This window comes from Schistocerca gregaria, chromosome 1 (assembly GCF_023897955.1).
Source record: "Schistocerca gregaria isolate iqSchGreg1 chromosome 1, iqSchGreg1.2, whole genome shotgun sequence".
Taxonomy (NCBI): domain Eukaryota; kingdom Metazoa; phylum Arthropoda; class Insecta; order Orthoptera; family Acrididae; genus Schistocerca; species Schistocerca gregaria.
The window spans coordinates 816,446,999-816,716,274 of record NC_064920.1 but is presented as its reverse complement, the minus strand read 5'-3'; the positions used below and the strand labels follow the sequence as shown (position 1 = coordinate 816,716,274).

The 269,276-nt window shown below is 41.0% G+C and overlaps 2 protein-coding genes across 3 annotated transcripts; one reads left to right on the top strand and one right to left on the bottom strand.

Annotated features, from left to right (window-relative positions):
- Positions 1–71,721: 71,721 nt before the first annotated feature.
- Positions 71,722–86,969, top strand: LOC126270940 (uncharacterized). The gene is made up of 3 exons (XM_049974111.1): positions 71,722–71,959; positions 81,204–81,617; positions 84,193–86,969. The coding sequence occupies exons 1-3, from the start codon at positions 71,795–71,797 to the stop codon at positions 84,856–84,858; spliced, it is 1,245 nt and encodes a 414-aa protein (XP_049830068.1). The 5' UTR covers positions 71,722–71,794; the 3' UTR covers positions 84,859–86,969.
- A 34,507-nt stretch (positions 86,970–121,476) lies between these two features.
- Positions 121,477–237,073, bottom strand: LOC126270919 (sin3 histone deacetylase corepressor complex component SDS3). 2 transcript variants are annotated; one of them, XR_007549142.1, is made up of 9 exons: positions 236,160–236,599; positions 219,790–219,853; positions 178,028–178,141; positions 169,132–169,333; positions 166,385–166,562; positions 146,389–146,491; positions 145,272–145,350; positions 126,466–126,550; positions 121,886–121,899 (listed from the first exon to the last, which is right to left on the bottom strand). XR_007549142.1 is itself a non-coding variant. In XM_049974110.1 (8 exons), the coding sequence occupies exons 1-8, from the start codon at positions 236,281–236,283 to the stop codon at positions 121,804–121,806; spliced, it is 966 nt and encodes a 321-aa protein (XP_049830067.1). In that variant the 5' UTR covers positions 236,284–237,073; the 3' UTR covers positions 121,477–121,803. The 2 variants fall into 2 exon arrangements, 1 of the variants encoding a protein (XP_049830067.1); XM_049974110.1 differs by lacking the exon at positions 145,272–145,350 and having other exon boundaries at positions 121,477–121,899; positions 236,160–237,073.
- Between the last annotated feature and the right edge of the window lie 32,203 nt (positions 237,074–269,276).

The following is a 269,276-nucleotide window of genomic DNA, read 5'->3' as shown; positions in this document are numbered from 1 at the left end:
CAGCTGGCCAAATGGAGATCAACACTATGGCGCCTTTCAAACTCTTTATCAGATGTTGATAACGCCACGTCACCAGAGTACGCGGCGTCTGTGTCCTTCACGGTGATCACCCTACATCTGACGATGTTCACGTCCCTTTGATACCCCACCAGCCATCGTAACAACAATAAACAGCAACAGCTCAACTGCACCCTGGTGGCCGTTGCACCTGTCACAGAGGACTGTAATTCTAATCATTTACATACCCATCAAAGGCGTATACGAGTACGAAGTTACATTGACACCCAACCATAAAATATGGTTCAAATGGCTCTGAGCACTATGGGATTTAACATAAGAGGTCATCAGTCCCTCAGAACTACTTAAAGCTAACTAACCGAAGAAAATCACACACATCCATGCCTGAGGCAGGATTGGAACCTGCGACCGTAGCAGTACCGCGGTTCCGGACTGTAGCGCCTAGAACCGTTCGGCCAAATCGGCCAGCCATGCAAGATGGCTAGGATGATTACGAAGCTGATGTAACAACAAGATGACACGTACAGGCCGTGTCCAGGTGGTGCGTGGTGTTTCGTATTTTCTCAGCCACGCAGGGTGGGGATGCGGTGTCCAAGAATGGGAGACGGCGCCTAGCGATACCGCGGCCGTTAGTAACTCCATAATGCTGGCAAACTGCTACCCTGCACTATTTGGTTAGCATGCAAAGGGAGCGAATAGGAGTCTGTGCCAACTCTGGAAAACAGTCTTTGCAGTTTACACTATAAGACAAAAGAACGACGCAACACGATGGAATTATCCGAATGGGACGGAAATCGGTAGATGTGATGTGCATGTACATAGACGAAAATGATTAAAATTGTATGATTTATTCATAGCGCATGGGTCTGCCTTTCGCCCCTATGGAAGCAGTTGTTCGGCTAGGCATTGGTTGATAGAGTTGCTGGAGTCCTCCTGAGAGATATCGTGCCAAATTCTGACGAACTGGCGCGTTAGACAGCCAAAATCCCGAGACGGCTGGAAGGCCCTGCCCATAGTGCTCCTAATGTTCTCCACTGGGGAAAGATGCGGCGACATCGCTGGCCGAGTTAAGGTTTCTCAAGCAGTAATACAAGCAGTAGAAACTCTTGCCGTTTGCGAGCGGGCATTATCTGGCTAAAATATAAACCCAGGATGGTTTGCCATGAAGGGCAGATGGCTCTAACCACTACGGGACTTAATATCTGAGATCATCAGTCCCCTAGAACTTAGAACTAGTTAAACCTAACTAACCTAAGGACTTCACACACATCCATGCCCAAGGCAGGATTCGAACCTGCGACCGTAGCGGTCGCGCGGTTCCAGACTGAAGCGCCTAGAACCGCTCGGCCACACCGGCCAGCCAAATTTTAATTTAATATTAATGTAGCTACATCTACATCTACGTAATTACACTCCTGAAAATTGAAATAAGAACACCGTGAATTCATTGTCCCAGGAAGGGGAAACTTTATTGACACATTCCTGGGGTCAGATACATCACATGATCACACTGACAGAACCACAGGCACATACACACAGGCAACAGAGCATGCACAATGTCGGCACTAGTACAGTGTATATCCACCTTTCGCAGCAATGCAGGCTGCTATTCTCCCATGGAGACGATTGTAGAGATGCTGGATGTAGTCCTGTGGAACGGCTTCCATGCCATTTCCACCTGGCGCCTCAGTTGGACCAGCGTTCGTGCTGGACGTGCAGACCGCGTGAGACGACGCTTCATCCAGTCCCAAACATGCTCAATGGGGGACAGATCCGGAGATCTTGCTGGCCAGGGTAGTTGACTTATACCTTCTAGAGCACGTTGGGTGGCACGGGATACATGCGGTCGTGCATTGTCCTGTTGGAAGTTCCCTTGCCGGTCTAGGAATGGTAGAACGATGGGTTCGATGACGGTTTGGATGTACCGTGCACTATTCAGTGTCCCCTCGACGATCACCAGAGGTGTACGGCCAGTGTAGGAGATCGCTCCCCACACCACGATGCCGGGTGTTGGGCCTGTGTGCCTCAGTCGTATGCAGTCCTGATTGTGGCGCTCACCTGCACGGCGCCAAACACGCATACGACCATCATTGGCACCAAGGCAGAAGCGACTCTCATCGCTGAAGACGACACGTCTCCATTCGTCCCTCCATTCACGCCTGTCGCGACACCACTGGAGGCGGGCTGCACGATGTTGGGGCGTGAGCGCAAGACGGTCTAACGGTGTGTGGGACCGTAGCCCAGCTTCATGGAGACGGTTGCGAATGGTCCTCGCCGATACCCCAGGAGCAACAGTGTCCCTAATTTGCTGGGAAGTGGCGGTGCGGTCTCCTACGGCACTGCGTAGTATCCTACGGTCTTGGCGTGCATCCGTGCATCGCTGCGGTCCGGTCCCAGGTCGACAGGCACGTGCACCTTCCGCCGACCACTGGCGACAACATCGATGTACTGTGGAGACCTCACGCCCCACGTGTTGAGCAATTCGGCGGTACGTCCACCCGGCCTCCCGCATGCCCACTATACGCCCTCGCTCAAAGTCCGTCAACTGCACATACGGTTCACGTCCACGCTGTCGCGGCATGCTACCAGTGTTAAAGACTGCGATGGAGCTCCGTATGCCACGGCAAACTGGCTGACACTGACGGCGGCGGTGCACAAATGCTGCGCAGCTAGCGCCATTCGACGGCCAACACCGCGGTTCCTGGTGTGTCCGCTGTGCCGTGCGTGTGATCATTGCTTGTACAGCCCTCTCGCAGTGTCCGGAGCAAGTATGGTGGGTCTGACACACCGGTGTCAATGTGTTCTTTTTTCCATTTCCAGGAGTGTATTATGCTATTCACAATAAAGTGCCTGGCAGAGGGTTCAATAAACCACCTTCATGTTGTCTCTCTTCCGTTCCACTCTCGAACGGCGCGCGGAGAAAACAAGCACTTAAATTTTTCCCTGCAAGCCCTGATTTCTCTTATTTTATCGTGATGATCATTTCTCCCTATGTAGGTGGGTGCCAACAGAATGTTTTCGCAATCGGAGGAGAAAACTGGTGATTGAAATTTCATAAGAAGATCCCGTCGCAACGAAAAACGCCTTTGTTTTAATGATTGCCACTCACTTCCACGTGTAATGTCTGTAGCACTATCTTCCCTATTTCGCGATATTACAAGACGAGCTGCCCTTCTTTGTACTTTTTACACGTCATCCGTCAGTCACACCTGATGAGGTTCCCACACTGCACAGCAATACTCCAGAATAGGGCGGGACAAGCGTAGTGTAAGCAGTCTCTTTGGTAGACCTGTTGCATCTTCTAAGTGTTCTGCCAACGAATTTCAGTCTTTGGTTTGCTCTACCCACAACATTATCTATGTGATCGTTCAAATTTAGGTTATTTGTAATTGTAATCCCTGAGTATTTAGTTGAATTTACAGCCTTCAGATTTGTGTGGCTTATCGCGTAATCGTGATTTAGCGGATTTATTTTAGTACTTATGCGAGTAACTTCACACTTTTACTTCTTCAGGGTCAATTGCCAGTTTTCGCACCATACAGACATCTTATCTAAATCATTTTGCAATTCGTTTTGGTCATCCGGTGACTTTACAAGACGATAAATGACACCATCATCTGTAAACGATCTACTCAGATTATTTCTTATGTCGTTAATATAGATCAAGAACAATAGGGGGCAACGCTGGATATTACGTCTGTTTTACTCAATGACTTTCCGTCTATTACTACGAACTGTGATCTTTTTCACATGAAATCACGAAACCAGTTGCACAACTGAGGCGATATTCCATAGGCACGCAGTTTGGTTAGAAGACGCTTTTAAGAAGTACCAAGTACACAATGCCAGTGCAAAGGTGAAAGTCGTCCCTTAGCGTACACAGTATTGGTCTTTAATGGACGAACGCCTGCCGCGTGGAGTGGCCGAGCGGCTAGAGGCGCCATGCTACTAATCGTTGGGGCCCTCCCGCCGGAGGTTCGAGTCCTCCCTCGGGCATCGGTGTGAGTGTTGACCTTAGCATTAAGTTAGTTTTAAGTAGTGTGTAAGTCTAGGGACCGATGACCTCAGAAGTTTGGTCTCTTAGGAATTCACACACGTTTTTGACGAACGCCTGACATAATGCTACACTAGACGGTTCTGGCCTCCTCCAATGTTTATTAGGTTCCTCGTCCATTTGCTGTCGGTTTCACAAAATTCTGATTCTGACCGTATAATTCCTGTTCATTCCAATGTTAATTAAAACCTTCTTCATATTGTGATAAGTTTTATATGGACTCAGTTTCAGTTAAGTATACACTGATAAGCCAAAACGTTATGACCACTGCCCACCGCGACGTTGGATGCCACTTGGTCACGTTACGGGCGCGCGACGCTGTAACGTAAGTATGTAAATCGAGAAACAAGGACGGGAAAGCGCCCTAGCGAAGATATGTCAGATACGTCACAGTTTTTCCTGTCAGGGATGTCACCGTTATTTAGTAACGGACGGAAAGTCATCGAATAAAACAAATCATTTCTGGCGTTCCCCAGGATAGTGTAATAGGTCCTCTGCTGTTCCTTATCTATATAAATGATTTAAGAGACAATCACAGCAGCCGTCTTTGGTTGTTTGCAGATGATACTGTCATTTATCCTCTATTAAAGTCATCGGAAGATCAAAAATTGCAAAACTATTTAGAAAGATATCTGTATGGTGCGAAAATTGGCAATTGGTCCTAAATAACGAAAATTGTGAGGTCATCCGCATGAGTGCTAAAAGGAATCTGTTAAACTTCCGTTACCTGTAAATCAGTCGAATCTAAAGACCGTAAATTCGACTAAATACCTAGTAATTACAATTACGAACAACTTAAATTGGTAAGAACATGTAGTGAGGAAGGCTAACCAAAGACTGCGTTTTATTGGCAGAACGCTTAGAAAATGTAACAGATCTACGAAAGAGACAGCCTACACTACACCTGTCCGCCCTTTTTGCAATACCGCTGTGCAGTCTGGGAACTTTACAAGGTAGGATTAATGGAGTACATCGAGAAAGTTCAAAGAAGAACAGCACGTTCTCTATTATTGCGAAACAGGGGAGAGAGTGTCAGTAACATGGGGTGGATATCATTAAAAGGAAGGCGTTTCCGTTCCGGCGGAATCTTCTCACGAAATTTCAATCACCAGCTTTCTGCTCCGAATACGAAAATATTTTATTGACTCCTACCTACATAGGGAGAAACTATTATCATAGTAAAAACATTGGAAATCAGAGCTCGGACGGAAACGTATAGGTGTTGTTTTTATCCGCATGCTTTAGGGGAATGGAAAATAAAGAACTATTCAGAAGGTAGTTCGATGAACCCTCTGCCAGGCAATTAAGTGTGACTTGAAGAGTTACATGTAGATGTAGATGGAGACTGTGAACGAGCATCTCGAAAACGATGAAGCTGGTCGAATGTTCACATGCTACTGTCGTGACTATCTACGGAAAGATGTAGGACAGTGAAACTATCACCATGCGCTAAATGGCTGGACGTTCACGACTCTTCACAGAACTTGGAGTTCGGAGGCTTGTCTGCTCTGAAAAGTACAATAGATGGTGACCTGTGGCATCTCTGCCGGAAGAGCACAATGCTAGTGCATGCACAAGTGTTTCGTAACACACAGCTCATTGTTCATTCTTGAGCAAATGGTTCAAATGGCTCTGAGCACTATGGGACTCAACTGCTGTGGTCATCAGTCCCCTAGAACTTAGAACTACTTAAACCTAACTAACCTAAGGATATCACACACATCCATGCCCGAGGCAGGATTCGAACCTGCGACCGTAGCAGTCGCACGGTTCCGGACTGCGCGCCTAGAACCGCGAGACCACCGCGGCCGGCCATTCTTGAGCATTGAGCTCCGTAGCAGACTACGTGTTCATATGTTGACCCAACGACATCGTCCTTTGCGATTGCAATGGGCAAGGGACCATCGGGGTTCGTCCGTTGATCAATGGAAGCGTGTCGGCTCTTCGGATGAACCATATTTTTGCTACACTAGGTCGACGGTCGTTCTCCGCAAACGCCGTCATCCAGGTGGCCGGCTGCTCGAAACGTGCAGCGCACCACGGACGCAGGCTGGTGGGAGCAGTATGCTATGGGAGACGTTCTGCTTCGCTTGGGAAGATATGCTGACAGCTGCGAACCACATGCACGATGTTCTGCTTGATGTCGTCCCCGACAACAATGGCATCTTCCAGCAGTATAATTGTTCTGTGTCGGAGCCAGAAACACTCTGCTGTGGTTGAGGAGCGTTTTAGTTAACTCACGTTGATGTCTCGGTGACCAAATTCGCCCGATGTAAATCCTATGGAACCCATCTAGGTCGCTACAGGGCGCCATCACCGCGTATCCAAATTAGCGACCCGTTATTTACGTGAACTACATGACCTGTGCGCAAAGATCTAATGCCACATACTTCCGCAAACCTAGGTACCAACAAACTGTCGGATACATGACGCGCACGATCAGTAATGTATTTCGTCACAAAGACGAATAAACAGGGTATTAAGCAGTTGGTCATAACCTTTCGGCTCATCAGTGTATCTGACGATTTCTTTTCAGTGACGCAATTTTCGTAAAAAGATTTTGTACATAGCAAGTGAGATTTCGACTCAGAATTCCATCGACAGTACGAACGTACTTCCGTTTTCCTCATAAGAATATTCGACGAAGTCGATTCTTGTGTTTTATCACTACAACCTCTTGTAGGAAATCCTTACTTCGTGAGAAAGCGTGTGTTATGCGCGGAAGTCAGCAACCGAACGTCAGATTTCTTTCGAAAATATGATAAGGTTATCAGGCGCTCCCAGACTTTCAACTTGCGGTTTCCTGCAAAGCGCTACATATTTGCACTGCTACGGATGATACCGGCGGACTGCCATACTGCTTTCCTGGAAACTGATAGACCTCTCCGGTAACTAGACTTCGTCCAACAATCCAAAGCAGCTGTCACGCCAGCGATTGTTAAATTTGTTTCATATTAAAATGCACATTTTTAACTTTCTCACTGGCTCATGCAGACTTAGACAAATATATTCGGGGATGATAGACACAGAGATATGTTACAATACGATGAATGTGTCCTCCTCTGCACAAAGAAAACCTCCATGTAACACAGGCAGAAGGCGGCCACCAGTGGCAGAAAATGGCTGGCACTTGTTAACGTAAATAACCTCCCACCCCCGACTCCCCCCCCCCCCCAAAAAAAAAATTATTCTGACATAGAATTGATATTTCAGACTTTTACTAAGTATTCCTTCTAATGTTCAGTGAATTATACGCTTCTGCTCGATATAATGCTTGCTATCGACAGGGGACCTCAAACTGATTCCATATTTCTAGATTTCGAGAATACAGTCGGTACTAACTTATGGAATGTCATCGAGTAAAACAGAAGTGATATCCGCCTTTCCTCAAGGAACTGTTATAGGCCATCTGCTGTTCCTAATATACATAGAGACAACCTGGGCAGCCCTCTTAAATTTTTTTGCTGGTGGTGTCGTTTATCGTCTAGTAAATTCATCAGTAGATCAAAACCAACTGCAAAATGGTTTAGGCAAGATATCTGTTAGGTGCAGAAAGTGGCCATTGACTCTACATAACGAAGCATGTGGCTTATCCGTATGAGTACTAAAAGGAATCCATTAAATTTCGGTTACACGATAAATCACACAAATCTAAACGTTGTCAGTCCAGCTAAATTCCTAGCTATTACAGCTACGACCCACTTAAACTGGAACGACTGCATGGAAAATGTTGTGGAGAAGGCGAACCAAAGACTGTCAGAAGGCGAAATAAAGCCTGTGTTTTACTGGCAGAACACTTAGATGTAACGGTCTACTGCGCTTGTCCGTCTTCTAGAATATTTCTGCGCGGTATGTCATCCGTACTAGATGGGATTGATGGAGGACAAAAAACGGCGGTTCGTTTTGTATTATTGCGAAATAGGGGAGAGAGGGCCACAGATATAACACGCGAGTTCAAGTAGCAATTGCCGGCCTGAGTGACCGAGCGGTTCTAGGCGCTTCTGTCTGGAACCTACGGTCGCAGGTTCGAATCCTGCCTCGGGCATGGATGTGTGTGATGTCGTTAGGTTAGCTAGGTTTAAGTTGTTCTAAGTTCTAGGGGACTGATGACCTCAGATGTTAAGTCCCATAGTGCTCAGAGCCATTTGAACCATTTGAAGTGGCAATTATTAAAGCCAAAGCGTTTCTCGTTGCGGAGAGATCTTTTCACGTAATTTCGGTCACCAACTTTCCTCTCTGAATTCAAAAATACTGGACTGTCACAAGTGATTCATTCGTTTTCAAAGTTTTATATTTCATAACTGATGCATAAAGACAACCGTAAACTCACCAGATTTGCATTTTGCACTCTACAAATGTTGTATGAGTGCTGCTGTGGTTACAGGACACTCGTCCAAGCGATAGTAGAATTCGTTCCAAACCTCATATAGCAACATCCTGTCCATGGTTACCACAGTAGCATTGGTGCGTTCTGTAAGCTGTTCCAATGTGCTTGGTAGTGGGGGTACGTAAAGACGACCTTCAGTTTAACCGCAAAGAAAAGGTCAGGCAACCTTGGGGCCTAGGGAACAGAGTCACATTAATATTCATCACTACACTCAGTTCAGTGATGCTGAAGTTCGTCGCTTAGGTAGTGACGAACATCGATGCTTGAATGAGTGGGAGATCGGTCCTGTTGGAAGGTGAAATTCTCAGAATCAAAAGTCAACTGTGGAAACAACGACAACTGTGAGGCATCGAAGACTTCCTCACGGAAGAAAAACAGCCCATCAGCTTCGGCACTCCACCCGTAACACCAGCTGGTGGACACAATGCAAACTCGGTGAGTTTACGGTTCTAAACCAGACTTCGGAAAATATAGAATCCTGAAACGCAATGAATCATTTAAACTAGCCACGTATTTTATTGACGCCAACCAATATAGTAAAAATTTATCATCACAAGAAACCAGATAAGTGACAGCAAATTATGTCATTAAAAACGTGTATTTCCGACATCACCGTGAGTCTCAAATAAAACACCGGGAAAGGAAGCAGCATCCGCAGTATTCCAGAGTAGAAAGTTTGTTAGACAGATGATTTGCATTTAGAAGTGACAACAAATGAATATCGATTCCTGATTACCTCTGTTTTAAATGTAAGGGGCGGTGAAAATTTGAAATATGAGTGATTCGCTCTAAAGGCGACCTGTTTATGTACCTCCGCAATTTTGGCACTACGGAGATTTTGCGAATGCTCTCAGTAAAATACGGGACATACATCAAACACTGTTTTCCTATTTCCTTCCTTATAGTGTTAAAAAATTTCTAAGACGTGCTTGATCAAGTGGTGTAATCGTAGAAGCATCAACAGATCAGTGAGCAGACCTCTGAACTTCTCTTGGACAAGTGAAACGATGCTTCAGGAAAGCTGCATTACGTATTTCACGTTTGTGGTATGTAGCCTGGGATATGAACGAATGTAGCAGATTGTATACTGTTGTGAAACTCCCGATAGATAAAAACAGTATGTTCTCAGATCCTTGCCTCTGCGAATCATGCTTTTTGCCAATATGTTTCTGACTGCCAGCGGCACTGTGCATAAATGCACGGCAGCGGCAAGTGCCTGTACGTGTTAATGGAGAAAGGTGTCAGATTTACAGAAGGTAAATGATTACTGTTTACAACGTACCACAGAGGTGTAGGAAAGTCGAAATGAACAGTTTGATATAGGGCACTTGTACTCTATCAAACCAGAAAACAAACTCAAAGTAGCCTATAAAAGCCACATAACCTACCGTGCAAGCGCGCGGTGCTAAGTTTCTAATATCTTCTTTCTTTTTTACGCTACCGGATGAACTTAGTCATATTTTTGAAAATTTTCATTTCGCTAACATTAATTATCTAAACTTTCCCGTAAGGTTAATGAAAGAAAAAAGAGGTTTTGTAAGTGTTATGCAAAAACTAGCTAAGTTTAGAATTCGATCTAAACTTAACCTGTACAAACACAGTAGTCTCGTAGTAAAACGGCCCGAGAAATGAGACGATCTATTTGTTGACTTTACAGTATTAAAACTCATATTTTGACGTAAAATTTACACAAAAGTCAATTTTACAATTTGTAAGTCCAAGAACAAATCGTGAATAAAATTCAAGTGCTATTTTTGTGAGAATAACAAATGAGGTTAAAACGACAGAGAACGACAAAACCGGTAATCTAAGAAGGCGAGAGGATATTAAACTCCCGCGGAGCGCGCATGCGCTGCAGGTTAGATAGCTTTTGTAGGTTCATTCCGAAATTCTTGGACTCAGCGTTACTCATCAGTATTATTTGTTCTACAAACTGCTGCCTAAAAAAGACATCGACACTCAAGTTCATCGATGAATTTCCGCATTTGAAAGTGGAAACTGCATCACAAAGAAGGAATACATGTCCGAAGGAACCTCGCATCGTAATTCAGAATAACGCAGCCAGTGTTCTAACGTATTTATCCGTCAACACAAGGCAAGCTACTTTCAAGTAAAATGTCTCTCCTGTACGAGAATATACATAAGGGATGCACCATTACTGGTTGTACACAGGTGGTTGGCAACATATGGAAGTTTGGGTCCGGGCCCCGAATCGGGCCCTGTTAGCGAAATGGTAAGGTGATCGCTCGCGAGAAGCGGGAAATCGGGGTTCAAGCCCCGATCCGGCACATATTTTCATTGTCGTCATTCCATTATACAACTGACGGTTGTCCACATTCGCAACTGCGAGTATATTTCTTTTATATCAAAGAGAGGTTCGGTGGATGATATGTCACGCGAATGTGCAGGCCACGTGGTTGTCAATTAACTTTAAAATGTTGCTGAAAAAAATATCACATCCAACAACTACAGGAAGTAATAATGGTTTACTCAAAGTTGACATACGTCCACCTACAACGTCAGTATATGTAGTGATGAAGGAAATAATGCCGAAATAAGTTTATATGCACTGAAATTAAATGTCAATCAACATGCCGTCTTCCCGTACTCTGCGTAATGTCCTACTGTGACATAGTATGTGCTGCGTGTCCCACAATAAAGAAACTTATGGCTTGCACATTCTGCTGAAATGTGGCATGTGGACTTGCACGCATAAGGGGCAGTGTCTCGAGCTATAAAATCAACGTGACGTAACAGTCGCTGCTCAGATTGCCCTCAGGAAAGAAGGAGACAATATCGAATATTATAATTAATGATGACTCATACAATAAAACTTGAGGTTTGTGAGTTATGCCTCTCAGCAATGCAGTTTTTCCGACGGCGTTCACCATGGTAGCGACAAACATGTACGTAGCCATCACTGCAGGACACGTTGAAGTGAGACCCGTCCAAAAACACTACATTTCGCCACGCAACAAGTCAGCGACAGCGTTCGCGTACCCGTTGCAGCCCGAGACGTTGTCGGTTTCTGACCCCTGGACGCCTACGCAAATGTACGCGTGCTACTAGTCAAGTCCTCAGTAGACGGAGTCGAACTGTTGAGAAAGACGTACCCAAACCAGTTGCAGTGATCCAATATCGAGCCAACACTGTGGACGAGTGGACAAGATGGCGGTCATGCCCACTGTGATCACATTGTTTGATCCAATATCCCGCTGATAACATCGCCATTTAGCGCCCGTAAACCAAATACGTAACATACATTCGTGTACCTGATCTTCGCTGTGCACGACTCTCTTCAACCACTGGTTCCACACACGCATCACTTTTGCTGCAGCTTGCCCTGTACGAGCCGCATTTACTATGTTTACATGAGGCTCCCAAAAACGGATTTCGGAAACTGTTTTCCCAATACTACTTCTGGCTGGTCACGTAAACACTCCTGTACCAATTTCGGCATTGCGGTTCTAGTACCGATTTCCACTTCCACAATAGATTTTCGGTCTCATGTAAACGAAAAACCATTTTTGAAATGTGCTTGAGCTGTCGGGTTACACCTTGTTTTTAAAAATTTTCGGCTAGTCTGGAAGTGTGACTTTTTGTGCAGTGAAGGAGAAATATTAAACTAGCATGAAGTTACCTACTTCTAATATTTAATTAAGGACAAACAGCCATTGTGCTGACCCAGTCACAAAATGGAACGCCTGATTCCCAAAATCCATTTGTCTAAAATAGCTCCGAGAGGTTCTAGGCGCTACAGCCTGGAACCGCGCGACCGCTACGGTCGCAGTTTCGAATCCTGTCTTGGGCATGGATGTGTGTGATGTCCTTAGGTTAGCTAGGTTTAAGTAGTTCTAAGTTCTAGAACTAGGATAGAAAAACTGCTTCAGGTCTTAAGTGCGAACCTGACAGCGAAAATCATTTTCCGAAATTCGATTTTCTCATTCCGGAATTTGTGTCGCATGTAAATGTAGTGAATGTCACTGTACGACACACTCCTTTCCCATAGATCAATCATTCTGCCACGTTCGAATTCACTCTCATGCTGATATTGGACCCTTTGATGTCGACGCGATATATCGACACTTTTTTGCACGTTCCCACTTCGTTTGACGGCTCTGCATCGACTGAACATGGTGTAACATTGACCTGCCCTGTCAATCAAAAGATGGCGTTGCTGGGCCCACTTGCATGCCGTCTTAACTACTTCTTATTGTTTCATAGTTCTACACAACCTAGGAATTGGTAGTGAATCAGACCATTTGTTCTGGGTGTTACAATTTTCACAGGCAGAAGTGTACATTCCAGAGGTCGTGACACAACATTCTGCCCTTAGCCACATTCAGTCAAATGTGCACTCACTCCACACCAAGTTGACTAGGTAATTTCTCTGCGAATTGCACGTATCGTTACTACGGTAAAACAGCGGCAGTTTCAAAATTCGTACAAGATACACCAGCAACGTTCACTATTTATAAAAAAAGCACGTATCATTACTATAATTATTTATTCTGGCAATCAAAGCATAGCCTATGTTAATGATACATTTCACATTTACTATCATCATCTGTGGAATGAAAAGGTACTGGAATTCACCGAACACTTTCCAGTGAAAGTGGGCACATGTTTCTAATGATACTGGACTAAAAGAACTTCGGATACTCAGCGAACACATGATTCATATATTACCAGCAAGAGTTCCATAGGATCGACCCGTGGTCTAGGAGTAGTGCCGAAAATTCGACAAGTAATCTGTAAGGAGAATCAGAGTTCCTGCTGGAAGTTATGATAGGAAGAACAGAGTCAAAAAGTAAGTATTCTTCGTCTGTCATTCTTACACATGTTTCGTATCTATGCATTCAATGTTACAAAATCTGTGGTCCTCCTGATCGAGCAACGGAGAATCTACGGTCTGGTATTCTCATCCTCCTGACCGAACGCCTCGGAAAAAATGTGCAAGGAAGAGCAGTAGCGGAGAATCTGCAGAAGAAGGATACCACATGAACTTTGCGGAGATACGATTCAAATAAAGAGTGAGCCATCTATAAACCAGTGACAATAGTCTAGATTGGGCTTTTAAAAATCTAATATGTATTGGCATCAGCTAATCACGATCCAAAACCATTTATTGTTGTATGTTCCCGGTTTTCACCTACAGACTGCGGGAGCTGAATCGATCAGCTAAGATAAACGTCTCACTACTCCGTGAGATTAGGGAAGTGTGCATGAACACCAAGAACACATCTCTGTGCACTCTGATGACATCAGTGAATGGTATGGAAACAATTCGCAGAAGACTTTAAGAAAGTGGAAACTTTCTCAATTCACAGTTCGGGATGGAAATTTAAAAAATCATAAAACTTTGTGTGAATATAAATACAAATAATGGATTTTGTCTTCGACTACACAGAAAACAACCAAAAGTAACTGCAAACAAAAAAAAAACTGTGTTAAATGTTAATTCAAACACCAATGATTATTGCTTCAAATGATCGACCATAGCTAATTTGTATCCAGCAAATAGCAAGGTGAACCTTGTGGATAGTTAGCGTAAATATTCGCATGAATTTAACTTTGTGAATATTCCATTTCCTACTGAACTTAATTCTGTGGGAATATCTTCAAACATTAATAACATCCCACGTGACAATAAAAAGAAAGCTGCTTTAATGAAAGATGAATTATCAGGAGATATAATTGCTGATACCATCGTCCTGAAAGAAAACAATATATGCTCTGGAAACCGAGCTACAGTGTGCTATGGAGTGAAATGCCCATCAGCAAAAAAACTTGCCATTGATGGTTATTGGGAATGTTTGTTAAATACTACTGAAAAGTCAATTGTGCAAAACATAATTCAGTCGCAGCAGCATGTTGCTTCTTCTGTGGCTCACTGCTATCAGAAAATACACATAGTAACTGACCTATAGCTGTAATCATGGGTATTAAAAATCGACTTTACTTAGGGGCTGCATTATGTGTAGGATATAGATCTTCTACTAGTGATCTCAAAAAGGAACAATTTGTAACTCGATAATTTAATTCGCAACAACTATTTACAACCTCCGAAATTACACCTCGTGTCTATAATATTTAACACAAAGTGCAAAGACTCGCCGGATCATTAATACCGCCGTCTGGTAGATGAAACTGTGATTTGAAAGATGTCGAACTGATTTTCTGTGAGATTAATTATAACACGCTCCGACGTATCCACACCTCAAAAAATACTGCCTCAAACTGTATTAACGGACCCTCAAGTCTAGAGACACCCTCAACAAGCCTAAATGACTTTGAAAGAGCACTTTTATCCACATTCCGTACTATAATGGTAATATCAACTATCAAAAGAAGACAATGCTGTTTTTTATGACACTAGTTCGCAAACAGTTTTTTCTTACATATCCGATTACTCACTGAACAACTAGACACTATGTTGAGATACCTGATTTACTCGGCATCACTCGTGTAAGTACAATCGCTCGCGAATTCGTATGATACACACCTACAATACAAAGTATGTACATTGCTTGAAAAAATAACAGCTCTTGGCACGTTTGTACAGTGCGGCTGTCAACCAAAGGCCGCTTTTAATTCATTTATTAATTTAGATGATGCCGTTCCAAAAATTATGGCAAGAATAGCCACATTACTGTAACACCTTTGGGATCAGACTGATACATAATAAAAGAGTAGATACATCATAAATGAGTTGGATTCAAGCTAACTTTTGCTGTTTCCGCTAACAGTTGAAATATATTTAATTGAAGTTATTCATCCAGCATAAATGTAGGAACGGGGAACCCATATTGGGGCGATAAAGCAGTATAATACATGCTTTAATCCTAACTTGTTATCCAAATAATGTGACTATAGGTGAGCAGAATAGTACAGTTTTAATATTTCCAGTCTTGTATACAGCATAACAATCCAGAGATCTCATGCATCGATGCTGTCTCGTTTCTGTTTATTGATGAATGCAACAGACTGTTGCAATAGTCGCAGATATTGCTTAAGCCATGTCTTCAGCCTTTAGCGGGCGTTAAGTGCGTGCTCATCACTCGCTCGCATGTCGTCTCCAACGCTTGTTCATCTGGAGTCATGCTGTGCATTGTGCATTTCTCATGACAGACTTGGTGATTACGAGTCAATTACGTCCAACCCCGCGCGTTTCTTCCCGGACAGTGTCCTCCTTTAGACTAAATAATGTCCTATCTGAGCACCCACGCTAATTTTCACTTAAAAAGTTTTTTCATACCACTACATTGCTTTTACTGATTTTTAAATTATTTGAAACATGTTGATTCGTTAGTTATATCATCCAAAATGTGTAATTTATAATTTTAGCCACTAAATATTGCACTGCAGCAAATAGTTCAAATAGTTCCCTACAGATGACAGTACCTGCTGGGCGCGCCAGCACAAAGAATAAGGTGACAAACGAGATAGATGTACCACAACTGCCTTCAGATATCGATAAAATTTTGCAAGTTGTTGAAGAAGATAATATGTTTCCACTGCCAACAAAGTAATCAATGCACTCGTTATGCTACGTGACACGTAGCAGTCAGTAGCGAGTCAGTATTACTTGGTTCTTTCTATTCCAGAATTAATTATCTGAATACGAAAAAATTCGTTTACTTTACTAAACTAAAAGACACTAAATATCGGCAACATCATTGACTAAGGAAAGTATTAAGTGCAAATATTTGTGAAAATACTGCAATATTTTGTATACATCCATATAAATTAAGAAATTCCTCATCCTGTAGAAATTATAATGGCATTGGAACGAAAAAACGGGAGACCCATTTTGAAAGGAAGTAGTGATTAAAGCGCTGTACGCAGTAAAGTGCCTTTTCTGAGTGTTCGTTAATTCTTATTATTCCGGTGTGCAGTACCTTAATGCACCGTGTCAATAAACTGCTTTCAAGGAAAGTGCTGCATTAGCAACTGTAGTCACGCTAAGACGGTGAAGCGCACACTTGAATTTTCTTTTCTTCAAGCAAGAGTGGGGATAACCAGGACGTGAAACCTCGTACTGATCACTATATCAAAAGGCCAAGTAAATTTCTTCTATATACATGTGAGCACTCACATACAGTTCTACTTCCTAATTGCTCGTAACTGTTAAATAAATGGAAAAACTATTTATAATTTTTTGTTGCAGCCAAGGAGCAGCGACATAGCTGTTCAGTCATTAACAACAAGATCTAAAACAAATTTCTGATTATACAGTGGCTATAGACAGTATTTAAATATTTCTCGTTTCGCGAAGTAACGACATTCTATTGAGAAACAATTTTTTTGCATATTTTCTTACTGCAGGCTAAATTATGGTACTGTAAAATAAAAGTACTCAACACTCAAAATATTTTAGCACACGTTTAAACCATGTTCAGTGGTCAAGCCCACTTACCTTCAAGTGTTAGTTGTTACGGAATAATAGAAGTAGACGATGATTTTGATCCCATAAACGCGTGAGTAATATGTCGCACAGCACGCTACTCCCGAACATACAGCTAGTCAAAGAATACTTATGACACCAATGTTTACAATCAGAGATAACGTAAGAATGGTTCCTCAGTGTACCCATAATCAATTAACGATCAGAATATTATTGTTGCTATCGCCGCACAATACATCTGACCCGCAGCGTTCATAGTAACTTCATTATTATTGCTGTACGTGAAACAGCGGAGTAAGAAGAATAGAAATCGTGTCAGATTTGTCCAGTCACATTGCCGCGGTTATTGATAAGTGTACGTTTCCCAGATTTTGTTCACTAAAGTTGTTGTTAATTCTAATATACATTTCATTTTTCATTCCTACATTTTCACACGTTTCATAGGCTGCGACCTGAAATAAAACTACATGGTCACACTTCTGAAGCGTGTCCTTGACATGAGAAGGAATAAGTGATTTATTATGTCCTATGTCCTGAAAAAGATGGTGATTTCACAACGAAGTAGTTATACAATGCTACATTGCATATCGGTACACCATTAGTCTAATCGGCTTCACAACGTATGATGAAAGTCGCTTCCATTTAGTTTTCACATATCGTGTCTTGGACTACATCATCCGTTCGAATAACCTACCCTTTCTCTAAAAAACACCAGGAGCTGCTCATGTGGCTGTATATTGAGAACAGGCTCGGCAAATAGGAGATTTTACAGATTTTCTCATAGTAAAAGTTAAGGGAATTAAAGTCCTATGATCGAATTAGCCGCGCAGTAGGATCTCCTGGATCTGCTCCAACTATTGAGTAGGATGCCAGCGAGTCATTAGGGACATAACACGGAAATGGACTTTCGAACTAACTTCTGGAAGGACAAATAGTCGAATTAAATTGTCGCAGTTATAACTCCACAAACACTGTTAATCGTTTTGATACGATGATTCAGCTGTGACATATATATTCGTTGTAGTCCACAGCTGTCATTTATGTAAGAAGATGATGCCGTTTCTGTCAAAGATTACTTTTAAATAATGAGACTTGATGACATAAAGATAAAAATATGATGACTTATTGCAAAGCGGTTGATAGAATCTTTGTCGTTGTCATCGTACATTTAAAGTGATAGGGTAGTAGTTTCCGCTCATTTAATGCAACACACGTTTGCAGGCAAATTGGGTGAAGTTTTTAGCTGAGGTGTGCTAAATGTCTAGGAGATTATGAGCTCCCAGTTTCGATATAACAATGACGTGTATATCGTCAGATTTCAAAGCTGCTAACGAAGGACTTTATTTCATACCAGTTCCCAAAACTCACTGTTCTAGTTTTTATTCCAGTAGTATCTTCCAGATGGAGAGGGTGATGAAGTCAGGTGGACTTTCTTCGTTAAAATGTGCTGTTCCTGACCGAATTCATTCGTTTGGCGTACGTGAATACTGTTTTAGTTTGGATATGGAAAATTATCAGCTTCGCTTACCAGCGTACCATTCTGTAAGAGACTCCACACCAAGTAAGAGAATAACCATTTTTCAGCTTCAACAACAATAATCACAACAGTTTTTCATTGTTTTCATCATTATTTCTCTGTCCCCGTGAGTCAGGACATGTTCTTATGGATCTCTACAAGTTTTTTGTTGAGCACCCATAGTTCGCGTTCGTGCACTTAACGCCATCTTTTATCTCCTATTTCGAGGTCGTCTAAGACTTGCTTTCCCAGACATCATTTCCTATGGTCACCTCAGCCAAAGTTTGATGCAGCGAGCCATTCTCTTTACAAGACTGTATCACTATTGTTATTTCCGCTGCAGGGATTCGTGCTAACACGTTTCATGTCCTAGCTAACTGGTTTGTTATTATATTTGTTTGTGTTCTTTGCACATAGGAAAGCGGACGTTCATTTCTGCTGGCTGAAGATGGCTCTTACCAGATCTAGCAAGTTTTGTCACCTCTAATCCACATATTTGTAGACATATTTTGTTCAAGCTGATCTTGGAAGTTTGCGGGTATATTTTATTTCAAAGTATCTGATCTGCTGCGTGGTACAGTTGGAAGCATTTCTATTGTCCTTCTTTTCATGTTTCGTATTGCTTGGGAAGGCAACATTGAGTGCGGTAAATTCCACCTTTTCTTACCTATTCTGATGACTCTGTTCTGGCAAAAACTCAGATGCAACAGTATTTTATAACAAAGATTTGGATGTTACTTATTGTTATTCATAATAAGATCGAGGGTGGGTGGACGTTAGTGGAACCGAGAGAATGTAAGTTGTGGAAGAGGACACATATTTTCTGCTGTGAATGCCAGCTAGACTTTCTGTTCTAGGAGCTTCTGACGGAGAAGTTCTGTTGGAGATTTCTGTTATGAACCTAGTAACTCCAACGCTCCTGTGCCGCATGCTCGCTCTTGCCGACTGCTCTATGGGAACCACGCTAAAAGCTATGGACAGCTTGACCACCGACATTCTCAAAGGACGTAGCGAAGTCAGAAGGAATTTACGTTTCCAGGAAAAGCAGCGTTGGAGACTCCTTCCAAAAAGAAACATTTAATTAAATGTCTGTGGAAGGGTGTGAGATGATACGATGGAAATATGGTAAGATCAATAATTTAAAACTATGAAAGTATCAAGAAAACTAAATAAAATTTTATCCATGTTAACGGTGACTGAGCTCCGTGTACAGGATTACATTACTTGTGGAAACGCAGCAACAAACTACCTTGTGTACAAATACGGTTTTGTAATATGGGTTGCCACAGCCATTGAAATTCACGGTAAACTGAACTTGAATAAAACTGCAAAGAGCTGTCAAGTGCTGATTTAATCACTACCCCTGCGTTAAAGCAGCATCTTCAGATGATTCTACATCGAGAGGAAAGCATTCTTTTGATGCATATATTTTAAAAATTAATTAAAACCAGCCAATAAAAGTAAACCTAAATAACAGCACGTATAGCAGTGTCACACATGTTAGTATACGGGGACGCCCCGGACGTTCGCAGTCACAGAATCCACCCCCATGAAGAGGGGAAGTCGTCAACAAATAATAACCGATCGAACATTGGAGCGAATGATGTAGGCGATGAAGCACCTGTAATTGGTTGCCGCCATGATAATGCACTGGAGACGGTCAGCTCTAAACTAAACTAGCAGGGAGCGACATAAGATCGGAGGCGCTAGTGTGCGATGGAAGACCAGAGCACGTGACAGGCGTGGAGGAATTTTGTAAGGCTTTAGTGATGCCAAGCAACATTTTGCGGCTTTTACCCATCCTCAGTGACGTATACAATTACATATTTGTCAGCATAATATTTTATTTACTTAATTTTGAATACTTGAGATGCTTATTGCTCATTTTCCGCCTTTAAATTTGTGAATAAAAGCTTTTTGGTTCATTTATGCGGTGCAAAATTCGCTAAGAATTTAAAGGCGGAAAAACGAGCTTAAAACTACAGAACAAAAGACAGCTGCAGCGTTCAGAGTGCAGTCGATAAAAACGTTATACTGACGAAGAGATAAATGTACAGTATTATACGAGTTGAAGGCGAATGAAAGTCAATAACGAGTCTTGGCATAAGTAAAACTGTAAAAAGAAGTGGCTGGTTGCTGTATTTATTCTAATAATAAAAACTTATGGTGGATAGACGCTTCATTTCATCAGCTAAAACGGTGTAGTGATCACCAACAAAAAGAAAATAATAATAGTAATCCGAGGTTTCCTTACGCTGCTCCGCAACAGCTTATTTACTTTGTAGGCTGAATAAAGACGCCGAAACTGTTCATGCAACAGTCGGATGCAAGTGGGTCAGACAGGAGCCGGCCAGGCGCATGTCAGGAGCGATCTGCTGGTACAGCACGTGGTGTCGCCACGGCGTCGAGCAGTTACCAAATAGCCCAGCCCATCAGAAAGGCCAGAGCAGAAATATCGTCGACGCAGCGGATAGGCAGAGCCGCTGAGGTGCGGGTGAACTGATTGCTTCACGTCTGAGATGTGCCTCTGTTATGGTTTACGTGACGGGAGTCGATACTTAGCAAAACTAGAACGTGCCAAACTCGTATAAACACTGCGCCTTTCTAGGCATAAGTACGCAGTCTGACAGCCGCCAGATTCGAATGGAGATGGCCGCCGCTCCTCGAGTTGACGTCAGTTTGCAAGCTGCCATCACAAGTTTCTGCCGCCGTCGGCTGCGGCCCTGCTGTTCACACTGAGTCTCATGTTGCTGACTCAGCACCCTACAGTCACTGGGCTACCTGCTGGCCTATTTCAGCCATTGTCGGCCTCCTATCCTTGTGGTCTACAGTTCGAATCCAGGGCCGTGCAACCGTTCCGTCGCCATCACTTGCGCAGGAAAATTCCTGCCCGTCCACCCACGCAACAGTAGGTTGGTTTATGAAATGACACAATTTAAGAGACTTTACTGATCTCATACAGATATGATTTCATACATATAGACTGAATGGGCGGTTGAAAATTTGTACCAAAACCTGGAATCAAACCCGGGACTCCTGTTTACTAGGCAGATACGTTAGCCATTAAGCCAAGTAGGCACAGCGCTTCAGACAACAGCAGGGATTATCCTGGTACGCCTCCCTCTTCGATCCAAATTCTCCCTGCCGCCCCAGTCTACTTTACACACGAACAGAATTTCCGAGGCTCTCCAAGTTCTGGAGTAGCACCTCAGTATTGAACATAAATGAGGTATCCAGCCCGAAACCCGGGTGCACGTACTTATATAAATGAAATGAAATGACACAATTGCAGAATTGCAGAGACTTCACTGGTCTCATACAGACATGATTTTATGTACGTATATAGGCTGAAGCGGCAGTGAGAAGGTGGGCCGTAGAAATAGTCTTGGCAGGGAAATCCGTGCACGTGAATGAGCCGCTGTGCAAAGGTGGGTTAGTGGCAAACGTACCTGCTTAGCAAGCAGGAGCCTCAGGTTTGACTCCTGCCCTTGGTACAAATTTTCTCTTATCTCTTCAGTCTATAAACATAAAAATACGTTGGTTTAGTTCAAGAAATGAATCATAAGTACAGATTATTAGTGATGAAAATAATGAAATCCCAGAAGTAATTCCAGACGAGATGAACAAAGCCTTTCGAGGTTTGGCGAAAGTGAAGGCACTAGGAGATGATGACGTTTTAGTAGAAGTTATTGGATCTGGAAGAAAATTTACATAAATGACTTTAGGAAACGTTTTACTGAATATTTGAGAAAAATAAAATTCCAAAAAAAAGTAAAAAAGCTGTAGTTACGCAACTACATAAAAAAGAGGACTAACGAGGTGTAAATTTGCAATATGTTCATAATCAGCAATCATGTAGGAAAAACATTTGACGCAATGGAACAAGCCGACTGGGGAAGCAGACGGAGTTCAGTTTACCGTTTGCCAAGTGGGAAATGAGTGAGTATGCATTGCCAAATTGTCTCAAATGAGTGATTTCATGGAGAGTTTTGGAATCAGGTTCAACAAAATTTATTCCGACAGCTCTTGAGAAACAAGGCATCGATTTACTGTATGTTAGTGCACTGAATAATATACAGTCTTTGCTACAGTTTGCTTTAGACTTCATCAGGACTGCAATAAAGACAAAATTAAAATGGAAATCAGAGAAGGGGTTTCTGTATCACCAAAATTATTCTCAGCAGCCCTAGACAAAGTTTGCGCATCCTTAAACTGAGGAAACGAATAAGGAATGCGTGTTAATGGAATATATCCGTACGATTTTCATTTCTTTGAAGATATTTTCCAATTTACAAATGTTCAAATGTGTATGAAATTTTACAGGATTTAACTGCTGAGATCATCAGTCCCTAAGCTTACACACTACTTAACCTTAATTATCCTAAGGACAAACACACACACACCCATGCCCGAGGGAGGACTCGAACCTCCGCCGGGACCAGCCGCATAGTCCATGACTGTAGCGCCCAGACCGCTCGGCTAATACCGCGGGCTCCAATTTACAAATAAACTTTAATAACCGTCTAAAGTACAAGGTTATTAGAAATAATTGAAGAGATTTCCTAAAATCAGTGTAGCGATAGTAATAATGTATTGTCACAAAACTAAGCGCCCATACAGAAAAACTCAAAATGTTTTGTACTGTTGCAGCCGCACTCCAGATTTCTACCATGAGAGCGCAGCGGTGAACAGTTTAGCAATATGATGACAGGGCCCGAGAAAGTGTATGTTGTGCTTGGAATGCTCCCGACCTAACGCAATGCAATTTTTTTGTGTGGGGTTATATGAAAGATTCAGGCTTTACGTCTTCTCTTCCAACAAACTTACCAGAACTGCGAGCTCGCATCAGCAATACTTTGGAACAGATTGACGGGGTCGTGCAGTGCCAAACGTGGTAAAAACATGATTATCGCCTTGAAATCTGCCGAACCAGCAGGGGGCATATATGTAGCAATTGTAGTATGTCAAAAAATGTTTGTGAGATTTTCTGTGACTGTGACTATACGTCAAATAATTTTGCTACAGAAAATCTGTGAAATAACTTCAGTCATTTATAATAACCCTGTATTTAACAACGCAAATTGAAAGTAAGCCTGAAATTCAAACAATAAAGATTATAATAACATACACTTCTGGAAATGGAAAACAGAACACATTGACACCGGTGTGTCAGACCCACCATACTTGCTCCGGACACTGCGAGAGGGCTGTACAAGCAATGATCACACGCACGGCACAGCGGACACACCAGGAACCGCGGTGTTGGCCGTCGAATGGCGCTAGCTGCGCAGCATTTGTGCACCGCCGCCGTCAGTGTCAGCCAGTTTGCCGTGGCATACGGAGCTCCATCGCAGTCTTTAACACTGGTAGCATGCCGCGACAGCGTGGACGTGAACCGTATGTGCAGTTGACGGACTTTGAGCGAGGGCGTATAGTGGGCATGCGGGAGGCCGGGTGGACGTACCGCCGAATTGGGGCGTGAGGTCTCCACAGTACATCGATGTTGTCGCCAGTGGTCGGCGGAAGGTGCACGTGCCCGTCGACCTGGGACCGGACCGCAGCGACGCACGGATGCACGCCAAGACCGTAGGATCCTACGCAGTGCCGTAGGAGACCGCACCGCCACTTCCCAGCAAATTAGGGACACTGTTGCTCCTGGGGTATCGGCGAGGACCATTCGCAACCGTCTCCATGAAGCTGGGCTACGGTCCCACACACCGTTAGACCGTCTTGCGCTCACGCCCCAACATCGTGCAGCCCGCCTCCAGTGGTGTAGCGACAGGCGTGAATGGAGGGACGAATGGAGACGTGTCGTCTTCAGCGATGAGAGTCGCTTCTGCCTTGGTGCCAATGATGGTCGTATGCGTGTTTGGCGCCGTGCAGGTGAGCGCCACAATCAGGACTGCATACGACCGAGGCACACAGGGCCAACACCCGGCATCATGGTGTGGGGAGCGATCTCCTACACTGGCCGTACACCTCTGGTGATCGTCGAGGGGACACTGAATAGTGCACGGTACATCCAAACCGTCATCGAACCCATCGTTCTACCATTCCTAGACCGGCAAGGGAACTTGCTGTTCCAACAGGACAATGCACGTCCGCATGTATCCCATGCCACCCAACGTGCTCTAGAAGGTGTAACTCAACTACCCTGGCCAGCAAGATCTCCGGATCTGTCCCCCATTGAGCATGTTTGGGACTGGATGTAGCGTCGTCTCACGCGGTCTGCACGTCCAGCACGAACGCTGGTCCAACTGAGGCGCCAGGTGGAAATGGCATTGCAAGCCGTTCCACAGGACTACATCCAGCATCTCTACGATCGTCTCCATGGGAGAATAGCAGCCTGCATTGCTGCGAAAGGTGGATATACACTGTACTAGTGCCGACATTGTGCATGCTCTGTTGCCTGTGTCTATGTGCCTGTGGTTTTGTCAGTGTGATCATTTGATGTATCTGACCCCAGGAATGTTTCAATAAAGTTTCCCCTTCCTGGGACAATGAATTCACGGTGTTCTTCTTTCAATTTCCAGGAGTGTATAACCAACACACTGAGAGGAAAATAGTACAAACTAATAATGAACTTATGCAAATTAAAGACATTTGCAGGCTGAACAGGAAAAGAAACAAACAGGAGCGTAAAAATTGCCTTGGAACACTTTTGCCAAATTACATAGAGTTTCCAAAACTAAGCTTCCTGTGTATCTGTAAACGTAGGTTAACAAACAGCGGCGACTACCTATTTCGATCGATGGCAGTACAGCATGGGATTTTAAAGTGAAAATATTTCAGAAACTGAGGACTGCTCCTCGAACAACTGGGAGATACTTGTTGGGAATTACTAGTAAACGGGGAAACAAACAAGCTGATCAGTGAACAAACTGGAGAGGAAAGTGTAATTACGACTAGACTGAAAATGTACTGAAGATGTGCAGAACATGTACGCCAGCGAATGTATGACGGATGGACCAACGATGTCCTTCGCTGAATTCCTATTGACAGAAATAGACCTGACGCAACACCAACGCAAGGCAGGCAGATTGTAATTATGTAATAGGCGTATTTAAACTGTTTTAGCATGTAATTATCTGAACTGTTTCTTATTTAAATTGTTTTGTTAATTAAATTGCATTGTGTATTATTGAGAAAGAGCGGGAAACCGCGCATAGATACACTCCTGGAAATGGAAAAAAGAACACATTGACACCGGTGTGTCAGACCCACCATACTTGCTCCGGACACTGCGAGAGGGCTGTACAAGCAATGATCACACGCACGGCACAGCGGACACACCAGGAACCGCGGTGTTGGCCGTCGAATGGCGCTAGCTGCGCAGCATTTGTGCACCGCCGCCGTCAGTGTCAGCCAGTTTGCCGTGGCATACGGAGCTCCATCACAGTCTTTAACATTGGTAGCATGCCGCGACAGCGTGGACGTGAACCGTATGTGCAGTTGACGGACTTTGAGCGAGGGCGTATAGTGGGCATGCGGGAGGCCGGGTGGACGTACCGCCGAATTGCTCAACACGTGGGGCGTGAGGTCTCCACAGTACATCGATGTTGTCCCCAGTGGTCGGCGGAAGGTGCACGTGCCCGTCGACCTGGGACCGGACCGCAGCGACCCACGGATGCACGCCAAGACCGTAGGATCCTACACAGTACCGTAGGGGACCACACCGCCACTTCCCAGCAAATTAGGGACACTGTTGCTCCTGGGGTATCGGCGAGGACCATTCGCAACCGTCTCCATGAAGCTGGGCTACGGTTCCGCACACCGTTAGGCCGTCTTCCGCTCACGCCCCAACGTCGTGCAGCCCGCCTCCAGTGGTGTCGCGACAGACGTGAATGGATGGACGAATGGAGACGTGTCGTCTTCAGCGATGAGAGTCGCTTCTGCCTTGGTGCCAATGATGGTCGTATGCGTGTTTGGCGCCGTGCAGGTGAGGGCCACAATCAGGACTGCATACAACCGAGGCACACAGGGCCAACACCCGGCATCATGGTGTGGGGAGCGATCTCCTACACTGGCCGTACACCTCTGGTGATCGTCGAGGGGACACTGAATAGTGCACGGTACATCCAAACCGTCATCGAACCCATCGTTCTACCATTCCTAGACCGGCAAGGGAACTTGCTGTTCCAACAGGACAATGCACCTCCGCATGTATCCCGTGCCACCCAACGTGCTCTCGAAGGTGTAAGTCAACTACCCTGGCCAGCAAGATCTCCGGATCTGTCCCCCATTGAGCATGTTTGGGACTGGATGAAGCGTCGTCTCACGCGGTCTGCACGTCCAGCACGAACGCTGGTCCAACTGAGGCGCCAGGTGGAAATGGCATGGCAAGCCGTTCCACAGGACTACATCCAGCATCTCTACGATCATCTCCTTGGGAGAATAGCAGCCTGCATTGCTGCGAAAGGTGGATATACACTGTACTAGTGCCGACATTTTGCATGCTCTGTTGCCTGTGTCTATGTGCCTGTGGTTCTGTCAGTGTGATCATGTGATGTATCTGACCCCAGGAATGTGTCAATAAAGTTTCCCCTTCCTGGGACAATGAATACACGGTGTTCTTATTTCAATTTCCAGGAGTGTACATTTTGAGAAAGAGCGGGAAACAGCGCGCAGTAATACATCTGTAATGGTAGCAGGGATTGTCTGCACCAAAAACCATTGTTGGCGGCGAGACCGCACTTTTGTAGCATTGAGCGTTGGAAGCGAGCAGTTGCGAGTAAGATGTGAGACGAGGCAGTCGTAGCTAGCGAGACATGAGAGGAGGTCGCTGTAAGCGAGGTATGAATTAACACTTTGAAAGAAGCGGTGTGCTCGCCAGCCACTCGCTATATGTAGCGCAATGCTACTTTTTAAGAATTTTTGTAAAGAACTATGCCCCTTGTAATTGTTTGTCAAGATCGTTCTCAGAATATAGTTATGTAATTTTGATGGAAAATTAGGTATGTAGCGTAACGCTACTTTTTAAGAATTTTTGTAATTGTTTGTCAAGATCGTTCTCAGAATATAGTTAACTTCTACCAGATTAAATGCATTAAGAATTTTCTATCCCAAAATCATTCACGTAAATGCTTTACGGAATTTATTGTTATCTTAAAAGAAAAGTCTAAACTGAGCTTCAGCTTTTATCAAATCTAAATTAACTTCAACTTAAAGAATTCCAGTCACAAAGTATTATGAAACTCCACCAGCAGCTTATAATTATGTTAAAGAGAAGTAAGTATATTCATTCCACAGTTTGCTGTAGCAGTCAGATGGCGATCCAGTATAAATAATTAAAGGTAAGAATCAGTCTTAATAATTTCAGGTAACGACTGAGGGCCACGGCGACAACACATTTTATGTTTCGTCGTAATAATCAGCAGGTAGTCTTGACAGAGCAGCAGTTAAAAGATTTTAAGAGACGCAGCGTTCAGTCAGCAAGCAAACGTTCATCCAATATTAGACGGGAAGGTTTCACTTGGCGATATCCATTCAGTACGACATTTTAGTGAATCTACTGTGGATATGAATATACTGACTTTGATAATAGTGTGAATAAGTTACTGTTAAGTGGCGCAACGCATATACTAAAGTGTATAACTTTTATTCACAGGTCATCGGCAATTCTGTTTGCTTTATTGATTCGGCGTGGAAAAGTGTTTGTTCAGTGTTGAATCCGCTTTGAACAGTGATATATTTTGTTGCGTGTGATGATTATAGACAATGTCCCGCAGAATAATTACTCGTTCTCAAACTGATAAAACTTTTTGTTGCGTGTGATGATTATAGACAATGTCCCGCAGAATAATTACTCGTTCTCAAACTGATAAAACTGTACAAAATACTGACGAGAGATTCTTTTCTGGAATAGGCAGTAATAATACGTGTGAAAACCCTGATTCTGAAACGTTAGGTGAACAGACATTTAATAACTGTAACAATATGGAAGTGTTTAACGAACAAGTAACTTCAGAAATGCCCACAGACAATGAAACGGTAGTGCAAAATAATTTGGCATTAAATGCAACAGACGGTACACAGTCACAAATTCCGCATAGTAGACATAACAGTTTCAGTAACGAAACCACTACAATGCAGTCAGACAGAGAGACGCCATTAAGCACTGATTTAGATTCAAACGGTACACAGCTACACAACCTGCGTAGCAGATCCAACAGTTCTCATGACCAAAATTCCGAAATTACGGAAAACGTGACGCAGTCACAATCATCTGAGGATGTTCAAATGAACACAGATCTACAGCCTTTAACAACGAATACAAATACACACAGAAGTCAATCCGAAACGGATCCAATAATGGCATTTTTGCTACAAATGAGACAAGACATGAATCAAAACTTTAACAGAGGGTCACAAGAATTAGAAAAAAGGTCACAAGATCTAAAAAACGAAATTAAGGCAGAACACGCACACACAGATCAGAAATTAGACAACATGTACCAAAATCTAAAACACGAAATCAAAGTAGAAATTCAAACAGTCGCTGAAAAATGTTCACAATCAACACAAGAATTACGCGACAAAATTCAAGAAATATCCGATAACCAAGCAACATTTGCAGTTAGTATACGGGAAACAATGACAGAAAACTTTGCTAAACAAAACGCTCAGATTGATGAACATTTTAACAATCACACAGAAAACTGTTTGATACGCCACCGTAAACTGGTGCGATCGCAGGATAAAGAACGAAAAGAATTACTACAAACAATCACTAAACAGCGTCAGGACGACAAAAAGAAAGTGTTTGCCCAGGGCAAAACATATGTAGACAATCACATACAGTCGATCTCGGAAGAAATCGAAACGGTCAAAGAAACAAATAATCAAATACAAGACAGGCTTACAGAAATCCAAACACAGACAATCGATGTGAAAACTTCTACAGACACTGAAATCCAGAATGTTAAAGATAAATTAACAGAGGACGTTCAGACACTAACTGACAAAATAGAACACATAGAAATTAACCATGACACAGAAAATTTAAAGGCAGATTTTAAGAAAGTCACCAAAAGCAACCGTAAATTACGAAACGAACTGACAGAAAAGATCAATGAACTCACTACAAGAATAGATCTTTTAGATACTAACAATGACGAGAGATCAGACGACACTGCACCAGTCCCAGTGCAACAGAACTCTAATAGTAATAACACGCCATTGACAAATATACAACAAACTATCACAGATCTAAAATCGCGTAATGATTCATTGCATCAGCAAATAAATTCTCTACAGCAAGAGATAGCGGACGCACAAGAAACCGCCGCACATAATCATTTTCAACAGAACACACACCGTTACGAAATGCCTCAGATCCATAATACATATAATGTTGGTAGACTTCAGAGAGTAAGAGATTTTACCCAGGAAGAAAGACACCCGAATCCATATTCAAGACAATACGACAACACTTACACACACAGACATGACAGTTTTGATCACAAACATTTTCTTTCAGTGAGAAAGTTTAAAACATTTAAAAACGACAGGGCGCAAATACATCCGTTGGATTTTATCCAACAGTTCAGGGGAGCACTTCCACCATCATGGCCAGTACAACATAAGTTAGAATTTATTGTCAGTTTTCTTGAAGGAGAACCAGCACGACGAATGCGACCAATTGCTAGACAATGTTTTTCCGTAGAAGCATTTGAGGAAGCATTTTTATCAGCATATTGGTCTGACACTACACAAAACAGCATCAAAGATCGGCTACTTAGTTTGCCAAACTTTGAAAATTCTACCTTTCCAACAATCACACAATTTTTCGAGTACATGGTGGAACAGAACCAGTACCTCAACGAGCCATACAGTCAATCGGCATTAATACAGCTTTGCATTTCAAAACTGCCCAGAGCTTTGAAAGTGTCATTACTGACAGGGCAACAAAAGGACAATGTATCCGCTTTTAGAGACATCTTACAACTATTAGAAGCACACCAGGCAGACTACGCATTTGTTAACAAAAATTTTTCACGACAGAACGGAAAACAAACAAACTCAGCTACTTTTGAACAAACACGATTTGGTAATAACAATCCGAGTAAACGCTTTCGCAGCGAAAATGACAACGAAAACAGGAGTAATGAAAAACATTATACTGACACGGTAAATTTATATTCAGGACAGCAACAGAATCCGAGACTTAACACGCAACCGAATAGGTCAAATTTCCATATGAATCATCGCTCAGATAATGCGACCGGGGAAGGCCATTACGCGGGTCGACCGCAAAATGAACAAAAACAAACGTTTCTACGGGGTGCAGGTGGGCTGCCGTACAGTCACAGTTATAACGACAGGAGAAAAGAAAACGAACACAGACCGCCGAGGACGTTCCACAATGACAATTTTAACGGAAACTACAACAGGGCCCAACAGCTGCGTTACCGTATGAATGTACCAGACACCAGATTTCATCCACCAGACACTGCTAATAATCAAAACGGCAGAACTGTACAGTTGATAGAACACATACCAAACTCCCAAGCTGAAAATCACATATCGGAAGAATTATGACTAGAGAAAACCTGCAATGAATCTCTTAATGTCGATACTATGAAATCACACAGAGAAAACATAACGACCGAAAATGCCATTACATTTGACGACGTGAGAGACACATTGTTACAGGAAAAACCAATCCTACAGAAAACAATATATCACCCAATAATAGAGATAAATTTACAGTCGCACAATATTTTAGCGATAATTGATTCAGGTTCACCTATGTGCGTAATTAACGAAGACACATTTAACAGATGCAATAGCAATAATGATTACCCAGTATTTCCTTTAAACAGAACGAAGGTCAAGGGAGCTTTTGCAGGAAAAGGCATTGAAGTTAAAAGACAGACACAATTAACATTTGTTTTTGCAGGGGAAACGTTCCACAGTGATTGTTGGATAGTTCCGAATTTAACAACAGACATGATATTAGGAATAAATTTTCTTGTTCAGTACGATGTGAAGATTGACTTCAAATCGTCATACCTCACACTACAAAAGGAAAACAGGGAAGTGATCGTAAGATTTCAAAACACAGTATCCTCCGAAGAACAAAATATGCACAGGATCGAGATTATTACTGATTCTCAAGATAACGATTGTTATATCGCACTATACACGAACACACTTAATAATGACTTGGTAGAGGAACAGGAGTACAATATGTTCGAGACAATTACACGCAAGGTAGACAATAGTGTAGCAAAATGCGACGCAGAACGCACAGAACTTGAAAATATTCTGGTACAACACAAAGCAGTTTTTGCCAATGTTCCAGGAACAATGACAGGATTTATGTACGAATTTCAGGTGAAACCACACGAGACTTTCAAAGCAAAGCATTATCCAATCCCACACATACACACAGAAGCAGTTAAGAAAGAATTACGAGCAAATGATCGATCAAGGAATAATAGAACCAGCAGCCAGCCAATATATAAATCCACTACACATTGTTGAAAAGAGGGATGGATCACTACGTTTAGTTTTAGATTCACGTCAAGTTAATAAAATAATCATTACAGAAACCGACCGACCACAGACGTTAGAAGAGTTACTGCAAAAATTTCATGGCACCTCCATTTATACTACACTCGACCTCAAATCAGGGTTTTGGCAAATCCAACTACACCCAAATTGCCGAAAATATACGGCATTCCTTTGCTTTGGGGAATGCTATTAATTTTGTAAACTTCCGTTTGGACTAACGATTTCGTCTGCCGCCTTTATACGAGGCATGAATACTATTCTACCACAAGATCTGAAAAACAAAATTACTACATATGTCGATGACATTTTAATTGCAGCAGAAAACTGGGAACAACACAATCATACTCTTCAACAATTACTGAATACATTCGAGCACAATGGTATAACTATAAACTTGCGTAAATCTGAATTTGGTAAAGCGTCAATAAAATTTCTAGGGCACATTATCTCACAAACAGGTATCGCACCAGACCCTGACAAATTGCAAGCACTGAAAGACATCGACGTGCCAACAAACAAAAAGGAACTTCGGAGCTTTTTAGGTCTTATCAATTATTTTAGAAAATTTATCCACTACAAAGCATTAGACACGCCCTTGCTATACCAGCTTACAAGTAAAAACACACTTTGGTCATGGAATGAAGACGTTGAAGCTGAATTCGAGAACTTGAAAGAAGCATTATTAAAAGCACCTTTGTTATCACACCCTGATCCAACACAAAACTTTTCCGTTGCAACAGATAGTTCAACCACAGCACTAGGAGTACATATTTTCCAAGAAATAAAGGAAGAAGATAAGACAGTCGTGAAACACATTGCTTTTGCAAGCAGGATACTTTCTCCAGCAGAGCGCAATTATTCTGTAACAGAATTAGAGACACTATGTGTAATTTACGCTTTTAAGCGATTCCGTCATTTTCTATATGGCCGACATACAACAATATATACCGATCACTGAGCAATCCAGTTTTTATTGTCAGCAAAACTTACGCACGATAGATTAAGCCGCTGGAAATTATACTTACAAGAGTTTGATTTTACCATTATACACATTCCAGGCACGCAGAATACTGTTGCCGACGCATTGTCGAGGTCCATTCACAATAAACGCATGGAGAAAGAAAATACCTTTTGCTACAACAACCATAGTATTATGTATATTAAACAAGTAGCTTTCGAAAACTTTATATCAGCAGCATTACAGGATATAGAGAGAGAACAGCAGAAAGATGAAACACTGAAAGAGATTGTAACGCTTTGGAAAGACAGAAGTAACGCTAAAGTCAGACTTCATTACACTGTACATCAAAATATACTCTTTATTCGATCATACCGAGACGGTAATAATTGGCTTTTATGCATTCCGGAAGGGATCGTAAATAAACTGATAAGGTATACACATCTAAGTTATGGACACTACGGAGCGAGGAAATGCTTTCTGATTCTGCGACAAAAATGCCACTTTAATAACATGGAAAAACACATAAGAAAAGTAATAGCATCATGCAAGATATGTCAAAAAGCTAAATCATCAACAGTGTCACACATTCCACCATTGTATCCCATCATACCGGTTAAGTTAAGACACATGGCAGCAGTGGATCTTTTCGGTCCAATCCCCAGAACAAATAATGGTTATAGTTATATTTTTGTAGCTGTAGAACTAACATCCAAATCTGTAACATTTTCTCCACTAAGGAAAGCAACAGCAAGAACAGTATCAAGAGCGTTTGTAAGAGATTTTCTATCAGTAGTAGGACGTGTACAGAAGGTTATTTCGGATAACGGTCCGCAGTTTAGGTCAGACGTATGGAAGAAAATGTTAGAAAGTAAGAACATAACACCTATTTACATATCAAGATATCACAGTTCTTCCAACCCATCAGAAAGAATAATGAAAGAGATCGGGAAGTTATGCAGAATTTGTTGTCATAAAAGACATACAACATGGGATAAATATATTTTACAGTTTCAAGAAGTGATAAATGCAATATCTACGATGCTATCACCAACCGTAATACTGACAAATAAAGACCCACCGAACAAAATTACCGAACTAATTACTTTTCCTAAGATGCGTAGGCTTCGACATTGTGAAATAATAGACACAGCATTAGCAAACACTAAAAGAGCTGCAGATCGGCGGAAGAAACAACAGAAGCAGGTAAGTCGACTACAGAAGTACGAGATTGGCGACAAAGTACTGATTCGCACTCATTTTCTTTCCAACAAAGGTAAGCACAGATGCCGTAAATTCGAACTTCTGTATGCAGGCCCTTACAGAGTTCGTAATATTCCACACGCTAATGTAGTGCATGTGGAAACGCTACGTAAGAAGAAATCATTAGGGAATCATCATGTATCCAACGTGAAACATTTCTTGACTTAAATTTTTGCATTTCAGCTGACGAAAGGACGGCGTGACACGTAAGTATGCAACAATGGTAGTTTCAGCGCGCTTCAGTAGCAAACAAAGCCGCGACACGCAGCGGGCCGCTAATATTTCACCGTACCTTAAAGAACACAGCAGTACTTAATGATGCTACGCCAGCCAAGACAAATAAAAACACGAGAAACATTTCCTAACTTAAAGAGAACATGCAGACAACGACACGACGTATGAATTTGTGCACTGAGAGCTCATAAATGAAAGAAATTTTTTTTATAACGTGACATAATTACTTAAGAAAATGTCGATTTTTGCAATAGCTAAACTGATAATATAGATCGTTCATTAATCAATTATTTTAGTGGTAACATTAACATGTACTCTTTATTCCAGAATGCAGCATTGTTGTCACACGTCATCAAAATGAAACGTAGTTTTAGTTAGAATAAGGATGTGAATCTTTAGGTCACGCAGATAGCTGACGCTAATTGTCATTACAGAAATTTTATAGGTAATGCCGGGAGCTGACGTGATTTTGCAGCAGTTAATATTATGATAAAGTGTTTTATAGGTCATGCCAGGAGCGGACGAGAAGTACCAGAAGACGTTTATTGAAGTCATGCCGTGCACTGACGATAATTAATACTGAATGTTTTATAATAAGTCATGCCGTGCGCTGACGTTAATTAATGCTGAATGTTTATAACAGGTTATGCAGAGAGTTGACACAGATGCAGAAGAAGAATGTGTATGTTATGTTAGTATATAAGAAATGTATAATGTTAAGAAATAATTTTGCTAGCATGTGACACATTGCAACACTATGGATGGGGACCACACATTACAATGTCTAACCAGAATAATGTTTACCTTAATTTTCAGCTGCAAAAGAATACTTTAAATAATTTTATGACAGTAATTTTATTGTATATTATGACCTGACATTTGACGACTCATAACTGACGACTACACCCCTGAATGGAAGATAAAATTTTAGGACAGTAAGTCAAGAAATGCATTGTCAACAAAATTTATAATTAATGATGTAAGAAACTAAGATATGTAAATACAGAATAAGTAATAATGTACTTGTCTATAATAAATCTGTATACTATCAAATACTGAATAAGTAGGAACTTTTATGTCTTTTATATATGGGAATAATTTTCTGGAAGAATTCTTAAATTAAAACTACATATTGTTACAAATTACGACACAACATATTTTGTCATAGGGAAAATTATTTGGTAGTCAAATTATGGTACCAACAATCTCCGTGAACCCATTGCCAAAACAATTTTACCCGTACCTTAATTCCTGTGCATCCCCATGGTTATTGAGCACAGAATCAGTGAATTGTGAAACACGTGACTTCAACCAATGATGTTCTCGACGAGGTGTTTGCATACCTAGATGCACACCACAGCCCGATGTATGTCAATTGGTGCCTGCATACCTAGATACACACCACAGTATGATGTACGACAATAGGTGTTTGCATACCAAGATGCACACCACCAACCTTAATGGACCATTGGAGATGGAACTTAATCCTGATGTGGCTGCGGCAACTCAGGCTATTCGACGACGTACTTAGTGTTTGGGTACACTAAAACTATGGAGCAAGGCGATGATGGAACCACATGGCGAAACCTGGTGTTGTGCTATGTGAGGGAAAGGAACAGACTTTTGAGTGCATTCACAGACAGTTGCCAGTGCTTTGACCATGCTATCCAATTCCTTTTGTACCTTCCTTAATTGTGGTACTAAGAGATGCCAATTTGAATTAAATGTTTCATAATGTAAACTTTCAATTGCTTCATATGATCTGTATATTGATTTTCACATTTACTCTTATTCTTGTTGTTAAATTTAAGGGAACCAAATTTTACTTGAAGTACAATTCCTACTAAAACCCTTTCTATTTACATATTCTCTTTATTAGAGATAGACAAATCATTTCGTATGACAGCATTTGTGTATACACTTTGTTCAAACTATTTTCTATAATCAAATTTTATACTTATGTTGAGTCCATATGACTCAACAACGTAGTAAAATTTTAAGAAAGCCGAGTAGCGGCATATGTAATTATGTAATAGGCGTATTTAAACTGTTTTAGCATGTAATTATCTGAACTGTTTCTTATTTAAATTGTTTTGTTAATTAAATTGCATTGTGTATTATTGAGAAAGAGCGGGAAACCGCGCATAGATACATTTTGAGAAAGAGCGGGAAACAGCGCGCAGTAATACATCTGTAATGGTAGCAGGGATTGTCTGCACCAAAAACCATTGTTGGCGGCGAGACCGCACTTTTGTAGCATTGAGCGTTGGAAGCGAGCAGTTGCGAGTAAGATGTGAGACGAGGCAGTCGTAGCTAGCGAGACATGAGAGGAGGTCGCTGTAAGCGAGGTATGAATTAACACTTTGAAAGAAGCGGTGTGCTCGCCAGCCACTCGCTATATGTAGCGCAATGCTACTTTTTAAGAATTTTTGTAAAGAACTATGCCCCTTGTAATTGTTTGTCAAGATCGTTCTCAGAATATAGTTATGTAATTTTGATGGAAAATTAGGTATGTAGCGTAACGCTACTTTTTAAGAATTTTTGTAATTGTTTGTCAAGATCGTTCTCAGAATATAGTTAACTTCTACCAGATTAAATGCATTAAGAATTTTCTATCCCAAAATCATTCACGTAAATGCTTTACGGAATTTATTGTTATCTTAAAAGAAAAGTCTAAACTGAGCTTCAGCTTTTATCAAATCTAAATTAACTTCAACTTAAAGAATTCCAGTCACAAAGTATTATGAAACTCCACCAGCAGCTTATAATTATGTTAAAGAGAAGTAAGTATATTCATTCCACAGTTTGCTGTAGCAGTCAGATGGCGATCCAGTATAAATAATTAAAGGTAAGAATCAGTCTTAATAATTTCAGGTAACGACTGAGGGCCACGGCGACAACACATTTTATGTTTCGTCGTAATAATCAGCAGGTAGTCTTGACAGAGCAGCAGTTAAAAGATTTTAAGAGACGCAGCGTTCAGTCAGCAAGCAAACGTTCATCCAATATTAGACGGGAAGGTTTCAAGATATCGTCAGGAAAGATGCAAGAGCAACATAGCTACATACAACTGATGACCGTGTGCATTTTTGACTGGAATCGCAAAGTGCTCCATTTTATTCTACTAGGAGAAATGAAATGCAACCTTAATATTACTTCCGTTTAACTTTGACCTCGCTTTAAATAAGGTAATTAATCCTGTAGCACTGTGTGTTGTTATGTTTGAGTAGTAATATCATTTGTCATATAGTCATGGACTCAGATACCAGCCAAGGACAAAATGAAGTGAGGTAATAAATAGTTTATGTGAATTCCGACTCATTCTTGTCCACCGTGAGTGCGATGAAGACTGTTTGGGACGATTTTCAGACTTTGTCAAGACTCTGATATTTTATTGCTTAACAGTTAGGTCCCCATGATACGGTTCGATTGCACGGAGACTTAATGCATATCATATAAACACCCATTATGCATGAAAATCTGATTAATGTAATTCTGAATCGGAATACACTTGATTTCTTTAGATTTTGAGAGTACAGTTGTAGGATGCGGGAATGTCTGGCGAGGGTCCACATTTGATAAGCAACTCTGATTAAGACTGCCAATTTATTACAGTTATCAATAACTGACACAAAGCACATGACTGTATCAAGCCAATGAGAAAACTATACAGTTCCTTGTTTCCATTATTACCATGCTTAAACGAAATCACAGGGGAAAACCATTGCAAAAAAATACAGAGGTAAGGACATGAAAACTGGAAATTCATGCAAAGAGGAGAACAATCCTACATTAGAACAGACACACAAAACATAAGAACAAAAAGGAATAGCCCTTTCTCCACCGCTATTACACCATGAAGGACAAGAGGCTGTGGTACAGAGTTACTTAAGTCGATATCAAAGCCTTTCCACTTAAATTAATAAATTTAGTAGCTACCATTATATTTGACAACCATGATCAAACTGGAGTTCATTCTGCGTAGAATCATTTATGTTAATTATTAGGAATATCCTCAGGGAGCCAAAGCTACTCCCTTCAATTTCTCAATGAAATGACATGAGTCTTTTACATACTGATTCTTGTTAGTTTTGACATAGTGTATTTATTTACAATGATTTCTCTTAACGAAGTTATGGATTACATAGCGGGTGTTTTCCCAGCATATTTGACTGCTCTTTTCAGACACTGTCTCACCTCTAGTCAGTTCCAGTGGGAGGGTGAGTTTTATGATCAGGTTGATAGCGTGGCCATGGGAAACCCATTGAGTCCTACGGTCGCCAATTTTTACATTGGAAAATTCGAACAATTAGCTCTGGAAAAAACGAATAAGAAACCATGTCGATGGTATCGATAAGTGGATGATACATTTGTGGTTTGGTCACATGGAAAAAAAGCTTTAGAGGAATTCTTTTGTTATTTAAATAGTACAAATACTAATTCCAGTTTACCATGGAAATGGAGAAAGACAATGCAGTATCCTTCCTGGACGTTTTCGCTAAGAGACAGACTGATGGCAGCTTGAAACATAAAGTCTTTCGGAAGGTTACACATACCGACAGATACTTGCATAAGGATTCCAATCACCATCCACAACAGAAAAGAGGTGTAATTAAATGTCCAGAGGACAGAGCTAAAAGAATTTGTGCACCGAAATACCTGGACGCCGAGTTAAAACATCTAAAGCACGCTTTTGAGAATAATGGGTACTCTAGTAAGGAAACAAATAGAGTTTTGCGACCGAACAACAGGAGGCCTAAGGTCAACGATAGAACACAGCGATGGAAGAACACCGTTTCTCTACCCTTCATCAAAAAAGTAACGGTTCAAATTGGCAAGATTTTAAGGAAACAAACGGTTCGACCAAGGCCAAGCACTTCGTTTCGTTAAGGACAAACGCCCCCCTCTGTCTGCAAGTGATGTATACAAGATTCCGTGTACACGTGGTTGGATTTACATTGGAAATACAAAGAGAAGTGTGAATACACGTTTGAAGGAACATAAGAGTATTTGCCGACTAGGGAAAACAGACAAGTCAGCCGTGGCAGAACATGCTCTTCGGTAGAGTGATCACGTAGTGAAATTTTCGGGAACTGAAGTTTTATGTACTATGACGAACTATTAACCACGGCTGTATAGAAAAGCCATCGAAATATATAAACATGAGGATAATTTTTTTAACATAAAAGAAGAAGCTATGAAACTCAGCGATGTATGGACAGTGGCGCTACAGAATCGATGAGAAGTTTTTATCTTTGACGAACTATGATCGATACTTGTATTTTATCCTTGACAAGGTTCATCTCTGCTATCACGTGAAATACCGACCACCCCCACTTTCCACGGTATTTAGGCCATTCTTCGACGTCCGACTCGTCAGTCGGCAAGACTCAGCACAACCAGGAGCACCTCCGAAGATGTCCAACGTAGCTTTGGACGAAACGTCAGGGACAGAAGAGTTCCATGGACCATGGCCGTAAACCCCAGAAGACTTCTCGGCAACAGAAACATCCGGTCGTGAAACTCTTCATTGTATGAGAACACACGCTGGCAGATATCGTTCACTGGAAATTCGCCATACCCACACCCCGCAAAAGGATCGCCACATTGTCTACCGTGATTCGTCATTCCACACAACGTTTATTCACTGTTCAGTCATACAATGTTTACGCTCCTTACACCAAGCGAGGCGTCGTTTGGCACTTACCAGCGTGATGTGTGCTTATGTGCAGCCACTCGACCACGAAATCCAAGTTCTCTCACCTCCCGCCTAACTGTCATTGTACTTGCAGTGGATACTGATGCAGTCTGGAATTACTGTGTGATGGTCTGGATAGATGTGTGCCTGTTACACATTACGACCCTCTTCAACTTTCGGCGGTCTGTCAATCAGCAGACGAGGTAGGCCTGTACGCTTTTGTGCTGTACGTGTCCTTTCACGTTTCCACTTCACTATCACATCGGAAACAGTGGACCTAGGGATGTTTAGGAGTGTGGAAGTCTCACATACACATCCATTCACCTGGCCACGAGTTCCGCGGAGCGCCCCATTCTGCTCTCTCACGATGTCTAATGACTACTGACGTCGTTGATATGGAATACCTGTCACTAGGTGGCAGCACCATGCATCTAGTATGCTAAACTTGTTTTTTGGGTGTCCGGGTACTTTGATCACATAGTGTAAGTAGTAAGAAACAGCCTGACCTCATTTTGTCACCTCTGGAGTGACCCGCTGGGACGAACTTTCATGGAACAACAAGTTACAATGAAACAAATCTGCCACCTGGTGGTCAGCTCCTGATTCGATGGGAATCAGTTTGAAAACTCGGTGCGAGTCTTCACCTCAGGCGGGGCGTTTCACCTACCTACCCTATAAGATGCAAAAGATCTATTTATCTTTCAGCAAAATACGATGATCGCAATACAATAAGCATGCACTGAAGCCTGGTCAAATGTTTTTGCTGTTGCGGCATTTAGATGCTGAGTCCAATTAAGAAGCTACTTTAAGGATAGTGCTTAAAATACAACTGTGTTGCTGTGAGTGTCCTACATTCTTCATCATCAGTTCTTAAATGAACAGCTCCGGAAACTAGCTCAACGCTAAGTCACTTCAACCCTCTTTGTCAAACCCAGGATTGTCCACTTACGTGCATCGGTGAGCTTCGCTTTTGGTGTTCTTTGCTGCGACAGAAACTGATATTTGTTGACCGAGCGAATTGAGGAGGTGAAGAGACTCTTCTAGCATTCGAGAGAACGATGGTTCAGGCTCGCGTCCAGACGCCTGATTTAGGTTTTTCGGGATTGCCTAGATTGTTTAAGGCAAATGCCGAATAGTTACATTGAAAAGGACACGTTCGATTTTCTTCCTTAAGTCGACCTTCTGTTCCGTCTATAGGGACATGTTAACGGCTGAACTTCCTTCCTTGTTTCTTTCGAAGACCTTTGATATTGCAGGAGAAAACGCAATATTCGTGATTTCAGCGCTTTAAAAGAAGCATATTACTTTGCAATGCCTCTACAACGAATATGGTACAGTCATTACGTTGGTAACTTGATTGTGAAATGTCAGAAGAGTGAATGTACCAAATTCGTATTTTTGGAGTTCCGTTGAAACCCCAGAATCGTTGTGCAAGAGTAAGTGTGTACTGATTACAGGTACTGACAAATTTTCGTATGCGCAGCTACAATCATACATTTGGCCATTATTTGCGTCACTTCACGCATGTTAACCCTCAATCGGCGCTGTGGCTTCTTTGTATCCTAAGTAGCGTTGTGGGCTCGAAAAGGATACCGCTTTTGTTTTTTGCATAAAAAGTAATTTATTTTACTTTCATCATGAGCATTTATTCATAAATTTCATATTTGCATACATTAGAATAAGAAACATCAGTTTAACAGAAAAAACTCAAAATAAATCACGAAAGGAAAACAAATGTAACCCTGCATAACAGCGTATTTAAATGAAATATAAAAATTCAAACAAGTTTATTGTGTCGGAAGTAACACGAAACAGTAATAGATGGCTGTAGATGAACATATACGGTGTGCAAAACTGATAGTATGTAATGAACTTCATAAATGATTTGATACAAAATTTTGCACTCATGTTTAATATTCAAATCCACCTCACCATAGTCTCTACACATTACTGCAACTCCTCGCTGTACTCATTTTGCTCTCCATTATCTGAGTCATAGCTTTGTTCTGAAGCAGTTTTGTGTTTACAGCTGTAAGAAGGGTCATCGTTATCTTCGAGATCATTTTCCCATCGCTATCTTCGTGTTCTTCTTACGTTTACCTTACTAATTTTAAAAGATTTGCATCAAGCACTGACATACGTGAATGAGAGTCCGAAGCCATAGGAGTCCTGAAAATAAATGAAAACACTAATTAAGACGAAAAAAATAAAATGATGTTTAGTTGACAAGTAACTTCGCATTACAGAGAAAACACGATCTCTTACGGTATCGTGGGGTCAAAATCATCCAAATTTTACAGCTGTGCCCTGAAAAAGCAGAAGACTCGTCAATGCTTCTACTTTATCTGCACGGCGATTATCAACTGCCGACAAGGTATGTGGAACCTCCATCAATAGAATGACCAACAGAGCAAATGGCAGCGGTGTACACTTTCTCTGGCATCGAAAACAATCCCACAACTCCGTTTGAGCGTTCATGTAACTGATGTCGTTTCATCTGTTAATTGTTGTGCTCATAGTAAATTTGTTACGAACAGTAATGTAATCAACAGTAGAGAAGGGGATAATGCTGGGTATTACTTACTAAGCTGTCGTGGTAGTGGTACCAGTGCACAGTCTGCGTGAAAAAATGAAAAAAAAATCCCATTATGGCTCGGGAGTTGTACGAGTAAGAATAAGAACGCTCCCAACTTCTTACGGAAGAGGAGCGTCATATACAAAATTGGTAGTATCATCACAAGACAAATTTGGTATGTTTTAGTTCATCTTCACCTTCCTAGAGATATAACGAGCAATATCTTCAGCGACAGAGTACGCCAGTATACTCACAATGAGACCAAACGGCAATCGAATATTTCTGTTTTTATATGTTTATGGTATGTGAAGTTGAAAACTCAAGTATCAGTCAACCGAAGCAGTCGATACAACTTTCAAAAATTCTCGAGGAAATAGACTTTGAAATTATCAGGCTATCTTTAATATATTGAAGTATGCCCACTTGTTAGACAACCAGTGTGGTGTGTGGTAGAGTGCCTGCCTACCATTTGGAGGACCAGGGTTCGATTTGTGGCGGATTCAAGTTTTTAAACAAAGGTGCATGTTTGATGAGCATTTCCTTAAAGCATAAAAAGCATAAAGACGGAAATAAACCGGTATCGATTAATATGGGTGATCGTTGGATAGAACTTCTTTTTGGTCATTAGTTATATCGTTTCTTTGGTGCAGTTCGAAAACCTACCTCATTTAAAAATAAAATTCATCAAATATACGCTACGTTTTACATGTGTAATTGTCATTTTTATGCTAAACCGACATCTTCTTATTTCTAATTATACATCGTACCCAAAAACCAGTTTTTACGTAAATGTAAGTTCTTAATTCACAATGTGTTATAAAAGTTCGATAGGAATTGAACCCAGGTGCCCCACGTGTCAGACGAATAGAAGAGCGAACGCGTATGACGTTCTACATCTACATCTACACCTACCTCATTTAAAAATAAAATTCATCAAATATACGCTACGTTTTACATGTGTAATTGTCATTGTTATGCTAAACCGACATCTTCTTATTTCTAATTATACATCGTACCCAAAAACCAGTTTTTACGTAAATGTAAGTTCTTAATTCACAATGTGTTATAAAAGTTCGATAGGAATTGAACCCAGGTGCCCCACGTGTCAGACGAGTAGAAGAGCGAACGCGTATGACGTTCTACATCTACATCCACACTCTGCAAACCATATAGCAATGCCAATAGTGAAGGGGCTGGCCATTTATCAGTTATTAGACCTACTTTCCGTTGCATTCTTGCATGGGGCGCAAGAGAACAGGACTGTTTAAACACCTACGTGTGCTCTGTAATTAGTTTAATCTTGTCTTCGTGATCTCTTTGAAAGCGATGCGTAAGAGATTCTAGCATATTCCTATATTCATAACATACAGTTGGTTCTAGAAACCTCTAAGTAGTCTTTCACGGGATAGTTTACGTCTATCGTCAGGAGTTGGTGAGTTTAGTTTACTACGGTGCCAGGATGGTCAGAGAGTTGTTGACATCTTAAAATGTTGGGTAATCGTCTCAGGGTGGTTCACTGGAGGGTAGGAGAGAAGAACCAGTTCTTCGGCTGTCATGGAACCGTAAGAACAGTGGTATCCAAAAAATCTAATGGACAGGCAAATGAAAACGAGAGAGGTTGAAAAAGTAACTTAAGTGTTTATTATTTCAAAAGTAATGTATATAATTGCTAATACACGTATCCACTGTGAGACAAGATGGTCACCCCCTTGCGGAAAACTGTCTGCGGTTGCTTTCGGAAGCACGATTGTAGCTAGGCGTGCACTTCGTCCGAAGCAAATGGACTATGGAGAATGCGTACGGGCTTCATAGTGAAAATTCTGCAGCATAGTCGAAACAACATCTTCCGCCTGTGGGCGGGTATTATCGTGCAACACACATTCATACCGTCCGTCGACATTCCTGGGCGTTTGGACTAGGCAGCGCGCTTGAATTTTTTGAATTGTCCATGTACCGTTGTACGTTAATTGTGACGCCCTGCTCCAGAAAGTCAATGATTAGCGGGCCCTTACAGTCAAAGGAAAAGGTCATCATGAATTTCCCAGAGCTGGCGTGCCTATTGTTTCGAAAGCACTTACGCATCCTTCATAGAGTAGAGATCTCACCATACGATATTCATATATTTGGAGCCCCGAAGTAAGACACTGGTGGCAGTCAATTTGCTTCGGACGAAGACGTGCACCCTGGGTATACACTTCCGTAGGCAACGTCAAACATTTTTTCGCCGAAGGCACTGGCCGCACAGTGGGATGAATGTATTAATATTAACGTCGATTTCTACTGAAACACAGTGGCGTCCAAAACTAAAGCAACAGAACGCTATTCTAATTCATGACATAATCATACAAACTGTCAACCAGATGGTATTCCGGTCAACTGATAACCATGGCCACGATGAAGTCATGGCTCCTATGAAACGAGGTATTGTTTGTCAGGTAGCCTCACATCCACAATCGCTATTATACAGACACAGACGGTGCAGTATAGCACAGCGAAGACGCCTACCAGGCCCTCAGCGGTGGAGGGCCATAGAAGGAAAGGAAGCAGCATAGTCGCGAACTGATGTGGCCCGATGACTTAATGTGAATCGTTCCGTTGTTTCTCGGATGTGACAACAGAGAAATAAAGACCGAAATTGTATCCCGAAGACGAGGACAGGGCCGATCACATGTGACACCAGGAAGAGAGAATCGTTTTTTGGGCTGTAAGGGCACGACAGCACCACCTTAGTACTGCACGGAAACTGTCATCTGACCTCGCAGCATCCATTGGACGTGTTGTATCGAGGCAAACGGTATGCAGAAGGCTTCGCCTAAGTGGCCTTCATTGTCGGAGACTTGCTGTATGTCTACCTCTACGCGTCTTCACAGAAGATCGATTCAAATAGATTCAGGTACATGAATATGTCACTCACTTCACCAAAAGAAATAACTTCCATAACAAAATCTTTAAAAACAAAGCATTCTAGTGGTTACAATGAAATATCAACAAAGTTAATTAAGGACTGTTCTTGTGAGTTTAGTACAATTCTAAGTTACTTGTGTAACCAATCAATTATACACTCCTGGAAATTGAAATAAGAACACCATGAATCCATTGTCCCAGGAAGGGGAAACTTTATTGACACATTCCTGGGGTCAGATACATCACATGATCACACTGACAAAACCACAGGCACATAGACACAGGCAACAGAGCATGCACAATGTCGGCACTAGTACAGTGTATATCCACCTTTCGCAGCAATGCAGGCTTCTATTCTCCCATGGAGACGATCGTAGAGATGCTGGATGTAGTCCTGTGGAACGGCTTGCTACGCCATTTCCACCTGGCGCCTCAGTTGGACCAGCGTTCGTGCTGGACGTGCAGACCGCGTGAGACGACGCTTCATCCAGTCCCAAACATGCTCAATGGGGGACAGATCCGGAGATCTTGCTGGCCAGGATAGTTGACTTACACCTTCTAGAGCACGTTGGGTGGCACGGGATACATGCGGACGTGCATTGTCCTGTTGGAACAGCAAGTTCCCTTGCCGGTCTAGGAATGGTAGAACGATGGGTTCGATGACGTTTTGGATGTACCGTGCACTATTCAGTGTCCCCTCGACGATCACCAGAGGTGTACGGCCAGTGTAGGAGATCGCTCCCCACACCATGATGCCGGGTGTTGGCCCTGTGTGCCTCGGTCGTATGCAGTCCTGATTGTGGCGCTCACCTGCACGGCGCCAAACACGCATACGACCATCATTGACACCAAGGCACAAGCGACTCTCATCGCTGAAGACGACACGTCTCCATTCGTCCCTCCATTCACGCCTGTCGCGACACCACTGGAGGCGGGCTGCACAATGTTGGGGCGTGAGCGGAAGACGGCCTAACGGTGTGCGGGACCGTAGCCCAGCTTCATGGAGACGGTTGCGAATGGTCCTCGCCGATACCCCAGAAGCAACAGTGTCCCTAATTTGCTGGGAAGTGGCGGTGCGGTCCCCTACGGCACTGTGTAGGATCCTACGGTCTTGGCGTGCATCCGTGCGTCGCTGCGGTCCGGTCCCAGGTCGACGGGCACGTGCACCTTCCGCCGACCACTGGCGACAACATCGATGTACTGTGGAGACCTCACGCCCCACGTGTTGAGCAATTCGGCGGTACGTCCACCCGGCCTCCCGCATGCCCACTATACGCCCTCGCTCAAAGTCCGTCAACTGCACATACGGTTCACGTCCACGCTGTCGCGGCATGCTACCAGTGTTAAAGACTGCGATGGAGCTCCGTATGCCACGGCAAACTGGCTGACACTGACGGCGGCGGTGCACAAATGCTGCGCAGCTAGCGCCATTCGACGGCCAACACCGCGGTTCCTGGTGTGTCCGCTGTGCCGTGCGTGTGATCATTGCTTGTACAGCCCTCTCGCAGTGTCCGGAGCAAGTATGGTGGGTCTGACACACCGGTGTCAATGTGTTCTGTTTTCCATTTCCAGAAGTGTAGCTGGGACATTTCCTGACTGGCTAAAATATGCAGATGTTAAGCCTCTATTCAAGAAAGGGGATAAAGAGATACCATCAAACTACAGACGGATTTCACTTTTGCTAGCATTCTCACAAATTTTAGAAAAAGTAATGTACAGGCAGTTTCTCAACCATCTGACCACAAATAACATATTATCAAGAACACAGTTTGGATTTCTGAAGGGTTCTGATGTCGAGAAGGCTATTTACACCTACAGTGAAAATGTACCTAATTCATTAAATAACAGACTACAAGCAGCAGGTATTTTCTGTGATTTGTCAAAGGCATTTGATTGTGTGAACCACAACATCCTTTTACATAAATTAGAATTCTATGGTGTCACGGGCAGTGCTGCAAAATGGTTCAAGTCATACATTGCTAACAGGAAACAAATGGTGTCAGTGCAAGGGACTAGTGAATTAAGTAATCAGTCATCAGCAGAATGGGAAGAAATTACATGTGGTGTCCCACAAGGATCCATTTTAGGGCCACTGTTTTTTCTGCTGTACATTAGTGATCTCTCATCAGTTACAATGCCAGAAGCAGAGTTCGTTTTTTTTGCAGATGACACAAGTATTGCAATAAATAGTATGGTGAGCATAGTTCTAGAAAGATCTGCTAATGATATTTTCATGGATATTACTAAATGGTTTAAAGCCAACTCACTGACATTAAACTTCGAAAAGACTCACTATATGCAGTTCAGAACCCGTAAGAGGTTTCCACTCAGCATATGCATAAAGTATGAAGAAGAGCAAATAGAAGAGGTTGACAGTCTTAAATTCTCGGGATTACAACTTGATAATAAATTCAGTCAGGAGGAGCACAACACAGAACTGCAGTATCTCCTTAACAAATCTGTATTTGCAATTCGAGTATTAGCAGACATAGGCGACATAATAATGAAAAAGCTTGCATACTTTGCCTACTTTCATTCCACAATGTCATATGGTATAATATTTTGGGTTAACTCTTCACGTGTAATAGGTATTATTTGTGGAGTAAATTCACGGATGTCCTGTAGAGACCTCTTCAAAGAACTGGGTATACTAACTACTGCCTCTCAGTATATTTACTCCTTAATGAAATTTGTCCTAAATAATATATCTCTTTTTCCAACAAATTGCTCAGTTCCTACATACAATACCAGGAACAAAAATGATCTGCACAAGCACTTAAAAGCACTTACTTTAGTTCAAAAAGGAGTCCACTACTCAGGAACCCTCATCTTCAATAATTTGCCTGCAAACATAAAAAATTTAGTTACAAATAAAGATCAGTTTAAAAGGAGCCTGAAAAACTTACTTGTGGCCAACTCCTTCTACTCCATTGGCGAATTTTTTAATAGAAACAAATGATGTATATACTCATACTATTAGTATTGTTATTTCATCTTAAAAAAGATGTATTGTATATACTCACACTATTAGTATTGTTATTTCTGCTTAAAAAAAGTGACATATTCCACATCCACGGATCTACGGAACGAAAAACTAATCTAATCTAATCTAAGGGACGTCTAGAGTCGAGTCATCAACATGCCACCTGGTCGATCAAACAGTGATCCCATGTTGTTTTCACATATGAGACCAGATTTCGTCTAGAGAGTGATCCTCGATGGATTTGCATCTGGAGGGAACGTGGAACACTATATCGGGACCCAAACTTGTGGAAAGAGACTGATATCATGATATCATGAAATTGAATCACTGAATTGGCAAAGTTGAACTGCTGTCAGCTATCGTTGCGAGATCTTGGGACCTCACTTGCGGTTGTTGCGAGGTGCTGTGCGCCCGGACTTCGTACTGATGGACGATAGTGCTCGACCTCATAGAGCACAGGTGGTCGATGTTTTCTTGGAAACGGAAGATACTGCAAGCATGGTAGGCTGCTCGCTCTCCCGATTTGAATGCCATAGAGCATGTCTGGGATGAACTAGCATCACGTCAGCATCCACCAACCACTCTCCAAGACTGCGAGCATCTCTACAGGAATAATGGGCGCTATTGCCTCAACATAAGACTGAGGACATCATTCACAGCATTCCCCGTCTCTGTCAGACCTGTACTGCTGCAAGAGGTGGTCACACCCCATACTGAACACATTAACCAGTTGTCAGAATTTGTGTGCAAATCCGTTACGTTGGAAAAATAACGTTTTTGTCTAACGTTGTGCATGTTGCAGTTGTTTACGTTCTGTATTCGTTACATTGTTTCTACTTTACTACACCTGTTCATACTTTTTTGTGGCAAAATAAACGCAAGCTTGCAAACTTTCCGTTTGTTGTGTTAATTTTGGACACAAGTGTAATAAACAGTTTACTTACCTTTTTCCATCTGGATCTTTTTCATTTGATTGCCCGTTATATTTCATTCAGCAGAATTCATAAAGCCACTGTGGACAGCATCTTGGCGGTTTCTCTGACCCTGAGCAGCAGTGCCCACCCCAGCCAAACACGCGGCTGCGTGGGTCGGCGTCAGTAGCTGCTCCTCTCAGCTGAGCGCATCAGTTTGGTGGCCTGGTGCTGTATACGTGTCCCAGTGGCGCATCGTCAGGTGCTGAAGCAGCACGGCCGGCCCACCATTTGACGCACCAGTGACAAGCGCCGGCGGCCGTGATCCGCAGGCGGCAGCGTGGAGGTGAGGTGCGTGGTCCCCCAAGCCTGGGGCCTCTGAGAACGGTGCTGTGGTAGCGGACCGCGGGCGCTAGTCTGAAGCAGCAGGACACATGCACGCAGGGCAGGAGCCTGCCGAGAAGGCTACCAGGTGCGGTTGCGAGCCAGGGACACCTCGGAAACGTCCTGGCTGTCAGTCTGCAGAAAGTCCTAGCCGAATACAGAAACTTCAGGCCCCGGCAGTATCAGTTCTAGGCGCGGTCATTATACCAACAACAGATGAGACAGTATTGCGTCCGTTGGCTGGTGCGTAGTAGTTCTCTGTGTAGACAGCAGTCGACGACTGTTCGTTCAGGGTGGCTAGTATTTATTAGGATGGTGCATAAGTACGTAGTGACTTTGTTATGCATATTGGTATTGAGGTTGCCATGGGTTTATTTATCGATTCTCGTATTTTATTTGTAGTTTACTGTGGCTCTTTTGGGTTTACAAATTGTAATTTTGTCATTTAGACATCGTGAGTGGAACTGTGAACGCTGGAAAACGGAGTGACAAGTGGAGAAATCGGAACATTTTCGACATATTTTTCTCTTTGAGTGGAGTAGAGTGGTGACGACAAAAGAAGCGGCCTGATACATTTGGCGCCGTGTATTGAGATAATACCACTGGACAGCGCACGGCTCTCGTTTCAAGGAGGATCGTTTCAACATTAGGGACTCTCCACATTCAGGAAGACTTTGGAGATTTGATGAAGATGAATTAAACGCATTAATACATAATGACCTACGTAAGTGTACTGGAGAACTGCCATTGAGATGAACTGCGATCATTCGCCCATCGTACAACATTTGCCTGCAATGGTGAAGGCTCAAAAATCGCATATATAGCTACCGCATGCACTTCATCAATTGACTCATGAAGAACGACGACCATTCCTATCCCGTACCGTTACTGGTGACGAGAAATGCTGTCTTTATGCTATCACAATGCAAAGGAAAGAATGGTTGAGCCCAAACAAAGCAGCAACTATCCGTACAAAGACCTGCGCGCATCCACAAAAGATATGTTATGCATCCGGGGAACAACGACGGTGTAGTCCACTAAGAATTGCTTCCCTGAGATGTAACCATACTGCTGACGTTTTTTGCCAACAAATGTGATGTCTTGCAGAATCAATCCATGAACAAGACCGAGAAGACTTCATGCACTGATGCTACTCCACGATAACACCCGTCCACATTCTGCTTGACCGACATAAAACACTATACGGGAGCTGAGTTCCGCACCCGCCTCATTCACCTCATTTTGCACCCTTAGATTTGCACCTTTTCTACTTTCTATCAAACTGTCTCCAAGGAACTTCCTTTCCTGGTGAAAATGTGCACCATACATGGTGCGAAAAGTTCTTCGCCTCAAAACTACGTCAATTCTATTGTTGTGGAATCGAAAACTTACTCAGCGTTGGCAGAGTGTCGTAAATAGAGAAGGAGAATACATTATTGATGACTAAAGTGTCTGTTACGTGTACTTGTTTATGTTTATTAAACTTACGGGAAAATGCTACGAACTTATGCACCAACTTAATATTTGCTAAAAGTCACTGCTTCTGCGTATGTAGTGATGAGGCCAAGGCAGCGCAGCATGAGGTAACCCAGCGCTCCACTGCCCCCAGCTGGTGACTTGCACCGTCTAACCTCAGCTGCGCTGTGGCCCCGCCAGTGGACTTTCGAAAGCAGCGTGCTCACTCGCCAAGCTGCAGGTTGTGAGACCTGTCAGGGGAAGTGCTGGCGTAACACGTTTTTTCACTGTCTCTGTGATGTTTTCCCACCGGTCAAACAAATCTGTAACTAACTGTGTTGTCCTTCTTTGCATACGTTGATTATCCCCTGGTAGTCATATCTGGTACGGGACCTATACAGTAGGGCAATGTTCTAGAATATGTCGCACTGGCGTTTTGTAAGCAAATCCCTTTGTGGACAGATTGCACTTCCCTAGAATTCTGCCAATGAACCAGAGTCAGCCACCTGCTTCACATACAACTGACTCCACGTGGTCAGTCCTGCACAAATCCCTACAAATTGTTGTACCTAGGTATTTGTTCGAGCTGACCGATACTAATTGTCGTTGACTGATATTGTAGTCATATAATACTAAAAAAAAACTAAACTCATCCTGAACATGCCATGAAGGCCCAACGGCACTGACCGGCCGCCGTGTCATCCTCAGCCCACAGGCGTCACAGGATGCGGATATGGAGGGGCATGTGGTCAGCACACCGTTCTCCCGGACTATGTCAGTTTCCGAGTGTGCAAAGGACACAATTTTACGTTTCTAAATATTTAAACCAAGTAGCCAATCTATACACCACTTTGAAATCTTCTAAAGATCCGACGAAATATTTGTGCTTTTTTTTTCAAGCTGCACTTCATTGCAGATAACTACGTCGTTGCAAAAGTCTGAGGTTATTAACTGATAGACTCTAGAAGATCGTTAATATACAACGTAAACTGTAAAGAGCCGAACATACTACACTGGTGCACAACTGAAGTTACTTCTACATCTGTGATGGCAGTCCATCCAAGGTATCATGCTGAATCCTCCCTACCAAGAAATACTCAATCCAGTCACATATTTCGCTTGATGCCCCATGCGATCGTACTTTTAATAATAAGCGTAGGAGTGGTAAAGAGTCAAATGCTTTTCGGAAATGGGGAAATACTGTATCTAGCTGAGTGCCTTGACCCGTGGCTTTCAGGATCTCGTATCAGAAGAAAGCAAAAGAAATGAGAAGTAGTAGAAATGAGAAAGCGAGTAACTTAACATAAGGATCGATGGTCACGAAATAGACGAAGTTAAGGAATTCTGGCACATAGGCAGCAAAATAACCTGAAACAGACGAAGCAAGCAGGACATCAAAAGCAGACTACCACTGGCAAAAAGGCCATTCCTGGCCAAGAGAAGTCCACTAGTATCAAACTCAGGTCTTAATTTGAGGAAGAAGTTTCTGAGAATGGACGTTTGGAGTACAGAATTGTGCGTTACTGGAACATGGACTATGGGAAAACCGGACAGAAGAGAATCGAAGAATTTTAGATATGGTGCTACAGACGAATATCAAAAATTAAGTGAACTGGTAAAGTAAAGAATGTGGAAATTCTCCGCAGAATCGGAGAGGTAAAGAATACACGAAAATCACTGGCAAGAGAAAGGGACAGGATGATACGACGTCTGTTAAGATCCCAGGGAATATATTCCATGGTACTGGAGGAAGCTGTAAAGGGTAAAAATTATAAAGGAAAACAGAGCCTGGAATACATCAAGCAAATAATTGAGGACGTATGTCGCAAGTGCTGCTCTGAGATGCAGAGGTTTACACTTGACAGGAATTCGTGGAGGGTGACATCAAACCAGTCAGAAGACTGATGACACAAAAGGAAAAAAATTGAGGATAGCGCGAGTTAGGTTCCACACGTTCGAAGTTTTCGGAATCCGTTCTCATTAGCATGGAGAACGTCACTGTGTTCGACATATTACATCTGACCCCATTGCATGTTCTAAGAGTTTCCTACAAACGGATGTCAGGTACACCGGGCGGTGATTTTGTGGATCACTTCTACTATCCTTGTTGTAGGCGTTGTGACCTGTGCTTTCATACAACCATTGCACACGAGTTTTTGTTCATAGGATCTACGGTTTCAGTCATGTTTGCCAGAGTTAAATTAGAGCAGTAATGTTAGATTTGCCTTTGTAAAGAAACATTTGAAAACAGAGTTGAGAATGTCTTCTTTTGCTTTGCTATCCTCAGTTTCAGTTCCTGTCTCGTACCTGTATGTCTGGGCACTAACTGTGGTATTACTAAGAGCCTTTACGTATGACCAAAATTTCTTGCTGTTTTGTGAGAGATCCTTCGATAATATTTAGCTGTGGTAATCGCTCAAGGCTTCAATCACTAACCTCCTAAATCAGAACGCGTTTCATTCAGCATCTGCCTACCTACAGTCCAATGCTCTTACAACTATTATAGAGTAATCTCTGATTTTTAAGAAGTTTATTTGTATTGACTGTATACCATGGAAGATCCCTCCTATCAAGAACTGTTCTAATAGGCAATACCCGTCAACTGCTTGTTAAATTATTATTTTAAACTTATGTCACATTCGTTCTTCATGCTCCTGTTCAGAGCTAAGAGTTTCAAGATTCTCACTGAGATATGACACTACTGCTTCTTTATCTGCTTTGCTGAACATACAAATCTTTCTCCTTGGTAAAACTGCTCTTTGTGCTTTGGTAATCGTTCTTTCTACAACTGCTCCACGGCCACTGACACCAGTTTCAATGTGGAAATCCTCTGTCATGGGTAGGACTACGAATTATCTATTCTAGACATTTTTCAGAGAACGGATTTAATAATGTTTCGCAGAATATCATGTCACGTCCACCACTTGCAGAACTGTAAACATCCCATGTGATTGTTGGATAATTTAAGTCTCCTTTGATGATGACAGTACTATTAAGCAACTTATATACTAGCGAACTGAGATGTTCTCCGAAATTTTAGATCGGTGGTCAGTTTGCTTGTCGATAATAATACGCAATTATATATTTATCCCCAACCTTGAAACTGCGTCTTGCCCAAACAGTTCTTCATGCAGATTCAGTTTCTATCTCGTCTATTTGTCAGAAAATAAGAAACCCAAATGCATCATCTCTATTTCCTAATAGTCTGCCTTTTCGATACAGGCTTAAATTTTCCCCAAACGTCTCACTGCTATCTACGTCGGATTTTAACCACTATTCTGTACCTAGTAATATGTATGCAATACTGTTTTTTGTAGTGCTTCAAACTCTAGCAGTTTAGTTTGAGAAGACGGTGACTTACAGCTTGTAAAAATTGTTCAAAAATCACGGTAGCACACAGTTGTATTAATCTATTTATTACACAATCAGTTTCAGTCGTAAACACATGATCTTCAGGTGTACTCTGACATTGTAATCGTAAGTATAACCACTATTAAGAATTATGTTACAAAACTACATCTCCAACTATACATCAGGAGACATATAGTATACAGTAAATCTGTGACGAAGCACGTGTCAATAGCTGGCCGCTGTGGACGAGCGGTTCCAGGCGCTTCAGTCCGGAACCGCGCTGCTGCTACTGTCGCAGGTTCGAATCCCGCCTCGGGCATCGATGTTTGTGATGTCTTTAGGTTCGTTAGATTTAAGTAGTTTTAAGTCTAGGGGTCTGATGACCTCAGATGTTAAGTTCCACAGTGCTTAGAGCCATTTGAAACATTTTTGAACTTGTCATTATTCTGGCACTTTGTTGTGAATGCTTCTGCAGTTAACCCATGAGATTTCTACACTCTTGCCTGTGGAGGGTCATTTCTTTGGTTCTTTCACGAGGCCACGATCAGTTCGGAGGACACTGCTGCAAATTGTGAGTTCCGCTGAAACTCCATGAGCAAGTCTGGTCTTCTAACTATTCTCCGCCAGTCACTGAAATGATCCAAGTATGACCTCAGAGCCCATATGAAAGGCATCATCTATTCTAACACGCACCACAATCCCCAGTTAGTTGCACCATGTTCCCTCAATGCTGCAGGAACACCTCTTCAACATGTTGAATGAGGTCCCCAGGCAGTGCATGTGGCTTTCTTTCCTAGCTGTTACTGCCGTTTCCCTAAGAAGTACTGTTATTCGAGTATATTTGAAATGCTGATAATCAATATACTCGAACTCTTTTGCGTTTTCCCAAACAGCGAAGTGAGTCTCACTGGCTCAGTTTAGTTAGGGGGATGGATGCAATGCCCCACCTCCTTCCTAGACCCTGTCTGCCCTGTACATGATGTCTAGATCTGTCATTGAAACACGATTCGCAGTCAAGTGGACGAGTACCAATACATCCCGTATTTCTTGTAGAGCTGGAAGTATCAACAGGAGAGTAAGAGACTCTCAGTAGCCCTCCCAACATTTCGTTGCTCTGCAACAGCAAGCAGTTTCTGCATCCACGTTCATACAATGCCTGTACTGCTGGGACCATACGTCTACAACAACAGCTGAATCAGCAACTAAAACCACATTTTGGAGTGCACGGAACTCTATGTCTGAAAGGTTCAGTAGATCTATCTCCACTGACTGGAGAAACGTTTTTTTTTTTTTAATTCTTTGGATCCATTCGAATTATGACACGCTTCCTTCATTCAATTGTCCTTGTATTTCTTTGACTGGCACAGAATGACACAAAACCTGGAGCTTTCGAAAAGTGCCACACAAGCATTCAACAAAAATGTTTGTATAGTTATTGGACCACAACTACTTGGCTGTTGAAAGACACTGATTACCAGTTTTTGGGAATTAAGTCCACTGACAGAACATTTCTCTATATATGCATTTGTCCATTTCACCATTTAGATATCTAATCGCTCACTGGAGCACTGCTACTATGATTTCATGTATTCTACATCCGGAAGATACATAAGGTGGACGCAAAATAGCCACAGACAGTTGTATTTATCAACGGGAGCAGTTCAACGATCGGATTGTATTTCATATCATCTTGTCTTTCATAAGAGCAGCTTTGCGTCGCAGGAGTAAACAGATTTGACATTTTTCTAAACAACGGATGTTGTAACCTGTTGTAACCACGACCAGAGCGGTCGCGGGGCGGCCGAGAAAGTGCGGCCGGACCAAACGGAGAGCGCCCAGCGAACAAACAAACGAACCGAAAGGACGGACACGAAACAACGACGGACGATCAAGAGAGACCTTACGACGACAACACGCAAGAAGCAACGGAGTGACAGAGACAATCAAACAAATCCAAGACGTCCACTAGTAATGAAAACAAAGAATGGAAAACACGCCATCTGTTGTCAAAGCGATATGTCAAGACTCACGCAACGATTAGACTCGCTGGCTGAGCTTCTTTTTTTTTCTTTTTTTTTAATTTCACACCTGATACAGGTAGGCCAGCAGCGGCACAGTACGCCGCTCTTCGGCTACAGACAAAACTAATGATACAAAAGAAGACAATCGCCGACATACAAGCGTAGACATACAAAATTAAAGCACACGGAGCCGTTCACGGGCGCAGAGTCCAAAATAAAAATGTTCAGACATGTGGACAGGCACAGAGATGACAGATGGCACACTCGAGCGATGGAGCACAAACCAGTGACACTGGTACACTTGAAAGTGAACATGACGACACACACAAACACTAGGCGATGATCTCCAGCACGCGAAAGTTCACTATACGTGTGCGAGTCCGGGGACCTGCCAAAGAGGAAAAAAGGGAGGGAGGAGGAGGGAGAGGGGAGTGTCTAGAAGCCAGTGTCAGAGGAGATGGGAGGGATAAAGAAGGTAGTGGGGTTGGGGAAGACTGGGAGAGGAGTGTGAGAGGAGGGAGAGAAGGGAGAGAGGGTGCCCTCAGGAAAAACCACAGGGAGTGGTAGAGGTAGATGACAGTTGGTAGGAGGGGTAGATGGAGGGGATGAGGGCATTATCAGGGAGAGGGAGTTGGTGGAAACCACCTTGGGCGAGGGTATGGAGAGTGGAGAGATGAAGAGCAGGTGGGACATGGAAGTACAGGCGCGACAGCGGACGGGGGCAGGAGAGGATGGGAGAGACCAGTGAGTGAGGAGGATCGAGTTTACAGGAGGTGTAGAGGATCCGTATCCGTTCGAGCAAAAGGAGGAGGTGAGGGAAGGAAATAAGGTCGTACAGGATCCGCATGGGTGAGGGGAGACGGATGAGATAGGCGAGGCGAAGAGCATGGCGTTCTAGGATCTGAAGGGATTTGTAAAAGGTAGGGAGAGCGGAGATCCAGGCAGGGTGGGCGTAGCAAAGGATAGGGCGAATGAGGGATTTATAGGTATGGAGGATGGTGGAGGGATCCACACCCCAAAAGGAGCTTGAGGAGACAGAGGCGGGAGCGTGCCTTGGCTTGGATCGTCCGGAGGTAGGGGGTCGAGGAGAGACGACGGTCGAGGGTGACACCAAGGTACTTGAGGGTGGGGGTGAGGGCGATAGGACGGCCATAGATGGTGATGTAGAAATCGAGGAGGCGGAAGGAAGGGGTGGTTTTGTCTACAATGATCGCCTGGATAGTTTGGCTGAGCGAGAGGCAGGCGCTTAAATACACGATCGGGGACGCCGCTATTGGCCGCTGGAGCCACGTGTTCCACTATGGCGCCCTCACACTAAATGCAGGCCAGGAGGCGCGCAACCACGGCTTACGGAGCGATGGTGCAGAGACCTCTAGGGACCTTCGACGTCCATGAGCTCTGACGCGGACCAGAACGGACAGAAAAGGTTACGTAAAACGTCGATATGAGCGATTATGGCCAACGACCGAAAAATAACAAAGACTTTTTTTCTCATTATTTTACATATACATCGAAAGATGACGTAATGTGGCCGAAACTGGACACATCACTAACTTACGTGTCCTGGACTATGCTTTTTATAGTAGAAATACCATACCCTTCAGTAGCAGCAGAAATTATCTGCTGTTTCTGCTAGAGGAGGATACAAATTTGATAGTCAAAACTAAGTCAGCGTATTGTCGCACCGCCTCATAATTATAATAACTTCACAACCGTCGTTCCTTCTCGTTGCCGGCTAAGTATTGGTTATGCAAATTTTCACCACTCATAAGGATTTCCACTGGGTCACTCCGATAGCTCTAAAGTGCGATGTAGTGTTGTCAGCTATTGTGTTGGCAGATATATGACGGACAATAATTTACGTACATGTTCAGGAGTGAGCCGAACCAGCTGCGGAACCAAGAAAGGGAAGACGGGAGGGGAGAAGGGTTTGTGAACATACTCCTCCCTTGCGCTGAAAAACGTTTTGCTAAAAGTGTTTATATTTTTACATATGCCAATTTCCAAATTTCTCAGCTAACTTTTGGAGAAAAAGGTAGCATTGCAACTACAAGTCTCGAAAATGCTGAACATTCTAGGAATATTTCAAGCTTTATTTCACACAGTATATTTTACAGGTGAGCATGCGTAGTTGAGCGTAGAGCCTGATCGCCTGCAGAAAACATTCCAGCGAGGGAAAGGCGCCCATGCACAGGCTGACGGCGTCTGCTGCCAACGAGAAATCCAACAGGGTTCGTTGAGTCCAGAAGCAGAAGTGGTAAATCATAGGACGTTCAGTACGGTAAGACAAAAAAGGAAGAAAGTCCTCTACTAATAAAAACCAACACTGATTTTAACGAATGAGGACAAAAACCACTGAAAGAAACAATATGCCAACTATTTACACGCTGTCCAGAACAGTGTCGGAAATTGTAGTGCTACGTGTAATACTGATAATTGTGAGTGGCTAGTAGCAATCTCCGTTGATAATTATCCTAACGACCTGAAGGGAACATACACTACTGACCATTAAAATTGCTACACCAAGAAGAAATGCAGATGATAAACGGGTATTCATTGGACAAACATATTATACTACACCTGACATGTGATTACATTTTCACGTAATTTGGGTGCATAGATCCTGAGAAACCAGTGCCCAGAAGAACCACCTCTGGCCGTAATAACGGCCTTGATACGCCTGGGCATTGAGTCAAACAGAGCTTGGATGGGGTGTACAGATACAGCTGTCCATGCAGCTTCAACACGATACCACAGTTCATGAAGAGTAGTGACTGGCGTATTGTGACGACCCAGTTGCTCGGTCACCATTGACCAGACATTTTCAGTTGGTGAGAAATCTGGAGAATGTGCTGCCCAGGGCAGCAGTCGAACATTTTCTGTATCCAGAAAGGCCCGTACCTGACCTGCAACATGCGGTCTTGCATTATCATGTTGACATGTAGGGTTTCGCAGGGATCGAATGAAGGGTAGAGCCACGGGCCGTAACACATCTGAAATGTAACGTCCACTGTTCAAAGTGCCGTCAATGCGAACAAGAGGTGACCGAGACGTGTAACCAATGGCACCCCATACCATCACGCCGGGTAATATGCCAGTATGGCAATGACGAATACAAGCGTCCAATGTGCGTTCGCCGCGATGTCGCCAAACACAGATGCGACCATCATGATCCTGTAAACAGAACCTGGATTCATTCGAAAAAAAAAATACGTTTTGACTTTCGTGCACCCAGGTTCGTCGTTGAGTACACCATCGCAGGCGCTCCTGTTTGTGATGCAGCGTCAAGGATAACCGCAGTCATGGTCTCCGAGCTGATAGTCCATGCTGCTGCAAACGTCGTAGAAATGTTCGTGCAGATGGTTGTTGTCTTGCAAACGTCCCGAACTGTTGAATCAGGGATCGAGACGTGGATGCACGATGCGTTACAGCCATGCGGATAAGATGCCTGTCATCTCCACTGCTAGTGACACGAGGCCGTTGGGATCCAGCATGGCGTTCCCTATTACCCTTCTGAACCCACGAAGTCCATATTGCGCTAACAGTCATTGGATCTCGACCAACGAGAGCAGCAATGCCGTGATACGATAAACCGCAATCGCGATAGGCTGCAATCCGACCTTTATCAAAGTCGAAAACGTGATGGTACGCATTTCACCTCCTTACACGAGGCATCGCAACAACGTTTCACCACGCAACGCCGGTCAACTGTTGTTTGTGTATGAGAAATCGGTTGGAAACTTTCCTTATGTCAGCACGTTGTAGGTGTCGCCATCGGCGCCAACCTTGTGCGAATGCTATGACAAGCTATTCATTTGCATATCACAGCATCTTCCTCCTGTCGGTTAAATTTCGCGTCTGTAACACGTCATCTTCGTGGTGTAGCAGTTTTAATGGCCAGTAGTGTAGTTCAGTGCTAACAGCGAAAAAGTCGCTCAAAAAACATCACTCTCAAATTTAAAGAGAAAACAGTGAAATTTATTTCCCAGTATTACCATTAGCAGAGTTCGTCTCGTTCAGTAACGATCTTAACTGATCGTAAAAGTCCGCACTCGCTACTCTGCAACACTCAAGGACAACAACAGGAAAAGTCTAAGCGCTAATCAAAATGGCTCAAATGGTTCTGAGCACTATGGGACTTAACATCCGAGGTCATCAATCCCCTACAACTTAGAACTACTTAAACCTAACTAGCCTAAGGACATCACACACATCCATGCCCGAGGCAGGATTCGAACCTGCGACCGAGGCGGTCGCACGGTTCCAGACTGAAGCGCCTGGAACCGCTCGGCCACAGCGGCCGGCTAAGCGGTAATCGACGCTAGCGCACGGGGAGGCACTTTCGAATACTTTGTCGGCTTTCAATGCTGGAAACACAACTCTGTTGATCATGGAGGCTACCTCACTCGAGAACTCCGAAATGATAGCCACGTTAAAACACTAACTACGGACCAGCCCGCCCGGTTGTCCATGCGGTCTAACGCACGGCTTTCCGGACGGGAAGGAGCGCCTGGTCCCCGGCACGAATCCGCCTGGTGGATTTGTGTCGAGGTCCGGTGAACTGGCCAGTCTGTGGATGGTTTTTAGGCAGTTTTCCATCTGCCTCGGCGAATGTGGGCTGGTTCCCCTTATTCCGCCTGTTACACTATGTCGGCGATTGCTGCACAAACGAGTTCTCAACGTACGCGTACACCATCATTAGTCTAGGGGTTACACTCGTCTGGTGTGAGGCGTTCCCTAGGGGGTTCACCGGGGCCAAACTGTACAATAACCCTGGGTTCGGTGTGGGGCGGCGGAGGGGTGAAGTGGACTGCGGTAGTCGTCGTGGGGTTGGGGCAACTGCGGCTGTGGTGGGGACGGAGCCTCTCCGTCGTTTCTAGGTCGCCGGTTAACATACAATGCAATACATTACAACTACGGACCAGAAGGCTCTCGATTTGCCAAATCAACCCCGTGAGAAGCTGGCGACCGACTACCTCTATTTCGTGAGCTCCCACTGCCCTACGAAATTGTTTAAAATATAGGCCTTTCATGTAAGCAGAAAAAAGTAGCACTCACGTTAGCCATTCCCCTGCTCCTGCTTATATCGCTTCTGGCAGACCCCTTCTGCAACGGCCTTCATGAGGAAATATCGCTCCCCGTGAAAACCCGCGCGATCTCGACTGCACGCAGACACAGAACTTTACCTGTTCTTCAAGTGGTCAACTGCGCGAGTCGTCGCCTTTCAAAACAGGTCAGCTGCGCATGTTGGTCGATTTTTGAGTCTAATTAACTGCACGCGGGACAGAACACAAGTTAAGTTGGCATTACAGAATTTTTCTTTATATTTTGGGGGACTTGGGAGACTCTCTGACTGCTAAGCTTGACCACTGATAGGATGGTCAAAAATACTTAAAACATGGGGAGGGGGGGGGGGGAGGGAAGATAAAAAGTAGTGGAAAGACTGTTATAATTCATACCAGACACGTACGCTGCAAATCACATTCAAGTGCCTGGCAGAGGGTTCATCTAACCACCTTCACAATTCATTATTCCAATCTCGTATAGCTCGCAGAAAGAATGAACACCTGTATCTTTCCGTACGAGCTTTGATTTCCCTTATTTTACCGTGATGATCGTTCCTCCCTATGTAGGTCGGTGTCAACAAAAGATTTTCGTATTCGGAGGAGAAAGTTGGTGATTGGAATTTCGTGAGAAGATTCCGTCGCAACGAAAGACGCCTTTCTTTCAATGATTTCCAGCCCAAATCATGTATCATTTCTGTGACACTCTCTCCCATATTTCGCGATAATACAAAACGTGGTGCCTTTCTTTGAACTTTTTCGATGTACTCCGTCAGTCCTATCTAGTAAAGACCCCACACCGCACAGCAGTATTCTAAAAGAGGACGGACAAGCATAGTGTAGGCACTTTCCATAGTAGGTCTGTTACATTCTACACCTACATACATACTCTGCAATCCACCATACGGTGCGTGGCAAAGGGTACCTTGTACCACAACTAGCATCTTCTCTCCCTGTTCCACTCCCAAACAGAACGAGGGAAAAATGACTGCCTATATGCCTCTGTACGAGCCCTAATCTCTCTTATCTTATCTTTGTTGTCTTTTCTCGAAACGTAAGTTGGTGGCAGTAAAATTGTACTGCAGTCAGCCTCAGATGCTAGTTCTCTAAATTTCCTTAGTAGCGATTCACGAAAAGAACGCCTCCTTTCCTCTAGAGACTCCCACCCGAATTCCTGAAGCATTTCCGTAATACTCGAGTGATGATAAAACCTATCAGTAACAAGTCTAGCAGCCCGCCTCTGAATTGCTATTATGTCCTCCCTCAATCCGACCTGATAGGGATCCCAAACGCTCGAGGAGTACTCAAGAACAGGTCGTATTAGGGTTTTATGCGCGGTCTCCTTTACAGATGAACCACATCTTCCCAAAATTCTACCAATGAACCGCCTTCCCCACAACTGCCATTACATGCTTGTCCCACTTCATATCGCCCTGCAATGTTACGCCCGAATATTTAATCGACGTGACTGATTAGACTGATTTATCGTGTAACCGAAGTTTAACGAGTTCCTTGTAGCACTTATGTGGATGACCTCACACTTTTGTTATTTAGGGTCAACTGCCACTTTTCACAGCATTCAGATATCTTTTCCAAATCGTTTTGCAGTTTGTTTTGATCTTCTGATGACTTTATTAGTCTTTAAACGACAGCGGCATCTGCAAACAACCGAAGACGGCTGCTCAGATTGCCTTCCAAATCGTTTGTACAGATAATGAACAGCAAATGGACTATAACATTACCTTGGGGAATGCCAGAAATCGCTTCAGTTTTACTCGATGACTTTCCGCCAATTACTACGAACTGTGACCTCTCTGAAAGAAAATCACAAATCCAGTCATGTAACTGAGACGATATTCCATAAGCACGCAATTTCAGTAAGAGCCGCTTGTGTGGTACAGTGTCAAAAGCCTCCCGGAAATGCAGAAATACGAAATCGTTTTGAAAGCCCTTGTCTATAGCACTCAACATTTCATGTGAATGAAGAGCTAGTTGTGTTTCACAGGGACGATGTTTTCTAAACCCATGTTGACTGTGTTTCAATAGACCCTTTTCTTCGAGATAATTCATAATGTTTGAACACAATATATGTTCCAAAATCCTGACGCATATCGACGTTAACGATATGGGCCTGTAATTTATTGGATTACTCCTACTACATTTCTTGAATAGTGGTGTGATCTGTGCAGCTTTCCAGTCTTTGGGTACGGATCCTTCGTCGAATGAACGGTTGTATATGATTGTTCAGTACGGAGCTAATGCATCAGCATACTCCGAAAGAAACCTAATTGGTATGCAGTCTGGACAGAAGACTTGCTTTTATTAAGTGATTTAAGTTGCTTCACTACTCCGACAGACATTCACTGTATTACGCGCCCTCAACATAAAAGCCCTCCATCTCGATTACATTCTCCCACACGCGTGTCAAGCGTCACACACTGTCAGTACATCCACCTCTGTCGACGTCTCGGAAGCACCGTCCTGTGCCACGGATGATGATGTCTTCTCTTGTCTTTTATCAGGTGCCATGAGGAGTTTCCTTCATTTTGGCGAAAATGTCGTAATAGCACAGACTCATATCGGGTGAATGCGGTTATATTCCAGTATCTCCCACCCTCATGTACGTGGGACCTCCTGCATGGGTTTCACTGTGTGGAATAGTGCACTGTCATGGAGCATGATAGGATGCAGTGCCAGGTGGTGCTGTCGCTTTCTTCTCAGTGTGGGACGAAGGTGATTTCACAAGAAATGGAAGTAACAGGGTGTAGTGACCGTCTGCCCCTGCAAGACAACGTGATGCAGGATTAACCCACAGTAAGCCACAATAACCATCACTTTGGTGCCAGCTGGTTCACAACGCACGTTCTGTGGGCGAGGATAACCAGAAAGTTTCCGTTCATTGGGCTGACCTTGAATGATGTCCCTGCCACCCCAAAATACTTTCTCCCATCCCGCCGCTGTACGCTATCCCAACGCTACATCCTTACACGCCTCACGCAAATCCTGAAAAGGTTGCTGTGCATTCAGACCACAAGCCTCTTCAGTCCTGATCCAATCACGATTTTCATGTTTCCTAAGTATACTATTAGCGTGCTTGAACTGACTTCTCTCACTTTTCGTACAGGACATACTGCAACTGACTCAAACACAGCCGTCGCCGCTCACTGCACTACTTCAACAGACCTTTTGTAATCAGCTACACACAGTGCGCATGCCATTGGACATACTTCACTCATGTCACGGCTGTATTACCACTACTTTTTATCCAATCCTAGAAAATGCCCGTAACCATGATTGGGCACTCGTCAATGTATTGAAAACGGCACAGAAACTATTCTCTTTTCACATGATAATAATAAGAAAAGCTTTTTACAATATTCAAACGTGTCGTAGTTCCAACTCGAAAACTTAAAATCAATTTCTCTATACACCATACATCTTCACATATATTGCTAGATAGTTGAAATGGTTCAAATGGATCTAGGCACTATGGGACTTAACATCTGAGGTCATCAGTCCCCTAGACTTAGACCTACTTAAACCTAACTAACCTAAGGACATCACACATTTCGAACCTGCAACCGTAGCAGCAGCGCGGTTCACGACTGATTCGCTAGATAGATGAGGCCCATCTGTATCACTCATTTCAGTGTAAGTTGTTGTCTAAATCTGAGCGGTGGAGTTAACAAAATGACATAAATGGGGATGTGCACTTTGAAAATTAGGACCGGAAGCCCTGTGAAATACCCCACAAGCACTGGTTTTTCTTGCAGAGCTTACAGTAGTGGAAGCCAAAATTTCGAGTGGAAATCCACATACTGAGTCTATATGATATCATGATCAGCAAAATATGTAACATTTTCACCTTTGGTTTCAATGCTCATTAAATCTTCAAACAAAGCACCCCCAAACTCGTCGGGAGGGAGATAGTAGGGCAATAGGGCTGCCAATAGCTCAGGGGAAGCATTACCACGCAGCAAATAAAACACTCACGTGAAGTCGATCTGTTGATAAAGTACACCATCGCGCGCCGTCGATGTTTGGTGAGATAATGCTGAACCTGCTCTCACGCAGTTGGGCAAACAGTAAAGCTTTCCGCGCTCAACTGGTACCCACCCGCAAAACCAATCGTTTACAACAGAAGTAGTCAAACTTTTTTGCTCTAGTACCATTACTGACAGTGTAACAGTTGCTGTGCGTATATTTAAATTGAAACGTCCCCTTTGAAGAATTATACAAGACTGTGCTTAAACTGAAACACAATATTTTTTTAGCGCAACGCAATCTGACTTTCAGTAATCCCTACAAGAGAATGGCCCTGACTAACATTAACCTATATGTTTCACAAATCACTTACCTCGCAAAAATCTTCGTTACTCAAGCTACTGCAATACAGCGAGCGCCACTACTGCCAGCTAAATAAAAGATTCAAACTACGGAAGGCACTAACTGCTGATAGGCATAGTTAGCGAATGAAAGATTTTAATAGAGAAAAAACAATGTATTTACCTTTATAGTCATAATATATATATCAGTTCATGACACAAATTCTTACAAATTTCAAAACTCCGCCATCTCTCTCACCACGTCCACCACTGCTGGCGGCTCACCTCCAACTGCGCAACGCTACGCGCTGTTAGCATCCAGCTGCCGCTGCTCAACACTACAATGGCAGACAACAATGCAAACTAAACACAGACTGCACACAGCACAGCCAGTGATTTTCTTACAGAGCGCTACGTGGCGTTGGCGTTACCAATAAGAAAACCTAAACAGCCTACTTACATAGCCCCCATGCTCCCCACAAAAAAATTTTACAAATTGTTTTGGGCAGTGGCCAATAATGATTTGATAAAATTTTTCATAATTACAATAACAAAGAAATGAAATGCACACACTTATCGATACAATGTTGGTCAAAAGCTAAAATTTTCTCACAGTCCATAAAGACAGTCCAGATCATTCATCAAAGTAAAATTGCAGTGTTTTTCTCAAAGTCTGAGCAATAAAAGAAATTGCACTTGGAAGTAGTGGATTTCTATGCAGTCTTGAAGAAGTAGTGTTGTCCTTCCAATGGAAAGACAGTGCTGACTCTTGAAATGCAGACAGGTAATGGACCACAACAGAGCAAACCCACAGCAGAGTCAGTCGAAGTTTTGAAGATTATCGGTAGGTAGGTCATCACAGAGCAGACCCACTGTAGTCCTGGTAGAGATTACTATTGGTGGGCCACCAGAGGTGCAGACCCACTGCAGTTCTTGTAGAAATAATGGTATTGGTGGGTCATCAAAGGTGTAGACCCACTGTAGTCCTTGTAGAGATGGCCAGCAGCCATCTGTTTGACTGTGCAGGCGCACAATCACCATTGAAGAGTCTTGCGGATAATATAGCAAGTCCATAACCACCACTTGTGCGCTCAGAAAAATTGTTTTTGAAATGTCCTTAGAACCAGCAATGCTGTTATCCAGTCCCTTACTGAGTTATTAACACACGTGCAAACACTATCATTTCCTACTTCTCACATATTGTCCATATACTATGACCAACAGAAACGTGTGCAGTGAAATGTAATTTACAAGTTACTTAATTTGATGAACTGGTGTCAATTACAATTTTATAACATAAGAATGCAATAACAAAGGTACAAAATACATCTTTAAAGAACATAACAATACAGATAACATTTGCAGTAGTATAGGCTTTACAAAAGAATCAAAATAGCAAATACATCAGTGTTACAAAAATTACGACATAAGTACGTACATAAAAGATCAGAATAACTTTTGAAACATCAACTTCACACATGAGCATTAAAACAAAACACAATAAATAATGTCTGAACTTATTTACAAAGAAAATAACATAGTATTTGAAAAATTCTACAACATAAATCTTATTAGGTAACACATAAAGACAGGAAAAAGACAAATACACAAGGGTACATAAAGACATAGAGGGATAATACGAAAGGAAAGGACAGGGTTTGTTTTACTGCAGTATTTTGCATAGAGATCTCCCTTAGTTCATCATTATTCCCAAAAAGTCCTATCTAAACCTGCTTTCTGTATTCTGTTCACATCCTCTTTCAAAAATAGTTTTTCTCCACTGTACACTCTACTTTTTTGGCCAAACCATTTCCTTATAGCTCCTCAATGCATTTCTTCCAATTCATCATAGTTATTTTCTTATATAGTCTACCCCCTCTTAAGGTAACTTAAAATCTACTGAGCTCAGATGCTAAACTAAGGGACGAGGCAATGCAGCAGCACAAAACAAATTAACACAAACAGCAATAACCCAAAGAAATGCAGGTAAGCATAGCGAGCAACAATAAATGTAATAATTTATATCTAAACATGACAAAGCTGAAGCAGAAAAAATATTACAGTAAAGACAACAATGCAGAAAAGGGAGATGTCGATTCACATCTTAATGTCTATATAATTAAAGTGGTGCACCACAACTTATTCTGCCATAAAAATTACCAAGTACTTGAAAAGAAAATTATGTATGCAGTTCCTGTGAAGGGAAGTCTTTTTGTGCTCCTTCGTTTTTTTAAGTACATCGTAAAGTTATTATTTACTGCATCTGTAGGCATAAAATAATTATATTAGTACATCTATTAAATTGTATTTTAACCAATGCTGCAGTGCAGATAGAAACTAGATATTAAACAAAATGAGTAAATAAATATATAAAGCAATCCATATGGCATTTCTCTCAACTAGCAAGACAATAGCCGTGTAATGTTTTTCATCGTTTCATTAGGCTTTCTACAAAGGAATGAATGTCAATAGCGAGGATAAGGGCCTCTTTTTTTTTTACCTGTGTCTCTGAAAGGCACACACCAATGGCTTTCTTTTTAGGTGGCTGTCGCGCAGCTGGGTGCCCACGACGCATTACGTGCAGGTGGTCACTTAACTTTCTTACCGAAATATTTACGACTCCAGTTTCCGCTACAGTGGCAATCTCATATAAAAATTTTCACAGGTCAAGAATTTGCGTTACACATCTCACTAGTCATAATATATATAGCAGTTCATGACACCAATTCTTACAAATTTCAAAACTCCGCCATCTCTCTCTCCCCACGTCCACCATTGCTGGCGGCTCACCTCCAACTGCCCAACGCTACGCGCTGCTAGCATCCAGCTGCCGCTGCTCAACACTACAATGGCAGACAACAATGCAAACTAAACACAGACTGCACACAGTACAGCCAGTGATTTTCTTACAGAGCGCTACGTGGCGTTGGCTTTCCCAATAAGAAAACCTAAACAGCCTACTTACAAAATGCATCATGGAATAAGAGTCACGATCACCGATGTTTACTAAATGTTTTGAATGTCATTTTTCTTTTACTCATTCTGTTGTATTACAACAGCCTTAATTTAATTTCATATTCCTTACTACAAATAAGTCCCACATATAAGATGACTGGCTCAGTAATAAGCGCTCACTTATCTATGTTACAATTTTGTCGAAATGTATACCATAGCGGCTGATCTCTACGAGTCGCTCATGCATGTCAGTTGCCAGTACTGGAAAAGCAACAATAAAACATTCCCCTGTCACATCCTCTAATCTCGTAGTGGCCTTACTAATTATCTGTCTGCCCCAAAGGCAAGCAGCGAACTTCACTGAGCTCAAGGCCGAATTTTTGTTTGTTACTGAGCGAGAAAACTCTTAAGAAGCTCTTAACGTTAGCTGGGTTTCTGGATTCGGCTACCTTATATTACTAAGCGACTCTCCTGGAACCTGGTTCCAGTTGTAGGTTGTCTAACGACTTAAAGGGAAAATGAAAAGAATTATTTTCAGTATTTCGCGTGGCTATTGAATGAATTTAAAAATGTAAAATATTGTAATAATCTAATCATTAAGAGGTATAATCTACGTTAAAAATTTAGCGCAATAAGACAAGTACTACCATTGGAAACTGTGAGTCTGTCTTGAGACAGCACAGCTGACGTCGAGCAGCTAACCCAACTTCATTCATTTACTATTTGAGAAAAATAGCAGTTAGCGACTTTCAACGACTATACACATAATTTCAAATCTTCATCAAACTTTTCTTCGTCATTCCCCCCCCCCCCCCCCCAAAAAAAAAAGCAAAGAAATATATCACTTACCACATTTTCGCTGTTCATTGCAGTAAAACATCAGCATCAGACATGACGTTTTAATTTATAATTTCGTTACTATCGACTCTATTTGCAAAACAGTTTGTAGACAGCATCCAGATAGCATACTGAATGTACATACAAAATTTTAACAGAGTACGACACATAGTTCAGGAGATGTGACGTCGTTAACATTGAGAATTATGAAAAACTTAATTTTGGTTGAAATGGAGCTCGAATTATGCAGACTATGATCTTCTAGAGTTTCGTAATGAGTGCCTTATCGACTACCAGCAAACTTTAAGCAAAATTTCTAATCTTTTCTTAAGTTTTTCTCTTCTGTATGCTTAACGTCTAGTTGTTGTTGTTGTTGTTGTTGTGGTCTTCAGTCATATTCGCACGCGCGTATGTGTGAAGTCGACATTTATAAAGGTGTCCGTTGACTACTGTAGGTAATATTTGTCATTTTGGTTGTGACAGTCAGTTTCAACGGACACATGAGTTAACATCAGTGAGGGTACTTGTTGCCCACTTTGCCTATTGGTACCATATTGTACCATATTGGTACCATGTTGTTGTTGTGGTCTTCAGTCCTGAGACTGGTTTCACGCAGCTCTCCATGCTACTCTACCCCGTGCAAGCTGTTTCATCTCCCAGTAACTACTGCAGTCTACATCCTTCTGAATCTGCTTAGTGTATTCATTTCTTGGTCTCCCTCTACGATTTTTACCCTCCACGCTGCCCTCCAATACTGAATTGGTGAACCCTTTATGCTTCAGAACATGCCCTACCAACTGATCCCTTCTTCTAGTCAAGTTGTGCCACAAGCTCCTCTTCTCCCCAATGCTATTCAATACCTCGTCATTAGTTATGTGATCTACCCATCTTATCTTCTGTAGCACCACATTTCGAAAGCTTCTATTCTCTTCTTGTCTAAACTATTTATCGTCCACGTTTCACTTCCATACATGGCTACACTCCATACAAATACTTTCAGGAACGACTTCCTGACAATTAAATCTATACTCGACGTTAAAAAATTTCTCTTCTTCAGAAACGCTTTCCTTGCCATTGTCAGTCTACATTTTATATCCTCTCTACTTCGACCATCATCAGTTATTTTGCTCCCCAAATAGCAAAACTCCTTTACTACTTTAAGTGTCGCATTCCCTAACCTAATTTCCTCAGCATTACCCGAGTTAACTCGACTACGTTCCATTATCCTCGTTTTGCTTTTGTTGATGTTCATCTTATCTCCTCCTTTCAAGACACTGTCCATTCCGTTCAACTGTTCTTCCAACTCCCTTGCTGTCTCTGACAGAATTACAATGTCATCGGCGAACCACAAAGTTTTTATTTCTTCTCCATGGATTCTAATACCTACTTCGAAGTTTTCTTTTGTTTCCTTTATTGCTTGGTCAATATACAGATTGAATAACATCGGGGAGAGGCTACAACCCTGTCTCACTCCCTTCCCAAGCACTGCTTCCCTTTCAAACGTCTAGTATCTAACGTATTAACACATCTGCATAGCAAACAAATGTTTGAAGCTGTTTTATACATGGGAGTTCGATTTTTTAAACAATCGCGTTTTCACTGTTTAATTGGTAAATGCAAAATTTAAAACACGAATGAGAACCGCTGGCCGCACGAATACGTGATTCGGCCGTGTTACGATTCACTTGTGTTTGTTTACACTGATCGGTCAGCTGACAGTGAGAGCAGGATAGACTCAACCGGTATTTCCAGCCACGTGTACGGGTTCCTTGCAGACAAGTGTGATGCATCGCGCAGCGGACCAACGCTCCCTCGTGACTCACCACGAGAGTCGCGGAAAAATTTGAGTGCATGCTGGAAGTGGCCGTTGACTCGGATGAGAGGCGTGGAAGGGGGGTTTCCGCAGGGAAGGCGCGACACCTTATCTAGGAGCGCGCCGCCCGCGGCAGCTGCCAGTCGCTCTCTGACAACCACGCCATGTTGACCGCCAACCCACTGGTGCTGCTGCCGCTGATGCTGGCGGCTTCGTGCTTCGCCCAGGACCAGACGCCGCAGCTGCCGCAGGGGCGAACCACCCTGGGCGATGGCACCTGCTCCCTCCAGGCTGCTACCATCACCTGCGTCTGCCGCCCCGGCCAAGAGGTTAGTCAGGTTCTACCACTGGCTCTTCTCACATCCCACCAAAACGGGAGGACAGTGCTCCCACCAACATATCGCTTTTTTAGCGGTGGTTTTCTTTAGATTTCTCGCTTCCTCTATTCGTTTTTTCAGGTTGATGCAAAAGTTCGTAGCGTTTTTCCGTAAGTTTAATAAACACAACAGATACATACAACTGAGATTTTCGTCATCAATAGTAAGTTCTCCTTCACTATTTACAATAGTCTGTCAACGCTGGGATAACTTTTCGATTGCCAGCCGGAGTGGCCGAGCGGTTCTAGGCGCTACAGTCTGGAACCGCTACGGTCGCAGGTTCGAATCCTGCCTCGGGCATGGATGTGTGTGATGTCCTTAGGTTAGTTAGGTTTAAGTAGTTCTATGGGACTAATGACCTCAAAAGTCCCATAGTGCTCAGAGCCATTCGAACCTTTTCGATTCCGCGACTGCAGAAATCACTTGGTTCTGAGGAGCAGAACCTGTCGAGACATCTTAGTCCAGGAGACCCTTTCCAGCCTCGAGCTTTCAACGGTGGTATTTCTGCAATCATGCTAATTTCTGTGTCCTGTGGCGTGAGGTAGGCGAAGATGTACACGTCCCATCAAAAGTATCCGGACACCCCTATGTAATGCGGAATCTACCACTAGATGGCGGAATCGCCAGTATAAAAGGAGAGAGGGAGTATCTTGTTATCAGGAGTGAAGCAGTAATAGCAGAATGGGTCGATCAGGAGAGCTCAGTGACTTCGAAAGTGTACAAGTCATTGGATGACTCCTGAGTAAGAAACCCATCAGGGAAAATTCAAACCTTCTAAAGCTGCCAAAGTCGACGGTTGGTGATGCGTTTATAAAGTGCAAACGCGAAGGAACAATCACAGCTAAACGAGGATCAGATGGACCTCATGAACTGGCGAACAGCGACCGTCGAGCATTGCAGAGGGCGGTTGTAAAACAAATCGCATGAAATCAGCAGAAAGAACCATTCGTGAGTTCCAAAGTTCTACCAGCATTCCACCTAGAAGAATGACTGTACGTAGGGAGTTAAAAAGAATGGCGTACAGTTGTCGAGCAGCTTGTCATAAGACGCACAGTTCTGTGGTCAACGCTATGCGACGCTTCACGTGGTGTCAAGTGCGACACCACTGGGCAGTGGATGATTGAAAACAAGTGATGTGAAGTGATGAATCACGCTACACCCAGGAGCAATCTGATGGATGGGTTTCAGTTTCACAATATCCTGGAGAACGTTACCTGCCATCACGTGTAGTGCCAACAGTGAAGCAGGGAGGAGGTGGTGTTACAGTTTGGCAGTGTTTTTCATGGTTAAGGAGAGTCCTATTTGTCGGACACTTCGATCTGGCAGCAGTCAAAACGCTGATATTGCGTCTCTTGCTAAACCCGGTTCGTCTGTCGGCGGCCACTACTTTCTTGACGACATCCCGCTCACGTTACACGCCCAACTGTCCCATTTTCGATAGCAACACGCCCGTTTCCTTTCTCCAACGCGACCATTGTCTGTAATTCAATTACTCATTAGTTTTTTTGTTGTATTCAGTAATTTCAGAGGCTTGTATCAAACTGACGGTCTTACAGTATATCTTCTGTACGCCTCCCTAGGTAGTTTCTTGATATTATTTTCAGTGAATCTGATCGAAAGTATCCTATTTCACAGATTCTCAGTACAAAGTGGAATAATCTGGTGTAGTACGTATATCCCTCGCTAATTTTAGTAACTGCGAAGGTATCATTGACTCATTCTAACTTGCTTGAGCTCATGACGATGTCAGACTCTGTCCGCATTTCAGGATTGTCTAAATATCCAATCTCAACATCCTTCTCATTTTCTGTGATGTCATGGAACAATTCATCTCCGTCGTACAGATTTCCGGAGTACTCTTGCCAACAATCTGGCATTTGTTCTGATGTTTACATTGTCTTTCCCTCTTTAACTTGTACTGTATATATGAAGATGGTATGTTCTTTCGGACATGTCCGAAAGAGCAGATACCATCTTCATATATATAGTTAAGGCTCACCGGCCATTTGACCATCTTCTATGCGGATGCAGACACATTGCCCGATCTGTTACGGGAATCGGCAAAGCCGCGAATAATGAGTGTAAAGTGTAGGGGCCTACGAATATAGTGCGCGAAAATAAGTTGGGAATGTGGGTGTCACGGAAGGCGTGCCAGAGATAAGTCCCTGCTGCCGCACTATCCTCTGTGTCCTCGGTGGCTCAGATGAACAGAGCGTCTGCCATCTAAGCAGGAGATCCCGGGTTCGAGTCCCGGTCCGGGCACACATTTTCAACTGTCCCCGTTGATATATATCGACGACTGTATGCAGCTAAGGGTATTCATTTCAGTGTATTGATTTAATTGTAATTTCAACTTGTACCTTAACTAGAACATGTTGTGAACAAAAAAAATTCTAGTGTGGGTGAATTCCTAAGGAACCAAACTGCTAAGGTCATCGGTCCCTAGTCTTAAACACTACTTAAGGTAACTTATGCTATCAACAACATACACACACCCATGCCCGAAGGAGGACTCGAACATCCAGCGGGAGGGACCGCGCAATCCGTGACATGGCTCCTCAAACAGCGCGGCCACTCCACGCGGTTGTTGTGAACAAAATACCTCCCCACGTAACCAACACTCACACTCATATTTTGTTTCCAACTATTTAAAGGTACTGTGGCCATTGGTTATCGGTTCAGGTTGCTTCCGTTCTTAGTAAAAAACTGAAACCGTCATCCATGGCTGAGGTGGCACTCGAGCGGGAGAATTCTGACTTTGGAACGCAAATTAGTGACCCATGTGTTGGATGCAGGTCAGCTGGTGCCTGAAGCTTGACTTTTAATGCACACATATCTTTCCACGTCTCGCATGGTCAGCATCACTTTGCTTTGCTACTTTGACCACGCCGCAGCAGTGTCTGGGAATGACATGAATACCGGAAGCATATACGGCTGCTCCCTGTTTCCTTTCCAAAGGCCGCACCATATACACTATTTGCGACTAAGATTACAGTAGACAGTGAGTTGCAACTTGGCTAGTGTGATCAGTGTTAGTCCATTTCCTTAAAATTAGCGGTGGAGTAAAATTTGATAGTATCTGTTCGTAGCGGGCTTTTACATTGTGTTACAAAGCGAAAGAGGTAACATTCCTTGATATTAAAGAAGGGATCAATGCTACGTCTATAGGTGTGTTTTTTATCAGCGTGTATCTATCAGATTCCACAGTACAGAATTTTTAAGTCGGTGATTTGCTGGAAAATGGATTTTAATCGATTAAATGTATTAACAACATAGATTAAATATGCAGTATGCTAACTATTGATGTGTGTAATTACAGGTACTAAAAAATTAAAAATATAATAGTTCATTACCTGAAGTTTCCTGATGGACTAAAACTGTGTGCCAGATCGAGTCTCGAACTCCGGACGTTCGCCTTTCGCGCAAGTGGTCTACTCAAGTACTACTCATGAAGATGTTTCCAGAATGAGTCTTTGTAGAGCACTTGCGCGCAGAAGGGAAAGATCCCGAGTTGAAATCTCGGTCCTGCACACCGCTTTACTCCGCCAGGAACGTTCATATGAGAGTGCAGTCCGCTGCAGAGTGAAAAATTCATTCCGAGTTCATTACTTGTTTTACCAGTGAATGAGGTAGCTGAACGTAACGAAATCAAAGAACACGTCATTTTCTCTGGGGTTCCACAAGGTACTTACCTTTTTTTTATGCAGTTGGAGTCAACCCAAGTAAACATTGTTCCCAGATTGTTTAAAGTGACGCTCACTGTGAGTGGAACCGCGGTTTTTGTTCTTGTTATAAACCTTATGTCTGTATGAGAGGAATTTTCTACGCCCTACCGATACGGAGGGTTAAAATAAGAGCTATGCCACATTCAGTGCAAGAATATTTATGGACACAGGCAGTGACGAGTCTTACTGGCCCTTGCTTTCACGATTCCAAGATTCCGCTTTGACGACTGTTCGCCGGCCCAACTCAGCTTAAAACTGACTTTTGTGGTCAGACAAGAGGGGACTCAGTTTTTGCCTTTGTGTATGATATCTTCATGTAAGTTTTCTTATCACGCAGATGTCACCGGACAACGATGAACATCCACACTCTTATTGTTTTTACCATGTTCACTCTTCTCATGTACCACAAACATAGTAACGTTTACTCACTGAGAAAGTCTGATTAGAAGTAAGATAGGGCGTGGCGGTCCTAATGTTACCACGTGAAATGAATCCGTAAATAAATAATATGAGAACAAGAAGGCCGCACTGTGATACAACTGTACGTCACAGAAAAAATTGAAGTCTGATATGGATTAAATTTCCCAAAAACCATGCTGTTAAACTATCAGCTATCAAAGAATCATTATAGAAATTTTTTTCGTTTGTTTGTATCTTCAGTCAATAGCCCACCAAAGTTTCCAAATCTCACCTGTAAATTCTAAAAACATCCTGTCCCTGTCTCGCAAACAGGAAAAGGAAGCAGATAACGTCCTAAGGCGAAGGAAGAGCAAGGCTTCACAGAATCTTGCAGCTCACTGCAAAGGCGGAATACTTGGTTATCTCTGTAGGAGCGTCCGATATTGTGGAACAGTTGCACGCCTTATCCGGCGTTCATATACAACTCAGTATGCTGACGCCGTTAGATAAGAAGTGTGCCCCCGCCGCTAATTCCGTGTTGCTTTCTTCAGACTGCATGGCTGCTACAGGGCACAGCATATCTCAACTAATGTACAGGGCCGACGAGGAGACGTGTACCTCACGGAGAAAATTACGTGTGTAAAACCGTGATCTCTCTTCCCATTTTTAAGGAAAAATGTAGTTTTAGTCCATCAGAAACGATCGTTTTAGGAAACGAAGGACGATGAAAAAATCATAATAAGTATGTTAATACATGTCTGCAGCCAACTCAATTGCTTATAATACCTTTTTGTAAACAGGTTGGGCAAATTCTCATCTTTGCAAGGCGCTAGGAGTTGTCGCTGCGTCTGATTCGACGGAATACTCATATTCCTACCAATAGTAACGATATTAATAATAACTAGTATCGCCTGTAGTTGAAATTCGACTAATCATGTTTATAAAGTAACGAAATTACATTTTTATATAATTAATTGGAATTTATTCGTATGCAGATACTTAGTTCTTCGCTGAACACTACATTTCAAAACAACAAAATATTTGTCATTATCAATGTCCACGTCATTCCTATTACTTTGTCAGTGCAAAAATTGTGTCTCTCTAGTTCCTCGTCTCCCAGTTCGATACTCCCAGAAAACCAGCGGTCAACAAACAATCCATATAAGATTGATGACGAACCTCTTCACGGCGAAAAAATCGAAATGTATATGCATAGTCAGCAAGTCGGATAGTGGGTCCAATATTTTTTGGAACAACTTAAACATTTCCGTGTACATGCAAATCTTTGAGGGATTTTACACATATTTGACTCCCCGCCCCCTTCCCGATCATGAACGTACGTATGTTGTCTTTCAACAGGACGGGGCTACCTATCACACTTCACGAGAGCAGTCGGTTTCCGTGCGACACCCTTTACTATTTTGAATAACTCCCTTCCCTGTCGTTAGCAAACGATGTATACAGGATGATTCAAAAGGTTGCACACAAACGGAAGGAGCTGAAAAGAGGAGTCGAAGTACAACGCCTCTGGAACAGAAACTTCTAGTCTTGGAACTAATCCTGAGCCTTTCTCCTGACGTGACATCCACAACGGTTATTCATCATCATTGACAAAATCTTGCCTATTAGAGCCATGTTGCCACGGGATGGTAGGACCGCTACTGTTCAGTGCTGAGGACACATGTAAAATTGATACTTCCATTTGGATGCAACGTTATTTTCTAAAAAAAATTGTCAACATTTTCTATCATGTAAATTTGATATTTCCTTACTTTTAAAAATCTTATCAACAAAAAAGACAATCGTTGCGGCAGCACGACAGAAAATTAATAGGCAGTCATATTCGCACGCGCGTATGTGTGAAGTCGACATTTATAAAGGTGTCCGTTGACTACTATAGGTAATATTTGTCATTTTGGTTGTGACAGTCAGTTTCAACGGACACATAAGCTAACATCAGTGAGGGTACTTGTTGCCCACTTTGCCTATTGGTACCATATTGGTACCATGTTGTTGTTGTGGTCTTCAGTCCTGAGACTGGTTTCATGCAGCTCTCCATGCTACTCTATCCTGTGTAAGTTTCTTCATCTCCCAGTACCTACTGCAACCTACATCCTTCTGAATCTGCTTATTGTATTCATCTCTTAGTCTCCCTCTGCGATTTTTACACTCTACGCTGCCCTCCAATACTAAATTGGTGATCCCTCTATGTCTCAGAACATGTCCTACCAACCGATCCCTTCTTCTAGTCAAGTTGTGCCACAAGCTCCTCTTCTCCCCAATGCTATTCAATACCTCCTCATTAGTTATGTGATCTACCCATCTAATCTACAGCATTCTTCTGTAGCACCACATTTCGAAAGCTTCTATTCTCTTCTTGTCTAAACTATTTATCGTCCACGTTTCACTTCCATACATGGCTACACTCCATACAAATGCTTTCAGAAACGACTTCCTGACATTTAAATCTAACTCGATGTTAACAAATTTCTCTTCTTCAGAAACGCTTTCCTTGCCATTGCCAGTCTACATTTTATATCCTCTCTACTTCAACCATCGTCAGTTATTTTGCTCCCCAAATAGCAAAACTCCTTTACCACTTTAAGTGTCTCATTTCCTAATCTAATTCCCTCAGCATCACCCGACTTAATTCGACTACATTCCATTATCCTCGTTTTGCTTTTGTTGATGTTCATCTTATACTCTCCTTTCAAGACACTGTCCATTCCGTTCAACTGCTCTCCAAAGTCCTTTGCTGTCTCTGACAGAATTACAATGTCATCGGCGAACCTCAAAGTTTTTGTTTCTTCTCCATGGATTCTAATACCTGCTCCGAACTTTTCTTTTGTTTCCTTTATTGCCTGCTCAATATAAAGATTGAATAACATCGGGGAGGGGCTACAGCCCTGTCTCACTCCCTTCCCAACCACTGCTTCCCTTTCATGTCCCTCGCTCTTATAACTGCCATCTGCTTTCTGTACAAGTTGTAAATAGCCTTTCGCTACCTGTATTTTACCCCTGCCACCTTCAGAATTTGAAAGAGAGTATTCCAGTCAACAGTGTCAAAAGCTTTCTCTAAGTCTACAAATGCTAGAAACGTAGGTTTGCCTTTCCTCAATCTTTCTTCTAAGATAGGTCGTAGGGTCAGTATTGCCTCACGTGTTCCAATATTTCTACGGAATCCAAACTGATCTTTCCCAACGACGGCTTCTGTCAGTTTTTCCATTCGCCTGTAAAGAATTCGCGTTAGTATTTTCAGCCGTGATTTATTAAACTGATCGTTCGGTAATTTTCACATCTGTCAACACCTGCTTTCTTTGGGATTGGAATTATTATATTCTTCTTGAAGTCTGAGGATATTTGGCCTGTCTCATACATCTTGCTCACCAGATGGTAGAGTTTTGTCAGGACTGGCTCTCCCACTGCTGTCAGTAGTTCTAATGGAATGTTGTCTACTCTGGGGGCCTTGTTTCGACTCAGGTTTTTCAGTGCTCTGTCAAACTCTTCACGCAGTATCATATCTCCCGTTTCATCTTCATCTACATTCTCTTCCATTTCCATAATCATGTCCTCAAGTACATCGCCCTTGTATAGACCCTCTATATACTCCTTCCAAGTTTCTGCTTTCCCTTCTTTGCTTAGAACTGGGTTTCCATCAAAGCTCTTGATATTCATACAAGTGGTTCTCCTTTCTCCAAAGGTCTCTTTAATTTTCCAGTAGGCAGTATCTATCTTATCCCTAATGAGATAAGCCTCTGCATCCTTACATTTGTCCTCTAGCCATCCCTGCTTAGCCATTTTGCACTTCTTGTCAATCTCATTTTTGAGACGTTTGTATTCCTTTTTGCCTGATTCACTTACTGCATTTTTGTATTTCCTCCTTTCATCAATTAAATTCAGTATCTATTCTGTTACCCAAGGATTTCTACTAGCCCTCGTCTTTTTACCTACTTGATCCTCTGTTGCTTTCAGTATTTCATTCCTAAAAGCTACCCATTCTTCTTCTACTGTATTTCTTTCCCCCATTCCTGTCAATTGTTCCCTTATGCTCTCCCTGAAACTCTGTACAACCTCTGGTTCTTTCAGTTTATCCAGGTCCCATCTCCTTAAATTCCCACCTTTTTGCAGTTTCTTCACTTTTAATCTACATTGGTACCATACAGTATGGATAATTACGGTTAATAGCGAGGTACGTCTACAAGCATATGAGCACCTGAAATACGAACATACATACTGTTCGTACACATTATTGTAACACATGTATTTTGTAATTTTTAGGTGTGTGGTTTGAGTTGGCGTGTCAGCCGAAACCGGTAACCATTACAGTTGAATTTTATATCAATACTGCTAAGACGGACAAAAAGAAAACTATCCAATTTCCTCAACGGTAAAATCCGCTACAGTTTCATTCCACGTACCAGGGATACACCATTTTGTCATATTTTAACCTTTTTTAGCCTCAGATGTGTATATTTATGGACTCACATTTTAATGTAGACCTGAAGATGGGATAAATATCCTGAAACCGGGTTTGCAACTGTAGCGGATTTGATCACTAATGGTGATCCTGAGCCGACGAAAGTTTTGAAATGTCAGCTACAAAAACGACAATAAATCCAAAATGTCGTGAGTTCATCAAAGATAACTTACTGTTTCCGTGAACGTAAAATGGCTTATGAGGACATATCATATTAAAAGACAGGTGTACGTGACACCAGCTACCGACAAAGAGACACTTCTCACCTCGATACTTGCAACTTCTGATGAGGTTGTGCGCTACCTGGCCTACTTGTCAGACTGCACCAGAACATTCTACGAAGATGTTGCGCAACTATTGACTGTCGTGGTCGCCATTTTGAGCGCCTTCTGTAATATGCAACGCTGCAGAGTAAATAATACGCTACCTTTGCTGAACTTAATCGGCACTAATTATCCTCGTTCCTCCTGGCATACCAAAGCGCTCACTGGCTAAGGTACACATTAATACAGTTGTTCCTTCGTACGGTTTGGCTCTCTCGGAGAATACAAGAGAGGAAAAACAGCCAGTGTCAAATGCATTCTACGAATTTCAGGCGCTGGACCTGACGGCTCCCTTCATGGAAGGCAGCGGTGCGGCCGAAGTTCTGCAGGTGAGCAGCTGCCCGTCGGTGACGTTCGCCTTCCCGCCGCTGCAGAATCTGCACACGCTGCGCGTCGCGCACACCGCCAGGGCCATGTTCCAGGAAAAGGCGTCGCCACTGCTGCGCCACCTTGCGCTCGTGAACATCTCGGAGGTGGAGCTCCAGGGCCCCACCTTCCAGGGCGCCGCTCTGGAGACGGTGCTCCTCGACGGTGTTCGTATCAGCGTTGTTCGCAGTGGGGCTTTCGCCGGCCTCAGCAAAATCCAGAACGTCACATTCAGAGACGTACGCTTCAACGCAGTACTACAGGGTGCTGTCGAACTCCAGATGGTTGGCAACTCGGAGCTCACTATCCTGAGAAGTGAAGTAAGTAACCAAGTAGAAATCGAGATAAATCTTTTTTATTACTGTGAGTATATTATGAGACAACAGTCAAAAACACTTGCAATTTGGGCGTTGTTTAAGCGATACATGCCCTTTGGAGTACTGTCTCCTAACATGTGTTAAAATACCAGTGTCGTCTTTCTTTTCCCTCTTCTACTCGTAGTTATTTCTTACTCATTATGTATACATTGTTAAGTAAAGACACCTTCATTCCTTCTGTTTCACTCGATTCCATGCTATTAGGCATCCCTGAGTTCCAGCAATATTTTTATATCATCAAGCCATTTATTCTACGGCCTCTTGGCACTTATTTTGCAGACCGTAGATCTATGGACCAAGTTATGTCAACATCTGTTTGAATCTTGTGTCGCTGTGAAGTCCGGACGAAGTAGTTTTAGTCTAGTAGCTCTTTCGAAACTATGAGTTGCCCATAGTTGCCTTCTGCTCGCGTCCTTCCTAAATCTGCAAATATCTCCCGATCGTTCTTTCTACACGCCATGAACCTTTTCCAGACTCAAAGATTCTCTTCCATAATCCATTAGTGGTAGGCCACAAGTCTTTTGGAGTACTGTCTCCTAACGTGTGTTAAAATACCAGTATCGTCTTTCTTTTCCCTCTTCTACTCGTAATCATTTCTTACTCATTATGTATACATTGTTAAGTAAAGACAAGTCTTTTGTTCACAGGTTTACTGACATATTGTTATTCTCCAGAATGACATGAAGTTTCCCTATTGCTACACAGCTCTATTACTCGAAGACCAATACTCATTGTGCAGTTACGCTCTGTGGTTGGCTTGTCACAATTGAATTTTGAGCAAAAGGCAATTGTATACCGTTAAACATTCACCAGATTCCATTTTCATAAATAACTGGTTACATATCGTTAGTTGCGATACTCATTCATTTTGACAGATATTCGTTTCCGAGCCAGCTTTATTTCTTAACTCCGGCCTTCACTTGTGTGCACGTTGTTGTCCAGAAGCGCAGGAATTTAAGGCATTGACCATCGATTTTAGTCACTTAAGTACACTCCCATTTTAGCAACGTAATATCTTAAATTTACACTCAAAGCACCAGGACGTTCATTCTTCAAACCAAATAGGGGAGACCGGGTATGGTAGTCACACGAGCTGATTGTTCCATACTCAATAACTCGGCCACCAGACGACTCACTGTACTGCAATCACTTTTATAAGTGTGGTAGTTTCAGTCGAGTGAGTGAGGAGAAGTCCAAATATGTCTGTTAGTAGTGCCAGTAAGTAAATTTTAAAGCATTATTATCATTTGACTAAACTGCAGAACTTTTTGCTGTACTGGTGCTAGGATTCTACATACACGTGGCGTATAATTGAATATACACTGAAGAGCCATAGAAACTGGTACACCTGCCTAACATCGTGCAGGGCCCCCGTGAGCACGCAGACGTGCCGCAACAAGACGTGTCATGGACTCGACTAATGTCTGAAGTAGTGCTGGAGCGAACTGACACCATGAATCCTGCAGAGCTGTCCATAAATCCTTAAGAGCACGAGGTGGTGGAAACCTCTTCTGAACAGCACATTGCAAGGTATCCCAGATACGCTCAGAGCCTCCACCAGCTTGAACAGTCCCCTGCTGACTTGGAGGGTCCATGCATTCATTAGGTTGTCTCCACATCCGTACACGTTCATCCGCTCGATACAATCTGAAAGGAGACTCGTCCGACCAGGCAACATGTTTCCAGTCATCAACAATCCAATATCGGTGTTTACAGGCCCAGACGAGGCGTATAGCTTAGTTTCATGCAGTCATCAAGGGTACAAGGGTACATTTCGTTGAATGGTTCGCAGCTGACACTTGTTGATGGACCAGCACTGAAATCTGCAGCAATTTTCGGAAGGCATGCACTTCGGTCACGTTGAACGATTCTCTCCAGTCGTCGTTGGTCCCGTTCTTGCAGGACCTTTTTCCGGCCGCACCGATGTCGGAGATTTGATGTTTTACCGGATTCCTGTTATTGACGGTACCCTCGTGAAATGGTCGTACGGGAAAATCCTCACTTCATCGCCATCTCGGAGATGCTGCGTCCCATAGTTCGTGCGCCGACTATAACACCACGTTCAAACTCACTTAAATCTTGCTGGCCTGTGATTGTAGCAGCAGTAACCGATCTGACAACACCGAGAGACACTTGTTGCCTTGTATAGTTGTTGCCGACCGCAGCGCCGTATTCTGCCTGTTTACGTATCTCTGTATTTGAATACGCATGCTTATACCATTTTCTTTGGCGCTTCAGTGAATTTTGTGCGGTCTTCCTAAATCGTTGTGAAACATCGTTATGGATATTAGCTTAAGTTTCCAAAATGGCGTTTCTGGTTTGCTTGTCACACAACCAATGGGGATAGCTGTCTTCTCTTTAATTTTCCTGTAGGCATTATCAATCTTACCCCTAGTGTCAGTATTTATAAATATGTACTACTTTTGAAATTAGTTTGTGGCTGGAAACTTAACTACTATCCTCTAGCGGCTGTATTGTGCATAAATTTCCCTGTACGTCACTTATACTTGTTCTACAGTTGCTGAGCGTTATGACATCCGGCATCGTCGTGAAAGGCGTGACGAACTTCACAATGCACGAGTCTAGACTGACGACAAAGGGAGACGACGGTCTGCAGTTGGACGCCGCTGGCGCCGTATCCGTCTCGGACAGCCAGCTGCAGTCGGGGGGCGCAATCAGGCTCGCCGTGCCGTCCGGCGCCACCTTCAGGTTCGTCAACAACGTGTGGAAGAACTCGTCCTTGCTGGAAGTGGGTCAGCAGCTCCTGCAGTCCGGCGCCGCTTTCGACGTGACGAACAACACGTTCCAGTGCGCCTGCGACCCCGCGCTCGACGCCGTGCTCCGCCTGCCCGCGGCCGCCGCGCTGCTCGACAACAACTGGTGCGACGAGAGCCTCTGCGGCCAGCCGGTGCCGATGCGCGTACTCGCCAGCTGCCGCAGCCCGAGCGAGAAGCAGGCCGCCTGCGACGCAGCGCTCCCAGCCGCCGCCGCCACTCCCGGTACAGCCTCCGCACCGCCCTCCACCACTCACCGTACAGTGTCGACCACGCCCGCCGTCACCGTGTCGCCGAGGGCGGCCAAGCCGCTCAGCCCCGGAGCCAACAACAAGGCCACTGCCATCGCCGTCTCCGTGACCGCGGCACTCCTCCTGACCGTGCCTGCTGCCGCGGCCCTTACTCTGTAGCCAGTGGACTAGCTCACAGGTTGCCGCGACGGACAACCGACGTCAACTCGTAGTGATGAAGGCGCCTGCCACCCTACATTGTGGCCAACGTCGCTCTAGCTTGCCGCTGCAGCTCATCTGTCACAGGTGGCGAGCGGTGGTACTGTGAAGCCTGTCGACTGTGTCCACCTGGAGACATTCTGCACTGAAGAGTATCTCACACTCCGATATCAGCCCACTGGAAAATCAAGTCTCTACTGTCAAACTGGCTAGTACCCCACGTACGTAAGTCACTCGTAGCCTCACTACAGAACTGATTAAGTAGCCCGCCAGTTGCCGCAACATAGATAGCCTGGTAGCAAATTTGAGAACAGTACCTGTGCGAAAAGACGATGTAAACGAGATGTTCATCTGTTTTCCCAGGTAATGCACCAGTCGACGGTCGCCCGCGCGAATTACCGCAATTACTTAAGAGAACGCCAACAGTACAGTGGTGTGCGTGTAATAATGCGAGTGGTCTACATCTACATCTACACTCCGCAAGCCAACCAACGGTGTGTGGCGGAGGGCACTTTACGTGCCACTGTCATTACCTCCCTTTCCTGTTCCAGTCGCGTGCGGTTCGTGGTAAGAACGACTGTCGGAAAGCCTCCGTCCGCGCTCGAATCTCTCTAATTTTACATCCGTGATCTCCTCGAGAGGTATAAGTAGGGGGAAGCAATATATTCGGAGTCTCAGAAGCAGAAACAATGGCCCAATGAGCGCTTACCCCAATACTGTAAAGTACTGGGCGAAGCAACTGTTCGGTTGGGACAAAGACACAGAGCACATTGGTAGTGCTGTAAAGTATTCTCTCTCTCTCTCTCTCTCTCTCTCTCTCTCTCTCTCTCTCTTTCTCTTTCTCTCTGGACAGAACGCTTCATCCACATGCCTTCTTACTTGCACACCACTGAACGCGAAGTCCTTCTGTGTATGAACACAGAAACACGGCACAATATTCTGTTAAGACCTTCCTAGGCTCGAGAAAGTTTTCTGGACCCTACTACCAAGACAATCTTACCAAGTAACGTGCTTTCCGGTTGTAAAGCGGAGATGTTGATTCCATTTTATCCACAATATTTCGACGACCGGCCCAAAGCCTTCTCCTTCAGCTGCCGCAAGCTGTCTTATGCGTAATCGCCGTACGGGTTTCAGCCAGACCAGAGTCCACGCGAAGAGTACACGTAACAAAGCTCTCAGCACCCGAAGGAGACGACTGGGTCAGTCACTGAATTATTTTGCATGAAACGGAATAAATAGTCAGCTGTTCATCCAAAAGCATATCATTAATCAATCACGACAGGAACACCTAAAAGAACACACAGTCTTCCCTTCCCATTTATATACATTCTGAACCCTCAGCTCTGGTCCCGCGAATCTTTGGATTAAAGTACATTCACAAGCCTGCAACCGTAACCCAATTTGATAAACAAAACATTTGTTCATCAGTTGTCCACAGGAACTATGTCAATAAAAAGCGTACTTTCACCACACAGATTCGTATGATATGTGGCTGGTGCTTATGTCTCACTAAAGGGCACGATTATCGCATTAGCAGTATCGTAATGCCAGGGTGGAATCAACAACTGCACATCGCTTCACAATTTGTCAGTCGTGGCAGTAAATTCAAAGGTGCGATTGCACTCATGCAACAGTCGAGAGCGCAGTGCAGTTTTCTGACACTGACACGTCAGTGGTTTTGTAAGAAATTTCACGTTAATGTTGCAGACTCCCATTGACGCCGCTAGAGATTTCGCAGAGCTGTAGTGCCATGCTAGTGTGATAGGGAATGTGAGCAGCCTGCCAATATGCTGACTTTAACGAGTGACAAGTATAGGACGTGTAATTAATTGTGATGTGCCACAATTCAACTTATCTAACGACGTTGTAAATAGTTCCGCTTGTAAAGACTGACTGAACACTGTGAATTTTCTTACTGACACTGAAAATCAAGATTCCTAGTGAAGTTTCTTCAATAAAATTATGCGTTACGTCTGTTGTACTTCACTGTTTTTTATAAATATTCATAAGTATTAATTATTTATATATGTATGTGTCTGTACGTAAAAATAAATTATCAAATAAAATCTTCATCTTTCGTTGTTATTACGAGTCATTTCCTGGTAAAAATGTGTTCAAACAATACGTATGGCTTGGAAAGGAGGGTATGCAACGAGGAAAGGTAAGCTATGGTTATACATTAGAGTGAATATCTCCACACAAACAAGTTTTTTATATATTTAGCAAAGAATATTCACCAGAATGAGATTTTCACTCTGCAGCGGAATGTGCGCTGATATGAAACTTTCTGGCAGATTAAAACTGTGTGCCGGACCGAGACCCGAACTCGGGACCTATGCCTTTCGCAGGCAAGTGCTGAACCATCTTTTTTTATCTCATTTTGTTCTACATTGTTCGTTGAATTCGTTCGTGGCGGACGTCCGACGACACCCGTTCAAGTTGTTCGTTGATCCGGTGACTCAGTTTTTTTTATTACAGAGGGCAGCTAAGCCCTCTGACCGAGCACGCTGAGTTAGCGTGCCGGCTACCATCTGAGCTACCCAAGCACGACTCACGCCCCGTCCTCACAGCTTCAATTCTGCCAGTACCTCGTCTCCCACTTTCCAGACTTCACAGAGGCTCTTCTGCGAACCTTGCAGAACTAGCACTCTCACAAGAAAGAATATGCGGAGACAAGGCTTAGCCATGCACACTCCGCTGCAGAGTGAAAATCTCATTGTGGAAACATCCCCCAGGCTGAGGCTAAGCCATGTCTCTGCCCATCCTTTCTGGTGTGAGTGCTAGTTCTGCAAGGTTCGCAGAAGAGCTTCTGTGAGGTTTGGAAAGTAGGAGACGAGATATTGGCAGAATTTAAGCTGTGAGAGCGGGGCGTGAGTCGTGCTTGGGTATCCCAGACGGTAGAGTACCTGCCCGCGAAAGTCAAAGGTCCCGAGTTCGAGTCTCGGTCCGGCACACAGTGTTAATCTGGCAGAAACTAATTTTTACCAGCTTTGAATAGGTAGCTTATTCAATGATAGTGAAAAACAGTGAAATAGGTCACTAATGTTGCAGCTGTCTTTGCACTTTCGTGGCTAGAAAAGGTTAGTTTCTCACTTAAGTTAGAAAATAATGCAACAAAGATGCATTTGGGCGCTGTTTTGAAGTACTGAATGCTCGAGTGCCGCGAAGCAGGTCAGGCGCGAATTATATCGCACCAGGTTTCATGCCAGTTCTTTGATTATATGTCCGAGACGCAGAAAAAGTTCGTTCTAGGTTCAAATGGTTCTATGGCACTATGGGACTTAACAGCTATGGTCATCAGTCCCCTAGAACTTAGAACTACTTAAACCTAACTAACCTAAGGACAGCACACAACACCCAGTCATCACGAGGCAGAGAAAATCCCTGACCCCGCCGGGAAGTTCGTTCTAGGCTACGTGCTATTGTGAGATGGCAACGTCACGAAAGTGCTCAATCCAGTTAGCATTCTCGTCCGCCCAAAAAATTAACTGGTAGTTCCACTCCGCTCTAAAATGTTTCAGCTGTTGCACGGGGTTTCTGTAACCGTTCTGGCACGAATGTTAATGACAGAAATTATACATCTCGGATTTAATTATCATACTGCTGTTCACGAGCCACTATTTCTCCTCTTCTTTTCTTCCTTCGTGTGTGTCTGCCTGGTGCAAGCCATTCTTGCTGACGCGATTTCTGCGGCTTATTTATCGTATATCTGAAGAGCAATTTGCGTTGAGTATCTCCACAGTGTGTCCCAGTTCAGTTAGGACTGTGTCTGTGGTAAATAAAAGTTGCAGATTCTGTTCGCAAAATCACTGTATTTAATTCAAATGGTCTATCAATACACAGCTGAAATTATTTTAAAATGCTTTGAAACAGTCAGTGTTGTCCTTTCTGCAACTGCATTATTGCAGTACAATTTTGCTGAATGTCTTTAATTGCGTCGTAAAGGTGTCCTTTCAAGGCCAACTTCAATTTAAGGAGCAATCCGAAGTTGGTTGGGGCCAAATCCGGTGAATACGGCGGAAGATCCAGGTCTGTGATCCGTTTGCTGGCCAAAAACTCGGCCGCAATCTTCGCTTTGCGGGCTGAGACGTTATGATAGAGCGCCATGAACCTGCCTCTCGATATCACGGTCGAATTCGACAAATTCTCGCCCACAAAAACAAAACCAAGCACAAAAGTTGATGTTGCCCAACTACCCCACCGCCATTTTCCGACGAGGTCAGACACGTACTGTTACTTTGGGGGCCAGGACAGCTGCTCTTCGACCTTCTACACGGCTGTTGGTGAAACTTCAAGGATCGTAACGCCGCGACTGGCCACGATATTGCTGTTTCACTTTTGATATGCAGTGGTAGATCCAAGTTCCAACCACAGCAACAACTCGGTATACGCAAATGGCAAGACGTTAGACAAGATACATTTCTTTGCCAAGATTGCTAATAATAACCTTTATTCTCGATAACCGGTTTCGATAATCAAAGTTACCATCCCGTGCGGCTGATCCCGGCGGAGGTTCGAGTCCTCCCTCGGGCGTGTGTGTGTGTGTGTGTGTGTGTGTGTGTGTGTGTGTGTGTGTGTGTCCTTAAGATAATTTAGGTTAAGTAGTGTGTAAGCTTAGGGACTGATGACCTTAGCAGTTAAGTCCCATAAGATTTCACACACATTTGAACATTTTTTTGAAAGTTACCATCTTCAGATCTGGAAAGGACTTACGCGGAGTGACTATATACAAAACAATGTCGTATAAGGTATCAAGTATAACCAAAAGAATGGAACCACAAATGAACGAAGACATGGGCGGAAAAACGGGCTAACCCTCAAACGCAAAAACTTAGAGATAAGTGTTGCTTGATGCAGGAACTATCAAAATTGACATTGGTCTCACCTCTAAATATAACGTTAGGGTGTAATACAACGCAGATAATTTCTTACGTTTCGTTAGATATGATTTCTGTAATGTCAAAAATGGGCTAACCTTCCGCTACACTCCGGCTTCCCTGCAGTGGAAAGAAGCTGATAACCTGAGTAGCAGAATAGCCAGTTCTGTTCCATATGATTAAGAGACAACAGGTAATTAACTGTAATTTGGAAAGGTTTGGGGGACGAGGTAGACTATATTGGAATTAATAAAAGTGTCAACTCGGAATATGATCCTAGTGTAATAACGTAATATTAAGCACTTTACGAACCTAGGGACATTCAGTACAGAATACAAATACCGGTAGTGAACATGGCGGATGTAGAAATGGGAAACGTTGACGAAGTGTGAAAAATCAGTGGATATATCGAAAGAGGGAGTGTAATCCTTAGAACTGGCACAAAAAAAGTTGAGAAGAGGAAGCGAACAGTGGCAAAAAAGTATAAGGGTGAAGTGAAAAATGCAAAATCACAAGATTCTTCGATGTTGTACCTACACGGGATAAGTTTTTTCGTGATTTCCGAACTCTAAGTAACAACGATCTTCTAAACTCTTATATATGTCAATATGAATCCTGCCAAGCGGAGATACACTGATGATCCAGGGAAAAGTAGGCGGCAGACGACTAACATCTGTAAGGTTTCTGTAGGTGAAATAGACGTTCAGATTTGTTAGAAAGCTTGTCTAGCAATCTTCAGTAGAAGCAATGAACACCTGTCTCATGTGATTCAACAAAAGGAAACATCTGAGACTCCTGAAGTTAATTCCTGTGTTTCATTAGACAAAAAAACACACGATGATAGATTTACATTAAAAGCCAAATATTTTATTTGAGGTAGATAAGCGGGTGAGACCGCCTGTATATTACTACTTTCATATTAAGCAATATTAGGGAAATAGCCAGCTAAATAGTGTGACGTTCGCAGTTAGAAAGCGTTCCTTTCCCTGCTACGTAAAGTTAAAAACGGTTCAGTTACACGAGATTCGGAAATACAAAGGCGAATCGGTCAACAAGTTGGTTATGCTGGTCCACAATACAGAGCTCCAGATAGTCGAATGTCTGAACTGTCACTGGAAGATTTGTAGCAGTCTTACACTCTGTTCCATCCAACTGAAGGGGAAGAATCAGTCAATTCAATGAACCAATCTATTGTTGAGCAATGTGTTCATTGCAATGTTACACTCAACGCTGATTGTACCGACAGGGGGAATATTCACTGTCTGATCATATTTGTAAAATTTACTGGGATACGTCTTCGAAACCTATCCTTTTTTGAAACCCAATGGGGGCCTATTGAACCTTTCTGCTTAAAGTCAGTCGATGCATTTCAGATTTAAGTGTACTGTTATTTGCACAAAGCTCAATCCCTTCTCCAGATCGTTTTAAAACTTCGATTAAATCATCAATATCGCATGCACAAGGTTCAGTTTCCACAATTTCGTTTTTACAGTTACACTTTATACAGTTTATTGTTGGCCTCTATGATATTTGGAATGGTGATGTAAGTATCCAGACCATTCAGCGCTCTACTCCAATCTCCAATGTTTAAATCAGTTGATGGGAAGTAATTCGCATGTAGTACAGACGATCATTCTTTTCAAGTCATGGCATCTAAACATCAGCTAGTGAACGGATGCTTAAAACCCATCCTTATACATAATTCGTAAACGCTGGGAGGAATATGATGCATAAATGACCACAAAGGAATGTATTCAAGTTTTGGTAGCGTAGAAAATTGTAGATCACGTGTCTTCGTTGTAACTTTTCTGGTGTTGCAGTCCAAATTGTATACGTCATTTGTATTTCTTAAAAAAAAAAAAAATACGCTGCTCAGTGAGTTACAACAGCTTCTCCTGCTAAATCCATATTCACAATTCCGCAGTCTCCTGATTTCCACACAGTCTACAGTAACGTATACCTCATAAACACACCTCAGAATTTCGGAATGTTGAATTTATTCTTAACAAACGTAAGCAGATCTGTATTTTTATGCACCCTGTATGGTAAGAGTGCTTGGGGGCCCTTTCTTGTTTATGAAAACCTCTAGTCCTTTCTTGTTTAATTTCAAATATAGCCTTTTCTCTTGGCTGCTGCCTCCATCATGCGGTTATATCTTCGTGCCTCCTGTAGTTGCTTTCTTGACAGTCTTGGCATTAGCTGTAGCCAGGCTCGCTGCATGCATCCATGGCGGCCGCGTGTAAACCAGAATTTGCCACCGCCGCCCCCCCCCCCCCCCCACAATGCCCCCCACCCAAAAAAAAAAAAAAAAAAAAAAAAAAAAAAAAAAAAAACTTTTTTTCACACTCGTATTAAAGACTTGTCATTTGCATTTTCCTGATATAGATTGATTTTAATAATATTTTTTACAAATAGAAAATCAATTTACATACTAATTCACTAGCTATTACATAGAAATAAAGATCACTGTTAGGAAATTTAAGAATACTTTAATTCTAACTTGTTTGCTGACTAGAGTGAAAGTTTCTTGGACACATACATATACACACATAAACTGAGGTTTTCTCGCTTTCGTAACTGCGAAATCTTCTAGTATCTGTCTAGTATCTAAATTGTCTAAGATCTCATGTTCTATTGAATTAATAGGCGAATTTGTAAGCCTCTGCTGATGCATTATGATCTTAGATAATTTGTTATAATTTTTAATTTCCAAAATGATCTTTCACCTGATGCAACTGTAACTGGCAGAATAAGAAATATTCTTAGGACTACTGATGTGTTGGGAAAAGTTTATATTAAATAATTTTTGAAAAGATATTGAAGAATCGTATATGGTTCACAAAGGCTGATTTTCTAGGAAATGGAACCTTAAAGCGTTGATTTCATTGTACAAATAAGTACTGTCAATGTCGGTTTCATTCCATGAATGGTCTTTAAGTTTCATATGCAAATCTTTACAATGTTTCATTAGTTCTTCTTTGGGGTAACTAAATAATGCACATCTAAAATTACCGAAAACGTCGTCTAAACTTTTTAACTCTTCAAATCTGTTTAAGGAAATTGTCTGCTTTAGAATTCGGTAAAAAAAACTCTACTTTGAAATTCATTTTGGGATCCAACAAAACTTCGACATGATGTTCATACAGAAACTGAGTCGGTTTTCTTCTTGGGCGAAGTATATTTACTAGAAGGGAAACTTGCTTCAGCCTTTAGTTTGTTTGCCACATTGGTAGCTTCTTTTTAAACTCTTTCAAAGTTTTCATCTGTGCGACATTTTGTGAATTTCTCAATCAACCTCTTTAACAAATTGGTGCATATCTGTATTAATTGACAGGTTTTGCAACATTGTACTTAAAGAGTTAATTTCGCTCAAAACATCGTGTCAGATTACAACAAAACAAATGAACTTATAATTATGAATTTTTAAATCAAGTGACTTCGCTCTGAGAGTAGTGGTACAATCCCAACTAGAAGAAGCTTCTGATATTTCCAACAGAGCATCAAATACATTTTCTGTGTAGAACCGTAAGGGCTTGATTGCTTCAATTCTGCTAGACCATCTCGTAGCTTTAGATCTGGTAAATGTATGCAAATGATTGACCACCTAATTGTTGCTGATGAAAGGAAGACGTAAATTTTTTGAATTATGTCGAAGAAGTTGATTGTCTAGTGAGAAATATTTGCTGCATCGTTTACCACTAAGTTTAAGCTATGCGCTGAGCATGGAACGGAAGATGCACGCTTATTGATATCCAAAATTCTTTTCTGCAGTCCGCTGTGTTTTCACGCGTGTTAGAGCCATTATGATAATCTTGTCGGCGCAAATTTTGAATGTCCCGGTTCAGTTCAGAAAATAAATTCAAAACGAAATTTAACAAACCCTCACCAGTTGAACCGATAATTGGGCAGAAACCAATGAAATGTTAACATATATCTACTTTCTTGTCTTCGTGATTTAAATACACATACCTTAATATTACTGTTATTTGTTTTGTATGGCTTGCAACTGGTGTGCAGTGTAATTTGATGGAAAAATATTTAGATTCTTTTACTTTCTTCAACATATGTTTTTGTTTCATTGTGCCTAGTAAATTAATAATTTCATTTTGAATGTAATCTCCTAAATAGTGGGCCATATCCATCCGACTTGAGTCAGATTTTGATTCAATTCAGCGAAAATGTTCCCGCATAACTGAATAAAAAGATGCCAGCGTCTCAAAGGCTTTTAAAAAATTTCCATTTTCATGTCCATATATTTTTTTTGGAAGAACTGCGAAAAGCCAGACAGTGTCGCGGCAAAAACTTAAAAACAGCGATAATCCTTTCTAGCGCATCACACCAATGTTTTCATTTTTCCTGCTCTATTCCTCTCAGTTGCATCTGGTTTACAGTGTTCTTTGTTTGTAACATATTATTCAACTGTACCCATGGCTTCACATTTTCATTGTTGGAAGCACTTGTTTCGTCTCTTTTCAGAGTCAATGATAAATGCTGCCAATCTGCAAATCTTTGCAAAAACAGACATAATGTCTTATGGGGCAACAGCAATCAGTGAATTTTATAATGTTACTTAAAAACCGTCTTCATTGCAAATATTTTTATTCATATGACCGGTTTCGGTTCATTCAGAACCATCTTCAGATCTGATATTTCAGTTACAGGAGTAACCCGTCCAAATCCAGCAGTTTTCACATGCTACGGTTTTTAAGTAACATTATAAAAATCTGCACATCCATTCATTTCAGACAGACTACTTACACTTTTGCCAAACGTTTTACAACAGAAACAATACACTGAATCCTTAATAAAGAAGCCAGTCTCTTAACTTTTTCGCAGTTAGAAAGATTTCTGTAATAGTAAGTGTCAGCAAAGTTTCTTCCCTCGTCATTAATGGGATGAGTATGATTATGTACTTGAGCAGGACCACGTCTAACTAGAATATTAGCTAGATATTAAGAGGCCACAGCCCTCGGTCTTCGCTTAATTGTCAAACTCTCACAAACTTGCGCTGTACTGCTTGAACATCCTTCAGCAGCAACGTCACATTTGTCAATTCTTTCGTTGAGACCGCCAGAGGAACTAAGTCCTCACTTGCCTTCACTTGCTTCCATAGTTTCAGATCCAGACGTCGAGCACGTGGCAGAGGCAAGAGCTTCTTGACCGTCATTTACAGATTTGGTCAAAAATTTTGTAAAAGAACCTGCCAGTGTTTCTTTTTGCCTTTCCTTCTCTCGTTTCTGATTACGAAACTGGGTTTTATTCTTTTCTGTGATTCCTGAAACAATTTTTGGGTGAAACTAATGAAACTGCTTGTTGGTACTTGGTTGAACAAATTTATAAATAAATTTTCCCGGCTTATAAGTGACTATATTCAGAACGTGATTGATAACGCTATGCAATGTCTCTTAATTTTTACGAAGAGTTTATTAATTTAGGTTACAATTGGCAACAGAGCCAGTAAGGCGGAGGCAATTAATCTATCTAAATAGGAATCTAATTTTAAGTATGTTAACGTAATACGGAACGTGTTTACTGTACTGTTTTAACATTTGTAAATAGAGTAGCCAATTTTTTGAAAAATGTGGATTCGCTTTTGGCTGACTTTGCATCCATATTCGGTTGGGTTTAACTGTGATGTACTGGAGATGAAAAGCAACCAGTAAAAAACGCGACAAAATGTTTCTCTGTTGTTAATCGTCTGTTAAGGAAGCCACCTCTCCTTGAATGCGCTGCTACATCATGAGGTTATAGCCAGTGGCGGCTGGTATCATGTGTTACTGTGCACAGGGGCGTACATGGGGGGGGGAGGGGGGGAGGGGGAGGTATTGGTGAAGGGAGTGGCGTGTTAGCGGTGCGAAGTTCGTGCCAGTTCGGGTTGATTCGGTCCGAGCCGTGCTCCGCCCGGCCACGTGCGCGTATGCGGACTATTCACACTGTCCGTCTCCTCTCCTGTTTATTTGCGTTCCTTTCAGTGTCCGTACCGACTCAGAAAATGGTGTAGCATTCACGCTACCTTCCGTCAACCTTCCGCACGTTGGCGTGACAGATTCCTGTTCCTCATCGTCCAGCTGTTTTTGTATGACGTGTACATGTTCAAATGGCTCTGAGCACTATGGGACTTAACATCTTTGGTCATCAGTCCCCTAGAACTTAGAACTACTTAAACGTAACTAACCTAAGGACATCACACACATCCATGCCCGAGGCAGGATTCGAACCTGCGACCGTAGCAGTCGCGCGGCTCCGGACTGAGCGCCTAGAACCGCTAGACCACCGTGTACATGTATAATGGATTTAAAATACAATTTCATACCGAAAACGCAAGAGAATACACGTTAAATCGCGGCGATTCCGTTTTGCTCCAATTCAAAAACAAACTCGTTTGTTTTATCAATATTCATCGTTCAAAACACGTTATTTTGTCTTTAGGTAATTGTAAAAATGAAAGCTGATTTCTCCACAAGGAATCCCTGAAAGAGGTTTTAAGAGATATCGTTCTAATGCCGTATATCTTATCCTCATCTGAGCTGAAGCTATGTTTGAGACAAAAACTTTGCGATTAAGCTCCGTTAATTGAAATATCTCCACATCAGCAGCTTAAATCGCATTTTCACTAATTTCATTCTTAAAATCTTGACTAATGTTTGGAACATATAGTATTATTGCCTCGCTATGTTGGTTCTCCAGCGACTTGCTTAGGTTTCTCGACGCTGTTATAATCACAACAAGCCGATTACCATGCCAACATTTCATTCTTAAAATCTTGACTAATGTTTGGAATATATAGTATTATTGCCTCGCTATGTTGGTTCTCCAGCGACTTGCTTAGGTTTCTCGACGCTGTTATAATCACAACAAGCCGATTACCATGGCAACGTACGGTACATTATTGAACTCGACACCGTCGCGCTAGTCTTCATCTTGAAACTATAAAAGCGGTGAGGAAACAAACCGAGCCACTGGACAACCATCATAACGAGGCAATTATAAAAATGGTTCAAATGGCTCTGAGCACTATGGGACTCAACTGCTGTGGTCATCAGTCCCCTAGTACTTAGAACTACTTAAACCTAACTAACCTAAGGACATCACACACATCCATGCCCGAAGCAGGATTCGAACCTGCGACCGTAGCAGTCGCACGGTTCCGGACTGCGCGCCTAGAACCGCGAGACCACCGCGGCCGGCGAGGCAATTATAATCCAGATCTTTTCATCATCTGTTTTTTTTTTAATAGATATATTTTTTACGATATCATGTGAACAATATAAAGCTTGATCTCGGTAAAGTGAAAGAAGCTTAAGCGCAAATTATCCTCTGCGAATGATACAAGATATCATGGGATGTCTACTTAAAATTATTTATTTTTACATTGATCTTGCCGCCCCCCCCCCCAAAAAAAAAGAAACATATGCTATATTCGCCACTGACTGTGTAACAGCACAGTGCAAGTATCGTACAAAAATTATGCCATTTATCTTCGAATGCAAGCCATAAACCGCAGTAAAATTACGTCATTTCTCCTCGACAGTGAGCTTGAAATCGCACTAAAATTAGGTCAATTCTTTTCCAACGCGTGTTGGTATGTAACTAAAACGAACTCGTTTTCGATATTAATTCTAGTATTAACAACGCAGGCTAATGACATCAAAAACTCGTTAGTGTAAAAAAAAATCATTGGCACAACGAATGAAATTTACATAATATATGTAGATGTACGGGGCGGCGGCATAGAATTTATCCTACAAGGCGGCAAAATTCGTCAAGACAACTGAGCTTATTTGCGAAACTATTCATGATAGATTAGAAATCAAAGTTAGAAATCATGATTATGTTACTGACAAAATTTCATAAAGTCAGTTTACCACAAGAAACAAGTCCGTATTGGCGTAAAATTGCGCCCTCCTTCCTTAAAATCAGATAAAGATACCTACATTATTTTGAGAGTTAACTGTGCTATTATTGTTTAAAAGTCCCTTCGATCATACAGTACTTACTGAGTGTAAATGTTTTCCAAGTGGTGTTAATAATAAAAATATCATCACTCCGAAAAGGCAATAACAAAGGAAATCAGAGTAGCACTAGCCTATTTGATCACTACACAAATGTTATAAACTTCACCGAAAATTTAATTTTTAATGTCAAAGGTGAATTGCGGCCACTTTGGAGAACGTGACGAGGCCGAGGATTTAAAGTTCTGTATAGACACTGCCGTCAACAATTAATGTGCTAAAACAGTGACTATAAAACAGAGAATTTTTAGTTTTAGAAATTAGTACAGTTAAAATGGAAAACCGCACTCACCTTATGGACGCTTCTTTCTCCAACTATGGTTTCTAAAACTTAACGAATATGCACTGATAGCACCCTAAGTTGCAGCAAACAATCAGCAGGCAAGTGCTGCTTTCTATATCGCGCTAACGACCCGGAACAAGTGAATGAAGGGAGAGTTTCGTCAGTCAAATGCACCCGCCAAGGAGATTCCCTACGCGGGAACCGCCATCTGGAGACCGCCTTATATGGCTTAATAATACCCATTGGGGATTTTCCGTCGCAAGTAGGAATACCTGTTGTTGTTAATGAGATCCAACAGACAGACGTTTCGTATTTTAATTGGAACACTCTGATATAGATTAGGTTCTTAGGAGAGGATTATACAGGGTGGTCCATTGATAGTGACCGGGCCAAATATCTCATGAAATAAGCATCAAACGAGAAACTACAAAGAACGAAACTCGTCTAGCTTGAAGGAGGAAACCAGATGTCGCTATGGTTAGCCCGCTAGATGGCGCTGCCATAGGTCAAACAGATATCAACTGCATTTTTAAAAAAATAGGAACCCCCATTTTTATTACATATTCGTGTAGTACGTAAAGAAATATGAATGTTTTAGTTGGACCACTTTTTCCGCTTTTTTGATAGATGGCGCTGTAACAGTCACAAACGAATAAGTACTTGGTATGACGTAATATTCCGCCAGTGCGGACGGTATTTGCTTCGTGATACATTACCCGTGTTAAAATGGACCGTTTACCAATTGTGGACAAGGTCGATATGGTGTTGATGTATGGGTATCGTAATCAAAATGCCCAACGGGCGTGTGCTATGTACGCTGCTCGGTATCATGGACGACATCACCCAAGTGTCCGGACCGTTCGCCGGGTAGTTACGTTATTTATAGAAACAGTGCGTTGATTTACACCAATATCCCTTCTCGGACGTACTGCCTTCGCTTTATCAGCTACGTTCGATCGGCAGTGTGACGATCTTTATTTGCTACCTGTGCGATGTCATGTCCCACACATGCTTCGTCCAGCAGATTTATTCCCTTATCACTCCGTGCCAATTATTTTCGAACTTTCGTGCCAGATCCACAGCAGTTACACCATGTGATCAAAAGTACCCGTACACCCCCAAAAACATACGTTTTTCATATCAGGTGCATTACGCTGCCACCTACTGCCAGGTACTACCTATCAGCGACCTCAGTAGTCATTAGACACCGTGACAGAGCAGAATGGGTTGCTCCGCGGAACTCATGGACTTCGAATGTGGTCAGGTGATTGGTGTTACTTGTGTCATACGTCTGTACGAGAGATTTCCACGCTCCTAAACATCCCTAGGTCTAGTGTTTACAATGTGTCAGTGAAGTGGAAATGTGGAGGGACACGTACAGCACAAAAGCGTACAGGCCGACCTCTTCGGTTGACTGACAGAGACCGCCGACAGTTGGTCGTAATGTGTAATAGGCAGACATCTATCCACACCATCACACAGAAATTCCAGACCGCATCAGGATCCACTGCACGTACTATGACAGTTAGGCGGAAGGTGAGAAAACTTCGATTTCATGGTCGAGAGGCTGCTAATAAGCCACTCATCACGCCGGTAAATGCCAAACGACTCCTCGCTTGGTGTAAGGAGCGTAAACATTGGACGACTGAACAGTGAAAAAAAAAAAGGATAGTAGTCTCCTTGTCAGTATTTCAGATGTTAGAAATTTCATTGAAAAACAGGAGACTGACGATCGCAAAAGTACCGGTATGAATAAATGATATGACAATCTATGGCAGCCTGACAAAAATTACAATTTCAGGAATGATGTAGATGGCATGAAGAGAACACGTTGATCAGATTGACTGTAACCACATCCATAGTTGGTTTATTGGAAAGCAGTTAAAGGTATACTCGTAAGTTGTGTGTTGATCTCAGACCACGTGTAATGCATTCCAGTCATCATGGCACGTCCCTAAGCGGTCCATTCACCTATTTCGAAAAGTATCTTCTATCCGTAAAAATGCACATGCAGTCTGAATGGCATAAAGATGCAGTTGGAAACTGAAGTAATTTCGTTAATATTGTGGCAAACAAAACAAAGATGTAGAAGATTTTGCGAATAAAAATCTTACACGAGTACAAACTAATCTTACTAACTTGAAATTAAATGTTTCTCGTGTATTGCATTGTGCATTAAATGCCTTCCCTTTAAGAAGCAAAAAAATTCAAATGTTGTATTTCATTAAACATTGCACTTTACAATACCGTCAGGTGACGTAACAGCGGAAATGTTATGAAAATATCCCTAAAATGCCGAATATCTTTCTCACGGAACGTAAAATGGCTTCAATTGTGAAACGGACTGTACAGTTTTTTTTTTCACATTGTACACAAGCAGAACACAAAGTAGTTGCCACACGAATTAATATGAAAATCGATGTTAAAGCTTGTAATAGTTGAAAAAGCACAAAATGTGGAAAATGTTATCCATACAAGATTTTAAATGTTAGAAAAACAATTGAGATAATATGGCTTATGATGAGACCAACGTAAGATAATGCAAATGATGGGAAAATGTAAAATCTAGGAAAGTAAGGAAAGGTGTTACCATAACTATACTGTTGGCTAGTTTATGTTCATAACATTGACGTGTAGAAACGAATAGGAAAAAATTATTAGCAGATGACAACATCCTTAAAATTTCTGAATCCTGTGTAACCAGCTCCGCAGATGAAGAGATTGATGAAATGTATGATGAGATAAAAGAAATTATTCAAATACTGAAGGGAGACGAAAATTTAAGTCATGCGGGACTGGAATTCGACATTAGGAAAAAGAAAATAAGGAAAAGTAGTAGGCGAATATGGAATGGGGGTAAGGAATGAAAGAGGAAGCCGCCTGGTAAAATTTTGCACAGAGCATAAAGTAATCATTTCTAGCACTTGGTTCAGGAATCATGAAACGATGTTGTATACATGGAAGAGGCCTGGAGACACTGGAAGGCAGTGTTGCCACCTCTAAAAAACCCGAGTCGCTAGGGATGTACTGAAAATTTCGTGCTGTGAATGGTGCAATAAGCTAGTGGGGGGGGGGGGGGGTAACAATATATTTACAAAAATTGTCACATATGTAATTGCTATATTGTCTCAATAAAATGAAGCATCGCTTGCAATAACACACATATAAAATACGCTAACGTTTAATTAAACATGTTATCATAATTGACCCAACACATAAATTGTTGTTTCAAACACAGCAGTCAAATATACTAGAAATATACAACTATATTTGTAACAAAAGAAAGCAAGAGCTCAAATTCGGTTACAAAACATACACGTACTGGTATGTGAGCTATTCCACATCGTCACTCAGAAGATCGAATAACTCTTCTGCTTCATGCTCTGACAGAACTGTAGTTCATGTAGAGGGTTGAACGGCGCTCAAAAGATGATGTTGCAGTTCGACTGGTTTTGTCGCAAAAGAGTAACTTTTGTTCGTTCCAATAAGCTCCAATACGTCTGACGGTATGTCAAAAGATGAACAATCTTTATTTTGTTTCTTCAGCTGGTCTCTCAATATGATCAAAGCATTAACTGTCTGTAACGATAATCTGTTACGTTGTTTAGTTTTTATAATGTTCACAGAACTGAATATTCTTTCCACTTGTGCATTTGAATGCGGTAGGCACATAACAGTCATTGCTAGCTGTGAAATCCAAGGAAAAGGATTCTCCCCTGCGGCATTTTTATACTGCAAAACCTCACTCCAAAATCGAACAGTGTTAGCAGTGTTATTCCACCTAATGAAGTTGATATTTTGCCATTCTTGCAGCATACCGTCTATGAAATCGCTACTAAAACCCAATTCTTTGGCTACATCCGCTACAACATTATTTTTATTCACTTTTAGTGTTTGTTCAACATTCAGCATTGACATTTTTTTCAGGATCGTAACGTTACTTGGCAGTCTTTGTTGAATTTCTTTTATGAGTTTCAGACTAAACTGAATGCATCTCTTCTTCAAATAAACTATTTTCTTCAGACAAACTTGACTCTGACAATTTCTGTTCAAACATAAAGCCAAGGTTCGGATTTGCGTACATACATTCGCTTGGACCTGGTGTTGTCAAAAAATCAACAGTTGGAAAAACTACGTTTTGTACGAGTGACTGCATGAGAAATACAAGTGTATCTAGTAATTTAGTGGGGTCATTGTCTTCTCCTTCAAAAGCTTTCATTGATATTTGTACGTCTTTTAACGCATGTTTAAGATAAAACATGTAAAGATGATTTGAGTCGTCACAATACATCTTTTACAAAAGATCGGCATTGTAATAATTGTCTTGAACCATGACAAGTGAAAAATGTAGCTTTAGTTCTTCCCTCTGCTCCAGAATTCTTCGTATTGCTGGTTCAATTGAAAGCCAACGTGTTGCACAGACCTTCAAAATTTTTAGTGGCTGTTTTCTACATTTTATTGTCTCATTGACCTTTTTTATATCCCTCTTGTCTTTTGGGTGAAATGGAGAACCAATTGCAGGTTTCCCGTACAAGAAACTCTATGTTTGTAGGTATGGTATTCACTGAGGCGTGAGAAACTGCAAGCTGAAGAGAGTGACAAAATCAACGGATCAATACTAATTGCTTCAAACCATATTCCACTTGAGTTGTTCGAAAAGCCCATTGTTTATTCCAGCCATTGCAGAAGCATTATCTGTGCCAATTCCTACCATATTAGCAATTGGAAGTTTGAGATCTTTCAAAGAATTCACAATAACAGCAGCCAGATTTCTTGCATCTGCAGTTTCTACTACAGTTTGGGAAATGTTGATCTAATGGTTTGGTTGTTTACAGTATACTAGCGTAAAACGATAAATGGTTCAGATGGCTCTGAGCACTATGGGACTTAACTGCTGAGGTCATCAGTCCCCTAGAACTTAGAACTACTTAAACATAACTAACCTAAGGACATCACACACATCCATGCCCGAGGCAGGATTCGAACCTGCGACCGTAGCGTTCGGGCATTTCCAGACTGTAGCGCCTAGAACCGCTCGGCCGCCCTGGCCAGCGTATAACGATACCTAGCATTTTAGATATTGATACATATGTGGATTCATCTATTAGTACACTGTATTTTTGGTTACCTACATCTTCAACCAATGATTGTGTAAAACATGGAGCCAAAAGTTCAGTTATAATGTTGGTGCACTTTACACGATGTAATTGCATGTTTTTAGCGCCCTGATCACCGGAAAAACCTTCTTTCACAGTATTTCTAAATGATCTACAGGCAAAAATAGAACAATGTTCAGCAATAAAGAAAGAAAGGGCGTGCCTTCCGCTCTGCTTGCTATTCTAACTGTAGTTTTCGGAACAATTTTCACAGGTAAGGTGGTTTGTGTTTTTTTTAATCAATTTTTTGTTTATGCTTAATAGTTTTCGAATGCTTTCTAATATCACACAATTTAGCATAAAACTCTGTTGCACATATTTGACATCTTGCCTTTGATAAGTCTCCAACGACTGGTTTCATCCACCCATTGAATTAAGGTTCTGCTTCCCACGCATCCCGACATTTTTGAGCGTACTGCTTCTTCTTCTGCGGTAAATCCATTATGTAAGCCACCACAGCGTATAAGTTTTACCAATTTATAATCACTGAAAATACATTAAAACTCAGGCGAACTATAGGTCATGAAACAATCTACTCACTTGGTAACTCGATATCAGTCCTATTGTTCATTATTTAAAACGTAATAATGTCTGAAACATCCCCACCGAATTGTTCTTGCGTTACCACTGTGTATGTGGTAATAATTTGACTGCAAGTTAACATTTCGAAAAATTAGAGGTTGCTGGAAAGAAATGTATTTTATTATACTTAATATTACGTATGTTTTTTGTTCAAAGTTGAAGAATTATAGATCGATACGCTATCGACGATAACAGGCTAGTGGGTAATGAATAATGATTTGTTCCTTAGTCAAGGTTTTCTTACTCTGTAGGTAATTCCCATATTCAGGTTTACTAAATACTGAACAGTGCTACATTATCTGCTAAGAACTTAAATTTAACTTAGTAAATCTAGAACAAAGTCAGTGTAGTACCCATTCTATAGTTAAAATACTAGTTTTGTTAATGAAAATACAGGCCCAAAATAGTTTCGATTTGTACTTCAAAAGTCGTCAGTACTCCAAAAGTCGCCCGATAAGTCGCTAAGTAATTTTTGTCGCTAAAAAGTTTTTTTGTCGCTAAGACGAAGGCAAAAGTCGCCGTTTCTAGCGACAAAGTCGCTAAATTGTCAACACTGCTGGAAGGTTTCAGATAGATTTATATAATGGTACGACAGATATTTATGAACCAGGTTTTAAATTGTAAGAAATTTCCAGGGGCAGATGTGGACTCTGACCACAATCTATTGGTTATGAACGGTTCATTAAAACTGAAGAAATTGCAAATGGTGGGAATTTAAGGAGATGGCACCTGGATAAACTGAAAGAACCAGAGGTTGTAGAGAGCTTCAGGGCGAGCATTAGGGAACTATTGACAAGAATGGGGGAAAGAAATACAGTAGAAGAAGAATGGGTAGCTTGGAGAGATGAATTAGTGAAGGTAGCAGAGAATGAAGTAGGTAAAAAGATGAGGGCTAATAGAAATCTTTGGTTAACAGAAGAGATATTTAATTTAATTGATGGAAGGATAAATATAAAAATGCAATAAATGAAGTAGGCAAAAAAGAATACAAACATCTCAAAAATGAGACGAAGTGCAAAATGGCTAAGCACGGATGGCTAGAGGATAAATGTATAGATGTAGAGGCATAGATCACTATGGGTGAGATTAATAATGCCTACAGGAAAATTGAAGAGACCTTTGGAGAAAAAAGAACCACTTGTATCTCAGGTGGGTAACCAGTTCTAAGCAAAGTAGGGAAAGCAGAAAGGTGTTCATATTATATAGTGTCTATATAAGGGCGATTTACTTGAGCACAATATTATGGAAATGGGAGAGGATGTAGGTGAAGATGAAATGGGAAATATGATACTGCGTGAAGAATTTGGCAGAGCCCTGAAAGGCCTAAGTCGAAGCAAGAGCCCCGGAGTAGACAACATTCCATTAGAACTACTGATGGTCTTGGGAGAGCCAGCCCTGACAAAAGTCTACCATCTGGTGAGCAAGATGTACGAGGGTTGTTTTTTAAGTAAGGGCTGTTCGCGCGTATAGTCCCGTAGTTCGCGAGGACGCCGCAACAAGCCACCGCGCCACTTGCCGGCATCCTTCCCGTTCACACTAATGCAAGTTGCAGCTCTGCAGCTGACGTGTACGCATCGCTGTGTTACTTTATAATGTTTACGATCATTGAATAGCCCGCCCCGTGTGAGATACGGTCAGTGATACGTTTTTTGACCGCGAGGAGCCTACAGCTGCAGAAATTCATCGTCAGTTAACAGAAGTTCATGGCTTGCATGCAATGAGTGAAAGTAAAGTGCGTAAATGGGTTAGAGAGTTTAAAAATGGCCGTCAAAACGTCCATGACGAAGAACGCTCAGGCCGGCCCTCAGTGATCATTGATGATTTGGTGGCTGCAGTCGAAACAAAGATTCGTGAGGACAGAAGTTACACAATTTCCACAAGTTTCATGATCGGTTTTGTACAAAATTGTGTCTAAAAGCCTAAACTTTAAGAAACTGTGTTCTCGGTGGGTACCCAGAGTCCTCACAGAGGACCACAAAGGGAAGAGATTTGGCACTTCGTTGGACTTTTTTATTCGTTACGAGGAAGAAGAGGATGACATGTTGAGTCAAATTGTCACTGGAGATGAAACATGGGTATCCCATATCACTCCCGAAAGCAAGCGACAATCGATGGAATGGCGACACACAACCTCACTCGTCAAGGTCAAGGCCAAACAGACGCTGTCAAAGCGCAAGTTTATGGCAACTGTGTTCTGGGCGCGGTGCTTTGCTAGTGGACGTTATGCCACGAGGAACGACAATCAACTCAGATGCCTACTATGCAACTCTAAAGAAGCTCCGCAGAGCAATTCAAAACAAAAGGCGCGGCATGCTGACAAAAGGAGTTTTGCTCCTGTACGATAACGCTAGGCCTCAAACCTCTCAAAAGATTCAGCATTTGATTGATTCTTTTGGCTGTGAAGTTTTGGACCATGCACCATACAGTCCCGACCTTGCTCCTAGCAATTTTCACCTTTTCCGGTACCTTAAACACCATCTTGCCGGGAGCGCTTCAATGACGACGATGAAGTGAAAGCGGCCGTGAACTCCTGGCTGTCGGGGCAGGCGGCCGAATTCTTTGAAGAGGGAATTAAAAACTTAGTTGTACGGTATGACAAGTGCTTAAATAAACAACGAAACTATGTAGAAAAATAGGTAAAAGTGTGTAGGATCAGAAAATAAAATTATTTTTACAGAAGTATTTGTATCTTTTTTAAAAAAATAAAAATGGCCCTTACTTAAAAAACAACCCTCGTATGAGACAGGCAAAATTCCTGCAGACTTCAAGAAGAATATTGTAGCTCCAATCCCAAAGAAAGCAGATGTTGACATACGTGAAAATTACCTAACTATCAGTTTAATAAGTCATAGCTGCAAAATACTAACACGAATTCTTTACAGGGGAATGGAAAAACTGGTAGAAGCAGACCTTGGGGAAGATCGGTTTGGATTCCGTAAAAATGTTGGAACACGTGAGGCAATGCTGACCCTATGACTTATCTTAGACGATAAATTAACGAAAGGCAACCATACAGTTCTAGCATTTGTAGACTTGGATAAAGCTTTTGACAATGGTGACTAGAATACTCTCTTTCAAATTCTAAAGATGGCAGGTGTCAAATACACGCAACGAAAGTCTATTTACAATTTGTACAGAAACCAGATGGCAGTTATAAAATCGACAGGCATGAAAGGGAAGCATTGGTTGGGAAGGAAGTGAGACAGGGTTGTAGCCTATCCCCGATGTTATTCAATATGTATATTGAGCAAGCAGTAAAGGAAACAAAACTGAAATTCCGAGAAGGAATTAAAATCCATGGAGAAGAAATAGGAACTTTGGATTTGCCGATGACATTGTAATTCTGTCAGACAGCAGAGGACCTGGAAGAGCAATTGAACGGAATGGACAGTTTCTTGGAAGGAGGATATAAGATGAGTATCAACAAAAGCAAACGAGGATAATGAAATGTAGTCGATTTAAATATGGTGATGCTGAGGGAATTACATTAGGAAATGAGACACAAAGTACGAGGGTGAGTCAAATGAAAACCTTCAATATTTTCTTAAATATTATTTATTGTGCAGAACTCTTACAAAGCTATATCACTTTTCAACGTAATCTCCCCCACACTCAATGTAAGTCCTCCAGCGCTTACAAAGTGCAGAAATTCCTTTAGAAAAAAATTCTTTTGGTGGCCCGTACAATCTCTCATGGCATACCTCTTCATCAGAACGGAACTTCTTTCCTCCCGTTGCGTCTTCGAGTGGTCCAAACATATGGAAATCACTTGGGGCTGGGGCTGGTGAGTATGGTGGATGAGGAAGACACTCAAAATGCAGGTCTGTGATTACTGCAACTGTTGTTTGGGCAGTGTGGGGCTTTGCAATTGTCATGTTGCAAAAGGACACCTGCCAACAGCAATCCACGTTGTTTGATTTGATCGCAGGCCGCAGACGAGTTTTTTTAGGAGATCTGTGTTTGATGCACTCGTGACAGTGGTCCCTCTAGGCATGTAATGCTCCAAAATGATGCCTTTTTCATCCCAAAAGAGAGTCAGCATAACCTTCCCTGCTGATGGTTCTGTTCGAAACTTCTTTGGTTTTGGTGATGAGGATTGGCGCCATTCCTTGCTCGCTCTCTTCATTTCTGGTTGGTGTAAGTGAACCTAGGCTTTGTCCCATGTAACGATTCTTAAAAGGAAGCCATCACGTTCTCATTCAAAGCACCGAAGAAGTTCTTCACAAGCAACAACACGTCGTTCTCTTATTTCAGGAGTCAGCTGCCGTGGCACTCATCTTGCAGACACTTTTGTGAGCTGGAGCACATCATGCACAATGTTGTGTGCTGACTCATGACTAATCTGTAAACATGCTGCTATGTCACTCAGTGGTTTTCCTTCACTATGGCTTCAACTGCTGCAATGTTGCTGAGGAGTTACAACTCGTTGTGCCTGACCTGGACGAGCAGCGCATCTTCCACAGAAGTCACTCCATTTGCGAACTTCCTACTCCAATCGTAGACTTGCTGCTGTGACAAACAGGCATCACCGTACTGTACCTTCATTCCTCAATGAATTCCAATAGGTTTCACACATTCACTATGCAAAAACTGAATAACAGAACACTATTTTTCCCTGGTGCAAGTCACAAGTGGGGGCCATCTTTATACCGATACTGCAGTAGTATGTGTGCATCTGCACTATGCTGCCAGCAACAGACGATTCTGCACGCTGTTTGTAGCATGCTTACCAACTTACAGGACAACGGCGCAAAATTTCGATTTCTTGTTACAAATGTAAGGTTTTCATTTGACTCACACTCGTAGTACATGAGTTTTGTTATTGGGGAGCAAAATAATTGATAATGGTCGAAGTAGAGAGGATATAAAACGTAGACTGGCAATGGCAATGAAAGCATATCTGAAGAAGAGGAATTTGTTAACATAACAAACAAATGTGTCAGGAGTCGTTTATGAAAGTATTGGGGGAGTGTATCCATGTATGGAAGTGAAACATGGACGATAAATAGTTTAGACAAGAAGAGAATAGAAACTTTCGAAATGTCGTGTTGCAGAAGCATGCTTAAGATAAGATGGGTATATCACATAACTAATGACGAGGTACTGAATAGAATTGGGGAGATGAGAAATTTGAAGCACAACTTGACTAGAAGATGGGGTCAATTGGTAGGGTATGTTCTGAGGCACCACGGGATCACCAATTCAGTATTGGAGGGCAGTGTGGAGGGTAAAAATCATAGAGGGAGACCAAGAGAGAAATACACTAAGCAGATTCAGAAGGATGTAGGTTGCAGTAGGTACTGGGAGATGAAGAAGCTTGCACAGGATAGAGTAGCATGGAGAGCTGCATCAAACCAGTCTCTGGACTGAAGACAACAACAACTACATGTCTCAGGAAAAATTTTTGCTGGTACTGATGAAAACTTGTTGATTTATGCCTTCATTATAAACAATTCTTTTAAAAAAAATTGCAGAAATATAAAGGGCTTTCAAATTAATCCCAGTCACTAGTGTAAAGAAATGGTAACGATTTTATTAACTCAAAAATGTAGTTGTACACAGTACACATACTCAAAAATAGTCGCCAAAACTGTTGACACATTTATAGCAATGGGACACTAGCCAGTCAATTCCATCCTTGACGAAGCTAGTAGGCTGCTGTCGGATCCAGGCCTGGACCCAGCCACACACTTCAGCGGTGCCCATGCTATTACCCAGTAACCGATGGATCTCATCCACAGTGATTCTGCGGTTGTCCAAGACTGAAGCCTTTACTTCCGCAACCATTTCCGGTGTGATGACATGATAAGCATGTCCAGGACGAACATTGTCTTCCAGTGATTGGTTGGTTGGTTTGGTTTTTAAAGGGACCACACTACGTGGTCATCGGTCCCTTTTTCCACTGAACCAAGTCCACGGGATAAAATGGGAAACGAACAGCACACACCATAGGAATTCTAGATGGATGGAAAAAAAACACAAAGCTGAACACACTGGGAGCTACAGAAAATAAGAAAAGCACAGACATGCAAGAAATAGACATAAGAGCTTAAAACAGTAGAGCAGGTGTTCTGGGCTGACTGATCACGAGGATAAAAAAGGATGAGCCAGCCACTCTGCAACACATTAAAATCTCCAACCCAAAAGTACTAGGGTATAAAGCACAGGGAGACAAAGGAACTAAAGCTTAAACAGAAGAACAAAAACTGGTGTCACGTAGAAAACTTAAAACCAAGTTATCTGTGGAGGTATTGTCTCCTAAAATCGAAGGAAGTGTGTCAGAAAGATTAAAATTCCGTCTCAGAATAGCTAGATGTGGACAGTCCAACAAAAAGTGGACCGCAGCGACAACATGGTGGGCCCTCATGCCGGAGAAGATAGCCATGCGTCAGTGAAGTGTGGCTGATGCGAAGGCGGCAGAGGACCACAGAGTCCCTGCGAAAAGCCCACAGAGACGACTTCCACTCATTTGTGCTCTCATTTGTGCGCAGAGTTTACTGGGCGCGACTAAGTTGCATCCAAATCCCGAAAACTTTACAGCATAACACCAATCAGAGGTTAGATTTGGGTAGACCAATCACCAGAAGCAGCTTACGAGTGGCCTGTTTGGCCAGCCTGTCAACAAGCTCATTTCCCAGAATTCCGACATGCCCCGGGGTCCATACAAAGACCACTGAACGACCAGACTGACTCCTGGATAGTTGCTATCAGAGGATGGCATGGGTAGCACTGATCAATAGCCTGTAAACCAATTAACAGATCACTGCAAACCAGGTAGGACACACCGGGGCAGGAACGAATATGGTCAATGGTACGAGAGATGGCCACCAGCTGAACAGTGAAGACACTGCAGCCATCTGGTAAGGAGCGCTGTTCGATATGTGCCAAGTGAGCACAGGCAAAGTCTACGTGACCATCAACTAGCAAGCCGTCAGTATAGGATTTCAAAACCCTGGGACGTGTCAAAGATCAATAGGAAGTGATTGTGGAGTGCCTCAGGAGGAACATAGTCCTTATGGAAACATGATAGGTCCAGCCGTAGTTTCGGCTGAGGCATACACCACAGAGGCGAATCTTTATGGACCAGCACAGGATGCTGTAAAGACGACGACTCAAGTTCAGGCAATAGGGAACGAATACATACAGCGATCGTTATCCCCGACTGAGGTCACCATTCCAGAAGATGAACCACTGTGTTCGGGAATAAAAGATGGTAACTCGGATGCTAAGGTAGGCCATGGACGTGCGCTGCGTAGTTGGCGAGCAGTTGGCGGCCTCCTGATGTGCAATGGAGCGACTCCAGCCTCCTTTAGTAGACTGGCCACTGGACTCGTTTAAAAAGCGCCCATCACTAAACAAACCCCACAGTGGTGCACATGATCAAGCAACTTCAATGCTGAGGGCACCAACGAACCATATGCTCTCCCATAGCCAAGTCGGGACTGAACTAGGGCTTTGTAGAGCCGCAGCAATGTAGAACGATCTGCCCCCCAAGTGGTGTTGCTCAGGCAGTGGGGGGTATTAAGATGCCGCCAGCACTTTCACTTAAGTTGATGAATGTGGGGGAGCCACGTTAGCCAGGCGTCGAAAACCAGTCCTAAAAAGCAATACATTTCAACTACACGTAGCACACGGCCATCAAGAAAAAGAGCAGGGTCAGGATGGACTGTCCAGTGCTGACAGAAGTGCAAAACACAGGTCTTCTTGGCAGGGAAGTAAAACCCATGGGCGAGAGACCATTGCGCAGTCCGAATGGCTCCCTGTAGTTGGCATTAAGCAACATCAATGGTTGAGGAACTGAAGTAAATGCAGACAGCATACAAGGAGGGTGACACTGACAGCCCTACAGGTGCTGCTAGGCCATTGATAGTGAATAAACACAATGGAAAGCTCAATACAGAGCCCTGCAGGACCCCATTCTCTTTCACATGGTAGGAGCTAAAGGAGGCCCCTGACTTTAATACGGAAGGTACGGAGGGAAAGTTCCATATAAAAATCTGAAGTGAGCCATGGAGGCACCACCCATGCAGTGTGCAAGGATGTGGTGGCACCAGGTCATGTCATAGGCCCTCCATAAGTCAAAAAAGATGGCTATCAGATGTTGGCACCTGGAAAAAGCTGTTCGGACGCCAGACTCAAGGCACACTAAATTATCAGTCGTTAAGTGGCCACGGCGGAAACCATCATGGGGTGGAGCCAAAAGGCCCCGAGACTCCAGGAGCCAACACAACCTCCAGCTCACCATTCATTTGAATAACTTGAAGAGAACGGTGGTGAGGCTACTGGGGCAGTAGCTGTCCAACTCTGCAGGGTTCTTCCCAGGTTTCAACACTGGGATGATGATGCTGTTCTGCCACTGGGACGGGAACACTCCCTCACCCAGATGCAATTCAAGATAAATTGAGTCTGATGCAGTGAGGCCACGAGCAGATGTTTGAGAAATTGGGAGTGAATCCAGTCATGGCCTGGAGTTGGGACAGGGCAATGGGCAAGGCCACTGAGAAATTCCCACTCACTAAAACTAGCATTGTATGGCTCAGGGTGGCGCAGTGTAAAACACAAATACCATCGTTCTGCCTGCTCTTTTAAGGAACAAAAAGCCGGTAGATAGTTTGAAGATGCAAAACTCCGAGCAAAATGCTTGGCGGTTGGGAACCATGGGTACGAGAACCAATGGAGGAAATGTATCTTTCCCAGCACTCTTGCTTCCGTTTTTGTATCAGGTGGCAGGCACAGGCACGGAGCTGCTTAAAGGATTGAGTCTCCAACAATGGATGTCACTTGTATCGTTGGAGGGCCCACCTACACTCTTTGATGGCCTCAGCGATTTCTGGTGACCACCAAGGCACAGTTTTACACTGAGGGCACCCAGAAGAAAGAGGAACCACGCGTTCCGCAGCCAATACGTTCGACACCGTGACCCACTCAACCAACACATCAATAGCGTCATGTGCAGGAGTGTCAACAGTGACAGCAGATGTGAAAGCCAGCCAATCAGCCCTATTGGTGAAGGCTCACCATGGCAAATGTCCAGAAGTGTGACACCTGCATATTGACAGGAAGATCAGAAAGTTGTCACTACCACACAAGTCGTCATGAAACCTCCAGTGGACAGATGGTAAAAGTCCGGGGCTGCAAACCGATAGGTCAATGGCCGAATACATGCCATGAACCACACTGAAGTGGGTGGGGTCTCCTGTATTTAAGAGGCAGAGGTCGAGCTGGGAGAGAAGATTCTAGACATCTCTACCTGAGCCAATAATCACGGCGCCACCCCACGAAGGGTTATGGACGTTGAAGTCCCCCAAAAGTAGGAATGGTGGTGGTGGGGGGGGGGGGGGGGGGGGGGGAGTTGGGAGACTAGAGCAGCCAACTCATTAAGAGGTACTTCACCATCTGGAGGAAGGTAGACATTGCAGACGGTAAATCCTAGGTCATCCTTATCCTCACAGCAACAGCCTGTATATTCTGAATCAGTGACCTGATTCAGAATATACAGAGGTAAAGACATACAGGCATACACCACCTGATGCCCTGTTACAGTCAGTCCGGTTTTTATAAAAACCCCAATAGCCACGAAGGGCAGGGGTCTGCATTGCTGGGAACCAGGTTTCTTGGAGGACAATACAGAGAGCAGTCGTTGAGCTTAAAATCTTAGTTCAGCCAAATGGTGGAAAAAAACCACCGTAATTCCACTGGAGGATAACGCTGTCTGTGTTCTGGGAAGGCATGAAGGGACATAGAATGCAGGTTACTCCCTAGGGTCAGCTGTTGCCAATGGTGGAGGGCTAATGGCTAGAAGCATGGTGTCAGAGGCATCGGTGAGAGCTTGGTCCTCAGGGGGCACTAGAAGCTCCACCTCGTCCTCAGAGGCAGAAATGGTTGTTTCTTTTTCTTGGACTTGTCTTTGTACTCCCACCGCTCTTTTGGAGCTTGCTGGGAGGGCTTCTCCGAAGCAGCTTCAGGTAAGGATCAAGAGCGGTAAGCCCTTCAACCTGCAGCCTGTTGCTCCTTGAGCCACTGGCTAACTTGTGCACTGTGTGGGGCCTTGAAGGGTCGAGCCCCAGGGACCTCATACGCGCGAGAGGGGCCAAAGAAGTGGGGCACTCCTTCAACTCAGATGTGGGGACTGGCAGCCCTGACGGTCAGGAGGGCGTTGCTCCCGAAGATGGAGTTGAGGGAGCAACAGTGATAGGTGGAGCCCCCACCCTTAAGGGGGCGCAGGTGTGGTCCTGCGGCCCACATATAAATATACAAAAGTTATATGTGGCGCCTTACAATACAACACGGTGATGTCACACTATACAAGTCAGCCAGGGGTGCGAGAGGTTTGAAGTTCTGGATGGTAAAGAGAGAATAAATCTGCTCCTCTAAGAGGCCAAGCCTGGTTTTGACTGTCAGTTATCACCTGCCCTGCAGAACGGTTTCTGTGAGTGGACATGATATTTTGGGAGACACACCAACAACTTGGAAGTTACTTGGCCGATTTGACACAAGTGAATGCTGTTTGGTTTCTTGGACGCTTAAGGAGTGGCAGGATGGTGGCCACCCTGTCCAAGTTAACTAACTTCCATGTATGTACTTACCTCTCCCTCTTCCCCTTCCTGCCCCCTGGTAGGTTTCATGTAATGACCACACATAACTAATAGCAGTCATTTGGTTAAAAACTGAGCATTGAATTTTGACTAACAGTAGCTGCCTATTCAGTCAGTGTTAACTGTTTAAAATTCTTGTTTTCTGCTGTGCCCTGCCCGGTCCTTTATCTAGCATCCTGGCTGCACCTAGCTTGCCTACTCTCTCTCCATTTCATCCCTCTATGCTTCCCCAAGCAGCACTTTAGTCCTCCAACCCCACCCTGCTATCCATACTTCTCCCCACCTGAGCTGCCTCCTTGCCCCCACAACTCTCTCAAATCTTGCAGTGTGCAAATATGAAACTGTATCATTGTGTTCTGGATAAGCTACACCACATTTTCATTTTAGCTTTATTGGCATCAATAAATTCTTAAGATGATGTAATGACGGTTTATTGAAGTCCATTTTCTGATGAGGCATCAAGTTTTCAAAATGTGGGAAACTTATTCATTACTGAGTTAGGTGAACACATTATGTGAATGAAATCATACCAATGACTTTTCATCTACATGGAAATCATCACACCTCTGGTGGAGAGAAACAACTGAAAAATTTGAAATCAAATAAATTTCCAAGAAGCAGTTGACATGGTGCCCTATTGCAGGTTGTTAACAAACGTACCAGCACATGGAATAAAGTCACAGATATGTGACAGGCTCGAAGACTTCTTACATAATAGAATCTTAGTATTTTATCATTGATACCCAGTGTTCACCAGAGATAAGGGTATTGTCGCAAGTGCCCCTGGAAAGTGTGATAGGACCATTGTTGTTCTCTATAAACATAAAATGATTTGGCAGACAGAGTGGACAGCAAGATGTGGTTGCTTGCTGATGATGCTGTGGCATGCGGTAACATGTCAAAGTTGAGTGACTATAGGAGGATACAGAACGACTTAGACAAAATTTATAGATTGTGTGATGAATGGCAGGTAGCCCTAAATCTGGAAAAATGTAAGTGAATTCAGATGAGTAAGAAGAACAAACCTGTAACATTCAGATTCAGTATTACTAGTGTCATGCTTAAAACAGTCAAATCGTTTAACTATGTGTGTGTAACACTGCAAAGAGATACAAGGTGGAATGAGCATGTGAAGACAGTGGTAGGGATGCAAGTGGTCGACTTCGGTTTATTGGGAGAATTTTAGGAAAGAGTGTTTGACTTGTAAAAGAGACCACAGATAGGATGCTGGTGCAACCTATTCCTGAATACTATTCGAGTGTTTGGGATCCATAACAGATCAGACCGAAGGAAGACATTGAAGCAATTCAGAGGTGAGCGGCTAGATTTGTTACCGGTAGATTCAAACAACCCGTGTTATGGAAACGCTTCCAAAACTGAAATGGGAATCGCTGGAGAGTGAAGGTGACATTCTTTTCGAGAAACACTACTAAGCAAATTTCGAGAACCAGCATCTGAAGATGACTGCCGAACAATTCTCCTGCCGCCAAATTACATTGCACCAAAGGACCACGAAGATACAACCAATTAGGGCTCTTATGGAGGTGTGCAGACAGTCGATTTTCCCTCGCTCTATTTGCAGGTGGAACAGGAGGGAAAAGACTAGTAACAGTACAGGGTACACACTGCCATGCACCGTGTGGTAGCTTGTGGAGCATTGATGTAGATGTAGACTGCCTCAGTACGTCATATTTTTTCCATGATGCTCCACGTATGATTGATAGCTTTCTGCCCATCTTCAGAGAAAACATCTTTAACAGCTTATTTCGCAACTACTTCGACTGTGGACACAGTAAATTTGTTATTACTCTTGGCAACGTAAATTTTAATTTGTTTCCTTATCACCTCTACTACGTTCAAATGGCAAAGGAGATGTAATTGTTTAATAATTGTATGCCAATGTTCTTGCCACCATGGTGATTCTGTATATGGGGAACTGGGGATTATGGAGAAATACTGGTTCCATAACCTCCATCTTTCTAAGACTACCACTTTACATCAATGGTACAACAACTGAAGCCAATCAATTATTTCCTTCTTTCACTTTGCCATGTTAGGTGTCTTTTCATCCAGATGATTGGAAACTTTATCAACATTGACAATAATTTCCCCTTGCAATTAGTGGCACTATAAAACTCTTGCTAAATGTAACATGGTTCATTTTTCATGATAATCTTCTTCAACATTTGATTTAAAAAGCAAGATAATGTTTGGGAGAAAACCTGAAATCTGTCCTCCCTTGTCATAAGACGCTTTCATTGTTCCTTTAGTTGTGTCACCTGTCCAGGCCTGCTTGACATGACCAGAATAGACCCATGTAGAGAAGAGAAAAGTGCACAGGCACGACAGAAGGCACATGCGTACTGTAACGGAAGCAGACGTGGGGGCTACTGGCTAGCAAAAGTTGATGCCAGGGGTGTTATGGGAACAAACCGTTATGTCATAAAAGTGGTTCAAATGGCTCTGAGCGCTATGGGACTTAACATCTGAGGTCATCAGTCCCCTAGAACTTAGAACTACTTAAACCTAACTAACCTAAGGACATCACACACATCCATGCCCGAGGCAGGATTCAAACCTGTGACTGTAGCAGTCTCGCGGTTCCAGACTTAAGTGCCTAAAACCACTGCCACACCAACCGTCCGGATGTCATACAAAGAGTTTCCACTTGTGCAGTTCACAAAAGCTATTGTTGATGACAAGAAGCCACATGGCATAGGCTGTGAAGGAGACATGAAAGTTTTGGCTTGCAGGTACACTACATGATCAAAAGTATCCGGACACCCTCATAAACATACGTTTTTCGTATCAGGCACATTGTGCTGCCACCTACTGTCAGGCACTCCATATCAGCATCCTCAGTAGTCATTAGATATAGTGAGAGGGCAGAATAGGGTGCTCCACGGAACTCACAGACTTTGAATGTGGTCAGGTGATTGGCTGTCACTTTTGTCATACATCTGTACACGGGATATCCACACTCTTACACATCCCTAGGTCCACTGTTTCAGATCTGATAGTGGAGTGAAAACATGAAGGGACATGTACAGCACAAAAGCGTACAGGCCGACCTCGTCTGTTGACTGACAAGAGACCGCTGACAGTTGAAGAGAGTCGTAATATGTAATAGGCAGATATCTATCCAGATCATGACACAGGAATTCCAAACTGCATCAGGATCCACTACAAGTACTATGACAGTTAGGCGGGAGGTGAGAACACTTGGACTTAATGAATGATGACTAACTGACAACTTCAGCTGCTGACAGGTAGTGTTGATATACCTCGACATGAATAGCTGAAAATGTGTGCCCCGACCAGGACTCGAACCCGGGATCTCCTGCTTACATGGCAGACGCTCTATCCATCTGAGCCACCGAGGACACAGATGAATAGGGCGACTGCAGGGACTTATCCCTTGCACGCTTCCTGTGAGATTCACATTCCCAACTGTCCACAATTCTACATATTTATTGTACCTTGTAGACATTTGCCCACCCACTCATTACTCATGCACGCTTTGGCGATTCCCGTAAGATGTGGACAACCTTGGCTCATTCGCACAGATGAAGGTCAATGGCTGGGTAGCCTTCAACTATATATACGAAGACAGTAACTTGTTCTCGAAAGGACAGTAACAAGTTACTGTCTTCGTATATATAATTAAAGGCTACCCAGCCATTGACCTTAGTCTGTGTGAATGCGCACAGGTTGCCCAAACTCTTAATGAGTGGGTGGGCAAATGTCTACAAGGTACAATACATATGTAGAATTGTGGACAGTTGGGAATGTGAGTCAGACGGGAAGAGGGCAAGGGATAAGTCCCTGCAGTCGCCCTATTCATCTGTGTCCTCGGTGGCTCAGATGGATAGAGCATCTGCCATGTAAGCAGGAGATCACGAGTTCGAGTCATGGTCGGGGCACACATTTTCAGCTGTCCACATCGAGGTATATCAACAACACCTGTCGGCAGCTGATGTTGTCAGTTAGTCATCATTTAATCCAGGGAAAAGCTGCATGGTCATCAACAGTAACTGTTCTTTCGAGAACAAGTTACTGTCTTCGTATATATTGGATTTAATGGTAGAGTGGTTACGCATAAGCTACACATCACGTCGGTAAATGCCAAACGATGCATCGCTTTATGTAAAGAGTGTAAACATTGGACGACTGCACAGTGGAAAAACATATGGAGTGACGAATCATGGTACACATTGCAGCAATCTGATGGCAGGGTGCGGGTATGGCAAATGCTCAGTGAACGTCATCCACCAGCATGTGCAGTAACAGTGTGTGATATGGTGCAGTTGTGTTTTTCATGGAGGGGGCTGGCACCTCTTGTTTTGCATGGCACTATCACAGCACAGTCCTACATTGATATTTTAAGCACCGTCTTGCTTCCCACTGTTGAAGAGCAATTCGGGGATGGCAATTGCATTTTTCAACTTGATCGACCACCTGTTCATAATACACGGCCTGTGATGGTGTGGTTACAAGACAGTAACATCCCTGTAGTGGACTGACCTGCATAGAATCCTGACCTGAATGCTATAGAATTCCTTTGGGATGTTTTGGAACACTGACTTCATGCCAGGCCTCACCAACTGACATCGATACCTCTCCTCAGTGCAGCACTCCGTGAAGAATGTGCTGCCATTCCCCAAGGAACCTCCCAGCACCTGACTGAATGTATGCCTGCGAGAGTGAAAACTGTCATCAAGGCTAAGGGTGGGTCAACACCATATTGAATTCCATCATTACCAATGAAGGGCACCATAAACTTGTATATCATATTCAGCCAGGTGCCCAGACACTTTTGATCACATAGTATACGTTCAGCAATCAGCTGTTCCAGCTGTCTCCTGGCCACATTTTGGCAGTAGACATTCATGTGGACAGACAGCTGTTGGTAGAGTACACACGCGGAATGCGGCACAGGGTTTGCAGTTAAGTTTGTAGACCACACAGCTGCTGTCAAATTTTGTCCCGCCTTGATGGCACAGGAGATGCCAGTGACATGACTGGCGTAGGTGGTTGTGGGAGGGCGTATGGGACAGTTCTTGGATTTGGGTCTATTGCAGTGATGTTAGCCATGAGCAAGTGGTTGGTGACAGGGACAGCATAGGGATGGACAAAGTTCGGTAGATGGTGTACATCACTGTCAGAGGGATGGGGAGGATATGTGTCATTTCAGGACAGGATGTTAGATGAACCCCTAGTGGAGAATGTAATTCAGTTGCTCCAGTCCTAGGCGGTAATGAATAACAAGAGGAGTGCTCATTTCTGGCTGGACTGTGGGATGTAGTGAATGGTAGGTGATTAGTGAGACAAGGCATGGCAGATCTGTTTCTGGACAAGTTTGGGAGGGTAATTTCAGTCTGTGGAGGCCACAGTCAGACCCTAGGTATATTTGGATAGTGAATGCTCATCACTACAGATGTGATGACCACAGTGGCCTATGCTGTTTGAAAAGAACTTCTCTGGTGTGGAATGGGTGGCAACTGTCTAAATGAAGGTATTGTTGGTGATTGGCTAGGCTTTATGTCGACAGAGACATCAATGAAGCTATCCTTGGGATGGAGGTCAACATCACGCAAGGTTGCTTCCTGGACTGAGGATGACCAGGTGAAACAAATGGGTAAAAGGTATTGTGATTCTGGAGGAATACAGATATGGTGTCCCAACAAAGTCCAGGTCATGAAAATGTCATCAGTGAATCTGAATCAGGGGAGATGTCTGGCTTTATGGGTGCTTAGGAAGGATTCCTCTAGTTGGCTCGTGAACAGGTTAGCATAGGATGGTACCCAGTGAGTGCCCATTGCTAGCAGCAAGGTCAAAATCATTGGGGATATTAGTGTACAAGGAAGTGGCATTGACAGTGATGGACAGGGCATGGAGTGGTGAAGGATCAGCAACTATGGAGAGTCATGGGAGTAAACGGTTGGTGTTCAAATGGCTCTGAGCACTATGGGACTTAACTGCTGAGGTCATCAGTCCCCTAGAACTTAGAACTACTTAAACCTAACTAACCTAAGGACATCACAAACATCCATGGCCGAGGCAGGATTCGAACCTGCGACTGCAGCGGTCACGCGGTTCTAGGCTGTAGCGCCTAGAACCGCTTGCCACTGCGGCCGGCAAACGGTTGGTGTCTTTTATACAAAGTGTAAGTTACGGGGAATATGCTGAGTGTTGGATCACAAGGACAGAAATTTTCTCTCTGTGAGGCACAGAATGGCGTTTACAATCTTTAGGAAGTATGTAGGGAGCAGGACTGCAGAATGACAATCTTCACCCCTCTATCTTCCTTTTTTCTTCCCTTTTCCTTTATTTTTAGTTTGTTCTTTGTTCCAATGACAAAAAATTTTTTTGGAAGCCATTATTCCACTTTTAGTTTCTGCCACCTCAAAGGACACTCGCATTCTGGTTGACAGAATTTAACACCACCCTGATATGTAGCTCTGTTTGTATCACTGCATACTTACATTTAGTCCACCTCTGCATCTGTGTGGTCAGCATGGCTGATTGCTCCAAGTCAACCTGGGTTCTATTACTGGTGCTGCCAGGGATTTTTCTCAGTGGGAGGACTGGTACAGGATGCACTCGGCCTCGTGAGGCCAACTGCAGAGCTATTCCAAGATCAAGAATCCTTACAATGACTGGGAGAGTGATGTACTGACCACATGCCCCTATATATCACATCCGAAGATGCCACTGGCAGAGCATGACATAATGGTTGATGGTCCCGACTGGCCTGTGTAGGGCCAGAAGTCTGAACTTCGATAATTTGTACTTACATTACCTTGTCACTGCTATCAGCTCCTACACCTTTCAAATCACTTCCATTTAGGGACATACAGAACATACAAAACATTGAAAGTCAATTCAGTATTTCATTTCCTTTGTTGAAAAAAAAATTCCAGCATACAGTACACTTATTTTAATTTTAGTAACTCAACTGCTAGCATGCACAGACAATTTCAGAACAACTGCATGTAGTTTCCCACAAGGCTTTGTCAATAACTTCAAAACAATAGAAGGGTGTATACTTCTAAACAACAACAAAATCAGTGATAAGTAAAAGAGACAAAATAGTGTTTATTTACAGTATTTGTAATACAAATATTATAAAAATTAGGTGCTGTACACAGACTCTTGTAAAACAAGCAAAGTCTATGAAGCACTCTATCACATTTTAAACTGACGTTTCCAATATTTGAGATGATACCACCTCCTGGTTTAGAATAAATGCTACTTACATATTCTGCATAGAATATCATGCAGATTTAATAAAACTGAATGGCCAGAGATATGCAATGAGGGAATGCTATGGTCTGCACATCGAAAGTAATTATTTCAGAAGTCCAAAGATTTTGAAGGATATCGTCATGTTTATGACACTTATGATGCTCTTCTTTTTATTGAGATCTTCCCACGTGTCAACTGTGACAGAAAAATGCGAACCTTGTTTCCATCAGAGACTTTTTTCACCCAGACCTGTGAATACAAACATTACATTTCCATAGAGTATCTGCAGGAAGGTCAACATAAACGGCATGTAGAAGATTTATTTACAAGAAAGCAACGATAAAATAGAACACACACAAAATTTTAACTAGTCGAGTAGAACTGACTGTGCATATTTTTTTTTTATTTGGTTAAAAATGGTGAACTTTTTATTTGTGTATAATAGTTATCACCATCAAGCCGATTGCCCGACAAACAGTGTGACATACAAATTGCCCCCCCCCCCCCCCCCCCCCAATTTCATTTTCCAGTAGATGGTATGAGTCACCAAAACTTCGCTACGAAGTTTTCTTGAAATCCTGATTTCAGGATAAGGTTTTCAGTAAGTGGCAGCATGTGATTGGGTAAGTATTCCACTATATGTTCAATGCCCACATGTTGAATATCTACTACAGATTTTACAATGAGCTCTTAAGTTTTGACAAAATTCCTACGCCCTTTTGAAGAGGGCATGCTGTGGTCTGCTGTGAAACTTCATGAATAGAGAGATGAAAATATGTTAAGAATGAGGGGAAAGGCTCCCTACATAGTGCTTCTTCATCAGCTTTGCCACACAGCTTATGACACAACACTGTTGAAGTTCCCCTAGGCACACAGTCGTAGTTTCAATATTCAGCTTATACCCAATCGATATTTACGAACAGTTTCACAGTAAAGTGCAACAATGAATCATCATATCACTAGTCTCCTCTTTCAAAACCTATCAACTGTTGAAGAGTCATTCTTCATCCCAACAAGCTGTGTGTATTACTGTATGAGAGACTTCATAATGTCCATCCACATTTCTTGTTCACACAGCTTACACCAGATCAGCTTTTCAAAGTCATCATGGGATCTAACTGACTCTTAGCAAGAATATTTTGATCAAAGTATATTAAAGGCATCAAGTGAGGAGACACTGCCATGCCATCTATTTACTTTATGGATCTCCAGCAGGCCTCTTTTCAATGCCAGATGTTGTCAGATACATTCATTTTTTATTTTATCTACTTTTGTATTTTGTACATCAGGATTGAGAAAGTTCATTCTGTTACTTGGGATGACGAACAGTCACATAATTTTTGGTTTTCCCTCCTCCACATCTGTATCTCACCCTAGGTACAATGCATTTTGTACATACCAATTGTGGAAGCCAGGGCGTATGCGTCAACACAAAATAGCCGATATACTACAAGGCAATACTTGGTCAGCCAGCCAGTCAGTCTCTCTCTCTCTCTCTCTCTCTCTCTCTCTCTCTCTCTCTCTCTCTATCTCTCTCTATCTCTCTCTCTCTTCTCTCTGCCCCCCCCCCCCCCCCAGTGTCCAATATTTCTGGTTCTTAATGAATTGTTGAAGTTCTGCCCGATTCCAAATCTAATGTGTATTTTGCTGATTCTGAGAGCTGGTGTCAAATTCTTTATGTCAGATATCTAATTTGACTATACAGCAACATGGGTAACAGTTTTCTGTCACTGAGCAATTCAACCATTTTGTGTACTAGCACATCAAAAACCTCATTTTGATATCTCTACAAGTTTCTAAAATATTTTAGTTTGATATCTGAAGTGACACAATGCTTCTGACTATTACATATATTATTACTACAGTTGAAAGCTCATGGAATGTTATCTGTTAACACTTCAACAAATAATCCAATATTAAACACAATAACAATTTTTCCACTTCTTTCTTTTATTTCATTCTATATTTCTCCCACAAGGAGGTAGTGGTGTGTAGGCAGGGTCTATGTATGGTTTATAATTTCTGTATCTAGAAAATTTAGACTATGTTAAATCATGGACCAAATACCATGTGGAATTTGGTTCTGTAGACATCATCCTCCATTCTTTCTTTTTCACCTTTGCTGATAGAGTATCTATTCACAGGTCACAGAAAAGCACCCCTGGCTTCTACAGGATCACACGTAGTAACATGTCTAAAGGGTTTTATCTATTTTTAAGTGTGCTTTCACCTTGTACCAGACAGAACATCCGCTTCTTCCAACTGTTCTTCCCGTAAAGCTGTTTTCACTATGAAGAAGAAAAGGCTATGTACTCTGGACGCAATCTTGTTTACTGGCGAGACCATATATCAAACTCAATTTACAACTCAGATTACAATTTAATCGTTTCACAAGAACATCTCCTCAGACGAATTCTGTTGTCAGATTATTTTCTTTCCTCTATTCTACATTCTCAGATCTGTGTTGATAAAAACCATGGAATTTCGCCAGGGAGGAGCTTCATAGTGTGCCCACAGTGCTGCAGATTCTGAGGGACTACTTTTACTGACAAACTCATCAAAAAGGTATCTTTTTCCACTGCACAATACCACAGGAGCACTTCAAGTATAAAAATCGAACCCCAACAAACCCAGAATCATCTTAATACCTTAACTAACAGTGATAATGCTGCTTAATCTAAGCTGAATGCCAACTGTGCTCCTAAAGGTACAGGTGTTTCACAAAACCCCTGAAATGTCAGCCAACATAGCTTTACCCTCACAGTTTCGACTAACCTTCAGGCTGATCAGAGTGTAACTCCTGTTACTTCTGCATTCCCCTTCATCTTAATATCCTAATTTTACATGGAAACTGCTTCTACACATTGTAGTATTGGTGTGTATTTCAGTTGGTCCCTAACCAATCTTCCATTTAAGCTATAAATACCATTAAGTACTGAATGGGGAGCAACAAAAGCAGGAAATCGATGTCTTATTTGAAGTACCCTCTACCACATACCATTAGATGACTTGCGGAGTATAAATGCAGATATCAGATAGCGTGAGTATGTCTTATCTGTTCATGATAAACATCTCTTTTGTACATGTTCATATTTTAAATGTCATGTGTATTCTGTGTAGTAATTGAAGTAACACTCAGCAACTCAAAGTGTTTCATGAAATATTTCAGCTTAAAACTCTTTATGGTACTCATTGTTTACTCAACAATGCATAATGTACATTACTAAATACACGTGTGACTCCTACAAAACTTTTAAGATTCTGTGATCTATACTGTTTATTTACCTGAAGTAGGAAAGTAGGCCAGCTGAAAACTTGTCATATGGAGAACGTGGTCTCAACAAGGTGGATCTTAAATCTCCAAGATTGATTACTGTAATGGCTTATACACTAGAGGACAAAACATACCTGTCAGTGCATACGCTTAAATTTTTCACTGTCAAGCTGGGCATTAAAGGATTCTGGAGGAGGCAGGAGGGAGGGATCGATCACACTTAAGGAGATTTGTGGTGGAAGTCTGAGCTTTTAAAGATTAAGATTAGAAATGTCATGGGGTGGAAAACATAGCGAACAGTGAGTAACACTGTTGCTTGCCGTGAACAGGAGAAGTGCCCAGACATTAAAACATTTCTTTATAGGAAAAGCTACCATCCTTGAACGTTTCAAAGACAGCAGATTATTTCTTGTGTTTCAACACCGCTGTAAATAATGGGACAGAAGAATTGTTTAACAAATGGCTTTTAAGCCTAGACAGATATTACAAAAACACTAGCAAAAACCTGTGCGTGGAGTTGTTGATAACACATCACTTCTGGATGATATGCAACTTCACGTTTTTCCCAGTAACACCATTCCACAATTACACCTGCTTGACCAGAAATTGAAAAAAAATTGCTGGAAATAAGGTGCAATGACTGTGTCAGATAGCACTGAGGATGGTCAGAGGTCCATCATAAAAGTTTTGACATTGATGACCCTGGCTTATAAAACATGGAAGAATGTTACTCTGATAATGATTCGGAATCGTTTCCAGAAATGTGGATTCATCAGGGAGCACCAGCGTTAACTGGAACAACAGGAGAGCAGAGAAATTCTGAAAGACCTAGGACATGCTTCCTGACTTAGAAGAAAATGTGAAATTTCATAACATCATACATTTTGACAATGACAATAATGTGGGAGTTCATGGTCGTCTGATGATGAAATTTTGGCTATTCTGAGTGACAAGAACAACGACAATGAAAAAGCAGAAAAATGAGAAGGAAAATCGGAACTGGTTCTATCTGTGACTCAAAAAGAGGGAAAGTTGTCATAAGAAATGTTGCACATTTACATCCTTTGAACAAAAACAGACAACTATTTATTTCTGGCTTTGATCACAATATAAAACTCCCTTCAAAAGCATAGTGGAGGTCACTGAAGCTTGAAAAAAGTCATCAATTTCTTTGCAAAATGATGTTTTCTTGCACATTTTCAGAAATCTATGTGCCTTTTGTTTGATATGTTTAAATAAATAAATTAACAAATAATAGAATTGGTAAAAATATCACATTCCTTTTATTTGAATTTGAATTCTTACTTTTTACTTCCCTTTGTAAAGAATACAAATGTTTCTGTAGCAAACAGGGTAGACAGACAAACTTTTCCTTGATTTTACTTTGATCAGTCAAACTTTGATTAAATCAAAATCTCAATTACTCATCCTTGCACTTCAATTTGTCAAGAGTTTTCTGTACCACTAAAATAATCTGATATTACACATATTTACACCTCAAAGTACATGAAAAGAAGAGTCAAATCAAGGAGAAAAATTACCACATCCAATCCAATGGCAGAAATTACTGCTGAAAAGCGAGAGATGTCCTTTCCCTCAACGTAAACAGGCTGTCCTCGATGATACCTGGAAGAAACACAACAGCTTCTTGAAAAACGTCAACTTAAAGTAAACTTCACTGAAGTTCCTACCGCACACAATATATTTCATTAACTCTGCTGTCGTTGCCATTTAAAACCCTAGTCTGTAACCCTCCAAGTAGGAGCAGTGTTATCAATTAGATAAATGGGACGGACAACTACCCTCTTGCACTGAACATGGACGCTGCTAACGAGATCATCATTATGGCAGGACAATTTTAGTTCATCCATTCTGCTAAAATACACAGGACGAACATTGTTAAAACCAACAAACTGCAGGAATTGATTCCTGACTGGAAATTGAGGAAAAACAGGTTCTATGAATATGTCCAGAAATGTGTCATCGCCACGATAAGTGGTGCTGACAAATGACAGTTGCTCTGACTATCTAATGTGTGTTTTTTGTGTGTTGCAGATGATAAGGATAGTAATAGTTGTCATGGAGGATACACATAATCATACTTTGGCTTACACCGTGTTAACAGGTCACTTATGTGTAGATTGTCCTAGGATTCGTCTCAATACCCTGACAGAGCCTGGTCCTCCAAATCTGGTGAATGCACAATCTGTCGCCTCCCTGCGCGTTTGTCTCAAAACCTCCATGATCACACAAAACACCCAAAAAGGACTTGAAATGTTGTGTTACAATTTTTGTGTCTGCGCAGGTACTTGTACGAATATAGACGTGCTGCCCCTCTACCATTTCCATCTGCTTGGCCATACACAAACACCTTCTCGGCTTGTTCCCAACAGGAATACTGGACCATTCTACTGCTTACAGTATGCTGTATCAAACACACAGCCTGCAACACAAAACGAACACATGACACATGGACAGAGAACGTGTCATTTGTCAGTGCCATCTACTGTGGCAACAATGTTCATATGACCTTTTTTCTCCATTTTTTGTCAGCAATCTCACTCGGCAGTTTGTTGGTTTTATTAATGTTCATCCTGTCAATCCAATAAAACCATTTGAGCTTAGAAAAGTTAGAGGCATAACTGTCAAGCACTCCAACTTAAGTGCGACTGTTACAACTGAGTATGTTCATGTAGTTCGCAAGCCACAAATTTGGCATCCAGCAGATATAGGCTTCAGGAATTGGTTGCCTTAACAATTACATATTATATTACATAACAGGCAGAAACAAGATATCTAATTATATAAATGTAGGCTTCCACGGCCATTGTCACAGTCAATAACACACCCTGAAGGAGGTCATTTGCAACAGTGACCCAAATGTCATTAGCTTTACATACTGACAATCCAGTCACAAACCCAGAAAAATTTTATTGACTAAGATTTCTAATGTGTGTACCTGATTACGTCTCCAACTCTAAGCACAACAGAAATGGAACGTAACATGTTTCACGTAGATGAAGCTTTTCTGCTGGGCCATTTACAGGTATGTTAATGTTTCTTATTTACAGTCATTACTATTTCCTTAATGGTAAATTCTTAAGGGTAATGAACAAGCACATATGAATAAACTTTAGTTTGTGCTATATGTGATGCAATATAACTGTAAATGTAAAAGTAGAAGATTCATTGTTGATAATGAGACTTATTTCGAGGTCAACTAAAAAGTTTACTATGATTACACACACGACAGTACAAAACAAACAGAGAAAAAATTATTTCACATTTAGTGGTTCTGTTTTGATCTTTCTGAATAATACATAATTTTCTACAAGTTCACATTTAATGGTGGCATACAGTTTAACTAGCTTCAAATGAAAACGCAAAAGGAATTCTGCAACTGTCTTCACTATCCAGTCTTATTTGTATGACATCAGCATCAAGAAAAATATGTCTACTGCCTGAATGCAGTTGCCACCTACCGTGAATATTTCAGTGCATTACAGACAAGAAACAAAGATGGATGACTCACGTAACTTTAGATGATCACTCTATTGTTCATGTTTAATTTAAGGCCTCTGTTATTGTTTACTGCACAGAACTGTTTACTTAATGTAATAAAATTGAAAAATCTAACACAACACTGATAACAAAAGCTATCACTGTCCTAAATGGAAGTTCTTTCTTGACAAGTTTACATGAAGAATTCTTCCTTATTAAGTAAAGTTTTTAGTATTGCAACTCAGAAATCTTTCCATCCCAGTTGTTAAATTGTGTTAACCATTTCATGGGCAATGGGAAAATACCTTCCCACATACTGTATTTTCTTCCGTGATCCAAGGGACTAAAGATTCCACGTCTTGCTGGTGGCACGATCTGTAGATTAGAACAAGAAACACATGAAAATTCCTGCCACTGCCAGCATTTGCACTGTCAGCAACTGACTGAGTATTATTTGTCTCGTTCTCAGTTTGGTGGCAGAAAGACGTTGTTTTGCTGTTATTTTGTGGTTTTGTGTATCTACAAATAGTGGCATTTGGAAGTAACTGCATGGTACTTACTTGATATTTTGTGTAATTTTCTTTATGTCAACACATCAAAAATAAGTCTTAAACACGTGGGAATATTTGCCCCCACAGTCCAAGTTGGACACACATTTAGCACTGTTTCACACTTTTAGTGCAGACAATAAGCCCATTTATTGAGGTGTTATTAGGCACATTCACTTATATGAGGTATTTCATTACAGAATTACTTTACCAGAGAGGAAGATGGGTGGAACACATCTTCTCACTTCCTGAGGACGAGTCAGTTTCCAAGATTGAATCAGATGATGTTTAGACAGATGAGGAAAATGATATACTGAACATCTAACCAGTGTCTCCCATTACTTTTCAACAATGGGTCCCCTCAGTAGTAGACAATGTTTCAGTCCATGAAGCGTGTGTGGTAGATGCAGGTTCTTCCACAGAGTTGACGAAAGTTCCACTCTGAGTGATAGTGGTCAGAGTCCTGAAATGACTGGGATGAAACACTGCCAAAGAAATCATTATCTAAACAAATAGTTCATATGAGTACTTTCTTGATATCTTCAGTGAAAGTATCATTCAGAATATTGTTGAACAAACGAACTTATATGCATCCCAAGAGCAACAAAATCTTCAAATGAACTCGAACAACTGTAACAACAAAGAACTGGGTAGACACAGCAAAATCTGAAATGAAAGCATTTATTGGGTTGCTCATCATTATGGGCAGCTACAAACTGATAAACTTATCAAATTACTGGAGTCCAGAACCTCTTTTGCATGTTGAATCAGTATCAAAAGTGATCACTCTACAAAGGTTCAAAACAGTTTTAGAAAATCTTCATCTCAACAATAATTCGAAGGCTGTGGGGAAGGGTGCGCCTGGATACGATAAATTATAAAGCGAGGCCACAAACTGATGCCCTAAATAGTAATTTCTTAGAAGCATATACTCACTCTGGCAGATTACCCACTGATGACACTATGATACCTACCAAGGGAAGACTGAGCATAAAACAACATATGCCCATGAAGCCTATAAAAAGAGGGTACAAGATCTGATGCCTGGCTGATGCTAAGAAGTTCCTTACCTAATGTGAAACCGGGGAAGATAATAATGCCAAAGTTCCTCTTGGTGAAAGGGATATACTTGCACTGTGTCCAACTTTGAAAGATAGTTAATGTATTGTTGCATTTGATAATTATTTCATTGCGTGCAACCTAATGAAGACACTTTTTGATTACTGAGTATATTCTGCAGGTAGTGTCTACGTCAACAGCAAAGTTCTTCCAGAAATGATGAAAAAATGACAAACATTCACAAGGTGAGTTCAAGGCACAGATCAAAGATTCAGTTGTTGCAATGAAGTGGCAAGACAAAAAAACAAACAGTTCTGTCTACAGGAACATCTCCCAAGGATGGAACATTTTTTTCCAGAAAAGAAAGATGGTTCCATGTGTAATGTAGCTCATCCAAGTGCTGTGAGTCTGTACAACAGTGTGAAGGGCAGAGTGAATCTCTTCGATCAGAAGCGAGAACTATCTGAAGTTGCGACAGGGATCTCTAAAATGGTGGTGCACAATTTTTGTTTTCTAGTTGAATCTTCCGTTGTAGATGCATTTATACTATACACAGCAGTCACAGGACATGGAGAGCAGTTGACACACTGTTTACAGTTAGCAGAGAGAATTACTGTCAGGGTTCTCCCCATGGAAATGATGTGAGTGTCCTCCTGTATTCATTTTTAAAAAAAGCAGACAGCATTGGTGTTTCTGATGAACTCATACTTTCAAATGTGGGTGAAAATCAGCCGAAGAAAACTGAAGTATAGGCATTGTTGTATGTGCAGTACAAGAAAATAAGAAGTAAGGACAAGAATAATATACTCCAACTCCAATGTTGCTTTGTGTGTATATCTGTGTTTCACACTGTTCCATAACATCTGGGAATTAAATTTTCATTAATATTTTTTAAATAGAAGGTAATCTAGTAATCTTATATTTTTATTTTGTTTTGCAGTGTCAATTTTTATAATAAAAAAATCCAAAAAAATTTATAGTATCATCTCAGGGTCCATGAAAAGCCATCTTCTCACACAAATTTTCAAAAAAAATTGTTGCCTTAACATTTTTGTTTGAAAAATATATTAAAAACAAAGATTCCAAGACTTACCAAGCGGGAAAGCGCCGGTAGACAGGCACAATAAAATACACACACACACGCACACACGCACACACACACACACACACGCACACACACACACACACAGCAGCCGCCAGTTGCGAAAGCTCGAAATTTTGTGTGTGTGTGTTTGTGTGTTATTTTATGGTGCCTGTCTACCGGCGCTTTCCCGCTTGGTAAGTCTTGGAATCTTTGTTTTTAATATATTTTTCCCATGTGGAAGTTTTGACAGAAAAAAAAAACAGTTTTCTGATAAATAAAAATGATAAATACAAATGAAAACTGTAGAAAAAATAATTTTTAAACCAGTCTCTGGACTAAAGACCACAACAACAACATAAATTAATCACTAGCTAACAGAGAATGTATCCCTGTAACAAGAAGTTTCATAGTTAGCCTTTAGATAAGATGGCCTTGCCCTCAGGGCATTTCTGACTATTTACTCTGGGACTGCTACCAATGTGGTCTATGTGCTCGAATAAGGAAACATTAACCACAGCATGATGGGACAGCATTTTGACCATTTATACCACAGCGACAAAGTTGCAGGACGAGAAATTCACGCAGTATGGTCAGATAATACCCAATGTTCATGATGGTTCAATGAAATAATGCCCTGTGACACCAAAGTTACGTGTTGCACTGTAACTAAGCAAACATGCTGGTTGCCAGTAACAGCCAAAGCTGTAACTGTATATGTTAAATCACAACTGTGACCCGAATAATCAGCTCTAACTTATGAACAGTTTCTGCAACTCTCCACAAGCATTATGTCTGCCCTTGCACAACAAATCACACTGAAAGAATAGAGAAAGTATTACGAGATAAATGATAATTCCAGGAACTGTGACTGCACAGTGTACTGTACATTACAAAGGTACGTGACATGGTAAGTAGTTGCAAGTTTTTGAAAGGAGTTTCATTTCAGACTCAATTAAAAAGTTCAACCAATATACAGGATGAGTTCACGTTAACTGATGCTGTTGGCTCAAGTAGTATCAGGTGAGTCAACATACTGGAGGGGTGTGCTTGGGTTCATTGTTTTCCCCTACAGCACCAGTTTAGCTACAATGGAGAGATGGACTATGCAAAACCATGCATTCATCACAGAGATGTTCTTTAAAAGTTCAGAATCTGTGACCACCACTCAGAGGAAGTTCCATCTCCAATTCAATGTTCCACGTAATGTGCAATTCCAATTCATAATACCATGCTGCTATGGGTCATGAACTTCCACGAGACAGGTTGTGCACTGAAGAAAAAACTGGGAGTCAGTGCAAATACGGCCACACATCACGTGACAACAGTGAAGTTGTGCATTCTGCAATTCAACAGCATCCCAAACGATCTGCAATATCACACACACAGTCTTTTGGATTATCAAATACATGCGTTCAACACAATTTACACCATCTAAATTTTAGTCCCTACAAAACTGTGATTGTTTAGGTGTTGATGCCTCAAGATTTCATGACACTGAGAGGTATTGCTAAAGTAATGGAAGAGATGTTGGAGAAAGAACCCAAAATTGTAGTTTTGAAGTCAAATGAGGCTCATGTGTACCTAAACGGCAATGCTAATAAACAGAACTGTCATTACTTGTCTCCAAACAAACCTCAGCAACTGCTCCAGCACCTACTGCATTGTGACAGCATTATAGGATGTGCTGGTTTAGGGAAATTTGGTGTCGCTGGGCCTTATTTCTTTGAAGAAAGTGAGAGAGCTATCACCATGAACTCAGAGTGTGTGAATTTCTCTTCTCGGAACTTCGCCACTGTGGCATAAATGGTCCAAATGCTTGGTTTCAGCAGAATGGCACAACAGCTCACACTTCCAGTGCTCGTATATCTGAAGTAAGGAAGTTGTTTCTAGAGAAAATTATACCCAACGGAAGAGATGTTGACTGGGCGGCCATATCTTCAGACCTTACTCCATGTGACTTTCTTCCGGAGCTTCCTCAAGAAAAAGGTGTACATCAGTAAGCAACATACAGCACTTCAATTAAAGGATACCTCTGAGCGAGAGATTTGTGCTATACCCTTTAATATGTTGGAGAGAGTGATGACAAACTTCACGCAGAGGGTTGATGGGTGTGCCCGAAAAAGTGTCCAGTACTTAAGGAACATTATCTTTCACAAATAATTTATTCCTGTCAAAATTAACATATATGATGTAAACTGTTATTCGCTGTGTATCTTTTGAAATAAAATAAGTTTCTATATCTCGAAATGTGTCTGTATACTATAAATTCAAATCACTGAAGACCTCAATAAATTTAAATCAATCAAATTTTTGTCAGTCCCCTAGGTGCAAGATCTCTGAATACAACCTTTAGCCTACACGAAACAGAACATCTGTGGTTAAAGCTAAACTGCACTGTCAACTGTCTTAGCCCCCTTCCCTTTGGGAGAAAAAAGGAAACATATAATTGTTGTGATGGTAATCAGTACATGATCTGAGATATTAAAAAATACCAAAGTTGGTGTTTCACTGAAAGTAAGGCACAAAATTGCAATTACATGGAACTGCAGCAGTGTCAGACGAAAATAATACAATGGAAGATCCTAAACTATAAGTGAAAGCATTAGTGAGTCGAAAACACAAGAAAGAATCACACCAAGATACTCTGATGTTGCTGTAGCTGAGTTACATCAAAAAATCTATGATTTGTGCATAGAAATTCAACAGTTACACTTCATGAAAAGAATTTAAGAGTCAATGCTCTTATCTCTCAAGGGAAATGACTGAGTGACATGTACACTACTTAAAAAATCTAAAATACTTGTTACCACTAAGTCACTTATACATAAATAAATTATTTTTATGTTCAGAGGAATAGTTCTACATATTTTTAAAATTTTATGTTTGGAATTAACTAATTACATTGCATAAAAGTGCAACACACATCATCACTAAAAAGCATTGTAACTGAATAATTATGAAGCACAATAAATATTATAGTCTGGAGTACGATTTGCAACCACACAGTAGATGTAGATGATTTAATATCTCCTGCTGTTTAAGCCTGAAACTTGAGATGGTCGGTACAGCAGTTCAATTGTCTCAGTTTTTACTGTTATTACATATGAAATGTGTGATCATCAATCAGTGTGTGTGTGTGTGTGTGTGTGTGTGTGTGTGTGTGTGTGTGTGTGTGAGAGAGAGAGAGAGAGAGAGAGAGAGAGAGAGAGAGAGAGAGAGAAGTGAAAGGTGGATACTAGCTATAAGACTTTGCACTACACACACCTACCATACAAAATTCATAACTCTGGTACTAAATGAGCTGAGGTATTACGTATTTTGTTACATAGATCTCTCCATGGTTTGTCAACAAGCTCAAGTGTCACAGTGACAAATTAAAATCCCTCTATGCACTAAATAAACACAATTACAAAAAAATGTTTTTAAAAAATTCAGTGTCATATAATCACGTATGGAATATGCTTGATATTAAAAATGAAAAATAAGATATGGTCCAACTAAAATGTTTTTACAAATGTATTTCACTACATAGTGTAAATCTAAATATAGCCATCTTTCACATTAGCTGGTGCCATTAAAGTTGGGCTCCATCTACCAACTGATTTCTAGTGATCAAAGATTTTTTTTGTATTAATAAACAATATCATCATCCCTGTAAATGACAACCTTGACAATTCTCACTCATTAACAACCCCATTAAAAACTTTTTTTCATTATACATTCTCTTCTGATAAGCATGACAACATAATTTGTTGTTCACTTTTCTGCTTCTGCAACAGAAGCCTCAATATATGCTGGTTACAAGTCATTCAAATCCCCCCGATCAGACGCCTGGCCTTACCAAAGGGAGAACTGAACAGAATCAGCATGAAAGAGATTGCTAAGCGACTTTGTATTACATACAAACTAATTTTTAGTTTCACATTTTGTGCAAGATAGAAAGGGCACACATATCACTCTGAACTTAACAACTCTCACAATGATTGTCACCAATGTTGGGCAAATGGTTGACTCATACTAATGATGAGCCAGAGTTTCTCAAAAATGTGTAAGTAATTTCAATTATCTTTACATTATTCTTTAACAAAATCAAAATTATATTGTGCAGAGACAAAATAACTGTCCATGTTTACCTTCAGGAGATGCTACTCCTAATGCTGCTGCTACTAAAAGCACAAAAGAAAACACTGTGTTCCACCTAGTGGGAGGAAAGAAGAAGAAGAAGAAGAAGAAAGTGGTGAGAAATCACTCTAAGCCTAGGCTGAGTGGGACTAACAAGATGCAAGAATGATGGCAATGATGAAGGGTAAGACATTGGAGAAATGAGGTCAATGATAGTAAATGGGTAAAGCATTTCGCCAACTTCACTTTAGAGCAGGTAAAGTGCAATGAATAATGTAGTTTGAGAATAGGAAGATTTATTAGTAAATGATGAAGTTCCACAACCTGAACGTCTCCCAAATACCACAGTCACACTAGCCCACATAACCCTTACCCACAACTACTTTATACATACAAGGCATAGACTTACAAACAGAGGAGGATGGCAATCAGAACCAGGTTGACGCTACCCTGTGTCACCTTTCAAACAGTCACATGAAAGAGGTGTGTCTCAATTACCACAAGATACACCCTAGGCTTGATGCACATTTGCTGAAGATACCTCTGTGATCTGGACTCATGGCTTACATACAACATCTTTTACAAACTCAATCTAACTTCATCATTCTCCAAATCCACTATCACCTTGCTGAATGTTGATCTTCCAACTGAGGATTACATGCAACTCTCAGACCAAGTCAGTGCAATCAATAAGTGACAACATTTTCAATTTGAGCCACCTCTTCAACATCTATGAATCCCTTCAATGCAGCCCATGAATCTATTCTGAACTTCCTGCCCCAACACCAAATCCCTCCAAATCTAAACGCATCACCTCTCCCAGCATTTCTTCTCCAGCAAAACAAATCTTCCAGGCAGTTTTCTTTGGTCCTCCAACAAGCAGCTGCTACTCACAAAAAGGGCTACGCACCTCTATTGTCGCCAAGTAGCACAAATGCCTGAACACATTACTCCACAAAGGCTATGCCTTACTAAGTGAAGCCCTGAAACAGACAACTCCCTTATACCCTGCCAACATAACCTACCATTGCCTACCGAAACCCTCCTACCCTCCACATCATCACAATTATCCCTACTGTCCAGTTCCTACCCCCTGAAATTATTCCCGTCATAATACATATCCTTTGTACCCAACTACTGTCACTTACTCCAGCCCAATCCAAGAATAAATCCTATGACACTAGAGACAGAGCTACACGTTAAACCACTCACAGTGTTTACCAAATGGCATGTTTTCACTGTATAGTTTTTTCTATAGAGTAATATCACTAAACTGAACACGCACCCAAATGAACACAAACAATTGTACTTAAGGACATCCAGTGCCTAGTTGCTGAGCATGATATGTAGCATAACTTTACATACTTAAGTTCCTACTTAACTAAATGGGCCAATAGGAGCTTCCCACCCAGTATTAGTTCCACTGAACTGCAGATATGAGAAGTTTCTTGCCAACACATCAATTCATCCCATCACTTTCCCAAATGAAAGTTCTGTTAATATTCCCTGTTTTTCCAATAAGGTAGAATATCATTGTTGACTCACACATATATTTACTTATCACTCTATTTTGAACTGCCTTTCAATTTAGGCTGTGGGTGAGCTGCCTCTCGTGCCCCACATTTTACAACCTTTCTCAAACAAAGTATTTAAGGGTGAACAGTAGCACCAACTTGGTTATTTGTCTTTGATGGGTAGTCTTTCATCGTGAAAGCTGTATTGGCCACAGTAGGTGACAGTCTGGATATCAAAGCAGCCACACTAGCTAAAATGATTATCTTAGTTCGAGTGCAGATCTTTGGACTTTTAATGATTTTAGTGAGTGCAGGTTAATACTTAAACTTTTTGCTGGACTTGAATATGAGTGCCCATGCAAACTTTACTTTGTGGCATCTGAGGCCGCTGAAAACATTTAGTACTTTGTAGAATTAACGCTATGCCATCCGGCCACACCACAGTGCTGTAGTGCACGAAATAGCGGTCAACGGCCGGTAACACCACAGTGGTGTCTTGTGCATAGTATCAATCAGTGACCAGCGATACCACAGTGCTGTCATGAGCATAGTGTCATGCAATGACCGGCGACAGCACTTTAGTATCTTTTGCATTCTGTTGGTGTTTTGTTTTTATAAGTACTTGTGCCCTTTCATTATGACAGACAACAGAGGCAATACAGTTATTTATGATGAATGTGTGGACATCTCTTCTGACGTTCCGGACAACTTGGCCGATTGGGAGGAAGACATTGAATCTCCAAAAATGAAAGTGATGCAGAATCATCAGAAGACAGTGAAATTGGCGAACGCTATGGTTGCCAACTGATTTGGATGAATCAGATGAAGAAGATGATGATGCATAGAGGTCAGACTGATTTACCGAGGATCAATAACAAATTTTAAGGATCTCCGGATCCAAACATATGTCCCAAAAATACACAGAGTGTCAAGGGTATCATATAATTATGTATTGGGAATGATCTATATGAATACATTAGCAATGAAACCAACAAATACTACAGTCAAAATTGCAATAGAAGGAAACTGTATTTTAAAAAAAGCCAAATGTTTCGACGATACAAGACCAAAACATAGAAAATGGTTGGGACTTGCTATCCTTATGGGAATTGTAAAAAAAGCAAGGATCGATGATTACTGGTCAACGAATCCATTGATAGATTCACCGATATTTTGGAAAACAATGTCTCGCAACCAATTCAGACAAATATCATCATTTGTACATTTTTCCTGAAACAACAATAAACCAGATAATGCCAACCGGCTTTTCAAAGAGCAATTCATAAATTGATCATTTTTCCAAAAAGTTTGGAGAAACTTTTAATCTAAGCAAAACATCTTAACGGATGAAGGAATAATATGATGGCGTGGATGGTTAAATTTTAAAGTTTACAATCCGTCGAAAATTATGAAATATGGCACACTCATTCGGATGCTGTGTGATTTGAGTATGGGATACATTTCCTCATTCAAGATATATTCCAGTGTTGGACAGTCTTTAGGAAAAACAGTGATGGAACTAATGACACCTTATGGAAAGTGGCATCCCCTCTACTAGGATAATTATTATAACAAAAAAATTAAAGCACACAAAAGTCAATGTGTTTGAAGCTTGTTATCAAAGGAAAGGTGAAGTAATCACAAAGGTATAGAGAGCTTCGAAAACTAAAATGTTACGAATGACCTCTACAATACATAATGCCACTTTGACTGACACGCAAAGAAAAACGTGTTAGACTACTACAAATACATGAAAGGAGTGGATTGGGTAGACAAATATTTGAATTATTACCCTATATATAGAGAAATCATAAAATGGTCAAAATAGGTTTGCATGTACCTTTTTAACTGCACATTATTTAATGCATTCTGTACATGTCAATATTTCAATACAGAACACAGGAGTCTCAAATTTCACGATTTTTTATTGGAAGTGTCTGATTCATGGATAAAAGATCATTTATCCACTTCTGAGCAAAACTTGGAGGTTGCCACTGCATCGTGTACATCTCATCATGATCCAGTTGACATGCTTTCTGGTCACATTAAGCAACGCCAACTAATACTTATTTCCAAAATGAATAAACGAAAATGAAGAAACTGCCATGTGTGTTCCAGAAACAAAAAAAGAAGAACAATTGACTTAATGTGCAAGTCTTGCATTACATCTTGAAGACTGTTTTGCTCAGTATCATATGAAAGAGAAATACTAAGTATCAAAACAATGCAAATAAAGAACTGTGTGAAACACACAAACTCTGTGTTTATTTACATATGTATATCTTCGAAATTTCATGGATGTCGGGGAACAGGGTTGAGAACATACAAGAACTGACAATGAGATTAGTAAAACTTGACAATTTATAATTGCTCGATAATGTCAAGAATGGCCGGCGACAAGCGAAGTAACCGAATTAGTGCTGCTGGTGCCAAACAAATAAATCTCTACAAGACATGCGGACGGCAAAGTGTTAATATTGAGACACATACATGATGGATTTACTTTTTTTTCAATGGTGATTATTTAGGGTAATGAACTTTAGTTTAATGTCACAATTAATAGTGAGAAACTAGGCTTTCAGACTGAGAGTTTGCTATTGAATTTTGTGACTAATGGACAGTTAAACTAACTCTGCACACATGCTCCTCTTTATGTTGTTCTGCTGCACTACATTAATAATTATTTGTCTTTGTTTTCATTTATCAGGGGTGATCCTATGCTATTGGACAGGTTGCAGGCAGCAGATAGTGGATGGCCCTCAAATATGAGGTTTAGCTATAAGTAAGACAAACCCCAAATACAATGCTGGAAATAAGGGTAAAGTCGTCGTATTGCCAAGTGAGGTGATAAGTAATTCATCATTGTATGAGTAGATAATACATCAAACCAAATAAAACTCACATTAAAGAGCGCCCAAACACTCATATCAGTACACAATCTACCCCTCCGGTGGCAACACACGTGTATTCGCATACCTAAACAATCAGAAAGATGTCGAATAGAATCCTGGAATAGATAGTCCCAAGAATCTACCATCCTTTGTCACAATTCAGCAATAGTTCATGCAGGCTCCAAAGAACAAGTAAGTACTCACTTTATCAGGATCCAGAAGTGTGGCAGGTTAGCCTATGACAGAACTACAATCAGTGAACACCACATATCGATGGTAGGCAAAGAAAACCTTTTTAGTCCATTTTGTTAAATTTTACGGGAGAAGCAAAAACAGGTTCTTAAAAATTATGTGAAGTGATACAGATAATGTTGCTTCATGTGTAACTATATAGCAGAAGCCTAGTTATTCACAGGTTAGAGAAATCCATGCCCTTTCAAATCACTCTCAGATAATGGAGTTACTGGTATCACGAGGTTTTCATTTTCTACCATCAATATGTCCAATGCTACACAACCCCTGCCCCCAAACCATGGACCTTCCATGGTGGGGTGACTTACGTGCTTCAATTATACAGATAGTTGCAACCACAGAAGAGGGATACCTGCTGAGATACCACATGAACATTTGGTTCCTGAAGTAGAGCAGACAATTCATCCGCAACACAGCTGCACACAATCAATCAGTCTATATGTAACCCCAAGAATGACTCTCTGCACACTAACTCTGCTTATGGCCAATAGCATTTGGGCATTGTTGATTTTTTTTTAAACAAGAGGCAACAGTAGTTGCAGGGGCAACAGTCTGAATGATTGCCTGATCTGGCTTTGTAATATCAACCAACACTGCTTTGCTGTACCAATACTGTGAACAGCTGAAAGTTAGGGAAAACTACAGCCATTATTTTTCCTGAGGGCATACAGCTCTTCTGTGTGGTTAAATGATGATGACATCCTCTTGAGTAAAATATTCTGGACGCAAAACAGTCCCCCATTCTGATATCCAATGCAATGACTGCTCAGGGGGATGTCATCAGGAAAGAGGTATCTGGCAATCTATGGGCCAGAGTGTAGAATGTTAGAGCCCTTAATCAGGCAGGTAGGCTAGGAAATTTACATGGGGAATGGATAGGTTAAAGTTAGATACAGTGATGTTAGTGAAGTCCAGTGGCAGGTTGAACAGGACATCAGGTTAGGTGAGTACAAGGTTAATTTAGCATTAGTGGGGAGTGTAGGTAATAAAATTTGTAGAGGGAGACCAAGAGATGAATACAGTAGACAGGTTATTAACGAGGTAGGTTGCAGCAATTATTCGGGATGAAGAAGCCTGCACAGCATTGAGTAATGTGGAGAACTGAATCAAATCAGGCTTCAAACTGACGATGACGACATGCTCAATGCTGATCCTATATCAAAGCAAGTAAACACCAGTATAAATGCTACCCTTGCTGTCTTGGGGGCAGAGAGTGGTCTGAAGACCAAGGGACAGAAGATCCTAACACAGAACCAAAGAGCAGTATCAGCCAATCGTTTCACTGAAAAAAGCTCTTTAAGTAGTACAGCTATCTTTGGTGTTATTACACAGTAATATGGTACTACTTACTCATCTGGAATTTAAAAAACATATCAACAATGCCCAAATGGTATTGGCCACGTGCAGAGTGTCATTCTTGGGGTTACGTACACACTGGTTGCACTCTGTCGTGTAGTGGATGAATTGTCGGAAGAATTTGCTAGGAAGTTGCAAACATTGTGTTGATTTTTAGGGTAAAAGTATTTCAGCAAATCTGTTCATTCATGGAAAGGGGCACAGAGTTATTTATGAAAACTGTGGTTGAAACAATGTTTTGTTTCTTAATCAGTAACTTCCAAGGTGGAACATACTTGGTATTAGTACATTTTCTTTTTTAAAAAAATTGTTTCCATGGTTAGTGATTGCTTGTTGAATTAAAGTGGAAATGTAATGCAGAACAGGTTTGGTTCGTAAGTGCAAAATGAGCTTAACTGTTAACACAAGTTAGATTTAGGCACTGTCGTGGAGCATTTTATTTGCCACACGGGTAATATATGTAAGTAATATTGATGTGTGCTGTTATTACTCCAAGGTGATATTTCCACCATTTAATCAAGATACTTCAACACCTGAAAAACATGACACACACTTGTTGTATTAGGCACATGATAAGATTAATTTTGTTATGAACTGCAGTTTCTGTGAAGCTCCAATAGCGGAGTCCAATAGTCGAGAAATAACTATAAAGGAGCTTTGCAACCCTGACTGGCAAATTTGCATTCTCCACACTGAGGGTTGGCGACAGGCTACCAACCTGACTCAAAAAATAATTATCTGTATAAATGACACACTAGGATCTTGGATAGGGCTGATCTCTGCAAAATGACCAAGTGAGAACATGGAGTATGAAATGAAGTATACTTAGCTATACTAGCCTGGAGCAGCAAAACCAACCTGGAGAAGCAAACTGCATTGTAAAGGAAGTTGATAAATATGGAATACACTTGCTGGCTCGGCAAGACCCAAGGTGGACAGGAACTGTGTCTGTAGAAATGAAGAACTATATCATGTTCTATTGAACATTGGAAGCAAATCCCTCACTAGATACTGGTTTTGTGGTGAATCATAGTGTACCAGTCCTTTAGATTTTAAAATCAATCAATCCCAAAGTTTCACATGTAGCAGTAGTTTCCAGGAAACAGTTCACCACATACCTAAACTGTCATGCCCCAACTGAAGAGTGTGATGGTATCAAAAAATGACTTATTCTACAAGAAGATAGGGACAGTCTAACAATTTGCCAAGTGAGAACAACAAAACCACCTCGGGAGATCTTAATGTGAAAGCAGGGAAAGAAGCATCCTTCAAAGAACCCACTGGAAAGCACAGTGTACATGATGTAATCATTCCTAAGCAGTACTGACTTCATCAGGAAGAAAATATATTGTGGGAACTTGGTTCTCTCTGGTAGGATGTCAGTGAACTAAATTTGTAGTGATATAGACAAGAATAAGTAAGTGGATGCAGATCACACTTCCAAGCCAGGGTAGTGATCAACAGAATTTTTGGACCCAAGAAGTGAGGAGGGAGGGAGGTGGGGGGCAACACACACACACACACACACACACACACACACACACACACACACACACACACACACACAGAGAGAGAGAGACACACACACAGAGACAGACAGACAGACAGAGAGAGAGAGAGAGAGAGAGAGAGAGAGAGAGAGAGAGAGAGAGAGAGAGAGAGAGAGAGAGATTACTTAATGTGATCAGGTATGTTTAGGCAATGGTAATATAAGGCACTTTCAAGATCAAATTGACCAACCATTTTGAAGTACTGGAGAATGAAGAGGATTGAAATATTCTGCTATACCAAAACTTGAAGGTAACTGCAGATGCAATTAAAGAAGCAGTGAAAGAAGTAACTGCGAAGCAAAATTTGAGGAGAAAAGTGAGAATGCTATCCAGACAGCAAGCCGAACTGTACGGGTAATTGGACATCACGAGGTCCTATGGACCTTATCACACAAAGTAAGCAAAGCACTTTGTTTTCACTTGAATTCACAATTGTGTAAGGCCAGCATTTGCATATGGCAAAGATATATTTATTGGTTTTAAGTGATAATTATTTTGTTTCGACAGCACTATTAATCCCAAGATGTTTAACAGCGTAGTTTATTACTTCCTTACGGTAACCTGTCTACCATTATTACAATCATCTAAGGGTCAGTGCTTTAATAAGTGCTCTGGTGTACAATCAGCCCTGAAGCATGTCAAGCTAATAGTCTAGGTAATACCCACAACACAGGTGGATTTTAAAAAGCAGTGATGCAATCTTAACTTGGGTATACTATGTCAATTTCAGTCGGTCACATCTGAAATAGGAGACTGAACCTAAGACATTTTACTTTGGCAATTGACCTAAACTTTTTTTCCTGATTTAAAAAAAAAAGTTTACACTGTGTGTAAAAAATTTTTGTGCCATATATAAAAATTTCTTCAAAAATTTGATGAAATATTAGCAACTGTAAGGAATTACTTTCAAAACACACAGGTAAGATGAATGTATTCAAAGAGTTGTCATCTGGTAACCTACAGTAACATATTGCCTGTCAGCTTCTGTCTCGCATACTTCAGTTGAAGTTAGTTTAATGCTTTCCCTGACATTTCACCAGCACACGTTGCCAGCATTGTCAGAAGTTCACCCCCCATTGCTGGTGGTCAGAAATTGATGACCCTGTCATGTAAACATCTCAGGGCTTTTGTAGATCATTACTTCTGTGGTACACCCCTGTGGGGAAGAGCTACTAGGACAGTTCATCCATGCAAGCCTTACAAATTCGCTAACGTGATGACAGGTTCAACAAGAAAAAAGAAAGCCTCAAGGATACTGTATTTCTGTGCTGCAGCAAACTGCAGTTACATCTATTAAGGGGATAATCACAGCAGTAATGACCTTGAAAAAGCCCTCTGATGTTCGCACAATAGGTACATATCTGCCCACGAGCTCGACTTTAATCAGCCACCAGCTATGGAGGACGAACCTTTGATAATGCCAGCCACTTATTGAATGTCAGCCGAAGAAACAAACAGAAGCCAACAGACAAAATGAGAAGAAGTGACCACGAAGGCCTAAACAATACTAAATCTACCCTATGGTTATGTTGGTAATTCACCCTAAATTTGCATAGTGAGTGGGCTATATATGTTTGAATACGAAAACAGCCAACACAGATGCAGCACGAACTTGGTACGATGAAAAGGAATTGCAGAAACCTAACTGGTGGACTGATGCTCTTGGCTTGGAAGCAAATTGCTGTTACCACTTTGCCTCCTGACAGCTTTTTATAATATAAAAAGTATTCCTTGCTTGACATTTGTTCTCAGGTAGACTTTAATGGTGTATCTTCCTTTCACTACAGGGCTAGTGTCATTATGTATTTCATTTACCCTTATACGCATAAATAGGTGACTTCTTTGAACTTAGTGTTCTAAAGACAATCACATCACACTCCATAATAAGCAACATTAACAAAAATGTAAGAATAAGAACTTTAAAACATAGTAAAAGACTGTCAACTATGTTACATAAAATTATGCGATGTACGCATTATTTCACTCCCTCGAAAGGAAAGGTACAAAAATGCAGAGCTTCTCTTTGGCATCACCTGAATCTAAACAACAAATCATTTCTTTTGAGCACAGTGAACACACGGAACTCTGCAAATCAAAAAGATATTGGCATACAATGCATCTAATATACTAACTGCCAATATGATTTGTTTATTTTGGACCAAATGAGATCTCTATAGTCAAGCATGAAACTGTTTTTCCTACAGGTTCTCCAATCCCCAAAATTTTGTCATGGATGCTGTGATGGTTACAATAAAAAAATACACAAAGCCAGCAAGGTGCTAAAACAATTTTTTTTATTAACTGGTCTCTCAAATTCTAAAGGCTCGGTTGGGATCTGAAACTGCATGACAAAGTAAAATTTACAATTGGCATTGCAGTACCTGGTCTGAAACAATGCTTATTTCTTGTACCATCATGACTGTGCAGTATTATAATTCACTTAAGCAGTGTTCTGCCCCTGGGATCTTACCTGTACAGCCGTTCCAGATGCATATCTTGTCCAATGCATCCATCTATCACTAGTAACTCCAGCCCAGCCACTGGGACCACTGAAATCACCAGAGGCAGAGCTACCTGTGATCACTAACTTCATACAAAATGGAATGTAAACACAAAGAAGTTCCATTGCTAATAATGAGTTAACAGTAGCAAGGGTTCGCTATAAGCAGATGTTTGTGATGTGGAGGTGAAATACTTAGATACAGTTAACTGTCTGAAAAATCTCAAAAATTACTAGCCTGCTCTTTTGAATTCCAGTTCCTAATCTTGCCCGTATAATCTACATTTCATACTCCCACTCATTTTTTAAAGCTGGACCATATTCCACAAATATACAGTTCCCTATTTCCAAATTTGAAATGATGTCCACTTTTATTAAGTTTCATAGTGTATACTAGTTTAAAATGAGGGATTTAGTATGTTCTGGTCGTTTGTGTCACACTGAAGTAAAAGTCACTTTAATGTAACACTAGATTAACGTTTGGGCATTCCATTCTCTGTGGAATTACCCATTAACTTCACATCAAAAGGAATAAAGTTGAAAGAAGGTTAGAATTTTTGGTCTAGAACTATACTGCCATAAATTTCACAATAAATCCTAAAGAGGTGTTGATCTATAATGAGAACAAGTAGTGCACTAAGATACTGCAGCAAATCATACCACCAATTAATGTTAGTATACACAAACACACAAAAAAAATTAAAACTGACCACTAAACCTCTTAATACACTACAAGTACTGCACAGATACATTTATTATACATTTATTATTTCCTGTTTGTATCTCCAATCCAACTTAATTGCAATGCATATTTGAGAAATTCCTTCCATATTTCTGAAGATAACAGATTTAAGCCTTATTTCAACTGAGACTCCAGTGCTGCTTCACAAGTACTCTCGAAGATCTACACATAAGAACTGCTGCTTTTGGTCATACCTCAAAACGGATACCTACACAAGTAACTAATGGGGTGGTCTTAGTCCACTCTTTACGTAATACTATAAACAAATAACTTTTTAAATTTCAACCAATGCTTTAAACATTTTTGCTCATTTCAAAACAAGAATACTGACTAAAGATCTCTTACCATCTCCTCTCATAGAGCAATTTACCATCTTCAATTCTTGTCTCTGGTAGTGAATTTTCTGGGACAGCTGGTGTAACAGGCAAACCAGTGTTGGATACAAGAGCTGGAAACAAATACCATCCATGAATATGCACTAATAGTTATGCCAAAAAACACAATATCCCTATTTGCAATACCAAGCACTAACATATGGAATAAGTGGAATGATCAACCTCGTGCAATGTAACAACAAATACACAACATTATTTAACAGAACAGTCAAAAATATATGGACAAAATAAATCAATAATAAAACAAGGACCATTAGTAGAGAACAAGAAATGGGTTACTAGAAAATCAAGAATAGTTTTTTAATTCCAAAAGTGTAATTACCATATAAAACTGATTAAAGGAAAAACTCATTCAGGAAGAAACAGAAGTATGCCTGCCACATTAAAGCAATCTCTGGAAATTGGTAAAGAAAGGAAGGCACAAGTAATTAGTTCTAAACTCATTATAAAAAAAATTACACACTGTACTGGTCGATGTATGCAACAGCATGTATTAACAGAAACAGAATATACCTTTAATGTAAGACATTTAATGATCAGACGATGAAAGTATTTCCTCACTTTGGCTGTTTTAAAGTGACAGATATTTCATCCCTCCCAGAATTTATCAATGATACATATCAAAGCCCATATTTCAAACAGTTACATAAAAAAAGAAAATGGAGAGTCAATTTCATTAAATCCCTCCAAAGAAACATGTGCACCTGAGAGAGATAAAGTAGAATGGAGTCTGAAATGTAGCTATAATCAAGTGGAGAATTGTATCCTGCCACATTTTGCAAACCAGCATACACAATAAATAGAAAATGTTCAACAACTTACAACTCATCTGACAACAGAGATGATAGTAACAGTTTACTGCACAAATGACCACAAGGTATCTGTTGGCTACTATATAGTGTAGTGCAGCAGGCCCATGTGCATAAGTGCAGGGGGGGGGGGGGGGGAGTGGGAGGGGGGGAGAAGTTACCATTCTAGAGCATGATGAGGGTATCCTTGTTTAAAAAAATCTGAGGAAAATGAAATAGTCTGAAGAAGTTCATATGGCTTACTGTAGATAACAGATTCATGAAGCAGAACTGATACCATATCAGTCAAAATTTGGACTGTGGTAACAATGCCCAGTGAACTGTTAATGAAAACAAGTCAAACGTTATGCACCCTAATTATATGCACCTTGTAAGCTATATGTTCAGAGAATTCAGTTTGCTACATGAAATTCTCTACAGTAATAATCCTCCATTTGTATGTCAACTAACCAATGGATTTTTTTACTTATTAGTTAAGTGTGATTATTTAGAGGGTGTGGCACAAAGTAAATACAACAATGAACAATTGCATAAGAGATATTGGTTGTTGGAAAGACAGGTTTGAGAAAACAGGGTAGTGCAGCCTAACACACAACCATAATATCCTCAGATCCTTTACTAGTCCTCTGAAAGATTGTTTTGCACAATATGGAGAAGACGCAATGTGTGCGTTTGACTGAAACCACACACATGGATGATTTCATCTTAGAAGTTGTGGGGAGCCAGGCATTTCTCCAGGAAAGGCTAATTTGAGTACATTACTTCAGATAAAATTGATACTACTAAAATTGTTTTTCACACTCCATTATGTTTATTTTTGTTGCAGTGTGAGCCAGATGTCGTCTATATCACAGCAGACTGTGAGCTAATTCAAAGCTGGACAACCATGCTATGTCAGCAGTTATTACTAATTACTCATTATTCACTCCAAATGTAGGGTCTCTCTTATGAGTATGTCTCCTAACTTCAACCACAATGGTGCAGAAACTACCAGTGTTGCAATGCAGTCATAATAATAAATTATGGTAAATGGTCACTCGCCCTATTTTCTGGTCACTAAGATAAGAAATGCATATAAAGAAATCGCTCTTTCTTGCCAGCAAATTTGATTCAGAAAGTAGTAGGTATTACAGGCTAGGGAATGATCAAAGAGAATAAAACAAGGTCACTCTTACTTCTATCATCAAAAGTATACTATACATGGGGTCTGCTAGCATACCCCTACTTCTTCATTAACAGACTCCCCTGGTGTCTATGGTCAATCCACCTCTTCCCAAAATAGCTTAATGCCTATCTCATATAGCACCTTGGGTGCTATCTAAAGCACTGGACCTGTCTTGGACCTGCTCAAACAAATTTTAGCAAGTTGTGGGCTACTACACATCAGAAATCCACCCACAAGGTAGTGGATATCCTATGAGGTATGTTCAAAAGTGTATACTGTAATCAGATTTGTGTTTGTAATAACAACTAACTCTGATTGTTATAAAACCAGTCATCTGATCTGCTCCAGATTTTTTGGACTTTTTTCCATAACCACAGATTATGGACCTGAACTACCATAATTTTTAGAATACTGATAAGCCTGTCAGAATCCACCAGTTCTTTTCTAAAACACCATGCTCCTTTTCTTGCCCTTGTTCATCTGTCCCAGCCCCACACTTCTTTTCACAAAATGCAAACCAATAGTAGTTTATTGTATTTTCTTCATGTGCAACTAGTTTCTGGGCCTTCATGGCACAGAAATATCTGCAAACACACATGGGTAAGCTAATCAGAATGAACATCAAACAGCCTTGGACGAGAAAAAAAAATGGATCACTAGAGGGTAAGTGTCTTGTGAAAGGAAAAGATAAATGTATCTGCTGGCAAGAACAACTACAGATATCCTGCAGTACTTCTACACTACAAAAACTACTCAAAATTATGAAGGAAAGTTATTAAAAATCAATGAACATGCACATAATTTCAGAAATCAGTCATTTTGACTTATGGAATGCAGTGAAATGAGAGACAGGACGAACAACCACAGTACAGGATATCATCCTAATCACTGAACTGAAAGGAGGGCAATAAACAATATGTTGCAAGTAACAAATACATTTAATAATCATTTCTTAAATGTAGTAGAGAGTATAGGGACAAAGAATTCTAGATAATCACTGCAGTATGTTAAAAAGGAAACTGTCATAAAATCCAATCATATGAATTTAACAGCAACTTTTCCTCCTGAAATTATGAAAATGAATATATTCTCTTTAAAAAAAAATTGTTCCCATATAATATGCCGCTGCACAGTTAGAGGCGCCATGTCACTGACTGCACGGCCCCTCCCACTGGAGGTTCAAGTCCTCCCTCGGGCATAGGTGTGAGTGTTGTCCTTGGTGTAAGTTAGTTTAATTGGTATGTAAGTCTAGGGACTGATGACCTCAGAAGTTTGCTCCCTTAGGAATTCACACACATTTCAACATTTAATATACCCCATCTTATCTGAAATCTATAACGCATCACTAACTCAAAGCATTTTTCCCTGAGAGACTGTAATGTACCTTTGTTGAAACCCTCTTTAAGATAGGTGACAGGAGAGACATAAGTAAGTACCAACCTGTTTCCTGCTAATATCATTTTCCAAATTTTGGGAGAAGGTGATGTACTGTAGAGCAGTATCTCTCTTGAACAATAATAAGATATTCAACAAATCACAGGTTGGATTTCAGAAGAATTGCTCTACTGAGAATGCTATTTTTATGTTCACTCGCCAAATTTTACAAGAATTACGTAATAAAGTAACACCAGTTGGTATTTTCTGCTACCTATTTAAGGTATTTAACTGTGTGGCTCACAGTATTCTCCTACATAAATTGGAATTACATAGGATTGATGGTATAGCCAACCAATAGATATCATTCTGAATGAAACAAATGCGCAAAGTTTTAGTCTGGGAATAAATCACAGACTATTGTTTCTCACACGCAAACAATCTTCCATCTGCTACACAAAAAAGCACAACTACTTCTTTTTGCTGGTGACAGCAGTATTGTAATCAATCCAAGCACACACACTGAAACAGAAAATGTAGTCAACAATGTTCTTAAAAGTATCATTGACTGGTTTTTTGAGCAGTCTCATCCTCAATTTTAAAAAGACACTACATATTCAGTTCTCCACATGTAGTGGTACTACACCAATGATAAGTGTAACACATGGTGAAGAAATAATAAATAGGGTGGAAACTTCAAAATTCTTAGGTGTCCACATCGATGAGAATTTAAATTGGAAGAAGCAGACTTTGGAACTCTGAAAACAATTTAGTTCAGCAACATTTGCACTTAGAACCATTGAAAATCTTGGGGAGAGAGAAGTAACAAAGTTACCATATTTTTGTTCAATAACGTCATACGGAATAATGTTCTGGGGTAACTCTTCTTTAAAATCGAGTCTCAGAGGGGAATTGTATGAATAATATGCAGTGCTCACTCCATCATCTTGTAGACATGTATTTAAGGAGTTGGGCATTTTGACTGCTACTTCAGTGTATTTATTCCCTCAAGAATTTTGTTATAAATAACCCAAAGCAATTCGCAATGAACAATGATGCACATAATTACAATACCAAAAGAAAAAATGACCTTCATTACTCCACAGTAGGGCTGTTTTAGAACAAAAAGGGGTGCACAATACTGCAACTGTAATTTTTGACAACTTACCAGTGACAAACAGCAAAGTAAAAACCAAGCTGAAAAAGCTTCTCCTTGGCAACTCCTCCTATTCCATTGAAGTTCTATTATAGCAGTGTCGAAAATATGGTGGGTAGAAATTACTAACACACATCTGTATACTGAGGAAAAAGTAACACTTTATAAATGTCCAGCATGTAGCCACATTTACAAATAAATTTGCAGTTTGAATGTAAAAGGACTTGTTCCACATCATTACAGGTTAGTAGTCCATCAAACATGAAACTAACCAACCAACCTTGACAATATTTTGCATACCAACAGTCTCCAGACGTGCTTGTGTGCAGGCATGTGTCTCATACCATCGTTTACAGATAAGGATTAATAGTACCACATAGAAACAATATTGATTTTATACACAATGCCACCTGATCTTTGCGTTTAATTTTCTTGAATCAAGGCCGTGAATGATTAAAAAAAATACTTGTTTTGTAAATAAAACCATCTTTTGTTGCTGCAACTTGTTTTTCCCAGGCGTGTTTTGCCTGTTTCTTGCTTTAAGGCATCTTCAGTGGGGTCTGTAATGATACAGTTGTGTTATTTTAGATTATGAAACAGTTGACTAAGCATTTTTTACATGATTAATTTATTCCTTACAGTTTGCTGTGATCTGCATTTCCTCTCATCTGGTCTATAGGTTGCACTACCACTTTCTTTTCGGAACATAAGTGCAGTTTTGTATTCCAAACTTTTTCGCACTGTTCACCATATTTCTCCTGCTTTTTTGCAGTGTACTACTATTCTTTTGCCACTAGATATAGCTATTTGTTTGAACACTGTGCCTTTAGCAACATAAATATTGTAACTTCACTATGTGTTTCTTCCTCTTTGGTTTGTTTACCTACATGTTATCAACCTAACAAAGAATATATTCGGGGGGGGGGGGGGGGGGGGGGGAACACACACACACACACACACACACACACACACACACACACACACACACACACACACACACACACACACACACACACACACACACACAGTGTTACGAAGTGTTGAATACAAATGTAATAGCTCTTAGAGAGTGGTTGAAATTTTAATGAATTTTATTTATAAGCAGATCAATTACCAACGGGGTCCCCTGTTTCAGGAGCCTTAGCAAGTATTTTTGTAAATCACATTGTACAGATCATTTTCACAAAAATAATAGCAAAAGAATACAGTGCATTATATTGGTTTAGGTATATGGATGACATCCTCTGCTTAATAGATGAACCACAAACAAAAATTGAGAAACTATATGCTGACTCCGACAAAGTACATAAAAATATAATCACCACAATTGAAAGAGAATAGAATCGCCAAATTAACTTTCTGGATATAACAAGCAAAAAACAAAACAATAAGCACCAAATAAGTTCGCAATACAAAACTGTGCTTATGTTTCAAAAATAAAGTTATAGTGCAACCTCCGGACCAGATAAGAGGAAACGCAGATCACAGCAAACTAAGTAATAACTTAATCACGTAAAAAAAAATGCTAAGTCAGCTGTTTCATAATCTAAAAATAACACAACTGCATCATTACAGACCTCACTGAAAATGCCTTAAAGCAAGAAACAGAAAAAACATGCCTGGGAAAAGTAAGTTGCAGCAACAAAAGGCAGTTTTATTTACAAAACAAGTATTTTTGTGCTTGCTGCAGAGGATGGCCACACAAACAAACTTGATATCAAAAATCCTTTGTATACTTCCATAACTAGCCTTCTGCTGTACACACAACTGAATAACACTCCAAATATGGACTGTTACACCACTGCAACCCTCATCCATTTTATATTGGCATTCACGTCTTTCACCGTCTTCTTTTCAGATGTTTTTATATTTGCACTTTTTTTGCCCCACCACAAGTTTCTCACATTCATATATTTTCTTTTCTCTCTCTCTCTCTCTCTCTTGATTGTCTCTCCACATCTGCCATAGCTGTCTAATTGTCTTTCCCATTTCCTTTTATCTTTTATTTGTAAACAGACCCACAGTTCTTTGAAATGTTGTATGCTCGTATGTATGTATGTATGTACTCTCAGATTCTCTCTCGAGCAACAATTCACAGAGATTTCTATTGTTCTCCAGCACTTACATAACTTATTATTTCCTTTTCCTCCTATTTTCCACTCTCTCTTCACAAAGGAGGAATTCTCAAGTACTGGAAACTTTACATGCTTCTCTATTTCTACCACGTACAAGTCAATCGTGCTGAGCTATTGGTGCTTTTGCAATTGGTAGATGGACCTCTCTCTCTCTCTCTCTCTCTCTCTCTCTCTCTCTCTCTCTCTCTCTCTCTCTCTCTCTGGGTCACAGGATGAGAAAAAGAAAAAAAAAAAGAAAAAATAACATTCTGTAATCTACAATAGCAGATTTCTAGAACTAATCTTTTTCTCAAATAGATAAAACAGTGATTCTACTTCTATCAAAATTATTCATTCTATTCATTTTTGATATGCTGTTCAGTATCCACATGTACTGTTAAAAGCCAGTACTGAAAATTCTTATAGCACTGGAGAAAACACTGTATATGACACTTGGCTTCATGTAAGGCAGGGAAAAAAAAATTTGTTTGGAAGTCATAATAAGATAGATGTGTGTAACGGTTCTTTTATTTCATAAGTTTAGATATTCTCTTAGAAACTCTCCTTCCCCTCCCCTAATGGACCTCATGACAAATTGCAACTGTGGTTCACTACATCAATGAAAGTAAATATATGTCTGAGCACCAAGGGATGCAATAGATTCATTTAAGTAAATACAATAAATCTGCAACATGTAAGTAGATACATACTTTCTCTGGGTGGCAGTGGAAAGTTTATACCTAAAAATAAACTTTTTTATGTTGTCCCCTGTAACATAACTTTACTTTGCCCAATGTTTCTCCAGGGAGTAAAATTCACCTCTGAAGCACAATTCTGGAAGGTCTGTAAAACATGTCCACAGTTGTCATTACGTCTTCACTGAACTCTGTTTTGAACTAAGTTTCTTTAGATGTTGAAGGAATAGGAGTTACAGAGTGCAGGAACTACCAAAAACTGCATGCTCCAACCATTAATGCCCTGATCTCTCAATTTTCCAATTGTCAAAGCAGATGTGTAAAGATTGACTGTGTAGAGAAAAACAATTTTGTTGTGTAACATAGCAACCTAACACTCTACTCTTGTATTTGTTCATTCAGTTGGTCCTTTTACAAGGAATAAATAAGAGCTGCCTTGGCACACATGAAAAAACTGAAAGAAAAAAGAAAAACCCTTCCAGCAGATGAACCCAATTTCATGTTTTTGGTACAGGGTCACACTCTTACTTCCACTGCTTCAATGGCTCAGGATAAACCAAAGCTGTAAATAGTGCTTCATTTTTATGTCAACCTGTTTCAAACAAAGATTAGCATCTGTGGCACATTTTGTTGCTTTTTTGTGGTATGGAACCTGTCTGAAACTTGTGTTCATTATGTGGATTAAAATGCTTAATAGAGCTCCGAATACACTGATACTTACAATATTTGTGGAGCAACTGTCTGGAAATTCTGCATTGTGTTGCCTATGGTTTAGGAGGTTTGTGGTATTGTACAGTATATACATCAAGCAGAGTTCCCTAAAAGCAGTCACCATTCCAAAGATTATTTGTACCACCATAGCGCTTTACTAGGCATGGAGGTGGTACGTCGCTGCCTTCCCTCTAGTATTGTATACAACCATGTGCTCTGAAGTAGTTTATTGTTGCCCACATAACATAATTTGCAGCTTTACAAATACGCTAAAGGAAAGGTCTAGGTGGAATATAAATAGTGCAAGGAGTATTAAGACATTCAGTCACCAATAGGCACAAAAATTATGGAGAATGCACACATGACCCCCCCCCCCCCACACACACACACACACACACACACACACACACACACACACACATATATACATGCCGTAGTTACCATGCAGGTGTATCAGTACCCCATTAACATTGGAGAACAATTTGTCAGGAAGCTAAGAATGTTCAGCCTAGTTTATGTGCACCTGAAAGAATCAATGCCTTAACTCTACCATTAGTTGTCACCTTTATGCCTCCTATTACATAATTTTCAGGTTTGATGAATCTTTTCAAAATGTTCTTTTTAGAATACATAAAAGCTGTGAAACACTAGCCGACAAGACATCTCCACTTCAACTTCTAGTGACAATTGGTGGGCCAATGTCTCATCTTCAGTAAGTATTATCATAATCACTAACTATTTCTTCTTTGAAGGGATGGTACACAAACAAATACATAGCACAGCCATGGGCACCTGCATGGCACTGTCATATGCCAACCTCTTCATGGGCCACCTAGAGGAAACATTTCTAGCTTCCCGAAACTCCAAAACCAAAGACCCCTGGTCTGGTTCAGGTTTACTGATGATGTCTTTATAGCCTGGACCAAAGGCCAGGACACATTCCTCCACGGCCTCAACACCTTCTCTCCCACCTACTTCACCTGGTCCTCCTCCATCCAACTTTTCACCTTCAATAGATGTCAATCTCCTCTCACAGCTCCCCACAACCCACCAGTCATCAATATTACCTGCACTTTGACAGCTGTCACTCCTTCCACACCAAAAAATCCCTCCAACAAAGCCCGGCCACTTGTGGCAGACGCATCTGCATGATGAGAACTCTCTTGCCCAGTATGCTGAAGGCCTCACAAGGGCCTTCACAAACAGACAATAACCTCCAGAACTAATTCACAAACAGATCTCCAGAGCCATAGCCCCCCACCCCTCCCCCACGCTCCTAATCCTCACACCAATCCAAAGAACCAACCACAAAGAAGCACCCCCCACTTGCTACCCAGTACCACCCATTACTGGAATGACAGAACCACGTCCTTTATCAGGGCTACCATCATGTCGTGAAATGAGGGACATCCAACCCAAGATACTTCCATCCAATCCCGAAGTGATGTTCCGTTGCCCACCCAACCAGCTCAAACACCCTGGTCCACTCACACCCCCAGTTCACTGTCACAGGGATCACACCCTTGTGGAAGACTGTGAAGCAAGACCTGCCCCATCCACTCATCCAGCACCACCTATGCCAGTCCCATCACAGGCTTGTCCTAAGCCATCAAAGGCTTTGCCACTTGTGAAAGCAGGCATGTTATATATCAGGTCTGCCCTTTTGCTTCTCCTACAAGGTTAAGAAAGTTAAGTTCAGTCCATAAACTATTAAAGCTGTGTACCTTTCGCCTGTGTACCTACTGACGACATAGCGCTTCTGTCTTTCGGTGAGCAGTCTCCTTTATTCCTAAATAATTCGTAATTCTCAAGCTGAATTTTTCATATATTATTATTTTTTAATTAAACCTTCCAAGCACTGTTAATAACCCCCTTTCTCTATCATTATTCAACAAATGCAGCACCCAACTTGTATAACACTTATTCACAGTTAATTATTTAAGCTCTATTGCATTCTGTCTTCTAGTTTGCATACGATATCGGCTGTTTCATAGACCTATGATTGTCTGTCATCCAACACCATATTGCACAATTTTCATACTAGTACTATGTGGCATCTTTGACCTAAATCACCTTCATGAGAGGGAAGGCCATATTTGAATTCAGCCATCTACTTCTTAGCTGGTGAATGTGAAGAACAGCCTACTTACAAACTTTCAAAATTAGTTCGCTGACTGCAAATTCTTTGACATCAGCTGTGCTGGGCATAGATCTATCATCCTATAGTTACATATGAAAGTTCGTGCCAGAGAGGGACCTAGCAGCCCTAGGCAGGCACGTGACAATGACTTTGGTCTTGATTACTCACTGTCTCATTCTGCCTCTCATGGGAAGTTGCAAGCATTAGGCAATTAATTTAGAGAACTGCAATAGAACATGTAAGACAGTATGACATGGGAAGTTTGAGTCAGTCCAGGAAGTGTGCTCAGACAGCCAAAGTTGTTAAGCCATACACTTGCAATAAGCAGGAAATTCGAGTTCGAGTCCCGCACCAGCACTTATTTTCATATGTCACTACTGGATAGAAGACTGATACCTATTACAACAATGTCAAAGAATATGCATTCAGTGAACTAATCTTGAGTGTATTTTGTGGAGCTGTGGAACATCAACAGAGTGTGCTTTCAGACATGCAGATAAGAACTATTTATACACATTTACGAACTTCAGAACAGTTTTTGTTGACAATAATCATCCAATAAAGTTATGACGGCTTGGTATTCCAATTTATCCACTTAAATGAAACACAAATATCACAACTACTTTAAAAATATTTTCATTATATTAAGCACCTAAGATCGTAATGCATACTTTGAATATACGTCATTCATATCTTACTTTAAGCAGCACACTGTCTGGGACTATCAAAAATGATTGCCATGCATTCCATCATTTACCTTCTGATCACGCCAGACAGAAAACTACCAATTTTTATAAACTCATAAGTGTACGTGCATTAATCCACACGTACCTAGGGCTCATTCTTTGTTGCAAGAATCTCACTTCTCTCAAATTTTTTTCAACCAAAACAAAAGTTACAGAATAATCAAACTTACATATGAAATGCCATGTAATTCTATTAATGGCTGAATGTCTCCGAAACTTAACAGTATTGATGAAAAACTATCAATCAATATGTGTAAAGTCCACATTAAAAGCTAACACCACTGATCAAAATCATACCTGTTATATTACATGTTATTTCTTCCACAAGGCTACATACTGTCAATATTTTGGCACTAACTCGTTTATTTCTTGTCAGCTATTTACTTAAAGAACACTACTTGCTAGCAGCAAATGGAAGCCAAGTGCATATTTTCGTACGAAATCACTTCACTTGCTCCTATATGTTTCTGAATGAAGTATGAATCATGATATTATTATATAGTAATTACAGTTTTATATTCTCTTATGAAGACCTGCTACTGTAGTAATAAAATATATAAAATGCCAGATCAAAGAAGTCAAAATGTGTGGGAAAAAAACAGGCCCTAATAGGATTTTTATTGTTGCATTTTTATTTTGACCATAAAGATTAATGTTAAAATGAAAGACAACATGAACAAAGATGTACCAATATACCAAACAACAAGGGGAAAAGAATTAGGGTTTCATGTCCCGTCAACATCAAGGTTATTAGAATTGGAGCACACACACTGATTGTTTCCAGGATGGGGAAGGAAATCAATGGTGCCCTTTCAAAGAAACCAATCTGACATTTGCCTAGAGCGATTTAGGGGAACTATTGAAAACCTGAATCTGGATGGCTGGATGCAGATTTGAACTGTTGTCATCCTGAATGCCAGATCCACATGTTAGTTGTAAAAAGAGCTTTTCTTAAATATTAATCTGTTTCCTACTTAATGTAAATCAATACCGTACTTTACCTGCTTGTTATACAGAAACACAGTACTATTAATACTGCATATCAGACCTATTGCAATAATTACAAGTATACAATATCGTGAAGAACAGACCAAGAAACAATCTGTAACTGATTTAATTTGAGTAATGTATGATGAAAACTACCAGCAACCTACATCGATGCAAGTTTTACTCCCAAGAACCTGAATTTCATTGTTTATAATAATTTATATAAAAAAAAACTTCTGTAACTCAAACCACAACTTAAAACCCCGGATATATGGTCTAGAGTGTGTCTGTATATACAAATGGCCATGTGCAAGTAGGACTCGTGCTATGAGGATTCCATACACACTTATCTGCACAGATAATTAGTTTAACAATACAATAAGAACGGGTTTGCAAGCATCAAAATACACAAGATAAATGGCTGGATCATTCGACTTCACTGACACAGAAGCTTACATTTTTTACAAAGCCAGGGAATTGTAGACCTTAGAATGTGACAAATTTCTACTTGCTACCTCTACCTGTTCCTAACAAAACGGGGGATCAAGAGACTGACATTGAAGTAATCCTATAATGGTTCCATTTTTTACTGATTTAAAATAAAAAATAAATAAAAAAGAGTACAAAGAAAGCAACTTCCAACAGCTGTTGTACAGCATCATATTTGCCCATCAGAGTTTGTAGCAAGCATCTGCATAAGCACGAGTGACAAGGTGCCAACAAGCACAAAACATTTAGTGTAAACAGAAACAAACTGACTTACAGACATGTTCAATAATGACACACGTACTCAATTACATATAAAAATGAAACTTCATTCAACATCTACTAATGATACTCCCTACGGCAGTATGGTTTGACAGTTTGGCAGTACTTTAACACAACACTACCATCCCAAAGCCACAGTGGTCTATCTAAGCCACACTTTTTTTCCTGTTTTTGTAATTCAAGAAACCGCCTGCGGCTTAGAATTGAGTGCAAAGCAAGCGGAAGTTCTGAAAAATGTTGGTAGGTGCCACTACAACTAACTTCTGCTGTTGAATATATGTAGTGCTACACAGGCATGCTTTGTAGGCACAAAGATAAATACTGGCGCCAAAACCTCTGCGTCAGTAAATAAGAAAAAAAGTGGAAGATGAGCTTTTTTTCTCCGCCCCGAGTTTTGACCACTGCATTTTCATACATTATCCAATGAAGTAAATACAAATTCCGTATTGTTCATCTTCGAATGTCGCAGAATTTCTATGTACTACGAAAATCCAACTAGCAAGACTGTTTAGGATGTTTGTCAATATGGCCAACACTATGTTCTGAATTTTTTCCCACCTGTGAGAAGGGATGGTTGCTAATAGGAACCTGATGAAACGTGAATCACATGCAGTATTCTCTTCACCATAAGAATAATACGAATATAAACATTTTGCCATGTATTCTTTCATGTTTGCTGCTATCTCATTTAAATCCTGTCTACCTAATAAACTATGAAACTACTGTGAGACGACAGCAAATGCGGAAGAATATACGTATCGTGTCATGTTTATATTCGTATTGTTCTTATGCCTAATAGTGATACAGTCAGAAATGAAGCACGGCAACTGACTAGATTTTTAAATCTAAGATAACTCAAATTTCTGCACAGAATTTGATGTACTAAAGAAGCGGCCGCAAAGATTTTCAAATGGAGAAAAATTTTGGCCTAACTCTCGTTCAGAACATGTTCTATCATACGCAGTCTATTATTTGGTTCTTGTTGATAATTATCAAAGAAAGCAGCAGTGTTGTAAGTAACAAACAAATAGCAGTCTCTTGCCATTGTTTCGCTAATGAGACGATTCCCCCCCCCCCCCCCTCTCTCTCTCTCTCTCTCTCTCTCTCTCTCTCTCTCTCTCTCTCTCCCTCCCTCTCCCTCTCCCTCTCCCTCTCCCTCTCCCTCTCCCTCTCCCTCTCCCTCTCCCTCTCTATCTATTGTAAGCGGCAGTAGCGCGCACAAGAGCAAGCCGTGCCGCGAGCGGCGCCAGGCCGTAAACACGCACTACCAGAATGCGACAAACAATGCACAAAACAGTACAGTAATGCATTTTCAGCTTAGAGTGACGTGAACACCTGTAACAAAGAAAGCAGCACTTATCATATCAAAGCAAAATAAGCAACCAATTCAAACCAGACCGAGCACGTGAAAAAGGAACGGTACTCGTATAAATACGGACAGAGTGCCTGACACATAGCAATGGCTACCTGGTAAAGCTTAACTGCTACGCTTACGACTCGAACCAAACTACTGTCGCTGTATCGTCATTCATTCGACGTAAATTATGTCTCATATTACAATGGACCAACTTTGTTTTCTCTCCCCTTGAATTTTAAGTCGCAAATTTCAAGTGAGGCTTAGATTCGGGAAATTTTTTTTTCCCTTTATTTCGAGTCTCATTCTTCAGGTGCAGCTTAGATTCGAGTAAATACGGTACTGACTGTATAAGAAATGACATAGGAGACATGAACTATTTTGAAGACGTATGACTGGGGGTCTCAATGACAGCACTAGATTCACATTTTTTAAGGGACAGGAGAGCAGCAAACATCTCTGCCAGGGAAAAGTGGCAAGAAAACAGTGATGGGAAAGATCTAAATCTGTGTCTCACATCCACATCCACATACATATTCCACAAGCCATCACCTGGTTCATGGCAGATGCTAGTTTGTACCACTACTAGTCATTCCCCTTCCTGTTCCACTCGTAAATATGCCTCCACATAAGCCCTAATTTGTCTTATCTTCATAGTCCTTACAAAAAATGTATACTGACAGCAGTAGAATCTTTCTGCAATTAGCTTCAAATGACATTTTTGAACCAAGATTGCAACAATCTCTGTATCCTCAGCATTTTAAAAACTAACAACTATTTATCTGCTCTTTACAGAAAGTACTTCACAAGGCTGCCTGTCCGTACCATCTGCACCGAACCCACAGAAGTCTTAATCTATACTCTATAGACTGAAGTCGCTTCCAATTACAAGGCTGTGACAAAAAGTAATGCCTCAGAATTTTTTATGTGAAAACTCTTTCACTTTTTTAGATATTAGAACTTTATTAACATTCTACATCTTTGTTCTTAATTTTAATATATTTGCAGCCCTCTGCCACTAGATGGCTCTGAACTGTAGCATGTAACATGGTAGTGTGTTATGTACCTACGTCACTGCATGAGAAACAGGATGGTGTAATTGAGTTTCAAATTCAAAGAGTTTGTCCTCACATGGAGCAACCTCCCCTTCAGCATGGCAATGTCAGAACTCTCACAAGTGTTGTGACATCTGCAACAATCCAACACCTTCTGTTCACCGTCATCGATCAACCTCCATACAATCCCGACTCAGCTCCATCCAATTTTCATCTTTTTCTGAAATTTGGAAAACACCTTCGAGGATTTCACTTTGATAGTGATGGACTGGTGAAAGCTGAGATGAGGTTGTGCCTCCCTAAACAAAGTTAAACACTCTACAGTGACAGCACCAACTAACTAGTCTCTCGAGGGGATACATGTTCGTCCGCAGGCTGACTATCTTGAGAAATAACTGTGTAGGCGTGACGAATAAACATTTAAAATGCTAATAAATTATTTTTAGAGATTTCACATAAAACGATTCATAGGCATTACTTTTCAGTACATCCTCTTACTATTGCATGGTCTGGGTTTTTCTCTACTACTGAGTGTAGACTTTCACAGAATAATTCTAAAACTGTCACAGCAGAATTAGGTGACTGGTAAAGACATACAATAATTAATTTGAGGTAACCTAGACCAGCATCAAAATAACTTCACAGTCAGACTCAATACTCAATTTTGACCTCAACAGGCAATATTTTTTTCAGCTTCAATAAACACTACCCTTCCTTTGGCATCTAATCTGCCTTTTCGATAAAAGTTTAATGTCTAACTGAACATTTTAGAGCTTTCTACTTCAGTTTTCAGCTAGCTCTCAATTCCACAGACAATTTGAGCATGACAACTTTCCTGGAATGCACTAAGCTCATGAACTTTGTAACAAATATTTAGGCAATTTATTGTTAACATTTCAACTGTCTAAGTGTCTTTACACTGTATGAGATCCAATTTTGCTCTCTGTGTATCAACTGGTGAATGTTCAGAGAATCTCAAAACTACCATCCAGCCTCATAGAAAACCACTTGCATTACAAGTACTCAGCTACCTGAATAACTGATCCTTTGTGTAGTGAACTCCTGATCTATAAATGGGAGAGCTACAATTCCAAACCACTTAACACAGGTCCAGAAAATAATCTAGTAATCCTAAGAAGTAAGTACAAAAATCTGATAACATAGTGGAATCTGCCAACTAGTGAATCTTAAGTGCAACTAGAGATCTAGAAGCAAACATTCCCTTGTAGAGCTACAAAGCAGCAGTATTTCATGAGACTTAAAAATAATTAGGTCCATAGGAAAAGATACTGAGCTAGTTCTGTAAAACTGTGGTTAGTTTGTTGTATGTGGATTAAGGCACCAAACTACCAAGTCTTCATTTCCTCATTCATAAGAAAAGTCCACAGAGAATAATGTTGCTAACTGAAGTAAAAGCCATCTATAAGCATGTTGCCATTCCACATTGGAAAGTTGTGCTGATATTTGTAACTTCACTTTGGCTAAATGGAAAAAGCAAAACAATTAAAATGAGAAGCGAATGACGGCGGTACAATCTACGCACATAACAATAGAAAAAGGCAAGCTGAACAGATTGCTTAAAAAAAGGGGGAAGAAAAGTGACACTGACTACTAATGGAGAAAAGCAGAAACACAAAAGCTTGAGATGGAACTTCAGTGTACACCCATGGCACTTTTAATTTTTAACATGCATCAGTCTGTAGTCAAAACAGTTCAAGGACATTGAAATGATGTTGAAAGTGAAAGCAACTGGCATGTTTATCACACCTAGAGAAATCCTGTTTCCACTAAGTAGTAAAACTCAGCTTTCATGAAGACAAAGCACTTTGTAATCTTTCGTAGCTGGAAATGCCCACCTAGAAGACTGTTGCTGGATCTAGTCATTATTTCATGTCAATAGCATGTGCACTGATGAACCAAACCATTATGACTACATTCCACCACGACACTGATGTCTAGTGGCATTCCAAGCATGTGATGTGCTGCAGAACGGTTATTTGCAGAACAGCGATGAATACAGTATCATTCTAATGTTTAAAAGGGTCACAAATGGAGAATCCAAGACTTTGACAAAAGGCAGATTGTCATGGCCTGGAGCCTGAGAATGAACATCTCTGAAACAGCAAAGCTTGCATTATCTTCACATGCTCCTGTCGTGAGTATCTGTGTAAAACAGTTGTAGGGCAGTAAATCAGCAGTAGACAACACAGTGTAGGACATCCACACCTCATGACAAACTGTGGAGGCACTTGGAAGACAGGACAGACAGCAATCTATGGCAGATCCAATGGACAAGTACACTACTGGTGCAGGCACAAGTGTTTCTAAACACCTTGTTCGGTGCACACTGTTGAACATGGGGCTCCACAGGAAATTACACGTACTTTTCCCATGTTGATCCAATACAACAGCAGTAGGTAAAAAATGATCAATGGAAACATGTCACCTGATTAGACTAATCATGTTTCTTTCTACATCAGGTAGATGGTTGTGTCTCGATATACTATCACTCAGGCAAAAAGCTGCCACATGCACCATGCCACTGGTGCTGTTGGGAGCAGCATTATGCTATGGAGGACATTCAACAGGGCTTCTATGGATCTGTAGTAGTAATCAATGATGTCATGGCAAATACAGATGACAAACATTCTTGTGAACCATTTGCATAATTTTGTACTTGATGTGTTCACTGACAGCAACATGATCTTCCAGCACGAGAACTGTCTGCATGACAAACCCAGAAATCTGCTACCACAGTTTGAGTTGCATGATTGTGGATTCACATCAATGTCTTACCCACCAAATTCACCTGACACACACACACACACACACACACACACACACACACACACCATGAAACCCATCTGGGATGATATCAGGCACCAGCTCCATATCTACAAACCCTCCACAACATTTATGGAATTGCATAACCCTTACGTACATTTCTTGTGTCATATGCCCCCATAAATCTTCTGAAGATTGTCAAATTCATGTCATTCAGAACAGCTGCTGTACTGCATTCCAATAATAAGCCAATACATTATTAAGAAAGCAGTCATAATGTCTTATCTCCTCAGTGTAACAGAACTGAGGTGCTCAGGAAAGAATTAGTTGTTACTATAACACGACTCCAAAAATATTACAGCAAATAATATATTTTCCAGCAGTCTGCTAAATTGACTGCAGCAGAGAACGTGCATTGTTGATGTTTTTGTGGTTCACTGATTATCATTCCAAATGACAGTATTTTACATGTATGTAAACACAAGCAAAAAAAATTTGAATAAACAGGGTGGTAGCCCAGTCCATAAGGCACACACAATATTATACAACATCACAAGACTTGACTTACTACATTTGTAGAGGATTCCCTGTAAAAAACCCTGTTCTCTACTCCCAAAAAGTAAACTACTGTACTTCACACCAAAAAACCTACAGCATAAAAATAAAATGCAAACTGTAATGATATTCAAATCACCAAATCTGTACAGTACAGCTAATGAAGCCAATGACTAACAAAACAGAAAAAGCTGACATACTAGCCAGTTTTCTACATTCCACCACATGTCGTCTTGTACTGCCCATATATTTTTAAAGAATTACAGGGAGAAAGAAAGGAAACAAAAAAAAAACATTTAACGTTTCATATATTTCAGCTATAAAATTAAATTAGCTGTACATCTCTTCTTACTGAGGTGTTCACGAACATTTGCTTAATAACCTTACTGACTGTTGGTCCATAAAGTCTGACCTATTATTGAGCACAACCTAAGTAATTTTAATAACTTAGTCCAAGCGAACATTTCCCCATACTTCCCCAAAAATATCTTCTGCAAAAATCATCGCAATTATCATCTTCATTACATCAACTAAAACAGAAATACACTAAAAACTTAAAAATACAAAAATAAACATGAAAGTAAAATAAAAAAACGAGTTACGGAGTTTATCTCCAAAGGGTTTATGAGTTTACATAAACTGCAGTAATTACATATTTTGCAAAGATAATTAAGCTACCGTGTTCTTGCTGGAATTTGTAGTAGACCTGCTACAATGAGCATTGATGGGTCTAGAGATAGCCAATCAGGAGTTTGAGCACCAACATCTGTATACTCTCTATGAATGGTCCTTTTGTTGTAAGTGAAAGCACTTAGTAGCTGCAAGACCATGTTGTATGCAAGAATCATCATCCTTTCTGAAATCAATCAACCAACCAACCCCCCCCCCCCCCCCCCCTCTCTCTCTCTCTCTCTCTCTCTCTCTCTCTCTCTCTCTCTCTCTCTCTCTCTCTCTCTCTCTCTCTACACACACACACACACACACACACACACACACACACACACACACACATACATGTATCCTTTCCTAAATGTGTGCTGCTCAGTGGCTATTCTGCTCACAGAGTAATCAGCTATCTTCTTCCATTACCATACTGGTTTATCACTAAACTTTGTTCATTACAATGTTTCAAATCAAAGCCTTCATATTAATTTTCTCTCTGTAAAATTATCTACCATCTGTTGCGCAAAATATTCCGATTTCTTATACTGAACAGAAATGGAAGTTTATTGCTCCCTTCAAATGAGTTACTGCGTATCAGTTTTCATGCTGAGAACTCTTTCGTATTCCCAACACGCATTGTATCTGCAGAGATGTTTCAGACCAGTAACTATGAATAAATTGAGCAAAACATATATGCAGTTTTCATTTCATGAAACTGGCATGAATTTTCTTCTGTTCTAACTTCACAGACTTTTATCCCTTCCATAAAGCACTGCTTCATCCTCATTCCTCTTGTCTCTTCTTTTATAAGTAATACAATTTTCTTTAACATCAACTGAAATCAATGAATTCTGATAGGTAGATCATAACCTGGTTTTCTGATAGGTCCCATTAACTTTCCTCTATTAATTAATTTAAGATCTGCTTCTATTTCTTTCTCATCTAATAAATAATTCAACTGTGCAGGTGGCGGTTTCCGCCTCTTCTCTGGAATTGGAACTGGATCGTTTGGCCGACGACGTAGTTTCCTCGTCATGACCGGTTTCACCTAGAACATATTGATTTATAATTACAGTAAGAAATTAAACTAACTAACAAGTTTCCCTTGTATCAAAAATAATGTGTCTCCACATGAGTTATATTGCAAGGTATAAAAATAATTTACTGAATAATTTACTTTCCCAATATCACACTTTTCCTGTTTTAAGGAAGTATTGCGATTCACTTTACTTTTGCTAGTTACAAGTAAACAAGACTACACAATACACACCAAAAATTTGAAATCGTGTAGTTCCCAGATCGTTTTTTAAACATTCATGACAAAATTATGTGCCAAACAAGAACTAACCCATTTCCTGCATGATCAAGCTTTACAAACCAACTAAGAGCTTCAATCTTCCATTTATCTCTCTCCACACCAACAAAATCCAAAGACGATTTTCCATAACATTTGGACTAGTGGCTCTGGCAGAAAATTTATAGATGATATCTCAAATAAATCTGAAGCATTTTACTGGTGCTGTTCATACTCTACTGAAAAATATGTAAATTATATCAACAGCAACCCTGCAGGCCAGTCTACCTACTGCCTCTAAGGAGAAGCCTGTGGTAAGCTAAAGATTTGAGTCAATCCATGAGGTACGCATGGATAGCCCAATCGGTTGCCCACTGTCAATGAAAAGCAGAGACAAATCCCAGTCGAGCACACACTTGTCAGACATACACTGTAGCCTGTAGTTCACTTAAAACTGTCACAATTATTTTTATTTTATACAGAAAACGAATAACTGAGACTAAAAATTTACCAAGATTTAAAAGAGTGTAATTAATGGCTACAGAAAAAGAAACTGAGCCATGCCCAACGTGAACATTAAACAGGAGTGAAAGAGGAAGAGAGAAGAGAGCAAAGTTTTGGGGGTAAGTTTCTAAACAACTGCAAAGATGAAGAAAAATCAATCCTAGCTATAATGAACAATAACACCTTTTTCCATGTAAGTCTTCCTAAAGAAGATAGTACTTTTACTTCTCCAAGTCTTCTTTTTCCTTAACCTATCTTCTTTTTTATGCCCACTAAGACACAGACTTATTCAAAAGTTTCAATATTTAAGGGGACTACACCGGGGTTCAGGTCGAAAAAAATCTATTTTCAATTTTCACCATATTTCGATAGATTAAGGTTTTGTTTAAGTACTCTGAAAAGGATTTTGCTGCTGAAATTTTTTTTCATGCATTTAAAGAGCATTTTCCTACCATATGTGTTTGTGTCACACCCACTTTTCTGTCACCCACTGTCCATCCACACACTGTCAACTCTAAGCCCTATGGAGATGCCATTATTAGCAAACTAGAATGTGTAGGTCATGTTCAAAGACGTTTGGGAACAAGGCTGAGAAAACTAACTGTTGATATGAGAGGAAAAATATTATAAGATGGAAAATTGTTGACCACACAGGGTCAGTTAACTAAAACTGAAATAGAAAACTTGCATGAATACTATGGGCAGGCAACTACGAGAAATAAAGAAAATCTGGAGGCAGTTAAGAGAGATGTTTGGGCCATATTCTTCCATAAGTCCTCTACTGATGATAAGCCATGTCATGGATTGTGTCCATCAGGAGAAAATTTGTGGTGCAAATACAATAAGGCTCAGGCAACTGGAGAATCTTATTCTCACCAGCATTCTCTTCCTGCTGCTGTTATTACAGCAATTAAACATATTTTCAGAGACTTGGCTCATCCTGACCTCCTAAGGAAATGTCTGCATGGGCAGACGCATAACCCAAATGAATGTTTCAACAGCATAATTTGGGACCGCCTTCTTAAAACTGTATTTGTAGGCATGCACACAATGAAACTAGGAGTTCATGATTCTGTTATTACATTCAATTGTGGTAATATTGGAAAGTGTTGGATACTGAAAGAGCTGGGAATTAATCCCGGTGTAAATATGATCATGGGCTGCAACATTGCGATAAAAAGAGGATAGCCGATGCAGACAGGTCTGCATCTAATTTGGCCAAGAAAGTGAAAAAGAAGCTGGAAGACCTGCTAGAGACCAAAGAAAGGCCATCATATGCAGCAGAACAATTTGAATTAACTGTAAGTGGCAAATTTCACAAGGTTTTTCTTTAAAGTAAATTTCCCGCAAACTAAAATTTTCAGTAAATATGCCCCATTATATCAGAAACTATGATAGATAAATGAGTGAAATTTTCAGAGACGCTGCATAACAAAAAAACCCACATCTGGTACTACATTCATTAATATTCCCCATTAGGAAGTTCAGAAAAAAAAAAATTCTGCAGAAAAAAATTTAATATCTTTTGTTAATAAATTTAAAAATATTTGTTAGAAACTATAACATGGATAAAGTAGATTTTAGTACAGATGACTACTAGTATCATGTAACTTACAGTACAAATATTAAGGTCCAGCATCAAATAGCTTTTTCAGAAATGGGTCAAATACTTGCCTAAATTAACATGGGTTAGATAGGCAGGGTGTGGTCCCCTTAGAATCACCATCATTGTGTGTCCAACAGCCACTCCCCAGTTACTACAGTGTTAAAAATTGATAAGTGCGGGTTCTATTCTACTACAGTACTTCACAATACTTACTTCCATAGAATCACCTGTCAACTCCATAGTATGACGTTCAGATTCTATAAGTTTTCTCTTTTCCTCCAAATCACTTATAAGCGTCTCACGAAGTTCAATCTTCTTTTCTTCAAATTCTTTTGCTGCTGCCTTTTTTTCAATAGTGTAATCTCTTTCCACACACTCATTTAAATAATCCCTTGAAATGATGTTCAAACGCAACCTGAAACATACAAGGAAGGTGCCCAAATTAGCTTTTTTCTCTCTTTCACACTTTAACCCTAGAACACTACAGGCTGTAAAATCTTATATTACTAGTAAACCACCTTGAAGTTTACTACTACACATTTTATTCAAAGAATCTCATAATTTATAGATTATGCATTAGTTACTTTCAAGTATTTGATCTCCAATATTATGTCACATATTAGATTAAGTACAGAAGTCCTGTTCTATACCTTACTGCAGTTTTAAATTTTATGGGAGTTTAGTAATCTAGGGTTACGTACAATTCAATTTTTATCCGTAGTTCAGACATTGCGCAATATTTCCAATGAAAAACTCTTCACTTCATATCTCTTCACCTCTCAATTTGACAAATAAAATATCACTTAACTGCAATGAACACAGTAGCCAGACAACAACAGAGTGAGATTATAAACATTACTTCCAAGCGAAATTTCATTTATTCACATCTATTTCTCCCACACCCAAAATGAAATAAAATCCAAATATTTAACACTTAGCACTTGGAAAGTGAAAAGTGATTTTCAATTAATACTTGATATTTCAATCAAAAAATCATTCAAAACTGACTCCTCAACCAATACCGAAGTTTGAAGCCACCCTTTGTTGGGTAACTGCCACTGTCATAAGTTATATGATCAATCTGTAATCTATGATGGTTGGAACTTAAATAGCAACAACCATTTATTCAAAAGAGTTACATGTTTGCACCTGTTACTGTCCTTCAAAGTAGTCATCAATGTTGTGTAGAGCCCATTTCCAGCTATGTGGAAGCCGAACTTTACCGTTAGTACAGCCTGTTCTGTTGATGGTGCATTGGAGCCGTCTACTGCCTGTCGAATCTCGAACAGTTCTGAAGCGAATGCCACAAACTGGTTCCATTATCTTTGGAATCAAATCAAAGCCACAAGGGCTTAAGTTCGGGGAGTATGGTGGATGGTACAGTACTTCCCAGTCCCATCTACCGAACAGAGCAGCCACAGCTTGTGCTGTATGCGCCCGCGCACTGTCGTGCAAAATGATGGGTGGGCACTGCCGATTCTTCGCACGCCTCTTTGACCTTGATGACACTGTCGTGCTGTATCACCTCTGGCACATTCAATCTTGATCAAAAGCGGTTTTTCCTTTTTCAAAAACATAATGACACCATTATGTTAGACCACCCGCTCACGAGTGACTTTCTCTCAACTGTGCGTACGCCAGTAACGTGGGACAGGCGAGTCCATTTGCGCGGAGGTGCTATCAGTGAGAATAGTAGATTCCACTGCATCATGTCTCCATAGCAGTGTTGCCACTACTTTACTGTTGGAGAAAAATAAGTAGACCATTCATAACTATTTTGGACAATGCCCTTTATCGTTCAACAAGACTTAGGAGGCACTCAGAGTCACCTAAAGAAAATACAGCATTTTTGATGTCCAAATCCAAGAACAGTTCAACAACAACACTGTAAAAGTGGAACATTCCTTTCAGAATCAATTTCAGTTGCCGCCTACTCTTCAAAGATCTGCTCACGCAAGCTGCTTCATGATTACATCATCAGAGCAGTCAGCATTCAGCCAGCTCACAGTGATTACCAATGGGGATTCAAAAGAGGAGGGGGGGGGGGGGGGTTGTAGGAAGGAGGAACGAACACATTAACTCTGCATGAGAAACTGTTGTTAATGAGTACTTTCTATGACAGCTAATGTGGATTCTCTGGAAATGAATGTAGCTTGTTAACAGTGCAGCTAACTACAAAACCTATTCCTTACAACTGATGCCGTGTTATGATGACTGTTTTTTCTGGACTATGTTTAAATTTACGTCAACTTGTATTTTACCAATATGTTATTGACATATTAAGCATAAAAACATTGGATGTTAATGAATACCACTTATTTGGATTTTCACTTAAGCACCAATGTCTGATACCACGTCCTGAGCACTAGTCATTCAAAGATATGTCTGTCAGTGAGCTTCTGTGGATGGATTTCATTCTCTTCATTGTGAATAAGTTGCTGTCACAAGTATGTACGTCCAAACATCGATATGATTATAGCTACGAACTTGTCAAGTCATCGAAATTTATGTTGAGGGATCTTCTGAAAACAGCACACAGTTTGCAATTCCCTAGGACCAAATAATGACATCCAACTAGCCCATATTGTCACAAGCACTCATGTCCCCGGAAGGGAGCAAGCCTCAACGTTTTTCAGCTGCCTCCTGAATACCCCCGTTTCTGAACAAACTAGCTAGGAATTATGGGCACAGTGTTATCACACTACCATCACAAATATAGCTGCTGTATTAATAGCATTGGGCTCGCAGGAGTTCAAATCTAGTACTATGGGGCATATAAAGAATTAGAATTTCTTCAGGCAGAAGTAAATCCATTGGTGACTCTGGAAACTGTAAAAATAGCTTCATCAGCAGCAATTCCTAACAAAAGCATAAGTAAAATAATATAAACATATGTATCACTGACTAATTTCTTGATTTGTTACATTCTTATTCAAATTGTGCTGAATATGCAGATGACAATGGAAATGACTAACAATCATTTGTTAACAGAAAGCATATATAATCAGCTGGTAAAAGATGGCATTTGTTTTCTGATAAATTGGCTAGATATACATGGAATTTAGCACGCAAGTCAGTTCTTTGTGCACATTATGAAATATCAGTTGCAAAACGCTCTCACATCTTTGTGCAGTTCTGTAACTTAAAAATGGTGGGACATTCCTGAAGCATAATGCACCTATTTATACAGCAAGGAATATTCAAACATGATTTAGCACTATTTGCTATATACAATTACAAAAAAGATGTAACCACTTTGATTATACTACTGGCCATTAAAATTGCTACACCACGAAGATGACATGCTAAAGACGCAAAATTTAACCAACAGGAAGAAGATGCTGTGATATGCAAATGATTAGCTTTTCAGAGCATTCACACAAGGTTGGCGCCGCTGGAGACACTTACAATGTGCTGACATGAGGAAAGTTTCCAACCGATTTCTCATACACAAACAACAGTTGACCAGCGTTGCCTGGTGAAACGTTGTGATGCCTCGTGTAAGGAAGAGAAATGCATACCATCACGTTTCCTATTTTGATGAAGGTCGGATTTTAGCCTATCGCGATTGCGGTTTATTGTATCGCAACATTGCTGCTCGCGTTGGTCGAGGCCCAATGACTGTTAGCAGAATATGGAATCAGTGGGTTCAGGAGGGTAATATGGAACGCCGTGCTCGATCCCAACGGCCTCTTATCACTAACAGTCGAGATGACAGGCATCTTACTCACATGGCTGTAATGGATCGTGCAGCCACGTCTTGATCCCTGAGTCAACAGATGGGGACGTTTGCAAGACAACAACCATCTGCACGAACAGTTTGACGACATTTGCAGCAGCATGGTCTATCAGCTCTGAGACCATGGTTGCGGTTACCCTTGACACTACATCACAGACAGGAGCGCCTGCGATGGTGTACTCAACGACGAACCTGGGTGCACGAATGGCAAAATTTCATTTTTTTGGATGAATCCAGTTTCTGTTTACAGCCTCATTATGGTCGCATCCATGTTTGGTGACGTCGCAGTGAACGCACATTGGAAGCATGTATTTGTCATCTCCATACTGGCGTATCACCCGGCGTGATGGTATGGGGTGCCATTGGTTACACGTCTATGTCACCTCTTTTTCGCATTGACGGCACTTTCAACAGTGGACATTACATTTCAGATGTGTTACGACCCGTGGCTCTACCCTTCATTCGATCCCTGCAAAAACCTACATTTTAGCAGGATAATGCACGGCCGCATGTTGCAGGTCCTGTAGGGGCCTTTCTGGATACAGAAAATGTTCGACTGCCGCCCTGGCCAGCACATTCTCCAGATCTCTCACCAACTGAAAACGTCTGGTCAATGGTGGCCAAGCAACTGGCTCGTCACAATACACAAGTCACTACTCTTGATGAACTGTTTTATCATGTTGAAGCTGCGTGGGCAGTTGTACCTGTACATGCCATCCTAGCTCTGTTTGACTCAATGCCCAGGCGCATCAAGGCCGTTATTACAGCCAGAGGTGGTTGTTCTGGGTTCTGATTTCTCAGGATCTATGCACCCAAATTGTGTGAAAATGTAATCACATGTCAGTTCTAATATAATATATTTGTCCAATGAACACCCGTTTATCATCTGCATTTCTTCTTCGTGTAGCAATTTTAAATGCCAGTAGTGTACCTACTATAAACTAAGTTATGCATTGATGATACGTAGAGTGGTCGTATACTGATATCAGAGATCTTGCAATTGTTAACATTGGAAAGATATTTACATGTACTACTAAATTAAAGCTCCCACTGCACTTTTCTGCCTGAATGTGCTGGCTAATCTCAGTAAACACAGTAGAGATTTTGATAGGGTTTTCACTAAATGACTGATTCACAAGGAAGGTTTTTGTATCTTATTTATTACTGCTGCAACCAATGTTTAGTGCCACTCGTGCGAAGCCAGGATAAGTTGTTGTATGAACTGTTTAAACAGTAGAGGCATGTCAGGTTCTTGAGCTGATCCTCCTCCAATTTGTTGCCCACTGCTACACCACTTCATCTCTTACATTATACAGAGTGTCCTGCATAAAACCAGTACGCCTTATGTACTGACTAACTGTAGTTGAATTTCTTGTGAAGTGGAAACCCTGTGTCTAAGGTTGGTTACACTGTGTTTTATCAGCTAACAACCAGCATTATTCAAGATCTTACAAGAAATAGAGGGCTGTAAGACCCGTTCATAATGTGCAAAGGAATACGGGGCTGACAGTGAGAAACTCAAACTATAAACAGAACTTGCATGGACATTATGAGAAGTTCCCGCAAATTGGTCGTCAGGAGGTTACTGCAACATTTGGTGTGTACTAAAAGACATTAAATTAGAAGCCCATCATGTGAGTGTGGTGCAAATGTTGAAATTTAATGACCAGGAAAAAAAACTAATTATTGTAACTGGTTGTTAACATTAAGTGCCAATGGTTACTTGGGTATCCTTGCTGTGCTTCATGTCTGATGAGGCCTGGTTTCATTTGTTAGCTTAGGTAAACTCCGTGAATTCCAGTTACTGGCTGCAGGCCAACCCAGATATTCTGCATGATGAATTCCTCCACTTGGAAAATACAGGTGTGGTGTGCACTGTCCGCTTGTGCATTACTGACCCCATATTTTCAATCGCACCTTAAAAATGCCAGATATTTAGAGACCTTTAAATGTTTCTAAACACAATTAACAGGTACAGAGAAGCTGTATGCAGTATTCCAACAAGATAAAGCAACTGCTCGCACATCCACCCAAAATACTGCCCACATCCCCAACATGTTCCCTGAAAACAGACTTGGCAGTGGAGGCATCTGGCCCTAAAGTCTGGCTGACTTAACATTGTGTTGTCTTTATGGGGTACACTTAAATGCAAAATGTATGCAGACAATACTGACACAACACACGACCTTAAATAGAACATTACTAGAAAAATTATAATCATCATGCCTGCAGAATTACAGTGTGTTGCAAGTAACACCCTCACACGAAGTCGGTGACGCATGGATGGCTGTGGCCACAACTTCCAGCATCTCTGACAAACATGTAAAAATATGTTTTTTTAATGGTACTATTACCTATTCTTTTTTAGTTAGTTATTATTACTTGAATCTCGAGCATGAGGCACACTGGTTTTATGTGGGATACCCTGTGCTATGTTCCCCATTATGAAATTAGTTTAATTCTTGTGACAGTGTCAATTTGGCAGATCATTTATTTATAAGAAGGTGAGACACTGTAGAGCTACTGAACTGTCACTCCATACTAATCAACAACTGTGATTGAGTTCACCAAGTGGACATGTTTGAATGTGATGAACACTTATTATTTTGTCTTTTACTTCAGTCATCTATTGCACTTATTCTGACAACTACGTTACATAAGCAGAGCACAGCATTTTAAATTGACTGGCTGCTCTACACCTAGAATAGATATAAAACTGTTCTACAAATGAACAAAATACTCGATCGTGAAAACAGGTGAGAAAACAGACTGCAATGAAAGACATTACAATAATTGTAAATGCACTGCAAATTGGTAGGTGTGATGTATACGTACAAGCAAACAAATGATGACAATTTCAGGAAACTAGTACTGTTTATTCACAAGAAAAAGCTTCACAAATTTAGCTAGTCACCAATGTGTTGGTCCACATCTGGATTCAAGTAGGTAATCAGCTTGGCATGGTTAATAGTTGTTGGATGTTCTCCTGACAGGTATCATACCAAATTCTGTACAACTGGCACTTTAGATCATCAAAATCCCAAGCTGGTTGCAGAGCCCTGCCCATAATGCTCCAAACTTTCTCAATTTGGGAGACACCTGGTAACTTTTCTGGCCAAGGTAGGGTCTGATAAGCATGAATATAAGTAGTAGAAACACTTGTGTGTGGGCATGCATTATCTTGCTGAACGGTAAGCCCAGGATGGCATGCCACGAATGGCAACAAAATGGGGCATATAATATGATCAATGTACTGCAGAGTTGTAAGCGGATGACAACCAAAGGGGTACTGCTATGAAATGAAATGGCATCACAGACCATCACTTCGGGGTTGTCGGGCCATATGGTGAAGACGTGTCTTGAGATGACCCAGGCAGGGCGGGATACCAGCCTGTTGTCCACCATGTGGCCCAACAATCTGGAGAGATGACCTGGGGTGTTCTTTCATTTCTTAGTAGGACCCCTTTGGTTGTCATCCACAGCACCTTTGAAGCACAGTAGCATGTCAACGATATTCTATGACCTATTGTGTTGCTCTTCATGGCAAGCCATCATGGGCATACATTTCAGCAGGTAAAGCCCACCCACTCGCACACAGCAAAAGTTTCTACTGCTTGTTCAATCTTGCCAAACCCTATCTTAGCCAGCAAGATGGGCTGATTTCTCCCAAACTAATCATGCTTGGAGTATTGTGGGCAGGGCCCTCCAACCAGCTGGAAATTTGGTAGATTAAGATGCCAATTGGATGGAATTTGACAGGATATCCCTCAGGAGGACATCCAACAACTATCAATCAATGCTAAGCTGAATACCTGTTCACATATGGCCCAGATGTGGACCAACACATTGGTGACTTGCTGAATTTGTGAAGCTTTTTCCTCTTGAATAAATCATCCAATTATTCAGAAATTGTAATTATTTGTTTTACTGTACATGTACATTACATCTAACAATTTCTATCCCATTTGGATAATTCTTTCATAATGCATCACTCTATGTCTTTGAGTGTAACATGTGGTGCTCCACAGGGATTGGTACTAGGTGTAATCCAGTTCTTATCCTACACGAATGATCTTACAATTATTTTAAGACACATTTAAAGAAAATTTCCACACTTGCTGTTGCTTCAAGCACACCCATCAGTGTCCAAAGCTCACAACTACCACACACAGCTTGGATGATAAACAGTTTAAATCTTTATCTCACAAACATTCATATCACGCAACGTCAAACATTCAAAAATTATCAGCTAATACCACAAACAGATGCTGTTGGAACTGAATGAAACTCTGGGTGTAAAATTCTTGGATCAGTATGATGAATTGGAACAATACAAAATCTAATCAGCAACCTAAGCTCAGTATCTTTTGTCCTTTAAAGCACCTATCATCGTGTTGACCTGAAGACTAAGAGTGTTGTCTTACTTATTTTTCGCTCTTTCTTGTCAAAGGGAATTACCTCCCGAGGCAGTTAACCTATGGTAAATACATTATTCAGAAAGTGTAAGCAGTAAGAGAACTGACCTTCTTATAGTGGCCTTTGTAAGGATCTTTGTATTTGTATACTCTTTTCCCTACAGATTAACACCTTAATGGCAGTTTCAGATCAGTTGTGATTTTCCCAATTACAATGCAAGGCAAAATAATTTTCATATACTTTGCCTCCTATTCTAGGACTGAGAGTAGTGGTACATACTTATTGAGTGAATAACCTGCCTGACAACGCATGAAATTGAAAATTTTGAACAATTCAGAAAAAAAGAGAAATACTTCATTAGTAATTCAGTTCATATATATTATCAGATTTTCTGAATTCACAGAGAGAGAATTCCGTTTAGGTCCAATTCAAAAAGGAATGTCCATTGCAGAGCTGCATGGTAAGTACTGTAATGTAGACAACTATTTCCTTTGAAAAATACTACTGTATTAAGGTAAACACTAAACAGCGTAAGATAAAGAAATGTTATTTAATGTAACTGAAGAAGATGCAGCTTTTTTCCCTTTAAAGTAGTGGTTTTCCAACTCATTTACTTTGTTACTTTTAGGTGGTGTAAGCAAAAAAAGTAGTAACACACATAGAGGGTTAATGCATTTGCATACACACAATACCTTTGTCTAAGCTTGCAGAAACAGACAATATGCACAATCCATACTCAGAGTAGTGGGCCTACCTGACAACTTTTGAACATTCCGTTATGGCACCGAATTAGTTATCTACTGTAATGTTATGAACACACAGTAACAAACAGTCAAAAGATTTAATCCAAAGAAACCCTAATGATAGTAATGGAAAGACTCTCATGTTGAAAATGATGGCCAATAATAATAATAATAATAATAATAATAATGTGACAATTTTTAAAAATATTACCTCTCTCTATAAGCTTGTTCTAACTTCTTCAGTTTTCTGTTATATTCTGGGTGTGTCCCATCTTTCAATTGCTGGAGCTGTTTCTTTAAACTGGCAAGTTTGTCTTGGTACATTCTGCAACACAAATTTCCATATAAATGTTCGCAATTGTAAATTCCAGTAAATACTAAGACAAAATATCATTGAACAGCTTAAAATTAATCACCACTGATTAAAATATACACATCTCGTGTAAATACATGTTTTTTTTTTTTCTATTTTCTTTTCATCTACACTGCTGTCTTTAATTATTACAACATTGAAGACTGTGACCTTCCTTCTTTTATTTTTTCTGGAAGAAATGGAGTATCTGTTCTCAATAATAATCTGTTACTAACACGGAAGAATGCTACAATCTCAATTTTATCGCATTTTCTATCAGCTAAGAATCAATAAATCAAGCTTGTTGTGCAAATATCAAATAAGATATTAAGAACCAAATAATACTTTCCTCGTTAGAAATTGATGCCATTCATGCAGTAAACTCAGTGTAGTTTTATATAGGCCATATTTCCTATACTTTATCTTTCCTAATACTCATTAAAAAATTGCTTGCAAAACTGTCTATGGTCAAGTGTCTTTGTTCCTTTATTGATGTCACTGGTTTGGACCAAACCAGTGTCCACACTCAACTCTTCTTGTTGTGCCCTGTAAGTATATATCACAGACTACTGCTTCAGCAGTTTCCTGTTGTTTTTCTGGTATTGCTCTGTTATCCCACCTACAAACAACGATCCCATAACAATCTTTTTCTTGGCTCAAATGGCTCTGAGCACTATGGGACTTAACATCTGTGGTCATCAGTCCCCTAGAACTTAGATCTACTTAAACCGAACTAACCTAAGGACATCACACACACCCATGCCCGAGGCAGGATTCGAACCTGTGACCATAGCGGTCGCGCGGTTCCATACTGTAGCACCTAGAACCACTCGGCCACCCCGGCCGGCACAATCGTTTTCTTCCACATTACATATTTAATCCCACTGAACATGTTTCTGCATAGTTCTCCTTCAGCGACATTATATTTGAATACCAAGAGACCCTTATTCCATTCCATCTGGATAGTCTAAGGTAAAGAGCCTCTTTCTTTATTATACAACATGATTTGGTGTATTTTTCTGTATTTTCTGTCAAGACAAACCACTTAAGTCTGTGTCCTATAAACTGGCCTTGCTAAGTGTACGGTGACAAATACTGTCTTGCCTTTACCACATTAAATTTCCACAATTAAATTTTTGTCCTTATATTACCCAACAGCTTTACATTTTTATATTGTATTTTAGATTGAGCCTCAACATGTTGAAGACACAATACAGAGTAATTACAATTGTTTGTCTCGCCTCCACAGCCAAGAGTTAATGAAGGGACTGCCATGTATGTCGGTACACAGCTTCACACATCCCAATAGCTTTTAATTTGGCTGTTCTTATTTTTTCCGCAAAAATGAAATACCACCTCATCACATTTTACCCTCAACATGTTCGGTAAATGTCATAAAATTCACACAAATTGCTTAACTCTTTACAGTGTTTTAGACTGCAGTTTCTATTCCAGCTACAGTCTACATGGGAAAATATTGGAATTGCTGTAACAGAATCTTTCCTCATGGGGGAAAAAGAGGTCCAGGGGGTGCATTTCCCACTAGTGGAGACAGAGTAATAAAACGCAAGAAATGCCAAGTTGACACATGAATACCCACATACGAGATTTTATAGCTGTCAAAGTAAAGATGTCAGGTTTAGTATTGGTTTTATTGTAAATGAGAGGATAAAATATTATGGGCTTACATGCAAAATCACACTGATTATGCAAACGGAAATTCTTCAACTATAGTCTCAAGATTGACCATGAACCAACTACGAGAAGAGTAAAGAACAGAAAGATGCTTTTTATGATGGTTAGATGAAATATGCAATGAATGCCAGAGGAGAAGCTAAGACATGTTAAAATAGGGAAAGGCGAGTCTTCCATTGGAAAATACAGTCTTCATGACAACTCAAATGACAATGGGGTCAGACTTTTACACTTTGCTTCCATGAGACATATGGTAGTGGATAGTATATCTCTTAATAACAACAATACACATTCAATGGTACGGAAACCTCCAGCCTGCCTACATGCAGCCTCTCCAACATCCTCTTTAATAGACCTCTACCCTACGCTGAAAATGCTGTTGGTGACTGTAAATGTCAATTTCATTTTATTTTATTTTATTTTTCTAAGAATGAACTACTGTTGATTAGATCTTCACAATACATCAAGTACTAGAAAACACAAAGAATTTGGCATTGGCACACACTGAGTCTTTTAAAAACTTCAGATCAGTCTACTACAGAATGGGCAGCATATAGCAATGACAGAGTAAGAGATTCCGAATGAATTTATCATCTTGAGTGCAAGCTACTATAGAAAACATGTGGATTGAAGTTAAGATACAGAATAAGTCATCAAGTGCTGTGACCACAAATAAAAACTGGACAAGTGCAAGAAAGACTCGTGATCTGATGGTTCCGCACAAATTTAATTATATAGATGATGATGATGACAATTTCCGTGTTGTTCAATGTCCTATGTAAGTCTTTCTATTTGACACTTCAGCGACTTGTGCATCCCTGAACTACCCCAGTTATCCAACCAGGGAGAGGATCTACAGTTTAAAGTGGAATGTGAACTACCTCCTCACTCCCTCCTCCCTAGGAGACTCATCACATCATTGAGAGGTGAAGGCTACATTTAAAAGAAGACCAAGATCTGATCTGAGAGTTCACCGATAGGTTTCGATGAGTGAATTTGCAAATATTGAAATCCATGACACAAATCACTGTATCTTTCAACTGCACTGACTTGGTTCTAATTTTTCACACCACCAAGGGGCCATATACCTTCGTATGTGGTGTAAATTTCAAAATAGTACTTCTACCTGTTCCTGAGAGAAAGGGGTTCCAGTCAGTCAGGTTAGCTATGAGGGTTCTGTTTCTACCAGCTGAGGTGCAGAACCCTAAAAATGGAGTACGACTGGGACATTCATTATCCTGACTCCCTAGAAAAGATCGTAAGATTCGGGCATCAATGCAAGGGGGACTATCCTGCACAAACCAGTTCAGATGCTGGCATATGCAGATGATACTGACATTACCTGCAACAACACCAGCAGCAATAAAGGAAGCCTTTACAACTTTTGAAATAGCTGAAAAATATGAACCTACAGATATGGAGGCTGTCCTAATGAACACCCATTCATAGAAATTGGTTTGTATGTTTCATGTGTATAGTTTCACTTGTCTTGAAGCAGAAGTAAACTGCTAGAATAATGTCGGTTCTGAAATCCCAAACTGAATATTATCTGCCGCATGACAATAGTCATATCTTGGTCATTACCTCTGTTCCATAACATTTACGAGTAACACCCATACATGCTGACACTTCCACGAAGTCACCTGGAAGCTGCTGCACTGCAACCCTGTAGCCTAACAGCAGAGTAGCAATGTGATGTCCATCAATGTCTATGATGCTGCTGCCATTACTATATCACAAGGTTTCAAGTTCCTGTGCACCACCTGAACAACTAGGCGTTAGGGCAGCTCCACATTCTGCTGCCTTCATGAAACTACAATGAAGGGGATCCACATCCATTCCAACCTCTGCGAATTTCCGAACACAGGACTTCCACACCCTGCATCATTGTGGACTGGCCATTAGCCCGATGTATTCAGCACAAAGCAACTGCATCAGGCAAGCGATGCTGTGGCCAGGAAATACAACACTCCAGGAACGCATCAATGGCCACAGTGGGAGTACACGTCCGTGCTTCCACCAGCAAGGCGACAGAGAGAGATGCTGTGGCGATGTATTCGCCTTGTTCTCCATCAATGCTAGCAGCTGCTAAATGCAATAATAGTATAGTAACTATAATATAAAAATTCTTGCGTAAACAAACTGCCTTCTTCTTCTGCACCTGACTCCGTCTTCAGCAGGGAATCACCGCCGACATCCAGTTAGCCTAGAAACACTATTAAAATTGGTGTCAGAAATGTTCCTTCATCTCCTACTCCATTATAAATAGTCAACAGAATGAACCCGACTGTCATTTACATTAAGATAAAAAGGCTGGAATTGGCAGAACATATAGTGAGAGATAAAGGGAGGAAGATTAAGATGATATACAGTGTAGCGCCTCAAGGAACAAGGGTAGTTTTAAGATCAGAACTGCCAGAGAGAACATAAGAAACTTTGGAATTAAAATTAAAGTTTGGCGCTAAACAGGGAAGAAAGGAACAATCATCTACATAAGGCTAAGGCTTACAAAAGCTGTTATGCCAATGACAATAAATATCTCACTTGTGCTAATGAAATACATTTATTTGCTTTCAGAACTTATCTCCGAACACTCCGCAAACCACTTTATTCACTATGATCGACTGCATTTTCCTTCATACCTTGCCTCATATTGATAACATAGGGAAAACGTTTTCTTTTTCTTGACAGGAGCACATTTTGCAGCTGTCTTAGTACGTAACATACATTGATGGCCCATAAGGCTGAGTAGCTGCTTATCTGCACACTGGTCTGCCTTTATAGTGCAGTATAGCAATAATTGTGCGCAGTATGAATTTGGCAAGTTCTTGGTGCATTTCCAGAGATATGTGGCATCAAATTTCTATGCACAGGCCATGCAATTCCTATAAAATACGGGCTGGTGGTTTGTGGGTGCACTGATGGCATCCAATTAGAGGTCCAGATGTGTTCCATCAGTTTCCGACCAGACAAAAATTATTCGCTAAGAAATCACAATTGCGTTTACTATCACACTAGTTAAACCACTGTAGCACCATCTTGGCCTTGTAACATAGAAGCTATCCTGCCAGAAGATGCCATCTGTCGAGGAAGACATCAAGCATGAAGGTAGGCAGGTGACCTGCAATAATGTTCACATAGTCCATCTGTCAGTTACTACCACAGGTCCCATAGAATCCCAGGTAAATGTCTCCCATAGCATAGTACTGTGTCTATTGTCCTTTCTCCATGGAGCAGAAGTTCTTCTAGATTATGGCATATCCAGACACACTAATCAACATAGTCTAACAAGAAATATGAGTCATCCACCCAGACGACACTTCCATTGATCCACAGCCCAATCTTGATGATTTCGTGCCCACTGTTATTGTAACTGATGACATCATTGTATAAACAGTAGGGGGTCACCTGCAATGTTCAACAATGTACACTGAACTGTGTTCTTAGAAACAATTAAGCCACCATCAGCATTTTACTCTTTCATCAGGTATGCCACAGTTCACTGCTTATGCATCACCATCTGTGATGAGAAATCAATGTCTCGCACCTTGTCACCAACTCAAATCATCATCCTTGAACCACTTCCCATGGACACTTATTACAACAGCATGCAAATAGCTGACCAGCTTCAATGTCTCCAAGATCATTCCCAATACTGGGGGCCAGAAAATATGCCTTTTGTTGAAGGCATTAGCTACAGCTATATCTACATACATGCTCCACAAGCCACCATATGATGGACGGTAGAGGGTACCTTATACGCCTGCTTTCCTATTCCACCCACAAATGGAGCATGTGAAAAAACAACGTTCTACATGTTCTGTACATGCCCTCATTTCTTTTATCTTGTCTCTGAGATGCATATTGTGGTCATTCTGCAGTCTGTTGTAAAAGTCAGTTCTCTAACATTTCACAGTAGCATTTTGCAAAAAGAAAGTCTTCTGAATGCCAGGGATTCCCTTTGCAGTACATGGAGCATATCTGTAGTACTCATGTGTTGACTCAGCCAACCAAAACAAATCTAGCAGCATGCCTCAAAATTGCTTCATGTCTTCATTTAATCCAACCTGAGGATCTCAAACACTCCAGAGCCATTCCATGAGGGGAGAAGGCTTTGTTACATTTCTAAAACTTCCTTCCCTTTTGTTTAGTAGCAAATCAATACAACTTACATCATCAAACTTGCAATGTTTATTGTTCATATTCAGTTGTATCCATTTTTATTTTCATGTTAATGCTTCAATGTCAATTGTACAATTGTCACATCCATAACTGTGGACTATCAGTACTCAAGATTTTTCCTAGAACTCTTCCAATAAACCAAAATCGACCATTCACTTTTCCTGCAAGAGACCTTATGTGGTCATTTCTTTTCATGTCACTTTGCAACATTATGCCTAGATATTTAGTCAACGTAACTGTGTCAAGCAGCACTGTACTGTATTCGAACATTAAAGGATTAGTTTTCCTTCTTAACTCCACGACTCACATTTTTCCACATTTAGAGCAAGCTGATGTTCTTCATACAAAAAAGAAGTTTTGTCAGTTATTCTGTATCATCCTACAATCACTCAATGACTACCCATTCCTGTACATTGCAACATCAGCAAACAGTGGCACACTGCTGCTTACCCAATCCATCAGCTCATTTATGTATACAGGGTGTCCCATAAGGAATGGTGAACAGTCAGGGATATGACAAACATTCATTTGAAATAAAGTTCATATGAACATACACCCTACTCTTAACTGGTTTCTGATACAAAACACAATGTACATTTGTTTCTGGGCTAGTGGTGCACACCTTTGTCTTACCTACCCAATTCCTCTGACCCAACTTACCTCAATTTCAGCCTCTTTGCTCGCGATGTCATCCTGGCATTAAACCAGCCGATGAACTTGCAGTTGTCTATGGTGTGTTGTGAGTTGAGTAGTGCAGGGGATAGAGAGTGAATCAGACTGTCTTTGAGTGTTTACCAGAGTTGTAGCACATATGTGAAGCAGATATTCTTCCAAATTCAAATTTTTCTTCTCAATATTTAGTTTAACGACCTTTGCAGCAACGGCAACACACTGTTGAACTGGTGCAGCACAGTCCCACTGCCAGTGCACAGTGACAGTATGCACAAATCAATGTTCTCGTGTATTGCGAATACTATATGTGGGAAACTAGTATCCACTTCACATACAGTATGTCCACGACCTTCACAATGGCAACAACGCCAAACCAGTTGAATTTTTCACTGGTTAAACAACATTGTTTCCATTAACAATATTCACTGCCGAATCCATGTTTAAGAATCAAAAACAGATGTAATAATAATAATAATTATTATTATTATTATAACCTTAGTACCCATTGACGGTCACAGGAAAATCCACAAGCTATGGCAGACACCAATTTACAACTCTGTTTTTTTTATTAATATTTGGTGCAGCATTATCAGTAACATTTGATAGGTCCAGTAATTTTAGTAGACGAAATGTCAGGAAAGAAATACAAACATTTTCTTGAAAAATTAGTTTAACACCTTGAGGACGTTTGTTTGCCCACACACACTGCAATGACGGAGCCCCTCCACATTTCAACTAACATGTAAGGAAACATCTCAACTGCACTTAACCTAATTGCTGTATTGATTGTGTTAGTAAAATTAACTGGCCACCGAGATCATTAGATTTTTTGTTTATGGGGTTGGATGAAAATAGGTGTATAAACAAAACATTAATATAAGACATGAAATGCTCAGTCACACCATAGACGCTGCTGCCCTCATTGATGTGATGTGCAAGATAACTCTTACAGTTCACCGTGATAAAAACACTTTTTTTTTAATGGTTCTTTTGTAAAACACATGTTATAATGTATACTAAGTGTTGTAGATGCGTAAACCTGATAAAAGTACTGAATAATACAGAAAATAAAAAAATAATGTACATCAAACGTCTTCTATCTCGCAAACCATTTGGAATAGGGCATATGTCTGTACGAAGTATTTTTGCTTCAAATGATTGTTCCTGTCATATCCCTGAATACTGCTCATTCCACCTGCAGGGTGTAGACGCGGAAAAAGAAAAAAAAATCCTGGATTTGTTATGTTTTTTATACATGGGCATAGAATTTCCTGGCACTTTGAAAAACTAAACTCAGGGAAGAAAACCCCTTTTGGAAAGATTTTTGATGTGCAGCAACATGTATGCTGCATATTTTTGTATTACAAAAGTATAAATTTGAATTCCACCATACACCACATGTTACTTTCCGAACCATTGCAATCGAGACTGCAATGCACTTTTGTAAAGCCAGTCATAGCTCATGTCACGTGATCCCACCAGTCGATGACAGCATTCAGACCACAGTAGGCTAATAGCAACATCACTGTTAAGTAGCGTGAACGCACAAACAGGCAAAGTTAATGTTTTAAATTAATAGACATAGTGTTGTTAAAAGAAAAGAAAAGCTTTCACATATACTATTGGTTTCTAAGGTTAATAAGAGAAACTAAGCTTTCACATATAATGTTGATCTTCTTTGCACGTGTTACACTTTAATATATATCACACAAATGTGCCAGTAAAATTTTTAGCCAAGTCCAGTGAATTGTCCTCTAAGTTTTCCACAAATAAATTAATGACCGTAGAGAAGAGAAAGCTTCCCGTAGCACTACATCTATTTGCTCATAACAACAGCATGAATGTCTGACCTTCTGGGCTCGAAATGGCTGTTCATCAAACGCTCTGTGATTTAAGAAATTAATCGTACATTCTCACATAAAGTTCAACTTGCGTAAAAGGAAATTTACTTTGAAAGTAACACTTTTCAATCTACCATTTGTAATATTTTCCCGCGACCTGTTAGAAATAGGTTCGTTTCAGTAGTTGTCAGAGCACCAGATAACAGGCACCACCGGGCTTTGGCAGCTACTACGATACAGGAAGCCCGTATGACTGTACATGTAAAACATTAAATGATCTTACATTATGTCATAAAAGAAAAAAAAGACATCAGAGAATACTCCAAGAACATCGGAATTTCGTGAACCATACTAAAATGGCACATTTAAAGTGTATAATTACAAAGCACATTCGTATATCCAGATTCCCAATGATGTAAGCCTCGACCTGATGTTAAGCTTTTCCGCGTGGGTTTCGGGGTGTAAATTTTCTTGGAGTACTAGTACTGTATTAACTCATTTTGGATTCTTTATTATGGCATAATGTCATAGGTGCAAGAAGATGAAAACCTGCACTTGAAATGCAACGAGCAGTTGAAATTAATCAATGGTGTGAAACTAAACACTTCATTTCAAACACATTGACTGCCTCAGTGTAAAAGGTTAATAAAAACCAAATTTCTTTAGCAAGCTGGCAAAAATATCTTCATTCTTCTACAAGGCGATTAATGTGTGACTGTCAGAAAAGTGGCAATAAAATAAAATCTGAAACTAATAACATATATTAGCCTTGCGTAATTATGAGAATTTATTTTAATTCACTTGATAGCTCCTGGCCACAGAAATCCATTTTGGTTTCATCTGATGTGAGAGCAGTAAACGAAGAGGAAACAGCAAAATCACTAAATGTAAACACGTGTCACGTGGAGACTACACATTTCCCCACTATAACTCTGACTGCTCTGCGCATCGGGCGCGAATCTACGATATTTCCGAACTGGGGCAATTTCCACTCTGGTAGTCTGACTGTGGATTTCCCTAGTGATTATAACAACGCTGATCATTCGCGAACCCAATCAACAACATAATCAGACAGCGATTGGCATTCACTCGTTCGGCTTCACTCCGCTAAGCTCGTACAGCCCAGTCCCCTTCTGCCTGCAGGAAAGTTTATTTCTAGATGCAACGAGGATTCCCCTAATAGACATCACGTACACTATGCACGCATTCAAAAATCAACTTATGATTCAGTCAGAAATCAACTAACAGAGTGTGTTCAAAAACCAACAGGGATGCGTTTCAAAATCATATGAGTAATCGATAGGCCAACGTGTGCTGGATGCTAGGTGCTTTCTGAAACTATGTTTTTTTCTCCTCAAGAATATGAATTTGGCGCTTGAAACAGAGAATCAATGAACAGAGGGACCTCCCAGCACCTCTGAATATAGCAGTAAAAGGGAAAACAAAGAAACATAGTATGGTATTTCTGCGTATCAAGAGTGAACAAAAAGAAATTTCAGACTACATACGAGATCAACATGAAAATTTCATCTCCTCCACGGACAATGTTGAGCATAAATGGACAAGTTTAAAAGAACATTAAAAAGAAAAGTTGCAAATATTTTATTTTTCATCGGTTACTAGGTTTGGGCCAAGGCCCATTTTCAAATCAACCTACACGACAGAAAAACAAATTTACACTCATGCGTAATACAGTTATTACTAAACACTTAAGCTGAAGTTTCAGAACATATCATTTTAAACTTATGTAACAATGTCACTTCTGAAGATGTCAATGTGTAATGTACATTCACAGTACATACAGATAACTGGCAGTTTACTCCTTCCTCTGCCATAAGGGAACATCCGGCAGGGGGTGCCCTGACAGGACACAGGAAACCTTTTATTTATTAAAATGTTCAACAATCAAGAATACAACAATTCATACAATAACCATACAAATCCACAATAAAATTTATACTGTTTTTAAATCTTTACCAAAATGAGTCAAATACTTAAAAACACAGACCAGTAGTACACAGCAGCAGCACCACAAATGGCACATATTACATCACTGTATGCCATGTAGGCACACAAAGATTTCTAAAAATGAGCAGCAGTATTAATATTAAAAGAAAACAAAACAGGAGATTAAAAATTCTCATCACTCCTGATCATTTACAAGTATAAACATTTTTATCACACCAAACTTTGCACATTCCGTGCAGATAAAACCTTTTCCATAACATGTCCCATGAAAACCAAACATTAAACCACAAGTTGTCTCTTTTCAAGGCATCAAAAATGGAGAAAGACATAGCATAACCATATCCATGTGCATGTGCATGTGCATTTAGGGCAGGCATGTGGTTGCAGGAGGGAGGGGAGAAGGGGGGGAGGGGGTGTAGGAGGGGGAGGATGGAGGACTGGGAAACGGGGATAAACAGGATTGGGGGGGGGGGGAGGAGCATGAATATGAAGGAGCCAAAAGGAGGTTAAGTGGACAGCATGGCATAAACGTAAATACATTACCAGCAGTAATAAGAGGAAATTACTAAAAATTGGATCACAAATAACTATATGACCTTTCTTTACAACCTAATAAATATTAACTGCTCTGTACAACAGGGAAACCAAACGTAAGGAGGAGTAACCATACAGATAACATAGGTGAACGGAAAGGAACCCTAACAACTTTTTAAAGAATTTAACAGCAAAGACCACATAATAAACCAGTTATTTTTAAACTGAATCAGGAGATCTCTGATGACATTGTTTTTTTTATAAAAGATATGTTGATGTTTTTATGATCGTGAAGGGCACTTACAACAAGGTTGTGTCCATTTCTAATATATTTAATGAGCAGCACCTGACAGTTAAGTATATGGTGGAAGTTGGAGTGGATATGAAATTCAGTTGCCTGGATTTGCTTCTTATGAGACTAATGAGAGCCTTGGCTTGTCAATTTTTCGAAAGCTAAAGCTATCGGATGCCTTAATATGCAATGATTTCAATCATCCCACTAGGTCCAAGGCAGCGTATTTTGTGCTACATGACTGTTGAGTTTGCCTCTAAACAAGGACGAAGTTAATAAAGAGTTAAACACTTTGAAGCAGGCTGTGGTGGTTAATTGCTATAAGCAGTCACTGGTCTCCAGTTTGTACAGGAAGCACGGGCAGGTGAAACCACCACAAACAGCTGACAAAAAAAAAGTACAGAATGTTGCAATATAGGAGACCCATCTCCAAAAAGGTGGCCCACTCCCTCCCAAAAAGATTTAGGATAGGATCCCTATGACGGGCCAGCTAAGGTGCAAGTTGAAACATAGGTTCAGCAAGCTGGGAGGGTGTCAGGTCAATGGTAAATATAATTCATCCGGCTGGGTACGTTCAATATGGATCCTGCGACTCATTTTATACTGGACTAATGTGTAGAAGTTTTGTAACCTGCTTTAAAGAACATGTAGGTTGTTCTAATAGGATGGTGTTTGAACAGCATTTTTAAAAAAATGGGTCATAGGGTAGGTACTACAGACAACACACTTCACTTCAGGTTTTGCATCATGTATTGAAAGGTATGCAGTTGGATATTTTGTAAGAACTTGAGATTTTTAAGAGCAAAATAAAGGAGCAAGAAAGTGTTGAACAAACAAGGTTTAGTTGGTTCTCTGCTCTGTTCCAAAATGACATACAGTTTATACTCTCTCCCCTACCACTAACCCCATTGTTACTTCCACCAAACCTTGGACCAAGAACTCCTGTACACTGGGGCTTCACACACCAAGATCTTTTCCTTCACCACCTTTCCTTCCTCCATTTCCGCCTCAGCACTTCTACTAATTTTCTAATATTCTCGTAGCAGCAATTTGCTCCCTGAGTTCATTGTCATGACTGAGTTCAATTTCCACCGTTTTTATATATCTGGCTACCACCTGGAATTTGTGCTTCCCCACCCCATCACCCCGTCAATCTCCTTTTCTCATTTCATAAAAATGCATTGCATATTTCACAGTATGTGGTTCTGTTCTTACATCATTATTATATTTTGTCATTATTGTTGTTGCTGTTGTTGTCTTCAGTCCAGAGACTGGTTTGATGCAGCCCTCCATGCTACTCTATCCTATGAATGCATCTTCATCTGCAAATAACTACTGCAACCTAAATTCTTCTGAATCTGCTTAATGTATTCATCTCTTGACCTCCCTCTACGATTTTTACCCTCCACACTACCCTCCAAAACTAAATTGGTGATCCCTTGACACCTCAGAACATATGCTACCAATCAGTCCCTTCTTCTAGTCAAGTTGTGCCAAAAATTCCTCTTCACCCCAATTCTATTCAGAACCACCTCATTAATTACGTGGTCGACCACTTTAGCATTCTTCTGTAACATCACATTTCAAAAGCTTCTTCTCTCTTTTTATCTGAACTGTTTATCGTCCATATTTCAATTCCATACATGGCTACACTCCATACAAATACTTCAATTAGACTTTCTGACACAAATCTATACTTGATCTTAAAAAATCTCTTCTTCAGAAACACATAACTTGTCACTGCCCGTCTACATTTTATATCCCCTCTACTTCGACCATCATCAGTTATTTTGCTCCCCAAATAACAACACTCAGTAATACTTTGTCTCATTTCCTGAACTAATTTCCTCAGCATCACCTGATTTAATTTGACTATATTCCATTATCCTCGTTTTGCTTTTGCTGATGTTCATCTTATATTCTCCTTTGAAGACACTGTCCATTCTGTTCAACTGCTTTCCCAGGTCCTTTGCTGTCTCTGACAGAATTACAATGTCATTGGCAAACCCCAAAGTTTTCATTTCTTTTCCATGGATTTTAATTACTACTCCGAATATCTGTTTTGTTTCCTTCACTGCTTGCTCCGTATACAGATTGAACAACATTGGGGATAGGCTACAACCCTCTCTCACTCCCTTCCCAACCACTGCTTCCCTTTCATGCCTACTCGATTTTTTGACTGTCATCTCATTTCTGTACAAATTGTAAATAGCCTTTCGTTTCAAGTATTTGACCCCTGCCACCTTCAGAATTTGGAAGAGAGTATTCCAATCAACTTTGTCAAAAGCTTTATCTAAGTCTACAAGTGCTAGAAATATAGGTTTGCCTTTCCTTAGTGTATCTTCTAAGATAAGTCGTAGGGTCAGTATTGCCTCATGTGTTCCAACATTTCTATGGAATCCAAACTTTTCTTGCACAAGGTCGGCTTCTACCAGGTTTTCCATTCGTCTGTAAAAATTCATGTTAGTATTTTGCAGCTCTGACTTAGTGAACTGACAGTTTGATAATTTTCACACCTGTCAACACGTGCTTTCTTTGTGATTGGAATTATTATATTTTTCTTGAATTCTGAAGGTATTTTGTCTGACTCATAGATCTTGTTCACCAAATGGTACAGTTGTATCAGGGCTGTCTCTCCCAAGGCTATCAGTAGTTCTAATGGAATGTTGTCTACTCCTGGGGCCTTTGTTTCGACTTAGGTCTTTCAGTGTTCAGTAAAATTCTTCACGCAGTATCATATCCCCCGTTTCATCTTCATGTCCATCCTCTTATTTCCAATATACTTGCACTCACGTGCAATGCCCTTGTATAGACCCTCTATATACTCCTTCCATCTTTCAGTTTTCCCTTCTTTGCTTGGAACTGATTTTCCATCTGAGCTCTTGATATTCATACAATGGTTCTCTTTTCTCCAAAGGTCTCTAATTTTCCTATAGGCAGTCTCTATCTTACCCCCTACTGATATATGCCTCTACATCCTTATATTTTTCCTCCAGCCATCCCTGCTTAGCCATTTTGCACTTTATCTCATTTTTGAGATGTTTGTATTCCTTTTTGCCTAATTCATTTATTGTATTTTCATATTTTCTCCTTTCATCAATTAAATTCAATACCTCTTCTGTTACCCAAGGACTCCTACTAGCCCTCGTCTTTTTACCTACTTGATCGTCTGCTGCCTTCACAAGTTCATCTCTCAAAGCTCCCCATTCTTCTTCTACTGTTTTTCTTTCCCCCATTCTTGCCAATTGTTCCCTTATGCTCTCCCTGAAACTCTGTACAACCTCTGGTTTAGTCAGTTTATCAAGGTCCCATCTCCTTAAATTCCCACCTTTTCGCAGTTTCTTCAGTTTTAATCTACAGTTCATATCTAACAGATTGTGGCCGGAGTCCACATCTGCCCCTGGAAATGTGTTACAATTTAAAACCTGGTTCCTAAATCTCTGTCTTACCATTATATAGTCTATCTGATACCTTCTAGTATCTCCAGGATTCTTCCACGTATGCAACCTCCTTTTATGATTCTTGATCCAAGTGTTAGCTATGATCAAGTTATGCTCTGTGCAAAATTCTATCAGGTGGCTTCCTCTTTCATTTCTCACCCACAGTCCATATTCACCTATGTTTCTTTCTCTCCCTTTTCCTACTATCAAATTCCAATCACCCATGACTATTAAATTTTCGTCTCCCTTCACTATCTGAATAATTTCTTTTATCATACATTTCATCAATCTCTTCATCATGTGAGGAGCTAGTTGGCATATAAACTTGTACTACAGTGGTAGGTGTGGGCTTTGTATCTATCTTGGCCACAATAATGCGTTCACTATGCTGATTGTTGTAGCTTACCCGCACTCCTATTTTTTTATTCACTATTAAACCTACTCCTGCATTAGGCCTACCCCTATTTGATTTTTTATTTATAACCCTGTATTCACCTGACCTAAAGTCTTGTTCCTCCTGCCACCTAACTTCACTAATTCCCACTATATCTTACTGTAACCTATCCATTTCCCTTTTAAATTTTCTAACTTAGCTACCCGATTAAGGGATCTGACATTCCACACTCTGATCAATAGAACACTAGTTTTCTTTCTTCTGATGACAACGTCCTCCTGAGTAATCCCTGCCCAGAGATCCGAATGGGGAACTATTTTACCTCCAGAATATTTTACCCAAGAGGACATCATCAACATTTAACCACACAATAAAGCTGCTTGCCCTCCCATTATATTCTACTGCTCATAAACCGAGGAGTGCAGCTCTTGTTTTAAGTATGTTTTATTGTCTGTGGTGCCTATAGGCTGCTGCTAGTTGGATAATAAAGTTTCTGGGTTTGTGGTAAAGTTACGCTGCTTGTAGTATGATGTGTATGGCATATTATGAAGCCACGTTACTGGTCGATTACGTCGTCTTCACCACTAAATTATTTAAAAAGTTGTTTTGGTTTCTTCCTGTTAGCCTATGTTACCTGTATGATTGCCCATCAGTAACATATGCTTCCTATGTTGCAAATGGCAGTTATTAATTATTAGGTTGTAAAGAAACGGCATATAGTCATTTCTGATCCAACTTTTCCTCTGGGTGGAAAGTACATTTTTGGTGCCTAGAAAAAAAGACAACTTGTGGTTTAATGTTTGTTTTTATGTGGGACATATTATGAAAAAGGTTGCTTTATCCGCACAGAATTTGTAAAATTTGACATAATAAAATTTTTAAACTTGTAAATGGTCAAAAGTGATAAGGATTTTTAAGCTCCTATTTTTTCCTTTTAATACTAATGTTGCTGTTCATTTTGATGCAGTTTTGTAATACCCGCTGTATGTGGCGCTGCTGTGCACTACTGGTCAGTGTTTTTAACTACTTGACTCTTTTTGGTGAAGATTTAAAAACAATATTAATTTTATTGTGGATTTGTACAGTTATTGTGGGGATTCTTGACGGTTGGAGAACATTTTTGTAAATAAGAAGTTTTCCTATATCCTGATAGGGTGCCCCCTTTCAAAGTTTTCCTTATGTCTGAGGAAGGAGTGAACTGCCAACTACACATTTTATTGAAATCTTCAGAAATGCCATTTTTTGCTTTGTTGTGTAAGTTTAAAATTATATGTTCTGTATCTTTGGCATACGCTTAAGAATTTGGTAATAACTGTATTACACTTGAGTGTAAATTTGGTTTTCTGCCCTGTAGGTTGATTTGGAAATGGGGGTCTGCCTGAAACTAGTCACTGAATGAAAAATACAGTATTTGTAATTTGGACTGGTTTTTCGTTCTCTTGATTAACGTAAGTTGCTGACCACTGTTACTTTAGCATGTTGGAAGTTCATGAAGTTCAAGAGGTTTTTACAACATGCTTTCGAAAGGTATGTCCTGAGCAAAGGTTTGAGGAATTGGAAAAACCTGCCTTGTTGAACAGCTTGTTAGAAAGCTGCGACATGACATCTTTACCTTCACTGTAAATTTAAACATACCCAAAACCTCACAGGCAAATAACTGAATGAAGCCAACCTTAGCATAAAGTGAGCCATACATGGAACATTGTAACATTATGTGATTGCCTTATCATTTTATATCATTCACTAATCGAGCAGTCACTCGGCAACAGCAAAAGTTAGCAAATAACGTTGCGAGAATGTAAAAGTTGAACGACCTGTGACGGGACTTGTTTATTGTCGAAGCGCCGTCAGAGATGCAGTGAGTTATTGACTTTGAAAACAGCGGCACGAAAAACGGACAGAAGAAAAACACTTCTACACATTTTGTGTGTGTGTGTGTGTGTGTGTGTGTGTGTGTGTGTGTGTGTGTGTGTGTGTGTGTGTACAAGATATTCTTGATGAACAGTTAGTCATTTTTCTATTGTATCTTGTGTCGGATACGCATGTCTTGCCGCCATATTATTATCGTAAAAAATATAATATTTTAGTTTAAAGTAAAAGTGCAATACTAAAAGTGCAATACTGCATAGCAGCAAATTTATTGTGCGACGTGTATGTGAAAACGTCAAAGGAATTATTGTCATTACGAGCAGAGAAGTGCCAGTCAAAACGGCATCCATGTTAAAATTCTTCATTGTAGTGTAAGTTCATCTATTAATTGCCATAAATTCAGATTTAAATGGAATTGGTGTATGGACTATTTATTTAATATAGAATGTATGTTTCACTCCTTCATGAAGTTATTTAATTTTCTTTATGTTTCTGCCAAATAGAGAGTTCACGGTCAGGAATTCTTTCGTCAAAATCAGACGGAATTTGTATGCGGCAAAATATTTTCTCCGCGCGATATTCTACTGGTAAATGCATGATAAACTACAGTCCCTTAGGAAATTCATGTTGAGCTACCCAAAAAATAATTCTATTTTGAATAGGCATTTACTCTCCTCTGCAATGCAACTTCAGACTGATCAGACGATCCAACAAGAAACAGCTGCACACGGTCGGCGTTCGCAAATATATTTCCACTGCTGTTTATAGCTATATGTTACAGCACAAAAGTAAACATATTGTTATAATTAGCGACTACGAACAGGGACATTTGTAACTGTATGTTTATGTATACACATTACGTAAACATATCGTTGTAACATTCAGTGAATTCAAAAGTAAAAATCTATCTCCCAAACTGATAGAAAATCTTTAGACATTTTAGACTTAAGTTAAACAATAATCTGATCAAAACCATCTGCCCAAACACTGTGATCATAACGACACTGAAATTTCGGATGACAGAAGGCCAAAATACTAAATATTTTTTTCCAGTTCTGTTTATTGAGGAAGACTGCACTTTAATTCTTCGTTTAAAATGTTGCACAGACTGCATATAAAAGTAATTAAAACAAAGTGAAAGAGGGACTTGAAAGAGGGTCAGGGAAGAGGGACGAAAAGAGCAGTTGGCAAGAGAGGTAGAGTCGAGGGTCCACCTGATCCAGCAAGCAGTGGAAGACACCACAATTCTAACCACCCAACCCCATCCTGAAGCTAGTCTAAAAATGGATATCTGGAACCCAGAGAAAGACGACTTAGCAGACATTATGACTGAAGTCAGAGGGAAGGTCACGAATAGAATATATCACCGGGTGACAAGAGTAACAGTCATCAATGGCTTGGGGCTGCTCACAAAGTCACAGAAAATTAAAATGCAGCCAAAGAAGTCTTGCTTAATAAAATTTAGTGCTGTGTTAATGGCTATCAGATCCACAGTAAAAACATTACATGTTCCCAACAATGAATGGTTTTAGAGCAATCAGTGCAAATGACAGTATCATTCTGATGCTCTCGGAGAACTCTTAAGGAACAGATGCTGTAAGTGCCGTCTTTGAATTACTTTTTTTTTTTTTTTTTTTTTTTTTTTTTATTGCATCTATTGTTGCATACCGTCGTTCTTTCAATGGGGTTTTCAACTTTGGAAATAAAAAAAAGTCTGCAGGGGCCACGTCTGGAGAGTATAAAGATTGAGGTAATATAGTGATTTTGTTTTCTGTTGAATAGTCACGCACCAACACAGATGAATGAGCGGGCGCATTATTGTGTTGTCTCACCACATTTTAGGCAGTTTCCATATCACATTTTCCAGAGGTGTTGCAACACATACCAATAGTACCATCGATTAACGACTTGTCCCTGTGGCACAAATTCAATTCGACCAGACCTGACAAGCTTTTATGGTCTTACAGAACCTTTCCCAACCCATAGTGAAGAGTGAACCTTGGTCCCAATGTCACAACTGTAGATCCACACCTCAATACCAGTTATCATTCTCTCAACGGAACATCTCATTCCCATTTGCGTGATCCAAAAGCTCTTCACAGATAGCGAGGTGAAGGTCTTTCTGGTCTGGACTCTTGAGTCTTGGAATGAACTTGGTGGCAACACAATGCATTCCAAGTAGCTGTGACAGGATTTCATGGCTGATATAACTGAAATATTACGTTCTCCTGAACTCTTTGAGTCGGTCTGTCTTTGATTGGCATGCACAATTTCGTTGACATTCTCGACATGGGCATTATCGGTAGACGACGAAGGGCGTCCTCAACAAGGGTCACCTTTAACTTCCATCCAGCCATTTTTAAACCATGCAAACCACTTGTAACACTGAGTATGACTTAAGCATTGATCACTGTAGAGTTTCTGCATCATTTGGTGTGGCTCTGTAAAGGTTTTATCAAGTTTCAAGCAAAATTTAATGCAGACACGTCACTTCTCTAGCTCTCCCATCTTGGAATTTGTAAACTGTGCGACAACATTCTGTCAATACAGCACTGAACAATAACAAACAGACATACAACAATTAAACTTCCAACAGTTATACATTAAACACAGGTGTGTGCAGGGTGCCATCCGCATTTTGCTCCAACACACCACTGGCGTGAAATTATGAATGCTCCGGAAATTTTTGAACAGACCTCTTAAGTTGGATGAGGAGGAAATTGTCGGGTAGCGGCTGCGCAAATAAGCAACAGCAGGTAACGTCAGAGCTTAATTGGGAAAAACCCCACTTTATCAGAGAGACAGGTATCCAAGAAGAGATAAGTGTTAGGATGGGCTGTGGTATCATAACACAAACACACGACCTGTGTTTTGCAGTAGAGACCTGGAAACCGTGAGGCAGGGTCCAAGCAGAGGCCACTCAGATGGCACTTTGGAACTGACAGTTAGCTGAGGCTAACAATGAACAATGTGGGAGCTGTTCAACTTGATGCAAGGGGTATGAGGAAAGGGGGGGGGGGGGGGGGGGCAAACTTCAGCATTAGAAAAGTAACCTTGTAAGATACCAACACTTTCAGAAAGCAAGTTGTAAGGTATTCAGCAAGAACTGATGCAACGGTAAAACTAACACCCTGGAGGAAGAAACCCATATCAGTTGTTGAACATTGCTAGAACAGAAGACTACAAAACTTGCCTACACGTGGGAGGAAGAAGTGTACATTCTTATGGAGAAGACGCGGCACTCCAAGCATTCCTCCTCAATGTACTTAATCAGATAGCAAGCCTTGGCACGAAGTCACTTAAAAAGGAGGGTGGCCCATGACGGACGCCACTCGAGACATTGCAGAACCATACAATGATACTTAATAGCTGTTGCAACGTCTGTAAACCACCACAGGACTGCCAGAGGCAGAGCATGCCTGTAGAAAGGTGAACAGCAGTTCCAGTTGCATCGAAGATGTCTCCCACAATCTCGCTGATGCAATCTAACAGAGGAGGTAAAGATGAAAGCAAAGGTATATAACTGCCAGCTGATTTTCTGAAGAGTCCATCATGCTAACTGGTACACTGGGTGGTGACAAGGGAATGCCAAGATCTCCAGAGAGTAGTCACTGTGGAAAGATCACGATGGAGGGACCAATGTAGCAAGGTATGAGATTGGGGGAAGAGACCTTAATGTCAATGGCTCGAAAGCTGCCCTGAATAATACTGAGGTAGGGAGGAGTACTGTCATTGATGTGGCACTAATCAAGATCAGAAAGAAGTTGGTCTATCAGAAGCCGCTACCAGACTAAGTGTTAATTCCCCATAGGGGGTACTGAGTGCTGAAATCCGCACGTAGGAGAAAGGGGAGAAGATTTGTTTGATTAAGGTGGTCATCTGAAGGGAAGTAAGTAAGTGCCTGTCTGGAGATAGATAAATGTTACAAATGACAATTGGTGGGGTAGTTTGCACTCTCAACACTATTGCTACCCACTTGATACCAGAAGGGCATCCTCTCACTGGTGACGTGTGAAAACCAATATACAGACTACTCCAGTTGCCCCCCTGCGTCCATTACAATTCCGACAGAATCCACAGTAACTAGGAAGTGTTGGGACAGTCATCAATAAAGCGGGTTTCTTGGAGGGCAATGATACAGACTGTAGAATAAAGTGGGATTAGTTCCCAAAGAGGACATTGCACGAACCACAAGAGTGAAGGGAGGCACTAGATCTGGTTTAGAAGTATTAAAAGTGGGAGGATGGTGCAAGAGGGGGGGGGGGGGGGGGGGGGAGTGACAGCAGCGACTTTTGTATAGTAGCCATCACCTCAACATGATAGGCATTCATATTTTCTAACTGCCTTTGTACATGACAGTTGTGTGATTTATATGTTTTCATAGTAGGGAAACCAGAGAACTTCGAGGTTGGTGTTCATTACAACTGACACACAAAGGCATTTGCAATATGGAACCTGTGCCTGTTCATTTATCCTCAAGCCCTTTTTGTACACTTTGGAGAAAATGCACACCTCACTGTTCACAATTAGCTCATAGCTCCTCTTCTGTCTGGAGTGTATGGTCTTGAGATTGTGCAGCAGGTGATGCCTTAAATAGTAGTGACCCATTACACATTTTTCACAGTAAGTCTACTTCTCCAAATTCGTTTTTTGTGTTATGTAAAAAAATAATGGCTTTGTTACCACAGAAGTTTCTGCATCTTTTGTAGTATATGCCACGTACTGAGTAAACTGTTTTGCTCCCAGTCACCTGGCTTGTCCCTCTTCTCATGAAGTAGCCAGGGTAGGGAAAGTAGCAGGATTGTACATTTTAACTCTTCAGGCTTTCCTGGTGAGATTTTGACATGTGGAATAATCGGGTCTACTGCCGGATGTTTGTGTTGTCCTAGCACAATATTTCGACCACCTAACTCGTTGCCTTCTTCAGGTGCTGGTAAATGATGAGAGGGAAATAGCTGAAGATGTGGATAAACAAAAACAGTACCTAGGGGAATAGCCAGGTCAACATCATAGGCTGCCACTACACTGGGGTGACAAGCCATTGGATAGCAATATGCATATACACAGATAGCAGTAGTACCGTGAACACAAAGTATAAAAGGGCAGTGAATTGGTTGAGCTGTCACTTGTACTCAAGCAATTGATGTGGAAAGGTTTCCCTCACATGACTACACCCACACGACAGGAATTAACAGACTTTGAATGTGGAATGGTAGTTGGAGCTAGCTGCATGGGACATTCCATTTTGCAATTTTTAGGGAATTCAATAGTGCAAGCTCTACAGTATCAAGAGTGTGCCAAGGATGCCAAATTTCAGGTATTATCTTTCACTAAAAACAATGTAGTGGCCAATCATCTTCACTGAACCACCAAGAGTAGCAGTGTTTGTGTAGAGTTACCAGTGCTAATAGACAAACAACACTTCACGAAATAACTGCATTGATCAACATAGGATATACAGTGAAACTATCTGAAGGACAGTGGTGCGAAATTTGCCATTAACAGGCTATGGCAGTAGGTGATCGATGTAAGTCCTTCTACTGACAGCAGCACCCCTCTTGAGCTCATTACCATATCGTTTGGATCCTAGGTGACTGAAAAACTCTGGCCTGGTCAGAAGAACGCCATTTTCAGTTGGTAAAAGCTGATGGTTGAGTTGAGTGTGGCACAGACCCTAAGAAGTAACGGACTCAAGTTTCAACAAGATGCTACGCAAGCTGAGAGTGGCTCCATAATAGTGTGGGCTGTGTTTACATGGAATTGGGGGTGGGGGGTGGGTCCTGTAGTCCCACTAGGCTGACCGCTGACTAAATGGTTATGTTCAGCAACTCAGACCATTTGCAGCCACCTGGACATTATGTTTCCAAACAACAATGTGATGTTACTGTGTCACAATTTTTCACGATTAGTTTGAAGAACATTCTGGAGAATTTGAGCGAATGATTTGGCCATCCAGATCACCCAGCATCTAACTTGAATCCAATCTAACATTTATGCAAAATGTTTGAGAGGTCAGTTCATTCACAAAATCCTGTGCAGGGAACACTTTCACACTTACGGATAGCTACAGAAGCACTATGGCTCAATACTATTGATAGGGACTTACGAAAACATGTTGAATCCACACCCTGTCAAGTTGCTACACTACACCGGACAAAAGGAGGTCTGGCAATGGCAGGTGGTGTACGAGAAGAAACAGAAGTAAAGACAGTTCAAGATGGGATGTTTTAGTGCCACAAGAAAAAGAAGAGCTTCAACAGCTTGGGGTGCCATGGCCACAACTCACACACTCATGAAAGAGTTATGTGCCTCTTCAGAGGGAATCAATGCAGGTTTCAAAAACAACCATTTGTGAAACCTGGCTTACTCTGTTCACAAGACCTTGAAAACAGTAGGCACCAGTGCACACGTTGATGCCATTTTCATTCACTTCCAGAAGGCATTCACAATACGGTTCCACACAGCTACCAAAGTGTACAGAGTATCAAACAAGCTTTGTAACTGGGCTGAAGTTTTAATCAGAAAATAGTGTTCATTCTGAACAGAGAGAAATCTTCAGATGTGAAAGTCACTTCAAAGCATATCCCAAGGGAGTGTTATAGGACAATTTATTGTCAGAATTTATATAAATGACCTAGTGGGTAAAATCAGAAATACCATGAAGCTTTTTGGGTGATGCTGTTGCATAAAGGGAAGTCATAATGCTAGAAAATCATAGTAAATGCAGGAAGACCTGCAGAGGATAGATGCTTCATGCAGAAATTTTACACTGAACCACAACACAGACAAATTTAACATCTTGCACATAAACAGGCGGACAGAGACACTATTTTATGATTACACAATTAAAGAACGCTCACTGGAAGTTGTCATATCCATAATATATCGAGAATCATACATACTAAGTGATTTAAAGTGGAATATCAACGCAAAACATATGACAGTTAAAGCAAATGCCACGCAAATTCACTGGAAGAATCCACAATAAATTTAGTCCACTCAGTAAGGTGACAACTTAAAAAACCCTCATCCAGCCAGTACCTTAATATTGCTCATGAGTCTTGGATCCACACCAGATATACCTGATAGAGGGAATGGAGAAGCTCCCAAGGGCAGCAACCCATCTTGTTACAGCTTCATCCAGCACATGCAAAAGTCATGTAGACACTCCACCAACTTCAGTCACTGTGAAAGTGCCGAGAGAAAATATTACTTGAAGTGTCAAACAATATATTGCTTACACCCACATACAGCTCACGAAAATACCATGAAGGTAAAATTAGAACCATTCAAGTTTAATGAAGGATTATCATCAATTTTACTTCCCACGAACTATTCACGACTGGTACAGGAAAAGGGGGAAATGACAGTGGAACCTTCACTGAACACCATAAGGTGGCTTAAGATTTTGGAGATGATGTCAAAAGGTTGATTTTTCCGGCATTCATTTTCGTTATGTATTTTACTGACGTATACTATGCTGCGCGCCAAACAGAATGTAAAATATTTTCCAGTTTTCATTCACTAACTTCTTGTACCATCATATTCTGGGGTAAGCCATCAATTGAGTCAGAAAATAATGTGTTTATGTACAGTATAATAAAAATAATATTTGGTGTCCACTCTGGAACTTCTTGTCAACAGCTCTCTGAACAGAGGGCATATTGACAACAGCTTGACAGCACAGTAGTTGTCAACCAACTAGCACAGTTGTTGCCATCAGCTTCAGGTCAAAGACTGTCTTAAGCATATCTCCACACTGGTCTACCCTTTGCAAGCCACCTCATCTCTGCATAACTACTGCAACCTACATTCATTTGAATCTGCTTATTGTAGTCAAGCCACATTCTTCCTCGCTCCACACAATTTTTACCCTCCTTCCCGCACTTTTCCAGTATCGAACTGACTATTCCTTGACAGCTCAGGAAGCATACTATCAGCCGATTCCTTCTTTCCCAGAATTTATTTTCTCTCTAATTCGATTTAATACCTCCTCACTAGCTTTTCTGATGAGTGCATTCTCCTGATAAGTTTCCTCCCAGAGATCCAACTGGATCACTTTACCTTGAGAATATTTTGTCCTAGAGAAAGTCGTCATAATTAACATGTGCAGACTAACACGTACCACCAGTGGGTAGCACTCAACACTCCGGCGGCTAACACTGGTGCCTCACATCATATGGCATGTACCACTTGGGGCTCACATTTGAATGTTCCATCAGATGGTGAAAAAAACAGCTAGGAAAAATTGCCATATAGTTGCAAATTTAGTTAATGGAATTGAAAAAAGTAGCAGTTATTTCATTTCATCTGAATAATATAAATATAACTAAGTGTAACTCCCAACCATCAATTGTAAAAGCGTAACAATTCAGTACTATAAAATTAACTTTTTGTTTATGTTTTCTATGCAATTTCTGAAAACATTTCAAACAGTGCTCGGAAGTCCTCACAGGTGGCAGTAAGTTGGTGCCCTTTAAGTTTTCTTTTGTCATAGTATCTGTTTTTTTCATTTTTTCTTTACAGAACTGTTTGTAATATTTTTTTACATCTTTTTATTGACTTTCTTGCAGGCTCTAGACTATTCTTTCATAAGGTATTTGCTTTTAAATATACAATTGCTCAATGTGGTGAACAGTGCTCAAAAGGTCATTAATAATTTGTTCCCTAAATTGTAAAATATTAATGTGCTTATTGCCATATTTCCAATTTATATATCACACATTTATAAGGCAAGACCTACAAATTAATAGTATAATAATTTATCTAGACTATTTAATGCTTTTCTAATAGCCACTACAGGAAGACATCAGTTCCCTGTATAAAGCAATGCCCTTTGCTTACATTATTACAAGGGCTATCCAGAAAGTAACAGACATTTTGAAATAAAAAATTACCAATGTAGACAAATCAAATTTTATAATAAACATTTTGAAGGTACATTCTTCAGTTATTTTTCTACATAATTACCATTCAAATTTAGGCACTTATCATATGGTGGCAGCAGTTTTTCAATACCGTCTCTGCAGAAATTTGTTGCTGCAATTGCAATTGCTGGTTTGTACTGGCATGCAGTTCGGCATCAGTATCAAAGCCATGTGTAGCAAGCCAATTCTTCATTGCTGGTAAGATGTGGTAGCTGCTCGGTGCCCAATCGAGGCTGTATGGTGGAAGATTAAACACCTCCCATCCAAAACCCCCGTAGGAGCTCTTGCGTACAATTGGCCATGTGTGGATAAGTGCTGTTAAGAGAGAACAAAACTTTTGTGCTAAGTTTTCCCTGGCGCTTGTTTTGAATCGCCAGCCTTGTCAGTGTTTGAAAATACCTCTGAGTTTTTCACCAACAAAAACCTAATCACAGAGCGCACCTCACACATAGCGGAATTTTCTATTGCAATGCACATTTTAACTTAACACATCACAGAAAGCAATGTAGCAGAGAGGCAGACCACACACTACCACCACTGGATGCATATTGAGTGTAGGAACATTATGGCACCAAGATGGTGGCTGTAACCCCACACACTGCCGCGATAGACCAAAACATGTTACTTTCCAAATAGCCCTTGTAAAAAAAAACGCACAACAACAACAACCTGTATCAGGCTACAGTTCACTTTCCTTCCCCTTTAGCAACTGTTTATTTGTGACTTAAGTAGTTAGCCTATGAACTGACCTTTGTCAGTCCATTTCAAAATTTAACAGTGCTGCGAGTTTCAAATATCATGTCAGCCCATTTTTGTTTTGTATTCTTTTGCAAAAGATGTTCAGTGAAAGGGGGTACGCGTCTAATAGTTACACATTACAATCATACTGCCCTCAAATAAGAATTCATTTACTGATCTTGTTACTCATGCAGGTGAGTTTTCTTGACTGTTGCTTCTTGTTTTCTGGCATAAATTTCGGTATTTTAAGTTTAAATGTCAGGAAGACACAGTTTATATACTTTTATTACCATACTTATGGTGCCTGCTTTGAATACATTCTTGGAAACTGAAACAGGCTTAACAGCACATTTGAAAATGTCAACAATTGCTTCTACAGTACTTCAGCTTTCATTCAATCAATCTCCAGCTTTAACTGTGGTATTGTCCAGAAAAAGTAAAAATTTTGGATACAGATGTATGTTCAACACAAGTAGTTGGCTTTGATTACTGACATAGAAAAACATATGACAAACTGTGCACAATATGGCGACTAAAATGTGATGTTGCTGATTTTTTCAAATGGGCTAAGCTACAGATCAGTCTGTTACCACAACCAGTCCCCCCCCCCCCCCCCCCAGATTTGTAGGCTCTACCAACTCACAAACACACAAACAAACTGTCGCCTTCCACCCTAACCTAAACCACAGGCAAAGCTACAGAGCAATGTGCCACCACTAATCAGTCGCCCCTATCCCCACTGCTTTCACACTCGTTGGCTTCACCAACTAACAGAACTGTAACATATGCACCAAAAGGTAATTTGATACTAGCCATTAATGTTATGTCACTGATCAAAGCCAACAACTCATATCGAATGTTCCTTTTGACCCATAATTTCAATATGGATTAAAAATGATCATGTGTCATGGCATTTTTTATTAGTGCGTTGATATAAATGTACCTCTTAGAACCGTACCTACTAGACTAACACAGTGTAACTTTTTGGCAGTTGCACTATACCCATGATAAGCAGTGTGCCAATGAAAGTATTCATTTCATCTCTTAACAGACTGGCAGAAATGATTCTGTCAGCTGCTCAGTAAAGAATTTATGAGTGGTACAAAATTTATTTGTTTCTTCATTCTAATATAATTTGTTTAAAGCTACAGGGTCATTGCAATGAATGTTGTCAATTACAACTTTCTGAATACTCATTTACTATTATATTTCTGTTTCTTATTTGCTGCCATTCCTTATCTTCATCATCTTCCGCTGACAATGAATCAGACTCTGAACAAAAAAACTTCATGGTACATTCATTAATTTCGTTATCAATCTGCAGCGTTACCAGATGAAGTAAAGTGTGAAGTATCTATATGCTCATCACCTCACAGCAAGTCACATATTTACCATATTTTACAGACTATAAGATGTACTTTTTTCTTCAAAAAATTGCCTCCAAAATTAAGGGGCCTCATACTCAAAATTAACATGATGTCCAGCGTTTTATTTAAAATTCCTGCCAATATTAAAACTGGCCATATATTTGATGGCACAGGAAACCTCTCTCTATCTGGCAACACTGGATTCAACTAGCAGTAGAAGTGTACTAACGCAACAGACATGATATGCGGGGAATCACAAGCTTGCTAAGACTGTCCTCCCTCCCGCCCCGCCATCACAAACCCAGAACACTGTCTAGTCTATGATGTGTCATTGCAGTCTACGGTGCCGGTGCACTCTAATGGGAAGTTATTCGTATTATTAGTAACAGTACACTATTTCTATTAGTAGTTAGTTTTGTAAGGGAATAATTAAAAGGTATTCATATGATGCATGCTATAAATTGAATGTAATAGCAAGGAAACAGACCCACTGAGCAGCATTTCAGACCTTCACCAACTTAAAAAAACCATTTTAAACTGGTGGGCTAGTATAGAAAATCAGAAAAAAATGAGGAAGATTAAATGTGCAAATAGAGGCCTGAATGCAAAATGTTCAAATCTAGAAGATGATGTACTGACATGGATTCAAGGACACCGTCAAAATGGCATTACAATTAACACAAAAATTATTCAAATACTTTTGAAGTGTTTTGGGCTTAGCATGCGAACTAAAACCAAAATATCTAGGGAAACACCACAAAAGTATGAAGAGAAACTATTCTCTCTCCATCACTTCATTATTCAACATCAAAAGAAAGCTAGTGTGGAATCAATCCAAGTAATGCATATGGATGAAACTCCTCTGACATTTTATGTGCTGAAAACCAGAAGGTGCTAAAACAGTAACTATAAAAACAAGTGAACATGAGACAATGCGCTACACTGTTGTCCTTTCATGTTGTGCCGATGCTACTAGACTTAATCTAATGATCATTTTCAAGTGCAAAACAACACCAAAACCTTCTGAAACACCACCAGGTGGTGGTGTTCACACACATGACAAGGGTTGGAGGGACGAGGCTGGTATGAAACTATGGATTAGCAGAGTGTGGGAGAGAAGGAAAGATACTTTATTGAAGAAGAGTTCTCGCCTTGTGCTACATCAGTTTAGTAGTCATTTGAGAAATGCTTTGAACGAGAACTTGAGACAGGGAAATACAGAGCTGCTTGTCATTCCAGGAGGACTTAATTCACAATTGCAACTTCTTTATGTCTCGATAAATACACCATTTAAAATGTATATGAAAGAGGAATGTAACAAATGGATGATAATGAAACCCAGCATGAATTCACACCAAAGGAAGCTTTAGAATGACCTACACTAAAACAAAGTGGATAAAACAGTTGTGGTGTAAAATTAGAGAAGACAGTGTTAAATCTTTCAAGAAATGTGACTTACGTAACGCTCTCAATGGCAATGAAGACCATCTTACATATGAAGAGGTTAACATTGAAGAAGAAGAAGAAGAAGATCTTCAAGTTCAGATGACAATTTTCAGGGATTTTAAAGGTAAGTTTGGCTTTATAAACCAAGAATTTCTTTTTAGTCTGACTTTGCAACCTAATAATAAAAATGGTAAAAATGTTATTTCTTAAAAATTGCTTAAAAATTAAAGTGCATCTTACAGACCATAGCGTCTTATAGTCAGTAATATATGGTATCAACATTGGCACGACAGAGAAACTACACTGCAAAGCTGCAGAGCTTCGGGAAAACAGTTGCTTTCAACCATTCACAGCACCACCATAACAAGACCGTGCTGGCTAATGTTATGAAGCTAAATCAGTCAATCATTAATACTTTTGCCCTTCAACCACTGTGAAAACTGTTGCCTTCTCCAGGAACTACACTACTCAGGTTTTTTACAGGTAACACTCTGATGTGGTTGCACTTATGGTACAGCTATCCGTATTATTGCTTCACATGAGCCACAAACCTGTGTGACAAGTGCCATGATTTGTGGGTAGTGTCCGTCAGTGTGTTTGGGACACAAGAAATGGAGAGAGAGAGAGAGAGAGAGAGAGAGAGAGAGAGAGAGAGAGAGAGAGAGAGAGAGAGAGAGAACTGAACATAACTGAGTATAGCTCACTATATGTAAAGAGCAAAACCGGTAGCTTAAGACAATTGTGTGAATTGTCAGCATGCTGTCAAATTTTTCACCAGTGTGAACTACAAGGGACATTTAATTAAAAGTAATTTTTTCATCCATTACAAGAATTGAATAAAACAACAATTTTTCAGTGTAATTCCCCTCAAGTTCCATTCACTTATCCCAGTGCTGGATAAGCATCTCAATTCCACATCCAAAGAATTCTTGAGGCCATGTGCGTAACAAGTTATGCAATGCTGCCTGGACTTCCTCATCATCAGCAAAGTCCTTCTTTCAGTGTGTTAAAAATGCGATAATTTGAAGGTGCCAATTTAGGGGAAGTGCGTGAGATGGGTAATGAGCTTTAAGTCTCCCTGCACACGGCCTTCAGTTCATTTCTAATTTCAAATAGTTTTGAATCCATCTGGCACTCACTTTCTTGAACATCAGTACATTTTGGGCTGATCCGACACTCACGTTCATTGCTGCTGCATCATCACTCACCACAGTATGCCTGTTTTCCCATATCAATTTAACTCTCGCAATGTTGCTCTCTGTGACTGCACAGAAAGAGCATCAAGGGTGTGGTGAATTTTCAACACACGTAACACCACATTTGAACTTATCTGTCCACTCATACACTTGCGCTGAACTCAAACAACTTTGCTGTATTGCACTGCCAACTGATGATGAATTTCAACTGGTATCACTCCTTCGCCTGCCAGAATTGTAATGACACTCCATTGCTCCAAGAGAAGGAATGAAACCTGCAAGGGTGACGCTATCATGTTCCACCAATTCCCAACACCCTGTTCACGAGACAGTCACGCCAGCTCAATCTGGTGATAGTTCTAGGACACCACCAGAAATAACATAAGCACAAATTTTTAACAGTTTTTTAGTTTTTAAGTGACTTTTTTCTGTTATTTAGTGAATGGATCTTGCATAAATGTAAAACTGACGTGTTCCAGATATTAAGAGGTTGCATTTATGATTCACAGAACATACAAATAAATGAACAAGCTACAGTACACAGACTACTGCTGCTACACTAAACACAGGCAAGCATTCACTGCATACATTGCAACACATTCAAGAGAATGTAATAAAATACTGAAATCCCGAAGCATCACCACAATCAGAAAATAACATGCCTCTGAAGCCTTCAGCCACAAGAAAGATTAACATACGAACCCTATATTTAAGGATATTTAAGATGTAAACAGCTACACTCAACATAGTGATATTACACAATGAAACTGAGAAAGTCTACTGAAAATGTCCTCAATGAACCCCTAGTCATAGTAAGTATTACAACATGTTACACAGAAACTCATTATTAGGGATAGAGACTCCACAAAAAATATAAAAAACAGGTATTTTTTACTCTCCCTTGAACATAATTACAGGAGGAGAATATTGATCATGCAGGACCTTATTTTCCCTGCACCTCTTTTTAATTTCATTCCATTTTTCTAATGGCCAGACTATATTTTCTGCTTTGCAAGTTTAAGTGTTTTCATTTCTCAACAATGCAGATTATACACTATTTATTTCACTTCACAAACATTTCTATATCCTTTCTTCATCAAAACTCAATACCTTACCCCATTACTGATGTACCACAACACACCCCTTCTCTCCCTCACTGTTTTTACTTACAACTATCTTTTGGTAGCAGTTATGACAATGGACCTAGCTTTAATTATTTCTTTCCTTCCATTTACTTTTGAGAGTTTCAATTTTACACCATCGTATCTTAATTCCTTGACATTCTAATAACTAATATTTTGTTTGTCATCCTTAAAAGTTTCAGTCTACTCTTCATGTAATCTTCATTCTCTTCTCATCTCACAGACATTTTTCTCAGACAATTGGTTAATACAATGACCCAAGGTGTACCTTCCTGTACATCCCGATCTACGAGATTCGTCTTTATTTTTTATAGCATTTCTACAGCAGTGAAGTGAAAACTTCTACTATACCACACCACAGAATTCTTTCTTTTCTCCCACTCATATTCTCCGGTAATTGTTACTTTCACCCTCCCAGAAGACCATACAACTCATTTGCACACACTTTCACACATTTTGTAATGTCCTTGGCTTTTTCAAACATAATGTCAGTGTATAAATCAGCGCAGTGCTAGCTGTAGTTTCTTTCAGATCACCCCCTTAAATGGAAATTTAAAAAGAGCACTGTTAGTAATAAAGCCATATGATGCTCACACATATTCAACATACAGCTGCTTCAACAATATCAGCTGGGATGGTTATTGCCAAAAGCTGCCTTATTAAATGTTTTTGGCTTCTATCAATTTTGCTTCACTAACTTCTTCTATATTTACCTATAGCCCCCAGAACTTCATCTGAAATTCATTCAGCATTTTTAATGTGACAATGATGTTAATGATATTTGTACAATGCTCCTCTTACATTGGTTTAATTTAGAGCTGGTTTAATTTACCCTGCTATCTAGTTTGTTTTGGAACTGATAACTGATAACCCTAAGACTGACAGGAAGTAGAAATGCACTCACCTGTAGATGAAAGTTGCTACACTCCATATAGCAGAGATGCTGAGTCAGGATAGGCACAACAAAAAGATTCACACAATTACAGCCTTCGGTCATTAAGGCCTTTGTCAACAATACACACACACACACACACACACACACACACACACACACACAACACGTCTGATGTCTCAGATAACTGTGCGAGCAGCAGCACCAATGCATGACGAGAGTGGCGACTGGGTGGAGGTAAGGAGGAGGCTGTGGTGGGGAGGGGGAGGGATAGTATGGTGGGGGTGTCTGACAGTGAAGTGCACTGCAGTTTAGACGGAGGGCAGGAGAGAAGGTGCAGAAGGAGGGGGGGGGGGGCGTAAGTAGCAGAATGGAGCAAAATAAAAAGAAATTAAAAGACCACGTGTGGCACTGGAATGACGGTTATGTAGTGCTAGAATGGTAACAGGGAGTGGGCTGGATGGGTGGGGTCAGTGATTAACGAAGGTTGAGGCCAGGAGGGTTACAGGAATGTAGGATGTATTGGAGGGAAAGTTCCCACTTGCGCAATTCAGAAAAGCCGGTGTTGGTGGGAAGGATCCATATGGCACAGGCTGTGAAGCAGTCTTTGAGATGAGGGATATCATGTTTGGCAGCATGTTCAGCAACAGGGTGGTCCACTTGCTTTTTGGCCACAGTTTGTCAGTGGCCATTCATGCTGACAGACAGCTGTTGTCATGTCTACGTAAAACGCAGCACAGTGGTTGCAGCTTAGTTTGTAATCACATGACTGGCTTCACAGGTAGCTCTGCCTTTGATGGGATAGGTGATGTTAGTGAACGGACTGGAGTAGGTGGTGGTAGGAGGATGTATGGGGCAGATCTTTCATCTAGGTCTATTACAGCAGTTTGAGCCATGAGGTAAGGGATCAGGAGCAGGGGTTGTGTAAGGATGGATGATTATATTGCGTAGGTTTGGTGAACAGCAGAGTACCACTGTAGAAGGAGTGAGAAGGATAGTGGGCACGACATTTCTCATTTCAGGGCATGACAAGAGGTACTCTAAATACTGGGGGAGAATGAAATTCAATTGCTCCAGTCCCAGATGGTACTGAGTTACAAGGGAATGCTCCTCTGTGGCCGGGCTGTGGGACTTAGGGAGGCGGTGGGAGACTGGAAAGATAAGGCACGGAATATTTGTTTTTGTACAGTGTTTGGAGTGTAATTATGGCCAGTGAAGGCTTCAGTGAGACCCTATGTATATTTTGAGAGGGACTGCTCGTCACTGAAGATGCAACGACCATGGGTGGCTAGGCTGTACAGAAGGGACTTCTTAGTACGGAATGGGTGGCGGCTGTCAAAGTGGAAGTATTGCTGGTGGTTAGTAGGTTTGATAGGACGGAGGTACTGATGTAGCCATCTCTGAGGTGGAGGTCAACATCTAGGAAGATAGAATTACATCCAAAAAAATTACGCAAAAGTACAAACCCTGCCACAGTGACCCTATTCCAGTAATCCAGCAGGATCTCCAGTCACTACTCATTAAACCCAACCACCGAGGACGACCCATTGTGGCCAGTTACTGTGCCCCCACTGAGAGAATCTCTGCTCTCGCATACCCACACCTTCAATGTATTACCTGGAAACTATCCTCCTATATAAAGATACCAACCATTTCCTCCACTGACTCCACAGCCCCTGTCCCTATACCACACAGTGCCCTGCTTCTCATTATTGATGCCACCTCCTTGTACACTAACATTCCTAATGCCCATGGCCTTTCTGCTATTGAACTTTTACCTTTCCAGACGCCCTATGAATTCCAAACCAACAACCTCCTTCCTAGTCATCATGACCACCTGTATTTTCACCCACAATTACTTCTCCTTTGAAGGCATTACCTACAAACATATGTGGGGTATGGCTAAGGGGACCCGCATGGCACCATCCTATGCCAACCTACTCATGGGCCATCTAGAGGATCCTTCCTAAAAACCCAGAATCCTAAACCCCTCACCTGGTTCAGATCCATTGATGAAATCTTTGCTATCTGGATTGAAGGTGAGAACACCATATCCACATTCCTCCAGAACCTCAACAACTTCTACCCCATTTGCTTCACCTGGTCCTACTCAACCCAACAAGCCACTTTCCTTGATATTCCTCCAGAACCTCAACAACTTCTACCCCATTTGCTTCACCTGGTCCTACTCAACCCAACAAGCCACTTTCCTTGATGTTGACCACCTCAGAGATGGCTACATCTGCACCACATCCATACTAAACCTGCTAGCCACCAGCAATACTTCCACTTCAACAGCTGTCTGTGAAACCAGTCATGTGATTTACAAGCTAAGCTGCAACCACTGTGCTGCATTCTATGTAAGCATGACAACCAACAAGCTGTCTCTCCACATGAATGGCCACCGACACACTGTGGCCAAAAAACAAGTGGACCACCCTGTTGCTGAACATGCTGCCAAACATGATATCACTCATCTCAAAGACCGCTTCACAGCCTGTACCATATGGATCCTTCCCACCAACACCGGCTTTTCTGAATTGCGCAGGTGAGAACATTCCCCCCAAAACATCCTACATTCCCGTAACCCCCCTGGCCTCAACCTTCATTAGTCACTGTCCTCACCCATCAGCCCTCTCCCTGTTGCCATTCCAGCACTACACAACCGTTATTTCACCACCACACCTGGTCTTCTAATTTCTTTTTATTTCTCTCCATTCCGCTACTTATCCCCCCCTCCGCACATTCTCTCCTGCCCTCCGTCTAAACTGCAGTGCACTTCACTGTCAGACACCCCCACCATACTATCCCTCCCCCTCCCCACCACAGCCTCCTCCTTACCACCACCCAGTCGCCACTCTCGTCATGCATTGGTGCTGCTGCTCGCACAGTTATCTGAGACATCAGACGTGTTGTGTGTGTGTGTGTGTGTGTGTGTGTGTGTGTGTGTGTGTGTGTGTGTGTGTGTGTGTGTGTGTGTGTGTGTGTGTGTTGTTGACAAAGGCCTTAATGACCGAAGGCTGTAATTGTGTGAATCTTTTTGTTGTGCCTATCCTGACTCAGCATCTCTGCTATATGGAGTGTAGCAACTTTCATCTACAGGTGAGTGCATTTCTACTTCCTGTCAGTCTTAGGGTTATCAGTTATCAGTTCCAAAACAAACTAGATAGCAGGGTAAATTAAACCAATGTAAGAGGAGCATTGTACAAATATCATTAACATCATTGTCACATTAAAAATGCTGAATGAATTTCAGATGAAGTTCTGGGGGCTATAGGTAAATATAGAAGAAGTTAGTGAAGCAAAATTGATAGAAGCCAAAAACATTTAATAAGGCAGCTTTTGGCAATAACCATCCCAGCTGATATTGTTGAAGCAGCTGTATGTTGAATATGTGTGAGCATCATATGGCTTTATTACTAACAGTGCTCTTTTTAAATTTCCATTTAAGGGGGTGATCTGAAAGAAACTACAGCTAGCACTGCGCTGATTTATACACTGACATTATGTATGAAAAAACCAAGGACATTACAAAATGTGTGAAAGTGTGTGCAAATGAGTTGTACGGTCTTCTGGGAGGGTGAAAGTAACAATTACCGGAGAATATGAGTGGGAGAAAAGAAAGAATTCTGTGGTGTGGTATAGTAGAAGTTTTCACTTCACTGCTGTAGAAATGCTATAAAAAATAAAGACGAATCTGTAGATCGGGACGTACAGGAAGGTACACCTTGGGTCATTGTATTAACCAATTGTCTGAGAAAAATGTCTGTGAGATGAGAAGAGAATAAAGATTACTCACTCAATCACTCACATGACACTTTAGTTTACATTGTGAATCAGCAGATGATGATTTTCCACTTTTCCCACACACCGTATACATCTTTGATATGGTACCTCTTGAAACATTAAACACTTCAGCTACCTTGGTTACAGAAGCAGCCACCACCTCAGCACTAACAAATGGCCCATGTCTGGATTCACTTGAGTCTGACATAATGAACTTACACTTTTCTGACCATGACTGACACTTGCAACTTATTGAGGACTCTGCACAGGTGCCACTGTAGTCAAATACAACAGCACAACCTGCAGGTTTGGCTAGCACTGCATTTATGTTCAAGCATGCATTTCTTGCACTGTTTCCATATTTTTGTCAAACCCCTGTACTACAAGTGAATGATTCTTAATATCTCAAATTAAGATTTGTGTAATTTACACACGTGAATAAGCAGCATGCTCCTGTGATTGACTGTTTACTCGCCATAATGTATCCCCACTGCCCACTTCTTATAAACTGCCTTGTGTAGCTCTGCATCAGTTGTTGGTTAATTTCTCACTAAACTGGGCACACAGAATACTGACTTTCTCATATGATCAACTACATCTTTAACAGTGTAATAGCGGTACTCCTGTTACATCCCCATCGCTAAAAGAGTAAAAAAATGTAGGCTTGTATCCCCTCATGTTAAGAATTTCTCTTACTCAGTTTAATTATTTGCTCAGTGCTGTCAAGATGCAACATCAGATGTGTTATGGAGTCCTTTAGGGATGGAAAGGAATCCAGTGTGCACTCAGTTTGTCTGGCAGGGGGGCCTCATCCAAACTGTTGAAGAGACTGCCTGCAGTTGTTGAGCAGGCAGAATGTAATCATACACAAGTTGTGGTTTATGTCAGCACAAATAATGTCAGCACTTGGGCTCTTAGGCCAGCTTCACTTTGTACAGGCAGACGATGCAAGTGGTAAAGACAGCTGACCTCACATGCGGAATGCAAGCAGAGCTCACAATCGACAGCATTGTTTCTATAATTAATCGGAGTCCTTTGGTTTGGAGCCGTGCGGGAGGGTTGGATATTTCTGTACATCTACATCTACATCTACATGACTACTCTGCAATTCACATTTAAGTGCTTGGCAGAGGGTTCATCGAACCACAATCATACTATCTCTCTACTATTCCACTCCCGAACAGCGAGCAGGAAAAACGAACACCTAAACCTTTCTGTTCGAGCTCTGATTTCTCTTATTTTATTTTGATGATCATTCCTACCTATGTAGGCTGGGCTCAACAAAATATTTTCACATTCGGAAGAGAAAGTTGGTGACTGAAATTTCGTAAAAAGGTCTCGCCGCGACGAAAAACGTCTATGCTGTAATGACTTCCATCCCAACTCGTGTATCATATCTGCCACACTCTCTCCCCTATAACGCGATAATACAAAACGAGCTGCCCTTCTTTGCACCCTCTCGATGTCCTCCGTCAATCCCACCTGGTAAGGATCCCACACCGCGCAGCAATATTCTAACAGAGGACGAACGAGTGTAGTGTAAGCTGTCTCTTTAGTGGACTTGTTGCATCTTCTAAGTGTCCTGCCAATGAAACGCAACCTTTGGCTCGCCTTTCCGACAATATTATCTATGTGGTCCTTCCAACTGAAGTTGTTCGTAATTTTAACACCAAGGTACTTAGTTGAATTGACAGCCTTGAGAATTGTACTATTTATCGAGTAATCGAATTCCAACGGATTTCTTTTGGAACTCATGTGGATCATCTCACACTTTTCGTTATTTAGCGTCAACTGCCACCTGACACACCATACAGCAATCTTTTCTAAATCGCTTTGCAGCTGATACTGGTCTTCGGATGACCTTACTAGACGGTAAATTACAGCATCATCTGCGAACAACCTAAGAGAACTGCTCAGATTGTCACCCAGGTCATTTATATAGATCAGGAACAGTAGAGGTCCCAGGACGCTTCCCTGGGGAACACCTGATATCACTTCAGTTTTACTCGATGATTTGCCGTCTATTACTACGAACTGCGACCTTCCTGACAGGAAATCACGAATCCAGTCGCACAACTGAGACAATACCCCATAGCTCCGCAGCTTGATTAGAAGTCGCTTGTGAGGAACAGTGTCAAAAGCTTTCCGGAAATCTAGAAATACGGAATCAACTTGAGATCCCCTGTCGATAGCGGCCATTACTTCGTGCGAATAAAGAGCTAGCTGCGTTGCACAAGAGCGATGTTTTCTGAAGCCATGCTGATTACGTGTCAATAGATCGTTCCCTTCGAGGTGATTCATAATGTTTGAATACAGTATATGCTCCAAAACCCTACTGCAAACCGACGTCAATGATATAGGTCTGTAGTTAAATGGATTACTCCTACTACCCTTCTTGAACACTGGTGCGACCTGCGCAATTTTCCAATCTGTACGTACAGATCTATCGGTGAGCGAGCGGTTGTATATGAGTGCTAAGTAGGGAGCTATAGTATCAGCGTAAACTGAAAGGAACCTAATCGGTATACAATCTGGACCTGAAGACTTGCCCGTATCAAGCGATTTGAGTTGCTTCGCAACCCCTAAGGTATCTACTTCTAAGAAACTCATGCTAGCAGATGTTCGTGTTTCAAATTCTGGAATATTCCATTCGTCTTCCCTGGTGAAGGAATTTCGGAAAACTGCGTTCAATAACTCCGCTTTAGCGGCGCAGTCGTCAATAACAGTACCATCGGCACTGCGCAGCGAAGGTATTGACTGCGTCTTGCCGCTTGTGTACTTTACATACGACCAGAATTTCTTCGGATTTTCTACCAAATTTCGAGACAATGTTTCGTTGTGGAACCTATTAAAGGCATCTCGCATCGAAGTACGTGCCAAATTTCGCACGTCTGTAAATTTTAGCCCATCTTCAGGATTTCGCATTCTTCTGAACTTCGCATGCTTTTTCCGTTGCCTCTGCAACAGCGTTCGGACCTTTTTTGTGTACCACGGGGGATCCGTTCCATCTCTTACCAATTTATGAGGTATGAATATCTCAATTGCTGTTGCTACTATATCTTTGAATTTGAGCCACATCTCGTCTACATTCGCATAGTCAGTTCGGAAGGAATGGAAATTGTCTTTTAGGAAGGCTTCTAGTGGCACTTTATCCGCTTTTTTAAATAAAATTATTTTGCGTTTGTTTCTGATGGATTTGGAAGAAATGGTATTGAGCCTAGCTACAATGACCTTGTGATCACTAATCCCTGTATCAGTCATGATGCTCTCTATCAGCTCTGGATTGTTTGTGGCCAAGAGGTCAAGTGTGTTTTCGCAACCATTTACAATTCGCGTGGGTTCGTGGACTAACTGCTCTAAATAATTTTCGGAGAAAGCATTTAGGACAATCTCGGAAGATATTTTCTGCCTACCACCGGTTTTGAACAAGTATTTTTGCCAACATACCGAGGGTAGGTTGAAGTCCCCACCAACTATAACCGTATGAGTGGGGTATTTATTTGTTACGAGACTCAAACTTTCTCTGAACTGTTCCGCAACTGTATCATCGGAGTCTGGGGGTCGGTAGAAGGAGCCAATTATTAACTTAATTCGGCTGTTAAGTATAACCTCCACCCACACCAATTCCCACGGAGTATCTACTTCGACTTCACTACAAGATAAACCACTACTGACAGACACCAACACTCCACAACCAATTCTGCCTAATAACATGTGTTATAGGGTGAAGAATTGTAGGAATCACCTTAATAGATCAGGGGTGCACTACACAAAGGTAGCAGCTAGTTGGGTATCAGAATACTTGGGGAGTGCACATGGGGATTTTTTAGGCTTGCCTATAGCTTCAGGTCCTCTGACAAATGATCACCAGACAGATGCGCAGAGAGCGAAATTCAACAGTGTAGAAGGCAAATATACTTCTACTGTCAAAGTTTAACTGGAAATTTCCCTGCCCACCAGGAAAATTTTCATGCTTAAATCTTTCTCTAAACTGACAGCTGGCTGAAACCCGAAGCAGAACACTCCAAAGTATTTGGCATGGCTTGGAATGTGTATCAAAAAGAAAGGCAGAATGACAAAGGAGTAGTAGTAATTGTTTCATTGCTATCTACAAAAACATGTTACCTATCGAAATCGAACCCAACTGGGAAATTAACTGGATGTGAGTAGCAGACCTAGGTGCTGTAAAGTTAATCACCAGATGTTTTTACCGGCCATAAAATTCCACCCAATATTCAAATAAAGTCTATGGTCAGTTGTGTGGAAATAATACCCACATCATGCAATGTTAGTTGCAGGTGACTTTAACATACTAGATACTCTCTGTCTATTGATTCATTTCAGATGGTATGCTCTCACAGTTTCGTTAAGTACTTTTGAACATTTTTCCAGAAACTGTCTTGAACAGCTAGTTAGACAATTCACACACAATGGAAATATATGACGGAAGTATCTGTTCCCGAAAGAACAGTTACCGCAGATGACCCTGCAGCTTTGCTACAAATGAAATGATAAGTAAATGGACACCCTAGTTGCCAACAGTCGTTAATGTACTTCATTGGGGAAGCTATGCCGACGACATAACAACACCACCCAGTCATCTCAAGGCTGGGAAAATCCCTGACCCCACCAGGAATCGAACCAGAAGTAGATTTCCTTCATTTTTGAAATAAGAATAGAGAAAACTGAATTATGGAGAGGGTATATTTGTTTAAATTTATCAATCCCACTGTTATTTTACATCATTATTATGTTATCCTTTACCATGTTGAGCTGTAATCAAGACAGACTCCTTGATAGCTTGGCACTGTTGCCGGCTTTCAACTGCAGCGCGCTAACAGCTGCAGGCAAAAACAGAAGCTATCTACAGAGCTGTGACCACACTGAGGCATTGCCAAAGAGACATTTACAAAATTGCAATATGTTAATGGTTGAGGTAATCCCACAAAGTTGCCATGCCCAGCCCACTGCAACTGTCAGATATCAACTTACGACGACTCACTTATAGAGTGTGACATTTTACCCACACTATACTACTATTCTGCAGTTTGAAAAGCATTGATATTTATAATTTTGAACCTTCAAAGCAAGATGCTAATCTCTGCATCACTATGAAATCTTAATTGTCTGACTATTTGTGCAAGGCTTTTTTTATTATGGTATGCCTACTTCATTATGGAATTAGAATACAAGCATACATTACTTTAGCTTCAAAGACAAATGTAACTGCTTTTACTTACTGTTCTTTGATTTCCGTGTATTCTTCGGATTTTCCCATATCCGTTTCACTGGCTTCTTCCGTATCTAGAGAAGTAAAACAAAAGAATTAGAAAATAACCATCTGTAAAGGAACAACAACTTTAATGAACACATCTGATGCCCTCTTGCCATGTAAGATCCTTAGATACAATCGTACCACAACCTCGTATTGAAAGGAGTAGACACTGGCTGTAACACTGCTTATGGTACAATTCCTGCATACAACAAGCAAAGACCAACAGATCAAATAAGAATGTGAATATCTAACTCAGTACAAACTAAGTGGGAAAAAAATTAATATCTGAAGAAGAAATAGGCTCCCCTATATTTGTAGTTGGCACTCATGACACAGCTCTCACACTGAAGGTTAATTAACTGCTAACAAGGAAACATTGCCAAATGTCAATATGCAATCTTGATTAAACCTGGCAGGTGTGCAGAGGGAGCTAAATAGTTCAACACATTTTTTTTTGTTTATGTCCAGTTTTATTTCTTAGGGGTGAAACACAACACGAAGAGGGAACATCTCTGAAATGATGATATATAAAAACTGTTTTTCATATAACGGCTCATAAGTAATTAATGTTCTTCAAAACTATATAATAAACCTACGTAACAATTTGAAATTTTGCAAAATACTCGACAACCATTAATTAATTTTGAAAATGAAAACTTTTGTTACAACATAAATTAGAGAGGCTTTCAAGCCACATACATCCCTGTATAATAAAGCTGGAACCTGAAACACCATTTCTGGAAAAAAATGTACATAATGTGCTAAGTACTTTCAACATACCTAATTAAAATATCTAAATAATCATTACTATTCTAATTATTTATTTTACTTGGATTTGTTCCATGTCTTAAGTTGTTATTTTATGTTTTTAATTCATAGCTTTTTGTTTTTTAAATCACTGTTTCACATATTGTAAACTGGGACAAATTTGCACTTTTTTCTATTTAGCCTAGTTTTTTTATCCAATAATGCAAAAAAGTTTTTGAAAACATCTTAAAACAAGATGTCTTGATCTCTAACTTCATAATCTGTTATCAGATTACAACTTGTGAATTTGTATATTAAAAAATGAAAAATGTGTTTCACAAAGTTACCTGGCAAACTGGGCAACTTTGCATCTATGTTAAAATCAGTGGAAACCACAAAAAAATTACCGAAAAACAAGTTCAAAGCACTGAAAACAATTTCCACGTTGGTATTAAATGCTTTAATGCAGAGATAGATAGAAGAAAGTGATGCAGATAGAAGATTTAAATTTTGTATATACCTAAGTTGAAAGTTAAAAGCTAAGTTCAATATTTTCATCAAAAAAGAAAAATTTGCCTCAATTTCAATTGCAAAGATTGTTAATTATGTACGTAATGTCTTTTACATTCAGGGATGTTTCATCTGGCACATCTGGAAAGTAACAACATTTCTCCATCTCCTGTAGAAAGATACGACACCCCGAACTCCCCAGTTCCGTAGAACTGAATAAGCTTACCAACATAATGCTTGACAGTTTTTTGGTCATGAATTTTACTACAACAAACATTCCAAGCTTCAGTCTTAAGATCCTGGGCATTTCTGGCATTCATTCAATTATGTTCAAGAATGGCTGAATTACAATCATCTTCAGTGCAAAAAGAGAGATCAACCAGATCAACTAATTCCTGGCTACCTAGTTCTTCCAAGGCTCAACATCTGTTCAAGTTCAAAGTCAATTTGCGTCATGAAAAGAAAAAGAACAGAGGGTTCTTCCATCTAAACACCCTGCCCCACCCCACACCCCCAATTTGCTTCGTTACAGAGGTACTCTGACGAGATTGACGGTTCATCAAGTGTGATTCATTAACAGCTTCTCCTGTGACCATATCAGTTCTCCTTCTATTCAGTGGACCCTTATTTCTGCATCAGGCTCAAAGGTAATACAAGAGTGAATCACTAATTCTTGTAGTGCTGTCATTACCACCAGCTCTCTCTTCATCTGTGATTCTAGAATAAACTACTTCAGGATTTAGTGGCACAATGCCACATTCCTTGACCCCTGATATGATGTTCAATTTCATTTTCTCTCCTTCGTCCAAGGCAAAGAGAAGTTTTGCCAACAGTTTGGGAAATGCATTTCTCTCAATCATTGTGGAACTAAATGAGTTCCTCATATTATAATCTGACAATATGGCTCTCCATTTCCCTTTACAGAAAACAAAAGCTGAAAAATAAAGAAGTGACACAGATGAGTGGATGCTGGAGGAAGAACACAAACCGAACATCGTGACTTCTGCATACCTTGATATCTCCTATTGAACATTTGGGCGAGATGGATTTTTGCCCATGGCACAACATGGAAAAACCATTTTTCAAAATGCAGAGCATCAAACCAGCCACCTACTGTATGGCCATATTTTGTTTCTTTTGGTCCTCCTAAAATCCACGTGTCGCATAACAGTTTTGAACGATAAATCACAAAAGGAGGAAGTAGTTCTCCTGATGCCAAAGCTGCAAATATTAAAGAAACACTTAATTTGGTAGAATTTATGACTTTCTGGATACTTGCAGCCCCCATGAAATAGAACTTTTTTATGCTCTGTATCATCAGTCTCTCTCTCCAGAATGAGATTTTCACTCTTCAGCGGAGTGTGCGCTGATATGAAACTTCCTGGCAGACGTGAGTCGTGCTTCGGCAGCTCAGTTGGTAGAGCACTTGCCCGCGAAAGGCAAAGGTCCCGAGTTCGAGTCTCGGTCGGGCACACAGTTTTAATCTGCCAGGAAGTTTCATATCAGCGCACACTCCGCTGCAGAGTGAAAATCTCATTCTGGAAACATCCCCCAGGCTGTGGCTAAGCCATGTCTCCGCAATATCCTTTCTTTCAGGAGTGCTAGTTCTGCAAGTTTCGCAGAAGAGCTTCTGTAAAGTTTGGAAGGTAGGAGACGGATACTGGCAGAAGTAAAGCTGTGAGTACCGGACGTGAGTCGTGCTTCGGTAGCTCAGTTGGTAGAGCACTTGCCCGCGAAAGGCAAAGGTCCCGAGTTCGAGTCTCGGTCGGGCACACAGTTTTAATCTGCCAGGAAGTTTCATATCAGCGCACACTCCGCTGCAGAGTGAAAATCTCATTCTGGAAACATCCCCCAGGCTGTGGCTAAGCCATGTCTCCGCAATATCCTTTCTTTCAGGAGTGCTAGTTCTGCAAGTTTCGCAGAAGAGCTTCTGTAAAGTTTGGAAGGTAGGAGACGGATACTGGCAGAAGTAAAGCTGTGAGTACCGGACGTGAGTCGTGCTTCGGTAGCTCAGTTGGTAGAGCACTTGCCCGCGAAAGGCAAAGGTCCCGAGTTCGAGTCTCGGTCGGGCACACAGTTTTAATCTGCCAGGAAGTTTCATATCAGCGCACACTCCGCTGCAGAGTGAAAATCTCATTCTGGAAACATCCCCCAGGCTGTGGCTAAGCCATGTCTCCGCAATATCCTTTCTTTCAGGAGTGCTAGTTCTGCAAGTTTCGCAGAAGAGCTTCTGTAAAGTTTGGAAGGTAGGAGACGGATACTGGCAGAAGTAAAGCTGTGAGTACCGGACGTGAGTCGTGCTTCGGTAGCTCAGTTGGTAGAGCACTTGCCCGCGAAAGGCAAAGGTCCCGAGTTCGAGTCTCGGTCGGGCACACAGTTTTAATCTGCCAGGAAGTTTCACTTCAGTCTCTCTCTCTCCTTTTTTTTGTCGTGGGGTAATATGTGGGATAGAGGAATTCCTTCTAATGAGTCTTTCAGAGGACTAAAGTATGCTTTAAGCTGTTCTATTCCAATGCTAGCTTTGGAATGGGAAATACTCTGGCACTTCATGAAGAAAATATTTGTTACTGGCATTTCACAAAAGTACAGTACCAGTTACTGCCAGGTAAGCTATTTTTTAATTATAAAACCCGCTTCTTCATAGAATCCAAGAAATTTTTCATGATAAGCGGAAAAACCAGGGCACCAAGAGGCATTCCCCAATCTGCACATACGAGGACTTGTTTAAGGATCTCTTCTTCTTCACTACTCAGTGCAGTCTGATGCCCCGATTGCTTTAAATGGAGACTCTTCACTTTGTTTTCAATTGTTTGAAGAATACTTACTCTTTTACTGTGTTTCAATTGTTCACTTGCTTATTAATCACTATAGAGTTTTAGTCTACTGTAGTCACAAATTTGATGCCTGAGCGCTTCCAGTTTCTTTCTAATAAGTCTCAGCCCTCTAATAATCTGAACAAAGACTCAAAAATCATTGATTAAAAAAGTGTGAAAGATGTCAGAAAAGGCAAAATTCTAGGTTGCCAAAGTTGTCCCATTTACACCAAGCTTGCTGGTGCAACATTGCCAGTTGTGTTACTGTACTAAAACATCACACAATTTTATTTCTGAGAGTGATTCTGAAACCCAATTATATACCACATAGAACAAAACAATGAGTTTTCACTTGTATTAGAAGGAGTGGACAGGGCGAGACACTTTTGTAGACTACCAGAAAATGCTTTTTCCACAAGCGGAAAGAAAAAATAATGGTCAGTCTGGATCAAGAATACCTTTTGAATCCCCATATGTCCTGGTTGTTTGTTTGTTTTTGTTTTAGGGCACAAAAACAATTGGGGTCATACACGCCCAAGTCAAAACTATAGAACTCGAAGACAGAGAGGAGAAAAGAAACGACTATACACCAATCCCAACTGACATAACAGAAGACAGCTAAATGCAGGCATGAGGGAAAAGGGCTAAAAAAGACACCATACAGAAACAGAGATCCAAATCTAAAAATTAAATGGCCTCTGCCATATTGCTTTGGCAGATAAAAAGTAAAACGCAGTCAACAGCCCACACGCCATTTGCTAAAATGGCCGATAACTCAGACGGCAAACACAAATGGGATGTAAAAGGTCAAAAAATGAACATTCCATCAGGAAGTGGTAGACAGTTAAAACTTGGGCACAATGTGTACAAAGTGGTGGGGTAGCACCACTTAGCAAATGACAATGGCTAAAAAGTCCGTGCCTAATATGCAGCTGAGTTAAAATAACCACCTTCTGGCGGGAGGAGGTCGTCCAAACCACTGGGAAAGGCTTAATAAGCCTGAGCTTATTCCTGTGAAGGGAGAAACCTGTGAAGGGAGAACCACTGGCAATGCCGAAGGGATGCCTCCTCCTGACAGACGGCAACACAGAGGTCATTAGAGGGAATATAGGTACTTGAGGGCCGAGATACTAGGACCGCAGCTTTGGCAGCAGCGTCAGCAGCCTCGTTTCTCGGCAAACTGTCATGACCAGGAACTCACAGAAACATCACACTGGCTCCATCAAAGGTGAGCAGGTGACAGTTTTCTTGGACCAGCTGCACTAAGGAATGGGCAGTCTGCAGCACACATAGGCTGGGAAGGGCACAGAGAGAGTTAGTGAAGGACACAATTGAAAAGGCTGTGTCGCTGGATTATTCCGTGGCCTGATACAAGGCAAAGAGCTTGGCTGTAAATTTGGAGGGGTGTGCCGGAAGCTGATATCTAAAGACACGGGTGCCAATGATGAAGGCACAACTGACCCCACAGTCAGTCCTAGAGTCATCAGTGCATACAACAAAGGTACTAAAACTGAAGGCGATAGACTGAGGCAAGAATAGTGTTCTTAGGAAGCGAATGAAGGACAAGGTTAACATATGCCACTTCAAAAGCCAAGGTGCAGGTAGTGCGAAGTTAAGTCACTGTAGCAAGTGTCGAAAGTGGACTCCAGGAGCTAACAGAGAAGGGAGAGCCCCATACTGACGATCAAAGGAATCACCAGAGGAGGTGTAAGGTGGATGGCCACTCATGGCAAACAGCATGCGTACCTGCTGAGGGGAGAGTCACAGCAGCAGAACAGTGGTAATTCAGCAGCTTCAACAAATAGACACTCAACCAGGCTGGTGTAAAAGGCGCCTGTGGCTAAACAGATGTCACAATGGTGGATAGTGTTGAGATGACATAAGAGGGACGGGCGTGCAGACACATAAACAAAGCACCCATAGTCTAGTTTCGAATGGACAAGGGATCGGTACAAACGGAGGAGGGTTGTTCAATCAGCACCCCAGGAAGCACCATTGAGGACATGTAGGACATTGAGGAAGTGCATACAGTGGGCTGCCAGGTAAGACACATGGGAGGACCAAGACAGTTTCCTATCGAGCATGAGCTCCAGGAATTTCATAGTTTCAACAAATGGAAGGGCAACAGACCCAAGATGTAAACATCGTGGGAGAGAACACTTGCTTTGCCAGAAGTTCATACAGACAGTTTTGTTGGTGGAAAAGCAAAAGTCATTGTCAATGCTCCAGGAGTAAAGACGATCAAGACACCACTGAAGACACTGCTCAGTGAGACAGGTCCGTGGAGAACTGCAATGTTGTTGTTGTTGTTGTTGTGGTGGTGGTCTTCAGTCCTGAAACTGGTTTGATGCAGCTCTCCATGCTACTCTATCCTGTACAAGTTTCTTCATCTCCCAGAGAACTGCAATAGATGGCAAAATCGTCAACAAAAAGAGAGCCGGAGATGACCACTGGCAGACAGGCCACGATAGGGATAATGGCGATAGCAAAGAGGACAACACTCAGGACAGAACCCTGAGGCACACCGTTTTCTGGATAAAGGTAGCCAACAAGGCAGAACCCACATGCAACCTGAAAACTCTATCTTTAAAAATGCCTGAAGAAAACAGGGCAGGCAGCCATGGAAGCCCCCAAGTGTAAAGAGTACGGAAGATACTAGTTCTCCAGCTGGTGTCATAGGCCTTTTCCAAATCAAAAACACGGTCACAGTCTAGGATTTCCACAGAAAACCTTTCATGATATGGGTGGACAAAGTAACGAGATGGTCAACTGCAGAATGCCATGACTAAAATTCACACTGTGCATTCATCAGTAAATTGCAAGACTCGAGCTACCATACCAGCTGGGCATGAATCAAACGTTCCATCACCTTGTAATCACGGCTGGTAAGAGATGGGGCAGTAACTAGAAGAAAGGATTTTGTCCGTACCGGACTTAAATACGAGTATGGGTATGACGGTGGCTTCGTGCCAGCATCCAGGATGTGCCCTCTGCCCAAGTGCAGTTGTACATGTTAAGCAGAAAGTGCTTGCCCGTAAGAGAAAGGTGTTGCAACATCTGAATGTGGATGGTGTCTGGCCCTGGGACGGAGGATCGGGATGAACTGAGCTCCCTCATAGTAAAGACGGCACTGTAGAACCCACAATTCAGAGAAGAGAAGGGTATGTCCAAACCTCCTCCGCTCGTTTCCGGCGGAGGAAGGCAGGGTGATAGTGGGAAGAGCTCAAAATATCCACAAATGGTGGCGCAAGTTGTTGGAGATAGAAATAGGGTCCACAATAACATCATCTGCTACTGTTAGGCCAGAAATGGGGGAATGGATCTTAGTCCCAGAGTGTCATCGGAGGTTGGCCCACACAACACAGGACGGGGTGGAACTGTTAAAAGAACTAGTGAATGAAATCCATCTAGCTCATTTGCTACCCTGAAGAACACAATGACACTTTACACTCATCTGTTTATAATGATTGCAGTTTGCCACCGTATGATGATGGCTAAAAATGCGGAGAGTATGTCTCCGTGTGTGAATGACATTGCTGCATGCTTCAGTCCACCAAGGGACGGGGACATGACGTGGTAAAGAGGAAGTGACAGGAATGGAACATTCTGCAGCAATAAGGATAACATTGGTGAGATAGTCTACCTGATCATCACAACTGGGGAAATCTTGTTCTTCGCAAGTTGCCATGCAGGAGTAAAGCTGACAGTCAGCCTTAAGAAGTTGCCACTCAGGCATGCACGTGAATGGGCTAGGAGTATGCAAACGAATAGCACGCGGGAAGTGGTCGCGGTCAGAAAGAATGAACCACTCAAGATGAGTGGCAAGCAGGGCAGTGCACTAGGACAGGTCCAAATGGGAATCGGTGTGTGAGAAGTCGGAAAGAAAAGTGGGTGCTCCAGTGTTAAGGCAGCAGAGGTTAAGTTGGTTAAAAAGGTCAGCCAAGAGGGCACCTCTCCGACAGGTCCTGGGAGAACCCCAATGGGGATGATGCGCATCAAAGTCACTGAGTAGCAAAAATGGAGGAGGTAGCTGCCCAATAAGCTGAAGGATGACATCAAAATACAGAGGGATATAAATGGTACAGTGAGAAGAAGTCAAGTTGGGAAGTAAAAGGTGAACTGCAACAGCTTGAAGACAGGTAGTCAGGGAGATGGGTTGACTATGAACGTAATCCCGTATGAGCAGTATAACGCCCCCATGAGATGGAATGCCGACCCAGCTGTAAACCCTCTTTGTAGGACCGAAGGCCGCGAATGTTCCTTTGGAAGACAGTCATGATGAGGAAAGAGATGTAGGGGTGTCAACTCGGTGGCTACTGACTGACAGCTGGTGTAGAGTGACTGCTACAGGGCACATAAGCAGGAGGACCCTGCTCCAAGGGGTCCACAGAAGCATCGGCATACTTGTGCAGTCCGTCTGTGAAATTGGTGGTGCGCACCGGCGAGATTGAGACCGGCCGGGCTAGGGTACCACGTGGTGACACCACCTAAGAGGATCTTCGAGTTGGCGAAGGAGAAGACCATTTGCCTTTGGTAGACTTCTTTGAGCATTTCCAATTAGAGGAAGACTTTGATGGTGTTTGGCTGGAGGGACAGAGGAAGCCTTCACGGGAGAACTACTCCTGTCCTTTCCAGCTTATTGGTTGTGTAGCTGGTGGCTGCAACCCGGAGGCAAGAGTTTGACGAATTGTTGCACAGCTGTACGGGGGGATGGCGATGCTACCTTGACACTGGGTGATTTCACAACATCAAGAGCAGAATTTGAGGTTGCATGTCTGCATGGCCAAGTCCTTCATGGAGTGACAGGTAACAATGAAGTAACTATAGGTGCCAGACTGAAGAACACAGGGTTTGCGATTAGCCAGTAACTTGCTAGCTACTGGGTAAGGCACTTTTTCCTTTACCCGAATCTCTTGGACAGCCCACTCATCAAGATACATGAGACAATCTCTAGAGAAGGCCGCACGGCCACCATTGCAGTCGACACAGTGGGGAGGAGGAGGTGGACAATTGCCCTCGTGCACATCCCTACCACAAGTGACACATTTTGGCTGGGTGTCGACAAGGCGTTCTAGTGTGGTTGAAATAATGACACTGGTAGCAGCACATTGGGTTCGGAATGTACAGCTAGACTACTATAATTTCAAAGTCTGCTTTGAGCTTGGGACGGAAGCACCACTCTATCAAAGGTGAGAAAGAGAGTGCGGGTGAGCACTAAGATGGAATCAACCTTTTTCATTATACGATGGACAGCTATGACACCCTGATCAGAGAGATAAGATTGGATTTTGGCCTCTGTTAGACCAACGAGAAATCTGGTGTAAATTACACCATGTGGAGAATTCAAAGTTCCATGGGTCTCGACACATACAGGGTAACTGTGGAGAAGCGAGGCAGCAAGCAGTAGTTGTGCTTAAGAATCAGAAGAGGTCAACAAAAGCAAAGTGCCATTCTATAAATGACAGAAGGTTTTCACAGGGCAAGCAACTGCATCAACACCTTTCTGAATAATAAATGTATTTACCATGGCAAAGGACTGACCATCTTCAGTACATGAGACCACGAGGAACCATGGCGCAGTGGGAATATATATACAAGAGTACCCTCAAACGCCAAAGCCGAGGAACAAGAGGAGAAGGGAAACAAAAAAAGGGAAAATTAACGATAGAATTCAGGACATCCCCAATACTACCCAGATGTTCCCCAAGGAAGGGGAAAAAAAATAGCAAGAAGAGAGACATGCAGCACGGAAGGAAAAAATGCTGCAATGCTACAAAGGTTGGGGCCCTGTAGTAAGCAAGCACAAACCCGCCAAAGAGTGGCAAGCCCCCTGGGAGGCTATGTCCTGGTGAAAATATCAATATTTGGGAAAAGCTTGACCATGTCAAAAAATATTTGGAAGATGCTTTCTTTCTCTTTGAGGGAGCAATATCCGTATTATTGTTAGATTCTTGCAATGCTCAATGTGAAAAACTATTTAGAGCATCGCACCAGGGGACAAGGAACTTTTTCATCTGGTGATCATACGGGATTTGACAGCACAGGTGGAGCCTTGGATGTATACAACTTTCAGTGTTAGAAGAACTTTGTGAGAAGACTTTTAGATCCAATGATGATATCAATTTCTATTTGAGAAACTATTCTCACAGTGCAGGCATTAGTACAGAATCAATTCTCTTTGACAAGGCTTATCAAAGTACTGTAATACGACAACACAAATCATGGTATTTAGAGGATCACCTGCGACAATTTGAAATCCTGCTGAATTCCGTTTTATGTTGTCTTCTCCATTGTGTAGGCCTACATTATGTGACGAAACTTCATTCCTTTTACTTGCACAGTGTAAAAAAAATCATCATTTTTAGGCGTTCCTTATAGATTATCATCATTGTAATTATTTTCTATCATAACAATCAATTATTATTTTCAGTAAACAAAAATCACATGTAAAAACAATAAAAGCCATGAATTTAAAATGTAAAATGACAGTTCAAAACATAAAAGAAATATAAGTAAAATAAATAATTAGAATAGTAATGAATGTTTAGATATTTTAATTAAGTTTCTTGAAAATGTTCAGACAGCACACTGTGTAAAGCTTATTTTCGAAAAATGGTATTTCAGGATCCAACTTTATTACACAGGGATGTATGTGTCCTGAAAGCTGATTTAATTTATTTTCAAAAATTAATTAATGGTGGTACAAAATTTTGCAAAATTTCAAATTGTTACAAAAACTGATTATATAGTTTTCAAGAGCCTTAATTACATATCAACTTTTATATGAAAAACATTTTTCATATATCATTTCAAAAGTATTCCCTCTAAACTCAAAACACCGAGCTACTTTTTGGTGACTTTTACCCCTTAAAACTTATTCCATTAGAAATCAATCAATCATTAATAAAAAAAAAATGAACCCTGATGATTTAGAATCTTTTAATATTTTGACATTTATTCTACATATGAAAATAAAACAAAAGCCAATACTAAATTTTTTTTGGAAATATTGTTTTTGAATTATCACTTTTTAAAGCTCTCGAAATGGAGTGATTTTTGCCATGTTTTGAAATCTTAAATGGTCATATCTAGGAAAGTATTCACGGTACAGACTTGAAATTTGTACCATTTCACTCAGTTCATTACAGACCTTGAAAATATGATTTGCTTAACCAAATTCATAAAAATGCTAAATTTTCCCAAACCATTTTTTTTTCAATTCTGAAAATTTCGAAATAGAAATTTTTTGTTTTGAAAAAATATATATTAGTTGTACACTATTTGTGTACCAAATGTCATGATGTCACTCCTAAAGGAACACATGGAAATAAATTTTATTTTACTGCTATCCGTGTTTACTATTGTATCTCAACTGCACTTTGTTTGCAATTTGGTTCCTTAAGCTGTTGTTAAAACAAACTAATGGAGAACTAATAAAGCAAACAACATTCTTTTGAAATTTTACTTAACTATGCCATGTAACGATTAACATCAATAACTTAAGGGATAGTATGCATTTTCCATTTTATGTATTTTTATTGCATTAGTTGTACTTATTTATACAACTGTGTGTGTGTGTGTGTGTGTGTGTGTGTGTGTGTGTGTGTGTGTGTGTGCATTTGCTTCTATTGAAAGTAATTCAATTCATTAGAAATGAATTGTTGAGACCAAATTAGCAAAGTACACCAGAGGGCTTTGTGCATGTATAACTCTTTAGGCATATGAGCTCAAGGGATGAGGTGGCAGAAATCATCCAATAAAATGTTGATAGGCACGTGTTGAAATACACCAGCTACTTATTCAGACATGAGAGGTTCAATGTTTTATTGGTAAATGAGGCATTATAAATCATGACTGTCACCTGAGAGTGTTCCTATAGAATGAAAATAGTGACTTAATATATGCACACACAACAACAGTCGAACTGGTTTTCTTAACAGCCATATTAATCAATTGTGGGAGCACAACATGAGCAAATATTTTCTTCATTTGAATTGTTTTAGAGGGGTAAAGCATATATGCCATCAGTCACTTCTACATGACAAGTGATGAACATGTAGCATAAAAATCTAGCTTGGTAAGAAGTTACAGTTATTATAAAGCTGCAGCAGTCACAGGGGCACAGAAGTATCATGCATTTACTCATATGGGCAAACCTAAAGGTAAAGCAAAAACTGTTTCTGGCTTATAAGGATGTTTATGTTCATAACATTCAACTGGGCCCATATGCCGCGTCCTTTTGGGCAGATTACAGGACTTCTTGTTTGTGCCTATGACAAACAGTAGACAGGCTTGCCTGAAGTGAAATTCCCTGATTTCCAGACAAGTTTTAGCATTTTTCCCTGACACATTTTGAAAACTCAAGGGTAAGTTAAGATGTACGTTGACAATATGTCTCTGCAGCTATGGTACACGAAACAATAGCAGAAATCAGGTAATATCCAAAATAAAAAACTTGGAAGCAGGTGGCATTTCCAATGTGAGGGAAAACAATATTAAGTACTAACACCAACATCTTTTGGAATGAACTGTTTTTAGATGGAGAAAGCATGCCAAATGATACATGTATTCCATGAAAATCACTGATGTCATTTCATTTCAACAAAACCAACACACATTTGGTGACAGAAATACACATTTCCTTGGAATCACATGACAGATTTAAAATACCTTCACTGATCTCAGGAATAACCTCAGAAAGAACCACTGTAGGTGTCCGCCAATAAAATATTGGATCTACTATATTCACTACTGTCGGTTATTATCCACTTTGGTGTATCTATTATTTAACAGGTATTTTGTGATTTTCTTTTGAGAAATATACTAAAATATAGTGTTCAAACTGCCAGTGACTAACAATTTTCTTCTCCATACTTTCCAAAATGTTAACCAGGCTACTTTTGAAGTGCCAAAATGTACTAGAACAAATAAAATGTCTATAAAACACCACATTGTACAACGTACTTAAACCATGAAAATCCGCTGTGGTATGCCACACACAAACAGACCTGGCCTGAGGGGCAGAGCGGTAAGACTAGATCTGACAGACAGGGCCTACACATTAGTGGGAACCTAACAGCTTCAGATCGGCAGGCCCGATCCATTACAGATGGTATGCCACACACAAACAGACCTGGCCTGAGGGGCAGAGCGGTAAGACTAGATCTGACAGACAGGGCCTACACATTAGTGGGAACCTAACAGCTTCAGATCGGCAGGCCCGATCCATTACAGATACCCACAAAAAACAGTCTGCAGTTTTGGCCCATCGCGGAAATCCACTCGTGGAACCCTTCCCTACTCCGTTATTACTACCACTTCCCTCCTTCGGGTCGACAGAAGTGTCCGATCCCGCCCGTCTGCTTTGACCCACAACGTCACAAATTCGGCAGAAATGACCATAAACCACGCCTCCAATATAGCGCATATAAAGTCGTTACATACACATTATGAGGACGAAAATACGTCAAAAACCAAACACACACACTTTCCACAGAAAGCCTAATAACACTAACGGGGCAAGTGCAGGAAATGGGGTGTTTTTTGGGTGGGGGCAAACTAAATATAAACAAATTGAGACACCCACCACCATTTAAAAAACACACCCGACATCACAAAACTCCCCAAATACCACTAAACACAGTATCATCTGGAATCGGTCACTTCCCTTGACCTATATAGCTCAACAGCAGCTCCCTATCCCATAAATTAGGATCAAACACTTCCCTTGGCCTATATAGCTCAAAAACATCTCCCAATATCAATACCAACATATACAGCCACACATTGGGATCGAACACTTCCCTTGACCAGCGCAGTGTTAATTTTATCCGTCATATCCATTCCTAAACAAAAACAACAACCAATTAATTTTACTAAAATTACCACACAACGTACAGGGAACAACACTAAATTAACCTTCACACAAAATCGTTAACTAACTGAAACGAATTCCACCACAAACACAGCCGACGCTCTAACAATTCTGGATAATAAGCAAAAGCAAACTGAGCCCTTACACCACACAAACGAAAACCCTGAACATACCACCAGAGAGCACAACAAACCGCAACACGCCGTCATCTACAAACGCGCCACACTCACAAACCAAACTCCGCGCCATCATGAAATCACACACGACAACACCCTTACATCACGGGTCAAAGCCAACGCGTTGATCGGACCTGAGGGAGGGAAGCAGTTGTAATAAGGGAGTAGGCAAGCAGCACACATACTCAGCTGCACTCAGCTAGTGACAACAAATGACACCTCAGTAAAGAAACCATTTCGTCTATTAAGACAAGAACGGGATTTTTTCCAGTGTCTCCACCCCCCCCCCCCCCATTTCCCTGATGCGTCCAGAATCTGAAGCAATCCTGGTTGATGCCTTCTGTGCTATACAGTGACGAATAAGGAGAAGTAAACCTTTCATATACACATCAATGGACCAGATCTTTCTTTTTCACAACTTAGATCAGATAAATTGGCTGTAATAAAAAAACTTCATACTTTGCATATTAAATTCCTCAACTGACACTGGAACAACATCAGATGTAGAGTTGCACAAGAGTGCGCCATTACATCAAGGATGTCATTACTGCTTGGGGGGAACTAGGTTATATTATTTCAAAGGAAAGTGCAATACATAAAATTAAGAAAATGTCAAATTTTGCCACTGCTTTGACCTGTGACACCATCAAGATGATGACAGTCTATACAATATGCCCACCATATTTCAGTTCAGCTAAAAACTAATTACAGGGGGGGGGGGGGGGGGGGCAGTGAGAGGGTGACACGTGACATGCTAAATATACAGTAATAATGTCACCATTCTAAAACAATACCGAAAAATAAACATGAGATCCTCGCGAATAAACCAAACAAAATCTTAATATAGTTCTAAGGATAGTAACGATACCAGAAACATCCCCCTGCCTCCCTCCAAACACACACACACACACACACACACACACACACACACACACACACACACACACACACAGAGAGAGAGAGAGAGAGAGAGAGAGAGAGAGAGAGAGAGAGAGAGAGAGAGAACATTGCCACATACACCTGTGCCTGGTATGAGAAACAGAAACTTGGCTCAACATCATAATTTCCATGCACTGCGAACACTTTACACATTCCACCAAGCTGTTATATAACTGGAGAACTTTAATTGCATAAGCCATATTGTCATCCATAACAGCAACCAACCAATGACTAGTAAACCTTGTTTTAACACCCACATATAGGGGGAAAAAGTTTTCGAGCTATTACTAATGCAATCAAACAATTTAGAAACCTACATCACACACTAGAATGCACCATGGCTTGCTCCAACACACCTTTGGCAAGCACGAACTAATTCTAACACGCTGCACCTCAATGATGTCACACAATAAACAAAGCTAAGACAGGTCACAGCAAATGGGTGAAATTGTACTCTTCCATTGACTCTAAAGCTAGACTGTAATAGAAAAAGGATTGGAAATTGGACGTTTCTCTTCCAGAACACATGTATAAGCCTTCACCTTTTCTTGCGCCCACTTCCTCACACCATAGGAAGACAGAAAGAAAGGCAGAAAAATTTTTCTACAATTATTCTGTAACACTAGGCAGTAGACACATGCTTTCATGTCAAATGTTGGGTGTACCTGTAAGTTAAGAATCCATTTGACACTCTTCTGCTAATAACAGTATTATTTGTCTTGACTGGGTAACATATGCCTAATGCTCTACTACAAAGCAACCATGTAACTTAGCAGTTCATTTCACTCTACCATAAATCACGATTTAAGCTATTCTATGAACTTTAATACAATACCACATTATGATACACCTAAGCTTAATATCTACCTAAACTATCTAGCCTGCATGGAAGTTTTATATTAATATACCGGTATGCCTAAAATTGATAAGAGCTTCGTCAGTTATTCAGAACCTAAATTAATAATGCATGACACGTGAACATCCACTGATAAATGCTGACCTTCACTGACAATCTTATAGAAGAATAAAATCAATTTACAAAACTGTTGATCAAGCCAGAGGTCGAACCCAAATACCGCTCTAAGGCAGTTTAGAAGTTACGATATCTTTAGTAGTATCGGGAATTACCGGTCTGTCACTGCACAACAAATTAAATCACTGGAATATTATGAAAAGTAAAAAAGATTTAATTTGACACAGCAGCTTTATTCAAGTCCTTTATAAGCCAGCTGCCTTACAAACTGATTTTGTCAATCATCCGCTATCATATTATTACCTTCATCGCTTTCATCGTGCTCGTCATTCTCTCTGTCGTCGTCCAAATCATCATCGTTGTCATCTTCAAAATCATACTCGTCGTGTACGTACGCTGGCGAATATGAAGGTCCATGATGAGACATTTTGTAGGATGTGTCAAAATATTCCACTACGCGCAAGTAACTGTTTATGTGATACACAGGGGACGGTGAAATATTTTATAAAAATGCCAGCGTAAACAGGCATTCTTTTGATTACAATGTTCGTGGCCCATAACAGTAAATCCTGACACAACACACAGCCGGCCTAAACATATCTACGTTCCCATCGCTCTACACACGTAAAATCTATACTAAACCTAGTATCCGTCTCATAATTTCAACCTGACAAAATCCATACTGCCACAACATTACCGCCTCAAGCTCAGAACCAAAACTAACGCTTTCACTGTTTAAATCACAGATGATAGCAACACATACAAACGAGTGAATTGTCTCTGACTCCAGTTATAATCACAGAAATCGACTCGCGATATGATTGGGAGAGATTTGTCATTGACTACAACAATGTAGATTACATATTTTACCATGGTATTTATTTTCTACAAAAATTGCAAAAAAATTAAAAATTATACGCATTATATCAAATAAAATTAAAGTAGTCATTTTTTGTGCTCAAATAAATATTCCGACACAAATGCCGGTCCAAACGCAACGATCTGTCTGTACAGCAAACCCAAAGCCACATCCACACTGGGTATGAAACAATCTGGGAACAATGTTCACAATATTGTTTGCTGCTACTGCTTTACTATCGATGTTCGCAACGTGTATTGTATTGAATTTTTTATGGCCCTTGAGGCTGAGAGTTGAGTTCACTGGAGCGGTATTCGTCGAACTAGATAGGTGACGTTATATGACTGCACGAGTGCGACTAAAACATGTAACGGCATTGGTACGCGTCCATTGCATAGTGCACACGAACGGCAGCCATAAAGGGAACAGAGTGCAAACAACTGCAAACTGTGGCACATGTTGCCATAATTGAGGCCTCTCGCCTGGGCTTCCGAGCTCAAATTTAGGTTATTCCAGCGCCTGACAGAGAAGGCTGAGAAGACCAGCCTTGCATATGGAGCCTCAACGAAGCTCACAATTTGCAGCGTTGTTCCCAGAACAGATCGTTGACCTTTGGTTCTGAGCCTAGTGGAAGGGCTGAACCATAGACTTCCTGGATATGCAGCATAGGGTTGAGAACACTATGATCCCCCTAAATGGGTCAGATGTGCACTATACACCGGAGGCTGCTACTCAGGTAGTTGACTGCGTGTGTGGTGCACAGACGGGTTTTTCAGAGTACGTGAAAGATCAAAAGAAATCCCAGTGGTTAACTACCAGTGCATTCACAACAAAGTGCCAGAGTTTGAAGTGCACCTGAAAACAGCTAAGCCCACATAATTCAAGGTACCAAAAAGTTGGTTGAAACCTGAAATTGATAGCTGTGAGATTTTTGGAGAAAACTTAGTGTATATCGAAAGGTTAGGCTAATGGGAAATGGAGGTGGTGTATTCATCATAGTAGACAAGAACCCCAAATCCACTGAGATAGAAGTTGAAGCTACAAACAAGATTGTTTGGGCACGACTCAATATCAGGAGTGGGCATAAAATGGTAATACTGTAATCATCAGTGGAGACTTTAATCATCTAGCTATCAATTAGCAAAGTTACAGCTTTGTTTGTAGCAGTCATGATAAGACATTCTGTGAAACCTTACTAAATGCCTTCTCTGAAAACTATGAAGAACATATAGTTTGGAACCCTACTTGTGATGGAAATATATTGGATATAATGGCGACAAACAGACCTTACTTCTTTGAGGATGTCCACAATGAAACTGGTATCAGTGACCGTGACACGGTCATAGCAACAATGATTACCAAAGTACAAAGGGCAACTAAAAAAAGCAGAAAGAATTATGTGTTCCATAAACTAAATACAAAGTCAATAGTGTCATATCTCAATGAGGAACCCAAAAATTTCAGCTCAGGGCAGGAGCATGTAGAGGAACTATGGCTCAAGTTTAAAAGACTAGTTGACCATGCACTGGATAGATATGTACCAAGCAGAACCGTTCATAATGGGAGGGAACCTCCATGATACGCAATCAGTGTAAAGAAACTTCTGGAGAAACAAAGACTGCAGCATAATATGTGTAAAACAAAGAATAGGGCTATATGTGGATAGATGCTGAACAAAAAGCATTTGGCTGTCAAGAGAGCAATGCGCAATGTCTTCAGTGACTACTTCAGCATAATATTGTCAAATGATCCCTCGCAAAACCTGTCGAAATTCTGGTCACAGATAAGGTTGTTAGTGGCACCAAAGCTAGTGTCCAGTCCCTACCTAAGGAAACAGAAACTGAAACACAGGGTAGCAAAGCAAAAGCTGAAATGTTTAACTCTGTTTTCAAATTTCCTTAACAAAGGAGATTAGCCTCAATTTAATCCTTGAACCACTGAAAAAATGAATGAAATAAGTATATGTGTCATGGTGTTGAGAAACAGCTGAAAGTGTTAAAACTGAACAAAGCTCCAGGACCCGCTGGAATCACTGTCAGATTCTATACTCAATTTGCACCTGAGTTAGCCCCTCTTCTGACTATAATCTACTGTAGATCCTTTATACAAAACACTGTGCCCAGTTGTTGGAAAAGAAGCACAGGTCACACCCTACTGCAAGAAGGGTAGTAGAAGTGACCCACAAAACTATCGTTCAATATCCTTGTAACTGATTTGTTGTAGAATCTTAGAACATATTCTGAGCTCAAATATAATGAGGTATCTTGAACAGAATGACCACCTCACTGCCAACTGTCATGGATTTTGAAAACATCGATCACTCACACTTTTCTCATGTGACATACTGAAAGCTTTGGATCAAGACAGTCAGCTAGATGCTGTATTTCTTGATTTCCAAACAGCATTTGACTCCATACCACACCTATTCTTGTTGCGAAAAGTACAATCATATGGGTTACACAGTCAAGTTTGTGACTGGATTTAGGACTTTTTGGTAGGAAGAGCACAGTATGTTATCTTGGATGGAAAGTCATAGTTGGATGTAGAAGTAACTTCAGGTGTCTCCCAGAGAAGTGTGTTGGTACCCTTGCTGTTCATGTTGTATATTAATGACCTCGCAGACAATATTAATAGTAAAATAAGGCTCTTAGCAATTGATGCAGTTATCTGTAATGCAGTACTATCTAGAAAAAGCTGCATAAATATTCAGCAATTGATGCAGTTATCTGTAATGCAGTACTATCTAGAAGAAGCTGCATAAATATTCAGTCATAACTTGATAAGATTTCAAAGCAGTGCACAGATTGGCAGCTTCCTTTAAATGTTCAGATATGTAAAATTGTGCACTTCACAAAATGAAAAAATGTATCGGATGACTATAATATCAATGAGTCACTGTTGGAATTGGACAACTCATACAATTCCTGACAGTAATACTTTACTGGGATATGAAATGGAATGAGTACATAGGTTCAGTAGTGGGTAAAGCAAGTGGGAGACTTTGGTTTATTGGTAGAATACGGGGGAAGTACAATCAGCCTATGAAGGAGATTACTTACAAACCACTCATGGGACCATCCTAGACTATTGCTCAAGTGTTTGGGACCTGTACCAAATAGAACTAACAGGATATATTAAGCTTATACAGAGGAGGGCAGCACAAATGGTCACAGGTTTGCTTGATTTGTGGGAGAATGTCGCGGAGATACTGAAGGAACTGAAATAGAAGACTCTTGGAGATATGTGTACTATCCTGAGAAAGTCTATTAACAAAGTTTCAAGAACTGGCTTTAAATGGTGACTCTAGGAATATACTACAATCTCCCACATACAGCTCACATAGGGATCATGAGGACAAGATTAGAATAATAACTGTACACAGAAACATTCAATCAATCATTCTTCCCACACTCCATATGTGAATGGAACGGGAAGTCACCCTAATAACTGGTACAATTGGACGTGCCCTCTGCCATATGCTGGATGGTGGTTTGCAGAGTATAGATGTAGATGTAGAACATGGACCTAGTCAGCCGACTGACAGACAGACCCTATGAAATGGGATTAGCCAGACACAGTCAGTGCTTGTTTCTGTTTGTGTCTGTGTGTATTTTGTTATTAATTACTAACTACATACACAGAGAACTTTATAGGTCTTGTAATGAGTCCAAGCCACTACAATGATGCAAATGAAATGGTCCCTATGCTGACTGTGGCAATCTAACTTTCAAACTCTGCAGACAGTAGTACAGATTCATAAACTAAATGTTTCTTCTGCTCGTGTACAATAGATATAAGTACCAGGTAGTTACAATTAAAGTACATCTACTCACAGAAGTCCAGCATGTGCTGTAACTAGCATATGGTAGCAAAACTTGCTAGATATTAGAATACTGCATTAATGCAGAACCAAATTATGCTGAAAAAAAATATAGTTTTAATTTTGGTCACCAGGTGAAAACCTGGCACGGTGAATGCAAAAAAGGAGTATAGAAATGCTTCCATGTGAAATGAAATAGGAACTGTACAGAAACTGAGCAGAAAAGGTCAAACAAATGAGAAAGACATAATGGTGATTTTATTATTACCAACCACTTACATAATTTGTTCAATATGGACACCAGAGATGTTGATGAGATGCTGTGTCTATAAAAAAAATGATCCACAATTGCTCATAGCAGTTCTGGTGGGAACTGAGCAAAGTGGTCCTGTATACGCGCCTACAGATCGGATAGAGACCGAATGTGTCTTCAGTAAAGACATTCTTTTAGATATAACCAGACTCAAAAATCACATGGATTCAAATCATGCAGTCTTGCAGGCCATGCATTTAGAACACCTGTGGGGAGAACATGTTTGTGGTAGTTGCATTAAGCAAGTGACATGAGGTGTTGCCTAATCTTGCATGAAAACAGTTTTTTCTGCACAGCTGTGTTATTCCAAAGCAGGAATTACATGCTGCATAAGGTGGTCTTGATGATGTGCAGATGCCACAGTATACCTGACAGGCCCTCTGGGTGTATTGTCTTCAAAGAAGGAGGTATTGAGAATTAAGGTACTAATTAATACACACCACACAGTCACATGTGACAAGTGCAATGGCTCTTCATGCACTATACTTGGTTGGACAGTGCAGCAAATTTGTTAATTCTGTGTTTTCACTGCACCCTTTGATGTAAAATGTGTGTCATCACTCCACATACTTTTGCCCAGCCATGTCATAAACTTTGATCCACATCAGAAACCAAAGAGCAAATTCAGAATGTTGCTGGAGGTCATGAGATTTAAGTTGCTGCACAATCCAGATCTTGTACAGGTACCAGCGTGAAACAGACCACAAAATGTTCCGTACTGTTTGTGATGGGATGGATAATTCTAGTGAGAGTGCACGAGTACTAGCACTACCCAGGCCAAGTGCTGCATGGCCAGTTACAGCAACAGTAACCTCATCAATAACTTCCACTGGGATATGACATCTTCCTCTTCCAAGTGCCACACCAAGCTTACCCACATTTTTGAATTTCATTGTCATCATCTTTAAACCATTTAATGACATCGGGTCCCTTCTCAGTCCTTTCAGTCTGCAATTCTCACACAATGTAGCACTGTAATTGCTGCTGTTCACATAAAACAGTTTCACTAACAGCACACAGTCTCTCTTCTCGATACCTATACTGTTCACTCATCTTATGGCTTGTCAAATGACAGCATGGATGTCATACCATCATACAAACATACGGCACCGCCAGTGGTGGAAACAGGCAACAACGGCGCGGTATGTTTACTTGTGCTAGAGGGCAGTTACGGCACCTCCTCGCACACACATTGTGGACCTTCTGCTGCTTATACAGGGGATGCCGCTTGCACTGAGAAGTCAGTTACGGCGAGATCATGTACCAGCTCTCTCACCTGAAGATGGTGGCCAGCTGGACTGCTGAAATATTGTGTCAAGATGATGTTATGATCCGGCTGCACGCCAAAGAAGAATATTATCTACATACTGAAGAGTTCAGAAAAATACAACACATATTTTTTTTAAATATATGTTTTCAGACACACTGCTTTACATAATGGGTATTAATCTGATCTGAGAGTTCTTGCAAATTAAGAGTTAAAAAATAAATAATATGTATTTAAGAAAGAACATAAACACACATATAACTAAGGAATATTTGAACTCTGCAGACAGTATCATTATCACATCATTCAGGTAGGTTCCAGCTGCAAAGATTTAAAACCAGAAAATTTATACTCATTTGACCATTTACACACACTGACATACGTAACTTAAGTGGATAAAATGACTTAGACATAGGGCTCTTGCTGTCCAGGCATGCTGTCTGTCACATAACTAAACCTACCTGCTATGAAATAAGCTTTGGTTGTGGATTGCCACCTTAAAGTGCTGCTACAGGATCTATTGTCAAAATTAATAGCGAGAAGCTTTTAAGTTCAAAATTGTGTGTCAACCAATCTTTAATCATGTCTTTAAGATCCTACCAGTGGTGACCAGGTCTCTTACAGTCTCTAATAAAGTTTATAAGGAATTAGTTACCACAGACAAATGAAGAGCTTCAAAATTATGTCAGAAAATAAAAGAGCACACAGTACAGATGAATTAATCAAAAGTTGCTTCACATGCAATTAAATAAAAATCATTATGGAACTACTACCATAGCCACAAAGATTATTCAAATTACCTAAAACACACATTTTAACGCCTATTGCTAATAACCATAAAATATATCATCAGCTTCAATTAAACAAATGGTGAGGCAACACAAACAGTTTCCGAGACTGGACTAAAATATTGACTATCTAACCTGAACCTATACCAGATGAAGATTAAGACCAGAATCAACAGAATTACTGAAAGCACAAACTGACTGAAATGGTGTAAATGTTGGCCTTATAAAGAGGATATCACTGAACTCTGTTAACTTGTAATAGTTTGCAAATTCTATAGAACACAAAGTTAAACTCTTATTGCCATTGATTTTGTCATTATATTTTGTTAGCATTTTATTTCTCATGAGCAGCAGCTATTAAAGTATGCAGTACTACTTCATGCCTCACAATGGGGATCCCAGATTTATGACCATAGGATCCATCTCGTATGTTAAAATTTAGTTACTGAAAATTTATTAATTTTTAATTAAGGAACCTTGCTCAGTAATAAAGGTGTCAGTAGAGTCAGAAAAGTCAGGCCATATCTACAGATCCTGGAAACACAGTAGTTTGCCTATAATTGGCACTGAAAGTTGACCAGATGAAATCTATAATTAACAATATCTTTTAAAGTAATTAAGTTTGAGTTAATGTAAATACTTTACAGAAAAGACAAAAAATAGCTCTTAAATTTGGAGTTGGACTTTCCTTATGAACTTACATCGTAATTCATAAGATTTTCCCTATGGCAAGATGAAGGAAATTTTATAACTCTAGTAACTTCTGTTGGCCTTCATTTCTGGTGAAACTAAATGTTGTTGTTGTTTTTGTTGTTGTGGTGGTCTTCAGTCCTGAGACTGGTTTGATGCTACTCTATCCTGTGCAAGTTGCTTCATCGCCCAGTACCTACTGCAACCTACATCCTTCTGAATCTGCTTAGTGTATTCATCTCTTGGTATCCCTCTACAATTTTTACCCTCCACGCTGCCCTCCAATATTAAATTGGTGGTCCCTTGATGCCTCATAACATGTCCTACCAACCGATCCCTTCTTCTAGTCAAGTTGTGCCACAAACTTCTCTTCTCCCCAATCCTATTCAATACTTCCTCATTAGTTATGTGATCTACCCATCTAATCTTCAGCATTCTTCTGTAGCACCACATTTCGAAAGCTTCTATTCTCTTCTTGTCTAAACTATTTATCGTCCACGTTTCACTTCCATACACGGCTACACTCCATACAAATACTTTCAGAAAAGACTTCCTGACACTTAAATCTATATTCGATGTTAACAAATTTCTCTTCTTCAGAAACACTGTCCTTGCCATTGCCAGTCTACATTTTATATCCTCTTTACTTCGACCATCATCAGTTATTTTGATGCCCAAATAGCATAACTCATTTACTACTTTAAGTGTCTCATTTCCTAATATAATTCCCTCAGCACCACCCGACTTAATTCGACTACATTCCATTATCATCGTTTTGCTTTTGTTGATGTTCATCTTATATACTCCTCTCAAGACATTGTCCATTTCATTCAACTGCTCTTCCAAGTCCCTTGCTGTCTCTGACAGAATTACGATGTCATCGGCGAACCTCAAAGTTTTTATTTCTTCTCCATGGATTTTAATACCTACTCCAAAATTTTCTTTTGTTTCCTTTATTGCTTGCTAAATATAAAGATTGAATAACATCGGGGAGAGGCTACAACCCTGTCTTACTCCCTTCCCAACCACTGCTTCCCTTTCATGCCCCTCGACTCTTATAACTGCCATCTGGTTTCTGTTCAAATTGTAAATAGCCGTTCGCTCCCTGTATTTTACCACTGCCACCTTTACAATTTGAAAGAGAGTATTCCAGTCAACATTGTAAAAAGCTTTCTCTAAGTCTACAAATGCTAGAAACGTAGGTTTGCCTTTCCTTAATCTTTCTTCTAAGATAAGTCGTAAGGTCAGTATTGCCTCACATGTTCCAACATTTTTACGGAATCCAAATTGATCTTCCCCGAGGACGGCTTCTACTAGTTGTTCCATTCGTCTGTAAAGAATTCGTGTTAGTATTTTGCAGCTATGACTTATTAAACTTATTGTTCAGTAATTTTCACATCTGTCAACACCTGCTTTCTTTGGGATTGGAATTATTATATTCTTCTTGAAGTCTGAGGGTATTTCGCCTGTTTCATACATCTTGCTCACCAGATGGTAGAGTTTTGTCAGGACTGGCTCTCCCAAGGCCGTCAGTAGTTCCAATGGAATGTTGTCTACTCCGGGGGCCTCAGGTCTTTCAGTGCTCTGTCAAACTCTTCACGCAGTATCGTATCTCCCATTTCATCTTCATCTACATCCTCTTCCATTTCCATACTATTGTCCTCAAGTACATCACCCTTGTATAGACCCTCTATGTACTCCTTCCACCTTTCTGCTTTCCCTTCTTTGCTTAGAACTGGGTTTCCATCTGAGCTCTTGGTATTCATACAAGTGGTTCTCTTATCTCCAAAGGTCTCTTTAATTTTCCTGTAGGCAGTATCTATCTTACCCCTAGTGAGATAAGCCTCTACATCCTTACATTTGTTCTCTAGCCATCCCTGCTTAGCCATTTTGCGCTTACTGTTGATCTCATTTTTGAGACGTTTGTATTCCTTTTTGCCTGCTTCATTTATTGCATTTTTATATTTTCTCCTTTCATCAATTAAATTCAGTATTTCTTCTGTTACCCAAGGATTTCTACTAGCCCTCGTCTTTTTACTTACTTGATCCTCTGCTGCCTTCACTACCTCATCCCTCAAAGCTACCCATTCTTCTTCTACTGTATTTATTTCCCCCATTCCTAACAATTTTTTCCTTATGGTCTCCCTGAAACTCTGTACAACCTCTGGTTCTTTCAGTTTATCCAGGTGCCATCTCCTTAAATTCCCACCTTTTTGCAGTTTCTTCAGTTTTAGTCTACAGGTCATAACCAATAGATTGTGGTCAGAGTCCACATCTGCCCCTGGAAATGTCTTACAATTTAAAACCTGGTTCCTAAATCTCTGTCTTACCATTATATAATCTATCTGATACCTTTTAGTATCTCCAGGGTTCTTCCATGTATACAACCTTCTTTCATGATTCTTAAACCAAGTGTTACCTATGACTAAGTTGTGCTCTGTGCAAAATTCTACCAGGCGGCTCCCTCTTTCATTTCTTAGCCCCAATCCATATCCACCTACTACGTTTCCTTCTCTCCCTTTTCCTACACTCGAATTCCAGTCACCCATGACTATTAAATTTTCATCTCCCTTCACTATCTGAATAATTTCTTTTATTTCATCATACATTTCTTCAATTGCTTCGTCATCTGAAAAACTAGTTGGCATATAAACTTGTACTACTGTAGTAGGTGTGGGCTTCGTATCTATCTTGGCCACAATAATGCATTCACTATGCTGTTTGTAGTAGCTTACCCGCGTTCCTATTTTCCTATTCATTATTAAACCTACTCCTGCATTACCCCTATTTGATTTTGTGTTTATAACCCTGTAGTCACCTGACCAGAGGTCTTGTTCCTCCTGCCACCGGACTTCACTAATCCCCACTATATCCAACTTTAACCTGTCCATTTCCCTTTTTAAATTTTCTAACCTACCTGCCCTATTAAGGGATCTGAATTCCACGCTCCGATCCATAGAATGCCAGTTTTCTTTCTCCTGATAACGACATCCTCTTGAGTAGTCCCCGCCCAGAGATCTGAATGGGGGACTATTTTACCTCCGGAATATTTTACCCAAGAGGACGCCATCATCATTTAATCATACAGTAAAGCTGCATGCCCTCGGGAAAAATTACAGCCGTAGTTTCCCCTTGCTTTCAGCCGTTCGCAGTACCAGCACAGCAAGGCCGTTTTGGTTATTGTTACAAGGCCAGATCAGTCAATCATCCAGACTGTTGCCCTTGCAACTACTGAAAAGGCAACTGCCCCTCTTCAGGAACCACACGTTTGTCTGCCCTCTCAACAGATACCCCTCCGTTGTGGTTGTACCTACGGTACGGCTATCTGTATTGCTTAGGCTCGCAAGCCTCCCCACCAACGGCAAGGTCCGTGGTTTGGGTGGGTGGGGGGGTGGAACTAAATAGCGCTTTGCAATCACAATAACAGACTGAATTATCTGGATAAGCAAGTTTTGTGTGGGGATTTGTTTCTACAATGTTAGTAATTTTCATAACATATGATTAATGTAGGAATTGTAACACTGGAATTTTGAAAACAAATTTAGTGAAAACTTCATATAGACATTAATGTATGAAACAGGAGTGCAGACAAAGTAGGATGGATGGTTGGAGTCAACCTGCTTTGTCACATGCTGCTTACTGTGTCAAGACAGAGTCTAAGAATTATCATTTGCTTTAAAAGCAGAGCTTTATTAGGAGTAATTTTAATTTTTTTCTGAAATCCTTTACCTCTATGGTGTTCTTCATTAGTATTGGAAGATGACTGCACAATTTTATTCCCATATATTTGCTGTACGACTGTAGTGAGTTTTTTTGAACTTGTGTCATGGTGGTGCCAATCCACGTTCCTATTTAGTTTACTGTTGTTTCTTTTTGTAAAATGTAGTCGGTCTAGTATATGTTGGTATGGTAGAGGTAATATACTCACTTTCTTAAACAACTTTTTACATTCAGAGGAAGTTATTAGGTAGTCACAAAATATTATCACACAGTAGGTTACTGTAGGTTGAAGCCAGGATAACTTTGGTATCAGAGGATGTGTTGTGAGGATAACTTCCAGCTGTGCAGTCCAAGAAAGCAGATGGTGGAGGGGGGAATCTACATGGTCCAGGTGGTGAAGCAGTCATTGCAATAAAGCATCTTATGTCCAACTGCATGTTGTGTCTCAGGGTGGTCTACTTTTGCATTGGCTGGTCATCCTTGTGAACAGCTGGTTGGTTGGGTTGGGTTGTTTTGGGGAAGGAGACCAGACAGTGAGGTCATCGGTCTCATCAGATTAGGGAAGGATGGGGAAGGAAGTTGGCCGTGCCCTTTTACAGGAACCATCCCGGCATTTGCCTGGAGCGATTTAGGGAAATCACAGAAAACCTAAATCAGGATGGCCAGATACGGGATTGAACCGTCGTCCTCCCGAATGCGAGTCCAGCGTCTGACCACTGCGCCACCTCGCTTGGTCAGCTGGTTGGTAGCCATACCAATATAAAAAGATGTGCACTGATTGCAGCAGTGATTGTATATGACATGGCTGTTTTCACAGGTGGGCAGTCTTTGATGGGATAAGTCAGTGACAGGAATAGAACAGGAAGTGCTGCATGGATGGATTGGGCATGTCTGTGTCTTCCACAGGGATATGACCCCTGTGGCAAGGGATTGGGAATGGGAGTGGCATAAGGATAACAAGGATGTTGTGGAGATTGGGAGGGTAACAGAACAGCACCTTAGGGGGGGGGGGGGGGTAGGAAGGATCTTGTGTAGAATGTTCTTCATTTCAGGATATGGTGTAAGGAAATCAAAGACCTGATGAAGAATGTTATTCCAGAGTGCTATAGGGTGATGAAGGGACCACTCCTTTGTAGCTGGTTCTTGGGGGTGATGAGAGGATTGGGGGTGTGTGGGGAACAGCATGTGAGATCTATTTGAAGACTAGGTCTGGGGGACTGGGTAATAGTGCATGTCTGGAAAGGCCTTGCTAAGACCTTCAGCATACTAGGCAAGGGAGTTCTTGTCACTGCAAAATACGCCACCTCCTAGTGGCCATGCTGTATTGGAGGGATTTTTTGGCATGGAAGAGAAAACAGCTGTCAAAATGCATGTACTTTTCATGGTTGGTGGGTTTAATGTGGATGGAGCTATCGGAGACGGGCAGGTCAATGACCAGGAAGGTCACTGGGTTGAGGTTGACCAGGTGAAGTGCATGGGAGAGAAGATTTTGAGGTTGTGAAGGAATGACAATAGTGTGCCTTGGCCCTGAGTCCAGATCAGAAAGATATCATCAATGAACCTGAACTGGACTAAGGGTCTGACATTTTTTGAAGACTACAAAGGTCCCCTCTAAATAGCCCATAAAAACGATGGCATAGGAGGGCGATGAGCAGATTCCCATGGCTGTACTGTGTGTTTATTTGTATATCTTCCCTTCAAAGGAATAGTAGTTGTGAGTTAAGATAAAGTTAGTGAGGTGTATGAGGAATGGGGTAATGGATTTGTAATCTGGAGGACGTTGGGAAAGGTAGTTTTCAATAACGGCAAGACCATGGGCACAAGGGATGTTGGTATATAGGAAAGTTGTGTCGAACAGTGATGAGGAGGGATCCAGGAGATAAAGGGGTGGTGTGGTGGAGAATCAGTGATGGAAGTGGTTGATATCATTGACACAGGAGGGCAGATTTCCATCAGTTGGTTGGAAGTGTTGCTCAATGAGGACCAAAATTCTTTCAGTGGAGGCATAATAACCAACCACAACAGAGGCAGCCAGGGTTGTTAAGTTTGTGGATTTTGGGGAGCATGTAGATGATGGGTGTGTAGGGTTTTGTAGGTGTGAAGAGGTAAATGGATTCAGGGGTGAGGTTCTAGGAAGGGCCTAAGGCTTTCTTCTGAGACGGTGTCACTCTGACAGAGTTTATAGGTGGAGGAGTTAGATAATTGGTAGAGCCCTTCCGCCAAGTAGTCACTGTGATTCATAATTCCAGTGGTGGAAACTTTGTTTCTAGGTAGGATGATTAGATCAAGATTTGTTCTGAAGTTGTGGCTGGCTGTCCTTTCTTCTGCTGAAAGGTTGGTGTTTTATGGAAGAGATCTAGGAAAGGATGGTGAGGCCAAGTTGAAAGAAAGGATTTGCTGGAAGGTGACCAGGGGGTGTTTGGGGTGGGGATGTTCATGGTTGAATGTTACTATTAATTGAGAGAGGCAGGGTTCAATGTTAGAATTAGGTTGGCATTGGTTGGAGGGATTAATGGCAAAGCAGTGTTTCCATTGTAAGGATAGGGAGAAGGAGAGTAGGTCTTTGACAGGTCCAACGTCATTAAATTTGGGTGTGGGGCTATAGATGAGGCCTTTTGGATAAGACTGAAACTTCTGTGGGGCTGAAGATTTTTATGGGAAGGTTAACAACACTAAAACAAAACGAAGAAGAACAAACAGAAAAGCACAGGGAAAGGTGACTGGCTGACCACTTCCAAAAAACTAGGGTGAGCCAGCTTCCCTTTGACACATTAAGAGCATCTCCCTAAAATCTTGTTAAAAACACTGGATAATTCACAAAACTTTACAACCCTAACCACCTTCGTTAGAACATTACATAAAATAGATAACAGATCCGCTAGCAAATCTGTCACAGTCCACTGGTCTTCAAATAGAGCAGTCCAAAAAAATGTGCCGTACCACAATCTGCACGCCACAAGCACCACACACTGGAGGGTCCTCTCACCGGAGCAAGAATCCATGTGTCATAGGGCTGTGGCCTATGGGAAGATGAGTAAGAACGACCTCGTCTCTCCGATGTACTCCACAGCTGAGTTGCAGGCTTGATAACATGGAGTTCATTATCAGTCACTGCCAGCCACTTGTCTTCCCATTGACACATGACTTTGTACCTTAATTGCGAAATGATAGATGCAGGGAGATAGCACACCAAAATACCAGAGGATCACGACACACCTCCTTGGCTGCTCGATCTGCCCTTTCGTGCCTCACAGTCCCAATGTGCCCAGGTACCCAGCAGAAAGATACCTCCTTCCTCATCATTGTAGTTATAGGAGGGCATCCTGGATATTCTGGGTTACTGTATCTGCTGGGTACAAATGTTGGAGAGAGTAAAGGGCACTCAGAGAATCTGAGCAGATAAGAAATCTAACACCGCGAGAATGTCTCATCTGCTCCAGTGCTTGCAAGCTCGTATATAATTCTGCACCGAAGACCGTAAATTTTGGGGGCAGTCAGACCTAGATGACACAATCTGGAAAAACGATAGAGCAACCAACAGAGTCCCCTGCTTATACCCATCCGTAAAAACAGCTACATGTTCATGGTACTCAGATAAAATACCAGAGCATATCGCATTAAAAACGGAAGTGGGAGTGCTATCTCCCCTTACTGCGCCAAATCTAAAATCACTCTGGGCCTCTCCAGTAACCAGGGCGGTAGACGGTTAAAACCCTGGATTTGGGGTTGTACTGGCTCCACGCCAAGTGATTCCAGCACACACTGCAGGTGGATCCCAAATGGAAACTTGGCTTGTGGACGGTTGGAAAACAGGTGTTCCAGAGGTGGACGAACAACAGTATGGTGCGCGGGTGAAGGTGGAGCTGCAAGGAACTTACACGCCTGATGTACCATGAGGAGTTGGTGCCGGGTGGTAAGTGGCAGTTCCCCCACCTCAGCACAGATGCTAAGTATGGGAGTGGTCTGATAAGCAAGCCGAATCCCCTCATGACGGACAGCGTCAATGACCTGCAAGTAAGAGGGCCTCGCTGACCCACACACCATGCAACCATAGTCAAGCCGGGAATGCACAAAAGCCCAATAAAACTGAAGGAGACACATGCTGTCTGCTCTCCAACACCTGTGGCTGAGGCACTTGGTGATGTTTAGTACCTTCAGGGCTCTGGCTCTTAGGTCTCTCAGATGTCGTATCCACGACAATCAGGAGTCAAAAATGAGGCCCAGAAACTGCACTGTGCCTCTAAAATGTAGGATGGTGTCCCCCTTCCTCAAGGCAGGCAAATTAAAAAGATGATGAGAATGATTAAAATGAACAAACACACACTTATCTGCCGAAAACTGGAATCCCATCTTTGCAGTTCACTCCTCTAACCTCCGCACTGTAAGTTGCAACTCACCATTGCAAAACTGGAGGAGGAACAGAAAACAGCAAAATCGTCTAGAAATAGAGAGCATTGTACAGGACTCCTTACTGTAGATGTGATACTGTTGATGGCTATGGCGAAGAGGGTAGCACTTAAAACGCTGCCCTAAGGAACACCATTCTCCTGCTCAAATCGACCAGACAGCATGTCGCCAACTCGGGTCCTAAAAAACAGCTGAGATAGGAAAGACTGTATGAACTCAAAAGACCCTAAGGTTGTCTGCTGTCAGTTGGCATTTAAAATGTCGAAGTGCCGCATGCCTTTCCTGGCTCGCGAACCAGGACTCATCTGTCCACCAAGGTACTGGCCACCACTTAAGACGACCTTAGAACTGTGGGATGGAGAGGTCAGCGGCACGATGGATCACTCATGTGAGGTGATCCACCCGTCCAGGGATGCTGTAGCAGTGTTCATCAGTCAGATGGTAGAGAATGACAATTGGCAGCACTCAAGACTGCTTTGATCCAAACATTGTGAGCTTTTTCCTGCATCCTGTCCCCTCGAGGATGAGGGGGAAAGGGGGCATTGAGAGGCACTCTGCTTTTCTTGTGCCTTCTGGATGCTTGCTGTGGAACTGTTGTTGGTCTTTCCTGGTGCGGCTGCCTGGATTGCTTTGTCCTTGCCCTTTTTCCCTTGACATGTAAACATGCAAGTACAGGTGCTTGTGGTGGATACAGGCACTACAGGTGTCATCTGCTTCAAGGCATCCACCTTGGGAATAGATTTCTGCAGCATAGAAGAATATGAGATGGCAAAAACAGGGATTTTCGTCCCCTTACATTCGGTTTTGGTTTCGGCATAGGGGATCCACTTGATCACTTTTATGTCCTATATTTTGCATTCTTCAGCAAAAACAGGGCAGTCTTGGCTCCAGACTGGGTGGTTCCCAGAGCAGTTGATGCAGATTGCCAGAGACGAGCAATCAGTCCCAGTGTCATGAGCGGCTTTTGTACAGTTCCTGCAGATTGCTTCACCTCCAAAACTTATGGTTGTATAGCCGAAACGCTGGCCATACATTTATAGCACTACATAGAGTTTGAAAGGTAAGGCCGAATATTAAGTTCAAGGAACCCCACCATAAGATGTTCAGGCAGTGTTGGAGAACTGAATGTGACAATGAAAGTGGCAGTCTTTTCAGTTGCTCCATTATACCTGCATATTCCTTGCTCCACATCAGCTATTCCCTGGGATGCCCATTTTTGCTTCAGTTCGGCTATGTCCATGTCCATGTCCATAATATCTCAGCATATGACAATGCCCTTACTGGAGTTCAGACAGGTGTACATCTCAACAATGATACCACAGTCACCAAGTTTCTGCGATTTCTTAAGAAAGTCCACCTGCTTTGACCTGTTAGTTTCAACCAACAATGAGCCATTACGCAATCATTCTATAGATTTTAATGTTCCAGCAAGGTCTTCCAAACCCTTATGGATATGAAACGGTGACACTTTTTCAGATATCTCCTCCTTCCTCTTTATCACCAGAAAAGCATTGTTATTCATGACTACATGACTTGTTACTGCAGTCTGAAGTATTCTTATTGAGTTGGATTGTTTGGGGGAGGAGACCAGACAACGAGGCCATCGGATTAGGAAAGGATGGGGAAGGAAGTTGGCCGTGCCCTTTCAAAGGAACCATTCTGGCATTTGCCTGGAGCGATTTAGGGAAATCACGGAAAACCTAAATCAGGATGGCCAGACGCGGGATTGAACCGTCATCCTCCCAAATGTGAGTCTAGTGTGCTAGCCTCTGCACAACCTTGCTCAGTGAAGTATTCTTATTACCAGGAGGACACTCTTTCTTTCTTTTGGATGAATGGGCATGAATACTCCCAGGCACTACACCCTTCCCGCTGGGAGGAGAAGAAGATGATTTCAAGGGTTCCATCCTGGTGCCATGGGCAGCTAGGGAAATAATAGTCCACTCAGACAGAGCCTCGCATTCCTGAGTAACCCTTATACAGCTGAGGTGTGGCAGATTCCCCAGAGGTCGCCCCCTAGCAACTGTTCCCCCTCAACAGCCATGCAACCCATCAGCGTGCACCACACCTTGTGATTGAGGTTTTTTTTTTATTTATTTATTTTTTTATAGAGGTTTATCCTGTCCTTGTGATCCAGGCGGTCAAGCCAAGATTCTTGTTCCTTGAGACACGCAACATACCATCACCATGCCATACAGTGGACGCTGAAGCATGTCCAGGGCTTATGGTGACAGGAGATTGGCAGTGTGTACCAGTGCCCAGCTGAGGAAACACAGGGTCGCCAAGCCTGCACCCAGCTAATCAATGCTGCTGAGCCACTGAGGGTGAGAGCTTTGAAGGAAGTAGCAAGTTGAACGGGTCAGCTGGGCATGGTCTTGGTGCTATGAGGGGTTAACGAAGAAAAACAATGTGGCTAGGATAGGGGATGGATGGTGGTGCCCCAAGGCAGCAGTAGGATGTCAGCAGGTTGGATAACTTACACAGGTGGTGTTTGGAATGATCCTCCAGGAGCTGAAAAGCAAGGGATTCACTTTAAGAGATGTAAAGTATGTGATAGGGATTGCACAGTGACAGTATCATGCTGAGGGACAAGAGGTGGTTGTATGATGCCTGTGCCATAGAAATTTGTTTTTGTGCTACCAGTTTTGTGAGGGCCAGGGTCTGGCAGAGTCTGAAAAGGACATTGTTAATGTGAAAGGAGGAGTGAGGTCCAGAGAAGGGAATTTTTATGGTTAGCACATTTGAGAGGTGGGGAGTCCATATTTAAGGCAACATTTAAGGAACAAGGTGTGGGATCATGTTTTAGCCAGGCAAAGGGACACTGTACTGAACCGGTGCAGATAGATGGAGCAGTGGACCACTATGCAGGGATGGCATTGGGGAAATGGGAACGATGCAGTAATGGGCAAATGAAGGTGTTAGGTGGTTGCTAGGGAACCTGGATAACAGAAAAGGCATGTAAAAATACACAAAGACACTCAAAAACAAGCACAAATACTCAAAAATACATAAAAATTTGAAAAATGGTTAAACACCGTAAAAATAAGCACCAATAAATAACGTTAAAAAACTTGGGAGAAAAGGAGTAGTTGAGGTATGGGAGCATGGGCATATTGGAATGAGGAGCGAGAGAAGGAGGGCATCTGGTCAGATTGAGGTTTACAAGTTTGTGTGGTATGTGTAAGAGGTAGGAGTGGAAAATAAAACATGAACATATGCAAGGATGAAGGAGGAAATGTGATCAATAGGAATAACAACAACTATCAGTGGGAAGAATTTGGAGCATGAGAAGCTGCACCAACAGTCATGTTGTGCATGGAGAAGATCATTGATACCATGTGACTTGGAAATCAGATCATGTGGGGTTTGAAACGTGATGAAAAAACACAAGAAACAAGAGAAAGATGTTAAGAGTAAGGCTGTAGAGAATAGTAAGAAAGGAAAACATCACAGGGTTGTGGGATGGAGGAAAAACCATCAGGCGAAATCAAACAATGGGAACTCCATGTTGGAATATCAACAATATGAGGAAAGTGCTACTCACCATTAGTATGACACATCAAGTTACAGACAGACACAATGAGAAGACTGTTACTATTTAGCTTTCAGACAAAGTGTTCTTCAGAAAAGAAAACACAAACACATTCATTCACACAAGCAAGCACGTTTCACACACACGACTGCATCTCTGGCAGCTGGGAACAGAATGCAACTGTCACAAGGAAGAAACAGAGAGGGTGGGTAAGGGGAAGGGATTGCAGGGTATGGGTAGGGAGAGAAAAGAGTGCTTTCTGTCAGAGCTTGCAGGGCCTAGATGCAGGCATAAAGAATGCCAGGTGCATTGTCAGGAGAATGTGGACTATGGAGTGGTGGGGGAGAGCACAGAAGAGGAAGACAGGTGTGTGTGTGTGTGTGTGTGTGTGTGTGTGTGTGTGTGAGCAAAGGATGGCACACAATGAGGGTGGCACACAATGAGGGTGCGGGGATGTGAATAGCAAGGAGGTGACAGGAGAGAGGGAGTGGAAACTGTTGGGTGGAGGGTGTGGAGACAGTAGGTTACTGTAGGTTGAAGCCAGGATAATTTCAGGAGTGTAGAAAGTGTTTTAAGGATAACTCCCATCTGTACAGTTCAGAAAAGCTGGTGGTGGAAGGAAGGATCCAGAAGGCCCAGGTTGTGAAGCAACCACTCAAATCAAACTTGTGTTCAGCTGCATGTTGTGTCTCATCTACATCTACATTTATACTCCTCAAGGCACCCAACGATGTGTGGCGGAGGGCACTTTACGCACCACTGTCATTACCTCACTTTTCTGTTCCAGTCGCGTATGGTTCGCGGGAAGAACGACTGACTGAAAGCCTCCGTGCGCGCTCGAATCTCTCTAATTTTACATTTGTGATCTCCATGGGGGGTATAAGTGGGGGGAAGCAATATATTCGATACCTCAGCCAGAAACGCTCCCTCTCCAAACCTGGCGAGCAAGCTACACCACGATGCAGAGCGCCTCTCTTGCAGAGTCCGCCACTTGAGTTTGCTAAACATCTCCGTAACACTATCACGCTTACCAAGAAACCCTGTGGTGGAAATCAGATCATGTGGGGTTTGAAACGTGATGAAAAAACACAAGAAACAAGAGAAAGATGTTAAGAGTAAGGCTGTAGAGAATAGTAAGAAAGGAAAACATCACAGGGTTGTGGGATGGAGGAAAAACCATCAGGCGAAATCAAACAATGGGAACTCCATGTTGGAATATCAACAATATGAGGAAAGTGCTACTCACCATTAGTATGACACATCAAGTTACAGACAGACACAATGAGAAGACTGTTACTATTTAGCTTTCAGACAAAGTGTTCTTCAGAAAAGAAAACACAAACACATTCATTCACACAAGCAAGCACGTTTCACACACACGACTGCATCTCTGGCAGCTGGGAACAGAATGCAACTGTCACAAGGAAGAAACAGAGAGGGTGGGTAAGGGGAAGGGATTGCAGGGTATGGGTAGGGAGAGAAAAGAGTGCTTTCTGTCAGAGCTTGCAGGGCCTAGATGCAGGCATAAAGAATGCCAGGTGCATTGTCAGGAGAATGTGGACTATGGAGTGGTGGGGGAGAGCACAGAAGAGGAAGACAGGTGTGTGTGTGTGTGTGTGTGTGTGTGTGTGTGTGTGTGTGTGTGTGTGAGCAAAGGATGGCACACAATGAGGGTGGCACACAATGAGGGTGCGGGGATGTGAATAGCAAGGAGGTGACAGGAGAGAGGGAGTGGAAACTGTTGGGTGGAGGGTGTGGAGACAGTAGGTTACTGTAGGTTGAAGCCAGGATAATTTCAGGAGTGTAGAAAGTGTTTTAAGGATAACTCCCATCTGTACAGTTCAGAAAAGCTGGTGGTGGAAGGAAGGATCCAGAAGGCCCAGGTTGTGAAGCAACCACTCAAATCAAACTTGTGTTCAGCTGCATGTTGTGTCTCATCTACATCTACATTTATACTCCTCAAGGCACCCAACGATGTGTGGCGGAGGGCACTTTACGCACCACTGTCATTACCTCACTTTTCTGTTCCAGTCGCGTATGGTTCGCGGGAAGAACGACTGACTGAAAGCCTCCGTGCGCGCTCGAATCTCTCTAATTTTACATTTGTGATCTCCATGGGGGGTATAAGTGGGGGGAAGCAATATATTCGATACCTCAGCCAGAAACGCTCCCTCTCCAAACCTGGCGAGCAAGCTACACCACGATGCAGAGCGCCTCTCTTGCAGAGTCCGCCACTTGAGTTTGCTAAACATCTCCGTAACGCTATCACGCTTACCAAGAAACCCTGTGGTGAAACGCGCCGCTCTTTTTTCGATCTTCTCTATCTCCTCCGTCAACCCGATCTGGTACGGATCCCACACTGATGAGCAATACTCAAGTATAGGTCGAACGAGTGTTTTGTAAGCCACCTCCTTTGTTGATGGATTACATTTTCTAAGGACTCTCCGAATGAATCTCAACCTGGTACCCACCTTACCAACAATTAGTTTTATATGATCATTCCACTTCAAATCGTTCCGCACGCATACTCCCAGATATTTTACAGAAGTAACTGCTACCAGTGTTTGTTCTGCCATCATATAATCATACTATAAAGGATCCTTCTTTCTATGTATTCGCAATACATTACATTTGTCTATGTTAAGGGTCAGTTGCCACTCCCTGCACCAAGTGCCTATCTGCTGCAGTTTTCTAATGCTGCAACTCCTCTGTATACTACAGCATCATCCGCGAAAAGCCACATGGAACTTCCGACACTATCTACTAGGTCATTTATATATATTGTGAAAAGCAATCGTCCCATAACACTCCCCTGTGGCATGCCAGAGGTTACTTTAACGTCTGTAGACGTCTCTCCATTGATAACAACATGCTGTGTTCTGTTTGCTAAAAACTCTTCAATCCAGCCACACAGCTGGTCTGATATTCCGTAGGCTCTTACTTTGTTTATCAGGCTACAATGCGGAACTGTATCGAACACCTTCCGGAAGTCAAGGAAAATAGCATCTACCTGGGAGCCTGTATCGAATATTTTCTGACTCTCATGAACAAATAAAGCGAGTTGGGTCTCACACGATCGCTGTTTCCAGAATCCATGTTGATTCCTACAGAGTATATTCTGGGTTTCCAAAAACGACATGATACTTGAGCAAAAAACATGCTCTAAAATTCTACAACAGTTCGACGTCAGAGATATAGGTGTATAGTTTTGAGCATCTGCTCGACGACCCTTCTTGAAGACTGGGACTACCTGTGCTCTTTTCCAATCATTTGGAACCTTCCGTTCCTCTAGAGACTTGCGGTACACGGCTGTTAGAAGGGGGGCAAGTTCTTTTGCGTACTCTGTGTAGAATCGAACTGGTATCCCGTCAGGTCCAGTGGACTTTCCTCTGTTGAGTGATTCCAGTTGCTTTTCTATTCCTTGGACACTTATTTCGATGTCAGCCATTTTTTCGTTCGTGCGAGGATTTAGAGAAGGAACTGCAGTGCGGTCTTCCTCTGTGAAACAGCTTTGGAAAAAGGTGTTTAGTATTTCAGCTTTACGCATGTCATCCTCTGTTTCAATGCCATCATCATCCCGGAGTCTCTGGATATGCTGTTTCGAGCCACTTACTGATTTAATGTAAGACCAGAACTTCCTAGGATTTTCTGTCAAGTTGGTACATAGAATTTTACTTTCGAATTCACTGAACGCTTCATGCATAGCCCTCCTTACACTAACTTTGACATCATTTAGCTTCTGTTTGTCTGAGAGGTTTTGGCTGCGTTCAAACTTGCAGTGAAGCTCTCTTTGCTTTCGCAGTACTTTCCTAACTTGGTGGTTGAACCACGGTGTGTTTTTCCTGTCCCTCACAGTTTTACTCGGCACGTACCAGTCTAAAACGCATTTTACAATTGCCTTAAACTTTTTCCATAAACACTCAACATTGTCAGTGACGGAACAGAATTTTTCGTTTTGATCTGTTAGGTAGTCTGAAATCTGCCTTTTATTACTCTTGCTAAACAGATAAACCTTCCTCCCTTTTTTTATATTCCTATTAACTCCCATATTCAGGGATGCTGCAACGACCTTATGATCACTGATTCCCTGTTCTGCACTTACAGAGTCGAAAAGTTCAGGTCTGTTTGTTATCAGTAGGTCCAAGATGTTATCACCAAGAGTCGGTTCTCTGTTTAATTGCTCGAGGTAATTTTTGGATAGTGCACTCAGTATAATGTCACTCGATGCTCTGTCCCTACCACCCATTCTAAACATCTGAGTGTCCCAGTCTATATCTGGTAAATTAAAATCTCCACCTAAGACTATAATATGCTGAGAAAATTTATGTGCAATGTATTCCAAATTTCCTCTCAGTTTTTCTACCACTAATGCTGCTGAGTCGGGAGGTCGGTAAAAGGAGCCAATTATTAACCTAGCTTGGTTGTTGAGTGTAACCTCCACCAATTATATTTCACAGAAACTATCCACTTCAACTTTACTACAGGCTAAACTACTACTAACAGGAACAAACACTCCACCACCAGTTGCATGCAATCTATCCTTTCTAAACAGCGTCTGTGCCTTTGTAAAAATTTCTTTGCTCTTGGCCACAGCACGGTGGTGGCCATTCATCCTGGTGGACAGCCAGTTGGTAGTCATACCGACATAAAAAGATGTGCAATGGTTGCAAAAAAGCTGACATATGACATGACTGCTTTTGCAAGTGGTCCAGTTTCTAATGGGGTTGGGCAAGCTGGAATAGGATGGGCTGTGTGGTTGGATTGGGCAGGTTTTTCACCTGGGTCTTCCACAGGGATATCATCCCTGTGTTAGGGGGTTGGGATTTTGAGTGGCATAAGGTTGCAATAGGGTGTCGTGGAGGTTGGATGGGCAACAGAACATCACTTTAGGAGGAATAGGAAGGATCTTTGGTAGGGTATGACAAAGATAATCAAAGGGCATGATGATAGATAATCAAAGCCCTGATGAAGGATCTGGTTCTGTTGTTCCAGTCTGGGGTGGTTTACATTATATATGTTAACATGTATGACCATCTTAATCATATGACAACAAATGGATTAGTTCTGCAAAGGAACAACTCTCAAATATCTGAAAATAGTTTCCAAATGCAAATATTTTGGATACCACTTATATTTGTTGAAGATTCCATTTTACACATGGTCTTCATTGAAACAGCCTTGGGAACAAATTTTTAACACTAAGACAGCTTGACACAACCACTTTGAGTCCCTTTGTGTCAAATGCAGGAAAAATGAGACAAACAAAGAGGAAAGTAGAAGCATCAGCATCCTCACTAGTAACAACAGCAAGAGCATCAACAAGATTAGAACCAATATCAGTAGTAGCAGCTGAATCATCATTAGTAACATCAGCAGAGCTGCTACCATCAGCATCAGAACTAACAGTGGCACCACCAGTTATAGAGATTGTAGCAGCAGCTTCAAATCCCCCCCTCAACAAAAAAAGTTGACTTTACCTTCTGCAAACAAGATACAAGCACTTTAAAATATTCCCAGCAAATTTCATGAGTCAGTAGTAGCAAATAAGATATTATCAAAAGTCTGTCACCAATATGCATTTATTTCTAACAGCTGTGTCCAAAAAATTTACTTTTATAATGTACAAGAGCTCAAGAATAAACTTAGTGAAATAGATATCATAGTTGACAGTAACAGTGACTTGTCAGATCTATTAATATTATGCCTTACAGAGCACTACACGAGGTCTTCTGAAACAGAATGTGTTGCGTTATTGCAGTACAGACCAGTATTTCAGTTTTCAAGTATACAGGGAGAAGCATATATGAAAGACAATATCACTAGCATACCATTTAACATATGCATATGTAGCTCCCTCAGCAATGAAAAAGACATATGTCACACCAGGTTCCTACCCAACAAAGTGGAACACTCTTGTGACCAACTCAGCAAAACATCATAAGGATGATTCAGCACACTGATGTTGCAGAAGTCACTGCCTGGAGCTCCTGTAAGGAGAACTTGCAGCACTACTACAATATCACCAGGGCTATGGAGTTGCTGATATGATGGGAAAAATGGAGCAACAATGTCATGCTTCTCAACAATCAGGACTTGTGCTTCGACTTGAAAAGTAAAACTACTATCATTTCAGGAAAGACAGCAGACCAACTTCCATATACAAGGCCAGTCTCAGCCATCAACAGGGGCTAGACACTAGAGGAGGTCCAGGCTAGTCTTTGAGTCAAGATACGTCAGTGAGCTGCCACTGCCAGATGCTCTCTTCAATAGCCAAGGTCACAGCCTGTGCTAAATCTGACCATCATCAGGTTACTCTCTCAGTGATTATCATTTGCTGCAGGACGCCTGCCTAATGGACCAGCATTTAAGTTTCAGCCATTTAACTTCTCAGCCATCACTGCCTGAGAGAGCATGTGCTGTCACTTTTCACCATCACCCAGTGCAGGCACACAACACTGCCACCATCCATTCTGGGGGTCATGGTTTGATCCTGCCTGGCCCTGTACATGCTGGGCAGTGGGTATGGGCCAGCTGCACCAAGGGTGCTCTGCACTGTCTGCCACAAGCTGCTGCACTCTGTTCCTTATTCAGGGCTACAGTATGCTGACAGTACCATTCACTGGTTGCCACCATTGCCTGACAGAAGATGCCACATGCTTACCATCCACTGGTCCACTACTGACATCAGCATGCTTCCCCATCTGAGGCCATCTCATGTCAAAGAGAGCACTGACATTTTCTCAGTACTGTCTTCCTTGCTGTGCTTGTTACATAACAAATGGATTTTCTTCAACCAGTACTGTTTCCATGACAGAACATAAGGAGACTGTATACCAGCACCAAACTGTAGACAACAACTTTATAAGCTGTCGCTTTAACTGCCACTTCCCTTAAAAATAAGGAAACCCTCCAAATGAATCACCACAGCTTTCATTACATCAGCTAGAAGAAAGAGAGAGCTTTGATCCCTCAGAAAAACCAAATTTGGCAATAGTAAAGTATGAAGTACTTTGCTACATATAAAAAAGATATGTAGAAATATAGTTAGTGCAGCCACCAAAAAGCTGCAAATGATTAACTGATCAAATCATCACAAAACAAAAGTAACTACACATGAAAAATTATTAATACAAACACAGGTAGAAGCAACATTAACCTACAGTAAATTAACATAATTTACAGAAACACTTGAAAATCTCACAGATCACCTCCAGAACTGGTCTCAAATATCTGCACTGCCTCATTGTTCTTACCACTTACATCAGACATAGAGACAGAAAAAATTTCTCAATCTAAAATACAGAAAATGTTATCTACATGACCAGGTACAATTCTACACTTCCTCTTCCATAAATGCAGCAAGCTTATTAGTAAATCAAAATCCCACATAATAAACTCGTTATTGCTAAGCATCACATTTCCAAGTAAATTTAAAATGCCACAGTTCATATCAAAGACACAAAAAGGGGAGCAGAGAAGATATTAGCAATTACAGACCAATTGCAGAACTCTTAGTATTCAGCAGGATATTTGAATGCACCACGAGATCAGATTAAATACATAAACGTTTTGTCTCTTGCAAAGTTTGGCTCCCAAGGAAAGAGAACGAAATTTTACACTTACAATTAGTCTTATTGACAAGAAGCTACCAACAATAGGTATTTTTTGTGGCCTTAGAAAGTCCTTCAACACATTGTCAACATCTTGCTGCAAAAAATTTATTCCTGTACGGGACAAGGGGAACTGGCTCTGACTGGTTTAAACATTATCTTAAAGACTGAGAACAACAGATTTGAGTAAATTATATCAGGAAATTGCCAGCACTGTACTTTCATCTACACAATCCATAAAAATGGAATTCCACGAGGATCAGTCTTAGGCCCTTTATTGTCCTTGCTTCACACAAATGAACTTCCCTTAAACTTACCTACTAAGAGAACCTTTCTCTTTGCTGATGACATCACAATTCTCATTTTGTTGTTGTTGTGATTGTGATATTCAGCCCAAAGACTGGTTTGATGTCGCTTTCTGTGCTACACTATCCTGTGCAAGCCTCTCCATCTCTGAATAACTGCTGCAAGCCATGTTGTTTTGAAACAGCTTAATGTATTTGCCTCATGGTCACTACCTACAATTTTTTGCTCCTCCTCACAGTTCCTTCCAATACTAAATTGGTGATCCTTTGATGTCTCAAAGTGCCCTGTCGAACAATCCCTTCTTTTAATCAAGTCTTGCCACAAATTCCTTGTCTCCCCAAATCTATTCAGTACCTCCTCACTAGTTACATGACCGACCCATCTAATCTTCAGTGTTCTTCTACACCACCACAGTTTGAAAGCTTCTATTCTCTTTTTATCTAAACTGTTGATCACCCATGTTTCACTTTCATTCATGGCTACACTCCAGACAAATACCTTCATAAAAGACTTCCTAACACTTAAATCAATATTCAGTATAACAAATCTCTCTTCTTCAGAAATGCTTTTCTTGCTGTGGCCTGTCTACATTATTTATCCTCTCTAATTCAGCAATTCTCATATATCTTACTGCCCAAATACCAAAACTCATGTATTACTTTTGGTGTTTCGTTTCCTAATCTAATTCCCTCAGCATTGCTTGATTTAATTTGATTACATTCCATTAGCCTTGTTCTGCTTTTGTTGATGTTCACCTTGTATTCCCCTTTGAAGAACCTGTCCATTCCATTCAACTGCTCTCCGAAGCCCTTTGCCACCTCTGCCGGAATTCATTTCTCCGCCTTGAACTTTAATTCCTTCTCCAAATTTTTCTTTGGTTTCCTTTACTGCCGGTTCAATGTAAGATTGAATAACATTGGCGACAGGCTATGACCCTGCCTCATTCCCTTCTCAACCACCGCTTCCCTTTCATGCCTGTTGACTCTTGTAATGGCCATTTAGTTTCTGTACAAGTTCTAAATAGCCTTTCAAAATTGTTCAAATGGCTCCGAGCACTATGGGACTTAACAACATCTGATGTCATCAGTACCCTAAATAGCCTTTCACTCCCTCTATTCTATCCCCGCCACCTTCAGAATTTCAAGGGGTGTATTCCAGTCAACATTGTCCAAACCTTTCTCTAAGTCTACATATGTTATAAAATAAGTTTGTCTCTCTTTGGCCTATCCTTTAAGAGAAGCTGTAGGGTCAGTATTGCCTTACATGTTTCTACATTTCTCTGGAATCCCCTGAGATCAGCTTATATCAATTTTTCCAAGCTTCTACAAATAATTTGTGTTAATAATTCACAACCACAGCTTATTAAACTGATAGTTTGGTAATATTCACATCCGTTTTATTTGTAATTGGAATTATTACATTCTTCTTGAAGTCTGATAGTATTTTCCCTGTCTCATACATCTTGCACACCAGGTGGAATAGTTTTGTTTTGGCTGGCTCTCCGAAGGATGTCAGTATTTGTGAGGGAATGTCATCTACTCCAGTGGCTTATTTCGACTTAGGTCTTTCAGTGCTCTGTCAAATTCTTCTTATGGTATAATATCTTCTATCTCATCTTCATCTATGTTCTCAATCCTTCTGTAACATTACCTTCAAATTAATTTTCCTTGTATAATCCCACTATATACTCCTTCCTCTCTTCTTTGCTTAATACTACTTTATTTATTTATATCCTTTTGCATGTAGCCATCAAGCTGACAGCTTTTGCAAATGCCATACATAGGCCGAGTAATAAATTAACACAAATAACATGTATGTATAGTAGTGGTACAGATATTCATCTTAATGTTCTAAAGATTTTACATGTAACAACAGAGGAGGTGTAGCTTAGAACTCACTGAATGAACACAAACACTTACTTACTAGGAAAGCTTTTAACTCAATGCAGAACAGCTCTACTTAATATGTTTTCATAGTACATAGTAGCTTGTTGAACCATGTCGGCCCATTAATATGTGAACCAGTCATTTCTAATTTTGTCCTCTGCCTGAAGTAGTTACCTTTAGTTCTGGTATCATAATTACACGTATGACTGTACTTCTATACTTTGTGTTTATTTTCACAAAAACATAATACATCTATACAAATATAAGCAATACATTGTTAAATATTTATGTTGGACAAAGCTTCCATAGCAGTACTCACAGGGCCTCAGATTATGCATTAAACTAATTACTCTCTTCTGCAATATAAATATTCTATTCAGATGCAGGTCTGCCACACAGCCCTGTAGTTCAGTACCAAATTAAGCAGTGGATAAATTTTTTTCAGATCATACAACTTTTAAGGTTTGACTTAGAACTATTGTTGATAGGTGGGTTATCAAGTGCAAGCTACTGTGGATTTTCTGACGCAGAAAATTAAAGTGGTTTACCCAACAAAGACTTTTGTCCAGGTGGGCATCAAGAAATTTGCCTTGCAAAGAATGATAAGTTCAAATATTAATTGCTACGTCAGGACAATAGATATTTCATCTCACTCTATGAGACAGCGGAGTACTTGTTGGATGTGTGAAGTGCAAACTACAAAAATTCAAAGTTAAAACAGGACACCAGCCACAAAATCACCGCTGTCCTTAAAACCAGCAGCAGTGATATAGAAAATAAACTGAAATCTCTGCCAACATAGTACAAAGGTATCTTTTGAGGCAACACTGTATTGCCGGGGGGGGGGGGGGCCTTGCTTCATGGTCTGAGGCATCTTGGCACGGTTCGTGCGGCTCCCCCCATTGGAGGTTCAAGTCCTCCCTCGTGTGTGTGTGTGTGTGTGTGTGTGTGTGTGTGTGTGTGTGTGTGTTCTTAGCATAACTTAAGTTAGATTAATTAGTGTGTAAGCCTAGGGACCAATGACCTCAGCAGTTTGGTCCCATAGTCCTTACCATAAATTTCCAAAATTTTCCGACACTGAATTTATATAAGCAAACAGTAGTTTCATCAGTGACAATGGACAAGGAAGGGGAACTGACAACAACTGCAGAGTCTTCTGTCACATTCAACTAGCACCAGTTGTGTCATTGCTGTAGAAATGGTGGTAGATGAAGATTATTTGATTTTATGTATTAATGTATGATTAGTATTTCAGTACACAATATAACAAATAATTCTATGTTAATTACATAACTCAATTGCCTTTAGATAATTATTCAACTGTTGTTCACAGACTGCAGAAACTGTCTGAGATATAGCTGGTTTCAAAATCTGAAATGAACTTGCAAGGTTCTGAAAGGAATCTCTTGTTGACAAAACCAAAGACTAACAGCAAGTCTCCAGTTCACAGGAATTGCTTTTCAGAAATCTTGTGTCTTTCTTTGAAGCAAATGGCTGAAACAAGTATGCAAGAATTCTAAAATCAGACTGCGACATCCTACTGATATTATAAAAAAAAAAAAAAGAGTGCCTTCTTCCACATTCAGTTCATGCAGCATATCATTTCCGCCACATTTACTACAGTATATTTTTCATCTAACATGATGACTATATCCTTGTTGAGTATTAGTCATGATTACTTATCATTAATTCATCATCTTCAATGAATGTAGGGGCCACACAGTGCAATATGCAATGTGAAACATTTTCCCCCGGATCCAGTGTTGTAGATTATGTAAATGCACGAACAGAAATGTTTGCCACTAGTGTGAATGGAGAGACAAACAACAAACAAAGTTGCAAACATGTTGCGGACATACTTAGAAACACCTCTTACATTCCACATGCCCACAAGCAGGCATTAGAGGAGCAGTGTAGCACCACACAGCTGAATGGGCATTGATGTCTCTGTACAGATAAAAAGTGATCAACAAAGATGTGCAGGTGGCACCAAGGATTTTGCCAAACTGGGGTCTTAGAGGGACTCTGCCAATTTTATTCATGCATGTGCCAATGTTGCATTCCCCACAGGAGGGTGCAAAATAGGAGAACTGAAAAAGCATCTAACACATTTTGCTGCTTCGGATCACAATTACATTTTGTTGAATGGTGCCTAGTTGTTCCACATGTAACAAGGGCAAAAATTGTGGTCAGGGTGTATTTCAAAGGGGTCACATCATGTTCAGTGGCATTACATGACCATGATGTCCTTAGAGAAGGGCTGAATCATCCAGGGAATGTGAGCAAAGTTGCTCATCATCAAGAACATCACCCTGTTGCTTATCACACAGCAAACTGTTATTTTTGACTGCAAAATGTATGGGACTCAATGCTACAAGGCAAGGTATGGTTTCATTGATGCCTTTTATGCCACCTCCTGAGGACTATTCAGGTCGATTTTGAGCAGTGGTGTGTCTGAAATATCTGTATATGTCTTGAGGCAGTGTAACCCACGGCATGCAAATTTCACAAACTGTGTTCATACAGTATTTGAGAATGAGACTTACAACAAATTTTTCATCTAATTTCAAACCTTTATGAAACTTCTTAACACTAACACCTCCCACAAAAGGCTGAAAGGAAAAAAAGTTTATCGCACATTACATTTTTGCTGTTCATGTAGAAAACTTCAGCATCAAGCATTATAGTTTATTACTTCTTTACTGCTGACCCTATTCACAACATATTTTGCACACAGTATCCACATATAGAGTGTCCAGCGCAGAAGTCCAATTTCAAAATTAGATATCTCAAATACTAAGACTGATAAACAAGTGAAATGAAAAGTACATTTGTTGTAAAAGCTGTAACAATTTTGTACAAAGGTAATGGTAAGTTTCAAAATAGCTAAAAAGCTGCTAAGAGATGGTATGAATACTATGTAGCTCACACAATATCAGCATACATAATTAAACTCATTCTCTGCAAGCAATCTTCGCAAACAAATCACAATCTTTTCAAAATGTCCGCCACTCGCAGTATGGAGGTGGCACAAATGAACAATGAAATTTGCTTTCGTAGCCTGTTGTCTCTCAACGGAAATGGATTCAGACATCACACAGATCACTGTTTTTATCTCATCCAGCGTGGTAGGGTGATTCCAACAGACTGTCTTTCAATGTGTCTCAGAAAAACGTAGCCACAAGGAGCCAAATTGGGTAAATATAAAGGTCAATCCAACCCTGTGCCAGTAAATTTGCAATAACCCAACAGCAATGACAGTTTCTGAATTTTTCATCAAGAAAGAGAAAACTTGTACAATGCGATGTGGTCTGGTGCATTCTTGCATGACCACTCGGTGCCTGGTTGATCCTCCAATGCTAGCTGTGCGACAACAGTTTTCCAAAATTACTGCTTAACATTCACTGGTGATCATTTCTCACACGAAAAAAGGCCAGACAATGCTTCCGCTGCATACCACTGCCACAACAGTAACTTTGCAAGAAAACAGGGGTTTCACTTCACTCAAATGGAGACATTTGGAATCCAAAAATTGTCAGTTTTTGTTATTTACAGCTCCCTCAGGTGGCAGTGTTTTTCATCTGTAAAGCAGATGCAGCCAACATCAAATCCTTCATTATTAATCATTCACAAAATGACAGATTCGAAGGAAATTCACTTAATAAAATGAATATTATAGAAGAAGAAACAGGAAATAATAAAGACAATGGTAAGTTGGTACAATATAGCCACACGTGTGTGTGTGTGTGTGTGTGTGTGTGTGTGTGTGTGTGTGTGTGTGGAGGGGGGATCATGTGCATGTGCTCTTGAAAGAGGATTCATCAAGGAGATAGTGATGCTTTCAGTCTTGTTTATGTGCCTTAGGTGACTCAACACCTTTATTACCGCTATTCATTGAGTTGTTAGCTTTACTCCTTAAATCATTTACGATAACATACAGATCAATAAAAACTGCCAAATTTCCAGCAACCCAAAAGATGTAGATAGTGCTTCATACTTTTTGTAAATGTAGCTTGTAAGCTTATTGGACAAAATATCATTCATAAAAATTTCATACATCTGAATCCAAAAACAGAACAGGCACGTAAAACAACATTTCTCATTATAACAAATTAAGTACAGCAAGTAATTAAGATAAAAATTAAACACTCTGCAGGAAGATTTGCTTACAAAAGTAATGTGTAAACATATTCCCTGAATCATTAGCTTATTTTACATATTA

Coding starts and splice junctions, on each gene's coding strand:
- LOC126270940 (XM_049974111.1), top strand. CDS start 71,795: ATGTTGACCGCCAACCCACTGGTGCTGCTGCCGCTGATGCTGGCGGCT. Junction 71,960..81,203: donor TCTGCCGCCCCGGCCAAGAG/GTTAGTCAGGTT, acceptor TACGAATTTCAG/GCGCTGGACCTGACGGCTCC. Junction 81,618..84,192: donor TCACTATCCTGAGAAGTGAA/GTAAGTAACCAA, acceptor CTTGTTCTACAG/TTGCTGAGCGTTATGACATC.
- LOC126270919 (XM_049974110.1), bottom strand. CDS start 236,283: ATGTCTCATCATGGACCTTCATATTCGCCAGCGTACGTACACGACGAG. Junction 219,854..236,159: donor GCACGATGAAAGCGATGAAG/GTAATAATATGA, acceptor TTACTTCTCTAG/ATACGGAAGAAGCCAGTGAA. Junction 178,142..219,789: donor TACACGGAAATCAAAGAACA/GTAAGTAAAAGC, acceptor TTTGTGTTGCAG/AATGTACCAAGACAAACTTG.